This window comes from Trichosurus vulpecula, chromosome 5 (genome assembly GCF_011100635.1).
Source record: "Trichosurus vulpecula isolate mTriVul1 chromosome 5, mTriVul1.pri, whole genome shotgun sequence".
NCBI lineage: Eukaryota > Metazoa > Chordata > Mammalia > Diprotodontia > Phalangeridae > Trichosurus > Trichosurus vulpecula.
Genome location: NC_050577.1, coordinates 208390151 through 208678508, shown reverse-complemented (window position 1 = coordinate 208678508; position 288358 = coordinate 208390151). Strand labels below are relative to the sequence as shown.

Genomic DNA, 288358 nt, shown 5'->3' with positions numbered 1-288358 from the left:
CTTAACACACAAATGCAGAAGAAAATGACTCCAAAATATCTACAAGCAAAGCTTCAGAGAAAAACACACCTTGAGCACAAACTCAACTAGAATTCCCAGAAGGAATTAAATAAGAGTTTGAAAAGTTTAAAATATTTTTATAAATGGAGTAAGAGGACCTGAGGAAGAAAGAATTGGAAAGGCAAGAAAAACCTTGCCCAAGAAACAAACTCTCTAAAAATTAGAATGGACCAAATAGAAGCCAGTGATGCCATAAAACAAGAAATATTTAAAACAAAGTCAAAAGGCTGAAAATATAGATGAAAATATAAGGCATCTTATAGTAAAAATAAATGACCTAGAAAAGAGATTAAGGTAAAAAAAAATTAGCAATCATTGGACTGGCTAGACATGCCATTTCAAAAATTCATAAAAGAAAATTGTCCAGATCATAGAACCGCAGAACAAAGAGGAAATAAAAAGGGGGGAGGGAGGAGAAAGAAACTCCACTGGTCACCTCTTTAAAGAAACACCAAAGGGGGAGGAGCCAAGATTGTGGAGAAAAGGCAGGGAGTGGCCTAAGCTATCCCAAATTCCCCTCCAAACAACTTTAAAATAATACCTCAAAACAAATTCTGTAGTGGCAGAAACAACAAAAGTATGGGGTAAAACAATTTTCCAGCCCAAGACAAGTTAGAAGGTTGACAGAAAAGGTCTGTCCCACAAGGGTGAAAGTAGAGTGCAATCCAGCCCAGGAAACACCAGGCAAGCCAGCAGCAGGCTTTGGGGCAACTGAATCAACAGCAGCAGCTTCCAGAGCTCCTAGCCCACAGACCATAATGGGGTCAGACAACTGGTCAGAAAGAAGTTTACAAGGGAACTGGGTGTATGACTTTGTTGCATTGAGTTTTACCCTCCTGAGAAGGAAGAGCATTAGCACACCAGAGCTTGTGGCTGCAGGAGAACAGGGACTTTGGTCAACAGTTTCAGGGTGAAAAAGAATGCTTGTGGTCACTCACAGACCACAGCACAAGTCAAAGAGAGTAGTAAACACACATCTCCTTGAAAGAATGGAAAATTTAGAGAACTCCAGAATTAGCTCTGAAAATAGTTGCACAAAAAACCTGAAGCTTGGGACAGTGACCACTCCAACCCAGGAGCAAAGCCAAACTTCAACAAGTTAAAAATCAAGAAACAGGCTGGAAAACTGAGCGAACAAATTAAAAAGAACCTAACAATAAAAAGTTATTATGGTGACAGGGAATATCAAATCACAAAGTCAGAAGAAGACAGCAAAGTCAAAATTGTTACATCCAAAGCCTCAAAGAAAAACAGGAATTGGTCTCAGGCCTAAAAGAATTCTTGAAAGAGCTCTGCCCACCCCCCCCCCCCAAAGGAAAAATCAAATAAGAAAGATAAAGGAAAAATTGGGAAAACAAACGAAAGTGATGCAAGCAAATCATGGAAAAAAGAGCCAACTGCTTGGTAAGGGAGACACAAAAAATACTGAAGAAAATAACAGCTTAACAAACAAAACAGCCATCAGCAAGCATTATATGTAATGGAGATAAGCTAGAAGTATTTCCAATAAGATCAGGGGTGAAAAAAGGATGCCCACATAGTATGAGAAATGTTAGCTTTAGCAATAAGAGAAGAAAAAGAAATTAAAGCAATTAGAATAGGGAAAGAAGAAACTAAGCTATGACTCTTTGCAGATGATATCATGACATACTTAGAGAACCCTAAAGAATCAAGTAAAAAACTACATGAAATAATAAACAACTTTAGTAAAGTTGCAGAATATAAAATAGACTCACATAAATCACTGGCATTTCTATGTATTATTAACAAAGCCCAACAGCAAGAGATTGAAAGAGAAATTCCATCTAAAGTCACTATAGACATTATAAAATATCTGGGAGTCTACCTGCAAAAACAAACCCAGGAACTATAAAAATACAATTACAAAACACTTTTCACACAAATAGAGTCAGATCTAAATAACTGGAAAAATACCAGTTACTCGTGGTTAGGCCAATATAACAAAAATGACAATTCTACCTAAATTAATTTACTTATTCAGTGCCACCAATTAAACTACCAAAAAATTATTTTGTAGAGCTAGATAAAATAATAACAAAATTCATCTAGAAAAACAGAAAGTCCAGAATATCAAGGGAATTAATGAAAAGAAATGCCAGGGAAGGTGGCCTAGCCATTCCAGATATTAAACTGTACTATAAAGCAATAATCACCAAAACTACTTGGTACTGGCTAAGAAACAGACAGCAATAAACAATAAAACAAAATCAAAAAATGACAAAAAATAGGAAAAATGTGAAATATCTCATTGGAAATACAAATGACCTAGAAAATAACTGAAGATATTCAGAGATAACTGAATTATTGGACTACCTGAAAGCCATAAAAAAAAAAATAGAAATTATCAAGGAAAATTGCCCTCATACCCTGGAACCAAAGTGTAAAACAGAAATTTAAAGAATCCACCAATCACTTCCTGAAAAAGATCCCAATATTAAAACTTCCAGTAATATTATAGCAAAATTCCAGAACTCCCAGGATCAAGGAGAAAATTTTGCAAAACGTCAGAAAGAAACAATGCAAATACTGTGGAGCCACAGTCAGGACAACACTAGAACTAGTAGCTTTTACATTAAAAAGATCAAAGGGCCTGGAATATCATATATCGGAAAGCAAAGGAGCTAGGTTTACAACCAAGAATCAGCTACCCAGCAAAACTGAGTATAATCTTTCAGGGGGGGGGAAACAGACATTCAATGAAATAGAGGACTTTCAAGCATTCCTGATGAAAAGACCATAGCTAAATAGAAAATTTAATTTTCAAATACAAAAATTCAAGAGAAGCATAAACAGGTACACAGGAAAGAGAAATCATAAGAGATTCAATAAGGAAACTCTTTATATTCCTACATGGGAAGATGATAATTGTAACTCCTAAGAATTTTATTATTATTAGGGTAGTTAGAAGTATACATAGACAGAGGGCATGAGTGTGAGCTAGGATGCTTATCTATAAAAAATAAAATTAAGGGGGGGATAAAGAGGAATGCACTGGGAGAAGGGTGGAGAAGTAGAATGAGGTAAATTATTTCACATAAAAAAGGTGCAAAAGAACTTTTACAGTGGAGGAAAAGATGGAGAGCTGGGAGGGAGCATTTGAATCTTAATCTCTTCAGAACTGGCTCAAAGAGAAAATAGCATACACCTTCAGTTTGGGTAAAGAAATCTATCTTACCCTACAGGAAAGCAGAAAAAGGAGGGGATAAAAGAAGGGCAGGGTAGGGGTTGAGGGCTGATAGAAGGCAGGGCAGATCAGGGGAAGTGGGAGTCAGAAGAATACTTTTGAAGATGAAGAGAACAAAAGGAGAGAGAAGAGGAGGAAAAACAGGATGGAGAGTAATACACAGTCATCATAACTGTGAAAAAATTTTACAGCAAGTTTCTCTGATAAAAGCCTCATTTCTCAAATAAATAAGGAACTGAGTCAAATTTATAACAATACAAATTATTCCCCAAATGGTAAATGGTCAAAAGATATAAACAGGTAGTTTTCACACAAAGAAATCAAAGGTATCTATAGACATATGAAAAAACACTCTAAAATCACTACTGATTAGAGGAATGCAAATTAAAACTCTGAGCTACCACCACGCACCTAATCAGATACGCTAATATGAGAGAAAAGGAAAATAACAAATGTTGGAAGTGATATGGGAAAACTGGGAACTAACGCGTTGTTGGTGGAGTTGTGAAATGACTCTACCATTTCTGGAGAACAATTTGGAAATATGCCCAAAGGGCTATAAAACTATGTATGCCCTTTGACCTAGCAATAACACTGTTAGGTCTGTATCACAAAAAGATAAAAAAACTAAAAGGAGAAGGACCTATATGTACAAAAATATCTGTAAGAGTTCGTTTTGTGGTAAGGGATGGGATGTCCATCATGGGGAATGGCTAAACAAGTTGTAGTATATGATCATGATGGAATATTATTGTGGTATAACAAATGACAAGCAGGATACTCTCAGAAAAACCTGGAAAGATTTACATGAACTTCTGCCAAGTGAAATGAGTAGAACAAGGAGAACATTGTACATAGTAACAGCAATATTGTATGATGATTAACTGAATGATTTTGCTATTCTCAACAATACAAAGATCCAAGATAAGCCCAAAAGATTTATGATGAAAAATGCTATCCACCTCTATAGAGAAAACTGATAGAACTGAACGCACACTGAAGCAAATGTTTTCCCTTTCTTTATTTTTCTTGGTTTCTTTTCCTTTTGCACCACAGCTAATATGGAAGTGTTTGTATGTTGGAAACACTTTTCTTCTCTCTCCTTCCCCTCTTCCCCACAGCTTTTGGTAAAGCTTTGCACTGAACTGACTCCCATTGTTCTACATGTTATTCGCACCACTATAACTCGTTAAGGAACTGTTTTTACCATCTCTGGCTAGCCCACTAGCCTTTCCTTAGACATAAACTGGGTACCCAGACAAGGACTTAACCCACTGATAGCCAGCCTACGCTGGGGAAGTATGATATGATGAGCCGTTGTAGAAAGCAAGGGTTAATAGAGAACTCTATACCCTGCCCAGGAGGGATTACATTATTCCAGAGGACTCCCTCAAAACAATTGATGCAGTAAACAGGGTCTCAAAAGACTACCCTACCAATCTAATGATAGGGAGGTGAATGGCTCAGAATACAGAATGAGATAAAGATTTTTTTTCTGACGTGACCAATGTGGAAATCTGTTTTGGTTGATTATATGGTGAGAAGGTGGATTTTGGCTGACTAAAACAAATAAAATATTAACAGAAAATATGTAATGAAAACAATTCAAGGCTGTTGGAATTTTTTTTTCTCTCTACTGCTAATTTGGTAACTTTTTTCTAAGTATACTTTTTTCCCCAATTCCAACCATTCAGATAACCTCCAACTGGAACCTTTTAATTGCAGCATTCACCCTGAAACAAGAGTTGTATAACCTAACTAGATTTCCAGATGAGTTGTCTCTTCTAAGGAATTTTCAATAGTAAAAAAATGAATAAATAAACCAAAATTTTTTTTAAGATATGTCTCCTCTTTAAACTTCTATAATTTGTATCCTTACTCTTCAACTAAACATTCATACTCTATCCCAGAGATTCTACTACCCCTAGAAGTTCAAAGGAAGAAAGGTGCAATATACAGCCTCTATGCTCTCCTCTATTTTGCATAAAATGTGACTTTGTGGTAATAGAGACATAGAAATAAAATTAGTATCGGCTGACTAGAGAAGGACTAAATGAACTAAAGTACACAAATTAAATGAAATATTATTGTACTATAAAAAATATAAAAACTTCAAAGTAAAGCAGAGAAAAGTTGGAAGAACCAAGAAAACCATATGTACAATACTAACAATAAATAGGTGGGGGCAGAGCCAAGATGGCAGCTGGAAAGCAGGGACGTGCTTAACCTCTTCCCCAGGTCCCTCACCTACAAAAAATGGCTCTGAACAAACTCTAGAGCTGCAGAACCCACGAAACAACAGGGGGAAGCAGGGCTCCAGCCCAAGACAGCCTGGATGGTGGCTGGGAAGGGTCTATCGCACGGAGCTGGGAGTGAAGCAGAGCAGAGCCCAGTGTGGGCCGTGCCAGGACCAGCCAGATCGGGAGACTGGCAGAACAGGCCACAGGGCCCTGAATCATTAAGCTGTGGCAGTTACCAGACTTCTCAACCCACAAACGCCGAAGACAACAGAGCAGGTTAGTGGGAAAAACTTCTGGGACAGAGTGAAAGGAGTTCATGGTCGGCCACCATCCCCTGGAGGTGGTGCATGTGGTGCAGCTCTGAGGCTGCTTCCAGAACTACAGCTGCAGTTTCAGTTGCTTCCGGCCCCAGGCCCACCTGGTGGGAGGAATTAAGCGGCAGATTACAGCAGGAGTGCAGAGCCTGCTTTGCCCTGCCTGGATCTGGGCCACAATCCTGGTTGGCAGTTCTTGGGGGAGAAGGAGCACTGGTGTGGCAGAGCTTGCTGTGTGGAAGTAGCTCTGAAGCCCCTCAAGCTTGGGACAAAGTACTCTCTACTCTACAAGCAGTCATACCCCTACAAAAAGCTCAAGGGTCAAGTAGTTGGCTGGGAACATAAACGGGCAGCAAAAACGGACTCAGATTCAGACTCACACTTTGGAATCTTTCATGGTGACAAAGAAGACCAAAACATACAGCCAGAAGAAGTCAACAAAGTCAAAGAGTCAACATCAAAAGTCTCCAAGAAAAATATGAATTGGTCTCAGGCCATGGAAGAGCTCAAAAAGGATTTGGAAAAGCAAGTAAGAGAAGTAGAGGATAAATTGGGAAGAGAAATGAGAGTGATGCGAGAAAACCATGAAAAACAAATCAATGATTTGCTACAGGAGACCCAAAAAAATACTGAAGAAAATAACACCTTAAAAAACAGACTAACTCAAATGACAAAAGAGCTCCAAAAAGCCAATAAGGAGAAGAATGCCTTGTAAGGCAGAAGTAGCCAAATGGAAAAGGAGGTCCAAAAGACCACTGAAGAAAATACTACCTTAAAAATTAGATTGGAGGAAGTGGAAGCTGTGACTTTATGAGAAATCAAGATATTATAAAACAGAACCAAAGGAATGAAAAAGTGGAAGACAATATGAAATATCTCATTGGAAAAACCACTGACCTGGAAAATAGATCCAGGAGAGATAATTTAAAAATTATTGGACTACCTGAAAGCCATGATCAAAAAAAGAGCCTAGATATCATCTTTCAAGAAATTGTCAAGGAAAACTGCCCTGATATCCTAGAGCCAGAGGGTAAAATAGAGATTGAAAGAATCCACAGATCGCCTCCTCAAAAAGATCCCAAAAAGAAAACTCCTAGGAATACTGTTGCCAAATTCCAGAGATCCCAAAAAGAAAACTCCTAGGAATACTGTTGCCAAATTCCAGAGCTCCCACATCAAGGAGAAAATACTCCAAGCAGCCAGAAAGAAACAATTTGAGTATTGGGGAAACACAATCAGGATAACACAAGATCTAGCAGCTTCTACTTTAAGGCATCGAAGGGCTTGGAATATGATATTCCAGAGGTCAATGGAGCTAGGATTAAAACCAAGAATCACCTACTCAGCAAAACTGAGTATCATGCTCCAAGGCAAAATATGGAATTTCAATAAAAAGAGGACTTTCAAGCTTTCTCAGTGAAAAGACCAGAGCTGAATAGAAAATCTGACTTTCAAACACAAGAATCAAGAGAAGCATGAAAAGGTAAACAAGAAAGAGAAATCACAAGGGACTTAATAAAGTTGAACTGTTCTGTTTACATTCCTACATGGAAAGATGATGTGTGTAATTCATGAGACCTCAGTATTAGGGTAGCTGAAGAGAATATACATATACATATATACATGTATATATGTATATGTATATATGTATATAGACACATGGCACAGGGTGAGTTGAGTATGAAGGGATATCAAAAAAAAATCAAATTCAGGGATGAGAGGACTATATTGAGAGAGGGAAAAAGGGAAAGATAGAATGAGGTAAATTATCTCACATAAAAGTGGCAAGAAGCAGTTCATTGGAAAGAAAGAGGGGGAATGAGTGAATCTTGCTCTCATCAGATCTGACTTAAGGAGGGAATAACATACACACTGAATTGGGTATCTTACCCCACAGGAAAGCAGGGGGAAGGGGATAAAAAAGGGGGGACAATAGATGGGAGGGCAGATAGGGGGAGGAGGTAATCAAAAGCAAACACTTTCAAAAAGGGACAGCATCAAGGGAGAAAATTGAATAAAGGGGGATAGGATAGAAGGGAGCAAAATATAGTTAGTCTTTCACAACATAAGTATTGTGGAAGGGTTCTGCATAATGATACATGTGTGGCCTATGTTGAATTGCTTGCCTTCTGAGGGAGGGTGGATGGGGAGGGAAGAGGGGAAAGAATTTGGAACTCAAAGTCTTAAAAGCAGATGTTAAAAAAAAAAGTTATTTTTGCATGCAATTGGGAAATAAAATATACAAGCAACAGGGCATAGAAATCTATCTTGCCCTACAAGAAAGTAAGGAAAAAGGGGATGGGGGGAGTGGGGTGACAGAAGGGAGTGCTGACTGGGGAACAGGACAATCAGAATATATGTCATCTTGGAGTGGGGGGGAGGGTAGAAATGGGGAGAAAATTTGTAACTCAAAATCTTGTGGAAATCAACGCTGAAAACTAAAAATATTAAGTAAGTGATAAAATTTTAAAAAAAGGAAAAAAAGAAAAAAAATATATAAAAAGAATAAAATGAAGCTGTATGCTGTACAATGATATTAACCAATCTTAGCCCCAGAAAAGAGATGAGAAAATGTATTTCTTTCCTTTCAATACAGAACTAGGAGACAATGAGTATGGACTGTCACATATAATATCAGACAAGGTTGTTGTCCTAGTTAGTTTGGCTTAAGTGTTTTTTTTCTTGTCATTACTCTGCTATAAAAACAAAAGATGTCAGATAAAAAAATTAAAATTGCTCTTCCTGGGGAAAGGAAATGGACTTCCAATTAGATGTGTTCTTTAAACATGGTTTGGAGAATGTTTAAATAAAAACTTTATAAGGAGAAGAATAATTATTAAATCAATCAAAACTGTCTCTAGTACAACTTGAAAGAAAATTGTGGTTTAGAATTGATGCGTCTCTAGTCAAAAACTAATTAGTGATATTTTCTTCCACTTAGGAAATTTAATTCAACAAATATTCACTAGTATCCCAAACTGCAATAGACACTAAAGAGGATAATATATATCCTCATACTTGTGATTATTATTTTAAAAAGAGTAATCTGGCATATGTATAGGTGTGTGTATTCATACTTAACACATACATGTACATATGTATATCATATGTATGTCTGTACATTATACTTGTTATTACAGATGAAAAAATTTAGAATCAAAGAAGGGCTTGCCCAAGGTCACACAGTAAAGAAGAGACAAGATTCAAACTGAGGTGTCTTTCCATTATGCCACATGGTTGAGACTAGCAGAAAATCAAAGCTGGATAATTGAGTAAGGCCAGGTTATTATTGCCAGGATGAGGAATGACTCTCGAACAATGAAGCAACATGATGAAATTATTATTTTAAGAAGATTAATCTGGCTTCAACATACAGAATAGACTGAAAGTGAAATAGAAAAGGTTGCTGATAACAGCAGGGAGGTCATCACAATAGGCTAACCATGAGGTTATATGGGCCTAAACTAAATTAAATTAGTTTCTGTGTGAATGAAGAAAAACACTGTGGAAGAATGGATTATACTTGATGACCCGGCAGATAAAGGAGATGAAAGAGTATGATAATTGTAAACTTTATACAATTTGATGTCATAGTTATAATGATAGGATTCCAACATGGAGTCACTTAGGCTAAGTAATCCTAATGCCAATAAAGGAAGTGACCTTGAGAACTTCTCTACCACATCTGGATCTGATTAAGAATGCCCCTCTCGGGGCAGCTAGGTGGCGCAATGAGTAGAGCACCGGCCCTGGAGTCAGGAGGACCTGAGTTCAAATAGGAACTCAGACACCTGACACATCTACTAGCTGTGTGACCTTGGGCAAGTCACTTAACCCCCAATTGCCCTGCTCCCCCCCAAAAAAAAGAATGCCCCTCTCATATCTGACACAAATTACTTGTTTCCAACCAAGCCTATTCTTAATTTTACCACCTGAACCCCAACTCTGGGCATGTTTCTTCCCTAACATGTATCCCTCCCTCCCTTATGCTAAGTGAATTTCTTATATCCATCATGACAAATGTTTATACTGCCATATAGTATGTGCATATGCTTTGTCTGCTTCATAATCATAAAATCCTGGTTTGTATCAGCTCCCTGAATACCAATTTCCTGTAAATTCCTGAACTTATGTCTTGCTGTAACTCAATTTTTTTTTAAATTTTTGCTATGAGGCCAAATAAAGCAAAGTATTCTAGAGTTTCAGCCTGGAAGAATGGTCAAACTGATGTGTATTCTCCTGTCTCATTAAAATTAAATTAGATTTTATTACATCCTCTTTTAGTTTTTAAAGTATAACTATACCTCTGTTTCCTTTTCCTCGTTTAGGATAGAGTCTCCAGTTCAGATCTCTACTTGTCCACCTTCGATTTAAGGGCTGGGTCAGAGAAAGCGAGCCTTCCCTGCTTTGTGCCAAGTGTCGGCAGTCAATGGCTGTGAGTTGTGTCCGCTTAAACTGTTTCACTGAGAACAAAAAGAAAGAAAGAATGGTACATTTATTAGTTATCACTGACTCAGCAAGCTAGCCAGGAAAAACAATTAAATCTCAGTTATCCAACAGCTAATTACCCAGGTTTGTCTTGGCCCCTTTCTTCCTCCTTCCCAGGTACCCATCTTTTGACCATTTGGTTTCTAAGCGTCACTGCCCTAGCACTTCAAGAAAGAGAGGAGAGACGGCAAGATAAAGACAGCTGACTTTGTCATTTATGGTTATAATATTACTGGTAAATAACATCTTGGTCCTACAGCTAAAATGTATTCTCCTATTTTTCCCTTGTTAAATTCCTGTCTTCTTAAAAAATAACGAGTTAAATTAATCTCTCACAGCTCTAGACCTCTGATCCTCTGAACAAATAATTCTATAAACACTAATCCTGTCTGCCAGGATATGCAATGTTCCACATCCATTGTTCCCTCCCTCTGCAAAGAAAGGTGGATGCATTTCTCATTTCTTTTTAGAGCCAAATTTGGTCATTACAATTACATAGCATTCATTTGCTTTTTTTGTTCTTTCCATTTACATCAGTGGTTCTTACCTGGGCTCTGTAGGAATTTTTTAAAATTATATATACTTTTGGAAGCAACTGGGGTTAAGTGACTTGCCCAGGGTTACGCTTAATTTTATTTTGATAACTGCTTTTCAGTAACTGATTTCCTTTGCAATCCTATGTATTTTATTTTACACATTTAAAAAACATTCTCAGAAGGGATCCATAGCTTTTACCAGAGTGCCAAAGGAGGCCCATGACACACAAAACTCTAAGAATTCCTGACTTATGGTTTCCTAACCATCTTTTAAAGCCCAAACCAAATGTCACCTCTTTGATAAAACCTTTCCCAACTATAACATTTTCCATCGAGACTCCACAAAATGCTTTGTTTACAACTCTGTAATGTACTTATCATGTATTATTTTGTAGTCATGTTATTTGTGTATGTGTCATATTATTCTACTAGACTGTAAGTTCCATAAGAGCTGGAACCACCTTTAGTGTAACTTTGCTTCTCTCTCAATATTTAACATAATACTCTGTACAAAGCATAATTTACTAAATGTTTGTTGGATTGAATTAAATTAGGGTTAGCTTTTAGCCAAAATGAATTTTTTTAACTGTTCTTGGATTTTCTTTATCTACTTTATTTTCATTACCATAAAACCAATAGTTGATAAGTATTGAAAATGAACCAACTCACAATCATCTTTATATAACTTCCCCAGATCCTTCTATATTATCAAAAGCAGGAGTAATGAACAAGACTGTGTAGACTCTAAATCAAATAAAAGGTAGAGCTATATCTTATGTTTCTTTGCATTTTCACAGACTAACACAGTACCTTGTACAAAGTACTCAATAAGTACTTGTTTATTGAATGATGAGCTTTGAAGAGCACACACTGCTAAGTACAGAGGTTTCACCAGAGTGCCAAAGTGATCCAAAACACAAAAAAAGGTTAAGAAATGTAAGTCATAGCTCAGTTTGGTTGTGGAAAGGGGCAGAAAAGGAATTTCTGTGTAAGAAAAACTAATCAAATCCACTTGTGACTAAAGTTTCTCCAATAAGATGTAAAGAGTAGCACAGACTGCCTAAAAGATCAGAAAGAGCTGTTTGAGGATAAAGAAATGGCTAAGGATGTGATACTGTGGTCCTAACTCATTTGCATATAATGGTGGGTTTTGGGGTTTTTTTTAAGTGTTAGAAGTTAGGGCAGCTAGGTGGCACAGTGGCCCCAGCTGTGAAGTCAGGAGGATTTGAGTTCAAATCCGCCTCAGACACTACCTGTGTGACTGGGCGAGTCACTTAACCCCAATTGCCTCCAGGTGTTATTACTGATAAAGAGGCAAATCAAATAACTGCTTGTGGACTATGGGAAGATTACTGTTGGGTTTGTCTGACAAAAAGGCAGATTTTGTTGAGTTTTACCTCATAAGAAAAAGAGGAATCATTAACCCCCAGGATATGAAGCAATGGAAGTGAAAAAGCCAGCTGCAAAAAGGCCGAATTAAGGCAGATGTCAGAAAAACATCAGCTGTTTTTCTGGGAGCCTGCTGAATGGTTGAGAGCCACTGCTTTACAGGCTGTTTGTCCTTCATTCTCGAAGAGGACCATGACATCAGGGAAATGATGTCATGATTTGCAGTTGACTTTGATTTGAGGGAGGGCTGTGCAAGGTCATCCATCACCAGCCTTTCTCCTCCAGAGTCATCTGGATCCAGTGGCCTGATTTTCACCAGGATGACTTGAGATGGCCCAGGATGCATTGGGAGATCCTTAGTCCTTTCTGGCTAAGGTCTTTTCAGGTTCTCACTTTGACTGAGGTAACACCCATTCAGTGAATAGGCCTCTTTAAGAAGTTAATCAAGAGATGGCCCCTTTAATCAAAACCCAAATACTCCTAATACTGCTTTACAGGCTGACTGAAGCAAAGGTTGGAGCAGGTGCTGAGAAGCTCCCTGGACAGGAGTTAAAAGTTGGCAGCAGTTTGAGCTATTACCCTCTAGCTCCATCTACAGTTTAAGAGCTGAAACCGAAACAAAGGAGGAATGGCAAGCTGTGAAGCTGCCTTACCATAAGAAGTTTCAAAATGGGTGAGGGATTGGCTGAGCATGTCTACACTGTCCAGACAGCAAAACTAAGGAGTTTTGCTGTGAACCTTCCTTTTCCGTTTAAAAAAAAAAAAGGTTGAGATATGATTAAATAAAATGGAATCATATTGAGTAATAGGCTGGCTAGGCTTGTCTCCATCGCTCAGTCAACCTGAGGAACTCTGCAATTCTCTAGCTTAAGGAAACTGTATGTCACTACAATAGCAAGTCTTCCTCAGGACCCTGTGATTATGCATTAAAAATCTGTCACTGCTTCATTAACTCAACAACAGAAGAAGACCAAATATGACTAATAGAAGAGAAGAAAACCAGAAAAGGAGCAGCCAACAGAGAAGTGGCTTTGTGTAGTATAAATTGTTCCTAAAGCAACCAAAGATATCGAGGCCTGCGGTAGTAGAGTTTTGTTAACCCCAATATATGAATTTTCCTACTCATGTACCTCCCTGCTAGGTTTCTAAAAATGCACACCCTCTCAACCTCCAAGGAGAGAAATATTACATGAATTGGGCAGTGTGACCCAAGTTTATGAGTGTATTTAATGTTTCTGTGCTTGCTTTATGTTAATTGACTATAGTGTTATTATGCTTATTTTTCCTTATCCTTAAATAAGTTTTATTTTTAACCATGGTGTCACAGTTGACTATGTAAATGAGCAATTCTTTAGCTTAAGCTTAAATTCTCTAAACTACATATCATTACAATAGTATAACATTTGGTCAGCACCCTGGTTAAAGGAGACTGAGCTAAAGGAGTTTGTCACTACTTCATTAACTCAAGAGCAAGCGGTACAAATACGCTGAAGTGGCAAATGATGTGGCTCTCTGTCCTTCATTGTCAAAGAGGACCACTACATCAGCATTTGCAAGTGAATTGGATTTAAGTGAGGGAGAGCAGTGCAAAGGGCCTCTGGGGCCATGAGGGTCCAGCGGCAAGATCTAGATCAGGATGACTGGGGATGGCCCCCAGTGAATATTGTATCTTTCCCACAAAAAGGCTACATTAGAACTTGGAAGGAGTTCAAGTTGTAGCCATGTACTTTTCTCTGGCAACCCTAGATGTGCTGGTGTGAGGGAAGCCTCCGGGGCTATAAAAGATATACAGAGTAAACAAAGAGAAGACATGCTAGTTAAATAAAAGAGCAGTAAGTAGTACAGTGGAGAGAGTGCCAGGCCTGGAATCAGAAAGACTTCATGAGTTCGAATCTAGTCTCAGCTGCTTACTAGCTGTGTGACTCTGGGCGAGTCACTTATTTCTGTTTGTCTCAGTTTCTTCATCTGTAAAATGAGCTGGAGAAGAAAATGGCAATCCGCTCCAGTATCTTTGCCAAGAAAACCCCAAATGAAGTCACAAAAGAGTTGGACGCAACTGAAACAACTGAGCAACAAAAGTTAAATAAAAGGGAATTTAGGGAGGGAGTGTGCCAGCAGTTGAAAAGGCTTTGTGTAGAAGATGATGCTGAAGTGAGGGATTTTATGAAGTGAAGGTGACAAAAGTACATTTGAGGTATGAGAGAACCTTTGCAAAAGCATGGAAATGGGAGGTAGAGTACCAGGCAGGAAGAATGGAAAGAAGGCCAGTTTGGTTGGACTACAGAATGCGGGAAAGGAAATAATATGTAATATGGGTAGGAAGGTGGGTTAGGACCGTTTATATGTGATCTTAGATATAAACATAGAGCAACTGGAGTTTATCAAGTGGTAGAGCAACATGGTCGGATGGAAAATCACATCTGCAGCTGTGTGAATGACAGCTAATAAAGAGAAGAGATGAAGGCCTAAACTAGGGTGGTGGTGATAGGAATAGAAGATAAACTTGAGAGATGTTAAAGATATAGAAATTACAAGATTTGTAAACTGATTAAATACGTAAGGGTAAAGAGAAGTCAAAGATAATAGTAAGCTTGAAAATTTGAGATAGGATGGTGGTACCCTCAGAAGAACTGAGGAAATCTGGAAGAAGGTAATATACTCCTACCGGGAGTTGGCTTTGTCCACTGGTGTGACCCTGACAGGGCCCAACCAGATAGTGAAGGCCGAGATTCAATTCCTGGTGACTTCAGGACCTGAAGCATAGTGGGTACCTCTGCCCCATCTTTGTCACTGTGGGCAGGCACTTTTTGGGAACTGGCTGTGTGGGGAAGGCAAGCCAGGACACGAGGCAGGGGAAATAATAAGTTGTCTTGGAGGTATTCAGTTTGATAAGTCTATCAGACATCCAACCTGAAATATCTAATGTGCAGTTGAGAATGTGGGATTAGATTTCAGGGACTGAGCCTGGAGCTAGATGTGTAGAACTGGGAGTTATCTTCAAAGAAACGACATCAAGTCAAGAAGACTGCTGAAGTGAATACAATGACCTTTGGCAAATTTGGGGATCTATTAGATTTTCTCAAAGTGAAACACAGTTCTATTTAAATACTCGCATGCACAATCTAAATTCACGTTTGTTTTTCCACATTGAAAGTAAACTTCTTTAAAGTCTCATGTGTGTGGTTTGTTTTTATCTGTAAACATTATAAGGATTTAATGTATTTTTTCTGTAGGACTTCTTGCAAGGATAGTGACATGAAAAGTGCCAAGCGAAGTCCAGTTCCCATGAAAAATACCCAAGTAAAGATGAAAAAGACTCCAGATAAAAGAAATATTCAATAAAATCAGCAAACTTGTCCATTCAGCCCTGAACTACAAAAGAAGATTCTATGAGTATTCTGACTGGGTGTGCACCAGGGCAGCATGAAGATACTTTGGTATCTGGAAAGGCCTAAAGTCAATGGGATCTCAACCCAAGCCTGCTGGAGTCAGAGAAGGGAATAATGTCAGCTCCTAGTAGGTAACTGTTAAGAGGATGGCAGAGGTACTCAGAATCACATTTAGCACAGTGCCTAGCAAGTAGTAGGCACTTAATAAGTGTTCATTAAATGACATGCAATATGGGGCCCTTAGAGAGAACAAGTGTAATCTCTGATATCCATCTAAGCTGCATCAGGGAACAAAGCCAGTTCCCAAAAAGTGCCTGCCCACAGTGACAAAGATGGGGCAAAGGTAGCCAGTATGTCTCCGGTCCTGAAGTCACCAAGAATTAAATCTTGGCCTCCAATATCCGGTTGGGCCCTGTCAGGGTCACACCAGCGGACAAAGCCAACTCCTGGTAGGAGCATATAAAAAAGGAAATCATCGGTATTTCTATATATTGCCAACCAAGTACAGGAGCAAGAGCTAAAAAGAGAAATTCCATTTAGAATAACTAGGGGAGTCTACCTGCCAAGAAAAACCTAGAAACTCTATGAATACAATTACAAAACACTTTTTATACAAATAAAGTTAGATCTAAATACCTGGAGAAATATTAATTGTTCATGGGTAAGCCAAGAAAATATAATAAAAATGATAATTCTACCTAAATTTAGTGTCATGCCAATTAAATTACCAAAAAAATATTTTATAGAGCAACAAAGTAATAATTCATCTATAAGAACAAATGATCAAGAATACCAAGGGAATTAATGAAAAAAAATGTGAAAGAAGGTAGCCTAGCCATATCAGATCTCAAACTGTAATACAAAGAGGTAATATTCAAAATGATCTGCTACTGGCTAAGAAATAGAGTAGTGGATCAGTGGAATACATTAGGTATACAATAAATGACCATAATAATGTTTGATATACCCAAAGATCCAAGTTTTGGGGACAAGAACTAACTATTTGACAAAAACTGCTGGGAAAACTGGAAAGCAGTTTGGCAGAAGCTAAGTACAAACCAACATCTTCCACCACATATGAAGATAAGGTCAAAATGGGTACATGATTTCAACATATAGCAAAGGATAAGGGAAGAATTATGACCAAACAAAACCTAAAGAGCATTACAATATGTAAAATGGATAATTTAGATTATATTAAATTTTAAAAGTTTTGCACAAAACCAATGCAGCCAAGATTAGAAGAAAAGCAGGAAACTGAGGAAAAAATTTTATGGCCAAGTTTTTCTGCTCAAGGCCTCATTTCTCAAATATCTAGAGAACTGAGTCAAATTTATAATGAGTCATTTCCCTAATTAATAGTCAAAGGCTATGAACAGGCAGTTTTCAGAAGAAATCAGAGCTATGTATAGTGATATGAAAAAGGCTTCTAAATTATTATTGATTAGGAAAATGTAAATTAAAACAATAGTGAGGTACTATCTCACACCTACCAGATTGGCTAAGACGATAGAAAAGGAAAATGACAAATGTTGGAGGGGATATGGAAACGTTGGGACACAAATGCACTACTGATAGAATTCCGGACTGATCCAACTATTTTGGAAAGCAATTTGGAACCATGCCCAAAGTGCTATAAAACTGCATACCCTTTTCCCCAGCAATACTACTACTAGGTCAATATCCCAGAGACCAAAAAAAAAAAAATGAAAAGGACCTATATTTACAAAAATATTTATAGCAGCTCTCTTTGTGGTAGCAAAGAACTGGAAATTGAGGGGATGTCCATCAACTGGGGAATGGCTAAACAAGGTGTCGTATGATTTTGATGGAATTTTGATGGAATGTTGTAGTATAATAAATGATGAGCAGGATGGTTTCAGAAAAATATGGTAAGACTTATATGAACTAATGCAAAGTGAAGGGACTAGAACCAGGAGAACGCTGTACACAGTAACTACAATATTGTAGTATGATCAACTGCGAATGACTTAGCTCTTCTCAGCAATACAATCATCCAACACAATGTCAAAGGAATCATGATGAAAAATGCTATCCATCTCCAGAGAAAGAATCTATGGAGTCTGAATGCACATCGAAGCATATTTTTCTCAATTATTGTTCTTGGGTTTTTGGTCTGTTTTCTTTTACAACATGGGTAATATGGAAATATTTTGTATGAATGCCACATGTATTGTTTAGTCGTTTCAGTGGTGTCCATCTCTTTGTGACCTCGTTTGGGGTTTTCTTGGCAAAGATACTGAAGTAGTTTACCATTTCCATGTCCAGTTCATTTTACAGATGTGAAAACCAAGGCAAACAATTAATTGACTTGCCCAGTGTCTAAGGTCAGGTTTGAACTCATGTCCTCCTGACTGGCACTCTAGAGATGGCACTCTATCCACTGAGCCACTTAGCTGCTACTGCACATGTACAATCTTTATCAAATTGCTTGCTTTCTCAAGAAGGTGGGAGGGAAGGGAGAGAATTTGAAAATTTTTAAAAACTTATCTTAAAAATTGTTCTAACATGTAATTGAGGGAAGTTTTTTTTAAAAGAAAAAAATATACCTTTAAAAGAATGTTTAAAACTCCTTCACAAACCCTGTGCACAATTTACTGCTCTTTGACCATACCCTATGCTTTCCTGCCTTTGATCATTCTGTTTCCTAGAATGATATGCCTTCCTTCCCACTCACCTTCCTCAAAAAAAACCCCAAAAACCTCAACTTAGACTTTCAAATTCCTAGCCCAACCTTCAAGACCCAACTCAAATTTGACTAACATGAACCCTTCCCTGAACCCACAAGCAAAAAGCATTCTCTCCCTCTTATAAATTTCCAAAGCACTTTGTACTTTTCACTGAACTTTCGAATTCTACCTTCCACTAGTTATTTGTATGCACGTCTTCTTTTTTTTAAACTAGATTATAAACTGCTTGAAGGCATGACCTATATAGAATAATAAAGTTATAAAATGTTAAAAGTAGAACGGACTTTAAGAGATCAACTTTAAATCCTTTTACACATAAGAAAAATGTGTCCCAAAGCACTTAAGTGACCTAACAATGTCACCTGGCCAGTAACTGTCAGATCCAGGTCTAGAACTCTGATTTTCATGCCCCTTTGTTCAGAATTTTACCATGTTGTTTTATTAGTAGTGGTGAACATGCTATGGTGCATCAGAAGGTAGTCTCAATGCCAAGAAGACCTCCACTCAAGTCCCATCACTAACACACACTGGCCACATAGCTTTAGATAAGTCATTTATCCTTTTGGTATGCTGGGCAATCCTCTAAGACTCTAAGCTGCAGAGAATGTATTGATAGATGGTGTTTTCTCATCTGGGAATGCTTTATATCAATGAAATCAGAAATTGTCTTTAATTCCTCAAACCAATGTTTCTGCTAGCAATAATAATACAAATTCACAGTTACATAACATTATAAAGTTTTATTCATCTTTGCATCTCTCCTAGTGCTGAGAAGAGTAACTTACTCATAGCTGATGCTCACAAAATATTAAATTGACATGAATCAACACATTTGCATAAATTAATTTAACAGATTAGCAAGCTGTCCTAGAAAGCAGAAAACAGTTCATTAAGGATATACACATGTCAACAAAATTTTAATGGGAGAGGAAGGGGATGGAGGCTTTAGGAGGCTTGAATCTGGAGCACAAGGAAATATTGCTCAAGGAGGGCCAGGGTTAGATCAGATGTCAAAGGGTGGGGCTTCTAAGTATGATGAAGAAACAACAGAAGACATGTGAGGATGGAGACTGATAAAAAACTATCTTTATGGAAGCTCTGTGGCACAATGGAAGAATCAGACTGGAATATTCGATTCCCAACTCCGCCACCATGATCTTAGCCAAGCCATTTCCCCTCTTACTTTGTCTACAAAATGAGAAGATTAGGTTGCTGTTGTTCAGCTGTTTCTGACTCCCCGTGACCCTATTTGGGGTTTTCTTGGCAAAGATACTACAAAAGATTGCCATTTCCTTCACCAACTCATTTTACAGCTGAGGAACTGAAGCCAACAAGGTTCAGTGACTTGCCTAGGGTCACACAATTAGTATCTGAGACCAGTTTTGAAATCAGGAAGACTATTTTCCTGACTTCAGTTTATCTAGCTGCCAAAAAATTTATGACCTCAAAAGTCCCATCTACAAAGCCCCTATGATTACCTACTTTACAGTGGCTCCTTAAAAAATGGCAGTAATAGTAATAACCTATTTACTTACACATGCACTATCTTATTTGTTCCTCATAAACCTGTGAGGTAAACAGGGCAGGTTATAATTTTCCCCTTTTCTACACATAAAGTCTAAGAGAGAAGTAATACTACCACCATGACACACAGCGAGTTGTTGGTAAAGCCTAGGTCTCCTAGCTCAGTACTCTCTCATTACGCCCACACCAATTCTTCCTCAATTATCACCTCTATACAGGTAATAGCCACCATTTTATATAGCACTTAAAGATTTGTACATTTTATTTCATGTGATCCTCACAACCACCCTACAAGGTTGGTGTAATCATTATCCCCATTTTGCAGATGAGGAAACTAAGGGTCAGACCAAGTGACTTGAGCAGGGTCACAAAGTTTATAAATTATCAAGGGTGCAAGTTGAACTCGATCTTCCCTACTCCAAATCCAACTCATACTCCCTTTACCACCGAGCAGCGATCCCTGAGTCTACGTCATCCAGCCACAGCTTCTCTCCTGAGCATCATCAACTACCTCTTGGACATTTTGAACTAGATGCTTCATAGGCATGTTGAACTCAGCATACATAAAAAAGAACTCATTATCTTGCCCCTCCCCCTAATCTCATCCTTCTTACAAACTTCCAATTCCAGTAGATACTCTATCCATCATCATTCCAGCACCCAGGTTCCCTCACTCCCTCAACCCATGTAGCTAATCAGTTGCCAAGTCTTCTTCACAATACCTCCTGGATAAGTTCCCAATTTTCTACTTATACAGCCACCACTCTAGTTCAAGTTCTCCCCGCCTCTATGCTAAATTACCGCAAAAACCACCATTAAAGTCTCCCTGCCTCAATTCTCTCCCCATTCTAATCCATTCTTCAAACAGCTACCAAAGTGATTTTTCCTAAAATGCAGGTCTGCCTGTATCACCCCACCCCTCAACTCAATAAACCTTCTGGATCAAATAACGACTCCTTTTGGCATTTAAACATCTTCTCAATCTAGCCCTTCCTACCTTTTCACACATTACTTCCCTACATACGTTCTACATTCCAGCTATACTGGCCTTTTTGTATTGTCTCCCATGCCTAGAATGCTCTCCCTCCTCACTTCAAACTTTTAGTATATACCTTCCTTCAAGACTCAGCTCAATTGCCACCTTCTGCCAAAAGGCTTTTCCTCTTCCCCAACCCTGGCTGCTAGTTCTTTCCCTTATAAGATTACCTTCCTTCTACACAGACAAAAAGCATTTATTAAGCACCTATCCTGTACCAGGCACTCTAATAAATGCTGGGGGTAGCCTTAGAAGGGAATCCTAAAAAGAGGGAAGGTGAAGGACCCAATGGGAGGCAGGTTGGTTAAATAAGGAGAAAGTGGGATGGCTGATCTGGACTTTCTCCCAAAACGGATGTTTGAGGAGGAACTCACCAATAGATATGTACATGTTGTCTCTCCCATTAGAATATGGGAGAATTAGAATATGAGACTTCATATATAGTCTCATATATATAAAACTAGAATATAAGAGTATATATGAGAATTAGAATATAAGCTTCTTGAGGAGAGAGACTGTTTCTGCTTTTCCTTTGTATCCCCAGTACTTATTACAGTGCCTAGTACACAGTTAAGCGCCCAATAGATGCCTGTGGTGGCCAGGTATGACATGGAGGGCAGGAGGGAAAAGAAAGTAAGAGGTGACAGAAGAGATGGCAGCTGAACTAGGACTTGAAGGAAAGAATGGATGTTAATTGGTAGAGTGGGAGAAAAGGTCTTTCCTGGAAGTAGGTACAATGGGAGGGTGTAAAAAAAGTGAAAAGGAAAGGCAATACCTTGAAATCCAAACCAAACCCTAGAAAAATGAATGGGCCTGATAGCAAAGCAGATTGAATGTCATGCTGAAGCGTTTGAATTCTATTCCACAGGCGAAGAATGAATTAATTAATGAAGGTTTTTGAAAAGAAAGGAGGCAAAGGAGTTTGTTTTTTACTAAGATGATGAAAGGAAAACATGTCCAATCAGTCACAATGTGGAAAATGGAACTCAGGCCTCTCCCTATCTTATTTCACCCATTCTGTCTAATTTGAGAAATTACTATGGGGGTGGGGGGGGCGGTGCCTCCTTGACCACAGCAACTTACTCTCCAGTGTCTTCTCTCCCTCCCTCGCCTGCCAGCCGGCCCTCCCCCCTCCTCCCTCTCAACCCCTTCTCTCAGGTAATAAGAAGTGGAGCTGGAGAAATGGCAAGTGTGAGAATCCCCTTGGAAGAGGGAGAGCAGCAGCCCAGGCAGGAGACACCACCACAAGGAAGGGGAGGGCGGACGACGGAGAAAGCAGGCGTGACTACTTGGGCCCATCACAGGTGTTCCTTTCCAGAGGATGGTGGGGTTTTGTCTTCTCATCCGTTCTGCGCCCCTGGCGGTGTTTCTGCCTTTTCACTTCCCCCCGCCCCCCAACACCTCGGCCAGCCTCATCCTGCGCTTCCTTCAGTCCCGGCGGCCTCCCCAACCTGGCCCCACAGCCCTGGCCTAGCGCGCCATCCCCCGGTGCCTCCATTTCGGGGAGGGGCCTAGGCCTACCAACCTTCACGTCCCTGCCGGGCCGAGTCCAGCGAGGGTCTCCTCCTCCCTCCCCACCCGCCTTTTAGCTCCTTTGGGCGAGTCGTCTTCCCCCATTAGAACGTAAGCCCCTTGAGGGCCAGGCTTTTCTATTTGCTCCAGTACGTATTCCCAGTGCTTAGCACCAATGTCCACAACATTCTAAAGTCTCAATAAATGTTCGTGGCGTAACCTCCATGGATGTCCCTCTCCACCCCACCCCCTTCCTCCCCTTTTTCTTCTCTCCACCCCTCCCCCTCCTTCTCCCTCCCCTTTTCCTTCTCTCCACCCCTCCCCCTCCTTCTCCCTCCCCTTTTTCTACTCTCCACCCCTCCCCCTCTCTAACATAGCTGTATTTTCCTTCCTTCCAATCTAGTCTTCCATGGAATCACAGAACGTTAAAGCTGAAAGGGGCTTTCTTTCCTTTGAGATCTAAGCCCCGCATTTTACAGATGAGGAAACAGGCCCATGGAAGGAATATGACTCTTCTAAGGTCACACAGCTCACAGAAATAGAATAAACTAAACGCATCCATGGGATTCGAAACCTGTGGTCGTTGTTCAGGTTCTAAACCTGCCAAACAGGAGGGGGCTTGGCCATCCCCTCCACCTCTTTCTCCAGCCCCAGTTCCCGCCCGCACCCGCAAAGGCCCCACTCTCACGGACTTGGGCATTTCGGAGTGTGGCTGCTACAGCCGCGCAGATGCTTCCTCCTCCTCCTCCTCCTCCTCCTTTTCCTTTTCTTCCTCCTCCTCCTCCTCCTCCTCCTCCTCCAACAGCCCCGCCCCTCGGTTCCCTTCTCCCCTTCCGCCCTTTTTCCCCTTCCGCCCCTTCGATCCTTCCGCTCCTTCCGGCCTGGTTCCAATCTTCCCAAACCGCTACACTACAAAGTAGGACTCGGAATTCCCATGACTTCCTCCCTAAAGTCCCACCCCGTCATCGCCAGCTGGTATAAAAAAACGACAACAAAAACCCATACAGACAAAACAAACAAACAACCCCCTCCCATGGAGTTAAATTGACTGCCCTCTCGACCAATAGAAATGCCGATGCAGACCGCCACCCAATGACAATCCTCGGCTCTTTCTCTTATTTCTTATTCATTCTGATCTTAAGAGACAGGAGAGAATTTCCTTGAGTTCCTTTTTTTTTTTTTGTGGAGGGAGAACTGGTTGGCGGTTTTAGGCCGGGTGGATCCGAGTATCTTAGGTCTAGACCTGGAAGGGACCTCAGAGGCAATCCTCTTATTTTACAGATGAGGAAACAGAAGTACAGAAAAGTTGTCCCTTGCCCAGGGTTAGTCCGTCAACTAGCATTTATTTAGCACCTACTGTATGCTAGGCACCATGCCAAATTCAGAGAATACAAAGCCAAAAAAAAAAAAAAAGCCCTGGCTCTCTAGGAGTTCACAGGCTAATGTAATGGGGTGGAGGTGTCACCTAGCTGGTAAATGTATGAGGCAGATTTGAACCCAGGTATTTCTCACTCCACTGGAGGCTAAGGGAATAGATCTTACTTTCAGCGTGGGAGGGATGGTTAGAGATCATCCAACCTCTGCATTTCACAGATGAGGAAATTAGGGTTCAAAGTTGGTACCAAATTCCATTCAAAAGGAATTGATTAAATTATTGCTTAGTATTGAGAATGCTAGACTTGAAATGAGGGAGGCCTAAGTTTAAACCTTGAATCCTTTGATGCATTGAGGTATTTAGCATTTACTGAATATCTTTATCAGTAGTAGCTACTCTGGAGACCTTAGAAAAATCCCACGGCGTAAACGCATAGAATTTTTTTTTTAACTTCCAGTTCCATATTCTCTCCGTCCCTCCCCCACTCTCTCTCCTCTCTTCCCCATTCACTGAGAAGGCAAGAAAATACGCTACCCATTCTACACACACTCACAATGCATAGAATTCTGACGGGTGGAGTCTGTTAGCTCCTCCCCTCCCCCCCCCCCCCCCCCCCCCCATCATTTGCCTGGTCTATATGAGGACGTCTGTCTAAAAGGCCTTTGAGGTCTCTTCCCGCTCTAGATCTACGATCCTAAGAATTCTGCCCCATCCTTGCTCACTCCCAATGACATTCACACTGTTGTACACGCACACATTCCCTGCGAGGTGTCCCCAAAGACTTAATGCCGTTTTAAGCTTTGACAACACTAAGACTTTGGGGACACCCTGCGCATTCCGGGACACTGAGGCGGCTGGGAGGAGTAGGAGGAGTCAGAGCTCTCAGGGGATGAAACCCCACACGTCCCAGCCCCAGCTCCCAGAAACAACCTCCAGGGAGCGAGGGCCAAAGTCGTGCAATAACGGGAGCGGAAGCTAGGAAGGGCCTCGGGCCCTCTGCTTGCCCCCTGCATCCTCCCTAGGCTCGGCCCAAGGACGTGCGGAGGCAGGGAGGCGGGTTCTCCCGCAAGGGAGCCTCAGGAGCGCTAAGGCGGCGGTGGTCTCAGACCAGGAAGGACACCCGGGACTCCCACACCTCCCACCTCTCCTAGCGCCGCGTGAGGCTTTGGAACTTCCTCCAGATTGCCAGTCGCGGGCTCAGTCATGGCCCACCGCCGGCGCGTGGAGGAAGCGCAGCTGCAGGAGCGGCTCTTCAGGCTGGTCCAGGAGGGGCAACTAAGGCCCTTGCAAGAGGAGCTTGGGAGAGCGGAGCACAGCCGCAGCTGGCAGGTGAAGACAGGGTGCCCGGGCAGGGGGGGCGACACGCTCCTACATTCTGCAGCCCGGCACGGGCATCGGGACGTCCTAGCTTACCTGGTTGAAGCTTGGGAGCTGGACATCGAGGCTCCTAACCGGGACTACAAGCGTCCCCTGCATGAGGCGGCTTCCCTGGGACACCGGGACTGCGTGCTGTATCTGCTGAAAAGAGGAGCGGCTGTGGACTGCTTGAAGAAGGGGGACTGGTAGGTGGGGAGGGTCTGGATGCGTCCGTAGATTAAGCCCTGCCTGAAGATAGGCTATGGCTCCGGCGACCCTCCTTATTTCTGTCTCCCTGAACGGCTGGCTCATCATTCCATTGAGCTTCATCCCCCTCGCACAACCTTCTCCTTTTGCTATGGACTGGCTAGTAGACAGGAAATAAATGCAGGCAAAGTTAATGGGAGAAGCAAAAGAAAAACAGAAAACGTTTCCTTTATCCTTAAAGAGTTTAAAATCTGGCATTCAAGGAACATAACACCGATAGAGTAACTGACGTTTCTGTAGTTCTTTTAAGTAAGTTATCTCATTTCACCTCTTAAAAACAGATACTTTGGTAGGTACTGCAAGTGTTATTCCTGGCGTAACCTCCCTGGATGTCCCTCTCCACAGATGAGACCTCAGTTCAAATTCCGCCTCATTAGCTGATGAAGAGTAAGTCACTTAAGCTTTCACATCCCTCCGTTTCCTTATATGTAAAATGTAGATAATAATACTTGTGCTATCTGTGTCTTCAAGTTATTGTGAGGAAAGCACATTGCAAATCTTAAAGTACTATATGCATGTAATTTCCTCCCGGTTTCTTTGGCTAGTAATGACCTTATTAATTCCATTCATTTTTACATTTTACCCAGAATCCACCCTACCAAGTTTTGTGAGACTGGTTCATTCTAGCACCCACTGTGCTATGTCTGTGAACCTCCGTTGAGAAATCTTTGCCTTCCAGGATTAGTTTTCATGTTATAAATCAGACATAAATTATTTACAGCTGGGATGATTAACTACCAGCCGGGATCCTATAAAGTGGAAACACTCCTATAACAGAAATGTTGAGAAGTTACACTAATTAAATTTGGTAGACATGATTTCTATGACTGAAACAAAGTGGCATAGAAAATAAAGAGCTGACCTTGGAGCCATACATACTTAACTGTATGACTGAGCAAGTCCCTCAATCTTTAGGTGCTGACCCTCATTATAATAGTGTGCTAAGAGGAAAAGCTACCAGAGCGCCCCCCACCCCATGTGGGTTTAGCTAGTTCTTTTCCTTAAAAAGGCATCGAAACTGTCATGAAGTCTTAAATGGCCTAAGCGACTAAAGGTCCAGGTTACATATGTAACTCCCTCTCACCTGGGTACAAAAAACTACAAAGACCTCCAGCCCCATTCTGATGTTAGGTTGATGTCACTGGGCAAATCAACCAAAGTATCCTCCATCTATATCGTTGTTGGATATGTTTTCTCCTGCCATGACTAGGTAAACTGCCTTTTGTAACTGTTGAATGACTTACAAATGTCTCATTTTGCTCCAGTATTGGACCTAAACTATCAAGGGATCAGCCTGAGCCGGGTGAAGCCCACCACAAAGTGGCTTCCTCTTTAGGAAGTTCCTTAAATCAATGAAATTACAAATCACCGTAATGCATAACATTTCAGGACAGTCAAACAATGCAACAAGTATTTATTTAAAAATTGCTATATACTGGGCATTCTTTGGAGATACACGCACGAAATGATACATTCTCTTAATGAGCTTACATTCTGTTAAGATAAGGCAGCATGTAAATATGTAAGTACAGAATGGATACAAGGGAGATACTGCAACAGTAGTTACAGAGGACTGTGACAGTATAGAGAGTGATATTTGAGCTTCCCTAGAAGGAAATGAGGGATTCTATGAGGTGAAGGTGAGAAAGGCACCATTTGTGAGAGAGAAGGCCAATTTGCTTGGACCATGGAGTGCAGGAAGGGAAGGAGTTACATAATGAGACTGGACAGATAGATCGGTATGGGCCAAGTTGTAAAATAGCTTTAAATCTCAGGCAGAGGAGTTTACATTTGATCCTAGAACTAATAGGTAGTCCCTGGAGTCTATTGAGTAGAAGAGTGACATAGTCAGATCTACACATAAGGAATATCATTTTGACAGTTACATAATAAATAGATGGATTAGAGTGGGGATAGACTTGAGGCAGGGATACTAATTAGGAAGCCATCATATTAGCCTAGGTGAAAGGTAATAAGGTGGTGACTATGAATATAAATAAGAAATTGGATAGGGAGATATAGTGTGAAGACAGAAATGTCAAAATTTAGTGTAATAGATTGAATTGGGGTGAGGAGTCAAGGATTACACCCAGGTTACAAATCTAGGATACTAGAAGAATGGTGATGTTCTTGACAGAAACAGTTCAATGGAGTTAAGAATTTAGGAGGGAAATTACTTCTTTTTTGGACTTACTGAGTTTGAGATGCTTACAGGACATCCAATAAGATATGTCCAGTTGACAGTTGGGGTTTTAAGACTGGAGTTCAGGAAAAAAATATAGATCTGAGAATCATCTTCATAAAGTTGATAAATTAACCAACCCATGAAAGCTGATGAAGTCAAAGAAAGTATAGAGAAAAAAGAAAAGAGGATCCAGGACAGAGTATTGGGGTATAGTCACAGTTCGGAGGAATAATATAGATGATGAGCAAGCAAAAAAAAATTAAGAAAGAGTGGTCGGGCAAATTAAAAAATGAACCAGGAATTACTTTAAAAGGGGACAAACTTCTAAGTGCCCATGTGCCAGGCACTCTGCTAAATGCTTTACAGATGTTGACTCCTTTGAAAATTTCTTTTAAAAAGCCACAAAATTGAAAATGAGGAGAAGAACATACGTTCACATTTTGTTCCTACATCCCCCTCCCCCCATTTGACTTAGTGCTAATCACATTTTAGCCATATAAAAAAGGAATGAGACCCTCAAAATGTAATGATAATACGTGAAATGTGAGGGACCTTCAAAAGACTCTAATGAATTCTATTATTAGTGACAAATCTCTGTCTTTTGAGGATAGATTTGATTTTTGGAAACAGCCAAAGGTTATTCTGAACCAAGTCTGATGAACTAGGTAAAAGTATTCTGCTAAAAGATTACAAAGAGCAGTAGAATGTCCTTGCCTTCTGAACAGGAACTAGAAGTATTTTTGACTTTGTATTGCCGGCACAGTACCTGAAATACAGTAGATCCCTAAAATATGCTTGTGGTTGACCCCTGTGTAATTGGTGTTCCCAAGCTTGGCCTACCAGAAGAAATGAGAAAATGTTCTGGGAAGACCTTTATGACGGTCAGAAAGAGAGATATGGGCAGAACTAGAGCAATTTTTACAATGATAACAATCTTACGGAGAACTATACAGGGCATTAAAACTGATAAATGCAATGAAGACACCATGAGTCCAAAGGAATGAAGATGAAACATGCCCCTCTCCTTTTGACAGAAAAAAGAGAAATGCTTTCTTGGACTTTGTTAATGTGGGAATTTCTTTTGCTGGATTATGCAGTTATCTATTGAAACTCTATTTTTCAAGTTTTGAAAAAATTGTTCAGTGTGAGTGGTAGTAGAAATGACAGATTAACTTAAAAATGCTTGTTAATTGGGAAAATAAAAAATAATACATTTTAAGAGAAGAAAATGCACCCTTCCCTCTTTTTTTTTTCCTTTGGCATAGGCAGGGGGAATATGGGTGTAGACCATTGCACATAATGTCAGATGTCATTGATGTGTTGGTTAATTTTACTGAACTTTTAATTTTTAAATGTTTATTTCTCTTTTAATAAACTTTTTTTATTATAAAAAAAATGAACCGGGAGAGAGTACTATCACAAAAACCAAGAGAGGATTGAATGCCCAGGAGGAGTGAGTGATCAACTTATTCACTTTTTAAAAAAATATAGTGAGATATAGAAACAATGTTTTAAATTCTACAGGAGGAAGGAATTTCCAGCACACTACAAAAATTAAAGGGTATTTTTTTTTGGTCATATGCAGCAGAGAGGTCAAGAAGGATGAGGACTGAGAAAAGACCACCAAGTCTGGCAACTCAGAAATCATTGGTAACTTTCAAGAGAACAGTTTCAGATGAATAAATAAAAATACAGATGGCAAAATGTTGAGAAGTAGGAGGAAAGGAAGTGGAGACAATGAATATAGCCAACTTTTCCTAGAAGTTGGGTTGTAAAAGGGAAGAGAAAGGATGATAGCTTGAGGGGAAGGCAGGATCAAATGAAGGATTTTTTCATGGATGGAGGGCTGGACCTGACTCAGGCTGGTTGACTGGTAGTTTATATCTAAAACTGGAAGAAAATGAGCTTGTAATTCATCTAAGAGTTAACAAAAGGAGAAGGCTCCATCACTTGCTTACTTCATGGGTCCTCAGAGTGGTATCTGAACGGTGGTTGTTGTTCTTTGTTCTAGAAGGGGACCAAAATGACATCACTATGCTAGAGTCAAATTTCAGTGTGTCCAACTGTGGCTGATCAGACCAATATGAGCTCCGAATGTTCTACCACAGGTTGGCCACAAATCGTGCATATGAACATTCAGGGTGGATTCTCTAAATTAGTGGATCTTGCGGGGTTTTGTTTTTTTTTTTTTTTTTTTGAGCTATTTCAATTCTGTTTTGCTCATAGAGCACAGCACCTTCTCTGATGTGGACAAACCATGCTGAGCGATCCTGTGCCAATGACTCCCATGTCACACAATCAATTCCAGAGTTCTTAAGAGAGACCTTGAGAGTATCCTCGTATCACTTTTTCTGACCACCATTTGAACACTTTACCTGTGTGAGTTCTCCATAAAATAGTCTTTTCGGCAGTCATACGTTTTGCATTAGAACAACATGGGCAATCCATTAGAGTTGTGCTCTCTCTGAAGCTGAGTTTGAATGCTTGGCAGTTTAGTTTGAGTAAGGACCTCAGGGTCTGGTATCTTATCCTGCCGGGTGATCTTCAGAATCTTCCTAAGACAATTCAAATGGTAGAGATTCAATTTCCTGGCATGGCACTGGTAGACTGTCCAGGCTTCACAGGCATACAGCAATGAGGTCAGTACAATGGCTCTGTAGACCTTTAGTTTGGTAGTCAGTCTAATACTTCCTCTCTCATACTTTACTTCAACCCAAACACTGAGCTAGCTCTGGCAATGCATGCATCAACCTCATTATCAATGTGTACATCCCTGGAAAGTACACTACCAAGGTAAGTGAACTTATCCATAGCATTCAAAACTTCTCCGTTGCTGTAACAGTTGGTTCCACACATGGATGATGCGGTGGTGGCTGATGGAGTACCTGGGTTTTCTTGGTGTTAATTGTTAGGCCAATATTAGCACAATTAGCAGAAAATCAATCCATACTTCGTTGCATCTCAGCTATAGAGGCTGCATTGGGTGCACAACCATCTATGAACAAAAAAATCATACACCAACACTCCCTCCACTTTGGTCTTAGCTTATAGCCTTTTCAATTTGAAGAATTTGCCATCAGTGTGGTAACTGACCTTGATGCTGTGTTCATCCTCGTTGAAAGCATTTGACCACATGGCTAAAAGCATGCTAAAAAGCATGGGAGCAAGTGCACTGGGAAAGCAAAGAGCATTGTCCACATCCAAAACCTGGGCAAGCATGCTGTCATGAAATCGACTTACAATGCTGATAAACTTCTCTGGGCAAGCAAATTTTGACATTATTTTCCATAAGCCCTCATGACTGACAGTATCAAAGGTCTTGGTCAGATCTACAAATATTGCGTAGAGACCTCTGTTCTGCTCCTGGCATTTCTCCTGTAGTGGTCAGCCAGCAAACCCCAAATCTACTGTGCTTCTGCCCTTTCTGAAGCCACACTGGCTCTCGGGTAGATAATATCAGCATGTAAGCAGGAAAAAAATATTTTCAGACTTCTTCCACAGAAATTATTACTTTCAGTGATCATGCAGGAGAATGTAAGAAACTGAATTGTCCAGTGATTGGTGCTTCAGTGGACTCCTGCTTCTGTCACCTTGCATGGGTCAACCGACCTAAGAAATAAGATAGATTAGGAACCTGGAATACATAGTTGTACTCTGTGCTTCTGACCACCAGACAACTAGAAGAACCCGCAACACAGGCAATGGAGAATTGTATTCTGTTGAATCAAAGCTATATTCTAGATCATCCCCAACATCCTACCCCTACTCTTTTTTCTTTAATTTTTTTTCAGGGGGAACGGCAGGGCAATTGGGTTTAAGTGACTTTGCCCAAGGTCACACAGCTAGTAAGTGTGTCAAGTGTTGGAGGCTGGATTTGAACAAACGTGGAACTTGCTTGGAACTATGATGGCTTAAAGGTAGATAAGGAAATGTCATTCTATCATCTTTTCATCATTGACCAAAAGGGAATCCTTTGCCAGATCACCATTAATGATCTTTCTGTTGGCTGCTCTGTGAATGAGATGCTTCATTTAGTCCAGGTTTTCCAGTTCAAAGACAGTGTGAAGTGTGACAAGCTAGCTTGAATACTGGGAGTGACATAATCAAGCCTGATATCCAAAGGAGTAAGAACTATTTATTCAAGCAGAAGTGAACTGTTCTCTGCTAGACACTCCAGGGGTGCATACCTAATTTGCCATCTTGACTCAAATTCTTGTTAGCTCTATTATACTTTAAACTCCAAGGCTTTAGTAACCTAAGCCACATTGTTCTGTGGCTTTTGAAGTCTTTTCCTTATGGGGATTGAAGGAGATAATTCCTTCCTCAGGGTAGCAGTCTGATGGATGGGTTAATGTTGTGTATCTTTCTGTCTCCAAATACTATGTCATCAATATTTCACCATAGTAAAACACTGGGTCTCAACCCCACCTGGAGTTTTTATAGCTCTGATAAACTAGTTCTGAGAAAACCAAGCACAAAGAGGTTTACTTACCATAGAAGGACATTAAGAGTGGGGGAGGGAGGCAGCTAGGTGAGGAGAGCACCAGCCCTGGAGTCAGGAGGACCTGAATTCAAATCCAGCCTCCAAAACTTGACACACTTGGAAACATAAGGAAGGAGTTCCAGCCCTGCCTGGCTGTTTTATACCTAAATGACCAGGAACCTGTGTAAATTGCATGTACTTCAGTTTTCTGAGCCAACTAAAACTTGAAGACAGTTTCAATATCTTTACAGAAAATATAGCCTAACTTGCAGGAGTGAGTGGGCCTTAGGATATTGTTTCCACCACAGAATCAGTAGCCTGGGAGAGACTGAAGATTAGAAAGAGAGGGAGTATAATTGAGGGAGGGAAGCAAGGGATTCAAGGGCACTTGTACAATGGTTGGCCTTGGAAAGGAGAACTACCTTATCAGAGAGTAAAGGAGGAAAGAGCAGAGGATAATGTTAAAGATGTTCTATGATAAAGAAGAGAGAAATGAAAGTTCACTGAATATGGCTTTGATTTTCTCAGTAAAACAGGGGGTGAGGTCCTTAGCCAGCAGGGTGGGCAGAGGAAAAGGTGAGGGAGGCTTGAGAAGAGAAGGTTTGGAACAGTTTCTATGAGAAATTGCATAAGGAATCAATTAGAATGGAGTAAAAGTATTACCTTGCTTCAGAGAGGGCCCAGATGACAGATTTGTAGTAAGTCAGTCAGCACAATCCTGCAAGGGGGTGGGGGAGGCGGGGGAAGAGAAGCAATTTAAATAATATGGGTAATTTTGCCCATCATTGCACCAAATGAGATGTGACTCTCTTGTTCCTTTAGTCTCAGTTCTTGTTCCTCACACAGTGTGAGCATCTCACTGAGCTAAGTGTGATTCCAGAATCTTCTCATCATCATACTGACAAACATTTTATTCAATCAGTAGTTACTGCATTAAAATAAACATAGGCAGACATTAGCAGTAGGAATGGCTTAATTTTCCCCTTTACTCACTATGGTCATTCTTTCCTCCCTAAGACACCTTCCCCTTTATCTCCAGCTAGCTAGTTAATGTTTAAGTCCCGCCTCCTCTTTGAAACTTTCTGTAAGGATTCTAGTCCACATTGATTTCTTCTAATTTCCTTTGCTTTTATTTATCTGTGTTGCACAATTATTACCTTTATAAGAATCAATGAATGAGAATTTAATTCCGGAAAGAAATTTAGAGATCATCCAGTGCCTCTCCTTCATTTTACATGTAAGGCAAGTGAGGCCAAAAAGGTCAAGTACCCACACCCAAATTCATAGAAACTGACTAAGAACTTAAGTCTCTTTGCTTATAGTTAGGTGTTCATTCTAATACAGAACATTGCTCATGCTGTGTACTGTCTTGGTATCTAATTGCCTATTGCCACCCAACAAAATGTTTTATTCTGCATTCATATTACTAATATGGTCCATTATGTTTGCTTTTCCCTAATATTAAAGCAACAAAGCATTCTTGGTATAATATATTGGTCAGCATATATTTTTGTGATATGTTTCTATAGCTTGTTTGTTCATATTTCACTTTAAAATCATAGAAGGGACAAATGGAGGGGTGGAGCCAAGATGGTGGCTGGAAAGCAGGGACTTGAGTGAGCTCCCTGCCAGGTCCCTCCAAAAACCTATAAAAAGTGGCTCTGAACAAATTCTAGAACTGCAGAACCCACAAGCAGGGATCCAACCCAGGACAGCCTGGATGGTCGCTGGATGAGCATGAAGTGGAGGGAAGCAGAGCTCAGCATGGTTAACAGCAGGACCAACCAGACCAGGAGCCAGGCAGAACAGGCCCTAGCACCCTGAATCAGTAAGCTGTGGCAGTTACCAGACTTCTCAACCCCACAAACACCAAAGACAACAGAGAAGGTTAGTGGGAAAAGCTGCTGGCGACAGAGTTCCAGTTTGGCCACTGCCCCAGGGACAGCGGGGGTGGTGCAGCTACAGAACTACAGCTGCAGTTACTTCCAGCCCCAGGCCCACCTGGTGGGAGGAATTAAGTGGCAGATCAGAGCAGGAGTGCAGAGCCTGCTTAAGATTTGCGTCAGGTCCGGTTGGTGGTTCTTGAGGAAGGAGGAGTGCTGGTATGGCAGAGCCTGAAATCAACAGTGCATCCCCTCAAGCTTGGAACAAAGTACTCTTTGCTCTACAAGCAGTCATACCCCAATGAAAAACTCAAGGGTCAAGTAAGTTGGCTGGGAACATGGCCAGGCAGCGAAAACGCACCCAGATTCAGTCTCAGACTTTGGAATCTTTCTTTGGTGACAAAGAAGACCAAAACATACAACCTGAAGAAGTCAACAAAGTCAAAGAGCCTACACCAAAAGCCTCCAAGAAAAACATGAACTGGTCTCAGGCCATGGAAGAGCTCAAAAAGGATTTGGAAAATCAAGTTAGAGAAGTAGAGGAAAAACTGGGATGAGAAATGAGAATGATGCAAGAAAACCATGAAAAACAAGTCAATGACATGCTAAAGGAGACCCAAAAAAATACTGAAAAAATATACTGAAGAAAACAACACTTAAAAAATAGACTAACTCAAATGGCAAAAGAGCTCCAAAAAGCCAATGAGGAGAAGAATGTCTTGAAAGGCAGAATTACCCAAATGGAAAAGGAGGTCCAAAAGACCACTGAAGAAAATACTACCTTAAAAATTAGATTGGAGCAAGTGGAAGCTAGTGACTTGATAAGAAATCAAGATATTATAAAACAGAACCAAAGGAATGAAAAAGTGAAAGACAATGTGAAATATCTCATTGGAAAAACCACTGACCTGGAAAATAGATCCAGGAGAGATAATTTAAAAATTTTTGGACTACCTGAAAGCCATGATCCAAAAAAGAGCCTAGGTATCATCTTTCAAGAAATTATCAAGGAGAACTGCCCTGATATTCTAGAGCCAGAGGGTAAAATGGAAATTGAAAGAATCCACAGATCACCTCCTCAAAAAGGTCCCAAAAAGAAAACTCCTAGGAACATTGTCGCCAAATTCCAGAGCTCCCAGGTCAAGGAGAAAATACTGCAAGCAGCCAGAAAGAAACAATTTGAGTATTGTGGAAACAGAATCAGGATAACACAGCAGCTTCCACATTAAGGGACCAAAGGGCTTGGAATGTGATATTTTGGAGGTCAATGGAGCTAGGATTAAAACCAAGAATCACCTACCCAGCAAAACTGAGTATCATGCTCCAAGGCAAAATATGGATTTTCAATAAAATAGAGGACTTTCAAGCTTTCTCAGTGAAAAGACCAGAGCTGAATAGAAAATTTGACTTTTAAACACAAGAATCAAGAGAAGCATGAAAAGGTAAACAAGAAAGAGAAATCATAAGGGACTTACTAAAGTTGAACTGTTTTGTTTACATTCCTACATGGAAAGATGATGTGTATGATTCATGAGACCTCAATATCATAGTAGCTGAAAGGAATATGCATATATATGTGTATGCATATATATACATATGTGTGTGTCTATGTATTTATGTAGGTGTATATATGTGTATGTATGTATATATATAGATATATAGATAGATAGATAGATAGATATATGACAAAGGGCACAGGGTCAGTTGAATATGAAGGGATGATATCTAAAAAAAAATCAAATTAAGGGATGAGAGGGGAATATATTGAGAGAGGGAGAAAGGGAGAGATAGAATAGGGTAAATTATCTTGCATAAAAGTGGCAAGAAAAAGCAGTTCTCTAGGAAGGGAAGAGGGGGCAGGTGAGAAGGAATGAGTAAATTTTGCTCTTATCGGATTTAACCTGAATTTAACCTGGGAATACCATACACACTCAATTGGGTATCTTACCCCACAGGAAAGAAGGAAGAAGAAGATAAAAAAGCAGGGAATATAGAAGGGAGGGCAGACAGGGGAGGAGGTAATCAAAAACTTTCGAAAAGGGACAGGGTCAAGGGAGAAAATTCAATAAAGGTGGATAGGTTAGGAAGGAGCAAAACATAGTGAGTCTTTCACAACATAAGTATTGTGGAAGGGTTTTGCATAATGATACATGTGTGGCCTATGTTGAATTGCTTGCCTTCTTAGGGAGGGTGGGTGGGGAGGGAAGAGAGGAGACAATTTGGAACTCGAAGTTTTAAAAACAGATGTTCAAAAACAACAACAAAAAAAGTTTTTGCATGCAACTGGGAAATAAGATACACAGGCAATGGGGAGTAGAAATTTATCTTGCCCTACAAGAGAAGAAGGGAAAAGGGAATGGGAGGGGAGTGGGGTGACAGATGGGAGGGCTGACTGGGGAACGGGGAAACCAGAATATACGCCATCTTGGAGTGGGGGGAGGGTAGGAATGGGGAGAAAATTTGTAATTCAAACTCTTGTGAAAATCAATGCTGCAAACTAAATATATTAAATAAATTAAATAAAAAAATAATCAAGTGAAAAAAATCATAGAAGGAATTTGTAAGGGTCCCTTTTTCTACTCTTGCTAACCTTTTATTATTACTGCAATTGATTGGTTTTTTTGAATAGTGAATAGGACTAGTTTATACATCCATTTGGTCCTCAAATTTTTTTCTTTGGGAGTTCCTTCATGACATGTTCAATATCTTATTTTGAGTTTACATTTGGTTCTCTATTTCTTATTCTGTTAATCCGGGCATTTCATACTTTTGTAAGTATTCATCCATTTAATGGGTGAGTATTGTTGGCATCCAATTGGGCAAAAATAGTTTCTAATATTTTCCTTTATTTCTTCCTTTGTCATAAATTTTCTTTTCCCATTTTTATTATTGGTAATTTGGTTTTTCTTTCTTTTTTCTTGATCAAATTGGCAAATTGTTTATGTATTTTATTGTTTTTTTATTTGGTTCTTTAAACTAGTTCTTATTTTTATTTATTAATTCAGTGAAGATTTTTGCTTTCAGTTTTGTTGATATTTTCTTTAATTTTTCAAGAGTTTCTATTTTGGCATTTAATTGAGAGGTTTTTTTTTAATTTCTTGATTTTCTAGGGTTTTGTTTGCTTGTTTCATTGTTTAGTTATATTCACTAACTGGATCTTTCTCACTTTTATCAAAGTGTTTGGAGATATCATTTTCCTTTTGGGACTGCTTTAGATGCATCTCACAAATTTAGTATCTTGTGATTTGTTCATTGACCCACCAGTTCTTTAGGATTACTTAATTTTTATTAATTTTTAATTCTTTTTCAATAACTTTTTATTTAGTATAATTTTCATTACATCATGATCAGAATGTGTTTAATATTTCTACTTTTCTGCATTTGATCATGAGGTTTTTATGCCCTAATAGATGGTCAGTTTTTGTGTCTTGTAGTTCTGAGAAATGCATATGCTCCTTTCTATTCCCATTCAATAGTCACCTACTCCAGTTCCTTATTTTAACTCTTTTTGAATCTTTATATTTCAAATATGTTTCTTGTAAACAACATATTAATGGAGTCTGCTTTCTAATCCATTCTGCTGTTCTCTTCCAATTTAATGGTTGAGTTCATTCACATTTATGATGCTTTATTATGTATTTCTCTTTATCCTGTTTTCTTATACTTTTTCTCCTCTTTGTTCTGTGTAACCACAGCAGAGGATGGTGAGAAAAGAGTGTGTTCAGCACTAGTACACACTTTAGTCTGCAGACCCAACCCCATCTGTGCTGGAAGGTTTTGATACTCTGCTCTGGGGTCAGAGAAAACTAACTTAGATTTTTCCCTACTTCTACTCTATGCCTCATTACATGGCTTCAGGCCCAAACAAATCTGGGATCTGGAAGGTCCTGTACTGGACCTTCCTAGCTAGTCCCCCTCTCCAGTACATGCAGTCTTCTGCCTGTCTTCCTATTCTGAAGGAGGCTTACTGTAGTTTCTCTTTGAATTTTCCAGTCATCACTTGGTCTAGTACTTTTCCTCAGTCTTTCTTAGACTAGGTGTGGGAGAAAGTTGAGCTATGCTTGTTTTGTCTTACTCCTGCGTCTTTGTCTCTTTCCTGTATTCTTGTACTCACTGATTGCTTCTTATGTCTCTCCAACTATATTGCAAGTTGTTTGAGGGCAAGAGCCATCTTGTTCCATGTTTCTGGTATATCTTTTACCTTACCCAGGTGTATAAAGGGAGAGCTTCAGTATAGTATTACTTTTGCTATCAACTACCCTCTGTTATCTCTGTCCCTAGATTAGTGCTGTTGAAGAGTACAACAGAAGCATTGCCTAAGCTCTGCATCACACTCTTGCCCCTCTTATACATCACAGTCATTTCTCCCCTTGTTATTTTCCCAAAGTCTACAAAACAGGCAGAGAGGCTGCTCATGGAGGCCATAGACTTTTACTATACTATTTCCTAGCTCTTTGATCTTAGTTTCCCATGTTAGTACAAAGAGTGTAAGTATCAGGCAGTTGTCACACAATACTGGTGTTTAGCTGTTCTTTAGCCTGATAAGTTTCTCCTTGCTGGCCTTAGGACTCCTCTGATGATGGCTTGCACGAGGAAAAGCTTGGAAGTGATCCAGGATCTTGTGGAGCATGGGGCCAATCCAACGCTGAAGAACAAAGATGGCTGGAACAGTTTTCATATTGCCAGCCGAGAGGGTGACCCTGTGATCCTCCAGTACTTGCTCACTGTTTTCCCAGCTGTCTGGCAGACAGAGAGCAAAATCAGAAGAACACCTCTACATACTGCAGGTATGGACTCTGGACTGTTTGGAGTACTGGATTTGGAGTTAAAAGATAGAAGAAGTTCACATCCCAGGGCTGTTACCTACTTCTTGTATGACCTTAGCCAAATCACTTAGCCTTTTAGTTTGCTCCAAGAAGACTGGACCAGGTTATCTCTAAGGTCCTTTCCATAACTAAGTCTTTAGAGATCTTTAATTATAGAGCTGCACACATGTTGGATTTGACCACTGTTTTTTGTAGGCTGGATTACATAACATAGTTATAACCCCATACTCCCAGTGTTAGATAAGATATTGAAATGAGATGTGGTCCCTGCTTTCATGGGGCATACAACCCAATGGGGGGGGAGTCTCTCTCTCTCTCTCTCTCTCTCACAGACAGACAGACAGACAGACACACACACACACACACACACACACAACTATACTATAAAAAAAAGACATCTTCACCCATGTCAAATCCCCTAACCACATGGGTCTCCCAAAGCTCTATCCTGGGGATCCTCTTCTCTTTTTCCTCTATATTATTTCACATGATGATAATCATCAGCTCCAGTGGGTTCAGTTATCATCTCTGTAAAGATGAATCTCCTAACCTCTCTCCCAACCTCCAGTCTCATATCTCCAACTATAAAATGAGGTATATGAAAAGCACTTAGCACAGTGCCTGGCACATAGTAGATGCTATATAAATGCTTATTCTCTTTCCTTTCTGCTCCCCACCCCAGCATAAGATATCTCAAACTGGGATGTCCTGTATACATCTTAAACTCCACATATCCAAAACTAAACTCATTATCTTTCTCCCAAAAACTCTTCTTCATAACTTCACTGTTACTGTCACCAAGACTCAAAATCTCAGTTATCCTTGACTGCTCATTCTCTCTCACCTTCCTTGTTCAATCTGTTGCCTGGTTCTGTTATTTTTGCTTGGTTATATCTCTAGTATACAACATTCTTCACATAAGATATTCTATCTCCCAACGCTGAAAATGTTCACTGGCTGTCTCCAATGCCTGGAACTCACCATTTTCCTCGCTGCCTCATGGCTCCTCTGGCTTTCTTCAAATCTCAACTAAAGTCCTACCTTCTGCAATAAGTCTTTCCCAGCCCTCCTTAATCTTAGTGCCTTCCCTCTGAGGCTACCTCTAATTTATCTGGTATAAATCTTATTTTGCATAGTTGTTTCTGTGTTGTCTTCCTCATTGGACTGTAGGCTCCTTAAGAGCAGGCACTGTTTTGTTTTTTCTTCCTTTCTTTGTATCCCCAGAGCTTGACCTGAAACATGAGTGCTTAATAAATACTAGTTCAATAACTGACTGACACATAAGTAATACATAAGAGAGGTGCAAGCACATTACTAATATGAAGTCCAAGGTAGAGGATGAGAGGTTAATCCTCACTGCGGAAGAAATTGAAAGGCATAATAGAGATGGTGGTATTTGAGTCGGATTATAAAGGATAGCTGTGAATTAGAGCATTCCAGGTACAATGTGAGCAGAAGCACAGAAGTGGGAAAGTAGGGCACTATGTAGTAGACAGTCAAATTTGGCTGTAGCATAGAGTATGAGAAGTCTGCTTTCCTGGGGGCGGAGCCAAGATGGTGGCTGGAAAGCAGGGACTAGCGTGAGCTCCCTGCCGAGTCCTTACAAAAACCTATAAAAAATGGCTCTAAACCAATTCTAGAACTGCAGAACCCACAAAATAGCAGAGGGAAGCAGGGCTCCAGCCCAGGACAGCCTGGATAGTCTCTGGGTGAGGTCTATCCCACCCGGAGCTGGGAGCGGAGCAGAGCAGAGCCCAGCGTGGGTGGCGTGGACCAACCAGACCAGGAGCTGGGCGGAGCATGCCCTAGTGCCCTGAATCAGTGAGCTGCAGCAGTTACCAGACTTCTCAACCCACAAACACCAAAGACAACAGAGAAGGTTAGTGGGAAAAGCTGCTGGGGACAGAGTGAAAAAAGGGGTTCCTGGTTCAGCCACTGCCCCGGGGCAGCAGAGGTGGGGCAGCTACAGAACTACAGCTGCAGGTACTTCTGGCCCCAGGCCCACATGGTGGGAGGAATTAAGTGGTGGATCAGAGCAGGAGTGAAGAGCCTGCTGAAGATCCAGTCTGGGTTGGGAGTTCTTGGGGAAGGAGGAGTGCTGGTGTGGCAGAGCTGGTGCATCCCCCCAAGCTGGGAACATAGTTCTCTTAACTCTACAAGCAGTCATACCCCAACGAAAAACTCAAGGGTCAAGTAAGTTGGCTGGGAATATGGCCAGGCAGTGAAAATGCACCCAGATTCAGTCTCAGACTTTGGAATCTTTCTTTGGTGACAAAGAAGACCAAAACATACAGCCAGAAGTCAACAAAGTCAAAGAGCCTACACCAAAAGCCTCCAAGAAAAACATGAACTGGTCTCAGGCCATGGAAGAGCTCAAAAAGGATTTGGAAAAGCAAATTAGAGAAGTAGAGGAAAAATTGGGAAGAGAAATGAGAAGGATGCAAGAAAACCATGAAAAACAAGTCAATGACTTGCTAAAGGAGACCCAAAAAAATACTGAAAAATATACCTAAGAAAACAACACCTTAAAAAATAGACTAACTCAAATGGCAAAAGAGCTCCAAAAAGCCAATGAGGAGAAGAAAGTCTTGAAAGGCAGAATTACCCAAATGGAAAAGGAGGTCCAAAAGACCACTGAAGAAAATACTACCTTAAAAATTAGATTGGAGCAAATGGAAGCTAATGACTTTATGAGAAATCAAGATATTATAAAACAGAACCAAAGGAATGAAAAAATGGAAGACAATGTGAAATATCTTATTGGAAAAACCACTGACCTGGAAAATAGATCCAGGAGATGTAATTTAAAAATTATTGGACTACCTGAAAGCCATGATCAAAAAAAGAGCCTAGATATCATCTTTCAAGAAATTATCAAGGAGAACTTCCCTGATATTCTAGAGCCACAGGGCAAAGTAGGAATTGAAAGAATCCACAGATCACCTCCTCAAATAGATCCCAAAAAGAAATCTCCTAGGAATATTGTGGCCAAATTCCAGAGCTCCCAGGCTAAGGAGAAAATACTGCAAGCAGCCAGAAAGAAACAATTTGAGTATTGTGGAAACAATCAGAATAACCCAAGATCTAGCAGCTTCTACATTAAAAGATTGAAGGGATTGGAATACGATATTCCGGAAGTCAATGGATCTAGGATTAAAACCAAGAATCACCTACCCAGCAAAACTGAGTATCATGCTCCAAGGCAAAATATTAACTTTCAATAAAATAGAGGACTTTCAAGTTTTCTCAGTGAAAAGACCAGAGCTGAATAGAAAATTTGACTTTCAAACACAAGAATCAAGAGAAGCATGTAAAGGTAATCAAGAAAAAGAACAAGAAAAAGAAATTGCAAGGGACTTACTAAAGGTGAACTGTTTTGTTTACATTCCTACATGGAAAAGTGATGTGTATGATTCATGAGACTCAGTATTAGGGTAGCTGAAGGGAATATGCATATACATATGTGTATATATATATATATATACACACACACACATGCACACATATATGTTTATGTATATATATGTAGATGTGGGTGTGTATGTATGTATATATGTGTGTGTGTGTATATATATACATATATATATATATATAAAGAGAGAGAGAGAGAGAGAGAGTGGGCACAGGGTGAGTTGAAGATGAAGGGAAGATATCTAAAAGAAATAAAATCAAATTAAGGGATGAGAGAGGAATATATTGAGAGAGGGAGATAGGGAGAGATAGAATGTGGTAAATTATCTTGCATAAAAGTGGCAAGAAAAAGCAGTTCTGTAGGAAGAGAAGAGAAGGCAGGTGAGGGGGGAATGAGTCAACTTTGCTCTCATCAGATTTGACCTGAGGAGGGAATACCATACATACTCAGTTGGGTATCTTACCCCACAGGAAACAAGGAGGAAGAAGAAAAAAAAGGGGGGGATGATAGAAGGGAGGGCAGATGGGGGTGGAGGTAATCAAAAACAAACACTTTTGAAAGGGGACAGGGTCAAGGGAGAAAATTCAATAAAGGGGGATAGGTTAGGAAGGAGCAAAATATAGTGAGTCTTTCACAACATGAGTATTGTAGAAGGGTTATACGTAATGATACGCATGTGGCCTATGTTGAATTACTTGACTTCTTAGGGAGGGTGGGTGGGAAAGGAAGAGAGGAGAGAATTTGGAACTTGAAGTTTTAAAAACAGATGTTCAAAAACAAAAAAAAAAGTTTTTGCATGCAACTAGAAAATAAAATACACAGGCAATGGGGTGTAGAAATTTATCTTGCCCTACAAGAAAGGAAGGGAAAAGGGGATGGGAGGGGAATGGGGTGACAGAAGGGAGGGCTGACTGGGGAACAGGGCAACCAGAATATATGCCATCTTGGAGTGGTGGGGAGGGTAGAAATGGGGAGTAAATTTGTAATTCAAACTCTTATGAAAATCAATGCTGAAAACTAAATATGTTAAATAAAAAACAAAAAAAAGATTATGAGAAGTCAAAAAAAAATAGGATGTGCCAGATTGGAGGGGTCTTGAATGACAAAGAATTTTGAACTTTATTATTAGCTAATGGAGATCCATTGCAGGATTTTGAGCACTGAAGTGACATAACCAGATCCATGTGTAAGGAAGATGAGTCTAGATTTAAATAATTGGAGAAATATTCATTGTGCATGGGTAGGTGAAGCCAATATGATAAAAAAATGACAATGTAACTAATATGTTTGCTCAATGCCATCCCAATGAAATTACTAAAAAATTATTTTACAAAGTTAGAAAAAATAATAACAAAATTTATTTCAAAGGACAAAAGGTCAAGAATTTCAAAGAAAATAAGGGGGAAAAAATGAAGGAAGGAGATTCAGCAGTACCAGACCTTAAACTATATTATAAGCTGAGAGCATTGTTGAAGAATAAAATGGATAATTTTGATTATGTTAAATTAAAAATTTCTTGTATAAATGAAACCAATACAGCCAAGTTTAGAAGGAAAGCAGAAAATTGGGAAAGGATCTTCAGATACAGTCTCTCAGATAGGATATGATTGTGATGGAATACTGCTATAATATAAGAAATGATGAGCTGGTTGGTTTAGAAAAACATGGAAAGACTTGGGCCTATGAAGGACAAGGCTGTCCACCTCCAGAGAGAGAACTGACAAATAGAAATATGCATAGTATAGTCTTACATATAGGTATTTGTGTATATATGTTTATAGATATATGTATATTCATACCCAATTGTAGCCTTCTCTAGGCTGGGGGGAAAAGGGAGAGGGAGGTACCCAACAGAGAACAAAAGAAAACCTAGAAAGAAGCACAGAAAAATTGGGTTACCTTGAAAACAACGTATAGGATTTGTTATATAAGTTTTTGAGAAATAGAATTTTATTATTTTATATTGCATCCTCTCTTATGTTCTGCTGCATACATGGAAATGTTCCTTTTTTCTTTTATAATTTTGTATTTAAGTTCAAAACGAATAATTTTTGTAATTTAAAAAAATTTAAACATTTTTAAAAAAGGAAGATGAATTCTGGCAACATGTGGAAAAATAAAGATAGGGTAGGAAACGGACTTTTCATTTTTGGTTCTATCCTGAAGGTAAAGGAAGAAAGACAGGAAGAAGCTTAAGGTTTTTCAAGGGAAAGAAAAGAAATGAAGGATTTTCATAGTATTTTGACACTAAGCTAATTTAATGCAAATAATATACTGGGCTAGTCAAGTCAAGACAACAAGCATTTATTAAGTTCCAGGCACTGTGCTAAGTTCTGGGGCTACAACACAAAATCAGTCCATGTCCTCAGTGAGCTTACATGCCAGTGGGGAAAATAGGATTCAAAGAAAGTACAAACAAGATATAGACAGGATAAACTGGGGGTAATCCCAGAGGGTAGGCACTAGGAAAAGTTTCTTTTTCTTTAAATTTTTTTTTGGAGCAGGGAAGGCAGGGCAATTGGGCTTAAGTGACTTGCCCAAGGTCACACAGCTAGTGTATCAAGTGTCTGAGGTAGAATTTGAACTCAGGTCCGCCTGACTCCAGGGCTGGTGCTCTACTCACTGCACCCCCTAGCTGCCCCTAGGAAAGGTTTCTTGCTGAAGCTGATACTTGAAGGAAGCCAAGAAGCCAACATGAGGAGGAAGAGAGTTCCAGGCATGAGAGACAGCCAGCAAGCATGCCTAGAGCTAGGAGATGAGGTATCTTCTTCAAAGAGAAGCAAGGAGGCTAGTGTCACTAAATAACAGAGTAAATGGAGGGGAGTGAGAGAAAAGAAAGGAAAAGGTCAGGTTTTGAAGGACTTTCAAAGCTAGTGGATTTTATATTTGATCCTAGAGGTAAGAGGAGCCTTGGAGTTGTTTGAATAGAGGGGTGTGATATTGTCAGACCTGTGCTTTAAGAAGATCAATTTGACAACTGATCGGAGGATGGATTAGATCAGGGAGAGGGGCTTGAGGCAGGGAGACCAACCAGTAGGTTATTGCAGTAGTCCAGGTAATAGATGGTGAGGACCTATACTAGAGTGGTTGCAGTGTCACAAGAGAGAAGGGAATGTATAGGAGAGATATAACCAAAGCAAAAATGACAGGAGTTGGCTACAAATTAGATATAGGTGTTGAGACAGAGTGAGTAGCCAAAGGTAACACCTAGCTTGTAAGCCTAAGTGAATGGGAGAATGGTAGTACTCTGCACAGTAACAAGGAAGTTAGGAAGGGATTTGGACATGCCGAGTTTAAAATGTCTATGAGATATTGAGTTAAAGATGTCCAATAGGCAGTTAGGGATACAAGATTGAAGTTCAGGAGAGGTTAGGACTGGTCAGATATATCTGTGAATCATCTATATGGAGATGATACTGATAAAATCATTAAGTGTAATAGCATATATTGACAAGAGTATAGTTTGTAGCATAGACATGCAAATGTGATACATAGATATATATATCAATATCATGTGCTCATTCAAAAATTTTTTCCATGATTCTCCATTGTCTACAGGATCAATTCCAAATTTCTTAGCCTGACATTCAAAGACTTTCTTAATCTGGCCGTAGCTTATTTCTCCCATGTTATTTCCCTTTATTTTCTAATAATAACTACTTTGTTCTAGCCAGGCTGGTTTATTCATTGTCTCCCCATACACCTTGCTCATTATTGCTTTCATTCCTTTGCTCTTTTCCCCTCTCTGAAGTTAACTAAATTAACTCATATTTCTTCTGTAGCAATCTAAAATCTATCTATCCTGCAAGACTCAGTTTAATGTTAAGTCTAGGGAATTAACTAACCATTGTAATATTGTCTTATATAATGTTTACTTCTCATCGAATCGGATGATGATGTTAGGTTGTTAAGGGCCTGTTAAACTGTGGCTGCTGAGATTCATTTCATAGCATCTGGCTTGTGGTTCCTATAGCCTCTTATGTGTATTATAGGAATGTAGTTTTTATGTCTTAGAATTTTATAATTACAAATGCATTTATAGTTGTACAGAGAAACATAAATTAATCAGTACTGTTTACTATTGAATGCATATACACACTTATAAATAGCTTTGTTAACAAGTTAGGCCTTGAGAGGATCTTCGTGTTTTGAAAGCTTGTTTCTGAGGATGGAGGGCTAGACATTTTTCCGATTCCCATGACCTCTCACACCTCTACAAAACAGAAATTATGCATGAAAGATAAAGCAACTTCAATTGTATGCACGGTCTAGAGCATCTAGAATCCAAAAGAAATTTTTGTAAAGCATGAATTGACCCTGAGCTCACCCAGCACACCTCTCCACCTCACGCACTATGGGCAGCAAGGCTGCATCAGCAGAACCCAAGGGCAGAGACCCCATCTCTAGGCTACAGAAGTTCGCTCCATTGGTCACAGTCCCTTAAGTGCAAAAGCCACCCAGGGTCCACAACCCTGTAGCACCAGTAGCTACATAGCATACACCTCTGTAGTTCTAGCAAAACCAGAGCCAGGGTGGACACGCTTGTAGCAACAGTGCTGCGAAGCCCCAAACTGCTAGTCCTGGACAAAGAACTAAGGAATAGAGGAAGCAGGACAGGACTCCAGGACAAGACTGTGTGTGTGCAGGGGCTATGCGGCACTCCACCAATCCTTAGGGAAAGAGCACAGCATATACTTGGGGCCAGTTCTAACCACTGGGACAGAGACCTAGACTGGTGAACTGTGAACTACTTATCATGGGAAGAGGCTGAGACCCTTTGAGATGCAGCTCCTAAGGAAACTACCACCAGAGGAGATGGTCAGAAAGTCAGTGATAGAAAAAATAAGGAGGAAAAAACCCTAAAATTACCAAAACTTTCAGGAAGAAGAAAGCTCAAAGACCTTGAACATAGATAAATCAACAGGAATATCAGTCACAAATGAAGAAAATAATGGCCTCCAGATCTAAATGTAAAAAGACAGAAATAGTTAATACATTCTTTATTGACCATAATGCAATAAAAATAGAAATTTGTTCAGGGACCACAAACAAAGGATACAAACCCAAATGGAGACATAACAATGAAGTACTAAATAATGAGTGAGTCAAAGAATAAATCATAGAAACAATAACTATACGAAAGAAAATGATGATGAAACAACATACCAAAATCTCTGGGATGCAGAAAACAGTCCTCAGGGGAAAATCATATCCTTATAAACTTATAGTAACAAAATAGAAAAAGAGAGAATTAGTGAACTGAATATGCATTTATAAAAATTAGAAAGCCCTTCCTAAAATCAACAAGCCTAAAACAAGCAGGAAAGGGGAGATATTAAAAGTTAGAGTGGAAATAGATAAATTAGAAAAGAATAGAAATGATAAATAAAACTAAAAACTGGTTCTTTAGAAAGACTAATAAAATTTTGAAAAACCCTTAGCTATTCTGATTTTTTTAAAAAGAATAGAAAATCAAATCAGTAAAAAAGTAAATGAGCAAGGTGAAATCACAGCAAAACTAGAAGAAACGAAAAGAATAATCAGTATATATACTAACAAAACTGAGAACACAAAAGAAATAGAGGAACACTTTCAAAAATATAAAATACCCAAATTATCAGAAGACTAAAGAAAGATTTTAAATAACCCCAACTTAGAAAAGGAAATAGATTTAGCTATAAAGGAGTGATCAAATTTAAAAACTCCTGGTCCTAATTGATTCACAGAAGAATTTTATTAAACTTCTAAAGAACAATTAGTACCCACACATCACAAATTATTCTCAAAAACTGAGAAAGAAAGCACTCTATCAGAATCCTTTTATGAGATAAAGTTTTTTTAAAAAAAATTATGGAATAAAACAAACATTTCCATGACATAAAAAAGATGATTGTACATGAAACTGAAAATCTATCGTGCAAAGCTTGCTATTCCTTTCCAATATACAACAAAATTATCATGTAAATTTCTTTTATCTTTTTTTTCTTCCTTCCCCCTCTCACCCTAGACATGACTGCCATTAGACATAAATAGTTTTATGTGTGTGCGTGTGTGTGTGTGTATACATACATATATAGTATATATGTTATATATGTAAAATTATTCTATACATACTTCTGTTCATCATTTCTTTCTCTGGATACAGATAGCATCTTTCTTCATAGTTAATTTGGGTATTTATAACAGACAATAACTTATTCACTCAAAGTTGTTCTTAAAATGATATTGCTGTTACTGTATATAATGTTCTCTTGGTTCTGCTCATTTCACTCTTCATTAGTTCACACAAATTTTTCCATGTTTTTCTAAAATCACTGAGCTCATCATTTCTTATAGTACGGTAGTATTCCATTGCAATCATATACCACAACTTATTTAGCCATCCCCTAAGTGACGAGCATCCCTGCAATTTCCAGTTCTTTGCCACCACAAAGAGAGCTGCTAAAAGCATTCTAGAACATATAGGTTCATTTCCTTTTCCCCCTAATCATCTTTGGAAATAGACCAAGTAGTGGTACTACTGGATCAAAGGGTATAGGTAGTTTAAAAACTCGTTGGGCATAATTCCTGATTACTCTCCAAAATGGTTGGATCAGTTCACAATTCGACCAACAATGAATTAGTAAAACAAATATATTCTTGATACCTAAACCAGGGAAAGGTAAGACACAGAAAAAAAACTATAGACCAGTATCATTAATAAATATGGACTCAAAAATTTTAAACAAAATCCTGTCAAACAGACTATAGAAATTTATCCAAGAAATCATTCATTATGACCAAATGGGACTAATGCCAGGGATGCAAAGATGTTTCTCTTTTTTTTGAGATTTTTTCTTTTTAGTTTACAACACTCAGTTCCACATAATTTTGAGTTCCAGATTTTCTTCTCCTCCCCTTCTGCTCCCTCCCCAAGACGGCTTGGAATCTGATATATCTTCTACATATAACTTCACATTGAACTTATTTACACAATTGTCAAGTTGTAAAGAAGAATTATGACCAATGGAATAAATCATGAGAAAGAAGAAACAAAACCAAAAACCAAAAATAAAAGAGAAAAAAAAGAACAAAGGGGGAAAAAAAGGCAAGCATAAAGTGCGCCTCAATCTGCATTCAGAATCCATAGTTCTTTCTCTGGATGTAGATAGCTGTCTTCATCATGGGTCCTTTGGAGTTGTCTTTGCACCTTGTATTGCTGAAAAGAGCAAAGTCTATCAGGGTTACTCATCACAGAATCCATATATCTGTGGTTTTGTATAATGTTTTCTTGGTTCTGCTCTGCTCGCTCAGCATTATATCGTGTAGGTTTTCCAGGTTATTATGAAGTCCATATCATCCCCATTTCTTATAGCACAAAAATATTCCATTACCTTCATATACCACAACTTGTTCAGCCATTCCCCAATTGATGGGCATCCCCTTGGTTTCCAATTCTTTGCTACTACAAAAAGAGTCTCTATAAATATTTTTGTATATATGGGTCTTTTTCCCACTTGTATGATCTCTTTGGGATACAACCCTAGAAGTGGTATTGCTGAGTCAAAGAGTATGAACATTTTTATAGCCCTCCGGGCATAGCCCCAAATTGCTCTCCAGAATGGCTGGATCAGTTCACAACTCCACCAGCAATGTAACAGTGTTCCAATTTTCCCACATCCTCTCCAGCATTTATCATTTTCCTGTTTTGTCATTTTAGCCGCTCTGACGGGAGAGATGTGGTACTACCTAAGAGTTGTTTTGATTTGCATTTCTCTAATCAGTAGTGATTTTGAGCATTTTTTCATATGCCTATAGGTATCTTTAATTTCTTCCTCTGAAAACTGCCTGTTCATATCCTTTGACCATTTCTCAATTGGGGAATGACTTGTATTCCTATAAATTTGGCTCAATTCCCTGTATATTTTAGAGATGAGGCCTTTATCAGAGACACTGGCTATAAAGGTTTTCTCCCAATTTTCTGCTTCCCTCCTGATCTTTATTGCATTGGCTTTTTTATACAAAAACATTTTAATTTAACATAATCAAAATTATCTATTTTGCATTTTGTAATGCTCTGTATCTCTTGTTGTGTCGCAAACTCTTTTCTTTTCCATAGATCTGATAGGTAAACTATTCCTTGCTCTCCCAAATTGCTTAAAGTATCCGCATTTATTCCTAAATCATGAACCCATTTTGACTTCTCTTGGTATATAGTGTAAGATATTGGTCTATGCCCAGTTTCTGCCCTAACATTTTCCAATTTTCCCAGCAGTTTTTGTGAAATAGTGAATTCTTAGCCCAGAAGCTGGATTCTTTGGGTTTATCAAAGAGTAGACTGCTATAGTCGTTGACTTCTCCATCTTGTATTCCTATCCTATTCCACTGATCTACAACTCTGTTTCTTAGCCAGTACCAGGTAGTTTTGATGATTGCTGCTCTATAGTACAGTTTAATATCTGGTATGGCTAGGCCACCTTCCCTAGCATTTCTTTTCATTAATTCCCTAGATATTCTAGACTTCTTGTTCTTCCAGATGAATTTTGTTATTTTATCCAGCTCTATAAAATAATTTTTGGTAGTTCAATTGGTATGGCACTGAATAAATAAATTAATTTAGGCAAAATTGTCATTTTTCTTATATTAGCTCAGCCTCACCATGAGCAAATGGTATTTTTCCATTTCTTTAGATGTGATTTTATTCACGTGGAAAGTGTTTCGTAATTATGTTCATATAGGCCCTAGGTTTGTCTTGGCAGATAGACTCCCAAATATTTTATAGTGTCTACAGTAACTTCGAATGCAATTTCTCTATCTCTTGCTTTTGGGCTTTGTTAGTAATGTACAGGAATGCTCAGGATTTATGTTGGTTTATGTTATATCCTGCAACTTTGCTAAAGTTGTTTATTATTTCAACTAGTTTTTTACTGATTCTCTAGGATTCTCTAAGCAAATCATCATATCATCTGCAAAAAGTGATAATTTAGTTTCTTCTTTGCCTGTTCTAATTCCTTCATTTTCTTTTTCTTCTTTTATTGCTACAGCTAACATTTCTAGTACCAAATTGAATAGTAGGGGTGATAATGGACATCCTTGTTTCACCCTTGATCTTATTGGGAATGCATCTAGCTTATCCCCATTACAAATAATGCTTTCTGATGGTTTTAGATAGATGCCATTTATAATTTTAGGGAAGGCTCCATTTATTCCTATGCTTTCTAGTGTTTTTAATAGGAATGGGTGTCGTATTTTGTCAGAGGCTTTTTCTGCATCTATTGAGATGATCATATGGTCTCTGCTAGTTTTGTTACTGATATGATCAATTATGCTGATAGTTTTCCTAATATTGAACCAGCCTTGCATTCCTGGAATAAGTCCTACCTGGTCATAGTGTGTTATTCTAGTGATAAGTTGCTGTAATCTTTTTGCTAATATTTTATTTAAAATTTTTGCATCAGTATTCATTAGGGACATTGGTCTATAATTTTCTTTCTCTGTTTTGACTCTTCCTGGTTTGGGTATTAGTACCATATTTGTGTCATAAAAAGAATTTGGTAGGACTCCTTCTTCACCTATTTTCCCAAATAGTCTATAAAGTATAGGAATTAATTGTTCTTTAAATGTTTGATAAAATTCACATGTAAAACCATCTGGCTCTGGAGATTTTTTCCTGGGGAGTTCATTGATGGCTTGCTCAATTTCTTTTTGTGAGATGGGGTTATTGAGGAATTTTGCTTCCTCTTCTGTTAACCTGAGCAATTTATATTTTTGTAGATATTCATCCATATCCCTAAGATTATCAAATTTGGCATACAATTGGGCAAAATAATTCCCAATTATTGTTTTGATTTCCTCTTCATTGGAGGTGAATATACCTTTCATTTTTGATACTGGTAATTTTATTTTCTTCTTTTTTTTTAATCAAATTGACTAAAGGTTTATCAATTTTATTGGTTTTTTCATAAAACCAGATCTTTGTTTTATTTATTAATTCAATAGTTTTCTTGATTTCAATTTTATTCATCTCTTCTTTGGTTTTCAGTATTTCTGATTTGGTATTTAATTGGGGATTTTCAATTTGTTCTTTTTCTAGCTTTTTCAGTTGCATGCCTAATTCATTGATGTCCTTTTTCTCTATTTTATTCATGTAAGCATTTAGAGATATAAAACTTCCCCTAAGAACTGCTTTTGCTGCATCCCATAAGTTTTGGTATGTTGTCTCATTATTGTCATTTTCTTGAATGAAGTTATTAATTGTTTCTATGATTTGTTCTTTGGCCCACTCATTCTTTAGAATTAGATTATTTAGTTTCAAATTAATTTTAGCTTATTTTTCCATGGTTCCTTATTACAAATAATTTTTATTGCATCATGATCTGAAAATGGTGCTTTGACTACTTCTGTCTTTCTGCACTGAATTGTGGGGTTTTTATGCCCTAGTACATGGTCAATTTTTGAGTATGTGCCATGTACCACTGAGAAAAAAGTAAATTCCTTTTTATCCCCATTCAGTTTTCTCCAGGGGTCTATCTTATCTGCCTTTTCTAAAATTCTATTCACCTCCTTAACTTCTTTCTTATTTATTTTGAGGTTAGATTTATCAAGTTCAGAGAGGGGGATGCTGAGATCTCTCATTATTATAGTTTTACTGTCTATTTCTTCCTGTAACTCCCTTAACCTCTCCTCTAAGAATTTGCATGCCATAGCACTTGCTACATATATGTTAAACAATGATATTGCTTCATTGTTTATGGTGCCTTTTAGCAGGATGTAGTGTCCTTCCTTATCTCTTTTAATTAGATCTATCTTTGCTTTTGCTTTGTCTGAAATTAGGATTGCTACCCCTGCTTTTTTCACTTTAGCTGAAGCAAAATACATTCTACTCCAGCCTTTTACCTTTACCCTCTGTGTATCCCCCTGTTTCAAATGTGTTTCTTGTAAACAGCACATTGTAGGATTATGGTTTTTAATCCATTCTGCTATCTGCTTCCGTTTTATGGGAGAGTTCATCCCATTCACATTCACAGTTATGATTACTGTCTGTGTCTTTTTCTCCATCTTATTTCCCCCCTGTTTATGCTTTTATTTCTCCCCTTTCTCCTTCCACTCCTCAACAATGTTTTGCTTTTGATCACCACCTTCCTCATTTTACCCTCCCTTTTGATTCCCCTCCCTTATCTTACTGTTTTCCCCTTGCTACTTCTTCCCTCCCTTCTGACCACCCGCTCCCCTTTTTTCCCCTTTCCCCTCCTACTGCCTGTAGGACAAGTTTGATTTCTATACTTATCAGGGTATGTTATTCCTTTCTTGAACCAAATCCAAGTAGAGTAAAGCTCAAATACTGCTCTTCAGCCTCCCTTCTTTCCCTCCACTGTAATGTGTTTTTGTACCTCTTCATTTGATGTAATTTACCCTTTTCTGCTACCTCCTTACCTCTTCTCACAGAACCCTCTGTTTACATCTCTTAATTATGTTTTTTATCCTTTTATCAGTTATTTTATACAGACATCCACAGTCTATGTGTATTCCTTTCAATTGTCATAACAACTGTATTATTCTCAAGATTCACACACACACACACACACACACACACACAGATATATATATATATATATATATATATATACACAACATACATAAGATGATATAATCCTATATGAAGATATAAATAATTTGCCTTTATTGATTAATAAGGTTTGTGGGGGTTTTCCCCCTGTTTACCTTTTTATGTCTCTCTTGAGTTTTGTATTTGAAGATCAAATTTTCCATCGAGTTCTGGCCTTTTCATCAGGAAGGTCTGGAATTCCCTTATTTCATTGAATGTCCATCTCCTTGCCTGAAAAATTATGCTCACTTTTGCTGGGTTTATCCTTGGTTGTACTCCCAGCTCCTTTGCCCTTCAGAATATCATATTCCATTTTCTCCTGTCATTTAATGTAGAAGCTGAAAGATCCTGTGTGATCCTGACTATAGTTCCATGATATTTGAATTATTTCTTTTTGACTGCTTGCAGTATTTTCTCCTTGATTTTATAATTCTGAAATTTGGCTATAATATTTCTTGAGAGTTTTCAGTTTGGGATCTCTTTCAGGGGGTGATTGGTGGATTCTTTCAATGACTATTTTACCCTCTGGTTCTAGGACCCCTGGGCAGTTATCTTTGATAATTTCTTTGCAGATACTGTCAAGGCTCCTTTTTTCATCATGGATTTCTGGTAGACCAATAATTCTTAAATTGTCTCTCCTGGATCTGTTTTCCAGGTCAGTTGTTTATCCAATCAGATATTTCACATTTTCTTCTGTTTTTTCATTCTTTACATTTTGTTTTACTACCTCTTGATGCCTCATAAAGTCATTAGCTTCCACTTGCTCAATTCTAATTTTTAATGAGTTGCTGTCTTCATTTTGCTTTTGAATCTCCTTTTCAAGTTGGTTGATTTTACCTCTCAAGGTGTCATTTTCTCTATTTAGATTCTGAATCTCCATAGCCATTTCGCCGATCCTATTTTTTAAAGACTTGATTTCATCAGTGGTTTTTTTTTCCATTTTTTCTTTTACCTCCCTAATTTGGTTTTTAAAATTCTCCTTTAGCTCTTCCAGTAATGCTTTTTGGCTTGAGACCAGTTCACATTCCCTTTTGAGGTATCAGATGTGAGTATAGTGTCAATGCTATCCTCTCCCGAATTGGTATTTTGATCATCCCTGTCTCCATAAAAAGAATCAATGGTCCTCAGTTTTTTCATGCTCTTCTTCATGTTGGTTAGCTTTTTCCTGGCTTTACAATGAATTTCTGCTTTTGGGGCTCAGGCATCTCTGTCCCAGGTTTCTTGTTCTGGGGATTGTGAGTCTAGTTAGTGGTTCTGTGTATCATAGCCTTCAGTTTCCTGAGGTGTGGGGGAGGGGTCTGGCTGCCTAAAGTCTCCTCTTCCCCTAGGGCTGCTCTCCAGCACTGTTGCTCTTCAGCAATGGTCTCAGCTGTTTGTTGTCTGTGCTGGTGTCTGCCACTTCCCCTGGCTGTGCAAAGGTATGTCTGGGCTCCTGGTGTTGACCCCTGCTGGCTTTGTCCCTCTGGGACTCAGGAATTCCCATTGCTCAGCCACTGAAGCCCCACTTCTGTCTCCTCTATTCCACCATTTTTCCCGAGGAATTCTCTGGGTTGGGGGTGGGGGGGGCGGGGCATGATTAGAGCTATTTTCCTGGCCATTATGTCTCCTGGAAGTTCAAGAAGGCACATTTCGAACCTTTGGGCTGCAAACCTCAGGAGTTGATGTCTCACAGCCGGAGGCTTTGTGCTGCTGCCTCTTGTTGCTTGGACAGACTCCCGTCCTGTGTTGGGAGGCCTGAGAATCTCTGCTGGTTTCGGGTGCCCAGCTTTCTCCCAGCCTGGGTCGCTGGCTGGTTTCTGCAGCTGCTTCCACTTTGGTGCTGTCTGGTGCAGCTCTGCACACCAAGACTCTCCCAGCCTACAGATCTGTCCCATCGACCTTTAGGACTCTCCTGGCTTGGAAATTTGCCCCCCTCATACTGCTAACAGCTTCTAACTCTCTCAAATCTGCTCAGATTCACTTTTTTGTAGGTATCTCTCAGAGCTTGTGAGAGAGCTCCAGTAAGATGCTACTTTCACTCAGCCATCTTGGCTCCACCCCCTTCTTTCCCAAGATGTTTCAACACTAAGAAAACAATCAACACCATTAATCTTATTAAAAACCTAAGCATCTAAAACCATATGATCATCTTAATAGAGGCAAAAAACCTTTGACAAAGTGAATTTTTTTGTGATAAAGAAAATCCTATAAAGTACAGGCATAAGGTGATGTTTTAAAAATATCATAAACAGCATTTAAAACTGAAAGGAAGCATCTTATGCAGTGGAGAACCACTAAAACATTTTCTAAAAAAATATTGGGTTGAAGCAAGGGTGTCCACTCTCTCCATTATTACCTCTCCCAGTTCCTAGAATCAAAGATCCCAAAGCACAGATCTGGACACAGAAGTAGCAGACAACACTCCCCACCAGTCACCATGCTGGAGCCTCCAAAAAGGAGGAAGCTTCTCCAACACATGTCAGAGAGCATACTTTTCCTATACAAAAAGAGAAAGCTTACACCAGTCTGGGGAACTCCTGAAACATCTCAGTTTGGATGCAGGATTCCACCACCATCTCCATTTGGGTGTAAGAAATGTCTTTCTAATAAATCTCCTCCGGACACTTAAATCTTGTGAACATGTTTCCTTTACTTCTCCCTAGTATAGAGCCAAGGTAACCACAAAATCACTCCTTTAGAAAGACAAGTACTTCCAATGGAGGATTTGAAATGTCTAAGCAAATCTGATGATCTCTTCTTTATTTTTAAATTCCTTAAAACTCTGAGGTCCTCATCCTAATGGTTTCAGTGAGTCTCTCTAAGTTATAGGTAGGATTTGTGTACATTTCTAAAACTGATTTTTTTTCTCATATAGATGATAACCTGCAAGGAATTAGAGAACTAGAGTTTGGAGAAGGAAGTTTGTTGCCTGAATGCTAAAAAGTCTAATTTTTTCTTTCTCTCTCCATCTCAATACCAGCAATGCATGGCTGCTTAGAGGCAGTGGAGGTGCTTCTCGAGAGGTAAGCTGACTTCTGTTTGTGTGCCCCCAGCAGTGAAGCACAAGTGTCCTGGACTAGGTAGCCAGGGTGTTATGAAGTAAATTCAACATTTGGAATAAAAGGACCTGGGTCAAAATTTTGCTTCAGACATTTATTTAGTTGCTGTGTGACCGAGCAAGTCACTTAAACTCTCAATGCCCCAGGCAACTCTAATTACTATAAGATGCAAAACAGAATTTGGTGGAGGGAGTTTTTCTAATGAGGAATTCCCTACACTAGTGAAAGCCCACGTCTTAGACTATCCCTCCCTCCCCTTGGCCTCTTCATCAAATTATTTATAGTAATTAAGGGGCAACCAAAAGCATTTAAGAACCTGCTATATGCCAGGCACTGTGCTAGGCACTGAAGATACAAAGACAAAAATACAACAATCCTTGTCTTCAAGTGGTTTATATTATATTGGGGGAGACATTTACATATGTAAATAGATGCAGGGTAATTTGGAAGGGGAGAGACACTAGCAGTTGGGAGAACCAGAAAAGGCTTTATGCATGTAGCCTATGTATGTTCTGATGATTTTTATCCCAACTACCGCTCTTAACAGACAAGTCAAATTCTTATTACTAGACTGGTTATATTTCTGAGGAGTATGAGTAGTCTGTCATTTTCAACCCAGTTGAAAATCATTTAATCAACCAGCCATAGGTAGCTTTTTGGAAAGGGGTATTTACTAAGTTGGTACACAGTTGGTACAAATCATCCCTCCAAAAACATATAATATACTCTCTAACAAGAAAATGTAACATCTGAGAGAAAGTGGGCTCCAGCTTAGAGACCACAGACGGCAAAGGCATAACACACAACTCTTGGCTGCTGGAGTCCTTCTTTCCCATTTGTGGACTACTCAAGAAGTTCCCCTTAAGCATGGTGAATCTGTATTTAATCAACCATTGGTTCCCAGTGTAGACACTGCTGCCAGCTGATCAAGGATACCATTTAGAACACCAAAGGGAATATAGGAAAACCAACATTCTCTAGATCCTTCAAAGCTAGAAGCTCCTCCGGTAGTCACAGATGTGAGGGGAGGGAGGCAGGGCTGGTCCTGATGCTGGCACCCTATTAGTTTAATTTTGATATTGGGAGGAAAAATCACTGAATAGTTCAAAGGAAGTTTGCTTAGCTCTAACACATCAAAGATAGGCAACAAGTATGCTTAACTTATGTGGGGGGACAAGAAGGAGTGGGGAGTCCCTCATGTCCGTATGGAAGCATATCTGCTCAGCAGGTGTGGGTGATTCTTCAAGCATCCACTAAGTCTTAAGGGCCTGAACCCAAGTGGAAAGGACCTTTTATGCTCCTAGGTGACCTGGAAGCCATCTCCACATAGCCAAAGGCTATTAGGAAATTACACATACCAAGCTTGAGCCTTGATGCCACCCTCAAGCTAATCAAGGCCCGACTTTGTTGCTTTTTAGGGCCTGACCTGTGTTGTAGGGGTAGGAGGGGGAAGCCCTAGTACATATTCTTTCCCCTGGCACAAAAGAAAGGAGACCTAGCTAAGGCCTCTCCTCCTCTTCATCTCCCTACCCACGTCCCACCCACAAAGGTAGTTCCTTCTCAGGGATGTGATGGTAAGCCACATCTTCCAATTTCTGGAAAAAGTTCTCATTGGAACTAACTTAATGCTTTTATACAGAACGCAAAAGGCATAACAAAACCTTATGGCCAATTGGAACAGACCTCTTGTCTGGTTCAATTTCATTTCATCAAATGATTTTCAAAGACTTTCTTATACTTAGTCTAATGAACTTTGCTGGCAATTGATTGAGACGCAGTCCTCATCTAGTTAACAGGTGGTTTCCATCCTATACTAACATGTAGAAGGTATCATTTGAACTGAATCTTTAAAGAAACCAGGGGTTCTAATAGGTGCAAGTAAGGAAGTAGAGCATTCCAGGCATGAGTGAGAGCCAGCATACAAGCACGGAAATGAGATGTAAAGTGTATTGTTTAATAGCAGTGAGGAGGGCAGTTTGGCCAGTTTGTACAGTATGCAAAGATGAATATAATGTACAATAAGCCTGGTTGGAGCCAGATTATAAAGGCCTTTAAATGCCAGTCAGAGGGTTTTGTTGTTGTTCACTTGTTTCAGTTGTATCTGACTTTTTATTGACCCTGTTTGGGGTTTTCTTGGCAAAGACACTGGAGAGATTTGCCCTTTCCTTCTCCAACTCATTTTACAGATGAGGAATTGAGGCAAACAGGGCTAAGTGACTTGCCCAGGGTCACACAGGTAGTAAGTGTCTGAGGACATATCTGAATTCAGGAAGATGAGTCTTCCTGACCCCAGGCCCTGCACTCTATCTACTTGGCCACCTAACTGCCCAACAACAACAAAAGTTTATTAAACAGAGGAGTGATATGGTCAAACTAGTGCTTTAGGAAAATCACTTTGTCAACCATGGATGGATTGGAGTGGTCATGGACTTTAGCTGGGAGACCAGTTAGGAGATCTTTGCAATGATTTAGGCCAGAGTTGGTAGGACCTAAACTAGAGTCTTGGCTACATAAATTAGAGAGCAGGGGATGGATGTGAAAAACATTTTGTAGGTAGAAACTACAAGATTTAGTAACTGATTGTATATATGAGATGAGGGAAGAGAAAAAGTTGAGGAAGATGCCAAGGGTAATTCATGCCCTCCACAAAAAGAGGAACATTTAAAAGAAGGGTAGTTTTCAGGGGGACATCTGTCTATGGAACATTGAGTTTGAAATATCCGATAGTCAGTAATACAGGCCTGGGGCTCAGGCCTAGGTCTGGATATGTAGATGGGAGAGTTAGCTATATAGAAATAATTATTAAATCCATGGAAACTGTTGAAAGTCCCAAATGAGAAGCAAAGAGAAAGAAATAGGACAAGTGCAAGGGTAAAACAAAGGAATATTCTATATAAAATCCATATATATATATATATTTACCTTTTAAAATGCAATCAGAAGAGCACACACACTCAGAAATGCATATACAGGGAACACCCTGGAGTAGACCTTCAAACATTGTCTCCCCATCTCTTCTAAATTCCTCTTGGCTTAGGTTTCTGGATAAAAATGTAGAGGATAGGAGAGCCCCAGGTTGCTGTAGAAAGTTTGCATATGAGATAATCCTCTTGTAACTGATAAAAAGTTGATTGGATTTTGAGTTTGAAGCTACCATTTTCTCAACTCCTCTCTTTCCTGCTTTGATTCTAGGTGCCAGTATGAGCCAGACAGCAGAGACCAATGTGGAAACACTCCTTTTATGGATGCAATACAGTGTGGCCACATCAACACAGCTCAGCTCCTTCTTGAAAAACATAAGGTATGGACACTATTCTGTTGCATTAGTCTGAGTCTACAAATTCAAGGAAAAAACTGCTAGGCAGGAGAGTCTGTGCTAGCAGACTCAACTTTTGACACTATTGTGCCGGACAGAAAGACTTGTGTTCTAGTCTAATGGTCTTCCGCTACCAGATTTCTTTAAAATACTGGTTAAAACACTTTAATTTTCTGTGACATGAAGATAAGTTTTTCATAATTGAGGATGTGTCACATGAATAAATAATATCTGCATGAAATTCCCAGTCCATCTTTTATGCCATAGTTTCAATACCCAGCTAATATTTCATTTTTTAATGAAGTAATCAAATTAAATTGATTTGCGTTTCCATTTCCTTTGGTAATAAGTCAAACAGCTAGCATTCATTAAGTGCCTACTATATGCCAGGCACTCTGCTAAGCATGGTGGATACAAAAAAGGCAAAAAAAAAAAATCTCTGCTCTCTGTCTCTCACTGTCTAATTGGAGAGACAACATGAAAAAAACTATGTACAAGAAATATAGGATAAATTGGAAGTCATCACAAAGGAAAAGTGCTAAGATTAAAGAAGCCTAGGAAAGGCTTCTTGTAGAAGGTGGGTGCAAAGGAAGCTTAATTGTAAAGGAACCTGTGCAAAGAGACACAATCCCTGCCCTCAAATTTATGTTTTAGGAGAAGTAATGCTGTCATAGACACATCACCTGGTGAGATGGAAAGAGCACTGGACTGGATGGAAGATTCACTGGTTCAGTGACAGATCTGGGACAAATAACCTTTCTCTGTCTCAGTTTCCTCATCTGTAAAATAAGGAGGATTAGATTACAGCTAAAATCCCTTCAGGACTAAGCTCAAACACAACTTTTTACAGAAAATCTTTGCAGGTTCCCCAGCTGCTAGTACTTGCTTCTCTAAGATTATTTCCCATCCATTCTTCATGTATCTCATTGGTACTTATTCAGATAGGTGCTGTCTCCCCCGTTAGAATGCTTGAAGGCAGGAACTGGTTTTGCTTTTTCTTTATATTTCTAGCTAGTGCCTGAAACAAAGTAAGTAGTTAATAGAAGTTTTTGATGCAATTCAAGGTTTGCAAAATACTTTACTTCATTGCCTTTGATTCTCAGAATGACCTTGTGAGGCAGGTGCTAGGATGATCCCATTTAACAAATGAGAAAAACGAGTCTGAGAGAGGTTAGATGCTTTCCCCCAGGTCATGTGGCTAACAATTGTCTGAAACAGTATTTGAACACATACCTTCCTGCCTCCAAATTTAGCACTCTAACCGCTGTGGGTGTTGTAGCTGTTGTTGAGTTGTTTCAGTTGTGTCCGACCTTTTATGATCCTCGCAAGATCATTATGAGGATAAAATAAATGATCTTTATAATTTTGTTCCATTCATTTCTTATTTTTGAGTGTGTTGTTGTTATTTACATTATTATAGTCATTGTGTATATTATTTTCTTGGCTCTGCTTCAGTCTTCTTTATTTTGTCCATATCTTTTTATGCTTCTGTAGATTCATCACATTCATAATTTCTTGCAGCTTGGTAGTATTCCATTACATTCATGTCCCACAATTTGTTTAACCATTCCCCAATCCATAGATATCTACTTTGTTTCCAGTTCTTTGCTATTACAAAAAGTTCAGCTACAAATATTTTGCTGCATCTAGAGACTTTCTTATTAACTGTGGCTTCTTTGGCAAAGTAATGGAATCTCTGGACATTGTAATGACTTTATTTGCATAATTCCAAATTGCTTTCTAAAATGGTGTACCAACTCATAGCTCCACCAACAACGCACCTGGGTACCTATGATCCCACAACCCCATCAACATTGACTATTTTTTTTGCCATCTTTGCCAATTTGCAGCATGTAAGGTGAAACCTCAGGGTTATTTTTATTTTCATTTCTATTATTATTAGTGTTTAGGACTATTCCTTCAGATAGTTGTGAATACTTCAGAATTCTTCTTTCAAGAACTGGTTGTTGATATCCTTTGACCACTTATCTATTCACTAAACCAAAAGCTTTCCTATGCATTTATGCGTGAATTCAATATTGTTATTCTGTCTGTATGTCTTTATAGAGGCAATAGTACCACGGTGGATCAAGTACTGAATTTGGAGGCAGGAATATCTGGGTTCAATCTGCTTCAAACGATTGTTAGCTGCACAGTCCTGGAGAAAGCACTTAACCTCTCTCAGGCTACACACACACACACACACCACACACACATATACACACACACACACACACACACACACACACACATATATATATATATATAAAATGTACTTATCTTTCCCCCACCACCACCCTAATAAAACTTACATTTACTCATCACAAATAAGAATTTCCATTCTTTTTATTTGTATCCCCAAAGCCCAATACAGTGCCTGGCACCTAGTGGACTCTTAATAAATATTTATTGATTAATTGAAATAGGGATAATAATACCTACTTCAGTTTATCTAAAGGGTAGTGCCCAAAAGGATATAAAAGAAGTGAAGAGTTTTTCAACCCACAATCTGTAAAGTCTGTCTTACTATCTCTAAAATTAATTCCAATTGTGAATAAGTTAACTTGGAGCCAAGAACATGTGGGATCAATCTAATCTGCCTCAGACAGTTTCTAGTTGTATGACCCTGGCAAGTCACTTAACTTTTCTTGTCCTGAGTTTCCTCATCTGTAAAATGGAATTGATAATAATGATAGCACCTACATTACAGGGTTAGTGTGTGAATAAAATAATGTCATGTAAAGCACTTTGCAAACCTTAAAACACTATATAAATTCTAGCTATTATAGCACTGTTATTAACAAACCCATCCACTCCTGTGCTCTAATTTTCTTTCGAACTTGTCATTATTCTCTCTTGTGTTTTTTTCCACCTAACAGGCTTGTTTCACAGCCAAGGATATCCTAGGTGCCCAAGCTTTACACAAGGCAGCAGTCACTGGTCAAGATAAAGCTATTCAATTCCTAGTCTCTGATCTTGGTGTTGGAGTTGATGAGAGAGTAACATTAACACAATACACAGCCCTCCACTATGCAGCTAAGGTTGGTTTATTTTGTAACAGTATTCCTATCCCTATTCTGACTTGTTAGACAGCTGCCTCATTGGATAATTTTTAACAACTCATTTGTGCGAGTTGGTTTGGCAAAATCACCTGTGGCACACCTCCTAAAGCAGGTGAGTTCTGAATAGTAATTCTTCAGAAATTAAATAGGCCATAAAGTAGAAACCTGCCCTATAAGGGTGAGGTTCCATTGATTTTCCCACATTTAAAAGTAATTATTTTTGTTAGGTGAGAACATCTCTTGAATAAATCAATCACTCATCCCACTACTAGACTGAAAACTCAATGACACAAAATGTGTTACACAAAAACTATATCTCATCCAGGTACCTACCAGTGTTCTGCAATACAGGTGCTTAAAAAATCAATCAGCATCAAGCAAGAGGAACTTGTTTAAAAAAATACAAGGGTCTGGAAGCAGAGGAAACTAAGGCCGAGAGTCAACATGTACAATGTCACACAGAGGCAGGACTGGAATTTGAATAAAGGTCCTCAAACTCTAAATCCAGCACTTTTTCCACTATACTATACTGCTCCTAGAGGGAAGGAAATGTAAATGCTTATTGATTGGTGGAAATTAATTTGTCTAAATAGTTTATGTATCATAATATATAAATTCATATTTTTTTTGTATCTTACCCCCCAATCTCGGGCATGATAGGTAACATTTTAAAAATTTTTTAATCTTAAAAAAGCCATTAAATTCATGAGATACTTGGTTTCTACATTTTTTAAAATAGTGTGATTTGAATCTGTAAAGACTCATATGAGTTGTACTCAATAGACTCTCCTTATGTATCATGCAGGAGATTGAGGGGTGGGGTATTAAAAGAACATTAATTTATGCATTATGATATATAAACTATTTAGACCAATTAATTTCCACCAATCAATAAGCATTTTACCTCTAGGGGCAGTATAGTATAGCGGAAAGAGTGCTGGATTTAGAGTTTGAGGACCTTCATTCAAATTCCAGTCCTGTTTCTGTGTAACTTCGGACACACTGTGACAGAGTTGACTAGACTGCTCAGGACCTGTCCAACTAACTACTGATACACCAGTAGTAATGCCCATATTTTGAATTATTTTTCAAGTTACAGTCATGAATTTGCACTGATCGATGCACATTCTCATGTCCAGTCGCCTTCATGACCAAGGACATGTTTATATATAGGGCTATAGCCCCTGGGATTAGGAATATGGTCTGTGGTCACAGAATGAAACCAGTGTAATGGACCTACCAGGGAACTGAACCGAACCCATGACCTTAGGCTCAGTATCATAACACACTAAATAACTGAACTAACCAGCCATAGATAAAGTTTATGAGTTACTTAAGTGATCTCCTAAAATTGTAAATAAAGGATATGGTGTGAGGTCTACTATATACAACCATTTGGTGTTAGATTTTTTGATGCTATGTGTTAAATTTTCACTTTTTAAATTTCTCTTTTAATTCATCACTGCCCCATATTTCCATGAAAACTATATTTAAGATAACCACAAGCATGGAAGGTAGAGCAATTTAACTGACCTATGTGCTACAAGTAAACTCTGGGAGTTCCATTAACACCTGGATTAGAGGAGAGGAGGTACTTAAAACTAGGTTTTTACAATGTCCATGCAGTTGTACATTTGTTAAATTGGCCCCTGTTTTGTGAGATTCCACAAGAGTACAGAAGTGAAGCTTATATTTTAGTAGTCAAGGGTTCCTTCTATTCCCTCCTCTTTCTTCTTTAGTTTTTTTTATAAGTGATGGGAAACTTTTTTTATAAGTGAGGGGAAAGAGGAGGGGCATATTCACAAATGAAAATTATATATAAACAAATAGTATTAGTAAAAAGATGGTTAAAAAAAAGTACTTGGCATATTAGAATATATTTTAAGACCTGATTTCAACTCCACATTAATGTAATTAATGTATTTAACAAATCAGGAGGGACATACAAATACAGTGAAGACTCTCTTGTCTTTGGGAGCTGACCTTGAGTCTAAAGATGTAAGAAATCGATCAGGTAAGAATTTATGTTGCTGATTCTCAATATAAACAAACCTTGTAAATTATTTGTAAATTGAATTTGGATCTTATTTGAGTTTCATATGAAATATTTGCTCCAAATAATCTGTAATTTCAATGGTATGAATATTCCTCCAGTGATGCGAATTGCAACACTCTGAGCCTTAGTAGATAGTTTCATGAGTTGTTGTGGCCAAAGAAATTCATCACCTAGTGACCGGGAAGAGTGATGACCTTTTGAAATTGAGTGAGACCAAAACACTGTGGCTATCATCAGGCTCATACCCAAAGCATTTATAGTTTGACGGGACCCGATAGAACTTGTCAGTTCCTACCTTAACTGACACACACTTTGAGAAAACTTGGGCACAATGATAAAGTAGCAGAGTAACATTTTAAGAAGATTACATTTCATTAATTAGGCATAAAGCCTGGATCTGTAATTTCATTGGCTAAGGGAACTCCTGGGCAAGGAAACACCCTCCACCAAAGAAGATCTGCATCTTCTTTGCAATTTATTGTCTTCATTATCTAGAGCACAGGTGTTAAACCTACCTGCGGGCAAGCAGCCTCAAAACTCTCAATTGTGGCAAAACCAGACTAAAATGTAGTTGGGAAACCTTGACAAAATAAAAATAGAATACAACATAGATAATGTTAATTTGTGGTTTTCTAAATCAACAGGGAGCAGGCAGGCATCCATTCCTCTTTGAGTTTGACACCATTGGTCTGTCAGAGGTTCCCAAAGTGAGTGATACTGCCCAGGGATGGGGGTGGGGGGCCTGGACTGATCCAGGGGGGCAGTAGTAGCCTTGAGTGCAATTGGGGGGCATTGAATAAAAAGAAGGAGGCAGTGGAAACATAAGGGAAGAAGAGAAGAGAAGAACATTTTTTTTAAACATTTGTGTGTGTGAGGCAGTAGGGGTTAAGTGACTTGCCCAAGGTCACACAGTCAAGTGTCTGAGGCCGTATTTGAACTCAGGTCCTCCTCACTCCAGAGCCAGTGCTCTATCCATTGCTCCACCTAGCTGCCCCAATCAGAACATTTTGAAAAACCATTTATACATGTTTTATCTGTTGTGTAACAGAATTAAAGTCATAGTGATTATATTATTTTCCAAATAAACACACAAAATGTCAGTTATAACTGATCAGTGGTCAAATCCACTGACAGGTCTTAATAAGCAAGTGTTGGCAGGCAGGCAGGCATATCACATGTTGTCGGGAAGTCAAGCATGCATTGGCAGGAATTTGTGTATGTAATGATTTGTTTATAATACATACTATATGGTTACATGACACAATATTGCACCATCAAAATTTCAATGCAAGAAAAACCCCACAAATTTAAAATAAATTGTTAAATTTAAGATGCATCATTTTTTAAAATTTATTTTATATTTTTTTGAAATGATGCAAATTTTCAAAAAAAGTTAAAGGGTTAAAGAAAGTACATTTCCAGTGGCACAGTGAGTAATTTTTTTTTTAAAAAGGGAGCAGTAGGCCAAATAAGTTTGGGAACCTCTGGTCTAGAACATCAATAGATTGCTCAGCCAGCAGATGTGAGAGGTGGGAAGTGAAACCATGTCTTCTTGGACCTCTTTCTACTATGCCTTGCTGGATTAGCCTTCTAAAAAATGAGATCATTTATTCCATTTACAAAACTAAATAGCTGACATCGTGGACCCTTGGTCATATCAGCCAATCCATGTATGTGTACCTTGTCTTCGATTAACAGGTTTATCGTTCAGTTAGTCAAAAAATATTTGTTAAGTACCTTCTGTGTACCAGGCCTTGGGGATACAAAGAAGGCAAAAAACAGTCCTTGCTCTCGACGAGTTCACAGTCTAAGGGAAATAGTCCATATTACTTGCAAAAATCTGTGTATAAATAGGATATATACAGGGTAAATTATAAATAATATCAGAGGTAATAAAAAATAAGAATGACAAATATTGATAAAGAACTCTAAAGTTTACAAAGAACTTTACAAATATCATATCATTTTATCTTCACAACAACCCTGGAAGGTAGGTGTTACTATTATTCCTATTTCAAATAAGGAAACAGACTGAGAAAGGTTAAGTGACTTACCAAGGGATACACAGGTGAGAGGAGTCTAAGGAAAGATTTGAATAAAGGTCTTCCTGACTTCAGGCTCAGCATTCTATCTACTGTGCCACTTAAGGAGGACTGGGAAAAGCTTCCACTAAGACTAGAAGGAAGTCAGGGAAGCAAGGAGGCAGAGGTGAGGTGGGAAAGAGTTCCAGGTATGAGGGACAGCCAGTGAAAATGCCTAGAGATGAAGATGGAGTGTCCTGTGAGAGAAACAGCAAGGAGGCCAGTGTCACCAGATTGAAGAGTCAGTGGAGGGGAGTAATGGGAAAGGTAGGTAGGGGTCAAGTCATGAAAGGCATTAAAAGCTAAACAGAAGATCTTATATTTGATTCTACAAGGGAGCCACTGGAGTTGATTAAACATGGGGGTGACATGGTCAGACTTGTTCTTCAGGAAGATCAGTGTGATAGCTGAGTGGAGGATGGATTGGAGAAGGATGGATTGAGTAGGGAGGGACTTATGCTGGGCAGACCCTACCATTAACATCAGGTTATTGCAATAATCCAGGCATGAGGTGATGAGGGCCTACAGCAGGGTGGTGGTAGTATCAAAGGAGAGAAAGGGTTGTATGTGTGCATGAATCCCCCATGGATTCAATGATCATTTTTATGCAGATGATTCTCAGTTTTATTGGAACAGTCCTAACCTCTCTCCATTCTACACTCTCACATCTCCAACTGTCTATAAGATAGCTTGAATTGGATGTCCTAGAGACATCTTCAACTCAACATGTCCAAAGCCAAATTATCTTTCTCCCTAAACCAGGGGTGGGGAATCTGCAGCCTCAAGGCCACATGTGGCCTTCTAGGTTTGTGCGTGTGGCCTTTTGACTGAGTCCAAATTTTACAGAACAAAGCCTTTTATTAAGGGAATTTGTTCTGTGAAGTTTGGATTCAGTCAAAGGCCTACACTTAAGGACCTGGAGGGCCATGCGTGGCCTCCAGGCCATGGGTTCCCCACCCCTGCAAACCCTCCCGTCATCTTAACATCCATATTATTGTCTAGGATACCACCACATTCAGACTTGCAACCTAGGTTTCATCTTCAATTTTGCATTCTTTCACACATACACACAAAATCAATTAGGTCAAGTCCTATCATTTCTACCTTAGGTAAGTGTGTATGTACATGTACATGTGTATGTGTGTGTGTGTGTATAAATATACATATATATATAATCTATTCTCTATTATAGATATAATTAGGGTAGACTATACATGTATATTATGTACATATTTGTGTGTATATACATATAATATGTATTGGTATATTTACATACATTCTATCTTGAGGTGCTTTTGGGGAGAAAGATAACCAGTTCAGTTTTGGACACTTTGAGTTGAAGATGTCTACAGGACATCCAGTTCAAGATATCTAACAGGCAGTTGGAGATGTGAGAATGCAGTTCTGGGTAGAGGTTAGGGATGTTCAAATAAATCCAATCACCATCTGCATAGAAATGACAATTGAATCCATAGGAATCCATGATATCATCAAGTGAAATATTAGAGAGGGAGAGGAAAAGAAGGCCTAGGACAGAGCCTCAGGGGATACTTATGGTTAATGGGCATGACCTGCATGAAGATTTAGTAAAGGAGACTGAGAAGGAATGGTCAGACAGGTAGGAGGGAAACCAGGGGAAAGCAGCGCAGTTTTGTGATTTTCTCCATCCTCGTTCAGCAGCATGACTAGGAGGGAAGGCAGTGGATGGTGGGAGGCTTCACAGGGTAAGAGCTTCTGTAGGATAAGGGTTCAAAGGTCCCAGGAGAAGAAGACTGTGTAGAATTGAACTGGTTCATTAAGTGGTTAGGATTTTGAAGGAAGGAGAATGTTGCCAGTGCAGTGGTGATGGCCTCGCAAAGAACTGAGGAGTCAAGGAATTAGAGGTCACAGTAAAGATAGAGAGTAGGCTATGGGGTTGCAAGTCAGAGGGTAAGGTGGAATGACATGAGATTGTGATCAGATGGAGTAATTTCAGAGTTCATGATGTGAAAGTGGTGCGTTTGTGTGATTACAAAATCAAGGGTATGATTATTTCCAGGTGTGGCTTTGATGGAGCAAAGTAGTAGGTCACGGGAAATGAGGAAGTTGAAGAAGTGGGAATTATATATTTGGGTAGGATCTACAGTGGGTCTAGAAGTTGTATATTTCACCCCAAATCTTTAAATGTGGGCCCCTGGAAGTCATTTCAGAGCTAATTCACTGGAATGGGACAGCTCAGAATTAATTTTGTTCCATTTCAACAAACTCATATGGGGAGCTGAAATTTAGAAATTATAGAATTCATTAGACTTTGAAAAGCCTTTCTTTCCATTTAAAGCAGGCCTGCACAACATACAGCCTGTAGGCCTCTTGCCCAGGTGGCCTGGGAAAAATGTAGGGTTGTCACTGCATACTCTCTCCTGTTTGTCACATGACCCATGGCAACCAACCATCATCAGTCTGTCTCTAGTCTAACCTATCTGGGGCCTGAAGAAGTTTAGCCTATTTTGATTTTGTCCCTAACTACTGCCAAGTTGTGCAGGTCTGATTTAAAGCATATTTTAGCAATGCACTGGGGAGGTGTGGTGATGAACTTTTGAAAGTATACATTGCAGACAACAGGAATAGCTCAAAAATAGCTTGTAGATAATTGCTTTAAATGGAGTTAATCTATTCACAAGCTCAAGACTGCTTTACATATGGTATACTAAGTTCATTTTGATCATATCTTCCCCCAGCCTTACACCTGGCTTGTGCAGGTCAACATTTGGCCTGCATCGAGTTTCTCCTCCAAAGTGGACTAAAGGACTCTCCAGACATCACAGGGACCCTGGCTCGAGACCTCATAAAAAAACAAGACATTCTTTATTACTTTGACCAAAAAATGGCACGACCCACAAATCTTCCTTAAAGAAGAAATATATAAGCAGCAGTGTTTCTAGCTTTCTTGCTAATTTTTTGGTTAATAAACATATGACTATTGAATTTGGACATCATTGGGTGCTTTTAGCTCCTCCTCTATACCTGAGTAAGAATGTCTTGATCATCGGCAGACAACATCCAGGTACTTGATTAACTTCTGGAAACAACATAGCCTCTGTTGTATTCCAAGCTCTATTATGGACATGTTGTGAGATCCTGACCCAGCATACACCTCTTGCTTTCTACTTCAGTTTCTCCACTTTTGAAGGTGATATAGTAACTTATCCTGCTTCTGGAGGAATTTCTATGAGAGGCGTTAGAATTTGTACTTGAAGGAACCTCTTGACTGCCCAGAGAAAGGTATAAAAGTATTATATTATGGATGGGGTTAAGCATTATTAAAATCTAAGTTACACCTAAAATTTACTTTAGATTTGAGTCATAATACTCAGCTGTTCAGTTTGATTTATTGTTTCACAGACCTATTTGTTATTGCACTGGTATAATTTCTGGTTTTGTTTTTGGAAAGGAAATATACATAAGCTGCTTACACATGTAAGGGGGTATTTCACAACCACCCCCATCCCAAATAATGTAATTACAGAAGGCCTAGAAATCTCTGTTGAATTAATAGGAAGTGTGAACTAAATGTGAACATGTCCTCAGTCAATTTGAGAGGAGTTGAATACTTTGTTCATTGGATGAAATAGTGTGACACACAGAAAATGTCTCAAGATGGATTAAAATAATCAGACACTTCTGCAATGCAGTTCAGAATAGAGAACTCTAGCAAGAAGATTCCAGGGTAGTTGTGGGGGGAGGGCAAAGGATCAGGTTCTCTCTTCTCCTCCTTCCTTTCCCTCCTAACCAAGGATGATCTTCTGAACTCTGAAAGGTCAGGAGATTAAGACTTCCCATGAAGTTCATAGCAGTGTCCCTGAGCAGTAGTGGCAGACAGTAGTTTCTCTGTTGGGAGCCGAGAGACATTCTAAGGACAAGATAAATATACTACATATCAAGAAAAGGCAACTTCAGGATTCTGAGGGGATCAGAATCCAGCAGAGAGCTATTCCTAGAGGATACTTCATGAGGACTCTCATAAAGAGAGAAAAAACTTACAGTGCCAAGCGAAAACCTTCGCCTGTATTTGTTACAGGCAGGCAACCCCACCAAATTTGAGTCCAACTCTACATCCCCAAACATATTTATATTTGGAGACCTTTAGATGAGAGCTAATTAAATTTAACACGAGGACCCTCGTGTCTCAGGGTTACATGATGAAAAAATCATGAGTAGGAGTATGAGTAATTGCCTTTCAGAGACCCAGCCCCCCAACAGAGTGGGAATTAGAGAGGTAGAATTAGAGGGGTATTTACAAAGAAAAAAATAAATAAATAACAGCTAAAATTTACAAAGTGCTTTACTTGTGAACCGAAGTCTTCAGGACTCTACCTGCAGGGTTTTATCCACTACACCAGCAAACATTTCTGTCAGTATTCCCAATGCCTTGAGGTGTTTCCCTTTAATACTTGAAATAGTCTTTATTGGACTGATCCAGATCCCTACATTCTCGTAAATTCAGCTCTTTGTGATGAAGCGACAGTTATCTGACTTCTCATCCTGGCTCTCATTTTTACTTGATGTGATCTTATCTTCACTGTCAAAACTTCCTTCTCAATTAATGTGATCACAAGGGTTACAAAGGATCTCTTAATTGTCAGATCTAATGGTCTCTTCTCAGTCGTCCTTTCCAACAGGTCTGCTTTGACAACTATATACTATTTGATACTGCTGACCACCCTCTTCTCCTGGGTTTTCTCCCCTCCCTGGGCTTGATCACAGGTCACTAAGTAACTCTTTTTTTAAAAATTTATTTATTTAATTTATTTAATACATTTAATTTTCAGCATTGATTTTCACAAGAGTTTGAATTACAAATTTTCTCCCCATTTCTACCCTCCCACCCACTCCAAGATGGCGTATATTCTGGTTGCCCCGTTTCCCAGTCAGGCTTCCCTTCTGTCACCCCACTCCCTTCCCATTCCCTCTTCCCTTCCTTTCTTGTAGGGCAAGATAAATTTCTATACCCCATTGCCTGTGTATCTTATTTCCTAGTTGACTAAGTAACTCTTAATTGCCAAATCTAATTGCATTTTCTCTTTCCTCATATTTCTCAACTTCTCTGCTACTTTTGATACTACTATCTACTTTCTTCTCTGGCTACTTCTTCCTCTCTGGGTTTTCATGACACTATTCTCTGGTTCTCCTACACATCTGACACATCCTTCTTAGTCTCCTTTGCTGGATTATCAGCCACATCACAATCTCTAATTGAGGGTCTAGAGCAGGCCTGCATATCTTCTACATTTTTGGCAGGGCAGCCCAGAATCCTTTGGTGTGCCCACAGGCCATAAGCATCCCATGAGCCACAGGGAGTACGGGCCTGGTCTAGCTCAGAGGTTCCCAGAGTGGGCAGTACTGCCCTGTGGGGGGCTCTGGAATGATCCAAGGGGGTAGTAGTAGCCTTGAGTGCAGCTGGGGAGCTTTGAATAAAAAGAAGAGGGCAGTAGAAGCATAAGGAAAGAAGAGAAGAGGAGAGAAGAACATTTTGAAAAACCATTTGTACATGTATTATCTGTTGTGCAACAGAGTTAAAGTCATAGTGATTACATTATTTTCCACATAAATACACAAAGTTATAACTGATCAGTGGTCAAGTCCACTGATAGGTCTTAGCAAGCAAGTGTTGGCAGGCCTGCATCAGCAGGACTATGTGCATGTAATGATTTGTTTACAATGCAATATTATATGCTTATATAACAATATTGTACTATCAAAATTTCAGTGCAGGAAAAAACCACAAATTTATGATAAATTATTAAATTTGAGATGTACCATTTAAAAAAAATTTGTTTTTTTGAAATGATGCAAATTTCAAAAAAAAAAAAACCTCAAAAATGTTTAAAGGTTAAAGAAAGTAGATTTCCAAGGGGTGCTGAGTAATATTTTCTTAAGGGAACAGTAGGTCAAGTAAGTTTGGGAACCTCTGGTCTAGAGGGCCTGTCCTGGGCCCTCTTTTCTCCTTTATGTATACTCTGAGTGACCTTACTAGCTCCAAAGCGTGTAATTAACAACTCACTGTAGATGACTCAGAGACCTATCTATCCAGTCTCAATCTCTTGCCTGAGTTTCTATCTCACTTCAGTTGCCTATTTGTCATTTCAAAGTGAATATTTTGGAAGCATCTCAAACTCAACAAGTCCAAAACAGAACTTATTATCTATATAATAGATAACTCATTCCTTAAATCCACCTCTTCTCTAAACTTTTATATGCTTGTTGGAATCGCCACCATTCTTTCTAGTCTCCCAGATTCATAACTTGCCACTATTCTCAACCCTTCACACTCTGTTACCCCACATATGTTATTTCATAGCCCTGCTTATCATTGCACTGGCATAATTCTTGGTTTTGTATTTGGAAAGGAAATATCGATAAGCTAGGGGTATTTCACAACCCCCACACCAATTAATGTAATTACAGATGGCCAAATCATTAATATTTCTACCTCCATAATATTTCCCTCACTCCTCACACAGCTGCCACCTTAGTTTAAGGCCTCATAACCTCTTGCCTAGATTATTTTGCAACAGCCTCATAATTGGTCTCCCTGCTTCAAGTCTTTCACCACCCTAGTATGTCCTACACACTGCTTCCAAAGTTATTTTCTTTAAGTACGTATCTGACCATGTTACTCCCCTACTTGACCAACTCCAATAGCTACCTATTGCCTCCAGAATAAAATATATAAACTCCTCTGTTTATCTTTTAAAGCCTATCCCAACTTGGCCTCAGTCCTATCTTTACAGCTTGATCATATATCACTCCCCTTCTTGTTACTGGCAATTGTGCCAAATTGGACTTTTATCTTTTCCATAACCAAAATGCTCCATCTCTCTGGCCTTTGTACTGGCCATGCCCCGTCACTGCTCCCTCCTCACCTCTGCTTCATAGAATATCTCTTCTTTCAAGATACAGCTCAAGGGAAATGCAAATCAAAATGACTCTGAGATAGCACATCACACCTATCAGATTGGCTAACATGACAAAATGGGAAAATGGTAAATGTTGGAGAAGATGTGGGAAAATTGGAACACTGATGTGTTGTTGGTGGAGTTGTGAATTGATCCAACCACTCTGGAGAGCAGTTTGGGACTATGCCTAAAGGACTATAAAATTGTGCATTCCCCTTGACCCAAGAATACCACTTCTAGGCTTTTATCCCAGAGAGATCATAAAAACGGGAAAAGGACTGACATATACAAAAATATTTATAGCAACTTTTTGTGGTGGCAAAAAATTGGAAATTGAGGGGAAGTCCATCAATTGGGGAATGAAAGAACAAGTAGTATATGAATGTAATGGAATATTATTGTGCTATAAGAAATGATGAGCAGGCAGGCTTCAGAAAAACCTGGAAAGACTTATATGAACTGATGCAGAGTGAAGCGAGCAGAACCAGGAGAACATTGTACACAGTAACAGCCACATTGTGTGATGACTGACCTTGACAGACTTATCCCTTCTCAACAATGCAAGGATCTAAGACAACTCCAAAAGACTCATGATAGTAATTGCTATCCATATCCAGAGAAAGAACTTTGGAGTCTGAATGCAGATGGAAGCATATTATTTGCTCTCCTTTTATTTTGTTGTTTTGTTTTATTTCTTCTTTCTCATGGTTCCTCTCATTAGTTCTAACTCTTCTTTACGTCATGACTAATGTGAAAATATGTTTAATATGAATGTATAAGTAGAGCCTATATCAGATTGCATGCCATCTTGGGGAGGGGGGAGGATGGGGTGGGGAAGAAAATTCAAAACTCAAAATCTTATGGAAGTGAATGTTAAAAACTAAAAATGAATAAATTATTTTAAAAAATAAAGAATTGGAAAAAGAAAGATACAGCTTAATCATTGCTTTCTACATGAAAACTTTGCTGATTCCACACCCCCCCCCATCAACCCCTAATAGGCTTCTTCCCAAAGTACCTTGTACTAAATTACTTTTACTTATTTTCTTTATATTCATATGCATTATCCTTTTTGTCTTCCCCATTACAATGTAAGCTCCTTTAGAAGGAAAGCAAGAAAGTGGAAAAAATGTTTAACAGAAAATTTTTCTGTTAAAGGTCTCATTTTTTCAAATATATCAGGAACTGAGCCAAACGTATAGAAATAAAGACCATTCCCCAGTTGATAAATGGTCAAAGTATATGAACAGGCAGTTTTCAGAAAAAATCAAAGCTATCAACAGTCACATGAAATAGTATCTAAATCACTATTCATTAGAGAAATGCAAATTTAAATAGCTCTGAGCTATTATCTCATACCTATCATACTGGCTAATATGGTAGAAAAGGGAAATGACAAATATTGGAGGGGATATGGGAAACCATTCTAGAGAGCAATTTCAAACTATACCCAAAGGATTATAAAACTTTGCATACTCTTTGAACCAGCAATACTAGGTCCGTATCCCAAAGAGATTTAAAAAAATAAGAGGAAAAAGACCTATATATACAAAAATATTTATAGCGGTTCTTTTTGTGGTGGCAAAGAACTGGAAATTGCATGGATGCCCATCAATGGGTGAATGACTGAACAAGTTGTGGTATATGAATGTAATGGAATACTATTCTGCTCTAAAAAATGTTGAGGATGGTGCTTTCAGAAAAACCTGGAAAGACTTATACGAACTATTGCAAAGTGAAGTGAGCAGAACCAGAACATTGTACATAGTAACTGCAAAATTGTATGATAATCAACTGTGATGACTTTGCTATTCTCAGCAATGCAAAGATCCAAGACAGTTCCAAAAGATTTATGATGAAAAATGCTATCTATCTCTAGAGAGAGAATTTATGAGCTCTAAATGCCGATTGAAGTATACTTTTTTCACTTTATGTTTCTTGCCTTTTCTTGAAACATGGCTAATATGGAAATGTTTTGTATGACTTCACATGTATAATTGATATATTGTTTGCCTTCTCAGTGGGTGGGAGAGGGGCTAGAAGGAGGAAGAGAATTTGAAATTCAAATTTTTTAAAAATTAATGTTAAAAATAAATAATTTAAAATAAAAATGTAAGCTTCTTTTTCTCCATTCATTATGATGATGAATGAATTACCCTACCCTGATAGAAAAGTGATGGACTCAAGATGCAGAATAATATGTACATTTTCAAATACTACCAATGTGGGAATTTGTTTCCTTTACTACTCATATTTATTGCAAGGATGCCAAAGTATTTTATACCTGAGGCTGAGAATGAGTAGTTTAAGATCACTATTTCTGATCCTTAATTGCCTGATTGGAAGTGAGTGAGGGTTGTTTTCTTTACCCTTTCAACAGCCTCATCTTTCAGGTGTATCCTCCTCAGTTCCCCTTGATGAAGAAGTGGAGTATATTAGCTAATGATTTAGGTCATGTTGGATTAATAACAATAGTAATAGCCAACATTTATAGAGTGTCTGCTATGTGCCAGGCACTGTGCTAAGCACTTCACAAATATCTCATTTTACCCTCACAACAACGCTGGGAGATAGGTGCTATCATTATCTCCATCTTATAGCTGAGTAGACTGAGGCAAACGGGTGAAGTGATTCGCCCAGGATAACCCAGCTAGTACTTGTCTGAGGCCGGATTTGAACTCAGGTCTTTCCAACTCCAGGCCCAGTACTCCATCCACCGCACACGTGAGCTTTCCCCATTACATGCCATTATTCTGCTTGTGTGCCAAGAAGTGAATAGCACAGTTAAATGAATTCCTATTGATTCAGTTAGTTACCCTGCTTATGGAGGACTTGGTTAAGGGATAAGGGGAACCCCAAAGGGGAACTGGAGGGAGGGAGGGGAGAAGGAAGAAGAGAGAGATTGTCTTTTATAAATAAAAGCAGAGCTCTTTCAAGACACTGTACTGTTTTTCCTGGTTCTCTGCTGGCATGAAGAAGGTGTCCTCTTCCTGTCTGGGCAGTAATCTGTCATTCTTATTAGCATTTATCCTTCAGTGAGCCTTCTAGCAAAATCAGCTATCCAAGAGTTTGTACTCCTCTAGTTATAAATAAGTCTTCACTATCTCTCAGTATGCAAAATATTTCTCAGCTACCTGAGTATCGGTTGCTGCTCCTCATTAGATCAGGAAGAATTTGCTTTTTAATTACCTTTACCCCCGTGTACCAAATCCACAAGGATTACTACACTTAAAAAAATGTAATTACCTTGACAAAAGATCCTTTTAAAAAAAAAGTATGAAAAAAAAAAACCTTTTTAAAGTATGTAGGCTTTATCTAGCACATAGTAAGTACTGAATAAATGCTTGTTGATTATTTTTGGTAAAATACTAACAAGACTGTGATGATTACATCTCAAATTTGTATATCACCTAATCTCTCTGAGCTCCAGTTGCTTTCTCTGTCAAATGAGAGGGTTGAACTAGATGGACTAGGTTCCTTCCAGCTGTAGATCTGTGATTCTATGGTGCTTCCCTTGGCCAAGCCAAAAAAAAAAAAAAAAAAGGTTTCTGTTCCCAGGAGTGGCAAATTACAGGCTAAATTACATATATCCTTACTTTCAGGCTATAAATGTTGTCTGTAAATCCTATAAATGAAATACTAAAATTTTCAATTTAAAAAATAAAATCTCAACACCCGAATGGACAGATTTTTCTGGCATTTAGGTCAACTCTGTCTGAATAGTACCTCTATTTGGCCTTTTTATAAATTGACCTCATTCAGCCATTTTTGGAATTTTAGGCTCTAACAACAAGCAAAATTTGACATCTTATTCAATAAATATTTACAAAACCCTTGGTTTTCATTAAGCCCTGTAATAGCTAGGTGATATAGTAGATAGAGCACTAGGCCTAGAGACAGGAAGATCTGAGTTCAAATCTGTCTTCAAATACTTCCTTGTGACCCTGGGCAAGTCACTTAACCCCTATAAAATGGGAGTACACTAGAGAAGAAAATGGCAAACGATTCCAGTATCTTTGCCAAGAAAACTGTGTGGACAAAGTCCATGGGATTATGTAGAGTCAAACACAACTGAACAACAACAAAATTATAGTCTTGTTTAACAGTAGAATTCTGTGGAGTTTTTTTGTTTTGTTTTTTTTTTACTAAACAACGAAAAGAAAGTCCATAAAAACATAAACATGCTATGCAATCCTGTCTTGTGATAGCCAAATTACATCTTCCTGAATCTGTTTTGATTTGATTTGAGGGTGTGAACAATGAAAGAATAAAGGGGCAAGGAACTGAGGGTGGAGAACAGTGCTTTACCTGTTGAACTGGTTTAACTATTGAATCAAAACTACAAAGTGAGACTAAAACATGGGTGATGGACTAAGAGATATAGATAGGAAAGGAATTGGAACTGGGATTTCATTGGTGTAGAGAATTCCCAGGTTAAGAAATGCCCTTTACCAGCGCCAGTTAGCACCTTCTCTGCAATGAATGAATGAATGAAGCATAATTGAACGTTTACATAGTACAAAACCTGAGTTTTCAAATAGAAAAATCCAGACAGTCTTCATTTTCAAAGAGCTCACACTCCAATTAGAGGAGACAGCATGTAATACAAAGTTCTGCTGCTGGGCCAATGGCAAGGCCCAGAAGTCTTTAAGCTATATCAGGTCACCAGGGACTGCAAGACACAGAGGCTAGGCAGATAGTAAGGCCTGGAGGTCCATAGAAGGCAATGAATGGCAGGACAAATGATAAAACCCAGTTTTCTTCTATCTGACTGCAAAAGAATCCATACAATCTCTCCATCTCATCCGAGTCCTGTGAGCAGTCAAATATCCTGGATTGGTTCTGGGCAGTCTGGCTAGGGGAGGGGTCAAAGGAGATAGACAGGTCTTCCTGCCACCCTGTTTTTCTAGCCAATGAGGAGCAGGGGTTAAGGGAAATCACTGGAGACTTGGTCTGCCTACTTATCCCAAATAGATTTTTATAGTCTTAGATAGATGCCTAGAACATTGAGAGATTAAATGAGTTGACCAGTAAGTGAAGAGGAGTAAACTCTGGGAATCAAGAGGGAGGACTATACAGAGAAAGAATGGAGCTTGCGGCTATATGTTACTAAAAGTTGAGTTGACTTTGACATGTATATGTTACAGGTATGACTCACAGTTTTGTATGTATTACAGAGGGAATGTTTTGTAACTATTCTTGCTGTGCAATTTAAGTAAATGTCTTTGCTATGAGCTAATGGAGTCCGTTAACTCCATAGGAAACCCATGGATGGGGATTCATGAGCACAACAGTATAGATTGACCAGTATAGACTGCAGCATTACCCCTTGAACCTAAGATGCCTTACTGGGGACCACAAGCAAGTACAAGTTGTGGTAGTAAACTAGAAAGAGGTGCTGCATTTGCAGCTTTTCCAACTTATTGGGAGGAATAGATGCCTATGCTTTCATCTGTATAAGGAAACTGTAGAAAATTCTTCCATCAATACAATGCAGATCAGCAACTCATTTGTACAAGCCATGGAGTGATCTGAGGGTTTTGAGAGTTAAGTGATTTGCACATGGTCACGGCTAGCATGGGTTAGGAGCAAGATTTAATCCAGGTCTTCCTAACTTTAAAGCCAGCCTTCTATGCATCCATACTACTATAATGTGTTTTAACTATTCATATTATCATTCATAAAGTAGAATGACTTCAACTGACACACAATTCCTCTATTTGGCTAAGAAGAGACTTTTTGACTTATTTCTTTTCTTATTATTTCATTTGGAGAAACAAAACATCAAGAAAGGTGAATCAATGAAAAATAAAAAGGAAAGTAAGGGAGCCTAGCACTACTGGATCTCAAACTCTATTTCAAAGTTGTAATGATCAAAATAATTTGGTACTATAATTCAAGAAGAGGAGTAAGAAATAAAGAGGTTGATCAGGGGAACAGATTGGGCACAGAACCAAATGATTATAGCAACCTAGTGTTTATAAACCAAAGATGTCAGCTATTGCAGCAAGAACTCATATCTGACAAAAACAGCTGGGAAAACTGGAAAGTCGTCTGACAGAAACTAGGCGTAGACCAACATCTCACACTGTACAAGTTAAGCTTAAAGTGGATACATCATTTAGACATTAAAAGAAACATCACAAGCAAATTGGTAAAACATGGAAGAAATTACCTGTGAGTTCTGTGGAGGAAGAGTTCGTGAACAAACAAGAGACAGAGGTTACCAGGAAGTTAAATGGACAATATTTATTATATAAAATTTAAAAGTTTTTACATAAAATCAATACAGCTAATATTAGTAGAAAAGTAGGAAACTGGGGAAAACTTTTTGAAGCCTATTTCTCTGATAAAGGTCTCATCTCTAAAATGTACAGGAAACAGAGTCAAATTTGTAATCAAAAAGATCATTCAAGGGATATTGCTGGGTACTTTTCAGAGGAACAAACTGAAGCTACAAATAGTCATTAAAATGCTCAAAATCATTAATAATTAGAGAAATGCAAATTAAAACAACTCCAAGGTACCACCTATCAGATTGGCTTAAGAGGACAAAAACCAAAAAATGACAAATGTTGAAGCGGCCATGGGAAAACAGGTACTTTAATGCATTTTGGTGGTATTGTGCATAAATCCAATCATTCTGGAAAGCAATTTGGAATTATGCCCAGAAAGGTATTTTGCATACTTTTTTGACCCAGCAAGGTCTATACCCTAAAGAGATCAAAGAAATAGGAAAAGGACCTATACATGCAAAAATATTTATAGCAGCTCTTTTGTGGTGGCAAAGAATTGGAAACTGAGGGGATTTCCATCAATAGGGGAATGGCTGAACAAGTTATGATATAGGAATGTGATGGAATACTATTGTTCTTTAAGAAATGATGAAGGGGTGGGACAGCTAGATGGTGCAGTGAGTAGAGCACCAGCCCTGGAGTCAGGAGGACCTGGGTTTACATCCGGCCTCAGACACTTGAAACACTTACTAGCTGTGTGACCTTGGACAAGTCACTTAACCCCAATTGCCCTGCCATCCCTCCTCCAAAAAAAAAAAAGAAAGAAAAGAAAAAAAGAAATGATGATGGGAATGCTTTCAGAAAAACCTGGGAAGACTTGTAAGAAAGGATGCAAAGTGAAGTGAGCAGAACCAGAACAGTTTATATAGTAACAGCAATATTGTAAAGATAATCAATACTGAAAAACTTAGTAACTCGATCAACACAATAATCAACCACAATTCCAAATGACTAATGATGAAATATGCTATTTACCTCCAGATAGAGAGCGATGGACCCAATGTAAATTGAAGTATATTTTCTTCTCTTTTCTCCTTTGTTCCCTTTTTTTCTTTCTCTTTCTCTTTTTAGGAGGGGAATTGGCTAATGTGGAAGTTTATTTTGCCTATTATACATTTTTGTAATGGATTTTGTTTTTCTTGCCTTCTCGAAGGTGAGGAAGGAGAGAATTCAGAATTGAAAATGAAATTAAACACTTACTAGCTGGGTGACCTTGGGCAAGTCACTTAACCCCAATTGCCCTGCCTTCCCCCCTCAAAAAATTTTAAAAAAATAAAATGAAAATTGAATTTTTTAAATCACCAATATTTTAATATTAAAAATCGAACCACACTTTTAAGAAATAACTACATAAGCTTTAAAATATTTAGGAGTATATCTACCAGTATTCACTCAGGGAATATATAAATCTTATTATAAAACACTTTGCAGAAATACAGACCTAAATAATTAGAGAAACATAAATTACTCATGGGTAATAATATAATATAAATATATAACATAATTAATACTACCTAAAGTAATTGATTTATTCCTTGTTATACCAATAAAACTCCCCAAAGAATATTTTATAGACTTAGAAAAAATAATTTAATTCATATAAAGGAACAAAAGGTCAAGAATTTCAAGTGTAGTAATGAAAAAAGTAAAAAGGAAGGGCATCTGTCAGTGTCATATCTCAAACTGTACTACAAAACATTAATCATTAAAACAAGAAAAGAGAGAAGTCAAACAACGGAACAGAATACCTACACAGCACACAAAAGTAAACAAGTAGTAACATAGTGTTTGATAAAACCAAAAGATCCCAGTCACTGGGGGAACGATTCACCATTTGACAAAAACTGGATGGTAGTTTAGCAGAAATTAGATTTAGATCACACATCATATACTAAGATAAGCTCTGAAAGGATATATAATCTAGACATAAGACATCACATAAAAAAAGTTAGGGGAACAAGGAATAAATTACCTTCCAGATCTGTGGATAGGGAAAGATTTCATAACTAAACAAGTATTAGAGAGGATCACACAAGATTAAGTGGGCACTTTTGATTATATAAAATTTTAAAGTGTTTACATAATCAAATTGAATGTAATAAAACTTAGAAAGGAAACAAGTAACTGGGGAAAAATCTTTGCAACAAGTTTATGTAAAAATTGTCTCATCTAAAGCATATTAGGAACTGGTTCAAATTTATAAGACCAAGAGCCATTTTCCAATAGGTGAATGGATATAGACATAGATTTTTAAAAAAAATAAGAAATCCAAGCTATGAATAATCATATGAAAAATGTCCTAAATCGTAAAATGATTAGAGAATTTGAAATTAAAGGAACTTTGATGCTTCCCCTCTTATTTAGTGCACTGTGGTGAAGCTGTGAATTAGTTCACACATTGAAAGCACTTTGAAACTATGCCCAGAAAAAGAGCAAACCTTTGACACAGCAATACCACTGCCCCCCAAAGAAATAAAAGAAAGAAGGAAAAGATCCAGATGTACAAAACTATTTGTTGCAGTTATCTTAGTTAACCCCAATTTGGAAACTAAGGTGATATCAGGCTATTGGGGAATGGCTAAACAAATTATGGTAGATGAATGTAATGAAATATTATTGTTCAATAAGAAATGATGAAATGGACAATGTCAAAGGAAGCTGAACTGAGGTAGGAACTAGAACAATTTATACAATGATAACATTATAGAGGAAAGCAACTTTGAAAGACTTCAGAACTCTGACCAATGCAGTGATGAACCAGGTCTTCAAAAGAATGAAGATGAGATATTCAATTTACCTCCTTCCCAGAGAGATGATGAACTTTAAGTGCAGAAAGGTATACATTTTCAGACATGGCTAATGTGGAGGTTTGTTTTGCCAGACTATATGGCTACATATTGAAAGCTTTATTTCTTGAATTTGTTTTTGTTTTTAATTTGCTCAATGGTGGGGGGAAGGGCAGATAGTAAAAGGGATAGATTAATTTTTGATATGCTTGTTAATTGAAAAAACATAAGTGATTCAACAATTTATTTTTTAAAAAGAAACATATTATACCAGTGTGTGCTCTGAAGTGAAGATCGGGTCTGGAAGCCAGCTCACCAAACACATGAGGAGTATATCAGGCAGAAAACCCTATGCATGTTGCTTAGGACTGGGCTCTCGTTGCCCCGTCTCACATTAAGTGAGGGTTCCATCTGAATAGCTAAATTCCTGACAGATGAGGTGTTATGTGTACTTTTAGAGAAAAATCACAATTGTTTCCTATCCTGTGCATCATCTCTAAGATACTTGTTTCTCATGTTTACAGTAATTTCATGTTTGGGGCCTACCCTAAATAAATACCACTATTCACTTAGGTGAAGCTATACAAGTGCAGAAATAAGATGTGAGATGGAACAACTATATAGTATAGTAGAAAGAGCATTGACTCTGGAATGAAAAGACTTGGGTCCAAATCCCAATGCTTCCACTTCCTAGCCATATGACCTCAAGTAAGTCACTTTCACTGAACCTTAGCTTTCTCATCTATGAAATGTAGGGATTGGACTAGATGACTTTTGAAGTCCCTTTTAGCTCTAAATCTATGATACTATGAATTAATTCACTTCTCTATTGTTAGCTTTACACCCTATATACAAACCAGCTTCAGCTATTATATGTGCAGAAAAATCTTAAAACTGGATTCTGCCTCTAGAGCTACCAAATCTCAAACTATATAAATGTTTCTTCTCCTCCCTTCCCCAGCAGTAATACTGGGTTTGCTCTACCAAAGACTCCAACTACTAGGGTAGGTACCCACTATTTGACAAAATCTCTTAGGGAAAGTGGAAAATAGTATGGCAGAAATTAGGTTTAGATTAACATCTCATACCATATGTAAAAATATGCTCCAAAAGACTCAGAAGAGAAAGATGGAAAAAATTAAAAGGAAGAAAACATCTATATTCACTCACCCAATTTAAAAAAAAAAATTTTTAATTTAAAAAAAAATGAGGTAAAGTCAGGGCTCATTTTTCCTTGAGGAAAGAAGGTGGTTGTTGTTGTTTGTAAAATTGAGAAAATAGCAGTAATGCCTTTTATCTGAGTTTGCTTCATTAAAGAGACATCTTGTGTAACTGAATGTTCCTTATTTTTCTTCATTTTGTAGCCTAATTATTCTGTTTCCTCTTTTTCATAATAGTTTTCCATTACATTCACTAGCCTCTCTACTCACTGCCCCACACTCATTAAATGCAAGGCTCCAATTTGAATTTTATTATGTATCAGTCATCATCGTAACATATTATTTTCTAAGTTCTTTGTCAATCAATCAACAAGCATTTATTAAGCTTCTGTTATATGCCAGACACTGTGCTATGTGCTACGGATACAACAATAAGAAAACGAAATAGTCCCTGTGGAATCCAAAAAACTAGTGTGATCTTGGGTTGTATTAATAAAGTTATAATGTCCAGAATTAGGGAAGTGATGCTTTTGTCATGTACACAGATCATTTCTGTATTCATTTCCAGGTACCACATTTTGTTGTGGTTATTTAGTTTTTTCGTGAATAAGTCCAAATTCGTGTCCAACTCTTTGTGACTCCATGAATTGCCATTTCCTTCTCCAGTGGCAAACAGAGGTTAAGTGATTTGCCCAAGGTCACGCAGCTAGGAAGTTTGTGAGGTTAGATTTGAATTCAGGTCTTCCTGACTCCACGCGCAGAGCTCTATCCACTGCACCACCTAGCTGTCATATTTCAGAAGGGGAAATTATCATGTTAGAGCATGTTCAGAGGAAGACAACCAGAATACAGAGGGCATGATTAGCTGAAGAAACCTGGGATGCTTGTTTACCCTAGAGAAGAGGAGACTTAGGGAGGGACATTATACCTAAATACCTCATTATTTATGAGTTTTTTCTATTCTAGTTTTCAGTGAGCCCATTACTTGAGTAAGCTATACCAATTTCTCTTCTAAGCTCTTTATTCTTCTTCCAATCATTTCTGCAGTAAGTCATTTTTTAATCTCCTGATTTTTTCTAGGTTTTCATATAGCCCTTGCGGAAAATCTTTTCCCCCATTTTCAGCCACTGCTAGAAGTTGTTACAGTTACTCTCATTTTGGTAACTATAACAATATATATTAGTTGGTGTTTTCCTTGATTTACTTATCTACTGACTTTGTGACTCGTCTCTGCTTTATTTTTGGATGGTGTGGTTGAACCTACCTGATTTTTCCCAGTTCTATTAGGTTCTAGGGCTAACTTCTACCTCCTTCATTTAGTTCCTTCTGGATGTTTGAGGTTCACAGTGCTTGATCTTCTAGAAATGTGAGTGATCATGGAGCCCTGGAACCCTGAGCTGTTCCAATCCAAGCACTACATTGTCCCCTGGGGCTTCCAAAGTCCCCATTCTGGGGTTTTCTGACTTGCCTGAGTCTTTCTCTAGATACTCTCGCTTCTCACTGCCTCCAAACACATATCCTTGTAGGTGACTCTTATCTCTGGCAAATGAATAAGGTCATACTGGGAGGCTGGCACTGGCTTTGCAAGCTACCTCCTTTCCTCCTGCCTTTGGGCTTCCAAATGATGCTTTATTTACTTCTGGGGTTGGGTGGGGGGAAGTCGTGGTATTTTCTCAGTGAATTTCTTGGTTATTATTCAATCTGGTGCAAATTTCAGTTAATTTGCTACAGAAAGTATGTGGAAGCTGAGTGACAATTGTCTTGGCCCAAAGTCTCTTCAATACATTTTCTTTAATTTAATTTATTTGATATATTTAGTTTTCAGCATTGATTTCCACAAGAGTTTGAATTACAAATTTTCTCCCCATTTCTACCCTCCCCCCCACTCCAAGATGGCATATTTTCTGGTTGCCCTGTTCCCCAGTCAGCACTCCCTTCTGTCACCCCCCTCCCTTCCCATCCCCTTTTCCCTTCCTTTCTTGTAGGGCAAGATAAATTTCTATGCCCCATTGCCTGTGTATCTTATTTTCTAGTTGCATGCGAAAGGTATTCTTTTGTTGTTTTTGAACATCTGTTTTTAAAACTTTGAGTTCCAAATTCTCTCCCCTCTTCCCTTCCCACCCACCCTCACTAAGAAGTCAAGCAATTCAACATGGGCCACATGTGTATCATTATGTAAAACCCTTCCACAATACTCATGTTGTGAAAGACTGACTATATTTTGCTCCTTCCCAACCCATCCCACTTTATCCAATTTTCTCCCTTGACCCTGCCCCTTTTCGAAAGTGTTTGTTTTTTGATAAATAAAATCAAATTAAGGGATGAGAGAGGAACATACTGAGAGAGGGAGATAGGGAGAGATAGAATGGGTTGGATTATCTCGCATAAAGGTGGCAAGAGGAAGCAGTTCTGTGGGAGGAGGGGAGAGAGCAGGTGAGGAGGGAATGAGTGAACCTTGCTCTCATCAGATTTGGCCTGAGGAGGGAATACCATACATACCCAATTGGATATCTTACCCCACAGGAAAGAAGAGGGAGGAAGACAAAAAAAAGGGGGGGATGATGGAGGGGAGGGCAGATGGGGGTGGCGGTAATCAAAAACAAACACTTTCGAAAGGGGATAGGGTCAAGGAAGAAAATTCAATAAAGCGGGATGGGTTGGGAAGGAGCAAAATATAGTTAGTCTTTCACAACATGAGTATTGTGGAAGGGTTATACATAATGATACACATGTGGCCTATGTTGAATTGCTTGACTTCTTAGTGAGGGTGGGTGGGGAGGGAAGAGGGGAGAGAATTTGGAACTCAAAGTTTTAAAAACAAATGTTCAAAAACAAAAAAAAAAAAGTTTTTGCATGCAACTAGAAAATAAGATACACAGGCAATGGGATGTAGAAATTTATCTTGCCCTACAAGAAAGGAAGGGAAAAGGGGATGGGAGAGGAGTGGGGTGATAGAGTGGAGTGCTGACTGGGGAACAGGGCAACCAGAATATATGCCATCTTGGAGTGGGGGGGGAGGGTCGAAATGGGGAGAAAATTTGTAATTCAAACTCTTGTGAAAATCAATCTTGAAAACTAAATATATTAAATAAATAAATTTAAATTTAAAAAATTTTAAAAAATAAAGTAACTTTAAAAAATTTTAAAAAATAAATAAAATGCAAATCACTAAGCCAAAGGTACAACATAAATAATTTTAAACTAGAAAAAAAAGTGTTTGTTTTTGATTACCTCCTCCCCCATCTGCCCTCCCTTCTATCATCCCCATTTTTTATCTTCTTCCTCCTTTCCTGTAGGGTAAGATACCCAATTGAGTGTGTATGGTATTCCCTCCTCAGGTCAAATCTGATGAGAGCAAGATTCGCTCATTCCCCCTCACCTGCCTTCTCTTCTCTTCCTACAGAACTGCTTTTTCTTGCCACTTTTATGCGAGATAATTTACCCCATTCTATCTCTCCCTTTCTCCCTCTTTCAATATATTCCTCTCTCATCCCTTAATTTCATTTTATTTTTTTAGATATCATCCCTTCATCTTCAACTCACCCTGTGCCCCCCCCTCTCTCTAGATATATATATATATATATACATATATACACACACACACACACACACACACACACACACACATATATATAAATACATACACACACACACGCACACACACACACACACACACACACATATATATATACATATATATATATACATATATATATATATATGCATATTCCCTTCAGCTACCCTAATACTGAGGTCTCATGAATCATACACATCATCTTTCCATGTAGGAATGTAAACAAAACAGTTCAACTTTAGTAAGTCCCTTGAGATTTCTTTTTCTTATTCTTTTTCTTGGTTACCTTTTCATGCTTCTCTTGATTCTTGTGTTTGAAAGTCAAATTTTCTATTCAGCTCTGGTCTTTTCACTGAGAAAGCTTGAAAGTCCTCTATTTTATTGAAAATCCACATTTTGCCTTGGAGCATGATACTCAGTTTTGCTGGGTAGGTGATTCTTGGTTTTAATCCTAGCTCCATTGACCTCTGGAATATCGTATTCCAAGCCCTTCAATCTCTTAATGTAGAAGCTGCTAGATCTCGGGTTATTCTGTTTGTGTTTCCACAATACTCAAATTGTTTCTTTCTGGCTGCTTGCAATATTTTCTCCTTGATATGGGAGCTCTGGAATTTGGTGACAATATTCCTAGGAGATTTCTTTTTGGGATCTATTTGAGGAGGAGATCCGTGGATTCTTTCAATTTCTATTTTGCCCTGTGGCTCTAGAATATCAGAGCAGTTGTCCTTGATAATTTCTTGAAAGATCATATCTAGGCTCTTTTTTTGATCATGGCTTTCAGGTAGTCCAATAATTTCTAAATGATCTCTCCTGGATCTATTTTCCAGGTCAATGGTTTTTCTAATGAGATATTTGACATTGTCTTCCATTTTTTCATTCCTTTGGTTCTGTTTTAAAATATCTTGATTTTTCATAAAGTCCCTAGTTTCCACTTGCTCCAATCTAATTTTTAAGGTAGTATTTTCTTCAGTGGTCTTTTGGACCTCCTTTTTCACTTGGCTAATTGTGCCTTTCAAGGCATTCTTCTTCTCATTGGCTTTTTGGATCTCTTTTGCCATTTGAGTTAGTCTATTTTTTAAGGTGTTGTTTTCTTCAGTATATTTTTCAGGTTTTTTGGGGGTCTCCTTTAGCAAGTCATTGACTTGTTTTTCATGGTTTTCTTGCATCCTTCTCATTGCTCTTCCCAATTTTTCCTCTACTTCTCTAACTTGCTTTTCCAAATCCTTTTTGAGCTCTTCCATGGCCTGAAACCAGTTCATGTTTTTCTTGGAGGCTTTTGTCGTAGGCTCTTTGACTTTGTTGACTTCTTCTGGCTGTATGTTTTGGTCTTCTTTGTCACCAAAGAAAGATTCCAAAGTCTGAGACTGAATCTGGCTGCCATTTCGCTGCCTGGCCATGTTCCCAGTCAACTTACTTGACCCTTGAGTTTTTCAGTGGGGTATGACTGCTTGTAGAGTAAAGAGTACTTCGTTCCAAACTTGGGGGGATGTGCTGTTGATTTCAGAGCTACTATAGCCAGCTCTTCCACACCAGTACTCCTCCTTCCCCAAGAACCCCCAACCCAGACTGGACTTAGATCTTCAGCAGGTTCTGCACTCCTGCTCTGATCTGCCACTTCATTCCTCCCACCAGGTGGGCCTGGGAGCAGAAGCAACTGCAGCTGTAGTTCTGTAGCTGCCCCACCTCTGCTGCCCCCAGGGCGGTGGCTGAACCGGGAACTCCTTTTTTCACTCTGTCCCCAGCAGCTTTTCCCACTAACCTTCTCTGTTGTCTTTGGTGTTTCTGGGTTGAGAAGTCTGGTAACTGCTGCAGCTCACTGATTCAGGGTGCTAGGGCACACTCCGCCCAGCTCCTGGTCTGATTGGTCCGCGTGGCACACGCTGAGCTCTGCTCGGCTCCACTCCCAGCTCCGTGCGGGATAGACATCACCCAGCAACCATCCAGGCTGTCCTGGGCTGGAGCCCTGCTTCCCTCTGCTAATTTGTGGGTTCTGCAGTTCTAGAATTGGTTCAGAGCCATTTTTATAGGTTTTTGGAGGGACTTGGCAGGGAGCTCGCCCTAGGCCCTGCTTTCCAGCCGCCATCTTGGCTCCACCCCCTCTTCTATACCTTTTTTCAGATGAAATGATCTATTGGATAATCTCCCTCATTTTGTACTTCCAAAGGTGAGTTTTTGAACCACAATATGAGATTTTACATTTGTCCTTATTAAATTTAATTTTATTAAATTTATTTATTAATATTAATAATAATAATATTAATAATATATTATTAAGCCCATTGTTCTAGCCTTTCAAGATCTTGACTCTGTCAGTCAGTCAACAAACATTAAATTCCAGTTACTGGGCTACGTATTTGAGTGCTGGGAATACAAATACAAGCAGAAAGACAATCCCTGCCCTCAAGGAAAAGGAGTTGAAAGGGGCCAAAAGGAAACAAAAGTACCCAGAGAGAGGATACAATAAAAAAAAATCCCAAGTACAGCCCAGAGAAAAATGAAACTTGGTTGTCCTTTGTGTTCTTTCTCTCTTTTCTAGGAGGAACCAGCCAGTCAGAGGAAGAGGGAATAGGATTGCCAGGTATTTCCAGAAAAGGAAAATGTCCAGGAGATGGGATGAGCTTCCAGGATGAAGTGTCTGTGGTGTGATAGGGTAAGTACTATGGAGTTGAGTCAGATGGTATTATCTAACAGGGTAGCCCATAATAGACTCTGTTGTCTAGCATGATACCTAACTATCTTAGATTTGGGGCATCCAGACTTTTGATAAGCATACTTTAGAGTTTAGAGATATCATCCTTTCATGTTCAACTCATCCTGTGCCCTCTGTCTATGTATATGTATATTCCCTTCAACTACCCTAATACTGAAAAAGGTCTCATGAATTGCATATGTCATCTTTCTATGTAGGAATGTAAGCAAAACAGTTCAACTTTAATAAGTCCCTTATGATTTCTCTTTCTTGTTTACCTTTTCATGCTTCTCTTGATTCTCGTGTTTGAAAGTCAAATTTTCTATTCAGCTCTGGTCTTTTCACTGAGAAAGCTTGAAGTCCTCTATTTTATTGAAAATCCATATTTTGCCTTGGAGCATGATACTCAGTTTTGCTGAGTAGGTGATTCTTGGTTTCAATCCCAACTCCTTTGACCTCCAGAATATCATATTCCAAGCCCTTCGATCCCTTAAGGCAGAAGATGCTGGATCTTGTATTATCCTCATTGTGTTTCCACAATACTCAAATTGTTTCTTTCTGGCTGCTTGCAGTATTTTCTCCTTGATATGGGAGCTCTGGAATTTGGCAACAATATTCCTAGGAGTTTTCATTTTGGGATCTTTTTCAAGAGGTGATGGGTGGATTCTTTCCATTTGTATTTTACCCTCTGGCTCTAGAATATCAGGGCAGTTTTCCTTGATAATTTCTTGAAAGATGGTGTCTAGGCTCTTTTTTTGACCATGGCTTTCAGGTAGTCCAATAATTTTAAAAACATCTCTCCTGGATCTATTCTCCAGGTCAATGATTTTTCCGGTGAGATATTTCACCTTGTCTTCCATTTTTTCATTCCTTTGGTTCTGTTTTATAATATCTCAATTTCTCATAAAGTCACTAGCTTCCACTTGCTCCCATCTAATTTCTAAGGTAGTATTTTCTTCAGTGATCTTTTGGACCTCCTTTTCCATTTGGCTAATTCTTCCTTTCAAGGCATTCTTCTCCTCATTGGCTTTTTGGAGCTCTTTTGCCATTTGAGTATTTTTAAGGTGTTATTTTCTTCAGTATTTTTTTGGGTCTCCTGTAACAAATCATTGACTTGTTTTTCATAGTTTTCTTGCATCACTCTCATTTCTCTTCCCAGTTTTTCCTCTACTTCTTTTACTTGCTTTTCCAAATCCTTTTTGAGCTCTTCCATGGCCTGAGACCAGTTCATGTTTTTCTTGGAGGCTTTTGTTGTAGGCTCTTTGACTTTGTTGACTTCTTCTGGCTGTATGTTTTGGTCTTCTTTGTCACCAAAAAAAAAAAAGATTCCAAAGTCTGAGTCTGAATCTGAGACTGTTTTCGCTGGCTGCTCATGTTCCCAGCCAACTACTTTTCCCTTGAGCTTTTTGTCAGGGTATGACTGCTTGTAGAGTAGAGAGTACTTTGTCCCAAGCTTGAGGGGCTGCGCTGCTGTTTTCAGAACTACTTGTACACAGCAAGCTCAGCCCCACAAGTGCTCCTCCTCCCCCAAGAACTGCCAACCTGAACAGCAACTCAGATCCAAGCAAGCTCTGCACTCCCACTCTGATCTGCTGCTTAATTCCTCCCACCAGGTGGGCGTGGGGCCAGAAGCAACTGTAGCTGGGGCTCTGGAAGCAGCCCTAGAGCTACACCACTTCCACGCCTCTGGGGCTGGGCATGACCATGCACTCTTTTCACTCTGTTCCAGCAGTATTTCCCACTAACCTTCTCTGTTGTCTTTGGTGTTTGAGGGTTGAGAAGTCTGGTAACTGCCACAACTCAATGATTCAGGACCCTACTGCCTGGTCCACCTGGCTCCTGGTCTGGTTGGTCCTGGCATGGCTCACACTGGGCTGTGCTCCACACTGCTCCCAGCTCCAGGTGATAGACCCTTCCCAGCAACCATGCAGGCTTTCCTGGGCTGGTACCCTGCTTCCCTCGGTTATTTTGTGGGTTCCGCAGCTCTAGAACTTGTTCAGAGCCATTTTTTACAGGTGTTTGGAGGGACCTGGGGGAGAGCTTAAGCAAGTCCCTGCTTTCCAGTGGCCATCTTGACTAATTAGTATTATTATTAGTATAGTACTAATAGTAATTAGTATTAGTATTACTATTTCTTGAGAACTAGTTTATATGGAAGAAATGAATATTCATGAAACTACCCAGATAATAACCTCTAACAAAAGTAGAGGTTTTATATTATGGATATTTATATATAAATTACTTAATACTTTTCCACTGTTGAATATTGATCAGCAAGTAACTTAATTTTATACCTCTACTTTGATCTCTCATAGCTTTGAATAGAGTCTGAGAAACATTCCAAGTACTCATGGGTTCATTCCTCAAAAAAGATGGTTATGAGGTTATATTGGGTGTCATGAAGAAACAAAGAACAAAGTTGCCATTAGAATCATTCATGGCTAGAATTTTTTATTTAACTTTTTTTGAGCCATTATGTAGTTGCTGCATGCAGCAAAAAGGCTAATATTATAGGTCTTTTTCTTCAGTATCTGGACTATTGAGACATGCTGAATCTGTAAAGACAGGCAAATGTTTGTATTCATATGTATGTTTTCTAACAAGTAGTGTCAATTCATTTTTATTCAATAGCACATACAAAATTCCTAATTGGTGAGTACAATCTTATATGCATTATGGGAAGGAGCACAGAAGCCAAAAATCAGGTATTATGAAATCAATTATACCTTCAAACACCAAAAGAACTGACGGATATGATTGTTGATTGTCAGTGATATTTGAAAGCTCATAAAAAATTGAAGTGGTACTGTAGGGGGTTTCCTCTCCTCCGGGGGTCCTTGTCCACCAAGGACCTGTCTCGGTATGCAATGATGAGGTGGGAGTCAAGATGGAAGTGACTCTGATTTATTGGGAGAAATCATCCGTTTTTATAGGGTTTGCACTACATGAGCATAAGCAAGTGGCCAATGGGTATGAGGATGACAGCATGGGGAGGAACAGAAATGTTGCAGTGGGACAGGATAGCAATGTTGCAGTATGGGTATGCTGTTGCACTTTGTTTCAGTCTGGGTATCAGTATAGGTATGAGAAGGATCTGGATTGTTGCAATGTATGGTACACTATGGTTTCTACAAGGGCATGGGAAAGATCAAGACTGTTGCAAGGCGGTATATGTAGGGGTATGGGAATGAGGGGGGATGTTACATTACAGTATCTACGAGGGCATGGGAATGCTCGGGCATGTTGCAAGATGGTATCAGAGATGTATGAGCTACGTGAGACATGAGGCAGGATGTTCCCGTAAAGTATCAAAGATGTTCCAGTGAGTAAAGTAACAAGGCACTGCTTCAATGATTCAAGAGCATTAGGTAATGGCCAGCTGGGTCCCTCCTTCTGGGCTTGTGAGTCCCTCGTGGACAGGCTCTGCCTGCATGTGTAGGTAGACTACAGGGGCTACAAGGGTGGAGGCCCTCCCTCTGGGTGCCTGCCGTTCCACTCCTACTAAGCCTGTCTGGTTTACCCAGGAAACAGGGCAAGTGCTAGGGTCCTAACAGCCCCGGGGTCGGCACCAACCCCTTACAAGGTACCACAAAATTGGAGATGAGCAAGTGTCTCAGAGTAAAGGCAGGGACTCACCTGAGCTCTCCTAAATTCCCCTCTAAACAATGTTAAAATAATGCCTCAAAAAAATTCTGGAGCAGGAGAGCCAACAAAAGGATGAATGAAACAATTTTCCAGCCCAAAACAACTTAGAAGGTTGGAAGGAAAGGTCTGTCTCACTGTGGTGAGAGTGGACATGAGTCCAGTGCTGGCCATACCCAGACAAGCCTGCAGCAGTCCCAGGGGGCCACTGTGGCTTCCCAAGCTCTTAGCCCGCAGACTGTAAGGGATCAGGCAGTTGATCAGAAGGAGCTCACAGAGGACCTTATGTTGGCACTGGAAGCAGGACTCTGTTGCATTACTCATATATGGTTCATGATCACAGTTCCAGGCTGGAAAAGAGTGTTTGTGATCATTCACAGACCAAAGCACAGGCTAGGAGAACAGTGACCACACCTCTCCTTAGGTCATACCACCTTAGAAGAACTGAAAACTTACAGACTCCCAAAACTAGCTCTGAAAAGAGCAGCACAAAAACCATGAAGTTTAGCCAGTGTCCCCTCTACCCCAAGAATAGAACCTAACTTTAACATAAAGTTAAAAGTCAAGAAATAGGTTGGAAAAAAATGAGCAAACAGCAACAACAAGAAGAACCTGACCATAGAAAGTTACTGTGATGACAGGGAAAACCAAAATACAAACTCAGAAGACAACAGTGTCAAAACAGCTATGTGCAAAAGCCTCAAAAAAATGTGAATTGGAATCAGCCCTTTCTCTCCTTTCCCCCCAACCCCCAGAATTTTTCTTTCACTGGAAGGAACTACTGAAATTCTTTTTAGATTCATTTGAATATCCATAGATGCCTTCCAAACACATGTCTAAACACACAGGCTTTGGGCATGTTTTATTAACTGTCTTTGGATATGTTTTAGTAATTGTTTATAACATCTCAAACTGAATTGAGGTTTTCACATACAGAGTTGTTTAAATTAGTTGTCAATAAATTTTTAAATCATAATTTCTTAAATGAAAAAATAAAAAGGAAATAAATGCTACCCATCTTCACAAAACAACTTAAACTACTGTACCATTTATACACACACACACACACACACACACACACACACACATATGTAGGTATATATATGTATATGTATATATGTGTGTATATATGTATGTGTATATATGTGTGTGTGTATATGTATGTATACACACACAATACATACATTGGGAAAAGAGAAGGGTGGTCCCCAGGATGATCCAAAATCCCAAACATCCTTTCTTAAACCATATAGTAGGTCAGGAAGATTTTTATTTTTTTATTTTTTTCACTTAATAGTATTTTTTTTCTATTATACATAAAGATCGTTTTCAACATTCACTTTTATAAGATTTTGAATTCCAATTTTTTTTCCTTCTGCCCCCCCAAGATGGTAAGCAATCTTATATAGGCTATGCATGTACAATCATATTAAACATATTTACACATTAGTCATGTTGTAAAAGAGGAAACAGAATAAAAGGGTAAAAACATAAGAAATAAAAAACAAAAAAAGAACAAATAGTATTCTTCAATCTACATTCAGACTCTATAGGTTTTTTTCTGGTTATGGATAGTATTTTCTATCATGAGTCTTTTGGAATTGTCTTGGATCATTGTATTGCTGAGAAGAGCTAAGACTAGCATAGTTAATCATCTTGCAATGTTGCTGGTTCTGCTCACTTCACTCAGCATCAGTTCATGTAAGTCTTTCCAGGTTTTTCTGAAATCTGTGTGCTCATCACATCCCCTCAATTTCTAATTCTTTGCCACCACAAAAAGAGTTGCTATAAGTATTTTTGTACAAATATGTCCTTTTCCCTTTTGTGTGATCTCTTTAAGATATAGACCTACTAGTTGTATTGCTAGATCAAAGAGTATGCACAGTTTTATAGCTCTTTGGGCATAGCTACAAATTTTGTTCTCAATGGGTGGATCAGTTCACAACTCCACCAACAATTTACTCAACTCCACCAATAAAGTATTCCAATTTACCCACATCTTCTCCAACATTTATCATTTTCCTGTTTTGTCACATTAGCCAATCTGATAGGTATGATGTGGTACCTTAGAGTTTTTTTTAATATGCATTTCTCTAATCAATAGTGATTTAGAGCATTTTTTCATATGATTATAGTTAGCTTTAATTTCTTCATCTGACAACTACCTGTTCATGTCCTTTGACCATTTATCAATTCGGGAATTATTTGTATTCTCATAAATTTAATCAGTTCTCTACGTATTTGAGAAGTGAGGCCTTTATCAGTAATACTTGATGTAAAAATTGTTTCCTAGGTTTCTGCTTTCCTTCTAATCTTGGTTGCATTGTTGGGTTTTTTGATGCAAAACCTTCTTAATTTAATGTAATCAAAATTATCCATTTTGTATTACATAATGTTCTTTATCTCTTGCTTAGTCATAAATTCTTCCCTTTTCCATAGATCCAATATACTTCATTTTAAAAGATTATTTTTACCCTGGGGTAATGATGTGTCTTAAAATATCCAGACTAATAAAAGGTAGTTTATTTTGGGGTTATGAATAATTTTTCATATGTTCACTTCCAGAATGTGATTATCTTCTTAATTTCTGATGATTAATTTTTACATCAGGATATGTTTAAACTAGAAAAGTAAAATAATGACTGAATGCTTTTAGAAAAAACTTGCATGCATTAAGTACTGAAGATAAATGTTTTCATATGTTGTCATTTTTTTGTTAACTATTATTGCAACATGAAAAACTGTACTCTGCTCTGAATTGTAAACAGTGGAACTTGCTATGTGAGATGGAATTGTAATTAGATTTGCTCTGAGTTTTGGATTTAGGCACAACTCTTTGAATTATTGTTAAGTCAGTAATCCACCATTCAGGGGAAATACCAGAAGTTCCTCAAAGGTAATGTGATCTGAGAAATGCTACAAATAGATGTAAATAACTGGCAAGGTTGAGAAGAAAGCTTTATGAAGATAATGGCAGGAGCCTCTTGATTCAGTTTCTCTACTGTGTTATTTCTTTTCTGAAAAGGAATGTTTCTCACCTGGTTGATTCTAAGCCTGGCCATGATATCTTATGAATAATGTAAAACTCTGTTGCATAATTGGTTGTTCCAAAGAGATATTTTTCCTTTTACCTGAAATCACACACACACACACACACACACAGAGAGAGAGAGAGAGAGAGAGCTCTATCTATCTGTCTATCCGTCTGTCTGTCTGTCTATATGATATGTCAGTTTGTGGCTTTAGGCTTAGGCCTGAGGGAGCAGTTCTGATTCTGTTGCAGCCGTGGCCTTCCTTCTTTCATAGCAAATTTCTTTGACTGTGGCAGATGAACAGCAAATATTTTATAATGGATCTTATTGTTACAATCATCAAGCATCTTTGCACTACTATAATGAGATGTTTAAGTATAAATGACCCTAATGCTTGGATTTTGCTATTCTGAATTTGTGACTATTACTTGTCTCAACTTCCTTATCTAGGGAAAATCAGTTCTTAGACTTACCAGCTCCTTATTCTTCTTTTTGTGATGGCCAAGAATTTGAAACTAAGGGGATGCCCATCAATTGGGGAATGACTGAACAAGTTGTGGCATATGAATGTGAAGGAATACTACTATGTTATAAGAAATGATAAGCAGGCAAATTTCAGAAAAACCTGGAAAGACTTACATGAACTGAAGCTGAGTGAAGTGAGCAGAACCAGAAGAACATTGTACATAGGAACAACAACATTGTGTGATGATCAACTATGATAGACTTAGGTTTTCTCAGCAACACAGTGATCCAAGACAATTCCAAAAGACTCATGATGAAAAATGCTATCCATATCCCAAGAAAGTACTATGGTATCTGAATGCAGATCGAAGCATACTAGTTTTTCTTTTTTTTGTTCTTTTTATTGTGGTTTTTCCCTTTTGTTCTGTTTCTTCTTTCACAACATGACTAAGGTTTAACATGATTGTACATGCATAACCTATATCAGATTGCTTGCTGTCATGGGGAGGAGAAAGAGAAGGGAAGCGGGGAGAAAATTTGGAACTCAAAATATTATAAAAATGAATGTTGAAAACTATCTTTAATGTAATTGGAAAAAATAAGATGCTATTTATGAAAAAAAAATTTAAGTAAAAAAATGGAGCCTGTTGATACTAAGTTGGTTTAAAGAAATAATTTTAATGCATATACTCTAGGTGCATTTTCAGATTTTTCATAATCAGTAGTCATATAAATCACTTTTATACTACAAGCAAATTTTAAAAGTTATTCTCCACTTCAGCTGTAACTATTTGTGTTGGGGGTGGGGTGGAGTAAATGGATCTCAATTTCTTGGTAAACTGATTTCATTATTTTTGAATTTATGAAGTTCCCATTAGTTACATACATAATTTAAAAAAAATTATTTTAGTTTTCAACATTCACTTCCATAAGATTTTGAGTTTCACATTTTCTCCCCATATCTCCCCTTCCCCCACCCCAAGACAGCATGTAAATTGATACAGGCTCAACAAATTACATATGTTTTTGCAGGTTCTTTTTTTCGCAGAGCCAATAAAATTTTGTGACCTTGCCAGAGAACCTGACAAGTGCCCAAAGAACTTTATAGATGAGAATTTACAAAATCTTTTGTACTTTTCCCAAAACTAAGTGTTATTATTATTCATCCTAAGGGAAAGTATACCCAAGTAAATATTTCAGATAGTTTTTTAAACCATAAATCTAATAATGATAGCTCAAATTAATAACTTCAGATAATTGGGATTAAAAGAGAACTTAATCTTTTAATGATACAATTGCATCACTCTATTAAGAACATTTCTTATAACCTAATTTCCTAAATAACAATGCAAGAAATTATAAACACAATAGCTAATATAAAAGAATATCATGGATTTTTAGACCTACAATATTTGTTGCCAGTCAATTAACATTAATTTAGTTGAATGCATTTAGAGTTATCTTTAAGAAAATCATTTAATTGTTTAGCAATTTAGGAATTCTATACCAGATACATTCAGAGACCAGTTTAGAGTAATTTTGACCCAATTACACTTATAATTCTTATTCTCACATTCTGTAAACATATTGCCTTAATAATGCCAAATTTTAAGTACATTTTCCATCAAAGTTATGATTTACTTATAAAGTGTCAAATACTACAACTATCCTAGTTGGAAAAACACATATCACTTTAAATGAGACTGCTTTACAATTTTGTTTAGAACAAACTCAGTCAAATCAAATCTGAATCTACCGTTACAAATGGTACCACACATAATCTCAATTTTCTCAAGGGCCATTCACTGCTAGTACTTCAAAATAGAAAGGCTTTAAGTCTAATGTCAAAGATTTACATGGCATTCTTGCACTTTCTTCTCCTCCTTTTGGAGTCAATGAGGCCCTCCTAAAATGTGGAAATTGCAAGCATAACCTCTGTTACATAGAAATGAAAATATGAATGTATATTCTCCACATATAGATTAGAATATATTCTTCTCTTGGTCCTTCAAGGGTAGAATATGCTATACTCAAATAATTTCATGCTGCAAGTTTATTTCCATATTCTTCATTTGGTAGATGTTGTAACTCTATTGAGTAATAGCTATTTTAAATCATGCTCTATGATTCCAACTATTTTTCCACAGCAACAAGACTATACAAATTGATGAAATAAAACTCGGAAATCATGAGAAATCTCAAAATTAATTTTAACTGTTGAGGGAGAAATGAACCCCAGGGTTGTAGGAATCCCAAACCAAAGTTCCCAGGTCACCTGGAATGAATTCACGAACCCAAGCATTCTTTAAGTCAAGGAGGCAAAAATTTATTACACTTTTCAGTGGGCAAGAGTTCTTAGGGAACCTGCAACCATACATGGCTACAGGGAAAGTTTAAGTACAAGATTTAGGTGTGAAATCTGTCAATCAGGTGATTTGGGGTGGGATTAGGGAGTGGTTAAGGTGTAGTTAAGGAGTGGTCAGTTCTTAAAGGAACATGCACTTTTTGTATCTACTGCTCAGGTATCTTACCCAGAGTTCACTAGGAAATAGCCCAAGGCAGGGCTAGAAGGGGGTGTGGTTTTGACTGTGAAACATCACTAAGTCACCAAAAGTCCACAGCTGACTGGGAATATCCACATGGACTCCATCAGGTGTCTTGTTAGACAAGATTAATGTAAGAGAGTATACATTTGACTATGTCTCTGATGTGTGTTAGACTCAGTGTATCATCTGGAAATCAATCTATAATTAGGCATAGCTGCTTACAGAGGAAGAAGCACAGATAAGTTAGTTGTGGCACACTGCCCTTTAGCTAGAGAGAGACTGCTAGGGCCAATGCTTTGAAGCTAGGGAGAGATGTGATTTTAGAACTGGAGTTCAGACACAGGCACCCAAGCAGAGGCTAAGGGGAAATGTGATATTAGAATTAGGGTCCAAGCACAAGCACCCCATCACTAACAGGCCTTTATCCAAATAATGTTCATGAGTTTACAGGGATAAAATTATTCTATATGCTTTTTATCTCAATGAGACCCAAAACCTCCTCAAATTTCTCTTTCTATACTCTGATTAAAACTTTACTTGCTTCATTACTTCCATCTTTACATTGCCCAGTCATATTCCAAGCTTATCTTAAAAATTGGTTTCCTTCATCCCACAGAATCTTTCCTTTGCAAATTAGCACAAGTTTTATTATACAATGCCAATTAATTGTAAAACTTTTACTTTTCCATAATCAAAATGGAAATTTTGAGATAGTTTCTCATCTTGTCAGGTAAAATTTTTCTAATTTGGTTCCTTGAAAGCTTGCAAAAGCACAATCTATTGTAATTCATTTTAGGTGACTGCTTCCAAATGATCTATGCAATCAAATTCTGTTGAATAATTCACAGATGAAACACCACTGGTAAGGTAAAACATTCTCCTAAAATTAAATTTTGCTTGTTTTTAAATCATTTGCTTCCTCATTTAAACAAGTCTCTTTCTTTCTAAGATGGAGAGAAGAGTTAATAATAGGTGGCTCTTAAGCACCAGATAAGGCCTAAAAGCTGCAAAACAATTTTTTCCTTCCTCTGCTTTTGTTCTTTACTGATAAAACTAAAATTAGCTTCAGTTTTATTTGTTCCCTAGTCAGGAAAATTACCTTCTTCCTTTACACAATAAATCTGTTACTCTCCAAGAAAGGGATAATGATAGAAGTATGTGATGTTTATGTGAAAAAGTCCTACTTGGCCGTTGCAAACCACAAAAACTCACTAGGTTTTTCAGCATTTGTAAAAACATCTAATCACATTTCCATCATAATTTGGGAAATTTATAGTAACAGATTTCCTTTCACTTCACAAATTCAGCCTCTAATTAATTTACAAATACTACAAATTTCTTTGAACTGAGAAAGGATATCTTTTTTTCTTATCTTTTTCTTTGCACTTAGAAAACCTGAACTAGAAATTCTAGAATTAGGAACACAAAGATGAGATTATGCCTTTTGAAAGATTTGAAACAGTTTTTCCTGCCAATTGTAAAATTTATCTCTCACTAAAATTGTAATGAAAGGATCAGTGGAAGATCCTGTTTATTGGGAAGGAAAGCTTAGCTTCAGAATTGTCGTAATTACTGACATCAAGGAGACCTGATTTACATATGAAGCTTCAACAATAAACAACAATTAATTGTGTATGCAATATTTCAAAATCAAAAGATCCTCCCCAGGATTAAGGATGTTCTCTTACTATAGTCCATATATATTTTTCACAGAGTTTAATCAGAGTAGAGTTCCCAAATCAGAAATAGATTCCAGCAGGAATAGTTTAGCTTCCTGATGTTCAGTCAATTGCCACAAATCAGAAGCTAAGAAATCTCATAATGATTTCTGATTACTTAATGTGGAATTAAGATTTGTTAGATGTATGTCATTAGTGACAGGGATCCTTCCTGACTACTCAAATTGTCTGTCAGATCAGACCAAACCAGGACTACCCAAGGATTAAGACATGGAGGGTCACCAAGACTGTAACATCTACAAATGACCAATAGGAAATCAGACAAATACACAGAATGCTAACCTGTCTCCACAATTTTTCTAAAGAGGATTGCAACTTTGCTAGTCAGTCAATTTTTCTGACCTATAGATATTTGTAAGTAAAAGACAGAGATATGTATTATTATATTCAGAGTACAGTCTCATTTGTATACAGTCAGGGAACCCAGAACATCAGCTTCAGCAATCTTATATAGAATGTAAATATATAAGTAGCATAGAAAAGTGGAATTTTATGGAAAGCCAGAGGAGAAAAAAAGGATAATATGTCTGGAAACAAGTAACAGAAGAGGGAAGATAAAGATACCTGCCAACTGGTCAAAATAGGAGCTGTGGCTTGTTTCTCAGCTTTGTTTCTACAAGTGTTGTAACCTTCTACCTCTTGAGAACAATGTCTGGGAAGCTCAAAATAGAGACTTAGGGCAGTATCCTCTTCTTACCATAGTAGTAGCAAGAAGTCTGAGCCACACTTTCTTTCCTACCACAGTCTTTCTCTTATCACAAAGACAGCAAAAAGGCTGAGTCAGAAATTCTTTTGTCATAGGGGCTTGTATAAAACCAACAAGCTAGTTTAGAATTGAGCATTTGAGAATATGGCATCTTAGTGGTAGAAGTCCTACCAGCAGCCAAGCCCCTGAAGAGGACTCATTTGGGGGACAAAAGGGTACCTCAGCCTCTTTTCCCCACTCCTTGAACAGAAGAGAACCATGTGTGTTTTGGAGGCCTAGAAAATTTGAATTTTTTCATCAGCATCCTAGCAATGTCCCCAAAACAGCAGTGACTGGGACAATATCTATATCTGGAACTAAGGACAAACCAAACATATCAAAGAAATGTGGCCTCAAGACTCTACAAGAAACCTGTTGGTAGAGCTACAAGATGCTTAGGGGGAACTTCATGAATATCCCACAAAGAGAAGAAAAAGACTTTCAGAAATCAGAAACTGAGTTACCCCTCTGCTACTTTTGATATCCTGGTGAGAGAGTATGTCACAGACTTTTGGGGGTATGTTTTATATGAACTGTTTTTGCTATGCTACTGTAATAAATATACCTTTCTAAAAGCTAAGTAAGTCTGGTTGACTAATGTTGATGAATAATTATGAGGAGAAACATTGGTGTTTCTATAGCTCATGAGCTATAGTACTAGAAAGGCGAGCCTGACCTCTAAGGTTTGCATCTAGAATCCTGAAGCAATAGACTCCCATTGTAGGCTCAACTTGCCCATGCAAGTGGAGATTAGCTTAGTAGCCCCAAAGCATGTGTTAAAGGGAGCAGGGATGTTTTTTAGTTTCTTTTTTTTAATTAATATTTTCTGCTTCTTATATCATCATAGTTAACCCAAATATCCCTCCTCTTCTCCCTCCCAGAGAGTCAGCCCATATGACAAATAGTATTTCTTTAGAGAGCAAAGAAAAAAAATCAGCAAACTGATTACTACATTGGAAAAAGCCTAAAAACAGAGGCAATGTTTGTAACACCTATGGACCTCTTACTTCCACAAAGAAGTAGCTTGGGAATGTCTTTTTATATCCCTTCATTTGAGTCCTGCTTAATCTTATAATATTGTTACATATCACTTCTGATTTTTTTTACCGTGTAGCTATTCTTTTCATTTACATTGTTGTAGTCACTATGTATAGTGTTTTCTTGTCTGTGTCTATTTCACTCTGTATCTGTTCATATAGATCTTTCCATGCTTCTCTGTATTCATTACACACATCATTACTTATAGTACAACAAATATTCCATTACATTCGTGTACCACAATTTGTTTGGCTATTCCTCAATTGAAAAGCAATTTACTCTGGTTCTATTTCTTAGCTATCACATAAAATGCTACTATAAATCTTTTGGGATGTTGATACAGACTTCTTATTACTTGGCGTATAAGCTTCATTGGGGGTGTAAGTCCAGTCATGGTGCGGTATTTAAGAGATTTGAGAGTTAATTTCTGGGTAGTTTAATCATTTTATTAATAATGCCAGAATTTTAATGAAAGGATGGTCATTTGGCTATCTCTCAGACCAAAGACAGTCATGGCAGAGGGCTCATGGTTTATATGCCCATTGGAAGAGGGGTGTTTGGGAGGGTGGCAATCAACTTTGATTGGTTAGCAATTAGTGAGAGAGTGAATATTACAATGAGGGATGGACCTGAACTCTGATTATGTCAGTTACTTCTAAGTTACCCCCAGCCTTAGGTAATCTATTCAAAGAATTTATCCCCCAGCCAATCCTGAGCAGAAGGGAGTTTCACCTTAGATTAGAAGTCTGATCTAGTTGGGTGGAATAGCAAGACTCAGGACGAAGAGACTGTTAATCGTATTTTCCTTCAGCCCTGTTTTTGAGAGATTGGACAAGGAAATAGGACAGGGAGGAAAAAAGCTCCCCAGTTTTAATAATTGGCTTTTGAGAGAGAAATAATCATTCCTCTCAACGGATTCGCTAGTTCAAAAAGTATGGATATTTTAGACCTTATTTGCATAATTCCAAACTGATTTCCAAAATGGTTATACCATTTTATAGCTCCTCTAGCAATGTATTAGTATGCCTATCCTTTCATAATCCCTCCAGCATTGACGGTTGCCATTTTTTGTTTGGGGGGGAGGTCAGTTTTGCCAATATGCAGGGTGTGAGGTGAAACCTCAGGGTTGTTTTGTATTTCTCTTATTATGATTTGGAGCATTCTTTCATGTGATTGTGAATACTTTGCAATTGTGTTTTTAAGAACTGTTCACTCATATCCTTTTTACCATTTATCATAGCTATTAATCTTATATAACAGTAGTTTTGAAAAAGATTTGTGGGTTTTAGTGGACTGAAAACTCAATGTGAGTCATCGGTGTGATGTGGCAGCCAAAAAAAAAATCTAATGCCATCTTGGGCCTCATTAAGAGACAACTTATTTGAGTTGAATATGATGGGATCACATCTAAGAAAATAAGGGGTGAAAAGAGAAATGTATTGGGAGAAAGTGAGAGATAGAATGGGGCAAATTATCTCACATAAAAGAGGCTAGAAAGAGCTTTTACAGTGGAGGGGAAGAACAGGAAGGTGGCACAATACTTGCACTCTTATTGGAATTGGCCCAAAGAGGGAATAGGATGCACACTTAATTGGGTATAGAAATCTATCTTACCCTACAGGAAGGTAGGAGGGGAAGGGGATAAGAGATGGGCAGGGGGTGCTGATAGGAGGAAGAACAGATTGGAGGAGGTGGTAGTCAGAAGCAAAACACTTTTGAGAAGAGACAGGGTAAAAGGAGAGAGAGAATAGAATAAATGGGGGAGGGGGAATAGAGTTAGCAATCATAACTATGAAAAAATTTTTGAAGCAAGTTTTTCTGATAAAAGCCTCATTTCTTAAATATATAGAAAAATGAATCAAATTTATAAAAATAAGAGCCATTCCCCAGTTGGTAAATGATTAAAAGATATGAACAGTTGGTTTTCAGATGAAGTAATCAAAGCTATCTATAGCCATATGAAAAAATGCTCTAAGTCACTATAGACTGGAGAAATGCAAATTAAAACAATTCTGAGGTACTACCTCACACCTATTAGATTGGCTAACAGGACAGAAAAGGAAAATGACAAATGTTGGAGGGGATGTGGGAAAACTAAGACACTAACAGACTGTTGGTGGAGTTGTGAACTGATTCAACCATTATATAGAACAATTTGGAACTATGCCCAAAGGCTTATAAAAATGTGTGCACATTTTGACCTAGCAATACCACTACTAGGTCTGTATCCCAAAAGAGATTAAAAAAACAAACAAAAAGGAAAAGAACCTTTATGCACAAAAATATTTATAGCAACTCTTTTCTGGTAGCAAAGAACTGGAAATTGAGGGGATGCTTATCAATTTGGGAATGGCTAAATAAATTGTGGTATATGATTGTGATGGAATACTATTGTGCTATAAGAAAAGATGAGCAATATACTCTCAGAAAAACCTGGAAAGACTTACATGAACTGGTGCAAAGTGAAATGTGTAGAACCAGGAGAATATTGTATAGAATAATAGCAATATTGGATAATGCTCAGTCATGCATGACTCAACTATTCTCAACAATATAATGATCCAAGACAACTATGAAGGACTTATGATGAAAAAATGTTATACATCTCCAAAGAAAGAACTGGTGGAATCTGAATACAGATCAAAGCATACTTTTTTTTACTTTATTTTTTATTTTTTGGTCTATGTTTTCTTTTACAACATGGCTAATAAGAAAGTATGTTTTGCTTGCCTTTTAAATGAAGGGGGTAGGGGAGGGAGGGAGAGAATTTGGAACTCAAGATTTTAAAACCAATGTTGAAAATTATTTTTACATGTAATTGGGGAAAAATAAAATACTAAGTAAATAATTAAAGAGAGAAAACTTAGTTGTTTAGTACAGATTCCAGGAATAAGGAGGTGATAGTCTTATTGCACTTTGCTTTTATCAGACCTCATCTGAAATATTGTATTCAGTTATTAGCACCACAGATTAAGCAGGATATTGACAAGCTAGAGAATGTCCAGGAGACCATGTCATAAGATCTATTGAAGGAACTGGGGATGTTTATTCTGGAGAGTATTACAGACAGGGTTGGGAAGAGGAGCACAATTGTCCTCAAGTACTGGAAGGACTGTTATATGCTAGAGCTATTTAGTCTTCTTTTGTTTGGCCCCATTAGGATTCAGTCCAGTACATTTTCTAATCTGTTTGTAGAGTTGTTGGGTTTTTTTGGGGGGGGGTGTGGGCAGGAGATGTACTTCAGATGTACGTCTTCCTGCTATGCTGCCATCTTGGCTTCATCTCTCTCTACATTTATCATTCCTGTTGGGTCTCAGTGGCTTGCCCATGGCCATAACATGTGTCAGAAACAGGATTTGAATTAGGTCTGTCCTCTACCTATCTCATCATGCTACTTCTTCTGAGAGAGGTATTTTAAGAATTAATAATTTCATTTATACAGAGAACACTGTCTCATAGAAATTCAATGATTTACTAAGGTCACATAGTTTCAGAGCTAGGTTTGTACCCAAGACTTCTGAATCATTTCTGTGTTCTTTCTACTATACCAAGCTGCCTTGAAAAACCTCTTCTTTGTCTTTCTACGGGGTTCTCAGCATTTTATATAATTCTCAACTAGCTTCACAACATTCTTCTGAAGTAGAAAAGGAAAACAGTGTATTACCATCACCACCAATGAATGTTATTTTGAATACCCAGTAAGCATAGGTGCTGTTTGTTACACACAGAAAATTCCTCTCCTCAAGTCATATCAGTGACAAGACCCAGGGAGGTCCAGCTAGTCTAACTCAATTTTCTTTTTGGGAGAAGGAGTTTTATTTATTTTTATTCTGAAATTAACACCAAATAGAATGAACATTTCCTTTTCCATATACGTATAAAGTATTACGTATAAAGAAGATTGTACATGAAACTGTAAATCCCTATTATATACAGGTTGATTTACTTCTTACTTATAACCCAACAAAAAAATTTTGAAGCTACTTTTCCGTGATTTTTTTTCTTGCATTATTTCAGTCTTTTTTCTGTGCATTTAAAAATGGTTCAATCCAAAAGGCTCATGATGGAAAATGCTATCCCCATCCAGAGAAAGAACTATGGAGTCTGAATGCAGATCAAAGCATACTATTTGCTCTCTTGCTCTCTTTTTGTTTTGTTTCTTCTTTCTTGTGGTTCATCCCGTTGGTTCTAATTCTTCTTTATAACATGACTAATGTAAAAATATGCTTAATATGAATGTATATGTAGACCCTCTATCAGATTGTATGCCATATTGATGAGGGGGAAGGAGAAAGAAGTGGAAAAAAATTAAAAACTCAAAAGCTTGTAGAACTGAATATTCAGAACTAAAATAAATTTTTTAAAAAAGAAAAAAAATTAAAAATGGTTAAATAACCCCCCTTTCAGAGGAAGGGAAAGGACCTGGGGCAGATGTATCAGGGGTAACATGATCTTGCAAGATGAGGAAAATCTTGGGGGCATGATGAAGTCTAAAGGACTGTAGCTGGTGGAAAATAAAGAATTGGCTGGCCTGGGTGCCCTTCTCAAGTGGAGGTTCTCAATTCTCCACCTTTCAATAATAGGGGCAGAAAGTCCTGATGAGGTGTGAATGCCAGGGTTTGATGGGATCTTGCAGGATGGTGAGGTTTCTGGGCCAGCATTCCTGTCTTCCCACAGCCCATCCAGCAACTGTGATTTTCTTTTTTTTTTCTCATCTTTTCCCATCTGATGGGTGTGAAGTTAAGTCTCAGAATTGCTTTAATTTGCATTTCTATAATTATTGGTGTTTTGAATAATTTCTTCATATAGTTATCAATAGCTTGGATTTCTTCTTTTTACAACTCTCTGTTCATGTAGTTTGACCAATTATCTATCGGTAAATGACTATCATTCTTGTTTGTTTGAGCTAAGTCTTCATATATTCTGTATGTGAGACCTTTATCAGAGAAAACTGCTACAAAGTTTCCCCCTCCACCTTTTTCCCTATGGTTTTAACTTCATTGGTTTTGTTTGTGCGACAACTTTTAAAATTTTACATAATCAGAATTATCTATTTTATCTTCTGGGATCTTCTTTATCCCTTTTTAGGTGATAGGCTAGTCTCCCATCCACAAATGTGAAAGTTATTTTCTCATTTTTCTTCCAGTTTGTTGTGATGTGGTACTTTTACATCTGCCATGATCCTTCTGGATCATAGTATCTATGATCTCTTAGTATTTGGTGTGAGAATTTGGTCTATATCTAATTTATGCCACATTGTTTACAATTTTCACAGCAATCTTTGTCAAATAGTAAGTCTTTAACCCAGTAGCTGAGGGGCTTTGTTTTTATAAAACTCTAAGCTACATATATTCATATGTTATAATTCTAATCGGTTCCATTGATTGATGTCTCTATTTTTTAACCAGTACCAAAATGTTTTGAGAATTACTGCTTGCTAGTATAGCTTGAAATCTGGGACTGCTAGGACTCTTTCCTTCTGATTTTTTTTTCATTATTTCATTTGAGATTTTTGACCATTTGTGCCTCTAGATGAATGTCATTAGTTTTTCTAATTCTATGAAGTAATCCTTTGGTAGTTTGATTAGTATGACACTGAAAAAGTAAATTTATGCTGTATTATCATTTTATTACATTGGATCAGCCTATTAATTTTTTTAAGGTTATTTGGGTCTATATTTCTGTAAAAAGTGTTTTATAGTAGTATTAAAATACTTTCTGCCTATTTCTTGTTAGGTAGCCTCTCATGTATTTTATACACTTTGTAGTTTTAAAAATATTTTAATTATTTGCATTTACATAACATTTTGCATTTCATACTTTACATATTATTGACACGAACTTATTTCATCCTAATAACAATTCTGTGAGTTACATATATAAAATAATTATTTTCTTCTAGTGATTTTATAGAAATTTATCAGGAAATTGAAACCTCAAAGAAGTAAAATGGTTTGCCTAGGGTCATACAACTTATGTCAGACTTGGCATTCAAACTGAAGTCTTCAGGTATTTAATCCAGTGTTTTTCCCCATAATATTGTACTTCCTGGTTAAGATAGCTCAGAGCATTAAATTTGTAGACAGAGGAGAGAACATTAATTATGTATCTATTTTATTAGTCTCCCCTTCCCCTAAACCAGTTCGTTTTATTTATTAATTCAATTGGGGTTTTTGCTTTCAGTTTTATTAATCTCTTCTTTGATTTTCCAAAATTTCTACTGTGGTATTCAGTTGGGAGGTTTTTTTTTTTATTTGTTGCTTTTCTAGTTTTTTAATTGCATATACAATTCATTGCTGTGCTTATTTCTCTTTTGTTGACAGAAATGTTTAGAGATAGAATTTTTCCACTAAGGACTGCTTCGAATGCATTCCATAAGTTGTCTCATTGTTGTCAATTTCTGTAGTAAAATTTTCTGTTTTCTATGATTTTTTTCCTTGATGTAACAATTAAATCCGTTTAAAAATTAATTTTAATCAATACTTTGAAGGCCTTTTATTAAATATTAATTTATTAAAATTTTATGTGATCAGTAAAGGATTTTTATTATTTCTGCTTTTCTGCATTTGTCTGTGAGGTTTTTAATGCCCTAATACATGTTCAGTTTTTGTAAAGGTAACATGCCCAGTAGGTAAACTCCTTTTTCTTTCCTTTCAGTAACTGTCAGGGATATATACTATTTACATTTTCTAAAGTTCTATTCAGGTCAGTTTGGGATAGGCCTGACTCAGGTCAGTATTCTATTAGTCCAGGTTTGATGTTGGAACCAAATGAGGAAGTCACTAAAATTAACAAAAAGAGGCACATGTGTTCCCACTTATCTCCATATGAAAATGGGTCTGTTCAGCAGTCCCAAGTGCAGTCTGGGGACATACTCCAGGTCTAGAAGGCTTGACTTCACATGAGTGAATCTTTTTGTGCCCTTAGGTCATGAGGAAGCCACATCAATAAGGCCTGAAGCTACCAGGAAGCTCTGTCAAGGGAACTGTAGCTTGAGCCTTGGCCCCTTCATCCAATCAAGTCTTGGGGACAGCTTTGTTACCTTTCAGGGAAAAACTAATCTAATCTACGTTGGAGGGGAAGAGATGAAGCATCATAGGTCTTATCACATACTACCCCACAGTGGCAAGATCCTAAGGATATTCTGCAGCACTTCTTAAACTGTGGGTTGCAACCCCATACGGGGTCACGTAATTGAATGTGGGGGTCACAAAAAAATTGGCAATAGTAAAAGGTTTCTGAACATGCAATAGCCAAAAATGAATTCAAAATAAAACACATAATGCTCGCCTGTTGCATCACACAACTTCATTGCAGAATCTTCGTTATCTGGTTGTAGTACACCTAAACTGACAAGAAAAAGAAAATACATTGAATCATTTTTGCAACATGGATTTATTTCTAATAATGATGATGGTGTGGAAAAACCTTTTTGCTTAATCTGTAATGGAGTTTTTGACTGTGAAGAGCATTAAACCAGTCAAACTAAAATGACATCTTAATACTAAGCATGCAGTGTACTGCAATAAACCAAAGGAATATTTTTGAATGACTTTTAAAATCTTCAAATAAAGAAAAACAATGTTTTGAGAAATTTGTTACTGTCAACAAAAAGTATTCACTAGCATCTCACTAAACTTATTTAATTGCAAAAACTAAAATGCCCTATGTGATAGGAAAAGATCTCATGTCACCTGCTGCTATTAAAATGTCAGAAATAGTTCATAGGAAAAAGTATGGGGATGAAATTCATAAAATTTCTTTACTGAATGATACTGTTTCCAAAAGATTTTCTGAAATTAATAATGACCAATTCCAGCAGCTAATTACCAGGCTTAAGGGCAGCCCAAAGGTTGCAATTCAGTTAGATGAAACTGATATTTCTAACACAGCACAGTTGTTACTTTATGTAAGATATGTTTATTTAGGAAGCATACATGAGGAATTATTGTTTTGTTGCCCTTTGGAAGGGCACACAAGAGGGGAAGATATATATCTTAAAGCCGATGAATTTTTCACAAATGAAGGTTTACAGTAGAAAAATTGCATTAGAGTTTGTTTAAATAGTGCTGGAGCAACGATGGATGAGAATGTTGAATTTATCGCAAAAGTTAAAGCTGGTGGCAATAAACATATCATTTTACTCACTGCATGATCCATCAGGAGGCACCTGTAGCCAAAAAAATATCACTAGACAGAGTTAGATGTTGAGCTTCATGATACTATCAAAATCATTAACTTCATTAAAAGCTGTGCCCTTAACAGTAACTTTTTTTCAAACCTTTGGAAAGACATGAACTCTGATTACATACAGAGGTAAGGTGGTTCTCAAGAGGGCAAATTTTAAACAGATTATTGAAATTGAAAGATGCAGTTGTTATATTTTTGACTGGGTAGAAATCTGATTTTGTTAATTTTTTTCATAATGACTTATGGCTTTCAAAACTGTGTTACTTGTAGGATATTTTTGAAAAACTCAAAATTGTAACATTTATGTTAAAAGATAAAATTAAAAGTTTTACTAAAAAAGTTAACATTTGGAATAATAGGGTGGAAAATGGTTCTTTAGAAATGTTTACAACTACAGATGATGTTATAATTGAAAATAACCTTTCCAAAGATTTAATTATGAGTTATAATTGACTATCCGAAGTGTCTGGAGATACAGTTTCAAAAGTACTTCCCTTCAAACTTTGATTCCAAAAAACTAAGTTGAGTTCATAAGCCATACTCAATTGAAATAAAAAATTTTAGTCATCTGCCATTAAAAGTTCAAGAAGAATTTGCTGAGTTATCAAGTGACAGAGGTTTAAAATTTGAGTTCCCTAAAAAATCACTAAATGAATTTTGGCTTGGGATCAGGGCAAAATTTCCAACAATTCCAGAAATGGCCCTAAACATACTTCTGCCATTTTGTACTACATATTTATGTGAAGCAGCATTCTTGGCATTGATAATTATAAAATCAAAATATCGATCAACTCTGAAAAATACTGAAAATGCTCTATGTCCTGCAGTATCAAACATTCTGCCAAAATTTGATTCTTTATTTAAAAACAAACAAGCACTTCTATCTTATTAGCATGCAAATTTGATTTCATCTTTAATAAATAGTAAAATTATATGTATACTAAAATTGTTTTAAAATAAATTTTTTATGATTTATTATCAGTAAATGTCTGTTAGAAATGTTTGATTTGATCAGTAAGTGTATTTTATTTTATGTACCTATATGTCACATAAAAATTTCTCTGGTGAAAAGGGGTGTGAGTGGAAAAAGTTTAAGAAGTCCCGTTCTAGAGTAATGGTGTTAAACTCAAATAGAAACAGAGATCACTAAACCGTACATAGGGATCCCTGTGGACTGAAAATCGACTCTTTTAAACTGTAATATTTTATATGTTTTATTGTATTATTACATATTTTGTTAAATTTTGTTAAATATTTCTCAATTACATTTTAATCTGTGGTTTGGGCCATACTTGGGAGTGTTCTAGACTGCATGAAGCCTATGGATTGCATGTTTGATACCTCTGTTCTAAAGGTCCTTCTACCATTTGAATGTTCTTTGTACATTTAATAAAAAAAAATCCTTCTGGCATATGAGTAGTACTAAGAGGAGTAAGAGGAAGAAAAAAGAAAGCAAAAGAAAAATGTCAAAAGTAAAAACAAAACACACAGAACAATAACAAAACAAATTACTACTTATCCCTACCCCCTGTCCCCACCCCAAAAAAAAGTTACCATAGAGAAAAAGAAAAAAGTTGGAAAACAAATGCAAGAAATCTTAGACTTTTCCTACTCCCTCCAGAAGGACCAAATCTCAGATCGCAAAGATCTGGGTAATTCCAAATATTTGCAGTTCACTGTGAGTCACATGTTGTACCAGATGACTAGAAGCAATACCATCAGGGACATAGCACGGATGACAAAACTTCCAGTACAGTCACACACAGATTCTTCTCCACTTGTAATGATGGACAAGAATGATAAGAACATCTGGGACACAGCACAGATGATGATACCTCTGGCATAGTCAATAATTCTTCATCACATGTCAGAGTCATCTGTAGAAAGTGACTGAGAAAGTGATTAAGAGGTCTTCCATAAAACCCGTCCAGGATCTAGCTTGATACTGAGACTTTTCCCCATGGTGTCCCCCACCTACTCACTATTCCCTGACATACATACCAAAACTTCCCCCTTCCTGGGAAGCACATTCAGGTCTGTCAGTCAGTTAATCAGTCAATAAACATTTATTAAGTGTCTGCTAGGTGTCAGGTACTGTGGTAAGAACTGGGAATACAAAAAGAGGCAAAAGGACAGTTCTTTCCCTCAAGGAACTCAAAACCTAAGAGGGGAGACAACAAGCAGACGAATACATACATACATATATATATATGTGTGTGTGTGTGTGTGTGTGTGTGTATACATATATATGACATATATATGTATATATATGTAAGCTATATACAGGATAAATAGGCAGATAGAAAGCATTCGAATTTAGAGGGGGTGGGAAAGACTTTTTTTAGAAGATGGGATTTTAGTTAAGACTTGAAGGAAGCCAGGGGAATTTGGAAATCCCAGGAGGTGAAGATGAGGAAGGAGAGCATTCCAGGCTGGGAACCTGCCAGAGAAAATGCCCAGAGATGAGAGATTGGAGGAGGGGAGGACATGGGGGAAGGGAGCAGGGCTAGGATATGAATGGCTTTGAATACCAGAGAATTTTGTACTTCATCCTAGGAAGCCACTAGAGTTTATTGAGTTGGGGAGTGACATGGTCAAACCTGTGCTTCAGGAACACCACTTTGGTGGTTGGGGGATGGATTGGAGTGAGAAGAGACTTGAGGCAGGTAGACCCACCACAAAGCTATTGCAATAATCCAGGTGTGAAGTGATGAGGGCCGGAACTCGAAAAGGGGGCATACATTTGAGAGATGTTGCAAATGTGAAATCAACAGGCCTCGGCAACAGATTGGATGTCAAGGGTGAGAAATAGTGAGGACTCAAGGATGACCCCTGGGTTGTGAGGGGAAGATGGTGTTGTCTTCTATAGTAATAGGGAAGTTAAAAGAAGGGGAAGGATTAGGGGGAAAGATAATGGGTTTAGTTTTGGATGTGTTTAGTTTAAGAGGTCTATTGGACATCTAGCTTGAGGTGTCTGAGAGGCAGGAGATAGGAGAATGGGAGGTTTGGCTAGATAAATAGATTTGAGTATTATCAGCATAAAGATAATTGAATTCATGCGATCTGAGGAGATCACCAACTGAAATACTACCACAGTGTAAGAGAACGCAGGATGGAGCCCCACGGTACAACGGGACACCTACTGCTCAAGTTGGTGATCTGGATGAGGATCCAGCAAATGAAATTCTCCTCTTCCTCCTTCCTCAGAGGACAGGCACAGCAGGAGATAGAAGACCTGAGTTCAGGGGGAAGGGTTTTCCTCTTCACATGGAAGGCTCTTTATATGAAGGGAGGTGGGTGAACAGGCTAACAGGCTGAGCTGGAGGCAGAAGTTACCTTGTGCTGGTGCAGATGGAAGTCTCCTCTAGACAGCCCCTAGAAATCTGAGACTGGATATCAGACCTGTGCAGCATTAAATGGAAGATGTGGTCAAAGGGAGATCATTTCTCTTCTCACCTGAGACTGGACATCAGGTGCGAAAAGCATTAAGTAGAAGATAGTCAATAAACATTTATCAAGTACCTAACAGTGCCAGGTACTGTGCTAAGTGCTGGGGATACAAATATCCTTTTTATAGATGATAAAGAATTCCTTTATTTCAAGTAAATACACATTCACTATTGTAGGTACAGCTCTATCACCAGCATCCTCTTAGTTCAGGTTCAGTGTCGGGATGAAATGAGGCACTCATGAGTCATTGAACATTTAACAAAGAATGTTTGCTGTGCCCTAACACAGCAAGAACATGCAACAAGGATAAAACAACACTTGGTGCTTCTCGCACTTTCCTTTTGTCTTCATCTGGAAATGAGTCTGTTCAGTGTATCACCAGGGTTTAATGACTTGCAAGGTCTTAGGCACTCACCAAGTCTAAGAGACTCAGACTTTACATGGCTGGGACTTGTTATGTCCCAAATAATCCAAAAGCCATGTCAGGGAAACTGAGACAAAACTGAAACTATTCCAGAGGAAAGAAAACCTGCAAATTGAGAGGCAAGTTGTTTCAGTTGTGTCCGACTCTTTGTGACCCCATTTGGATTTTTTTGGCAAAGATACTGGTTTGCCATTTCCTTCTCCAGCTCATTTTATAAATAAGGAAACTGAGGCAAACATGATTAAGTGACTTGCCCAGGGTCACCTAGCTAGTAAGTGTCTGAGGCCAGATGTGAACTCAGGGAGGAGTCTTCCCGACCCCAGGCCTGGCGCTGTATCCACTGCACCACCTAGGTGCCCTGTTGAGAGGGACCTGAGCTATTTCTCTCCAGGGCCTACAGAGCCCTCTGACAGGGGAAGGACCTCAAGACTCAAGCAACTTTGTGCTGGGCAAGAAACGAGAGGGATGGCTAGAACCAAGTCCAAAAGCAGTCCATTCTTCTCAGGTAAATCTTCTCTGGAGACTAGATGAAGGAAACCACTGGAATGGAGAGCCCTTCCCCTTCCTACAGTGGCATTAATTCATCACAAGCATGATTTCTGGACAGTCAGGTACATGATGATGTAGATATTGATTGGCAGGAACAAACTTCTTACCCTAAGATGGGCTAAGAGGGATAATGATTTCAGGTGGGCATAGGTTGAAGCCCACTTAGGTGAAGCAGTCACTCCAAAAGACACAAGTTCCCCTGGGCAGTAATATCAGCCAGAGAATAAAGAGTCAAGGATTCAAGCCTGAATAACTGGGAGGATAGTGTTACCTTTGACAGTAATGGGAAAGTTAAGAGAATTTGCTGGGGAAAGAGCAAGTTCATTTCTGGACATATTGAGTTTAAAACATCTAAGAAACCTACAGGACATTTGAGGTGTCCATTTGGAGGTCAGGAGAGACATTAGGACTGGATAAATATATCTGAGAATTATCTGCAGAGATGATATGGGAGCTGATGAGATCACCAAGAGAAATAGTCTAGAGGAAGTTTTGAGAGAGACATTCATAGTGGTTATGACCTGAGTGAAGATGCAGCAAAGGAGATTAAGTAGGAGCTATGAGATAGGAAAGAAGAGATTCAGGGAAGAGCATTATAAGGAAAACCTAGAAAGAAAAGAGGATCATGATGAAGTGCACAATCAATAGTGTTAGAAGCTGCAGACGTCAAGAAGGATGAGGATTGAGAAAAAGCCATTAAACCTGAAAATTAAGAGATCAGTGAATGATTAGGTAAAAAGCCAGATTGCAGAATTAAGAAATTGAAAAGAAAAAAATTGAAGTACTGATAATAGATGGCCTCTTCAAGTTTAGTCACAAAAAGGAGAAGAAATATACGATGATGACTAACTGGTATGGTTAGATCAAATGAGGTTTTGAGGATGCGGAAGACATGGGCAAGTAAGCAGTAGGGAAACTGCCAGTAGACAGAGAGACTGAAGATAACTGAAAGGGTAGGGATGATAGCGGGGGCAGTATGTTGGAGATGGAATTGGATTGCTTATGCAGGTAAAGGCATTTGCCTGAAGGCATCTTCCTGTGGGAACAGGAGTGAAGGAGAAGATTGTGGCAGAAAGCATTTGAATGATAGGAGATGAGGAAGAAAGAGAGAAGCTCACAGTGAATGGCCTCAATTTTTTCTTTAAAATATGAAGCAAGGTTTTCAGTTGAGAATATAGGGGAAGATGGGAAGTTTGAGGAGGAAAGAAAAGGTTTGGAAAAGCCATTATGGTGAGTGGGGTAATGAATCAATTAGGAAGGTGTAAAAAGATTTGATTGCATTGCCATAGTGAGAGCCCAGCTGAGATTATAAAACATAAATTTGTCATGGACCAGCTGGCAACCAAATTATCTAAGGCAAATTTTCAGAAAGTCACTCTCTTGATTGCATTAGTTCCATCAGCTTCTTCCAACACCACTTTATTCACTTCCTAGATCTGTAAGTTGAGAATTTCTCTGCCTATGCAGATACTCTCAAGGTTTATCTTGCAAGAGGGAGGTTGTCACGAAAACCAAATTAAAAAAAAGGGTAACCCCAAAGGCAAGCAGAGGATATTAAATTTCCTTTAGGCTGAGGAATTGCCTACTCTACATAGCTGCTTATTTTTATGGAAAATCATTCTAGATTATATCAATTTAAACCTAAGAATCTGTTTCTAAATAAGACTTATGGCCTTTCTTCATCAAAATTTAAAAAAAATTTTAAATGCACCTGAAAACCATTTTCTGTTTCTCTTATTCTTCTTGGGACAGGCAGGGTAAGTAAGAGACTGTGTACTTTCAAGCAGTGAGGGAGCCAAATAACAAAAACTTAGGACCCTGGGCAGAGAATCGGGAGGCTGCAGTCTGTCGACCCACCAAACTGCCGCAAGTGTACATTTCATCAGTTCATCCAGTGCCTTATTTCCTTCCATCACACTGCATTTGCAAGCTTTCTATCATCGAATTTCAGACCCTTCATTCTACAAAGCAGGAGACTGAAGATCGGGTAAATGAAGCAATTCACCCAAGGTCACAGTTCACGATTTGTACCCACGACCTTGCCCATCCATTCCTCCCGCCCTGGTCCAAGTGTGGACTTAGAAACAAAGGGAGAGCTCAGAGTCCAAGGGCGAGCAGCCGCTCCGGCGGCCGAAGCCAGACCATTGGGGCGGCTGCCAGATGCCAGCGCAGCGCTGCCCCGCCCTGTCCCTGAGGTCCCAGGCGCTAAACCAAGCATTAGGCCCCGGCCCACTTGCGTGCCACCTCCGCCTTTTCCCACACCCACCAAGCTAGTCACTCCAGTAAGCAGAGCTGGAAATGGGGAAGGCGGGAGTAGGGACAGAGGAAGAGATTCGGCAGGGGAGGGGATAAAGCCTCGCCCTGTGCCGCCTCCCTCTCGCGTGGCGTGGAAAAGGGAAGTAAGGTACCGAACGAGGCCGGCTCAGCCAATGCGCGCGCAGCAAGCAAAGCGGAAGGCCCATGATTGACGGCGCCCAGGAGCGGCTCTCTCCTCCAGAGCCCGCCCTCTAGGCTGCAGAGCCTGGCTCCGCCCCCTTTCCTTCTCGGCTCCTCCTGCTTACTCTTCCCGCAGCCCTCGCTCCTCTCTTCTAATCTGTGGCAGTGGGCGGTTTCTCCTCCTCTGTGCTCCATTTTATCTTCTTACTGCGCTCGCCAAACGGCGCGTGGGGTTTCGCTACTCGCTCCCTTTGGGTTGTTTTTCCTCCCTTTCTAGCTCTTGGCCCGCCCCCCTCTTCTTTCTTTTTCTTTCTTCCCCTTTCATCCTCTGACCCCCGCCATGAATGAGGAGTACGACGTGATCGTGCTGGGCACCGGCCTCACGGTGAGGGCTGGGAGGGGGAAGGGAGGGGAGGAGGTTGGGCCGCTGGGGGTGGGGGTGGGGGTGGGAGCAGGCCGTGACCGCTCGCAGGTGGGGGGGGAGGGGAGGAAGCTTTGCTCTTGGAGGGCATGAACGGCGAGGGGGAAGGGGAGAGGGGCTCCCCTCTGGGGAGCGCGCGTAGTGCTGTTGGGGTCCGGTGACAGCAGCCTCCGCCGCACCTTCTAACGCCTCCCTCCTCCAGCTTCCTGCTTTTATTCTCTTCTCCGGCTCTCCTCCCTTCCTTGACTTCTCTCGCTGTCTCAGCGAGGCTTGATCCGATCCGTGCATGATTGGCGTTTCTCTGTCTTTGTGGGAGGCGGGACTTAAGAAGGGGGCCGTTTGTTCTGTGATTCTGTAGCAATTTGATCTAGCTTGAACACGCATCTTTTTCCTTAAAATAATGTGTTGGTCGGAAAGGGTGTCTCGGGCAGATAAAATTTTCCCCAGTTGTGGATGAGAACGCTTGGAGGAGCTTGAGTAGCCATCTCTCTGTATCCTCATGGCAGCCTCCCCTGTCCCTTTTGTAGGAGGGCCCAGGAAATGGTTTAAATCAGTGAAGCGGAGGAAGAGTCTAGAATTAAATTTTCTACTTCTTTCAAAGGCGATGAGACTTGGATAATTTTTAACTAAACAAAAACCCCAACCTATAGCCGGGAATTAACTTGTGTCTCCTTCCTTGGTTGATGACCTCTCCAGACGGGAGGCGGGGAGGGTTAAGAGTGGAAATGGTTCATAGTTCCTTCAGTTACCAAAATTCAACCGCTTGCAGCAGTAAGCAGGCAGAGGGGTTGTATGATGCGAGAAGGTATTGGGTGATAACTGTCAACGTGAGCTAATTCTAAAAAGCTTTCAGTGCAGCATCGAAACAAGTTCTCTTTGCCCCCCCCCCCCCGCCCCCGCTTAAGGTAAGAGACTCAGGTCTAATGGATGTCAAATGTTGGCGTTGAGGCAAGACTAGATTCCCCCACTCCGGTGTTATGGTAATGCCTTTCACTTCCCAGACTTACTACACGTTTACAGGCTAGAAATGAGAAAGACTTAATGTTGAATTTGGAGTTTTTCTTGTTTTCCCCTGTATGGTCTTTGCTCTTTTAAGATGTTAATGGATAGTAAAAGGCACTCCATGATGGCTTCTTCAGGGACTTGGAAGAGAAATCAATATATGTCTGTGTGAGTGCTTTCTTTACTCCATAAATGGCTTTGCCTCATTTGAATGGTTTGTGTGGAGAAAGGGGACAAAAAAGTGCTTTAAGCTCCTGTCCTTTAAGAACTCATACGTTAGTCTTTTTTCATACCAGAGTTGAATATACTTCATATTTATCACTCCCTTATTGCATTTTTTTTCCACAAAAGATTATGGCTCTCTTTTAAAAAATATTTTAAGTTGGATAATTGTGATCCTATTAATGCTACAATATAAACATACCAATGAAAGGCATATTTTATTGAATTTTCTAATGACCTGTTCGTATTTTTGGGTAACTTAAAGATTTCTAACACATACAGCCCCTAAGTCTTTAGACTAAACACTCCCAACCTGAAGCAAAAAAAAAAATTTCAGAAAAAGTAAATAAATTTTCTCTGTTGCATATCATTTCATGGTTTCTTTTAAGCTGAATAAATATTTGTTGGCTGAATGAACAAATTAGTATTCATAAGAAAATCAGTGTTGGAGGACAGGGTCAAAATGATTTGAACCTCCACCGCTAAAAAAAATCTTAAAATGCTGTCTTTGAGCTGTATCTTGTCCTAGCATTATGTGTCATCTGACTCATCTTAAAATTTCTGAGTCTGTGTTAAGCTTTTATTTTATATTCAGTAAGCAGTATTTGAATGTATCTTAGTCTTCTGGTATCCTGTACTCTTCAGTAAGCAGTATTTGAATGTATCTTAGTCTTCTGGTATCCTGTACTCTTAATCACATTTGATTGATGTTAAAAGGACAGTTTTCAGCTTTCGTTTGGTTGGTTAACCATTTACAAAATAGTTACTAAAAATTGACGTGACTGTTTTTCAATCTGTCACTTAAATATTTATGGCGGGTTGTTTGTGTTTATTCGTATTCATCTCTCACATTGGATCAGACAAACTAAAGCTGTAAACTTATCAAAGAAACATAGCTATCATGAGAATTCAAAAATGGGTACCAATTATGAAATTATTTACCTGAAAATCTTTTTAATGATTTTGAATTTTAGAGATTGAGTTGAATCTATGTGTGATCTATTGGAAAACTGCCAGTACTTTAATTAAATAAAGCAAACTTTTATGTAGTTTGTGGTGGGTTAGATCAGGTAGCAAGGCAGAGTACTAAGTCCATCATCTTGGACTTAGTTCCTTACTTGAACCTTCATTTTGCTCTATGGTTGTGAACTTTCAGTGTTTTTTCACTTAGAAGGGTAAGCAAGAGCCAACATGGGTTCATCAAAAACCATGCCAGACTAAAACTCATTTCCTTTTGTTGTGAGGGTGACTAGATTAGAGGAGTGCTTTGGACATGGAGTCAGGGGAGAATTGGTTTTGAATTGTGTCACCCAAGTAGTTCACTGAATTTCAGTGTTCTCTGTAAACTGGAGAAATTATACCTGTAATTTTTACCTCACGGGGTTATCCTCATATGAGATGATGAAAATGCCTGAAATATCTTTCCTATTAAGAACCCAGAACTACAGAGATAAAAATTAAATATGTTGTGCTCACTTCAAGGAGTTTACATTTTATTGTTGTTCAGTCATTTTTAGTCATGTCTAAATCTTTGTGACCCCCATTTGGGGTTTTCTTGGCAAAGATACTGGAATGGTGTGCCATTTTCTTTGCCAGCTCATTTGACAGATGAGGAAACTGAAGGAAACAGGGTTAAGTGACTTGCCCAGGGTCACACAGCCAGTAAGTTTCTGAGGCCAGATTTGAACTCAGGAAATGAGCCGTCAACTGCACCCTACCTACCTGCCCTCTTACATTTTATAGGGGAAGATAATAAGTACAACACATATGTAAGGTCGTGCAAAAATAAATAGAAGATAATTTGGGAAATGCTAGCACAAGGGTGGGGAACCTGCAGCCTCGAGGTCACATGTGGCCCTCTAGGTCCTCAAGTGTGGCCCTTTGACTGAATCCAAATGTAGGTCCTCAACTATGGCCCTTTGACTTGAATCCAGAGTTTGGATTCAAGGACCTAGAAGGCCACATGTGGCCTTGAGGTTGCAGGTTCCCCACTCCTGTGCTAGATGTTAGGAGATGGGGGAATTGGGGAAAGACTTCATAGTGAAAGTGATCCTTGAGCTGAGCTCTGAAAAAGCTAGGAATTCTAAGAACTGAAGATGAGAAAAGTACACTCCTGGCATGGGGGAGAGCTTGTCAATGGTTCTAAAATGGGGTGTCTTGTTGGAAGAATATCAAGATAATCAGGTTTAACCAAAGTGTGTTTGAAGGAGAGTAATGTATAATATGACTGGAAAGGTAGATTGGAGCCAGGCTGTGAAGGGCTTCAGATTGGGAGTGTTTAGTCTGAAGAAAAGACTTAGGGTTTGTATGTGTTAGAAATCTTTAAATATTTAAAGATAGCCATATAGATAAAAGGCTTTAGACTAGTTCTGCTTAGTCCTAAACATAAAAATCCTAATGATGAAAGTTACCCAAAATTAGAATGAATACTTTGCTTTTCTGAGAGACAGCATGGATATGTAGATGATAGAAATGGATAGAGAGCACTCTTCAGTGTCAATACCTGAGTTCTGCCTTTGACACTGAATGGCTGTGTGACCCCTGGCAAGTTAATCAGCCTTTTAGGGCTCTAGCATCTCTTTTAGACTATAAGTTCAGAGAAGGTGCCAACCTGCATTGGTAAAGGAAATTTCCTCACCTAGAGGTTATCTTTACCAGTGAGATCACAGGTCCAGTTCCCATCTCTATCTTTACATTCCCATCAATGGAGATGTTGGAATGTTACAAAGCTGAATTTATGATTTGTGTAGATGTTAAGACTAGGTGACTTATGAGGTCCCTTGTTTGGTCACTTTTAACGTTGGCACGTTAATAAGCCAAATGCTGTTTCTGTTGTTTTATTAGTCAGAGTCAGTCTTTGGTAGTTGGCAAATTAAATACAATAGAATGCCATTTATTTTGTTTTGCTGTAGGTTGGAAAGAAATTTACAGTATTGCTCTTATATCACTAGAGTTCCCTTTTGTTTCACTGGTGCTGTACAATTTAGACACTGAATTGCATTATTGATCATGAAAAGTAACTCACATCACCTTTAAAAGAATTTGGGTGCTTTAGCAGTAATTCAAATGAGTTGTGTCTTTGTTATGTTGTAAATCTGGGCTTTGATGGCAGTAGAAAGTTGAGAAGACCTTCTGTTTTCAGAATTTTAGAGCTAGAAATGAGGAGACTTAGAGATGATATGATCCAACTTCATTTTTCTAAATGTGTGGAATAGAGGCCAGAATCACACATACCAAGCAAGTGTCAGAAAAAGGGACTAGAACCTAGTTCTCCTGATTGTCAGTGAAATGTTCTTTGCAGTATACCACCTCACCTCCTCTTGGCATGTGGCCAAATATATTTTCTTTAGGGTTCTGAATCTTATTAAAATGTGTAAAAATTATTCTGTGGGCTATTAAAACCTATATTAACTGTGTGGGATGAAAGACCCTCACCAATTAAAAGTTAATAAGAAGCCATCTCAGGATGGGAACAGAAATAAATTTTATTCAATTCTTAAGAATTGGGCATCCCCCGCTAGAACAAATCCATCAAGGGAGGCGCTTTACAAGGGGCAAAGCACCCATAATTATACCTAACACAAGAGAATTCCCGCCCACCTCTGACCCCTTTCACCATTGGCTGGGAGGTGGGCTTACAATCTGAGCACAAAAGCTAAACAAAGAACCGGGAAATTGAGGCACAGAAACTCCAATTCCCATTCCCTTAGTTAATGGTTACAACTGAGGTGACATCTATAAATCTAAAGAAGGAGAATAGGATCAGGGGAGGGGGAGACCCTCTCCATTCTTTACAGTAGAGAAAAACAGGTCATTATGACCCTGTTCTTACTGAGCAAATCTTTAAACCAGAACCAGAAGAAAGAACAAAAAGTTTCAGGGTAAACTTTCCCAGAGGCTGAGCCATCAGACTCTCATGGCCTCAGAATTTTTCCACTTCCCTTTTTCTGGATTTTTAAACATTTCTCTGTGTGTGTGTGTGTGTGTGTGTGTGTGTGTGTGTATGTTATATATATATATATATATATATATATATATATATACACACACACATCTTCCCTGTGAAGTCTTCACATTTTATTTACCTCACACATTAACTTTTATGTTTCCTTCTAAAGATGAGAATTTGCCTTATCCACATTTTAAGCAATTTGGGTTAGGTCACTCCCATTTATGCAAGAAAACATGAAGTGCTAAATGGTTGAGGTCATAACTTAGATACTGAAAATAGTGCTGTAATTTTTATTTGACTTTTGGGTATATGTTGTCATTTGGTCAGTTCTTTGATGGATGTGCTCCAGTTATGGAAATTAAAAATGGATAGTATTTGGTAGCATCTAAACCAGGCCTGCACTACCTGTGGCCAATTAAAGAATTTTAGGTAGCTCATGAAAAAAGTTTTCCTCTGCATTTTTTTTTGCTGCCCCCCCACCCCCACCCCAAAATCCTTTGGTGGGCCGCAGGTTGTGTAAGCTTGATCTAAACCAACATTTTTTGGCATATGTTAATTTATATTTTACTTGCCAGGTGGGAGTCATTAATAAAATGCTGAAAATCTATGCCATTAAAAAGCAAATGTAACTGATAAAGGGATTGAAGATTAAATATAAGGAAAACTTATTTGAAGTAACATTTAGGTGTTAATGCCCTTTTTTATGTGATATATTTCTCATTGGATAATAGCAAATTTTAATTTTATGCTAAAAGATGATACAATTTTAGAACTTTTTTAATGTAGATAAATTTTGTATTTAGACATTATTTACATGTCTTTAATGTTGAATCAATGATTTCTTTCATTCCATGGCTTAACACAAAGCTAGTTGTATAGGATTTAGAACTGGAAGGGGTTCAGAAAATTCTTCGCCTTCTGGAATTTCCCCTAGCTCTTTTCACATTTATTGTAAATATCATAGTAGTAATTTATTCAATAATTTGATGCATAAATAATAGTAATAATAATGGCTAGCATTAATACAGCGCTTTGAGGTTTGCAGAAAGATTTATAAGTGGGAGGAATATTTGAGTTTATTTAGTCTTTTTATAGATAAGGAAAAAGAGTCCCAGAGGTCACAATGGCAGTAAGCAGCAAATTTGACTCTAAATCTTGCATTTTTTTTACTATTAGTGAGCATCCTGTTTAAAAAAACATTCTCAATCCTTACTGTTCTGATTATTTAAAGTGTCAGTCTGCTGTGATTTTTTTTTAAAGGGTCTATGATCCTGTGGATCCATGCTAATTTGAATGAAGTGTGAATGTTGTATATTTTAATAGAGGCTTTGTGACACCTGCGCACTTAAAAGAATAAATGTGGATTTTACTTCCAAAAATAGAGCCCTGACACGTACTTGTGCCATCTGGGAAGATGGTTATTTGGGCCCTTAAATTGTTCATCTTTGTGTCTCATGGTGCTTTGCAAATAGTGAGGATTCACTCAGTGTTTATTGAGTTGAATAAGATATATTAAGTATTTTTAAATTCATTTTGAATTCATAATTGTTATATTACATTTACAAAATATGATAGTACAAAATTTGTGCTCCTAGCTTTAAATCATTGATACTGTGATCCATTTTAAACTGGTTTATGTTGTTAACTAGAATTTCTCCTTGCATATATGTTTTCAACTGTGAGTAAGTTTTACTTTATATCTTTAAGAATATGTAGATTTCCTCCCTTTCATTCACCATGTTTGGACAGAAGGCAAAGTATTATAAATACCATTGCCTCTGTAGTGAAAGCAATATCTATTCAAATGGACCCATGGAACAAACATTGAATTTGGTCGACCTGACTTATTCAGTCACAGCTCTGTCCAGCTGTGTGATCTTAGACAAGTCACTTTCCCCTCTCTGGGACTCATCAGTCCTTATCTTTAAAGGGAGGGGGTTAGGTTGGTCTAAGGTTCATTCTAGTTCTAATATTGCATGATTCTGCGATAGCTGGTCAAGCAGTATTAGAAATGTAGAATTCTGGGGGCAGCTAGGTGGCACAGTGAGTAGAGCACGGGCCCTGGAGTCGGAAGGGCCTGAGTTCAACATCCAGCGTCAGACACTTGACACACCTACTAGCTGTGTGACCTTGGGCAAGTCACTTAAGCCCAATTGCCTTGTCCAGGAATAAAAAAATGTAGGATTCTGGCAAAATTCTAAAGGGAAGTAATGGGGAAAAAAGAAGGAAGGAGTGGGGCCGAGCAATAACATCTTAAAACTATCTCAAAGTAAAGCAAGAATCATCAAAACTATTTGGTGTTGGTTATTCAGTCATTTTAGTTGTCTGACTTTTCATGACCCCATTTGAGGTTTTCTTAGCAAAGATACTGTAATGGTTTACCATTTTCTTCTCTAGCTCATTTTACAGATGAGGTAAGTGAGGCAAATAGGGTTAAGTGCCTTGCCCAGGATCACACAGCTAATAAATGTCTGAGGCTGGATTTGAACTTGGACCTTTGTAACTCCAGGCCTGGCACCCTATTATGCCACCTAACCTCCCCTATTTGGTAATGGTTAAAAAAGAGAAAGGTGAATTAGAACAGATTGGGGTACTCATATACAAGCAAATAAATATATTAACACAGTGTTTAATAAATTCAAGGATCTTAGCTATTGGGGTTAGGACTTACTGTGTGACAAAAAACCTACTAGGAAAACTGAAAGACAGTCTGGCAGAAATTGGGTAGAGACCACATTTTATAAGCTCCAAATGGCTACATTATCTCAAAATGTCAGAACACAAACAAATTAGAGGAACAAGAGAGAAAATGCCTTCCTCAACTATGGGTAGAAGAATTTATGATGAGAGAAAGAATAGAGATCGCAGAAGATAGAATGAACAATTTTGATTACACAAATTTGAGTTTTTCTATAAACAAAACCAATGCAGTTAAAATTAGAAAGGGAACAAAAATTTGAAGTGGAGAAGGAAGAGGAAGCTTTACAAACAAGTACCTTTGACAGCCAATGATGGCTATTCCTTAATGCAAGGTTTGGTAAACTGTAAAGGGCCAGATAGTAAATATGTTAGGCTTGTGGGCCACGAGGCAAAATCGAGGATATTATGTAGATATTTATATAACAAAAGAGAAAACAAATTTCCACAAATTTCTGATGCAGCATTTGTCCCTCATCAAAATTCTTTCAAGAGTACTGAAAGCTCATAGGACTCAGGCCTGAGCTATCTCTGAGATCCTAGAATAACTCAGTATTCAGTACCTCAAGAAAGCAGCAGCATGACCAGCCCAGGCACTTTTTCTGGATGTTTGAAGGGCCCATCCCTAAGATTCCAAATATAATAATACTGATTGAGTAGAGTTTTTTTGTAACATTCGTGTATTAATAATAAGAATGGAATTGGGGGGGAATAATATTTTGCTTAATTGGGGTTCAAAGTCAGTGTTCTTCAAGTAATGGCAGGTCTAAATAATTGGAGAAATTGGTTGTCGGTAGGTAAGCCTATCCAATATAATAAAAATGACAATGCTATCTAAATTTATTTATTCAGTGTCATGTTAATCAAACTATCAAAGTATTCCTTTTTAGAGCTAGAAAAATAATAACAATACATTTGGAGAAACAAAAGATCAAGAATATCAAGGGAATTGATGAAAAAGAAAATGGAAAGGGAGGAAGGAAGACTGGCAGTACCAAATCCAATCAGGAGGAGCCCAGTGTTATGCAGGGTGCAGGAATAGATGCCAGTTGGCAGCTCCATTGCTCAGTAGTCAGTTCCAGGTCACAGCTTGAGGGCTGACTGATAAGGGGACCTATGCCTAGAGAGTGTTCCAGTGTGAAGAGTGGTAACAGCTCTTAGACTGTATATTGAAAAGGAAATAAAGTTCAGAAGCAAGCAGCAGCACTGTGGTTCTGACTATAGTAATAGATGGAATCCCAGTCTGAAGGCTGCAGTGGAATAATTTGGGCAGGAACCCCAGGGCAAAGGGGATCCTACAGTTCTATCACTCTCAACCCACAGAGCTTTCATCCTGGCTGATGGTGGCTGTATCCAGCAGCAGTCTACTGGAACTTCATCCAGAATTTAGCCCATAGCTGTGTTGCTCAGATCCAAACCCAGGTCAGGAATTTACAAAGATCATTTCAGGAGGGCATAAATCAGCCTTTGCCTTTTATCAAAAACTGCCTTTGGAGAACTGAAAGCTTGTAGGACCCAAGCCTGAGCTGTCCCTAAAATCCTGGAATAGCAGCAACCTTTAGTATCTGAAGAAAGCCACAGTATGACCAAGCCTAGGCAGATGTTCCTTTCAGATGATTGAAGAGCCTGGTCCTAAAATTCAGAATTCAGCAAGTAGGATGGAAGAATGGGGCAAATATAAAAATAATCCCACCATTAAAAGGCACTATGGTAACAAGGATATTCAAGACAATCTCAGAAGAGAGTGACTTGAAAACATTCAAACTTCTATGTGAAAATAAATATACTGCAGGCAGCCATAAAGAATTCAAGTATCAAGGAAACATAGTTAGGACCACAGTTGATTTAGACACCATGAAGGAGTGGGGAACTTGGAATATGGTATTACAGAAGTTAAAAGGTATAGGCTTATAATAAGAATATCTCACCTAAAAATACTTGAGTTCAATCCTACAGGGGCAAAATGGACATTAATGAAACAGAGGACTTATAAACACTGGAGTTAAGAAACAAAAAAAAAGTAAAATGTAAATTATAAGGGACTAAACAAGGATAAAATGTTTACATTTTTTAATACTGGGAGATGGTACATGTGTCTCCTCAATTTCTCATCAGGAGTTATATAGAGGGAGTCATACAGAGGACCTGGGAGTGGTTCTGTTACATTTTGTTGATCTAATGGAAAGGGAGGGCAAGAGGAATATGTTGTGAGGATAAGGTGAAAACAATTGGGGCACACAAGTAGAAGTCTATACAAAACAAGAAAGTGGGAGGAGCAGTTGATACTTGAACCTCACTCATCTAAACTGGTCAAAGGAAGGAAAAACAGTTATGTATAAAAAATTTTTACTCAGCAAGGAAACAAAAGAGAAGCAAGGAAAAGGGACAAGGGGAAATAAAAAGAGGGTAGGAAACAAAGGGAGGGAGTAGTAGTTGTAAGCAAAACAAGAATATAGCAGCTTTTTTTGTTGTTGACAAAGAATTTGAAACTCAGGGGGACCCATTAATTGGGGGATGGCTGAGTGAGTTATGGTATATAAATGTGATGAAATACTATTTTACTGTAAATAAGATGAAGGAAATGGTTTTAGAGAAACATAGGAAGACATAAATTGATATAGAGTGAGGTGAACAAAATCAGGGAAATGGTTTAATACAGTGACAAGACAAACAACTTTGAAAGACTTAGAAGTTTGGATCACTGGAATGGCCATGATTCCAGAAGACTCATGATGAAAAATTCTGCCCACTTCCTGATAAAGATATAATGAATTCAGAATGCAGATTGAGATTTATTTTTGGACACTGCCAAAGCAGGAGTTTATTTTACTTCGCTATTTATATTTACAACTGGGGTTTTGTTTATCTTCTTCATTTGGGGGAAGTGATGGTCTGAGGGGGAGGAAGATTTTTGTTTACTGGAAAAAAAAATAATTTAAAAAAACCCTTTCATTGTGGGTAAAAAAAAATCCTTATATTCAGAGCCACAATACTGCAGTTAGCAAATTCCTATCACACATGAATATGAATGTTTGAGTGACTTGCCTATTTGCCTATTTTCCTCATTACTGTTCCTGGTTTTATTCCTAAGTATACAATTCTTTCCTTGCCATCCTATAACCACAAATTCTGTTTAAAACCTCGATTCAATTAAAATGATTCTTTGCCTCTAAACTGCCTCCATTATTTTTCTTTCTATGTAAAAAATATCGTCCTAATTATGAAGCATTTGTCAATGAAGAAGTGTTACAGAGCTAGGAATTTTTGCTACTAGCACTTGCTATATACCTTTCTACCTTTTAAAATACTTGTTCTCCCCATACAGGAATGCATACTTTCTGGGATCATGTCAGTTAATGGAAAGAAGGTCCTTCACATGGATAGAAACTCCTATTATGGAGGTGAAAGTGCATCCATTACGCCACTGGAAGATGTAAGTTGTAGTTAATCATTCATTTTTCTGTTATCAAATTAGGCGTTTAAGATGATCTCTTGTTATTTAATGATGTTGATTTTTACATGGAGGTTTACATTTATATAGCAGTTATGTACATTTATATCTTCCCAGCCATCTTTTTTCTTCTGAACAAAAGTTTAGTACTGAAATGCTTACACTATAAAATGCTGCTGTATCATGTACTTTTTTTGTTATTGTTTGGCCAGTGATTTCATTGTTGTAAGGAAATCCTGGCACAGAAATTTCCTCTACCAATGCAAAATGGCAAGTGTTCCTCAAATCCTCTCAGGCACTGAGCAAGGTTAAGTGATTTGATTTGGAGTTGTAGCTTGAACATACGTTCACCTGCTTTCACAGTTGTCTGTCTACTAAACCATGCTCTGTCTCATCGTTTATATAGGGATTTTTAACAAACTTTTTATTTGGATTGGAATAATGGAAATTTTGTGATCTTTGCCAATCACAAAATCACATTTGTAGCCGATTTTTTATGACTGGCTTTTTTACACTTAATAGATTGTGGACGAGAACCGTTAGTCTGTTTTTTGAGACGTCTTTCACATAAAAATTTTGGAAACAACATTAAGTTTTCCTGTTAGTAGAAATTTTTTATATGTGGTCATGCTTCAAAAAAACTATATAGACTTTTTTTTAGTTTCATGCCTATGAGTTTGATAAAGCTGAACAGTATGAAAAACAAATTAAGTGAATTAGGTTTCCTTGGATAAGAAATAATGTACTCTTCTGTATTACCATAACAATTGCACTTATATTCTTGAGTATAATATTAATTAAATTCTTGAAAGCTTTAAATTATTTTGACAGCTGAACAAATTAAATCTTGCTTTCAATTTCTCTAACCTGTAGCAACTGAAGCAAAAGCTTGCTCTTATAACTTGCTCAGGGAGAAAATGAGTTTTAGATTATTTTTTCAAGTAAGCAATCATGATCCTGAAGGCAATACTATAAATGCAGACTGCTGGCAATCTTTTTTTTCTTTACTTCCTTCTAAGTAGTCCTGTGTTCCTGCTACTGAAATGACTGTCCAGTGAAATAGACTTAAATAGACACTGGACCTTTTTTTATTATAAAGGAGATAATTTAATGGATCTGGTCTTGGGCCTTCTTATTAGGTAGTCTAACTTGTGGAAGTGTCACATATGACATAGAACTGAATTTTAGTGAGACTTCAGTTACTGTATTTGGAGTAGTGTGGTATAAACAATGCAGAAACTCTGATGAATTTATCTTTCTTCAAATCTAATTTCACATTGAAATCTGTATTGAAATTTAAAGAAAAATAAATGTGCACTTAAATATGTATTATTTTCTTTTTAGTTATACAAGAGATTTAATATACCAGGATCACCACCAGCGTCAATGGGAAGGGGAAGAGACTGGAATGTGGACCTAATCCCCAAATTCCTTATGGCAAATGGTAAGGAATACCTGTGGTTTTGATTTTCTGTGAGTATTTTACATCCAATTTAGAAGTAGGAAAAATGTTCTGATAATGACTAACACTGGAAAATATAAGTAGCAATAAACCGTTCATTCTACTTCTATCAGCAATAGGTATTTAAGATAATATTGCTATGTATATAGCTTTTACATGTATATAGGGATGGTGTGATCCAAAATCACAGTGTTCCTTTTGTAACAATGTGTTAAGTAGTATATATACAGATCATCAAGACTGAGTATTAAATTGATAGCTTTGGTAGGACCAGAAAGTAATAACATTTTCACATAATAACATTAAAGTCTTACGGTATAATGGCAAGCATTCATAACAGACATGATAGTGGTACTTTTGAATTATCACAAAGGCATATTAATAATTGTTAATGTTTCTAGCCCACATGTATTTCAGGAGGAAATAAAGTGGATCCCTGCCTTATATACTAATCTATTATTTGAGGATCTATAGTTATTAGTTTTAATGTGGCATAATTATCAATTTGAGTTTTCACCAAATAGAATAAGCTAGTGAAGCTAAGTGAAGTTATGAAAGAGAATTCAGAAACTTAAATGCTAACTTTAAAAACAATCACTTGCATAAGTTTTCACTGCCTTAAGTCATTTATTTGGGATACTTTTTTCCCACTATACAAGTATGAAATTTAATAAATATTAATTTATTTAATGCTATATGTGCTTATTGCTAGAGTAAACTGGTAAAAAAGATTACAGGTCAGTAATTAATGCAACTAGAAATAATGGTTATTTAAATGTAGACTGAATTACACTTAAATGTAAATTATTTAAATGGTTATTTAAAATGTAGATGGAAAGAACTGATCTATAAGTTGTACGTATAGTCATTTAAATTTCTGAGTAATACAGTTGTGAGAAACTTAGAAAATAGACCTGGACTTGCTGAGTAATAGATAGTAATCATGCATTGATTTAAGGAAAGAAAAAAAATTCACAAGTGCCAAAGAATTCAAATTGCTAGATCTTGAGTCCTCATAGAAGACTTCATAATTATTGGTGTCATCCTGTTGAGGGATATGAAGCTTTTTTCTTCTCTGAAGAATCTGGGATGTGATCATTAACCTCGGATTTGTCTGACTGATGACTTTGTGTCAGGGTACCATGCCAGAAATTTGAAAACTGTAGGGCATCTGAAACTCTTAAGTAGGAAACTGAAGGATTTTGTGGACTTTCAGGCACAGGTGGTATTTCATCTATGCTACCGGTTGAGGGTTGAAACTTGGCAGTCAGAGAGGTGACAGGGCTATGTACTTCTTGTTGAAAGAAAGGGATTTGTTTTTGTGGACCATGGTCAAAGATGCTGTAATAATGTTGAAGGCTTTTGGGTTGGGACAAAGTGCATATCAGGAGGACCAAGGAGACTTTCCCTGGAGACTTGTTGATCTTGTCAAGTGATTTTAAACTAAGAATGAAGGTGAAGAATAATGGCCTGGCAAAAATCATTAAATCATGTATGACTTGTAATGAAAGGTAACAGAGGAAGAAGTAGCCAGAAAATAACAAGATAAAAATAACTTGCAAAGAGAGTTTGCCATAGTCGTAGAGGTGCCTAGAGTTTTTAAATGCAAAAAAGTAAATACGGTCTCATAGTGTCAACTAATGACTTAAGGTTGGGATTTTTTAATTTAGCAAATTGCTAATTAAACACAGAAAGCTGGACTTTAAAGTTTAATAATAATTATGCCTTATTCTGTTTGTAAAGTGGTTTTGATCAAAAAAGTATAATAGATACCGTAGTGACTTTTTCAGAGAATACATCTTAGAATTTGTTTCTCTCTCTTGCTGTCATCTGATTTTGATTTTCTCCTTCAACAGTAAGTAATCTACTGCTTGATATAATGTTTTTATTTTGCCATTCTTGATTTGTTCTGAATTGCTCTCCCTTCTCATCTCTGCCTCCAGGCTTCCCTGGTTTCCTTCAAATTCCAACTAACATCTCACCTTCAGGAAGACTTTAGTGATTCTCCTTAGTTCTAGTGCCTTCCCTCTGTTGAATATTTCCAATTTATCCTGTTTATAGCTTATTTGTAAATAGTTATTTGTACATTGCCTCCCATATTGGATTGTGACCAGGGACTTTTGCCTCTTTTTTTTTTTTTTTGTATCTCTAGCACTTGGTGTAGTACATGATACATGATATTCACTTATTAAATGTTTGTTGAATGACTCACTGAAAGATTTATATGGTAAATATGGATTTTCTACAAGTCCTTGACTATTGCAAGATATGATGTGGGCAAGATTTTGTGCTGTTGCTTCTGTAGTAGCAACTTTATAGTATTAATCATTTTAGTAGGAAGGAGGAAATAATGTTTATAATCTTTAACTTTTGGTCAAATCTCTTTATTAACCACGTACAAATAACATCAAGTTAAAACTTTATGATACTAATCTTTTTATAGGTCAATTGGTTAAGATGCTGCTTTATACAGAAGTCACCCGATATCTGGACTTCAAAGTAACCGAAGGAAGCTTTGTCTACAAGGGAGGGAAAATCTACAAAGTTCCTTCCACTGAGGCAGAAGCCTTGGCATCTAGTAAGTAGTTTTATTTTAAATATTGTTTTCCTAAATTCCTAGAGCTGGGAGGGACCTTAGTGATAAGTCCAGCTCCCTCACATTATAAATGAAGAAACTGAGATGCAGAGAATTTAAAGGAGCTACCAGTAAGTGTTTATTAAGAATTTTATTTTATTGTTTATTATTATTATATATTATTAAGAATTTGTTATGGACCAGTCACTGTGCTAAGTCATGGAAATACAAAGACAGGTAAAAACAATCCCTTCCCCCGTGAGCTTATGTCCTAATGAGGAAGCAACATGTAGATAATTAAGTACAACAATGTAGATGGCAGATTTCTAGTAAGTGGCAGAACTCAGACTAGAATTCAGCTTCTAATCCCAGTGTTCTTTCCATTCGATGAGTTTCTTCACTCCCCTTTCTCTACCCCCTCAAAAGTCTTAATTTGATGGGATTTGATGGGACTTAATGGTTAACCTTAATATAGGCCTGCACAACATACTGCTATATAAAGGATTTTGGTCCGCCCACGAAAAATGCAGAGGATGTAAAAGAAAGCAAAGATGTAATGGTAATGAGTCTGTGCCTCACTTAGTCCGCCTTCCATGACCCTAGGCAACCAACCATCATTGTCAGTCTGTTTCTAGTTTGAGAGGAGTGAGAGTTGTATCTTTTCTCTGTGTTTTTGGTTGTTACTGGCACTGAACAGGGATTAAGTGAGTACAGCCATGCCACATGTCAATACAGCTGATGCCCACTGTGTGATGAGTGGCAACAACGTGAGGGCTTCTTCCCCTCCCTTGCTACATGGCTGCTCTCCAAGTTACATGAGTGTCTGGCACTCTCTCTAAGGTCAGACACTCAATTTACAGTATTTCTCTGTGTGAGCAGTTGCTGTGGAGGTGTTTTTTTTGGTTCTGACATTAAAGATTTTGGGTGACTTTGTGAAATGGCTGATAAAAAGAAACGGAAGATCAAATCAGAACATAGAGTGTTTAGTCTGAAATGGACAAATAGATGCTTGTTTACTGTCATGAGAGCCTTGTTTGCTGAGAAGAAATAGCTGTTTCAAAGGAATATGATCTTCATCACCATTTTGAATCAATATATCCTCAGTTAAGCTGATTCTACACCAATGAAAAACAAGTTAAAGAGTCCAAATTGTTGAAAAATCTCAGTGGGAAACAAGTTTTTCAAGAGAGTAAACTCAGAAAATGAGGCAGCTTAGTTTTTAGTTTTCTAAAAAAAATCAATTTCAAACATGATTCCAGAGTATGATAAACTGATTGTTGACAAGAAGTTTATGTCCCATTAGCTAAATGCAAGCAGTAAGAAAACCTGAAAAATGTATTAAAACTTGTACCACTTAGCAAAGCAAATTTTTTAAACATTAATGTGATTTCATGATAAATCAAAATCTTAAGTAATAAGTGTAATTAATTGATATTAATTGAAATTTCCCTTCTTTTAATATGGGTTATTTGCAAAATAGTTTAATCATTAATTATACCTTTACTTGGAAAGTGAGCCGCTAAAACTCTCTCTGCAGCCTGAAGCTTAATTTTGGCCCCTATGTACTGCCAGGTTGTGCAGGTCTGCCTTGATAAGAAAACCTTATTTCAAATTTGAACTCAGACACATACTAGATGAGTGATCCTGGGTAAGTCACTTAACCTCTGTTTCCTTCGGTTTCCTCAGCTGTAAAATGAGGATAATAATAGTAACTACCTTCCAGGGTTGTTAGGAGGATCAAATTTTAAATTCTTAAAATTATAAAGCACTTAGAATGCCTGGCATGTAGTACCTGCTATATAAATGTTAGATATTATGATTATTAACCTCCTAGATATGCTTGCTTTTTCTTGGCTTTAAGAGGAAAAACATTCTGGGTGGAGGAGGATAAATGTTAAATTTTCCAAGGAGGTCTGCAGCATTAAAATATCTTACCTGTTATTCATACCGTTAATAGTAGCATCATACATTCATTCTTTTGGGTTAGTCTTTGCCAGGTTGCTCTTTTTAAATGAAGTATGTGAATTCCTAGGAAGGTTATATTTATCATCATCAACACAAGCTTATTGAACATATGCTGAGAATGTAACATTGTTATAAAATAGAGCTTTCCTTCATGGAACTTTATAGTCTAGTTGGGGATGTAGACTATAAACACCGAAACATAAATAGCATCTGATAGATAGCATGGAAAGGCCTGTTGTAGAAATAATAAGAGGTCCATTCAATTTGTAATAAGACCATTGTCAACAGTTTTCCTTAATACCACATATAACCCTAACTTACTCTTGTATGTCCTATTTCTCTGAATTTGCACCTTTTATTATATAATGTTACCTGAGCCAATTAGATAGGATTAGGAATTGTATCTGTTGTTTCATTGGTAAAGGACTGAAACGTTCTCTCTGGATCCACAGAACTGCAGTGTGTTAGAGGAGGACTTGAACCCAGTTCTTCCTGACTTTCTTGCCGGCTGACTCTCCACTGCTGCACACCTAGATACTAGTAGAAATTGTGTAGACTGGCACTGCTTCTTTTCTGGTCGTACATAGGTGTGGTGATATCCTTTAAGTACTCCTTTTATGAGACTTGAATAGTAATATGTTGTGGCATACGTACACCCGCTGTACGCCATAATTTGATGATGGTGGTATCTCATGACTTGCTGCCATGCAGCATAACTAGAACAAGGGGTATTAAAATGATGGCACTTTGTTTCAGGGAGAAGCTTAGGGTTCTTTAATTAAAAGCATTGGACAATTTTACAAAAGCAGCCCAAGCTAATTTTCTCTTCCTATTCAATTCTGAGCCCAGTATATGTGTACTGGTGGGCTATCTCTATGACTTGTCATCCACCTGCATGTCATAGTCTATAAAGTAGACATTCTTCATCCACTTGGTTTTTCTTGTCTGAGTAGTTTTGAGAGATTATGGATATTTTAGAAGGCTTTGTAATATTTTGACAGTTAATAGGATAAGCATAATGCCATCCACAAACAAGAGTATCTGGAGGACCTTACCATCTATAGGCGATCATATGGAAGGATTTGGACTCTGTTCTGGGCAATTACTATGATGTAAACATCTTTGGCAGTGATGTGTCTTCCTTTTTTTTAAGGCCTTACTTGATTAGTCTTCAGAGGTCAAAGTGGTCTCTTGTTACATCTTTCAGGAAATCTTTGTGATTTTTGACATTTGTATAGAACATACCTTTAAGATGTCATTGTGCTCTAATAAATCAAATGTTTATTTTTAGTCAGCAAACAGTATGTATCCTATTCTTAACTTTATATTCTATATGAACCTTATATTCTCTATAACTTTCAGTCAATCATATGACTCTTAAGATATGTTGTGACTTAGAATATCGTTTGTGAATACCTTTTCTCATCACATGATCATCAAGGATACCTTCGATGCATATGGAGATCATTCTCAAAAACATTGTAGATATAGGAAAGTAAGTATATAAGTTATTTGTTAACATTTTCCTTTTTTGATAATAGTGAGGTCTAAGATTCTCCACAAGCATTTTTGTCCTCCTCTCTTTTCTGATACTTTGAGTTTAGTTAATCCCTCAAAATTGTGTTGTTTCCAACATGGCCTTACTTTGTGCATACTTGGTCTCTACCATCTGTTATTTTCCATCTTTGTTTTATTTAGTACCATTTCTTCTTCTTACTATCTAAAAAACCATTTTATGTCTTTTCCCATTTTTTATCTGTTGTACTCTGTTTAAATTCTTGAATACCTTTTGTGTGACTGCTTAATTGGGTATGTTGATAAGCGTTCTCCTATTTTTTTGGATCATGCCTGTGATTCGATTGGTGTAGGGCAGTCTTGTGAGCAAACTCCCTCTGCCAAAGCAGACCAGCACCTACTTGCACTTTAGTCCTTAAGAGTTACCTGGGATCTTTGAGAGGTTATATCAGTTGTCCAGGGTTTCAGAGTCAGAGGCTGGAGCACCAGTAGATTCTCCTGACTTGAGGCCAGTGTGCTCTCCCTCTTCCTCTCTCTTTTTCTCTCTTTCTCTGTCTCTCTAAACCTTCTTTAAAATTGTCTTTTGTTTGGCAACTTCTTGCTGTTTTATCAGATGATACTTGTCATAATATACCATTTTTTTCTATAAGGTTTTACAAATGAATTTGTTTTTAAAAATATATTTGTATTGTTCTTTTTTTTAACATTATCAAAAATTTCCCAGTATGTTTCACCTTCCCAGACAGCCATCTTTTAGTAAGAAATGTCATTTTTTAAAGCCGAAAAAAAAAGAGTAAAATAAGAGAAAAAAGTTTTCAAAAATCATCATTACATTTAAAAAGCCTAAAAATATGTACAGTGTACTTCATGGATCTCCCAGCTCTGCAAAGGGGTGGTGTTCAGGGTGTCTTCTTGTATCCCTTCTTTGAAGTCTTGTTTGTTCTTACAAAGGCGCTTGTAATATAAAACAGGATTACTCTTGACTGTCACATCTCTCGTTGGCTGCCTAAGGTAGTTTCTAGGTTTACATGGAGTAAACTTACTTAGGAAATAGTAATAGTTTGTGTTAATGTTTTTTCTTTTACCCATTTGCCATTTTTCAGTGTTAGCAGTTTGTTTAAATAGGTCAAGTTGACCCAATTGCATGCCGTTCTTCCAGTTTGATGCTGATAATGATCTTTATCTAATACTACTAGTAAGAAGCAAAATAAGTTAAAACATGTTGCTTGAAGCTTTGCAAAGTAGTTTACATACATTGTGCTATTTGGTGAGGGAGGGGTAATTATTACGCTTTTACAGGTGAGGAAATGATGTCCTTGCCATTGCCTGCAGAGTCAGGACTTGAGCTAAGATCATTCTGACTCCAAGTCTAGCTCTCTGGGAACTATAACCAACTATGCCACATAGCTGCCTAAGGCACAGATATCTGATTTGGAAATGGTTCCTATTTCAGTAATATGTTTTTTTCCTTGTCTGTTAGATAATTTTTATGATGGCATTTGGTGTTTGCCATGTTCAATATTTTCTGACAGTTTTGAAGAAAGTATTGATATTTTGGCATGAAGCATCTGTATAGTCTACACATCTTTGGCCTCTTTCATTTCTTACTCTTTAATGATGTTTTTAACAATTTTTGCAGTCTTTCCGTAACACTTTTACAGTGAAGTCACTTGAATGTTAAAGTATTTGGTGATTTCATTTGCAAGGCCTTATCAAGTTCTTCATAGAATTTCTCTTTCTCCTTATCTTCTCCAATGTTTTTAGCACATAAGCTGCAATTATTTTCATGGTGATCTTTTTGTAAATGCTTATCATAAGTGCTATCAGATAAAATTTTTTCCTCCTTCAGTGTATCACAAAATCAACACTACTGGTTCCTTTATTCTTCTCCAAGGAGAATATTCTTTCCATTTAGCTGCAGCTTCCTTTTTATAGTGTCATTTACAGAGAATGTCAGTATTTATGATTTAGATCTCCATTAGTATGTCCACTGGACAAGAGCCTTTTCCTTTTTAGCCTTATGAGCTTTGTTGTGGAAAAAAAAGACATCAGAATTTCAGCTACTGATATTTATGGCTATTAACTCCTGCCTAATAACCAGTTACAAACAATCTGATATTTGGTCACCTTAGTCCTCCTTTTAAGATTATCCATAGCTATAGACCCCATAAATGTTTCATATGGATTCAGTGTCATTTGCTCCTCTCAAGTACATCATTGGCTTATCATTTAAATCAAATCAGACTATTAACTTATTTTGAGGTCCTTCTGATTTTCTGCTTGAGATTCTTGGGCTGTTTTTTTGTTGTTGTTGTTTTTTTTAGAAATTTAACATTATAATAAAAAAAGTTAATGCTATTCTCCCCCCCCCCCTTTTAGGGATGTCTTCCCTCTCTTATATTTCATTCATCCTCATATAGCCCGCCCAGCCTACTTCATGGGATTTTTGCACATCTAATTCTGTAAATGTTGCTTCTATTGTTTACAGAGTAGTGTGGTAGCTACAGTATTGAGATATATGCAAAGTTTAGATAAGATATGGTAGCTTACCCTCATTGAGCCTACAGCCTATTGGGGGAATGTGTTAATACACCATTAACTATACTACATAAGAGCACATGTTTAAATGAATTAGAGGCATAAGGGGCCAGCCTGTGCAAAGACAAGATGAGAGATGAATTGTTAGGTGGGGGAAAAAAAGTAAAGAAGACAAGTTTGGCTGGAAGTAGGTGTAGGGCAATAACAAATCTGGAAAGGTGGTTTCCTGGTTCCCGCCTCATTGTGAAAAGCTTTAAATGCCAAACAGAAGAGTTTGTATTTGATAGTAATAGGCATATTGAACAAAGGACATGGTCAGATTTGTTCTTTTGAAGTACTATCTGGTGGCTTTGTGGACGATAGATTGAAAAAGGGAGAAACTTGAAGCAGAGAGATTATTGCAATAGTCCAGGCAAGAGGTGGTAAGGTCTTGAGTAAGAGTGATGGCCATTTGAGGTAGAGAGAAGGGGACAAATGTGAAAAATGTGATAGAAGTAGAATTGAAAAGATTTGGCAACTGATGAGCAATCAGGGAGAGGGAGCATGAAGACACAAGGTTGACTCTGGGGTTGTGAACCTAGGCAATTAGAAGAGTAGTGGTGCCTTCAGTAGAAATACACATTAGTTAGGTATTTTAGGCACAATGAGTTTGAGATGCCTATAGGATATTCGTTTCAAAATGCCCAGTAGGCAGTTAGTGAAGCAGCATTTAGATCTTTTTGAATCATTGAATCCATGGGAGTTGATGAAGGGTGTAGAGAGTAGAAGTGGGAGCTCAAGAGCGAGGGTTAAGGAACAGAATATGGATGAAAACCTAAGATGGAAGACTGAGAAAAAATGGCCAGATATTTCAGAGAACCAAGAGACAGCAGTGTCATAGAAATTCAGAGAACAGAGAATGAGACAGTCACCAGTGTCAAATGCTGTAGAATGAGGACTAAGGAAAGGCCATTGGATTTAGCAATTAAGCCTGGTAACTAGAGAGAGCATTTTCGTTTGAGCACTGAAGTCAGAAGCCAGATTGCAATATGAATGTACATGTAGTACCTAAAATGAAGACCCCTTTGTTGTAATAGACAGCTCAGCATATAAAATTAACTATCATGGAAATGATAAAAGCAAGAATCATATTCAATACACTTAGCATAACTTTTCATATTTAGGGATTTTTAAATTTTCCAGAAGGCACTGGTTTTGCTAAAAATATTTGTGGCTCTTTGATAGAATACTTTATCTGTAATACTCCAATGCAGTTGATGCAGTCTTGATTTGATTTATAGTTATTTGCATCCTCAGTTTACCTCCTCTGATAGAGCACAGACTGTCTTGAGCACTGGTTTACTCATTTTTGTATCACGCTTAGGCACTATAGCAAAGTGCTGTCATAGTAGGTATTTAAAGATATTTTACTTTGTGTCTTCCCCAGCTAGTCCCATATAGAACTAGAAAAAAATGGCAATCAGAGGGTCAGCCACAGCTCCCCTACTGGGTTATAAAATACAAATCTACATTTTGCTAAATACTTAGGCATGTCAAGTCTTAAATGTAGTCCAACAATTTGACTGATTTGATTGTTTTTTTTAAAGCTTCAATAGCTTAAAATAACTCGAAGGATAAGAGTGCTTATGTAGACAGATTTGTCCAGATAGCAGTTATCTGACTTGACAGACTTACCAGTAGTAATTTTGGTCAATAGGAAGGTCTGAAACGATTTGAAGTAGAGAGTAATAATTAACAATGAATAATGTCCTGATTTTTTACTTTTGAAATATCTTTATCTGAATAAGTGGTTGGACAAAAAGTGTATTTGAAAGGGTCAACCTAATGACTATGTAGAAAGGCTTTTTTCACTTTACAGTTTGTTAAAATAAATGACTGGTAGCATATTTGGTACTTAAACTGAATCTCTTCTGGCTTGGGGGGTGAGTGTGGGCAGGGTAACCTTAAGCTTCTTTTCTAATAATAATAACCAAGGGCATATGTTAAGTAAGGGAAAAAGAGTATACCAGAATTTCAGAATGTTGACCCATGCTTGTTTTCTGATCTCAATCAGGTGGTTCAGGTGCCCAGTCTCCATTGCTAAAGGAACAACAGCAGCAGGATACCTTAAAGTATTTTTTTCAAGAAATATCTTTTATTACTCTTTTACTTGACAGTGATATTTAAAGATGTACACTTCATATTTCACTAATCGATGGTGATAATTATATTTTAGTTGAAAATTTGTAACTGTGCTATAGTTGTATCACTTCAGTTTTGGGAAGATTTATGAAATTGAGGATGCATTACTACTCTTTCCAAAGTTCTTCCTATAGTGTACCTTGAACATTATATTGGACTTCTTATTTCCAATTATTGACTTAATCCTTATATTTTCCTTACTACTCAATTCTCATTTTGTTTTGTGTGTTTTTCCCCCGTGTGTGAATATGTTTAGGCTTGATGGGGCTGTTTGAGAAACGTCGGTTCAGGAAATTCTTAGTGTATGTTGCCAACTTTGATGAAAAAGACTCCAGAACTTTTGAAGGTGTTGATCCTAGGAAGACAACAATGCGAGATGTGTACAAGAAGTTTGATTTGGGCCAAGATGTCATAGATTTCACTGGCCATGCTCTTGCCCTTTACAGAACTGATGAGTGAGTGTTTGACATTTTAGCGGTCTTAATTTTGAAAAATCTCAAGATTTTCCCAAAAGGTCCCTTAGCTGTAAAAGTCCTACATTAGTTCTTTGAATAAAACTTGTTCCATAGCAGTTGAGATGAAATTGTAGAACCCTAATGCTCATTTAAAACTAGTCTTATTTTCATGAGATAATAAAGCCATATGAAGAGATCTGTGCAGGGTAAATCTTTTAGCATATTTTTATTTACTCCCTAGTTTTTTCATTTGAGAGGCATGGTGTCATGGGAGAGTTAGGAAAAACCTGAGTCTGAGTCCCATCTCTTAATACATACTGGCTGTGTGTCCCTGTGCAAATCAGTGCCCCAGGTGACTTCTTTAAGGCTTGAGTTGCCAGTCTGCGTCATTGAAGAGAATTTCCTCATCAGGAGTCCTTATGCCATTGAAATCATGGATTTGTTTCCCCCTTTCCTCCCAATGTTTGGACACCTAGTCCAGATACTAAGTGTAATTTAGGTATAAAGTGCATGCTACCCTTGAAACCCTCATTTTTTATTTTATATTATTGTTTAAAGATGGGCTTTCTTTTTAGAGCCTCCTCTAAGTGCATTCTTCGGGAATATATTTGTTCTCTGATGTTGGCATTTTAATGAAGCAAATGCAGTGTTATATCCTGAAGGTGAAGTAAATCAGACGCTTAGGAAAGTAAATTGAGAAATGAGATTAGGATTAGAAACAAATAGCTATAAGTAAAACCCTTTACTAATTGTCATTACTTTTTTTTTCCAGCTATTTAGATCAACCATGTTATGAGACCATCAACAGGATTAAACTTTATAGCGACTCTTTGGCAAGATACGGCAAGAGTCCATATCTTTATCCACTCTATGGGCTTGGAGAGCTGCCACAAGGATTTGCAAGGTAAAAAGCCCGTATTTCTGATACCTGAGTATAAAGGTGATCTTCTAATTAAGTTAAATTAGCTGATATTAATGTGCGGCATGGAAAACTTAATTGAGTTGTCCCATGAACATAGTCATCTCAGGAAGAGGTATATGCCTTTCCAATATCACTTAAGACATTGTTGGAATCACCATAATTCCATATGTTCCCTTTTTTGAATATCCTTTGCAATAGAAAATTTCTATTCTTTATGAGTGAATTTGATTGTTGGGAAAAACATAATAGTTCGTAGCCAAATTTAGTGTTAGCAAGGTGAGTAATAATATTTTGATTCAGAAAGTACACTATAGCACAAAATTGAGTTTTTTTACATGGCTTGGTCGTGAAGTCTGTTCTAAAATTACTGCTGCGTCATTGAATTACATATGTGGCTTCCCAAAGTGACTTTTGGAGAAGTTTAACATTCATTTTTTAGAAATTACCACACAGTTTATGATGCCATAGCACTGGCATGTCTGATTTTGAATTATGGTGTTCAAAATGGGTTGGTTTTTTTTTTTTTCCCAGTAGAAAGTGTGCTTTCATGGAAAAAAAGTCTTAAAATACCAAGAGAAATATTTTCTGAATTTGCAGTATAAAACAGCAGAGGAGAACAGACAACAGTAAAGGAGGAGTAAAGGACATTAGAGGCAAACAGGACTAGGAGTTAACAGAGCTTTGGTTCCAGCCCTCTCTGCCGTTTACTGCTTGTGTTGTCATTTTGGACAGGTCATTTAACCTCTTGGGACCTTAGTTTTCTTCTGCTTAAAATGAGGGAGCTAGATCTCTCGCTTTAAGTTGAATTCAAAAGGTCAGAAGCATTAAAGATTTTTGGTAAAGCAGAATGCATATTACTAATGGATCTCACATTTATAAGAGCAATATTAGTGGTCATAATCACTTCCTTTTGGCTTTGAAATAAGTATTGTCTTGCAAAAATACAGTCAGTAACATTTATTGAATATCCACTGTGTGTAAGACACAGGAAAAGTGAAAAACAAAAGAGGAAAATGTATGTCCTACCTTTTAGGAACTTCTCTAAGGTTTCAGGGGTAGCACGCACTTATACTTAGTATCTGGACTAGGTGTCCAAACATTGGGAGGAAAAAGGGGACAGATCTGCGATTTCAATGGTATCAGGACTCCTGGTGAGGAAATTCTTTCCAGTGATGCAGACTGGCAACTCAAGCCTTAAGGAAGTCACCTGGGGCACTGGTTTGCATAGAGACATCTGGGGAGGCAGATTATTAAGCAAAGTAGAGATATGATTACCTTTTAAAAAATTAAATACTATTTTATTTTCACACAGTGATCTGCCTTCTCTCCTCCTCACTTTCTTCATCCTACTCCCCACTGAGAAAGCAAGAAAAACAAAGCTACACAAACCTGTGTAGTCAAGTAAAACAAATGTTCTCCTTGGTCGTGTCGAAAAAAATAGATCTCAATATGATTGTCTTTCTAAGCTAACTTCAAAAAAAAATCCCAGAACCTCAAGTTGAACTTTGGTGACTGAATCAGACAACAGTACTCCTCATTTCCAGCTTTTATACCTTTTAGTCCTTGGCAGTAGTGTGCCAAAGATGATAGATATTTAGAATAAGGATTTCCCTTTACTCACCATAAATGCTTTCTTACAGGGCTACTTGGAATCAACTTTATGTGCTATGCATGTAAATTCTGATTACCAAATTTCCCTGGATCTAAGTTGCTGAGGTGTGGGGGCTGTTGTTTTTGGCCCGGACCTATGATAACTCATTACCTTTTCCCCTAAAACCTTCTCTTTCTAGTTTTCACCCTGTTACTATTGAAGGTATCATCATCCTCATAGTTGCTCAGATCTGCAAGCTTGGTGTCATCATTGACTCCCTTTTCTCTTTTACTGCCCGTATCCAGTCTGTTGCCCACTCTTGTCAATTTTACCTTTGTTACATTGCGCAAGTGCACACTGCCACCACCCCGGTATAGTGCTCATCACCTCACCCAGCAATAGGCTGCTGATAGGTCTTTCTGCCGTGCATCTCTCCCTCCTCCAGCCCATCCTCAACTCAGCTGTCAAAGTGATCTGATAAACGTGACCATATCACTCCCCTTAGTCAGGGAACTCTATTAGCTCCCTCTTACCTTTGGGACCAAATAGTAAATCCTCTGTTTGGCTTTAAAACCCTTCACAACATAACTCCTTCCTACCTGTGCAGTCTTATTACACCTTATTTTCACTAGCCGCCCTTCATACTTGGAAACCTCTTCCTCCTCACCTCTGTTTCCTGGCTTCTTTGGCTTTCGTGAAGACCCCACTACAATCCACTTTCTCCAGGAAGCCTCTCCAGATCCCCATTTATTACCAAGGCTTGATTACGTGTTGATTATTTCCACTTTATCCTGAATATAGCTTGTTAGTACATAGCTGTTTTCTTCTTGTCTCTCCCATTAGGCTGTGAACTCCTTGAGAGCAGGGACTGTATTTTACCCTTCTTTCTATCACTAGTGCTTAGCATAGAGCCTGTAACATAGTAGATACTTAATAGATGTTTTTTGAGTGTTGAATGATTTCATTGGTACAGGAAACTCCCAGTGTGAAAAGTCCCTCCACCAGTAATATCAGCAACTTGGTTGTTATTCTTAGAGAGTTACCTGGTATTTTTTCTTTTTTTTTTTTAGTTCAAAAACTTGAATGTTTGAAATGAAGATGTCGAAAGCCAAATTTTATTGAAATAACCTAGCAGTTGTAATTTTTAGTGCTTCTTAACAATTATCCATCTTTTAAATGGTAGTTAAAAGCTTTCCTACAGGGCTGCTTGGAATCAACTTAATTTGCTATACATGTAAATCTTGATTACCAAACTTCTCTGGATCTAAGTTGAGGTGAGAGCTATTGTTTTTGGCCTGGACTTAACAGTAACCCACTATCTATATACCCCACCCCCTTGAATTCTCTTCTGTTTCTAATTTCCCTGTTGAGGATGCTACCATCCTGATATCACTTCCATCAGAAAACTATAGCATAACTATTTTTGGAAAACACATTAGGAAGCTGTGTTTTTAAAAAAGAAAGCAACTTAAACTGCTTTTTCTAGCCTGTTTCAAAGTACAGAGGTCAGTAATCTTTGAATTATTAATTTAAAAAAATTGTTAGCTTTTGAGATGACACAGCTTTGAGTTTTGTAATTGGGGCTCTTGATGATTTTCTAAATTTTTATTTTTTATTATAAACTTAAACACCAAAAAAAAATTTCTATATATATAGAACATGAAAAAGGATTGTAAAAGAAACGGAACCTCCAGTTTCCTAGTACTGGCTTTAAAAAATAACAACATAATTCCACACATTACTTTCAAGATTGTCCTGGGTCTCTGGGTTTCCTTCTGTTCCCCAGTTGCCATTCTTGTTTGACATCACTGTTGCTTTCAACTCTTTCCCTCCTTCTCCTTCCATATAAAAAAATGAGTGGCAGAAGAAACCTCCTTGTAACAAGTAAGAGTGGTCCAGCAAAACAGATCTGTGTATCACCCATGTCTTAAAATATATGTCTCATTTTTCACCTTTCATTCTCTGTAAGGAGGTACGGGTAGCATATGTTACCAGTCCTCTGGTATCATGCTTGGTCATGGCATTGACTAGAGTTCTTAAATCTTTCAAAGTTGTTTTTCTTTATAACGTTCTCCTTGTATAAATTGTTTTCTTACTCAGCTTCACATTGCATCACTACCCAGGATTTTTTGAAATTACCTGTTTCGTAATTTTTGTTATAGTTCAGTAATAGTCCATTTACGTTCATATATCACAATTTGTTTAGCTGTTCCCAATTTGATGGGCACCCCTTTAGATTCTAGGTTTTTGCTTTTTTGTTTTACTTACAATTCTCTCACCAGGATCAGGATTTTTTTGTAACTATTCCCTCCCCGATATTATCCCCTCTCTTAAGCCCCCATCTCCTCTTGGTTTTGTTGAGTTTGATGAATTTCTACACCAAACTGTTTACTTTTATTCATCTTTCTTTTATCTGTTTTGGATAAGATTGGGGTTCACCTGGTGCCCACTCCACCCTGCCCTTGTTCCATGTTTGTATACTCTTTTTTTCACACCTCAGTTATGAGAAATGCCACTGTATTTCTTTTATTTTCCCTTCTCTGTCAATCCTTTTCAAACTCTCAAAACAGAAGCAATGTATCCCCAGGACCTCTCTTTCTTAATTCCCTTTGAAGATGTTAAGGTTCTGAAGGGATAGTTGTTTCTTCTCTATGTTAGCACTAAATCATCGTATGGAACAAATAAATTTGCCTTTCTGAATTTCTCTGGATTTTTGTGTTTGTATTTCAAAGTTCCTACTCAGTTCTGGTCTTTCCTTAAAAATATCCAAGAGTTCTCTATTCCACTAATGGTTCCTGTAAGATTATACTCAGCTTTTCAGGATAAATTATTCTTTTCCTTTTGGAATATTGTATTCCAAAATTTCCCATTTACATTAGAAGCTGCCAGGTTTTTTGTGATCCTGACTCTGGTTCCTTGGCACTTTAACTGCTTATTTCTGGCCACTGTAGTATTTTTTCTTTGACGTAGGAGCTCTAAATTTTTTTATGTCATTCCTAGTAGTATTCCTTCTGGAGTTCCTTTTAGGAGGCAGTCGTTGGATTCTTTCTGTCTTTGCCCTCTGGTTCTAATTGATCTGGCCAGTTTTCATTTAATGGTTTCTTGAAATACAGTATCTAGGATTTTTTTTTTTAAATCATAGTTTGCAGGAAATACAGTGATCCTTAAATTATCTCTCTCTTACCTGTTTTCCAGGGCAGTTTTTGATACCAGTCATCTTACCTTTTCTTGGATTTTGTTCTAATATTTTTTTTGCTATCTTATAGATCCACTGATTTCTGTTTGTTCTATTCTAGTTTTCAGGAAGTCCACTTATTTGGTAAGATTTATCAATTTCTCTTCTAAACTCTTCTCCTTTCAATTTTTTTCTCTAAAGCTTTTAATATTTTATTTCTAGCTTCATGTCTTCTAGGTATTAAAGTAGTCCTTATGGAAAAATCCACTTTTCCTTTTGCATCTCTGCTTATGGTTTTTTTTCCTCTTGAGGAGATCTTTAGATCTATAATACTTTTTTATACTAGTTGGTGTCTTCTTTGGCTTACTCATCTCCAGCTTTATTTATTTAGGGCTTTGTACTGCTTTTGGTTAGGGTGGTCAGCCATGCATGATCTTTTATGGTTCTTTCTGACTCCTTTGCTTCTCTCCCCACCCAGATCTTTTAGATTTAGAGCACTGGATCTTCAGGGCCCTCTTTGATGATGCAAGATGGAGTCCTAGGGACCTCAGAGCCCCTGGGTGCCTGGGCCCTTCTGATCTAAGTGTTGCCAGGCCTCACTGGTCACCACCCACCACTGCTTCTTGAAATCTTGAGGTCTCCTTCCTGGGTCTTTCTCTGGGGTGGGGTAGGGAATTGCAGGCTGTTCATCTCTGGAATCTTTTTGCTCACACTGGGGTGTTTGCCTGAGAAAATGCCTGTGTTGGCTTTGCCACAAGTCCCTTTTCCTATTTCCCTGTGGTTTCTGACTGACTTTGTACAGTTTTAGGGTAGAAGATGTCACTTACTGTAGGTTTTCATTGAATTTCTTCATAATTGTTTGGTCTAGTGTGGATTTCAGCTTTTTGCTGGGGTTGTTATGTGTCTGCTATACAATCTGCTTCTGTTGAAGCAGCCATTTTAAATGTTAAAAGCCTCTATTAACTTTTAAGTCAAAGCCTTCTAGAAGAAAGTGAATTGATGGAAGTTTCCTTCATAAAAGTTATGGAGAGTTTTTATCAGCTAGAACAATTCAAAACTTTTACTGAGGTTTATTTTTTTCCTTTCATTTATAGGCTAAGTGCCATTTATGGAGGAACCTATATGTTGAACAAACCAATTGAAGAAATCATTGTAAAAGATGGACAAGTGATTGGTGTGAAGTCTGAAGGAGAGGTATAGTAGCTTTGGATTTGGGGAAGATACCCGATATATAACAAAATTTAATCATTTGTCAGTACTTATTATCACAGGGTGCATCTGATAACTTCCAGATTGTTCAGGAAATCTGTTTAACACTAATAATAATCATAATAGCTCAGACATATATGGCACTTGAACATTCTGTATGGAGAATTACTGATTATTTTGAACTAGTTAGGCACAAGCCATGAGCACTTAGTCAAATGTCATTGGTTTAATAGCATCTTCAGTACTGATTTCTACTTTACGTCTCTATAGAGTCATAAATTTTGGATGAACTTTAACTGGCAAGTTTAAAGTACTTCCTTACGCAAAGTGCATTCTTGGCACCAAATTAGCTTTTGTTGGGTTTAGTTCTGTTTTTACTTTAGATTTGTCCTGGTGTAATAGAAACAATATTATTTGACTGGAAGTCAGAGGATCTGGATTCCAGTCTCAGCTGTTGAGGTACGTGATCTCTAAGGTCTCTTGCAGCTCAGATACTATGATTTTATAGTTTTGTCAATGAAGTCATTTGGTTAACACTGCAGTAGTTTATACTTGTTTAACATTATGGTAAGGTTATAAGATAGGGTGCTAATCTTAAGTTACTGTCTATAAAATTCTGTTTTGTCACTTGTCCCAAGGTAAATCATCTCTGCAATGTTCTTTTCTCTCGTTATTTAAGCATTTGCTCTCAAGGATCATGTCCAGATAATTTCTCTTATTTCTTGGCTTAGTTGAAGTCTGAGTAAGTGTATTATGTAGGCTAGCCTGCCAGCTTTCATCCAGACTAGGAACAACATGAAGATTTAAGAATTTTTTGTTGTTGTTGTGGCTAATAAGGCTTGTAATGGGAAAGGGGAATTTGTGTGCAACTTTTGCAGGTGGCCAAATGAGACTTTACTCTTACTCTTCTTAAAACTTCATTTTGATACGAATATGAAATGACTTGAGGACAAATGTCATAGTACATAAAATCTTAATTTTTAAATGACTTTTTCTTTTTGCCTTTCATTCTTCTTCGTGTAATGTAGCTAACTAAACCTTTTTTTAGAATTTAATAAGTGATGCTGTAGGAAGCAAGAATTTGTATACTTGTTTATTGGAAACTTCTGAAATGCCATTTGAGTTATATATGTAACAGTTTCCATTTTTTGAGTAGGAACTTTAGGTGTCAAATATTGTTCATACAGTATGATATGAAATTCATATATGTACTAGGAAAAATTGTTAAATTGTTGCCAGAATAGTGCAATGTATTGGAAAGAGTCCTAATAAATCCTTGTTCACTGATTTGCCTCTTGGTTCATTTCCTCATCTGTAAAATAAAAGAATTAGACTAGATGACAACTTTATGCACAATTAACTTTACTTAGAAATACTGTTTTTTCCCAGAGAAAAATTGTCATTGGAACACATTTTAGGAACACTTTTTGAAGTATTAACTAGTGCTTTACTGTGCCGAACAGTATAGTAAGTCAGTCTTCTTTTGTTTCAGATTGCCCGTTGCAAGCAGCTCATCTGTGACCCTAGTTATGTAAAAGACAGAGTTAAAAAAGTAGGCCAGGTGATCAGAGTTATCTGTATCCTAAGCCACCCAATTAAGAACACCAATGATGCCAATTCCTGCCAGATCATCATTCCACAGAACCAGGTCAATCGGAAATCAGGTGAGTTGTAAAGATTTGAGAATGATAAAAAGGTATTGTTTTGGGGGATTTTTGTTTCATTATGGTATTTACATATTTTAAACATGTTACAATGAAGAAAACATAGTTTTTAACATTTAGAAACTTGAAAAAGTTTAAGAATTGGAATTTACAAGTTAAATTTCTATGGAGCTTAGTGAACTCACATCATTTCCCAAACTAATGGCACAGAACCTCCTATGCCAGTTTTTGTCTTGTTACTTAACTTGGTTTTATTTATTTGTATGGAAACTGTATGTCATTCATTAGCAGTTTTCTTACATGATAAAATTGACAAAAAAGTGGATGGCATCACATCTGGCTGACATTGATGTATGATTGTGTTGAGTGGAAAAAAAGGAAAACAGTTTGGTAGAACCAATAAGTTAAAGTTCTCACCTCTAGAACCAGTAAGTTAAAGTCCCCACCTCTTCAAATTAGGGAGGGATCTGATTTGGGTCCAATTTGGTCACAGTTCAACATTCAGATTTGATTTTTGTTGCCCTTTCTGTTTATGGCATTATAGGTGTTGATTTTTTTATACACATTGTTTTACTGCCTATCTGCATCCATTCATATGTTGTTTGTAGTCTTAATACTCACTTCTTAAACCACAGTATTATCCCATTACATGTGCCATTTATTTAGTGTCCAATTGACAGACACCTGCTTTTTTCCAGTTCTTTGCTAGTACAAAAAGTACTGCAAAACTAATCTATCTTTTACTGTTGGGGTATATGCATAGCCCTAGACTCTCACTTCTAAGACATTTTGGTTACTTTCTTACCAAAGTTGCAAGTAATTTATTATCCTAGAGAACTGCTTGGGACAGTGAGGGAGTGAGTAGGTGACTTGCCCTAGATTAAAAAAAAATTTAACTTCTAAAAAAAAGAAATTACTAATTTTTATGCTTAACAATTAAGGGGTACCAGTGTATACTTTTTTTCCTTGTAAGAAATCACATGATTTTAAAACTAGACAGGATCTTAAGATAACTACTCAGGCCTCTGTTTTTAATTAAGACAGACTCACAGAAATAAAGTGATTTTGCCCAAGATCACACAGCTAGATAAGAGATATAGGTAGGATTAGAACATGAGCCTTGACTTCGTGTTCCTTTGCATGGCACTACGTTAGGCTAAAATACTGGCTCTGTAGATATATACTAGTCAAGAAGTTTAAAGTGTAAATGATGAAGAAAATACATGATTTAAAATTAAACACCCAACACTTTAAAATGTAGAAAATGAGCTTTAATGGTTTCTTGTAGATATCTACGTTTGCATGATTTCTTCTGCACATAACGTGGCTGCACAAGGAAAGTATATTGCCATTGTTAGTACTACTGTGGAAACCAGAGAACCTGAGAAGGAAATCAGGCCAGCATTAGAGCTTTTGGAGCCAATTGAACAGAAGTAAGTGTCTTATTTATATGATTGTTCCCATTGATTGAAAAGCAGATCCTAGTTATTAATTCTGCCTCTCATCTTGGTTCCAGAGGAAGTTGCTAAATAGACACTTTACATGGAGAATATCTAATTCCCTTGCCCCTTGACTTTGTGGCTTGGGTTTTTACCTTCATTAGAAAGGTAATGATTTTTTCAAGGCAAAGCCTTCATTGAAAGTGGTGTCCCCATGTTTCCTCTTCAAATGTATTGAATATTTCTGGTGCCAAGTAATCTTGGGAGCATTGTACTGTTCATTCAGCAAACACTTAAGTGTCCTATCATGTGCTATGCCCTGGGATTAGATACAAAGGTAAATAAAATGTGTTCCTTGCCTCATGCAACTTACATCCTGATCCGTTATCTTTTCAGATTTGTTAGCATCAATGATTTGTATATTCCAACTGATTTGGGAACAGAAAGTCAGGTTAGTATTGGGATGGGGCTTTGTAAATTTGGGCTTTCCTAGGAGGCATTTCAGAATCATTTAAGTTTTTCAACTTTATTTCTCCAGATCTTCATTTCCCGCACTTATGATGCTACAACTCACTTTGAGACAACTTGTGATGATATTAAGGACATCTACAAGAGGATGACAGGGTCTGAGTTTGACTTTGAAGAAATGAAACGAAAGAAAAATGACATTTATGGGGAAGACTAATAGCAGTAATATGCTCATATCCAATTAGGAGAAATTTAAATTTCAGCTAATACAGAGTTATATCAAGAACCTAATGAACATTATATGAAATCAATATTGTATGGCCTGCTTTTGTAATCACTTCTTTGAGATTGAAGAGTACTATGCCCCTAAATGTTCCCACCCTCTCCCCCCCTTTAATATCATGTATTACTGTCTTTCTCCTGGGATGACTGTCAGAAGTGACAGATTGCTAACATTATGTTCAGTTTCCCTGAGTGTGTGCGCGTGCGTGTAGTCTGTGTGTTTTTAAGGGAAAGCACAGTTTAAACATACACTCGCTGAGGCAGAAAAACAACTTGATACAGTATTTGTATCTTTTAAGAGTATAGCCTTTTCAACTGTATGCTTATTGGGCTCGTGTTGATTCTATAAGTTCATGTGCTATCTGTTTTCTTAAACATTAAGAAAACTCTTAATTGAACACTTCAGTGCTGGGCAGCATCCCTCCAAGTCCCATAACCTTCGGTTTTAGTCTCATGTCAAGTAATATGACAGTGCCCAAATATCATAGTCATTAGTTGTGGGCATAGATTTCTAACCCAGCTTTAGCTTTTGAAACTATTTACATAATTTAGGAGAGGCCTGTGTGCCTAAAAGCTCTTTTGGTGTTCTAATCTAATGAAACTGGTAAAAAAAAAAAAGTTAACAATAGCAGGCAAGATGTGAAAGTACCTTCTATACCCCTGGCTTTTTGGATGGACCAAACCACAATGCAGTATTAATTTGACAGAGCCTCCAGGTCCATGATGTTTCATAAAATGGCTCTAAATGATTTCTGTACTGCAAAGTAAAGCCAAATTCTGGAAACCAGTACCTGTTTATTGGTCTGTTTGCTTCCCACAGTAACTAAGGTTGTCATTGGCCAGACCTGCTGACTTTTTGCATTCTCGTGAACACACACACACCCCCACAACCCCGCAGAAGTGTTTATATTTGGAGGTAAAAGAACTCTTTTGTTGGTCCAACTATATAGGATTTGATTCCTCTTTCATGTGACTCAGCGTAACTGATTGTAAAATTCCTAAGTGGCCACCATTTGTCTAAAATTATCTAGTTTAAGGGGAAAGAATCAATTTGTGTAAGTTAGTTAACACAATAGAAAAATAGGTTTTCGTTTGCTTCCAGAATATCTCCAGAAGAATTAGTAGTTAAGGGAGGAAAGACTGACCTGTTCCTATAGCCTTCTCCAATGAGTACACTAAATTTCATGCTTTTAGCTAAATGCCACCTTAGAAGGTAGGGAGAGCCTGCTTAAAGGGGATTGGTTTAGAACAGGAATGCATAATTAGGAAGGCTGGAAGGGAGAAGATTGCCAAGTGATCGCTCTGCTGTGAGAAATCTGGGTAGTGAAGGCTCATTTATTTTATTTGGGCATAGCTGTAGTTAAAGGAATGCTAACAAAAAGTGGTTGGTAGGAAGAGTATGACATGGAAGCTCGGGACTTCCCTTTTCCAGTAGTCTTCCTCCCACCTCAAGAAAGAAGTTGACTATAGTTAACTCTTAATTTTTCTGTCAAGAGCTCAGTTGGCTCTTTGCTGCCTGTAAGCCTAAAAGTGGTCCAAAGCCACTGTTTTATAATGAATCATTTGAGTCATGTCATGTATGGAAGAAAAAACAACAGACAAGTTAAAAAGTGCCTGGTAAATTCATGCAACTACAGTTGTGGAACACATATTACCTGTGGAAGGAAATAAAACCACACTCCCCCAAAATTTTCTTTTTAGGGACAGTGGCACTGTTAATAATGGTCCGAAGAGCAGTGTTTAAGTGCTACAAGATTTTCTTTTTATTATTGAGGCAACATGTTGGTTTCACATGTTCCTTGTCACTTGTGTAAACATAAGCAAGTCACCTCTCAAAAATATAAATTATAGAAGGCTACAGGGACCCCAATCCTTGAAGTAAAACAACATGAAATCTGGCAGTAGCCAGTAAAGAAATGGTAGTGTTTTATTGGCCAACGGGTAGCTATATCCGTTATTAAACTAAACATTGGACCTGGGGCACAAAATACCTAAATCTGGATTCCTTGAAAATCCAGTATTCACTGTAGTGAAGTTACACAAAACTTTTTATGTGGAATATGAGAAAATACTTATAAAGAGCAATTAACACCAACATTTAAAAGAAAGTCCTAATGGGGATTGTTTTTGTTTTTAAATATTACTATTATTAGTTATAAAATCATTCAGGGAAAAATATTTTATTTGTTTTTATTTTTTAAAAATTAGGTATAAAACCTATCTTCCAAATAGATACCACATCTTAATACAAAGTTTCTGTTTAGCTTCGAAGTGTTCAAAGACTACTATAGAAATTTCTGAAATACCATAAACATATGATTACTATTCCTCAGAATATTAACGGTGTAGTGAGCTATTTACAAAAACTGAACAACTGCAAATAGGTACCATTTAGGAAAAAAAAAATTAACTTCACGTAGTGTAGCAGTAGACTAATACATTTAGGTTAATTTTCTACAAGATGGGTAAAGTGTATAAAAAGAATTTCAGACCATAACATGTACTACTTATGCCTTATTTACATATACAACCATAAAAAATACACTTGTTAAAATGGACTTTTACATTAGTTTTCCAACTTGTAGCCTTTCAGTAACATTTCCCTATTTTTCACTTTAATAATGTATGCTACTAGCTTTAAAAGGCATCCTGTTTAAAAATAATTTAAAAACCTATAATCCAAAGCTTAACAATTAAGTCTACTGTGCCATTCTGAAATAAATCACATTTCAGCAGACTATATTGAAAGGAAAATGATCCTCTAAGGATGTCTGCATTATAATGACAAATTTATAGTGTAAGTGTGAAAAGTGGATTCATTTCTTCCTGAAGGTAACTGTTTGAGGTTAGGGAGGGCAGAACAGGAAGAGGGAATTATTTCATCACTGTTGTTAGTCCTAGAAGTCATCAGAACTGGTACTTTCATCACCTAAGACAAAGATAAAATTCATAATGATTAACATAACTAAAACAAAGTGACCCAGAGCTAGACAAATTTGTGTACTTCTATAACAAAATAGATCATTCTAGAAATCCAGGTCAATGAAAACAACTATCATTGAGATAAAAACATGCAATCTTGGACTGGTTGAATATACTTTTGGAATTCCTGTTCATGGTGAAAGCAACTGTTATTGGTTCCTCTAACTCCTAATGGACTTTTAGAAGATGTCATTTGGGGGTTCGTAAAAATTTACACCTATATTTATGGTTTGCAGCCTCCACCAGAATTTACTCCCCTTGCCTTACTGTGTGTTTTGTTATTGTGAGTTTTCAAAGTCTATGCCAGCAGAACAACAAGTTCATTCTAGCAGCTAGTCAAGTCACCACCAAACTGATTAAAGGAAGATGATATATTTGAAAGGAAGATGATATATTTGAAGACCTAAGTCACAAAGGGGTTGCAGTATGCATTTCTGGAAGGAGAATCTACACTAATGAGATCATTCAAGAACTGAAATATAGCTTATATGCTTGTTTTCACAATCCCCATGAGACAATGGAAGCATTTTTCTCATGCAGATGAGGAAACTAGAATGGAATTATAAGCAAGTTGCCCAAGTGGCAATTTTAACCAGATTTCTACAATTGTTCTGGTTTTCTTAAGATGTGTGTGTCTGTATGTGTATTGGTTTTCTTAAGATGTGTGTCTATGTATGTGTATATGTGTGTAGCACTGATTTTTGTATTTATTGTATGTTTATAATGATGTTTAATCATGCAAGGTAGATAGAAAAATCTATAACAAAAAATTATACTTACCAATAGGTTGCCTCAAATGGAGCTGCCTTTTGTACAATTCCAGCAAAGTTATTTATATCAGTAACAAGGATTCCACTATTTTCAAATATCTCTCTGGAGGTATTGAGTTTATCTATTTAAAAAAAAATCAAAATCACTAATTACTTGGTTGCTAAAAAGATCACTAATGCAAGTTCAGGTGCTGTTTCTAGCCTGCTGCCCCTTGCCCCGTCCCTATCCCCTTCCTCAGGCAGTGACTGGAAGCAGTCTTATGGGTAAATAGTAAACACAAGAATTCACAGGATGCAAAATCCAAGAAAGAAGCAGCAGTAAAATGGCTCTATGTACAAATGCACATTGTGGGTAACAAGCTAAATGAAGCCTGAGGCTTGTCATGAAACTCATGACAAGTATGGACTCTTCAAGGGTAAATCTTATTCAAAGAAAACAATAGGTTAAAAAGGGGATGGCAGCATTATATATTAAGATACTGTCATGTAACAATATCAATGTCATCCAGGAAGCAAAGGAGGGAAGCCCTGAGATAAAGATCAATGAAGGTTGTCAGTGTGTAATACAGATGAGAAATTTGGAAAACCACAAACCTGGCACAAAGGCATTAATAACATAGGGCTTCAATTATCAGGCCATATGCTGGAACTCTACAATGCATAACAGCTCACCATTTCCTGACTTCTCTTAAAAACAATGTAAGGAACTGTGATTTGTATGTAACTCTAAAGAAGAGGCAGATTAGGTTACTAGGGGGTTGAAGGAAGGGAGAGGTGACCACCCTCATAAGAGTTTATGATGGAGGAGAGGAAAGTGGGTAGTGTTGTACTTGGAAGAACAAAGGGTTCAGAGAAGTCAGAGTTCAGAGAAAGGTTAAGATTCCATGGTTTAAAAATACTCCATGGGAAGTTAGCCCAGAGAAATGGGAAATTCTCAAGAATTAAATTCTGAAGACAATAAGGGACTTCAGATGATGAGGATCTTTAAGAAGACCAATACTAGGGACTCAGCAACCAGCTTACATTTCTAAAAGTATGAATACAAAAACATAGCTGGTCTCAGCAGTGCTATGTCTTAACATGAATTGGGCAATGAAAAAACTAAAGAAAACATTTTTAAGAGCTCTATGGGGAAGAAAAAGATTTGAGGACAGGACTACTTTTTGGTGTGGATGGGATATTAAAGGATGCTAGGAAGTACTGTTCAATTCCTTCCTCAGAAATGCTGAGGAAAATGATCTCTGGACCAGAAAGGACAGAACAAAACCAAAAATGGTAAATGGAGTTGAGGCCAATGATGTCAACTTGGAAGAAAATGCCTCATGGTCAATAACTAACATTTTTGTTAAGAATTTGGATTTATTCTCTTCTACAAAGGAAAAGATCTAGGAGAAGCAACATAGCTTCAATTATATGAATAAAGCTGGGGAAATGGAAAGAGATATGAATAGCATTTTTTGGCCCCTGAGTATAGAGTAATGAGATACAAGTTGCAAAGACTGAGATTTAAGCTTGAGATAATGAAGAATTTTTAACAATTTAAGTAATCCAAATGTGGAATGGTGCAGTGGGTTCCCTCTTCACAAGAAGTCTTCAAGCAAAGGACAGATGATCATTTGCCGGGTATTGTAGAATGGATTCTTTTGCCTGTATATGTTGGCCTAGATATCGATCTGCTGAGGTCTCTACCAACTCTTGAGAATGTTTCTGATTCAGATTCTTGAGAAATACCACATGGAACTGCTCTAAAAATAAAGTGGCAAACTTGGAAATATAACAGAAGTAGTTCATTAAATGTAGTGAAATGAAAAACTACCAAATTTAAATATGAAGAGCCATTATGTGCATACAAACTAAAAATGGGCAAAACCCTATTTTGTATGTCACAGGAAATTACTGAATATAAAACATTCAGCATTTATTCATACCATTAGTAATTAGTGTAAATATTATAAATATATATGGCCCAATATAAACTTACAAACACTTGCTAAGTATCTTGGCATTCTATCAAGTATAATGGGATGGCAAAAGGCAGATTTTAACCAGTCATTTACCTGTTAGATACACAGCAAACCTGGCATTGATGTGCAGAACTTGTAAGTTCAGTAGACATTTCAAATATTCAGATTTTGTCGGTGATTTGGAATCACACTGGTGATAATGAAGCACTTCAATGATATTTGCACTCTGGTATGATTTCAATATTAAATTCTTGCTATGAGCAACTGAATCTATTCTGGAAAAGAGTAGAAATGTTAATTATTTAATTTAGCTGAGACAAAAGAATATGTAACCTAAAAACTATACATTCATGTTACATATTTCATTTCTGAGTTTTTTTTCTTTTTGTATATGTTTATATTCTAACTTAACATTACTAAACTGCCTCAGACATTTAAATTCCCAAATCATAATGACTACTCTTTGCTCTAAGGTTTACAAAATGATTTCCTCATAATGAACCTGTGAGGAAAGTTGTTCAGTTAGTTTCGTGGCTTTTAAGTTGTTTCAGTTGCGTCAGACCCTCTGTGAGACTTTCTTTGCAAAAATATTGGAGTAGGTTTGCCATTTCCTTCTTCAGCTCATTTCAAAGATGAGGAGACTGAGGCAAACAGAGTTAAAGTGACTTGCCCAGGGCCACACAGCTAGTAAGTATCTGAGGCTAAATTTGAACTCAAGTCTCCCTGACTCCAGGGTGGCACTCTGGATAGGGTGCCGTCCCAGGACTCCAAAAGTCAAAGAGCCTTAAGAAGAACAATGCTTCTAGCCCAGTGCCCTTGGCCATCATCCTGTAGTGACAACTGTTGATGCAGTCTGGCAATTGCTCCTGCAGGTGTCAAAGTTATGGTTACTGAAGAACCACAAAGGAAAATTCTTGCCATCAATGTCCTTGGTACTCCAAATGGTTCACTATGAGAAATGTAATGATTTTATTAAAGGAAGTAACATTAAAGAAGAGGCACTGAAGTCTGCTTTGCTGCTGCATCCTAAGGACCATGGGCTCTTTCCATCTGACCTGATGTTGAATTTTCCATGTGTTGTCACCCCCATTAGAGTTTGAGTTCCATGAGAACATGGACTGTCTTACTTTCCTATTTGCATCTCTGGCACTTTGCATTTACTAAATGCATTTGCTTGTTCATTTATTCAGACTTCTCTCCAAAACTGTTCAAGAACCCAGCTTAATTTGCTCCTGCGTGACTAAAAATCTTTTTATTTTTTTGGTGTGAGGGGGAGAGGAAGGAGAAGAGAATGAAGGTGGTGGTGGTGACAATGGCTTAGCAGAAGTACTTGGTTACAGCAAAGGATTGCTTGAAGAATGGGAAAAATTTATGTCCCGACCAGTGACATGTTTCAATTATTTTTGTATGTTAAATAATTTAATTCTACTTGTTAAGAACACAGCAGGTACTTAATAAGTGCTTGCTGAATTATTCAATACTAGAGCTAGAAAGGAATATATTACTACCCTTCAAGTAGGTCCACATGCAAACTGTCTCTCGTACAGGGTTTGTTCTTCACTAGGAAGCAGACATCTTCCAACATTACTGCTGAGGTTGTGGCAATAGTCACATACCTTGGCATTTCCATTCAGGATGTTAAAAAAAAAAGGGGGTAGAAGAAGACATAAGTCTGATGACTCCTCAATAAAAGTGCTTTCTCTTGGTCTTAGTACAACTGAAGATTCCAGAATGGATTTTTAGTTTGTAAGAGAATGAAAACTCAAAGAGCCTTACCTTACATCCTCTTTTAGTTTTTTACTTTCTTTATAATGAAGTAACCATTTCCACCTTCCATATGCATTTAGTTTTTCCAAGATTTTGACAATTTCCTTTAGCTGAACTGTAAAAAAGAATTTATCAATTTCAACGAAAAACAACTGTTGGGCCCCAAATCCACTTATCCCAGCTTCCAAGAAGTACGTACATCTCTAGGTTTGTCTGAATATCATTAACATCACCTTTGGACTTAGGATAGTGGCTGCCAACCCTACGCATGTGTCCTATGCAAATGCATACTGCATTTCAAATACACATTTTAATTTACTGTCCTTGAACTATACGCCAACCCCCTGACACTATGACATGTATGGGGAAGGGGAGGCACAATAGTGACAGGAATATTTTATTCATTAGCATCTGAAATGCTGAGCTACTATAAAGCATACAGGAAGCAAAATGCTTGGATCCTGGATAATTCACCTTCACGGGAGGCCGTGTTATTGCATCTATAAATATACACTATATGCCTATGAGACAGACAACTGCCTAGGACCCAGTCTATCTTTGTGGATGCTTTTGTCCTTCTTACATTATACTTTTAAAATCTTCTAATCTTAGGTAAGTCAATATCTTTGTAGAAACACATACAATTATTAAGAGACTGGGACTTAGTAGCCAGAACAGGGTGACTATAACAGAGACGACTTTATCCTGGTTAATGTGTTCTTCCATGAGCATTCTATATCATAAAAGTATGTGAGGATCCAAACAAATTCTCTTTATTCTAACAGAATTTAGTAACCCATGACAAGATTCTAATATATCAGTGAAAGTTGGAGTGATCATAAAAATTGATTCCTTTGGACTGCACTACATCTGGCATCCTGCCTGAGTGCCAACTTTCAAGTAAACTATCTACCTGAGTTCCAAAGAAAGAGAAAAAAAAAAGACAAACCTAATGTTACAGCTTCTAATACTTTGTCATCAGACACCACAAAGCCTCCTGTACGAAACAGCTCCTGATGGGTACCATCCAGGATATCTCCTGGGCTGTCAACTCCAGCAAACATGACACTGGAGAACTGCTTCAGTCTCAGCAAGGAAGGAATCTGTCCAAAATAAAATGACCATCTAGTAAAGGAAAATCCATGGGATTTTGTTCACTGAAACACATTTTTTCACTTGGCCATTTTTTCCATTATCTTCTGTGCTATCCCAGTTGTTAATGTTTTCTCCTTCCTCAAATTACTGTCCAAATTTGTTACTTATCCATATGTATGCTATATGCCCTTGCATGGAGGACAAGAACAATTTCATATTTTTAAAAACTTGTAATCCTAAGAACGTTGCTGAGATGACAATCCTCTTCATTTAAGTTGGCTATTTTAAAGGAAGTGTACCACAATCTGGAGGTGCTTTGTGAAAAAATGAAAGGCCACAAACTAAAATGTAAGTCATCAAAGCAGGTATGTGAACTGCAAAAGCAGAAAGACAGGAAATGTTGAGGTTGTCAAATTAATCATGACAAACCACCCTGACAAAAGGCATGAGAAGTAATTGGCTGTGTCATCCAGCTGCTCATTTCTATTTCTCTATCATAATCTGGCACTCTCATGTTATAGTAGACTGATGGTTTGTGTTAAGTGAGCCAGATCTCATTGAAATATAGAATGTGACAGCAAATACATACTTTAAAAGGTTGCAAACACATTATATATTTTAGATAATTAAGAATTAAGTAAATTTTGTCTTTTCTGATGAAAAAAATGAAAGGTTCAGATGACGGCAGGAAAGCAGGGACTCACTGAAGCTTTCCACCAAATCCCTCCAAAGACCTGTAAAAAACGGTTCTGAACAGATTCTAGAGCTACAGAACCCAAGAAATAACAGAAGGAAGCAGGTCTCCAGCCCGATGGCCTGGATGGTCGCTGAGAAGGGTCTATCACACCGTGCTGGGAGTAGAGCACAGCCCAGCGTGGGCTGCACCAGGACAGACGAGGCACTGAGGAGATCGGGTGCAGCAAGCCATAGGGCCTTGAATCACTGAGCTGTGGCAGCTACCAGACTTTTCAACTCACAAACACCAAAGACAACTTAGGTCAGTGAGAAAACTGCTGGAGCAGGGTTAGAGGAGTGGTCGGCTGCAGCCCCAGGGGTGATGGAGGTGGTGCAGCGCAGCGGCTTCAGAAGCAGGAAGCTCCCATGGCTGCTTCCAGAGCTCCAACTTCAGTTGTTTCTGGCACCAGGACTGGTGGGAGGACTAAACTGGCAGACCAGAGTGGGAGTGCAGGGAGCACTTTGCTGGCACAGAGGAAGGGTTCTCTTGCTTTGCCTGCTTGGATCTGGGTCATGGTCCTGGTTGAAGGTTCCTGGGGGAGGAGCGCTGATATGGTAGAGCTTGCCTTGTACAAGTAGCTCTGAAAACAGCAGTACAATGCTGGGGACAGAGCACTTGCCATTCTGAAGCCAGTCATACCCTTACAAAAAACTCAAGGGTCAGGTAGTTGGCTAGGAACACGAACAGGCAGTGAAAGACTCAGACTAATGAATCTCCTTTTGTTGACAAAAAAAAAACAGCCAGAAGAAGTCAAAAAAGTCAAAGAGCTCACATCAAAAGCCTCCAAGGAAAATATGAAATTGGTCTCATGCCATGGAAGAACTCAAAAAGGATTTGGAAAAACAAATAAGAGAAGGAGAGGAAAAATTGGTGAGAGAAATGAGATTGATGCAAGAAAATCATGAAAAACAAGTCAATGACTTGCTAAAGGAGACCCAAAAAAATACTGAGGAAGATAACACCTTAAAAAATAGACTAATGCTCCAAAAAGTCAATGAGGAGAAGAATGCCTTAAAAGGCAGAATTAGGCAAATCGAAAAGGAGGTCCAAAAGACCACTGAAGAAAATACCACCCTAAAAATTAGAATGGAGCAAGTGGAAGCTGTGACTTCATTAGAAATCAAGATATTATAAAACAGAACCAAAAGAATGAAAATTGGAAGACAATGTGAAATATCTCACTGGAAAAACCACTGACTTGGAGAAGAGATCCAGGAGAGATCATTTAAAAATTATTGGACTTCCTGAAAGCCATGATCAAAAAAAGAGCCTAGACATCATCTTTACAGAAATTATCAAGAAAAACTGCCCTGATATTCTAGAACCAGAGAGTAAAATAGAAATTGAAAGAATCCACCAATCGCCTCTTGAAAAAGATAACAAAAACAAAATTCCTAGGAATATTGTTGCCAAATTCCAGAGCTCCCACATCAAGGAGAAAATACTGCAAGCAGCCGGAAAGAAACAATTTGAGTACTATGGAAACACAATCAGAATAACACAAGATCTAGCAGCTTCTACATTAAGGGATCAAAGGGCTTGGAATATGATATTCCATAGGATGATGGAGCCAGGATTAAAACCAAGAATCACCTACCCAGTAAAACTTAGTATAATGTTCCAGGGCAAAATATAGACTTTCAATAAAATAGAGGACTTTCAAGCTTTCTCAGTGAAAAGACCAGAGCTAAATAGAAAATTTGACTTTCAAATACAAGTATCAAGAGAAGCATGAAAAGGTAAACAAGAAAGAGAAATCACAAAGGACTTACTAAAGTTGAACTATTTTGTTTAGATTCCTACAGGGAAAAATGATGTGTATAAATTCATGAGACCTCATTATTAGGGTAGCTGAAGGGAATATACATACATATACATAGGTGTGTGTGTGTGTGTGTGTGTGTGTGTGTGTGTGTGTGTGTATCAGGTCCTCACAAAGGCAGAGGGGGCAGGTGAGGGGGAATGAGTGAATCTTGCGCTCATCGGATTTGACCTGAGGAGGGAATAACATACACACTCAAATAGGTATCTTACCCCACAGGAAAGGAGGAAGGAGATAAAAAAGGGGGGGGGGGACGATAGAAGGGAGGGCAGATGAAGGAGGAGGTAATCAAAAGCAAACACTTTCAAAAAGGCACAGGGTCAAGGGAGAAAAATGAATGAAGGGGGACAGGATAGGAGGGAGCAAAATACAGTTAGTCTTTCACAACATAAGTATCGAGGAAGACTTTTGCATAATGATACACATGTGGCCTATGTTGAATTGCTTGCCTTCTTAGGGAGGGCGGGTGGGTGTTGCAACAATCCGGCTAGCAGCGGCTGTCGCGGTGTAAAACCAACAACAACCAGCTCACAGAACACTGCAAGCCCAGGTTCTTTTGATCTGCTTTACTAAGGAAAGCACTGTTAAGGGGTTAACAATCTCAATTTAATCCAACATACAAATATCATTCATTCAGCTCAGGGGGAAAATCCAGCACCCTGAGCTTCAGAGCAAATACAAACAAATTACAAACATCAACAGACAGACCTTGTCTGATTCAAATCTCAATTCTTAGTTACCAGAGTTTAACAAAGTCCGAACATCTGGGTTTACAAGCTGGAGGGCTCTTAACTACAGCTGCCCAGAGTCTCCACATTAGTGCGCCACCAAGAGTGAGAGCCCTAAGCAAACAGCTCTGTCTTCTCTTTTTATGCACTCTTTAGCCATCATCAAAAATCATCTGAGCGAGCAGAACTTACGCTCTTACTACTGGCTCTGGAGTTAGCACCTCCCCCTAGGACTTTGAGGGCTTCATGCTCACAAGGCTTAGCACCTAACAGCTAGGGGTTTTGGGCCTACTTGGCAGCAGAAGATATAATCAGACCTCCTTTCATGGGCCCCACCTGGAGCCCCACCTTAGTTACCTAATTTAATCAAGGAGATAAAAGCCAAAACTCCTCAAGGGCACTTGGTTGAATAAGTGCTAAGAGCCCATCTTGATCACCAACACAGTGGGGAGGGAAGAAGGGAGAGAATTTGGAACTCAAAATTTTAAAAGCAGATGTTCAAAATAAAAAGTTGTTTTTACATGCAACTGGGAAATAAGATATACAGGGTGTAGAAATCCATCTTGCCCTACAAGAAAGTAAGGGAAAAGGGCATGGTGGGGAGTGGGGTGACAGAAGGGAGGGCTGACTGGGGAATGGGGCAATCAGAATATATGCCATCTTGGAGTTGGGGGGGAGGGTAGAAATGGGGAGAAAATTTGTAATTCAAAATCTTGTGGAAACCAATACTGGAAACTAAAAATATCAAATAAAAAGGAAAGAAGGAAGGGAAAGAAGGAAGAGAAAGAAAGAAAGAATCTCTCTTTCTGAAAGAAAGAACTGTTCACATTCTAATAGAGGGAGATGATACACTTATCCTCTCAAAACTCTATCATCATCATCATCATCATCAGACATCTTAAGAGAGTTCAATTAAAGGGCCTGGGACTGGTTCTATTTTGTTTTCATGACCTTAAAAAAAGAATGAAAAGGGAGGAGGGGGGAAGCAATACACTAGAGGGGAAAAAGGAGAGGAAAGATGGAGAATATATCACCTCACATAACTGTGGTAGGTAAGTAGAAGACTTTATAAACAAGAAGTGGTGGGGTGAATGGGCAACATTTCAACCCCACTCTCACCTGAACCAGTCAAAAGAGGAAAGAACAGACATACGCACTTGGGCACAGAAATACATTTCACTCAACAGAAAGGAAAAGTGAGAGGCAGAGGGAATAAGAGGGGGAGTAGATTAAGGGAGAGATTAGATCTAAGCATAACAAATTCTAAGGAGGGTAAAATCTTGAAGAGGGGTTAAAAAGAAAGGATAAGAACCTGTGATTGCATGCTGGGTGAAAAAAGGGAGGCAAGGGAGCAGAAGCACCAAACTTGAGTTTCCTCCTCCCTCACTACCATCTAGATGGCAAAGTAGACAGAGCTTGGGCTTGGATTCAGGAAGACCTGAATCAAATCAAAACTAAGACACTCCTTAGCAGTGTAACCCTGGGTAAATCACTTAACAGCTGTTTGTCTCAAGTGTCCTCATCTGCAAAATGAGGATAATAATAGCACCCATCTTCCAGGGTTACTGTGAGGATCAAAGAAAATAATATAATTGTAAAGCACTTAACACAGTGCCTGGCTATATAAATGTTAGCTACCATCATTATTATCATTTATAAAAAGAGGGCAGGAAACAGATGGAAACGTATATGAGAAGATGGAAAAAACACAAAGTTAACAACAATTACTGTTAGTTTCAATGAACTCGCTCATAAAATGGAAAAGAAACTGATTAGAAGGGAGATCCAACAATATGGTGTTTATAAGAAACAAATTAAAATAAGGGGGGGCTGAGGAAAATCTTTTTATGATTCAGCTAAAAAAGTAAAAAAAGAAAAAAAAAAAACCGGAGTAGCAATCATGATCTCCGACAAGGCAACAGCAAAAATAGGCTTAATTAAAAAAGATAAATGGGAAACTATTTTCTTGAAAGGTACCACAGACAATATCAATATTAATTATACAGCCAATGGCATAGCCTCTAAATCCTTAAAAGAAAAAGATAAATTTAAGTTACAGAAAGAAATAGACAGTAAAAATATGATAGTGAGGGACTTCAATTTATCCCTTTCAGACCTACATAAATCTAAACGCAAAACAAAAAAAAGTATAACATCTAATTAGAATTTTTGAAAAATTACTGGTTTATGATATAGCTCCAGAGATTACTGAATGAGAATGTATACACACACCCACAAACATACATATGAACATGTATATGTATATATATAAAATATCTATATCTCAGCTATACATGGCACCTTTATAAATCTGATTGTTAGGGCATAAAAACATCACAAATAAATGCAGAAAAGCAGAAATAATATGCACATCTTTTGTGGACCATGCTGCAACAAAATTATATTCAAAGAATATGAAGAAAAGATTAAAAATTTGAGACTAACATTTCTAAAGAATGGCTATGTCAAAGAACAAATTAAAGAATCAATAATTTTATTAATAATGACAGCAATGAGACAACAATAACTAAGTTTTGGGGAATTAGCTAAAGCAGTCTTTAGAAGAAAATTTTTAATTTCTAAACCTTTTCATCAATAAAAGAGAGAAGAAATAAATCAACAAATAAAAAAACCCCCAAAACTCAAAACCAACAAATTAAAAACCTCCAATTAAATCTCAACACAGAAATCCTAAAAATCAAAGAGATATAACATGACTGAAAGAAAAAACCAACTAAACACTGAATTAGTAAAACTAGGAGCTGTTTTCTATTTTTAAAAAAGTAAAATAGACAAAACATTAGCTAATGTGATTTATAAAAAAGAAAACCAAATAAGGTCAAAAATGAAAAAAGTTCACAACTCATAAAAAAATTACTGGAACCTATTTCAGAACACCAACACTCTAAATGAAATGGATGAGTAGTTACAAAAATATAAATGTTCATTTTAAAATATAACAAGAAAGAGGACTTAGCTCCAATATCAGAAAAAGAAATTGAAGAAGCCATAAATGAACCACTATTTAAAACCACTCCAATACCACGAAAGTTATTTGAAAAAATAGGAAAAGGTATCCTCCCAAATTCCTGCTTTCATACAAATATGTTCTTAATACTTCATACTGCAACCAGGAAGTTTCAAAACAGAGAAAGAAACTATAGACCACTATTCCTAATTAATATCAACCCAAGTATTTTAAATAAAATTTTAGCAAGGAGAATATAGTAATACATTATAAAGACTATAAACTATGATCAGAGTGATTTTATACCAGGAATGAAGGCCTGTTTCCATGTTAGGGAAACAGTAAGCATTGACCACAAAAATAACAACAACAAAAATCTTATTATTATACCAACAGATGCAGAAAATATAAATAAGATACAAGCCTCATTTCTTTTTTTTAAGGTAGTGTAGAAATAAATGGATAAGTCATACCTTTCTAAAACCAAGAGTTTGCAGTTTCTGTAATGAGGAATAAACTAGAAGTCTTTCCAATAAAATAAGGGATAAAGCAAAACTGTCTATTACCATCAGTACTATTTGATAATAGTGCTAGAAAATCCTGGTTATACTAGTAAGAAAAAACAAAAGAAATTAAGGGGATAAGCATAAGAAAGGAGGAAAAAGTACTATAGCTTTTTTGCAGATGATATGATGGTGTACTTAGAAGATTCTCAAGAGTCAACTAAAAAACAATTAACTACTTCAGCTAACTTAAAGGATGTAAAATAAATCCACGCAAACCATCGACATTTCTGTATCTTACCAGCAAAACCCATCAGGAAGAGATGGATATAAAGATTCCATTTAAAATAACTACAGAAATTATAAAATACTTGGGAATCTACTTGACAAGTCATGCAAAGGAAGTATATATGAATACAGATACTCTCTTAACACAAGTAAAGACATCTAAATATTTGGAAAAATATTAATTGTTCAAGAGTAGACCAAGGAAATATAATAAAAATGACATTATATCTAATGGAGGTGATAATCATAAAAAGTCAGCATGTCTTAATTAAGAACAAGTCATTCCAGAACAACTTTATTTACCTAAAAAAAAAAAAATCCAACTTAATTAGGACCTATAAAATCAGTGTAATATATACATAGCTTCCATAGACTTTAACAAAACATTTAATAAAATTTTTAAAGTGATTTTTGTGAACAAAATGGAGTGATGTAGGCTAAATGATAAATAGGCAGTTTTGAAATCAGTTAAATGGCTCTAACCAAAGAACAATCATTAATCATTTGATGTTAATTTGGAAAGAGGTTTCCAGTTGAATGCCCTAGGGATCTGTGTTTGGTTCTGTGCTGCTTGGCATTTTTATCAGTGATTTAGATAAAGGCAAAAGTGGCATACCTTAAAAATTTGTATTATCCGAAGCTAGCACAGATAAATATTACTGGATGACAGAATCAGAATCCAAAGAGAACTTGACAAATTACAACAGCATAATGGCTCTATCAAATTTAGTTAATCTGGGGGGGGGGGGGAGGGGTTTAGATTACAAAGTCAATATGAATCAAGCATGTGATATGGCAGATAGGTATAACATTTGATTCATAAGAGCTACTGGGACTCTGACCTGGATTACCAACCCAAGCTTTTCAAGACCTAATGGAACTGGAATGGAAAACTGGAATGGGCAACTACAGGAATTTTACGTTCAGTTCAATGGAATGACCTAGCAGTTATGAAGATTAGTTCAAGACTTTAATGAGTCATAAAAATTCACCATAATTTTAGATCAGCTTTTAGAAAACAGAAATTATGATGAACCAGCAGGACCGTATTTAAAAAATTATGTAGAGAATTCTATCCCTAGAAAATCTAAGACTAAGAGAGAAGGCTGATAGAAACATATTATTAAGGAATAAAGAAACAACAATCCTGTTATACTTTGCCTTGGATTATATCTGAAATACTGCGTTGGTCTGAGTACCACATTTTAGGAAATACACTGACAAGCTGAAAAGTATCTAAATAAGGGTGAGCATGATACCTAAAGGCTTCCAATTTATGCTATATGATAACTGAGGGAACTGATGTTTTTTTTTGTCTTGGAGGAAGTAAAACTTAGTAGAACTATGAGAGCTGTCTTTAAATATTTAAAAATCTACCACATAGAAGAGGTTAAGACATATTTGAGCAAGCTCCAGAGGGTAGAACCAGGACAATGGGTAGAAGATTCAAAAAGACAAATTTAGACTTGATTTAAAGACAAACTTCCAAATGATAAGAGCTATCCAAAAGTGTGAGGGGCTGCTTCAGGGGACAGTAGGTTTTTTCAATGGCTAGATGATCACATGTTGAGTATGACAGCAAGGGAATTTTTGTTCAGATAGGCTGGCTTTTGAGGTCCCTTCCAATGCTGCAATTCTGTAACTCTGATTTTGCTTTTAAAATTGTTTTATAGTAAGCTATTTTTAAAAAAGATAAAATGAGAAAATGAATTGGAAAGAAAATACTAAAAGCTGGCCAACATCCTGATTATTGTGAAATAAATCAAAATTATTTAAGTCAGTATTCTGTAAGAAATGTTTCTTTAACTTACTTGATGTACATGTGTTGATATGTCCTCATTTTTAATGATGACTACTAATGTTTCAGCCTCCCTGTGCAATGCTTGACAGAAATGCTGGGGTTCAATTTCTTTATGGCCTTCTTTTCTCAGCAGACTCTGAAATACAGGAAAAAAGTCATGTTAGCAAAAATAACATATTTTATTAAAAATAATACAACAGTTTATACAATTTGTCAAATTATGTTCTAGTAAAGAAATATAGCTTTTACTTTTTACTATAGAGTACCTCCAGTGCAATATTTAGAACAATGATGAATGATACTATTAATAAAACAATAACTTTCGATTCAATACCTTGCTGACAAAAACAGTAAGTTTTTTAAAAAGAAAAATTAAAAATTTTATGGCCAAATACATGCTGTCTTCTTCAAAACAGTTACTCTAGAAGACTATCTTTGTTCAAAACATTTTCAGCTTTTTTTTGTTATTGCCTTCATAATACATCGGTTTAAATAACTAGCCAATCTTTAGTTATAATGACATAAAATGATTAATGGAAACATCTAGAAGTTAAAGTTAAATCTGGTGAACAGTATAGGTGCTTAAGCTGGGTACTATTTTTGGTCAAAAAAATTCCATAGAAAGTACACCATGAGCTGAAGCACCAGTGGTAGAGAAGACAATGACCCACAATTCATTTTGCATCTCAAAGAATTTCTCAAACATGGTAGGATTTTTATATTATAGGATTGCAAGGCACTGAGAGATAAATTCAGCCTGCATTCACATCACAGAGATTTAATATCATCATTTGTGCTTTTCAGAATAAGCATTTTCTTGGTTTGGGGACGTTCTAAGTTTTACACAGAAGACTTTGATGCTTTGTTTTCAGGCCATATTTAAGAAACGTCATGTTTCACCACCGGTAACTATTTTGCAAATAAATAAGTAAATAATATCCTATTTTATATAGCTTCCCTTGGAAGAGTAGAATAAATATCTAGTCTTTGTTGTTTCTATTTATCACTCAAAATATAGCACAATGTTTAAGAGAAACTTTCATGTTAAAAGTATTTTCCCCTTCCAGAATAAGCTTTCTTTATCTAAATTTAGCGTTCTGCCCAGTCTCATAGTTAATTTTTCAATACACCAAAACACCGACCTTTCAATTATACTATGGACTGGACAAATATATCATGAATAGAAACAGAGAATTTTTAGTATACAAAGGGAGTTTAAGAAAACATCTATTCCTTTCTTTCTTTCTTTCTTTCTTTTTTTTAAATCAAACAAGGAAATTCAAGTTAGTGGAAGGGATAAAAGACCAGAACCTCTGGGCATCCAAGCCAGTGTCTTAACTTTATGGCTCCTTTATCTTCCCTACTCTTTTTTTCTACATTCTGTACCATCAAAAAATCTCTTCTCAATTTAATTTATTCCCTAATAAGTTTTCTTTATTATGGTAAAGCATCTCACTTAATCGATGTAACTAACCACTTTATTAACCACAGCTGTTAACATAAGACTAACTGGCTGACCTTTAAAGTATCTCCTTAAGCTGAAAATGGTGCAACATGTCCATTTGATCATTTTTTCTCACTTCTACAAATGACATATGAAAATCAGGCTCATTATTCTGTAGTCCTACCTTTCTATACACTGTCCTTGTGAAGTAGGTAGAAAACAATAATTACTGCCATTCCTGATAAGACTTAAAACTTAGAAACCAAGTATCTTGCTTATTATTGATAGACAGTGGAAAAAAGTTGAAAATAAGAGTCATCTATCTTTTAGGGTAAAATTCAAAAAAATAGCCATCTTAGGTGACAATTCAGGTGCTTCTAATGATTACAAAAAATAATCATTAACTTTTCAAAAACAAAGCAACATAAAATTAATTTGATGTACTGTGATTTAGTTTAATTTACTTAATAGAAGAAAATCATTAAATAACATTTTTAGAATTATCACATAATGTGAGGGCATGGTATAGAAACTCTATAAATTATATTATTTACCAAATGTCAGAAAGATAGAAAGGTCCAGGAAAAAAATAGAGGTAGCTCTGCCTACACAAGGGGGAAAAAGAAACAAAAGAACTCTGGGATAAAAATTTGGTTGTCCATAGCATATTAGATGTTAAGTGGAAAAATAAGTTTCTGAGGACAAAAACATTGTTGACTGATTGGCCAGTCTTAAGAGCTATAAAGACAAACCAAGTTCATAGTAATTTAAAAATATAGTTTCCCATTAATGATTGTTACTGCTTCTTTTCACATATAATTCAGGTTTATTCTAAACAAAAAAAGATCTCTTCTACATACTGTTTAATTGTGAAACCATTACTTAAGCATAATAAATATCTCCAATGTTATTCTACTGGACAAAGGGTTAAATCTCTGAGAATCTGGTATGGAGCAAGTGTAACCCCCAGTTTTTATGAATGGAAAGACTGAGGTTGCAGACAAAATGGCTACAAAAAACAAGGATGGTCTGAATATTTAATTTGTTTTAAAAAACCCTAATCTAAAAAAAATCCTAATCTATTTAGATATCTGGTCCCTACAGGTGCCTTCAAAATAACTGAAATGTAAAAAAAAAAGAAGCTGTGTTTCTTATCTTATGTTATACCCAGTCTACATTATTCTTGTAAAGAATAATCTCCGTGAAGTCTGTGCACAGACCTTTCTCTGAAAGGCATACAGAGTGCATGTAAAATACCAGAGTCAGGTCATGAAATACACACTAAGGTGGACATGGATGACTAGTTTATTAGAGAGTCTTCAATAAAAGAAGAACTAAGAAGTTAAATCAAACCTGTAGTTTTCCTATGACTTAAAAAAAATGAAAATAAAATTCTAAACACAAGCAGATAAAATTCTTAAAACTAAAGACAGAAAACAAATCTCCACATGAAAATAGCTAATGAATGAATCAAGGTTCTATTAATGCTTCTATTTCACTGATAGTCTTTTGTTTGCATATCAATTCCTATTCTTGCCCAATTCCACTCAAGTGGCACAATGGCTTAAGATATAAAACCAAAAACGAGGGAAAAAAAAAAAGGAAGTAGTCCCTCACTAAACTGAGGAGATCCTCTATGGAACATGTATGGCGAAACATTCACTCAAGTCACATAGAATAAGAAAAGCATGAAGGGAATGGCAACCTATATTATCAAAAGGATAATACAGACAAATGAAATCATGGATGATGCAAAGTTCCAAAGTCCTGGTTAAGTTTGAATGTCTGATATGTGAAAAAACCAAACATAGAATTTACTTAGGGTTATTAATGGATTTAACAAAAGCAGAATCTTTTAAACAGAATTGTAAACAAGACCCTGATTTACCTAATTATTCTTTCCATATTAACCAGTACAATATCTAGCAATGTCAAATGTGGCATAATCAATTTTAAGTAATGAATCTAATAAAACATCCAGAAACGGGTCTCATAAAATAAAAATATTTAACAATTCTCACTCCTTTCCAAATCTTATACAGACAAATCTGCTCTGCTTTAAACTAATGCTTTCTAATCAAAGAAGTATATTGTGTATACCTAACACAGCAGTAAAGAAATTCTTAAGAAGGCTAAGGTTAGTAAATTAAATGGGAAATCTGGATTGCTTTCTAGTTCTTCCTAAAGTCAAATCTTCACAAGATGGATACATTATTTGGCTACAAATATTCAAAGAATAAATGCATTCAATACAGGTCAAAGAAAACAGTATTTCCAGAATACAAGAAAAAACAAAATTCAAATTAAAATTGAAAAGTAATGGCAAACATGAGCAATTCTCATTTAACTGTATTAATATTAGATTGTGAGCTCTTTTAAGGCAGAGAATGCCTCTTGCCTCTTTTTGGCACAGCACATGGCATGTACTAGATACAACAGAGCAACACATCCACACAGATTAAATAATCCAAAAGTCACTTCTATTTGGCTCTGGAACTTTTAAAGTTATATTTGGATATGAATTAGTCAAACTGATGATGCCAGATTCTATTTATTTTCATCCCTGGTTTGGACATATCAAGAATCTTCTAACAGCAATACAAATAGCAGTATAACCAGAAACCACAGGTTCTAGAAGAAAAAGCCAACTGTACTACCTAAAATGAGTTAAATAATTTGGAATATGTGAAGTTTATACACTACTTAACAGTATGATTCAAACCAAGAATGCTGAGCATTAAAAAATAACCAAAGTAAAGGAAAAATATAAGAAAAAGTTGATGCCTTACCCTTGTTCTGATAAAGAATGAACTATCTTCTGTTTCAACCAGGTAGAACAGGAAGGTGCTTTTACATGCCTCTTTTATAACGCTTTTCAGTTTGACATGCAAACTGGAACACAAATCTGTAATCATGTGTTCATAGGAAGCCATTCTCCTTGGGAAAGATGATATCTTAGGGGATGTAGCCTTTTCAGAGGTAACACTCATATCATTAGCTTGGTAGTTCCTTTGGCTATTATTAAGCATCACCTTATTGAATTCAGCATATTCACTAAGAATGAGTGAAATGTCATTCCGAGATTCTTTCAGCTTCCTATCATATTTCAACTTATTGAGGTGCAAAGAAGTGGCTGGATCTCTCTCATTATTTGGAATAGCTCTACTCTGGCTACCCCTGTCTTGCCTGGAAGAGGAAAGACTGTTAAGGTCACTATGCTTTTGATTTTTTTTGTGACAGTCTGAGGTATGTTGTCTTGGTTCTGAGTGCATAATTGTTACCAGCAGTGGACTTCTGCTCCTGGAGGTTGGATGTATAACTGGAGTCTCAGTTACTTTTGTCAAGGGAAAAACTCCAACAGTTTTCTGGACATGTGATTCCTTTGGCAAAGGACTGGAATTAGTACCAGAAAGCTGAGATTTCCCATTCTTTACCATTTGTTTTAGCTTATGTGCAAACCGCAGATATTCTAGATCCAAAGTATTCTGGGTTGGATCATCTGCCACCTGCCAGGTACTTGTCCAAGAGCTGATCAAGCCACACCGAGCTGTAACACAAGGGTGCTGCTTTAGGTTATGTAAAGTCCTAGTGGTGTCTTTGAGCTTCTTAGTTACAGTAAAATTAGTGTAAGTCCTGGGGGTGCCGTTAGGATCTCGGATTTTAATGTAAAAGGGTACATACTTATCCCCTTTCTTTAATCCAGTTGAACAGCTTCTTTGCTGGGCACTTTCATCTGCCACTGCACTTTTATGAGAATAATTCCAGCTCTCAATGTCACTACTTGTTGTGACAGTCCTATTATTCATCAGAGTATCATAATTAGTTATGGTAGCTTCTTCAACTTCGTTGGCATGACTGGTTCTCAAGGGACAAGAATCTTCGGACTGCAACTGGGAGTGTTTAATATCCCCAAAACATTCTTGGTCAGATTCTCCAGAAAGTGATTCATAATAAATTTCAGTGTTCAAATTCGTATCTATATTTCTATCAGGGGATTTCATATCTTTCTCAGTTCCAGTCTCCTCTATGGAATTCTCATCTTCTACAAGCTCTCCAGAGGCTTCCCAAGGTTTTTGAATAGCTAAAGCAGCATGTTCTTCCTCCATGTTTTTGGCTATGTTTGCCACATTTTGGTATGTACCACTGCATGCCATGTTAGATTCTTTGGTGGCAAAAATGCCATTTGACTGATCTTTTGTTTCACATACTGAAACTTCCTGATGAATCTGTGTTTTTCCCTCCCCTTTTGACAGTGATGTGAGGCTTGACCCAAGGCTAGTTCCTTTTAAATTGATGGACTCTTCATGCAAAGTGGAAATAACTTCATCATTTTTTAGACTATTGACCATTGAAATTCCATGCTCTTGAAACTTCTCTTCATTTAGTTGTCCTGATCTACTTTGATGTGAAGTATCATCCACGGAAATACAAACATTTGGGTTCTTTGAGGGTGAATACATCTGTATAAAATCAGATTGATCAACTGAAGTCGAATTCAGAGTTTTATTATGTAAATAATCATATTCATCTTGCCCACGTAAATCCTTCCTGCTGTTCAAAGGGCTACTCTTGTGGTCCAATGAATTACTTGTCAGATCAGATTCAGCTGAAGAATGGATTTGCTCAGCTACAGACCTATTTTCTATCAACTTCCTAAGACAAAGTGGAGCTTTGTGGGTGTCCAAAACAGTATGTGTTAAGTCCAAACTTTTGTTTTCCTCACTAGTTTGTTGCAAAAGATTATCTGATCTTTCCAATTCTTGAAAAGAAGTCTTGTAGTCCTCACACTTAGCAACCGAAGTGGTCTGGTTTAATGCTGTATCAGAACACTGAAAATTTCCTGGGAAAAATCTAGCATCATCATACTTATTTTGGACCACAGGGTCTTCAACTGCTCTCCTGTGAAGGAGTAAGTGACTTTCTTTTTGTTCTGTATAATCAATTAAGGGCAAAGCCATTTCAGTAGAAAGCTTTGTTGGTTTCCCATGTGTTGTAGCAGGTTTTCCTCCTGGTAAAATATGACTAGCAGATGCACTATCTTCTTCTGAAGATAAATCTATTGACTGAATCTGGGTGGCTTTACTAACTTCTTTAGATATTGCACTGTGGAGTTCTAACATCTGAAGAGGAATATCCTGAGATAGTGGTGTTTCTTTAGATGGCACTTGATCATCAGGAATTGAAGCTGGTGACACTGGCTCAATTAAGGCACCATCAAAGGGTGAGTTAGAGATAATATTAACTTCCTGTCCAATCTCAAGTGCACATGATTCCTTAGCAACTACTAAAGTAACTGGATCTATAGCATCTCTTTTACATTCTTTATTTTCTAATGGTTTCTGCAACGCTGCAGTATGAAGTGAGGAATAGTCAGAAGAATTGGTTCCTCTATTTTTGGGGAAAGTTGTGTTTACTGGCTCAATTATTTCTTCAGCTACAACTTGAAGTTCTACATTCTCTAATGGAACAGCCTGAATCTGCATAATTTCATCAGATTGTGCCTGGTCTCGAGGACTTGTAGGTGGTGATATCGTTAGTGCTACTTCAATATCTGAATCATCTGATAATTCTATGCTGACTGCCTCTCTGCCCAAAGATAAGCAAGTTTCTTTGGTAAATGCTAAGTTAACAGATTCAAAATTCATCCTTTCACTGTTCAAGCCACTCTCATTTGTCTCCTTTCCTAAAGGATAGTTTAATTTAGAAGCTCTTGATGGAATATAACCAGCTGAAGCAGTCTGCTTGTTTTCCAAGGGGGCAAAAGTAGGTGTTAAAACTATTTCTTCAACCTGGGATGATTCTATAACCTCTTCAGACGATATGCTATAGAGCCCTGGAGTCTGTAGAAAGGTGTCCTGAGGTAGTTTTGTTTCATCAGAGGTTGCCTGATCACCAGAACTTACAACTGATGAGACTGCCTCAATTAACATCGTACTTGATGGTGATGTTGACAGTGGAATGGGAACTTCTTTCTGAAGTGAGCCAGTTTCCTTAGCAAGAGTCTCTCTAGTAACAGAAGAGGTACAGAGATATTTAGTTCCTGTTGATACATTTGCTGCCATAGATGGAATGTCTTGGAGATCCTGATTTGCCGATGAAGCACCTTGTGCTTGGGCTATTTCACGGAAGGGGATTTGTTGTCTAAGACTTTCAACAGGTGATACTTTTTTAACTAATTGTCTATCAGAGTCTGGTATTTTAGCAGCTCCACTTGCAAATCCTGTTTCCACAGGCAGACAGGCATTTTTCTCAAAAGTGAAAGTAATTGGTTCCAAATTGATCATTACATATTCCAAATCGCCATCTTTGTTTTCTAATGACTCCTGACTCTCTGTCATTTTGTTTCTGGTGCTGCTATGCTCTGGATTGTTCTGTAAAGTATTTGCTTTTGTGCCTAGTGCTTCATAGGCAGAGTCATCTCTGTCTTCTAACGCTCTGTTCATAGAAGTTCCACAGATCATTGTCTGATCGTTGATTCCATTTTGAGATACTGCCCTTAAGTTAGCAGCTTTCTGTGAATTTTCATTTTCATCAGCAACAGAAGGTTCTCTAGTTTGAGTACTTGCATTACTAGAAAGCACAATATTAGGCGTCTCTATATTACTTGGTAATTCCTGTTCCACTCTTTTTCGAATTACCTGAAAAGACAAAAGTTCAGCGTTTAGTATGCCAAACATAAAAAGTTTTTATCTGTTTATGTGTTAAACCAGTAAAATGTAAAAGCTGCTTGCAGGCAGAGGCAGCTTAATCTTTGTCTTTTTCCTAGCACCTAACACAACAGCATAAATTAGGTGTTTTATAAATGTTTGCTGGAAAGTGGATGACCATTAATTGGGAAGTGTCTGAAATAACTATGGCATATGAATGTAATGGAATATCATTATGCAGTAAGAAACAACAAATATGAGGTATCCAGAGACACATGGGAGACGTCTTAATAGTGAACCAGGGTGAAATAAGCAGAACAATATAAACAATGACTACACCACACTATAAACTGTGTAGATCCCGAAAAAGGAAGCTGAATTGTGAGTAACTGACAGATAAAAAATCATACCTCCCTTTTCATGACAGAGAGGTGGAGGACTACTAGGATGAAATGCTGCATTCACTGTCGGATGCAGTCATTGTACTGGAAATTTTTGTTTAATTGTTTTCTTTGCCATGATAGGATCTGGTAATCCTGTTGGTGGTGGGAAGGAGAAGAGGAGTCCAGAAATGACTTTCGTGTAATGACAAAAGATATCTAGAAAATTTGTATTTAAAAATGTTTGTCACCATCTGCCTGCTCTACTTCTGCTCATATACTGCTGAACAGAGATGGAGAAAGTTACATGACTTTGCTGCCTAGGCACATTATAATTCATAATACCCAATTTCAACTGGGTCCTCATTTCGGCAAAGCAATTCTTTTACTCCTCCCTAATTTAATTAATTCCCTATTTCATTCTCCATAGAAGTTATTCCAAACCTCTTCTTTTCCCCCACCTTCTTAGCCAACAACCTATTGCTTTAGTGAAAAATTTAAGGTCTTTCACTCTGAGCTCTTTCTTATTATCCCTTTTTGCCCTGGTATCAGCACCTCCCATATTCTCCTCCTGATAATAACATGGCCCTTCTCTTTGCAAAGGTCAATGCCTCTACATGTTCTCTTGATCCTAACTCCTCCCATTTTCTTCAGCCAACTGTTCACTCAACTGCCCTTTTTCGAATCCTCAACTTCTCCTAATCTAATGGTTTCTTCCTTTCTACCTTCAAACATAGCAAAGTCTCTCTCACTCTTAAAAAATCTGCACCAGACCCTAAGATCCCCTTGAGCTCTCTTACACACACACCACGTGCGCGCGCGCGCGCACACACACACACACACACACCCCCTATTTACTCCTTATTCTCATCCTAGAAAAAAGCTATCCACTCAGTACTTTAACTTGGACCTTATCACTTACTCAACCCTTTGAAAATCTGGCTTTTAACCTTGTCACTCAACTGAAACTACTCCCTCCAAAATTACCAAAGATCTTTCCATTGCCAAATCTGAGGAGATCTCTCTTTTCTCGGTCTTTATCTTTCTCAACCTCTTTGCTATATTGGTCATTTTCTTGGGATTTTTGTGACTCTCTCATGGTTGTCCCCCAATCTCTCCAGCTACGCCTTTTCAGTCTCCTCTGATGGCTCATCACACATATCACAAACCAGAAACTCTGTCTGGGGCTCTCTTATGTCTTTTTTAAAAAAACATTCATTTTGTTAAAATTTGAGTTCCATTCCCACCTCAAAAAAAAAAAAATTTGAGTTCCAAACTCTCTCCCTCTCTTTCTGGCCCCTTTGCCATCCATTCAGAAGGCAAGAAATGCATCATTATACATATGAAGTTATGCAAAACGTATTTCTATATTAGCCATGTTCCCCACCCCAACCCCCCCAAAAAGGCAAGAAAAAGTGTTGCAGTTTGCACTTAACAGTTCATCAGTTCTCTCTCTGGATCTCTGGTGGACAGCATTTTTTATCATGAGTCCTTCAGAATTATTGTGGATCACTGTATTAATAAGGGTAGCCAAGTATTTCAAAGTTGATCATCATTACAATATTGCTGTTATTGTTCTGCTAGTTCTGCTCACTTCCCTTTGCATCAGTTCATATAAGTCTTCCCAGGTCTTTCTGTACCCATCACTGCATCATTTCTTATGGCACAATAATATTCCTTCACAATCACACATCACAGCTTGTTAAGCCATTCCCCAACTGACAGGGCACTGTCTTTTCTCTCTACACTCTTGTCCTTTCTGATCTCATCAACTCTCTTGGGTTTAATGATCATCTCCATGAAGAAGAGCTGTATAATCAGCCCTAGTCGTTCCCCTGAGGTTTAGTCCCAATCACCATCTGCCTACTGGATATTTTAAACTGAGTGTTCTGCAGACATCTGAAACTCAACATATCCAAAACACAGAAGTAATTATTGTTGGAGTGATTTTTGTTTGTTTTACCATTTTACATTAAAATCTGAGATCTCCTCGGCACTCCCAAGACATATAGTAATTTTACTACAACTAAGAAGCTCAAAGACACCACTAGGATCTCATATTACCTGAAGAGGCACCCCAGTTTATAAGTTTGATGTAGCTTGATCAGCTCCTGGACAAGTCCCTGTGGCAGTTTAATCTCCTCTTCTCCTTCCGTTTTCTGACTTGTTACTGCCCTGCTCCATCTCATCTCACATGCTTTATGACAATGCTCTTGTACCACCTCATTTTTTAAAACAGATTAACTATAAAGCTTCTGAAATGGCTAAATATTTTTAAAGCACTTTAGTGAATTAAGTACATGACTAGAAATCCAAACCCTCATCAAGCCTGGCTTCTGCTTGGTCGAGTCTCTCCATACCTCATTGTAAACATCTGCAGAATGAGGCACAGTGACAGAAGAATTAATTACTCAAGAATACTGTCAGCACTATGTCACTCAGTTGTTGCAGTTGTGTCTGACTCCTCATGATCCCTCTTGGGGTTTTCTTGGCAAAGATAATGTAGGGATTTACCACTTCCTTCTCCAGCTCATTTTACAGGTGATAAATTGAGGCAAACAGGGTTAAGTGACTTGCCCAGGGTCACACAGACATATAAGTGTCTTCAGGCCAGATCTGAATGCAGGAAGATGAGTCTTCCTAACTCCAAGCATGGCACTCTGTCCACCATGACACCTAACTGCCCTATAGTGTTACACCAAACAAAATAACAACTTCCTCATAAGCACATACTTTTTCTATTCTCCAATTCTCCTCCTGACCGCCAACCATCATGTTAAAAATTTCTTCTGACAACGGTTAATGAATGATACATGCCCCTTAATGAAGAATGTTTTTGAATCAGTCCATTATAAGATATACTCTGAAATCCAACTGCAGACATAAAGAGGGCTTACTTATCTATATTCCTAGTTCCTCTAAGATGCACATCCTAGGAGGACTGTAACAGAAGAGCTCTAATGCACGTCACTCAACATCCTAAAGGGTGCTAGAGCTATGGATTTTAAAAAGGCAGCTACCTTTGTCACTTTCAGAATACTGTTACAACTTTCATATTTATGCCACTTAGGGCCCTGGATCCCTGGTACTAAAGAACAGGTAGGCAGGGGAATTATTTTCTATATCAGAAGAATTATTCCATGTGGACCTATTGACTAGGTCTTAAAAATTCAAGAATCTTTTTTTCCGTTCCAACTATTTCTTTCCTATCTCAAACGAGCAATTTTTTCTCAAGTACATAGTTAGGTTAAGACTTAGCTCTTTCTTCTATTCATCAATAGTACCTCATAAATTTTATAGAAAACTATTCTTCACACCCAAAGCTTTACAAAAACTGTTTTCCTCTTACACTTTGTTATATAAGTGTGAGTATCAGGTCTTACAAACTAATCTAATGCTATCTACTAAATGTCATTTCTTTTTTTTTTTTTTTTTTTGTGTGTGTGTTTTTTTGGGGGGGGGGCAGGGCAATTGGGGTTAAGTGACTTGCCCAAGGTCACACAGCTAGTACATATGTCAAGTGTCTGAGGCTGGATTTGAACTCAGGTCCTCCTGACTTCAAGTCCAGTGCTCTACTCACTGCGCCACCTAGCTGCCCCGTAAATGTCATTTCTATTTAACAAAATAATGAAAACTACCCCCAAAAGAACATCATTTGTTTTCTCCAGTCCTACCTCATTATTAGAAGAACAGATAGTGCTCTGGAATTCTGGGGTATCCTGATGGGCCTCCCCTGCTAAAGTAGCTCTGTCTTCCAAGCCACTTGTGGATGGCTTGATGTTGTTGGTACAGGCCAATAATACTCCAGCGGTAGAACTACTTGAAGGCCAACTGGACTCCAATGGAGAATCGCTGAAATCCAAGGGATCCAAAGTGCTATTTATAGAAACGTATTTCGCTGGATTGCTATGCTCTACTACTTTTCGAGCTGAGGGTATGACTTTGTTTTGATTGCTGTAAAACAGGGCTACCCACATATGAAGAATAAGCTTCACTTCTTCTACATTATCTGGTACATCAGTATTCCAGGGTCTGAAGAGATCAAAGAGGAAAAAAAGTCATACTGAACCACTGAAAGTAGCTTTTGGTGAACGTTATAACGAGCAGAAGGTGTTCATTATTGAAGATATAACCATTTAAAAATATACAAAGTATGAAGCAGCAATTAAAGGGAAAAACTGAGATGTTGGCTTAACAAACTATTAATATTAAAGGACTTGAGCTACTACTGTACACAAATACCGATTTCCTGCAGTAAGTCTCTTTCATGTGTGGAGAGCTGCCCTCACTGAGTTAAAATTCTAGTTCAACTACTTCTACTTAAAACCATGGGCAACTGGTTTAACTTCTATGAGCTTTAATTCCTCATCTGTAAAAGGACAGGGTTGGGCTAGATATGTGTTACAGATGTTTCCAGCTCTAACTAACTCCTCCACCCCATTCTAGTCATTGTTTTGTCAATTCAAATGTACCACATCCATTTTTGTGTGTCTCTTCCCATAAGAAAAAGGAAAAACAGGAATGGCAAAAAAGAATCCCCCTTGACAAACCCTTCACCTTCCAAACTCTCCCTAAAAAACGTAAACTTGGCGTGGGGTGCTGTACTTCTGATATTAAGAGATTAACAAAACCAGAACCCAGAAAAACACGAAATCCAAACTCAAATATGAAGTCCTTCTTAATACTCATACTAAGAACTAAAGACACAGTTTATATATGTCCTTCTGGAACAGGTAAGATGTGCAGATTACCTTTGTATATGAAATTATTCTTTTACCAAATCTAGCTTTATATTTAAAAAAAGAGAGATGAAAATTATTCTTAACTTAAACATTGAGGGTGTTCTTCCAATATTATAGTTTAAAAACACAATTTAAAAAGCCTTATTCTTTGATGTAAGACCTTTAAAATTTTAATGAATTTTAATGAAAAACACTGGTGCCCTCAAAATCTAATGGAGATAATTAAAGTCCTCATTATGCCTAAATGATTCATTTGTTAAATGATTTCTTCAGAGCTAGTGGAAGCCATGGGTAGAAGAAGAACTACTATTCCCATGTCTAAAATGTGTCTTGTTAAGTCTAGTTAAGACACTACCACATCAGTACTTATAACTATGGTTTTCCCCTTCCTCAACAGGAATCCAAGGAATAGAAACTCCTTTGTAGAAATTTACTTTAATGGAAACATTATACCAAAATCAAGTTTCATTCATACTTACCCATGTAAAGCTCGTATTACAGTTTTCTCCAGTGGGTTATTAGTATATTTACTATCTAAGCTGAAGACATATTCTGTTTCACACTTACAAGTAACCTTTAAGGAGTCATCACAGCTAAATACTGTGTGAGAATGACAAAAATCTTCTTTTAAGTTGGAAGGCAACAATCGACTCTTATGTTTTATGATTGGATCCAGCAAAAGCTTTTGAACAGGTGGAGTGTTATGCTGATGCCGAAATGGCATCACTTTGCCCACTGGAGTCCCTGCCTCAGGGCCTTTTGTGCCATTCTTTGCAAAGGTAGGACCTTGTGTTCCACGCTGTTGCAGATGTTTCTTTGAATGTTCAGCAGAGAGTAAGGCATAAGAATGTTCTATGGCAATAAAAGAGCTAGTGCTATTGCTTTCGTCTGAAGATTCTAGAGTCTCTTTAGGAAGTGCTTCCTGGGTCACAGATATTTGACTATACTGAGTCAAACTTTTTTCACTCTGGCTGTCAGGTAAATTTGTCCTTGAATCAGTTTGTTCATAAGATGGCTTGGATAGTTCAAGAGAATACAATGCACATCTTTGGTTTTTAGCCAGCCGGTGATATTCATGATCGTAAGTACCTTGCAAAGGATTTTCTTTACAGAACAAAATATTGTTTTGCGTCAAGTCAGAGGAGGAAGACAGATCTCTGTGAACAGATGATGAGGTGGTAGAGGTAGCAGAGCTTAGAGCTAGATCAGCCAACATATTTAGGGCTTGGGAGTCAAAGTGACCAATGCAGTTTTCTTGAAGATCTGACTGAACAACAGCAGGGCTTCCAAGTTGAATTGTATTCTCAATACGTTCATCATCTTGGTTATTTGACAGAATTTTAATTGGTGGCTGGGAAGGAATCTCTCTTTTGGCTAAAGCATAAAAAAAAGAGACAGTATTTGATGTGAATGAAATTAAGTGTGCTGTCATATAATTGCTTATGAAAAATTACTTTTATTTCATTATACATTATCCATCACCAGTCCTTCCCAGTGGGGTAAAACCTTACAGAGCTTGTACTGTGCTGGCATAATTGTTAAGAAATTATAGTTAAATTCCACACTTCTATAGGACTTTAGAGAATTTCACTGGAATAAATGAAAAATTACTAAATATATCTACCAAGAAAAATCTCTATTAATAGTATTACACATTTGTATAAAATTTTTAAATATTTCATTTGTTAAACAAATTTCTAGGTATGTGAAACTAATTTACTTAAAGTATCTCCATTCATTCAAATCTTTATTAATTGAATAATTGATTTATTAATTGATTGATTAATCTACAAGTATTTATTAAGCTTTTATTATATGGTAAGCACTGAGGATGCAAAGAAAAATAGTGAGCCAGTCACTGATCACAAGGAGATTACATTCTAATGAGGATACAATGTATATAGTGTGAGTATATCTATATATCCATATACACATAAATATGTACATGAGTATATGTATACTCCAAATAAATAAAAAGGAGCTTGGAAGGAAGGGAATGACTAGGCGGAGGACTCAGGAAAGTTGTCATGAGAAGGTGGTGCCTGAATTAAGTACAGAAGGAAGTGAGGAATTCTGAGACAAAGTTGAAGAGAGAGTGCATTAAAGACTTGGGGAACGGCCAGTGCAAAGCCTTGGAAATGAGAGATGGGGAGTGCTACCTGCGAGGAACGACAAGGCAGGTTTGGCTAAACTACAGAGTTCAAGAAAGGAAATAGTGTGAAGCATCAGAATGGGTGTTCGGGTTATGAAGGGCATTAAAACACAAAGTTTATATTTTAACCTAGAAGTAATAGGGGAACATTGGTGTTTACCAAATAGGCAAATGACATGGTCAGACTTCTGTTTAAGGAAATCAAAGCTTTGACAGCTGAGAAGATTAAGATTAGAGTGGAAAGGGAGTACAATTTGGAGACAAGTGTAATTGTCTAGAAAAGAGGCGACGAGAGCCTGAACTAAGGTGATGACTGTGTGAGTAATGAGGACAAGGATGTGAGAGATATAGCAGAAGTAGAAATGGCAAAAGACTTGGCAACTGGCTAGATACATGGTGTTCAAGGAAATGAGGATTCCACAATAAGAGGTTATGGACCCAGGAAACTGGGAAGATAATGATATCCTTGAAAGAAGTAGGGAAGTTCAGAAGAAGAATGGATTTGGGGGCAGAGAAGAGAAAGAAGCTAAGTTACATTCAGTATACATAGATTTTGAGATGTCTATGGGATAGACAATTTGAAACATCCAAAAAGGAGCCAGTATAGTTCTAGAGAGAGACTGGGGTTAGATATGTAGATTTGAGAGTCATCTGCATACAGGTAATAATAAAAACCATGTTAGTTGATGAAGTCATCAAATGAGATAGAAAAAAGAAAACAGGGCCCAGGACAGAGTCTTAGGGAACACCCATAGTTTGGGGTTTGATGATAATCTGACTGAGAAGGAACAGTCACAAAGAATCAATAAAGAGTAGTATCATGAAACTGAGAAGAGTCAACAGCAGTGTCAAATGCTAAAGAGAGGCCAAGAAAGAGGAGAAGAAACCCCAGAATGGGCAATTAAGAGATCACTGATAGGGGTGGAGCCAAGATGGCAGCTGGAAAGCAGGGACTTGCCTAAAGCTCTCCCACAGGTCCTTCCAAACACCTATAAAAAATGGCTTTGAACAAATTCTAGAGCTGCAGAACCCACAAAATAGCAGAGGGAAGCAGGGCTCTAGCCCAGGACAGCCTGGATGGCCACAGGGTAAGGTCTACCGCACAGAACTGGGAGTGGAGTAGAGCAGAGTCTAGCATGGGCCGCGCCTGGACCAACCAGACCAGGAGCCGGGAGGAACAGGCCCCTAGCACCCTGAATCAGTGAGCTGTGGCAGTTACCAGACTTCTCAAACCACAAACGCCAAAGACAACAGAGCAGGTTACTGGGAAAAGCTGCTGGGACAGAGTAAAAGGAGTTTGCGGTTCAGCCACCCCCACAGGGGCAGCAGAGGAGGCGTAGCTACAGAACTACAGCTGCAGTTGCTTCTGGTCCCAGGCCACCCTGGTGGGAGGAATTAAGCAGCAGATTACAGCAGGAGTGCAGAGCCTGCTTGGATCTGAGTTGTGGTCCAAGTTGGTGGTTCTTGGGAGAGGAGGAGCACTGGTGTTGCAGAGCCTGCTGTGCAGAAATAGCTCTGAAAACAACAGAACAGCCCCTCAAGCTTGGAACAAAGTACTCTATACTCTACAAGCAGTCATACCCCCATGAAAAACTCAAGGCTCAAGTAAGTTGTCTGGGAACATGGCCAGACAGTGAAAACGGACTCAGATTCAGACTCACACTTTGGAATCTTTCTTTGACAACAAAGAAGACCAAAACATACAGCCAGAAGAAGTCAACAAAGTCAAAGAGCCTACATCAAAAGCCTCCAAGAAAAACATGAACTGGTCTCAGGCCATGAAAGAGCTCAAAAAGGATTTGGAAAAGCAAGTTAGAGAAGTAGAGGAAAAATTGGGAAGAGAAATGAGAATGAGAGAAAACCATGAAAAACAAGTCAATGACTTGCTAAAGGAGACTCAAAAATACTGAAGAAAATAACACCTTAAAAAATAGACTAACCCAAATGGCAAAAGAGTTCCAAAAAGCCAATGAGGAGATGAATGCCTTAAAAGACAGAATTAGCCAGATGGAAAAGGAGGTCCAAAAGACCACTGAAGAAAATACTATCTTAAAAATTAGATTGGAGCAAGTGGAAGCTAGTGACTTGATAAGAAATCAAGATATTATAAAACAGAACCAAAGGAATGGAAAAATGGAAGACAATGTAAAATATCTCATTGGAAAAACCACTGACCTGGAAAATAGATCCAGGAGAGATAATTTAAAAATTACTGAACTACCTGAAAGCCATGATCAAAAAAACAGCCTAAATATCATCTTTCAAGAAATTATCAAGGAGAACTGCCCTGATATTCCAGAGCGAGAGGGTAAAACAGAAACTGAAAGAATCCACAGTCAGCCTCCTCAAAAAGATCCCAAAAAGAAAACTCCTAGCAATATTGTTGCCAAATTCCAGAGCTCCCATATCAAGGAGAAAATACTGCAAGCAGCCAGAAAGAAACAATTTGAGTATTGTGGAAACACAATCAGGATAACACAAGATCCAGCAGCTTCTTCATTAAGGGATCAAAGAGCTTGCAATATGATATTCCTGAGGTCAATGGAGCTAGGATTAAAACCAAGAATCACCTACCCAGCAAAACTGAGTATCATGCTCCAAGGCAAAATATGGATTTTCAATAAAATAGAGGACTTTCAAGCTTTCTCAGTGAAAAGAGCAGAGCTAAATAGAAAATCTGACTTTTAAACACAAGAATCAAGAGAAGCATGAAAAGGTAAACAAGAAAGAGAAATCATAAGGGACTTATTAAAGTTGAACTATTTTGTTTACATTCCTACATGGAAAGATGATATGTATGATTCATGAGACCTCAGTATTAGAGTAGCTGAAGGGGATATACATATATACATAGAGGGCACAGGGTGAGTTGAATAGAAAGGATGATATCTAAAAAAAATAAAATCAAATTAAGGGATGAAAGAGGATTATAGTGAGAGAGGAAGAAAGGGAGAGATAGAATGGGGTAAATTATCTCCCATAAAAGTGGCAAGAAAAAGTAGTTCTGTAGGAAGGGAAGAGTGGGCAGGTGAGGGGGAATGAATGAATCTTGCTCTCATCAGATTTGACCTGAGGAGGGAATAACATACACACTCAACTGGGTACCTTACCCCACAGGAAAGAAGGAGGAAGGAGATAAAAAAGGGAGGATGACAGAAGGGAGGGCAGATGTGGGAGGAGGTAATCAAAAACAAACACTTTCGGAAAGGGACAGGGTCAAGGGAGAAAGGATAGGAAGGAGCAAAATATAGTCAGTCTTTCACAACATGAGTATTGTGGAAAGGTTTTACATAATGATACACATGTGGCCTATGTTGAATTGCTTGCCTTCTTAGGGCAGGTGGGTGGGGAGGGAGGAGGGGAGAGAATTTGGAACTCAAAGTTTTAAAAACAGATGTTCAAAAAAAAGTTTTTTGCATTCAACTAGGAAATAAGATATACAGGCAATGGAGCATAGAAATTTATCTTGCCCTACAAGAAAGTAAGGACAAAGGGGATGGGGGGCGAGGGGGGGAAGTAGGGTGACAGAAGGGAGGGCTGCCTGGGGAATGGGGCAACCAGAATATATGCCATCTTGGAGTGGGGGGGGAGGGTAGAAATGGGGAGAAAATTTGTAATTCAAACTCTTGTGAAAATCAATGCTGAAAACTAAAAATATTAAATAATTAAATAAATAAATTTTTAATAAAAGAGATCACTGATAACTTTGGAGAAAATTTCTATTAAGTGATGAAGTTGTAGGCTAGGTTGTGAGGGGCTTAAAAGTGTGAAAGAGCACAAGAAGTGACAGTAAAATGTTTTTAATACAATGTGCATAAAAAAAAGGAGAGAGATATGGGACAATAGCTTGGGGAAAATAGTAGTATTTAGGTAAGGTTTTTTTAAGGTTGGGAGGGACTGGAGTATGTTTGTAGGCTAAATGGAAAGAACTAGTAGATAAGAAGAGATTAGGAAGAGAAGAGATGTATGTGAGGGCAATATGCTGGAGATGATAAGAGACGGATGGGATTTAGGGTATAAGCACAGGAGTTGGCCTTGGCAAGGAGAAATGCCAACTCTAAAGGATGAGAGGGTAATCTATAAAGGGGTTTTAAAATGAAGAGAAGTAGAGAAGAGGAAGCTCATGGCAAATGGCCTGTATTTTCTTAGTAAAGTATGAATGAACTCCTAAGCTGAGATGGTAGAGAGGAAGAGAAGGTATGAGAAGTTTAAGAATAGAGAAGATTTAGAATGGCCGCTATGGAGAATAGGATAGAAAATCAATTAGGGGAGTAGTAAAAGAATTGCCTTCCTGAAGCTGAGGGCCCAGTTGAGGTTGGGTAACATAATTCTGTAGTGGATCCAATCAGCTTGTTTATCTAATCACCTTCCTTGAACTCAGTTCAACAGTATTAAAAATTAGGAAGAAAACAGTATTTCAATACTCTCTCTTCTTTAGCAATTTCATTCATTCCTAGGATTTCAACTATTGCCTTTGAACTGAAAAATTCTCATATACAGAGCTCCAGCCCTGATGATCCATGTCTCTAGTCAGGTGTCATACTAAAATCTCAATCTCAACATATCCAAATGATACTTTTCATTTTTGCCTTAGAATCTGTACTTTCTTCTGACTTCCCTTGTTGCTATCAGTGGTACCACGATTCTGACCTATCATAGCCAGTATGTCTCCAATCCTCTACTTCCCATATCTTTTAAATCCATTCTTTCCTCTCTATTCCCACTATGCCATCCTTGTACAGTCGTCAACACAACCACCTAGGGTATACAGTAACCTTCTATCAGACCTTTCAACTTCCAATCCCTTTCACTATAAACTAGTGACATAATTATGTAGTGTACAGATACTGGATTTGAAGTAAAGAAGGCTTGAGTCTGAATTTCACCTCTGACATGAGCTGTGTGAATATAAGTAAATCACTTAATTTCTTTCTGTAAAATGGGGTCAATGTTTGTGCTGTTTACCTCATAGCATTGTTGTGAGATGCTGTGAGGCTTATGTAAAATAATGTGCTTTGCAAACTCTAATATATGCATCAACTATTGTTATGATAGTAACTAGATTCGTCCCCAAGATGCTTTTAATGAACGTACAAAAGATAAGTTTACATCCCAGTACCTTTATTCAATTTAAAAAAGCAATTATTTTATCTAACTGTGCAACAATCTACATACTATTAAGTATAAAAGAATAATACCAAGATAGCATTTGTTCCATGACTGCTTCTATCAGAACACCACAGAGAAAGAAGAGAAGAACGAGATGAGTAACAATAATAAACCTGTCTTCCTTCTACATGGAAGCACTGTGGCATGATAGATTAGAAAGCTGGCCTCAAAGTCAAGAAAACCTGGCTATATGGCCCTAGGCAAGTCACTGAAGCTTTCACTGCCCTAGGAAACTTCCTCTACTATGACTTGTAATGAATATGCTGACCTGCCCTGGTGGAGGAAGTACTCTACAAGGAAATTTCCGACATCAGTGAAATCACAGATCCTAATCTTACGTACAGCTGTTTTATAGATCCGCCTGCTCAAAAGCCCACTATCTAATGACTTAAGCCCAGAATTCTTTCTCTGTCATTGAATCCCTCCATAATATAGTGTTGACAATTTTTCCAAGTCTTACCATTCCTTTCAATATATTCTATTCTAGCCATGCTTGGACTACTTGCTTAATATCCTATGCTTTCCCACTCCCTTGACTCTGCTTTCACTGTTCCCTACGCCTATCGTGGAGTTCAGGTAAGAGATCTGGGTCATATATGTGGATTTAGGCATAAGCTGTATAGAGGTGATAAGATTACCAGTGATGGTAACAAATGAGATCACTGAGAGAAGAGAGCTTAAATCAGAGCTCTGAGAAACAAACACATTTTTTGAGCAAGGGAGGAGCAACAGTAGTAGATGAAGGAGTCGTGTAACCTCTCTCCAACTCAATTTCCTCATCTATCAAATGGGGATGATAATAGTACCAAGGTCATAGAGTTCCTGTGAAAATCAAATTAGATAATATATAAAAAATGCACTGCAAACTTTTAAGGGCTGTACAAGTATCAGATATTATTAAAAAGTATCTCTAAAATTCATTAATTCCACTTGCTACCTTGCAATATTTATTTAGTCTGTAACTATGGAATTGTAATTCATGTGGATATGAATCTTGTCTTACCAGGTTGTAGTTGTTTTCTAATTCTTGGATTTTGGTTGCTTTTTACTATATTTACTCTCTGTTTCTGTGGAGGTTTTTTCATGGCTTGGTTAACCCTTGGCACAGTCTTGATTGGAGATGTTTCTGGTTTCTTTACCTTTTTAGCATTAGTTACCACTGGCACACTTTCAGAAATAGAAGTCTCTTGGCTTTTCTGATCCAATTTTGTTGTTTGTATAAACTGTGCTGTCAACACTTCAGCACCTTAAAAAGAAAGGACATTTTTTTTTCCGAAAGGAGGGTTCAGATTGAAATCAACATCAGAATGGTTTTATCACTTTTTAAATGACAAAAAACTTACTTAAATAGCTATTGGTTTTCTTTTTAAAAATAATCTCAATAACAATGAGCAAAACTTAAAATTTTGAGATTACAAAGCAACTTAAAAACTTAAAATTCCTAATGAAATTACATAAAGTACAACTATAAAAATGGCAAGGCACAACAATTCAGTGTAGCCTTCCAAATTAACAACAGTCTGAGAAACATTAGTCTGGCACAGATCCCTGAAGGAAAGAACAGTACATTTAAAACAAATGTATGTTGAAATTCGCAGGGCAGCTAGGTGGATAGAGAGCGCGGCGTGAAGGTAGGAAGACTCATCTTCCCGAGTTCAAATCCAACCTGGGCAAGTCACTTAACCCTATTTGTCTCAGTTTCCTCATCTGTAAAATTAGCTGGAGAAGGAAATGGCAAACTACTTCTGAACTTTTGCAAAGAAAATCCAAAAAATGAGGTTATGAAGAGTTGGACATGACTGAAACTGACCAACAACAACAAAATGTTGAAATTCATCTAGAAATTAAGGAAGGAAGAAAAGAAGGCATTTATAAGCACCTACTATGTGCCAGGCTCAACTTAGAAGGCAGCAAGGAAAACAACTGACATTCTGATAATAACTTAGGCTTAAGAACCATGGAGGTATATTTGAGAACAACTCACAGCATCAGTGAGAAGTGACATCAGCATGACAAAAAGTTTTTAACTACAAAAGAATTCACTGAAACGAAGTTCTTGAGAATTCTATAATACAAGAAGTGGTTGGGTATGCTGCAAGTCCCATATTTCTCCAAGGGGTTACCTGAGTCTGTTCCTACAATTCTGTGTGTGTGTGTGTGTGTGTGTGTGTGTGTGTGTGTGTGTGTATTCTCACCAAATGAGAATCTGGGTGTGTCTGTATATGTGCATAAATATGCTAAAATTAATGAATCTTCAACATCAACGGACTTTTTGAGACACATCTTTGAAAACAAAAATCCTGTGCCCTCAACTTTATACCTCTTATATTCAAAAGCATGGTTATAACTGGGGTGTATTAATGATTTAGCATCCCTTTGGTTTACATTCTTATTGCCTTCCACATAATCTGGAATTCAGGGATTCCTGTTCCTTTTGTACCTTGAATACAACATCTCCCAACTTTGGCATATTTGCTGGCTCTCTCTCATCCCCTCAACATTTCTATCTCCTGGCTGCCCTGACTTCCTTCAAATCTTAGCTAAAGTTACCTTTGACAAGAAGCCTTTTCCAATACTCAATCTTAGTGCCTTCTAAATTTTGAGATTATCCCAATTTATCCCATATATATCTTTTTATACATAGTTGTTTGTATGTTGTCTCTTTCATTAGACTATGAACTTCTTTAAAGTAAGGATTGGTTTTTTGGGCCATTTTTTGTTTCCCCAGGGCTTAACAGGTATCAGGTACGTAGCAGATGCTTAATAAATGCTTCCTGACTTAACTTATTCTCAACTGTACTCTTGATAGGTAAAATTGCTCAGGTCAGTTAAATATCTATTGATATTCACTGATATTTTAAAATTATATCAAAATGGAACTTACCTCTTTTCCTTTTCTGAGGAAATTGACCTTTTGCTAGCTTAACTGTGGTTTCAATGGTTGTTACAGGTCCTGTCTTTTTGGAGAAAGGTCGGCATAAGTTCACCTTTTTATTCTGCATCACAACTGACATACTTGCTTTTCTCTTCGGCTGGATTCTAAGATTTGATGCTGGACACAACTGTAGAGTACTCTCATTAGCCTTACCTGTCCCCTCAGAGTTTTTGTGTTTTTCAGTTTCATTTTTCATTTGAGCCTCTGAGTTGGCAAATTCAGGATTCGGAGGCATAAAGAGAGAGAAGCCAACATCACACACTCCATGAGAAATAGAAAAAGGTGATGGAGAATGCCCTGCTAGCAAATCCAAGGCTGTGCTTATTTCCAAAGCATAACCACTAGGATCTGAAAAGTAAGACTTCAGACGAGTTAAAGTCTTCTGAGTACATTTTTCAGAACGATGACCTGACTTAAATTCACTAGACAGTGTGTCAAATGGAAAAAGCTCTGGTTCTTCAAATGAATTTTGGGAAGACAATGATGAATTTTTGTTCAGTTTGGCAAATTCTTGGAAATGATGCTTCACTAACACATTTGGATGGACTTCTTCCTCCGACAAAAATTTCTTTGCTTCCAGTAGAGCACAATGAAGGGTAGGCAAAATAGGTACAACTCTCACAGAAATGTCATCTTCACATTTTGATTCTTTCCTACCTAAAATACATATATAATATATAAAAAATACATATACATATACACACATAATATACAGGCATATTAAATCTATAGTACAAAAACAATGCTTTAGATTTTACATATTCTGAAGTGGTGAAAAAAATGACTATAGTAAATTCAAAATGATAATCTAAACAGTGATAACATTATGTACATTTATACCTATTGGTGGTATTTAAATAATGGTAGAGAGAAAGGAAAATGAGTAAGTAAAAGCGAACTTTCAGTGAACTCCCAATTAAATAGGGTAAGAGGGACTAGCAAAGGGATAGGAACTGAAGCAGTAACTTCATTTGTATATGGAAATCCCAGTTGAGTAAAGTCTCTGTACCAATGAAGGTCAGCATCTTATCTGCAACTAATGGTCTTAAATAGTTGCCAATAACACAGTCAAATGCAGCTGACTAAAGCTGACCTTTTCCCTATTCCCAGACCCATTAACTGTCTGAGACTGACAGAAACATTATCACTAACATTATCATTAACATTATCACTCCCAGCCTCTATTTTGTAAATGTTCTAAATTCTTCCCAGTCTTTCTCTATAGACTTTCAGTAGTCATGCAAAACAACTTACCTTACAAAACTACAGACTATCCCAACCTTGTTGTGTCTGCAGTCCCTCTCCCTCTGCCCATTTGCTGCTCAGTAGAACCCAGTTTCAACTCCCTGACCCAAATAAAAATCATAATTTTTGCTCTATTGGCTGCTTTCTCATTAATTCAGGTTGATACACCAAGTGGTAAGGTTATTTGCTCAGTTACAAAGCTAGTATGTGTCAGGAGTGGAACTTAAACGAAGATCTTCCAGTCTCTAAGTTCAACTTTCTATTCTCAATCAGCACTCTATGTCACACTGCCTCTCTAAGGGCTAATTAAAACTCCTAGCAGTGGTTCCCAAAGTGGGTGATACTGCTCCTGGGGGTTACTAGACAGATCTGGGGAAGCAGTAGGAGCTTTGGGTGCAATTGAGGGCTGTTGAATAAAAAGAAGGGGGTGGTGGAAATATAAGGAAAGAGAAGAAAATTTTGAAAAATCATTTATACATGTTTCATCTACTGTATAACAAAGTTAAAGTTGTAGCGATTACATTATTTTCCAAATAAACACACAAAATGCAAGTTATAACTGCTCAGTGGTCTGCCAACAGGTCTTAATAAGCAAGTGTTGGCAGGAGAGCGCTGGGAAGTTGGGGGGGGGGGGTCCAGAATGCATCAGCAGGAATATGTGAGTGTAATGACTCATTTACAATATGATATTATATGTCTACATGATGCAATATTGAGTCATCAAAATTTCAATACAGGGAAAAAACTACAAATTTACAATAAGTTATTAAATTTAAGTTGCGTCATTTTAAAAATTGTATTTTTTTGAAATGATGCAAATTTTTTTTAAAAACTGCTATTAAAAAAAGTAGATTTCAGGGGCAGCTAGGTGGCGCAGTGAGTAGAGCACCAGCCCTGGAGTCAGGAGGACCTGAGTTCAAATCCAGCCTCAGACACTTGACACATGTACTAGCTGTGTGACCTTGGGCAAGTCACTTAACCCCAATTGCCCTGCCAAAAAGCAAAAAAAAAAAAAAAAAAAAAAAAGTAGATTTCCAGGAGGGTGCTAAGTAATTTTTTTAAAGGGGGTAGTAGGTCAAATAAGTTTGGAAACGTCTGCTCTAAACAATAATCACTTAAAAATATAAGAGAGGCAAAAAGGATCCAAAAAGATCATTTTGTTGTCACCTCATCCTACTCTACTTGAAAGTAGTATTAATTTAAAGGGAAACCGCCTAAAGGTAAACAAGAACACTAAGAAGAATGAGAAGTATTGATGGTCCCTTCAAGTTCTACAGCCTGTAAGACAGACAAATTGTGAACTAGATAATCAGCTCCTAGGAATACCATATTTAGAACTCCCAATAATAGTGAATTGCTATCAATATTGCTATCAACTGATAAAACCCCAAGGAGGTTCAGGCCTATCAAATTCAATAACACACAAATCTATTCAAAAGAAATGAAAGTTACACATCCACTTGGAAAACACCAAGTAAATATAAAAAATTCCTTAAGACAGAATTATAGTTTCCTTAAGTGACATTAAGTATGCTGTGTAAAATAGGATAAATCAGATGCATAAGAAGAAAAATGTAGTCAGTTATTTAAAAATTATTTCCTTTCTAGTTTCTTTCCCCTTCGAACTCCCTCCACAGTCTCTTTTGAAAATTAACTGCATAGAACCAAGAGAAAGAACAATGCTACACTGACAGTAGCTAACAATGATACTTTATAAGGTATTTTCTAAGCAATTAATATATGCCTGAAATAGAAGTGACATAATTGTGAAAATCTGTTTGTATCATAATGTTATGGTATTTTTGATGTTACTGGTGTTTATGCAGAACTAAATGAGAAAACTAAGAAAAATGGTTTCCACCTTTGCATTGGTTGTTCATCATGCCTGGAGCACACTCACTTCTCATCTTACTTCTTGGAACTCTTTGTTTCCTTCAAAACTCAACTACCTTCTATATGAAGCTGCTACTGATGCCCTCTGCTTGCTAATGCCCTCCTCCCCAAGCTGGTATTTACTCTGTATATACTATACTTCGAATATACATATATGTGTTTTGTACATATTTACAGAAGCATAAGTTTCTTCCTTCCTTAAATGCAAAGACTTACTATTTCACTTTAATTTTATATCCCCAATGTCTAACACAGGGGCTGACACACAGTAGGCACTTAATAAATGCTTGATTGGCTGATTAATGAATATCTATCAAATGAACTAACTGGGGAGATGTGGTTACTCAAGAAAAAAAATTCCTTAATTTTTCTATCTATGCCAAAAAAGGAATATTAAGATGGTCTGTCATCAAGAACATGGAAAAAAGTCTCATTACGTGTTGATGCACAGGATAATGCCATGTTCAAATTATATATAAATAGCATACATATATATTATATATATATACTTATATCAAATTAGATAAGGAGGCATACTAATACTTTTTGTTTTAAGAAAAAAGCTTATTTCTTTTAGACTAAATGAAAATAATGAAATATTCTATTTCATCCCTGTAGTGAATCCTAAGCATATCCCTTAATTTTCTATACCTGTTGACAATGATGACGGGAATAAAAACAAGGCATATAGGTTCATATGTTCATCACCAAAATCTGTAAAAGATTAAAGACATAAAAATGTTAAATGCTGTGGCATACTATGAAAACAAATTAAAAATATTTCTTTCAAAATGGTTCCTCCTTACCTGTGTCCCACAGTAAGGCAGATGATGTAAGCAAAATGAGAAACCCTTGATCTTCTAAACATTTTATAATTGCCTAAAATATATACCAAAAAAAAAAAAAAACAACCACATGAAAATGAATCGCTCTCCTCATATACCACACTTTAACTGACATTTCTGCTCATGAAAAAAAAAAATGAATGACAGCCCTAAAAAAATTATGTATGTTCAATCAATAGGAATTTTCCCCCCTTTCCTGAAGTAAAAATGTTCCAAGATTTTTTTCCTTATGTCCCTGTTAAAACTGCACAAATATCCTTCTTTATTGCTAACTGTTAAACTACAAAAGTAAAAGCATACCATTAATCAGAGGTACTAATAGTTTTGCTTCAATGCCTTTAAGGATCTATTTTCTAAGGGGACTTGTTGGAGTTTTTTGCACCCCAGTCAAAATAAAACACATCCTTTTTTTCTTTTTTAAACGCTTCACAGTAGTGCTAAGAGTAACTGGTTACCTGCCAAGAAGAAACTAAATGGAAATCTCTAGATTACATCGGAGCAATTATTAACTTCTCCCCTTTTAAATACTACAAAATTTAAGGATAATTAGAACAATGACCTTGTATTTAAAGTCATGCTTTACATTAGTCAAATCATGGAATGTTAATGTAGGAAAGAACCTTAGTGGTCATCTAATCTAATTTCCCATCCAGTATAACAATACCTTTAACAATATCACTGACTTTAATGTATAGCAGTCACTTAAATACCGTCCAGAGATAGAGTACTCCCTTTCTATACAAAGTGTAGTCCATTATCAAGACAGCTCTATATTTTTATTAAGTTCTCTTATTTTGAGCCCAAACCTGTATTTTTCCTTACAAATTCTACCCGCTTGTCCTACTTCCACTAAGTACAGTATTGTATTCACTTAACTTGGGATCTGGTCAATAACTATTTTAATAAGGAACAGATTAATCATATATTAAAATGCTACACCTAAAAAATTTAAGTGGAACATTCCATATATGGTATAGGTCTCATATGCAATGATAAAATTAAGCATTTATTGCTTAACTGATTAACTAATAAATTAATTAAAGCATTTATCTCTTGTCTACCTGGACTGTTTGCCAAAATAAATACTACCTAATAAAGAATGTAATAAAATGTTTAAAAACCAATTTTTTGCATTTTGAGGATAGCTAATATAACATATTCAAATTACAAGAATGCCAGATGAGAGAGGGAAAAAGATCTAGCTGTAAGGAAAAGCTGGAAAGAAAAAAAAAATCTATGGGTCCAGATGGATTCACAGGGAAATTCTATCAAACTTTTAAACAATAATTAGTAGCAATACTTTGCAAATTATTCTCAAAAACTGAAAAAGAAAAGCACCCTACCAAAAACCTTTTTATGAGACAAATATTGTCGTAATACATAAATCAGTTAAACACAGAAGAAAAACTACTGGAAAATTTTAAACAAAATTCTGTCAAACAGACTACAGTGATTTATCCAAGAAATCATTTATTATGATCAAGATGGGTTTACATTAAGGGTTTAAGGATGGTTCAACATTAGAAAAACAATCAACAAAATTAATTATATTAAAAACTAAGACATTTAAAACCATATGATCATCTCAACAGATGAAGAAAAAGCTTTTTGACAAAGGGCAGCACTCTTTTAAGCTAAAAACCTATAAAATATAGGCACCGAAGGATTTTTTTAAGATAAAAAGCATCTATTTAAAACCAAAGGTAAGCATCATATGCAATGGGAATTCACTAGAACATTTTTCCAATAAATATGAGAGTAAATCAAGGATGTCAATGTTCACTCTCCCTAGCATTATTTAATATAGTACTGGGAATGCTAGCAACAGCAATAAGACAAAAAAAAAGAAATTACAGGCATAAAGATGGGTAAAGAGGAGAAAAAATATCTCTATAATTTACAATTTTAAGGCTAGACCAACCAAATTACCAAGAGTACATTTTATAGAACTTGGTAAAATAATAACAAAATTAACTCGGAAAAACAAAAAATCTAAAACATCAAGGGAAATTGTGAAAATAGGGACCAAAGTTGAATAGCACTTCCAAACCTGAAACTATATATAGCAGCAGTCATCAAAACCATCTGGTATTGATTAAAAAATAGATAGATCAATGAAATAGAGGGGACAAAGAAAAATCAGAAATAATGGAACTCAATAATTTAGTGCTTCATAAATTGGAAAACAAATTAGCTACAAAAAAACTTATTTGTTAAAAACTGCTGGCAAGACTAGAAAGCCTGGCCAAAATTAGCATTAGATCAACATATTATATTCCACAATGTATTCTAAATGAATATACAACCTTAATATTAAAAGATCATACTATGTTCTAAAATATTTATAGCAGTTCTCTTAGGATTGCAGGGATGCCTATCAATTGGGAAATGGTTGAAGAAGTTGTGGCATTCGATTGTGATGGAATACTACTGTGCTATAAGAAATGATGAGCTCAATGACCTTAGAAAAATGTGGATAGACGTGCAGGAGATAACGAAGAGCGAAATGAACAGAACAAAGAAAATACTGTATACAGTAACAGAAAATTTTTTTAAGAATAACTGAGCTACTAAGTCATTTTGACTTATAAATACCCAAATTACAGGACATATGAAAACATTATCTGCATCCAGAGAAAGAACTGATAAGTAGAAGTATGTATAGAATGATTTTACATATATATACATATTTGTGTCTAATGAAAACTGGGGGGGAGGTGGCAGCAGAAAAAAAAGAAATTTACATGACAACTTTATTATATACTTAAAAGGAATAGCAAGTTATACATAATAGATTTGCAGTTTTATGTGCAATTAACTTTTTAAAAAATTATAATTGTTTTATTCCATAAATTAAAAGATCATACTATAAAAAATTATTAAAGAAGCAAAACCTCTCACAGGTATGGGTGGAAGTTCTATTCCTAATGAAACAAGAGTAAGACAAATTACAAAAGATAACAGATGACTTTAATTAAATGAAACAAACATTTCTGCACAGACAAAATTAAAGTACTTAGAAGCAAACTGGCCAAATGGGGAAAAGAAAATCTTTGCATCAATTTTTTTTGCTAAGGGTTTGGTATCCAAGATATGTAAACAATAAATATATGTAAAACTAACAGCCATTTTCCAATAAATAAATATTCGAAAGTTATGAACAAAGAATTAGCAAAAGAAGAACTATTAAGTATTCACAACCACATGAAAGAATGCTCCAAATCACTAATAAAAAAAAGCAATTCAAAACAGCTCTGAAGTTTCACCTCATACCCTGTGTATTGGCAAATACGACCAAAAAAATGGCAATAGTCAGGGTTGGCAGTGTTGTGGAAAAACGCCAATACATTGTTGGTGGAGCTGTAAATAATGGTATAATCATTCTGAAACAAAATGGAATTATGCAAATGAAGTAACCAAGCTATCCCTACTTTTTGAACCAGACACTTCATTACTGGGCTTAAACCCAAAAAAAGTCATTGATAAGAAGAAAGTTCTCATATACTCCAAAATATTTATTTTGTTCAGTCATCTGTCAGTTGTGCCTGACACCTCAACACCTCATTTTTGAGGTTTTCTTGGCAAAAACACTGGAGTGGTCTGCCATTTCCTTTTCCAGCTCATTTTACAGATGAGATGTGAGGCACACATAATTAAATTACTTGCCCAGGGTTACACAGCTATTAAGTGTATGAGGCCAGATATGAACTCAGGAGGAGAGGTCTTCTGGACTCCAGGCCTCTCACTCTAGCCATTGTGCAACCCAGTTTCTCCCAAAATATTAATAGCAGTACCTTTTATGATAGTAAAAAATTCAAAACAAAGTAAAAGCCCACGAATTGAATTACCATAAACAAATTGTGGTAAATGAATGCAATGTAGTATAAGAAATAACGTGTGAAGAATGGAAAGATCTACACAAATCGATAATGAAGTAGACTCAGGAAAGCAACATGCATGGTAACTACAACCATGTAAATGGGATGATCAACTACCCCCCACCAAAATAAAGTGAATGAACATAACAAAATTATAAAGATCAAGTATGGCTAGAATGAAGAGAGATGGAAGGATACCCCTAACCCACCTTTTTATGAAGACAGACACTGTGTTAGCAATAGACAATGTGTTAGACATTGCACATGTTTTTACACTTTTTATCAATCAGCTGTGCTGATTTTTTTTCCCCTCTTGGAAAAAAAACAGTATTTGTTATTTGGGATGGCTCTCTGGCAGAGGGGAAGGCATACTGGGGATAACTGTAATAATGTAAGAAACAGAAGTTGTCAATAAAAACTTATGCTAAAAAAATTTTTAACGATACCTAAACTGTGAAGATACCTAAAACTGAGACTGTGTATTATAGCTAGACCAAAGAGACCAAAATGTTTTTTTAAAAAGAAGGAAACGAGCCACCAAAACATAATAAATAATTTAATAAAAGTATCACAATGAAAATAAGAAACTACAAGATCTTTTTTCCATTTGCTGACTTGGTCTTACAGGTTATTTACAGCATCCAGGACAATTTTGTTCCTAAAACAAAAATGACTTTCACTTTTATTTCCTACGTCAGAAGAAAATGAAAGTAAAAACGATTAGGCCTTTCATTGTTTACCTTTTCAACCCTGAATCCAAAAGTGAAAGTAAAATTCTTGAGATTACCAATTAAACTCCCCACAAAATCTTTAAAAAAAAAATCCATTGTACACAGTTAACAGTCACATTATGTGATGACTAATTTTGATAGACTTGGCTCTTCTCAGCAATGCTAGGTTCTAAGACAACTCCAAAAGATTCACGATGGAAAATGTTATATACATCCAGAGAAAAGAATTATGGAGTCTGAATGCAGATCAAAGCATACTATTTGCTTTCTTTTTTGTTTTGTTTTATTTCTTCTTTCTTGTGGTTCATTGCATTGGTTATAATTCTTCTTTGCAACATTACTGATGTGAAAATATGTTTAATGTGAATGTATTTGTACAGACTATATCAGACTGCATGCCATCTTGGGGAGGTGGGAGGGGTGGGAGAGGAGAAAATTTGGAACTCAAAAGCTTGAGGAACAGAATATTGTAAACTAAAAATATATAAATAAATTTTTTAAAAAAGAAGAAAATATGCGAAGCAAAACAGAAATGTTTGCTATGTTATCAGTGAACTGAAAGTCACAGATCATAGGATCCCAGATTTAGAGCTGGAAGGGACCTTAAAGATCATCTACTCCAATCCCTTCATTATACAGGTAAAAATGGGGCCCAGAGGAGGTAAGTGACTTGCTCAATATCACATTAGTAAGAAAACCCAAATATAAACTTGGGTCCAAATACAATGCCCTTTCTAAAGAGTGAGTGGAAACTCCTTTTAACTTATACTCTAAAGGGAAATATCATTAGAATCTTTTAAATTTTAAGATTTAACCATTTCTACTAACAAAGAGGAATTTATTGCTGTGACATAGCCCAGAAAGTGTTCTATCCATTCACTGTTAATACAGGGTGTTCCAGTACAACAAATGAAGACTAACACGGCTTTTCAAGGCAAAATCAATTCATTTCATTAAATGTTTCAATAATTATAAGCTTCAACTCAACAAGATTCACAGCAAGGAATATAAAATATATAGTATCGCCCATAAACTCATGATGAAGGCTCAAGAATCAAATGATAATGTGCAATTAAGACAAATCCAAAAGAAACACATTTAGCTTTAAACTAATTTTCTATTAACTTTAATTTCCTTAAGTACTTAAAAGCAGTTCAGGATCCATTGGCATGTTTCCTGAAAATAATCAGAAAATTTCATTCCTATTTTGTATACAATAACCACATGAACCCTACCAATCCTATAAAATATCACTTATAATTTGTACAAATTACTTTCAGATTAAACATGTTAAAAAAAAACATTTTATTTTCTCTTGCAATCTCTGTAATTAAGTAATACTGATGGGAGCATTTCAAAAACGAAGCTGCCAGAGAACTACCCCTTCCTTCCTCCTTTACCTTCCATTTCCAAATACATTCTAGCTAACACAAAAGCATTACTACCACTTGAAATTGCACACATGAGGTAGAAACGACCTAGTCTCTGTAAAACTAAGCAAAGTAGTTGAGATTCCTTACAACTCCTTGTAGTTCAATCTGGATGCAGTAAGTTAAAGTCAATTTGCATCAAATGCTTTTGGGATTCACATGTTAGAGGAAATTCTAGGGAGTAAATGTTCTAGGAAGGGCATCTATTCCTCTGAGAGGATTTTGGGAAAGCCCTTATTTTCCTATATTCCTTATAACACATCTTCTAGGGAATTTCTGTATCAAAATTTCTTACAACCTCTAAGATTTAAGATCAAAAAGAGGTGAGAACATTCGTCTTAAGAGTGCTTAATAAAGAGGCAGCTAGGTGGGCGGTCAGTGGAGCACTGGCCCTGGAGTCAGGAGGATCTGAGTTCAAATCTGGCCTCAGACACTTGACACACTTACTAGCTGCCTTGGGCAAGTCACTTAACCCCAATTGCCTTGCCTTCCCCCCTCAAAAAAAAAGTGCCTAATAAAGACTGAGGAAGAATAAAAATTCTCTAATCATTATTTAAATGATTTATCCTACTAAACAGATCTAGCTAAAAATGAGATGAGAAATTTTCAGTTATTTAAGAAATAACACTACTTAAGTCCACGTCCTTACCAATTTCTTAGTTTTTATGTATTCTGTTAGTTGATCTAATCTCTTCCCCTGTTTGTTTGATATTTCCACTTCATACATGCTGAAGCATAAACCTTGGTAACAGACTGTAAAGAGAACAAATAAGATATGTGAAAACAGTAACATATAAGACAAACACTCTTAAAGACCTTTCCTTGCTCTAAACTTCACAAGAAAAAAAAATTTTATAGAACAAAGCAATTCATCAACCTGCAGACACCTGGTGATAAACTTTTCCAAATTTAGCTAGGTCAGTCCTCAAACAATATAGTCTATCACAAGGCCTGTGCTTCAAGCTTTTCCAGCTTGGTAGGACCTACCAGAGCTTATACTCTGCTGATGTAGATAACACAGCCTTTGATAAGAGAAGGCAATAAAGTGGAGTAGAATTTCAGTGGAGCTCAAGTATTTGCTCCAATGGATCTTACATAACACGAATATGGGTAATTCCTCCAATGATGCAGACTGCAACTCATCCATGCCTCACTTATCTCCTATGTGTTCTATTCAATTGCTAGGGGCCTCCTGTGAGGTGTCATAGCATTTCAGAGGTACCCACGTGGGCTCCCTGCTCTCACCAAATATCTGTGTCTTTTATACTGCCTCTTGCATAAAATTCACCTTTGACAACATGCTATAGTCCACTTGTGCTCACCGTGCATCTTTCCACTTCTCTCTGAGTGGCCCACAATTTTGATTCTTTGGAGACAGTGATATTCCATGGTTTATAGCCGTGAAAACTTCTCCATTAGAATACAAGCTCCTTGAGGGCTGGGACTCTCATTTTTGCTTTTGTGTCTCCAGCAGATTGGTCCCATGCCTAGTATATAGTAAGCACTTAAATGCCTGTTGATTGACTGATCACTGGATCAGTATTAATGTTTTTTAAAATGGGGTTTTATTTCAGGAAGAAGCTTTGGGTCACTGATATCTGAAAATTTTCCAAATGCAATGCCATCCTACTCTCTTCCTGCTATTCAATTCTGGTCTTAGTTCACTGTTCATCTGCAACATTTTCCCAATATTTTTCCAGGTTTGTAGACCGTCCATCTGACTACATGTCCATCTGTACAATGGGCATTTTATATCCATTTGGTTTTTCTTGTGTGGACTGTTAGGTCAAACTCTTAAGTGTCTGATGATTTCATTTAGGAGGCTATGCAATATTCCAGGGTTTGATGTAGTTAGCACAAATGATCTCTAACTCAGAGAATGTGGAGAACTTGCCATCTACAGAGAAACTGATTTGTACCATGCACTGGTACTCCTCCATGACAGCAGCTATGCTTCCTTTGATATTAAGAGTAACTGAACATAGGTTCTTCATTGTATCTTTCGAGGAATCTTTGTTTAACATATGTACAAGACAACTTGTAGGAAAGGAAGTATTTAATGCTACCTTTTACTCTAGCAGATTAAATAGTTTTTAAAATAATCAACAAAAAATAAGCACTGTGAGATATTATGTTATTTGCATCCTTTTAATCAGTTCTGTGATTGCAAGATGTGCTACAGAATGTCATTCATGCAAACTGCCTCATCCATTCTCAGTTTCATTAAAGATGTTCTTATATATATATGGATTATCCTAGAAGTCTTCTAAAGATTAGAAAATACAAATAATCCTCAATATCTCAATCACTATTTTTCATAATATCTGTGATTGTTCCAAATCATTTGACTTATCTCCTGTTTTCTGACAGTCGACTCAAGGCACAGGGCTAGATGACAACAAAGAAAAAAAAATGACATAATCCCTGTCCTCAAGGAGTCTACATCATATTTAAGGGAAACAACATGTTCACAAATAATTAAATACAAAATAAATATAAAGTAATTACAGGGGGAGGGAGTAGCCACAACTGGAGAAATTAGGAAAGGCCTCTTGTGTGAAGGTGAAGCTGAGCTGTGAAGGAAGCTAGAGATTCTAAGAAGGAAAGGCAATGAGGGGGAGTATTTCACGTAAAAGTGACAGCTTGTGCAAAAAGCACAGAGTTCAAAAGTATGCTGTGCATTTAAATAGCACCTACCATGTGCCAGGCATTGTGCTAAGTGCTGTATGCAGACAACAAACAGGCCTGCTTGTCTGAAAAGCAAAATGTGCAAAGGAAATCAATACACAATTAAACTAGAAATATAGGCCGAAGCTAGTCTGTAGAGAGGGCTTTAAATGACAGAGGAGTCCGTATTTTATCCTCAAAGTAATAGAGAGCCTATGGAACATCCTGAGTGACAGTTAAGCTTGTGCTTTAGGAAAATCAATTTGGCAGCTGTGTGGAGAATGGGACAGGAGACCAGTTAGGAGGTATGATACTTCAGTGAAGAAGCAACAAGGGCCTGAATGAGGGTGGCCGTAGTACAAGTAGACAGAATGAGATGGAGAACAGGAGATGGTAAAGAAACAGAATCAGTAAGATCTGGTAACATACTGGCTCTCTTGAGATTCTCCATGGCCCTCAAAATTATATAACCTCCGACACAGGTGGCTTTTCCCAGCCGAGAATCTAAACTTGTTTGCAAATTACTAAGGAGGATAGTAGTAAATTATGAACAGTATTGTCTATTGAAATATGAAAAGGTAGCTTTTTGGTTTTGGTTTTCTTTAGTGATCGTTCTACTCTGCCATACAGAACATTGAAAACTATGATGTTAAGAGTTCAATTGGGGTAGTTTTACTGCCATTGGTAGAGAAAACCATTTTACTCTTAATTGCTCTTGTGATCGCCTCATGAAAAGCTTTCTGTAAACTTATTTTTCCCTTAGCTACCTTTTCATATTTCAATAGACAATACTGTTCATAATTTACTACTATCCTCCTTAGTAATTTGCAAACAAGTTTAGATTCTACCAGGCGAGAGGAACCTGTGGCCTGGAGGCCACATGTGGCCTTCTAGGTCCATGGGTGTGGCCTTTTGACTGAGTCCAAGTTTTACAGAACAAATTCTTTTATTAAAGGGATTTGTTCTGTGAAGTTTGGATTCAGTCAAAAGGTTGCACCTGAAGACCTAGAGGGCCATATGTGGCCTCCAGGTCGCAGGTTCCTCACTCCTGTTCTAAATCAACATTACCCCTGGCTGTCGTGTCTTTCTTTTAGGCAAGATCAAGTATTTATTTGCTATCTGTGTTCCTTTTGTTCTCTTCTTCACTGAACTGCTTTACATCAATAAGATTTCCTTAGTGACAGTTCATGTTGATGACTGTTCCTTTATCCATTTCTCATTTTTTTCAGTGTCAAGAACTTACTTAAATAAGACAAGAGCTATTTGAACTTATCTTCTCATTTTTATTCCTTCTAATTTCTTATGTATTTTGATCTTTGCTATGAAAAGTTGATGGTTATTATAAAGATCACTAATTGGAAAATGACTCTCACATCAGTAATCAGTTATTTCCTGTCTTTTTTTCCTTTTTTGAAGGAAGTATTCATGACATATAGGCATAAGGCTTCTGTGTAATCTACAAACCTTCTGGACTCTTTTGTTTCTTGACCCTGAGTCAAATTTTTCAACATATTTGTGATCATTCTTCCCTGTCCATCTTTGCATAGATCAAATGAGACAATGTATGTAAAGTGTTTACAAACATGATGTATTATTATTGAATCTACAAGTATTAAATGTCTAATTTTGAGGGCTTCATAAATTTTTCTACTTGTTGGTCCTCTGTTGGAACATAAGCTTAAATTATTTTCCTGAGAGTTTTTTTTTTGCTTATATTCAACATGGACACTGTAAGATAAGATAAACTGTCACATGAAATGATGTATCCTATTATCTTTGGACCCAGGATGAAAGCAACTGCCAATTCTTTATCTGTCACTCTAAAAAGAATCCGCAAACTATTTAACCATATAACTTCAGCTTCCTTCTATCTTCTGATTTTATCTATAATTCAAATGTCAATATTGACATGATTCAGTTTCTCTAATAGTATGCCAACTTCTTAGTTGCTGGACAAGGATCTCATTTTTAGTGTAACAATACTTAATATTAACGTTTAAAGATAACATAAAAACTGTGTGTTTATTAGCCTCTGCCTCTTTTTTCATTTCTCTTTCACTTTCATTACAGAAATGCAAGGGGCTACAAAGGACTGGAGGTCACTTCATATTTTTGCTTTATAGATTGTCATGGCCAAAGAATTTATCACCTAAGGCTAGTCTACTGTGATAAATTTCTAAACCAAAGTATGGTTCTTAGATAACAGTCTTGCTGGGACTGTACTCAAAACCCATTATGATTGGTAGAACTTGCCAAAGTTTCTACTCCTCAGAAGAAGACTTAAAAGAGATGCCATGTCACTCCATAATGAAACATTAGAGTAGGATTAAGAGCACAAAGAAATGTTATTATTTCAAATATAATGCTATGTCTTTAGAATAATAATTGTTTTGTTTAGCCAGAATGATATATTCCAAATCTTCAATATTTTTTAAAATAAATGGTTCTCTGTAGAACCTTTTCATGATGAAATTACAAATATGAATCAGATGTTGAAGCCTCCCTTCTCTTGGTCTGGAGACTATAGGTACTATCAGATGCACTGAAGGGTTGTTTGTTTTTCTTTGTGACAAAGGAAGGTTTTACTAGGCCTGCAGGGAAGACTTAACAATACAAAGTTCTGAGACCAGTTTCTATGTAAATATACAATTAAGAGTTAGGGGAATTGAGGGAGGAGGAGAGAAAATATCGATATTATTTGAATGATACCTTTTCTTTCCAAATAATTGCTTTTTCTAAAAGCAGATTCTGGTAGCTTCTTCTTCAAAGTAGATACTTCCATAACATATTTAGCATCTAGCTGCCGGGGTCTATCAAAAGAAAACCAGTGTAATAAATATTAATGACAAATATACTTTGCAAATCTCAAATCTAAACTCAGATAAAAACAAAATTCTTCCATAACTACAACCTTTAGAATTCAATAACATATAGACTGAGCAATTTGTGGATTAAGATATGTCTCCTATAGAATTTGATGAATCCTTTTAAGAATATTCTGGATAGTTAATGCAGGTTCTAAGACGTTATCTAAAAATATGATGAACATTTAAGTACTGCCTAAATCCTTCTTCCTGCTCCAACTCTAATTTGAAAAGTTGTGGTTGATTTTCAAGCTCTATCTCTTCAAAATCTTTGGTTGTAACTGATAACCACTAGGAATGAGCCACAAAACAAGATATAAAGAATTTTTTCAATACTTAATTTCCCTGTCATCTTTTGAATAAAGGTCAGCATTATCACTGTGAACAAATTAGAGTAATTTTCCACAAACTTTTTACTGTTTTCTAATATTACAACCACCACTACTGCTACTTCTACTACTACCTCACATTTATACAGTGCTTTTATTTTTGTGAAGTGAACATCGTTTTAAGGTAGGTGCTACCAGTATCTCTATTTTACAAATGGAGAAACTGAGGCTTGGCAACATTGTGACTTGTTCAGGGTCATATCGCTAGTAGGAGTCTGAAGCAGGATTTGAACCTAGATCTTTCTCTTTCCATGTACAGTATTCTATCCACTACCTCAAGCTGCCTTTCACTAACAGAAGGAAAAAAAATAGAATTGTTCTGTGATGAATGAAAAATTGGAAAGACATATGGCTAGCAAATAATTAATAGACTGAAGTCAGAGGTCTTCTCTCATAAACCAAAGTGGAACCCTGGAGGCCCCAGAATGTTTAGATACCTGATAGGTAGAAATCAACTCTGACTGGTTAACAATTAGAGAATGAATATCATGATGAGGTGGGCTTATTCTAATGAGGGACTGGCGGACACGAATGAGCTCTTGGACAAAGAGACTCATCTCAAGCCAAATCACTCCAGCCTGGTGTAATGGTACTGTAAATGGGAAGATCTTTCCCATCTATTAATAGGCCCATATGACCTGCTTAAGTCACATGAAAGTCGAAGTCACATGAAGCCTGTGGTGGAAAGAGCTTGCTGAACAGATGGAACAGGAAGGGGTGGAGGAGGAAGGGGTGAAGCAGGAAGGGTACAGAAGAGCTGAGAGGAAGTTGGTGAGAGCAGTCAGAGGGAGAGAAAGAGACACAGAGCAGCAGCCAGGGTGAGCGAGAGAAGGAGCCCATGCTGTGGGAAGGCCCTAACAGAAAGCTTGGGGATGCTGGTGACCCTGCACTGCTAAAGTGTATAGATTTCTTTGTTCCCATGACTGATTCGGCCTTCTGGTGTTTGAATAAATGTTTTGGTTCTGCCTTCCATGTGGAGAGTCTGTTATATTTTGCAATTCAGAACTATATTCATATATTATTCACGGTTGGCCATAGGGCTGTGAAGATCGCATTGGCGCTACACCTGGGCAATCTATACAAACAGAATCCATCTCCATCCAGTCAATGAACAATGAACAATGGTGGGGTAAGAATTCCCTCTGGATAAGATGGTCTGGGTGGGGTGAATTCTTTGGGTAGGGTTTGAAATGCCCATGAGAGGCTGGACTTTGAGGAAACAGAAAGGGAAAAAACCTAGATCCCCACACCCCTACCATATTAATTGGTTATTAATAATCATTTCTCTCCATTCCTTCCATTACCTTTACATTTAAACCTACACTTTCAACAATTGGGATATAAACTAAGAGATCAATGGAAACCACACAAACCTATGGAAACTTCATAAAAGATGACTTCTCTCTATATGATACAGATATGATCACATCAAAGTTACCACATACTGCTACTCAAGATATCACATAATGTAAATCAAACAACATATTTAGAGGATTGAAACAACCTGTTACAGTTTGTTATTCCAGGCTTTAAAATAATGCATATGATAGAGAGATGCCTCTTTTACACATTTTATACATGTATTGTTTTCTGTCAAACATCCTTCCCCCATCATGTGATTTCTACCATTGTGCTTGATGATGGTACACTTTCTTCTATGTATTATGAAGACCATAACTTCCTATGTGGAAGGTAAGTAAGTAAGAAGGCAAGTACAAGGATCTGGATAAGATTTTATCTTTATTTGTAAGGCTAAACTTTAACAACGACAACTTACATTTCTACTATAATTTTAGCCTTTCAAAGTCATTTTACTTTTGTTATTTGGTTTTAACCTGTAACAATTACATAAGATTGGCAGGGCAAGCATTATCTAAAAGATCAAGGAACTTATATGTAGATGTTCAAAACGATTTGCTAGTTAGTGGAGGAGCCAGAACTAAAACCTAGGTAAGATTTTTCAAATGTTCTGATTCACACACACACACACACACCTGTACTAATTCTTTAAAGTCAGGCACATATCTAACATGAATATAATCCAAATTTCAAAATGCATATTCTTCTAAGTATTATACAAGTATTAGGAGAAAACAAAAGTAAAAACTTACAACTGGGCTGGAATCACTGCACCATGAGGCGACCAGAGTGTTAAATCACATATCAGTTGTCCCTGAATAATTAACTGTCCTCTCCATGGGGAGATAAGAACTTTGGGGGAAAAAAAGTGGGAAAAAAACTGATAAATACTCAGAATTAATTTTTAAAAATCTAAATGAAGGGTCAATCAAATATTCCCTTACCTTCATCATCAAATTCAATCCTATAGGAAAAGAGGGGAAAAAAGAAAGCAAAAAATATTTTTATAAAGACATAGGATTCAAGCGAGGAAAAATAACTATGAATACATTACTTACATATTTTTATGAGCTAAAGTTGACATCCTGTTAGGTTCACCGTACTGAAAAGCTACAATTATGTGAGGAAGGATTTGCCTGGGTCATCCAACAACACTGTTGCCTAAAAATTCACAGAGGTAATACTAAAAAGGAAAACAAAAATGTTGTCAAGGGAATATCGCTGACTCAATTATGAGCATTAAGCTGCCCATAAATGTACCACACTATATACCAAAATATTTATTATAGTTGCATTTATTCATTGTCCATTTTAAGTGACTATACCTGACTCAGCTCAAAGGCTCGAAAATGGCTTGTCTTGAGAGAAACCTTGTTGATATTTGCAGCCACATGGCAATCGTAGCCAAAAGACGGACTGGTATAGTTATCTGTATAATTCTCAAGTATAGCCTTGACTTTTCCCTACAATAAACAAAACATAATAATGCTAATCAGAGGCCTTCAAACAATAAATTGCAACTAAAGATACAGTTTAAACAGTTTTATTAAGAACTCAATCCTACATCTGGATTAAAACAGTTAAACTGGCAAGATCAATGCATATGTATTTTAAGCTAAGATTTTAACTACAATTCAACAATATAGTTATAATTCATTATCTAATAATCAGTTAGCATAGAAAGCAAAGCAGCAAAATATAGGAGGTGAACTTTTGAACTATTTGTTCAACAAAATGTATATGGAGCCATGAGAGGAAAAATAAAGGGCCAAAGACTCTACATGCCAAAAAGAGACTAAATACAACCATGCCAATGACAAAAGACCCCAAGTGGCCTGAAATAAATAAAATTTTTAAATGGCTTCCAAATCCAAACATATTTAATTTAAAATTTTAATTATAAAAATTAAATTAAAAATAAAAAGTTTAAATTCTTTAAAAATTAATTTTAAAATTAAATTTAAAAATTAAAAACTAAAAAAATTTTAATTATTTTAAATGTAATTTAAATTTTAAACTTAAATCCATTTAAATATTAAAATGGAAAGTTTAGTCTAAGTCATCATTACCAACAAGCCAAGGCACAAGAGTAACAATACCAGGGCAAATTGCTATGAAAACAGCAAAGAACAATGTGGGGTAGAACACTCAGCAAATTACCTGCTCTTATTGAACACTAATAGGATACTACCAAAAAGGGCCTATTTCCAAAAGAGAATCAGTACTACGGGTTTTTTTTAAATCTGATTCTCTCATATTCCAGTTATAAAAATGTATGTTACTTTTCAAGAGAAAAGAGAGATTGTGGATTATCCTATTGTTCATGTTGTCTAATTAAATAAAAGCAATGGTATAATCACTACTGGAACCAACTAGATAAAACCCAACCAATAATTTTTCAAGTGGCTACATATAACCTGACCCAACAAGGTGATTTGTGTGTAGCAAGACACAAAGATTGAGCATTTCAGTAAAATTTCATAATGAATTAAAACACAAATTTAGAAACTATTATTTAAGTTGACAAGAACAACAAAAGCAGGGACTGTGTTTTTGTCATTTTTGTATCCACTCTTACAATGCCTCCCCCAAGTCTGCCTTGTATATCTTAGGTGCTCAACAACTATTTGCTGAATGAATAAAAGTGATGAGTGAGCTATGAATCTCGCATCCTAAATTAATCAGTATTTCCACAGCCATTACAAAAATAAATTCCCACAGGTTAATGGCATCCTAAGGCGATTAACTGTGCATTCTCTCTCTCTAGAAATATACAAATTCTTGCCTTCTTAGTAAGGGGACAATTTGATTCATACCTTCTTTCTAACAATCCTAAGGCTGAAGTGAGTAATTTATGATACTGAATTCCATTCTCTCTAAAAATGCTTTTTTTCAAATTTCATCTGTCTTACTTAGGGAAACAGCATGGTGCCATTGAAACAGTAGGGGATAAGGCCAGGGGATATGGGTTTGAGTCTTGGCTCTGCCACCTATGTGCTTGGGCAAATCAACTAACCTCTCTGTTGCAACTTCCTTGTTTGTAAAATGAAGGAGCTGGATCAGGTAGCCACTAACGTCCTACTTAAGGCTTTATATCTATGATCTATGATAAACCTAAATCTATGATAAAGCTCTATGAGCCTATGCAACCACTGAGTTAACTGTAATCAATAACAGATTATAAACAAAACATTTATTTTGCTATTTAGTTTAATGTTTATAAAATAGCAATCACATTTTTTTCTCAACTTAGATGATATTCTTTCTAGTGACGATATGTAACTATCGTGTACACTTCTACACAGAACGTGTGGAAATAAATGTTAATAAATTTTTGCAATAAAATTCCATATGTGCTTTACCGTAATTAGATTAAAAATGACAATGTAGCCATATTTTCCATGATACCAGGGTCTTGGATGAAGGGAATCCAAATATTTGGAAATATATACACCTACAAGTGTACAAAAATGTACATGAATGTAAGAACCAACTGATGCTAAAGAGATTTTCCGTAAGCGTAAGAATGAAATACAGGGCATTTAAAACTTAAGTTGGTCTAGTAAAATTGAGGGTAGGAATTGAGAACAGAATTTAAAACTCAGTTCTAGAAACAGATTAGATTATGTTTATCTTTATTTGTGTGAGAGAATCAAGACACTGTTTTGGACAACACTCTTTTCAAAAGCAACAAGAGTGAAGATGCTACTGATTAGAACAGGAACACTTTAACAATCTATATTTAAAAATGCACATTGAATATATTTAGGCTTGTTTACAAAATGATCATCACGCTTAAAAATTAAGAAAGAACTACAATCTAGTAACTGATAAAAATTGACGGATAATAATAAGTACATCTCATTCATATTCAGTATATAAAGTACATTTAATAAATTATCTGTGCTTCAGCATCTTCACCTGCAAATGGATAGCAATATTTGCCATAACAGTTTCTTCATTATGACTATTAACAATAGTTATTTCAGATTTTTATAAATAATGTGCTAGGAAAGCTCCAAATACTATTAACTATATTTCAATTAATTGGCAGATACCCTTTTCTGAAAAAGCTATATAAAACAGAATATAATACTTAACATTAGAGAGCTTTCTAGAGTAAACATGATAAATCTCATTAGACTAACAGTCTTTGTAGACCAATTTAAACACAAAGGATGGCCAACTTCACGAAATTTGGAAAAATATTATGTAAAACATGATATGAATATGGTTATAATTTTCTAAAAGTAGAGAGAAAAAGTACACTTAAAATATTCTTTTTACTGGTCTTCACACACCAATTCTGATAAAGAACACAGTAACTCAATTTGCAAGCATACTGCTATAGAACTAAACATGCTGGTTTAATAGTTTAAGCATGGCATCTGCTATTTTCAATAGGAAAGAGACATGAGAATAAAGCTGAGATTCTATGAAGTTGTTTTTATCAGCCAATTTTGCGGCTAGGTTTATCAAGGAAGAGGGATGAGAAAGTTAAATAAATTCACATATCTATGTAGGAATACTTAAATGTTTTAATTCTTTTCCAAAACTCACTCAACCAGAAAACATCTGGTAATCTGATTCCCAGGTTATTTCACAACAAATATACTACTGTATCCTAAATAAATACTTTTATGCTCCAAAATTGAGGCAGTTAAAAATCAACTGGCAGTGCTACATGTATCTTTATGCAAACCTAAACCCTTTGGGTTTTATTTTCTCATTCCTAGGCCAACATAAAGAAGCAAGACTTCAAAAACAGGTAGTACTGGGTACAACACAGGTACAAATAATAATATTACAAAGGAAAAATAAAACACTCCTCCATACTTAAATTTAAGTATTACATTTTTCCTGTAAAAACCAATCCAAACCAGTCCTAGCTTCAATTCAAAGGATGTATTCAGAACGTAGATATCTCTTAAATACCCCATAAGCCTTTCGATTTGTTATCTTTGTTTTCCCTGGCAGTCACCATATTGCCTGCTGTTTTCTAATTCACTGATGGACTCAGTTTCCTGGTCAATGCCCTCCTTAGGTCCTGTAAAGTTTTGCTCTCCAAAGCAGAGTAGCATGGCCAAAACGTATTTTTAAAAGTCAGGAAAAGGCATGATACTTATTAAATCTGTTACAGAGATAAAGCTTCCCTGTACATAGATTCCCTTTACAACTATAAATTCTGTAAGAATTAAACAACCTTACTACCTTAGCAAAGCACAGCATACATTAGGTCTAATTTAAAATCTTACCTTTTGCTGGATCACCCAAGGTAGCAACAGTACTATTGCCCACACGCAGTCCAAAATGACATACTAGTTTAGCCTTTAAATAAAACAAAAGAGTTACTGTCAATAGCTCATGCTTTTAAAACTGTAAAAGGTCTTTAAGATAATCTAATCCACCTCCATGATTTTACAGATGAGCAAAATTGTGGTCATTCATGCAGAGAATTAGTAGTGAGGGTGGAAGAGAAGGAAAAGTATCCTGAATCCCCAAGGTTTTCTTCACTGTCAATTTTTAGGAAAGTGACCAAAATTTTGCCTTCTCTATTGAATGAGTCACTAGCAAGAGAAAGATGAAATTTTCTTAAAATTCAGACACTATGGGAAACATTATGAAAAGATAAAATTTTAAACCAAGAACTCTCTGATTTTTTTGCTAGGGTTTGAGCATGTGCCATAGAAATGTCTATATTTCCAATGGTGAAGTCCCAAAACAAATTATAATTGGGTTCAGATCACCAGATAAGAGAAAATTACTTGATTCTAGCAATCATGTATACTAATATACAAAATATTATTAAAACTAGCACTTTAGTAAATAATTATTCATTAATTGAGAACAAGAACGGGGGAAAGTTTCCAGTTCTACTGTTGATACTCCCTAAGTGACCCCAGAACAAGTTACCAAACTTCCCTAGGGCTCAGTTTCCCTATTTGTAAAATGAGGAAGATGGTATTAAATTTTCTTTAAGGTCCTTTTCAATTCTGTAAATTTATGGCTTTAATATTAACCCACCCTCCTTCCATTTGAACCACTGATACAGACTTCTCTGGTAGACTGTCTCCACTATTTACTGTCTGCAATCTTTAAAACATCCTCGTCTACTGCCTTCTTTCCCTTGGTTAACAAACACACCCACAATCTATGCCCCTTCCATTCTTTAAGAAAAGAAAAAACAAATCCTCACAATCCAATTATCGCTGATAGCATATATCTATGCTCCCCTTCAAGCTAAACTATTTGAGAAAGCTAACACCAGTTAGGAGCCTCTCCCTTCCTCTCCTCTCATTCTCTAAACTTCCTGCAACTGAAACTATTTTCTCCAAAGTTACCAATAACTTAATGGCCTAGAAATCTAATATATTTTTCTTAATCCTTATCCACCCTGTCTTTTCTTCAGCAAATAAATCTGATTAACTTCCATTTATACTGCTTATATCTTGTATGTATATAGTATTCTGCATAATTTCCTCAACTGGAATATGAGCTCCTTAGGACAAAGGATCCTGTTTTTTGCCCTTCTTTTTATCTACAGAGCTCAGATTAGTGCCTAGCACGTAGTAAGTGCTTAATGAACGTTTACTGACTGACTAAAGCATTGCCTTGGAGTATTTAATCACTATCAATAAGGGAACACTGCTAAAATTATAAATTTATAAAGCTATAAACTTCTCTGGGCACATAACCTGAACACAGCAGCACATTCTCTTACATTTAAAATACTAATTCTGAAAGATAATATGGCAATTTAGGTTTCCAAAGTTAGATCTTAAATTCTAAAAAGCACATCCTATCCCAAAAAAAGTCACTTACTTTAAAAATCTCTCAAAGAGGGCAAGAGACATCTATAAAATTAAACATAACATGGAAAAATGAACCAATTTCTCCTCACTGAAACGTAATACTGATACTGAGCAATGCCTCCCTTCCCCCACCCCCGCATCCTTTACTGCCTCCCAAAGGTATAGGTTTATAAATATATTTTAGGGCAGAAATTGAGGTTACATTCAGATTTTTTAAGATAATAATGTATTTGCCCTGCCATTAGGAAGAATGAAGAATCAAGAATCCTATAAGCTTTGAAGGCCAACCTAAGAGATGTGTAGAATTGCATATTAATAAGCATTTTGTACAAGAATTTCAATTTTTAAAACTCAACATTACCTTACCTGACTTTCTTTGTCAAACAGAAGAAAACCGTAAGTTTCATGAAGTGCCTCTGTAGTGTAGTTGCTTGCTTTCTTTTGTTGATACAAAGTTTTATACTATATAAAAGAGAGTGAGCATTAAAAGCTATAAATGTGCTATTTTGTCTGGTAAATAAATATAGAGTATTTGCCAACCACCTCCTCCCTAAGAGACAGGAGTTGAAAGACAAATAAAATTTGCTCTCCCCCCCCCCTGCTTTTTTTAATTAAGATTTTTTTATTTTTAGTTTACAATATTCAGTTCCACATGATTTTGAGTTCCAGATTTTCTCCCCACACCCCCAAGATGGCATGGAATCTCATATATCTTCTATATGTAACTTTGCATTGAACTTATTTACACAATAGTCAAGTTGTAAAGAATTATGACCAATGGAATGAACCATGAGAAAGAAGAAACAAAACCAAAAAAAAAAAAGAAAGAAAAAACCAAAAGAGGGAAAAAACCAAAAGGAAAAAAAGGAGAGCAAACAGTTTGCCTCAATCTGCATTCAGTCTCCATAGTTCTTTCTCTGGATGTAGCTAGCTCTCTCCATCATGAGTCCTTTGGAGTTGTCTTTGAACCTTGTATTGCTTAGAAGAGCGAAGTCTATCAAGGTTAGTCATCACAGAATCCATATATCTGTGGTTGTGTATAATGTTATCCTAGTTCTGCTCCACTCTCTCAGCATTATATTGTGTAGATCTTTCCAGGTTATTATGAAGTCTGTATCTTCCCCATTTCTTACAGCACGATAGTATTCCATTACCTTCACATACCACAACTTGTTCAGCCATTCCCCAATTGATGGGCATCCCCTTGATTTCCAATTCTCTGCTACTACAAAAAGAGCCACTACAAATATTTTTGTACATATGGGTCCTTTTCTCTCGTGTGATCTCTTTAGGATACAACTCTAGAAGTGGTATTGCTGAGTCAAAGGGTATGAATATTTTAAAACCCCTTGGGCATAGTTCCAAATTGCTCTCTAGAATGGCTGGATCACTTTACAACTCCACCAACGATGTAGCAGTGTTCCAATTTTCCCACATCCTCTCCAGCATTTATCATTTTCCTGGTTTGTCATTTTAGCCAATCTGACAGGAGAGATGTGGTACCTAAGAGTTGTTTCGATTTGCATTTCTCTAATCAGTAGTGATTAAGAGCATTTTTTCATATGCCTATAGATATCTTTAATTTCTTCCTCTGAAAAATGCCTGTTCATATCCTTTGACCATTTCTCAATTGGGGTCTTTTTCCCCCATTTTTGTTAGACTCAAAGTCAAGAAGACGGGTTTAAGGTTAACACACACTGGATGTGACCTTTAAGACTTTAATCTGTAGAAAAGCTGCTGATATGCATTGGTAGAAGAAATTCCTGGAAGCTTTTCTATGCCAACGAAATCACAGGTCTTGTAAAATACATGTATTCTCTCTCTCTCTCTCTCTCACACACACACACACACACACACACACACACACACACACACACACACATACACACACAGTTTTATAAACTATACCCTTATGGGTGATTAGGTTATATTTCCAAGACTGTTGGATTCAAACTGAAAAGCTAAGGCTCAAATGACAAAAAGTGACCAGTATATTTCTTAAAAAAATTTTTTTTAAAAACCTATACACGCAACCAACCAATTTCCTCACCTTCTTTAAGAAAAAGTCATTTTTCACCAGTCACTTCTCTGTAATGAAAACCATTCTCAGATGAAGAGTCCAAGTAAGAACTATGCAGTACTGAAATTGCTCTTTGGAAATCAGAATCTGAAGTCACTGATAATTTCTGAAAAACTGTAAAATACACAAGGAAAAGTCAATCGTTATATAGATGACACAAAAACCATGATAAGAGACTCTAAATATCACTAAATACTAACACTTAGCCAGTTTTCCATATACAACTATTAAATATAAAACATAGTAGGTATACCATGTGATTTGTCTTAAATGATTCAATTCAACAAACAGGACAATACAAAGAAAAATAAAATAGTTCCTGTTTTCAAGGAGCTTAAGTACTCCCATGAGGCAATGGCATGCACCCATATGAGTATAATGAGGTAAAAGGGAGTACTAACAACTAGAAAATTCATAGAAGATGTGGATTCTCAACCATCCCTAGCTCAGGCTAGCCCAGTGATTCAGGTTTGGAACTGGAATGCAATGCAACAAGTCTTGGAACACAAAATGCAACAAAAACAACTTTAGGGTTAAAAAGGATACAATTCCTAGTTGATAAAACAAAATGCCATTTGATATCTGCATTTACCACCAAAGACATTAGGCTAGAAAGGCATCTCCACAGAGCAGTGGAAATTCCACTAAATCTCCAACTCACTGATTCCATATAGGCTAGACTTTTCACTCTAGATCAATGAAGTCTTTAGGGTGGTCTTCTTTTCTCCTTAAAGAGAAACCACTCCCGCCTATATAAAATAAATGCTGTTCTTGAGTTGAGTATTGAAGAAAAACAAGGATTCTAAGAGGTAGATGTGAAGAGAGAATGCATTCCAAGGATATGGAAGGGCCTGGGCAAATGCACGAAGGTAGTAAATAAAGCCAGAGATTGGGAAGATAGGATTTAAGCCCAGTTGGCCTGGAATATAGAATCCATTAAGAAGTATGACATGAAGAAAGGCTATATAAGTAGGATTATGAAAGGACTCAAATGCTAAGGAAAGGAGTCTGTATTTTATCCTAGATGTGATGGAGAGCAACTGAAGGCCTACAAGCAAAGGAATAACACTGTCAGACTTATGCCTTATTAGGAAGATTATTTCGGCAGCTACAAAGGAAGAAAGAGCCTGGAATAAGGATGTTACAGTAGTATAGACAGCAGTTAATGAGAACCTGAACTAAAGTGTTGACTATAAGTGGAGAGAAGGGCATGAATGTGAGAAATGTTAAAGAGATACAATCAATGAGACCTAGCAATGGACTGAATATGAAGGAGAGGCAGAAGAGGTCAAGGATGACTCCAAGACTGTGAACCTAGATGACTAGAAATATGATGAAGTCATAAAAAACATACTTCTTTGAAACAAAGGTTTAAAAGCAATGACTACTGACAGTCATATACAGCAGTAAAAAGTTTACAACAGTTCTAATTATTTCGAGCCTCATAAAAACCACAATAACAGCAACATTTATATAGCCACTTTGAGGCTTGCAAAGTGTCTTACAAATAGAGTCTCATTTAATCCTCATGATTACTTAATACTATAAGGTAGATACTATTATTATCAATCCCGAGAGAAAACGGAGGTTGAGCTGCTCTGAGCTGATCTGAAATAGGATTTGAATTCAGGTCTTCCTGATTCCAAGTCCACTAAAACACCTAGTTGCCTATACCAACCTGACAGATAGGTATTATATTATCATCAATATTTTACAGAAAACTGTTTTGAACATACAAAGTTTGAGATCCCTAGAGAACATCTCCTAAGTTTCCACCAGACAATTCAGGAACTGAATTGAGGAAAGTGAATAGGGCAATATATACAAATTTCCTTGTCTTTTGCATAGACACAACACTTGAACCAATAAGAACCTACAAGTTCACCAATTGAGAACACGTAAGCCCCAAGGAAGAAGCTGGAGAGATATTAGAGCCTAGGTCAGGGCATAAAGGGGCATCTACTAGGGGAAAGGGAAAAAATGTTCATACATTAAACAAACACTTGTTAAGGACTTACTTATTGCACCAGGTAATGTGGTAGCACTTAGTATATAAACACAAAAACAACTGCTCCCCTCTAGACCCACCCCCCCAGGGGAATAAAGATGTAAATAGGATACATAAAACATTCATCAAGTAATTTCCATAGGTATGAGAAGGGAGGGCACTAGCAACCGGAGGGGATTAGGATAAGGCAGGGGTAGGAAGCAGCACAAGCTTGGTCTTGAAAGACACTTAAGAGCATACAAGGTGAGTAGGGAGAGCACTAGAGGCAAAAAAGAATAGTCAGAGCTGAAATGCAACAGTGAGGAGGCCCGTTTGGCTGCAAAATAGGATGAGTTCTAAGTAAGAGTAATGTGCAGTAAGTCTGAAAAGGGTGGGCTGAGCAAGATGACTGTCCAAATGTCCAGGAGACCATCTCCCACCTACCTACACCAGAAAAAATGGTGCAGTTTCTAAGAGAATGAAATCCAATGAGAAACTACAGTGAGGGACTTCTTCAACCCCAGAACTGAACAAGAGATCAGCCTAAAGGACAAGGGCAAGAAGAAAGAAGACCTTGCTGCAAGCAAGGTCAGCTCTAGGACAAGATGGTGGGACTATAAATGGCCAGAGAAACTTTTGCCTGCAAAGCTCTGCGCCTAAGGACAGCAAAAACTAAGGGCACTCCTAGAAAAGCCCAGGGACCCTCAAAGTCCAAGTCAATGGCAATGGCCAGTGTAGGGCAGAGCAGTGGCCTTCAGACTAAGACATTCCAGGCTCAAGGGATCTGAGGTACTTTTCACTGTCCTGAGACGCCAGAAAAAGCACTGAAGATCCAGCACTCCGAACCTCCAAGATTCAGGAGAGCCTAACTATAAGATCTGTACTTGCACCCAGGTGGAGATCAAGCAGGACCAACCACCCCATCCAAAAGCACAGGACGGGGCAAAGCTGGGCCCTGGGACAAAGTTCCAACTCAAAAACTTAAGCTGGAGAGATGAGTAAATTTTCTAAAAGCACCAGCCAGCATGAAAATAATTGTAGCTCTAAAGAGTCCCCCATAAAAAAGAGCAAGCAACCCTATACTAACTGCAAGTAGATACTCAAAAGAAAAATGAATTTTCACAAGGACCACATTCAGTAGTGAAGTGAGAGATTTAAAAAATGAGATAAAAGTTCTGGAGGAAAAGATTAGAAGGAAAATAAATAGCTCAGATGAGAAAGTGGTACTTTACCTAAGAAACACTATAAAATCAAGAGACCAAATAGATCAGTGATTCCATGAAACAGAAAAAAATATTAGAACAAAAACCAAATGACTGAAAAAATTAAACATCAGATGCCTGATATCAAAACCAAGTGACCTGGAAAACAGGTCAAAGAGAGGGAATTTAAGAATGTCTAATCTCTCTGAAAACCACATTGTTGCCATTGTTTTATAAAAAGGCCTGACACTACATTTCAAGAAACAATAAGTGAAAATTGCTCATGTGCATTAGAAACAGACAACAAAATGAAGATAGAAAGAATCCACTGATTATTTCCTGAAAAGAACCTTAGAAGTTAAAGTCTCAGGAATTTCACAGATAAAATTTAGCTTTATATCAATGAAAAAATACTGCAAGCGGACAAAAAAAAAGTTCAATGAACAAGAAACCAGTCAGGATCACACAGGCTCTGGCAGCTTCAACTGTAAATAAAAGGAGATTTTGTAATACAATATTCCAAAAGTAAAAAGATAGAGATTTACAACCAAGAATAATTAAACATGCAAAACTGAGTTTTTACAGGGGAAAAAAAATAGACCTTAAATGAAACAGGCGGACTTTCAACCATTTCTGAAGAAAATACCAGAACTGGAAAGTAGTTTGAACTTTGAAATACAAACACAAAAGTCCAGAGAATACAAGAAAGTTTATTTGGAAGGAGTTGTTGATGATGTAGTGCTAAATTCTAATGGTGGAGAAGAAACATTCTCACTCCTCTCTTCCCTCAGTATTTTCTCAGGCTCTGACTTTACTGACTCAGACTCTCCCTTCCCCAACTCAACACTACAGCTAACCAATTCAACTCCACACTGTCTTCTGCTATCATTACTTGCCAAATCACACTTAAATTAGTCCATTAACTCCCATCACCTGCCCTCTCTGCTCCTACTTACATATTGCTGCACAGAGCTGGAGGAGGTCACACAACTTATGCTGACTGGGTTCACTTCAAGTTGATGTTAGCTAACCTCATTCGGTCTTCACTACAAGCAAGGCAAGCTTTCTATTCCCTCTGATTCCTTATTTCACTCCACACAAAAACTCTTCCAAACATCCTCTGCCTTCCTCAAGGCTTGAATATTCCCTGCCTCCTACTTCCTCAGTTGTAAATCTTATTTCTTACTTTACTATCCCCTTCTCTTCATTATAAAACCCCTAGATAAAAAAAATAAAAAAAAATAAAAAAAAATAAAACCCCTAGATTTTATCCCCCACTCTCTTCTTTTCCCTATTTTCTGATGAGGCCCCTCTCCTTGCCAAAGCCAACCCTTCTACATATGCCCTTCATACCAGAATCCTCCCTTCTTCTCCAGAAGACTGCTTCCACAATCATCACCTCTCTCTAATCTTCAACCTCTCCTTATCTTCCCTGGTGCTGAAATATACACCAAATTCTCCCCCTTCCTTAAAAAATCTTCACCAGACCCTACCATCTCCTCAAGCAATCTTCCTACATCTCTCTATCCTTTCTCAGCCAAATTCCTAGAAAAAAAACTTTCACTTTTTCTCCTCTCACTCACTCAACCCACTGAAATCTGGCTTCTGACCTCAACAGAAGCCAAAATAGCACCAAAATAGTGAATATTCTCTCTTACTTGCCAAATCTGATGGTATTTTTTTAAAAGTCTTCACACTTCACTACTTGAGCAGGAAGCTAAATAGTTGAGCCTTAGTCCTCTGAACCAATTAAGCTTCAAAAAAGGATTGCTTTGCTTTTTTTAGGGAAAAAACTACTCTAGTCTATTACAGATGTTGCACCTAACAGTCGATAAGGAAAAAAAAATGACAGAATTGCAATCAGCAATGAAGACTCACTTAAGATTAGAAATATTAATTTACAATGGGTCAACATAGTTGCCTGAATTCTCTCCCACTGGCACTGAACAACACAGAACTAAGTGAAAAGGTGGTGACTGGAAGAGGTCCAGGGATGAGGATTACAAGGTGTGATAGTTCAAGGGGGCAAAAGATTCAAGGGTGAAGGGCATCGTAGAGATAAACAGATCAAATATAGATTTTAGACCATGAAAAGACGAAAGGGAGTCCAGAGAATAGTGTAATAGATTAAAAGAACATAGAGAAATAAAGAAGATAGAGCTTATGACAAAGATGAAGAAAAGTACAGAAAGACTGGGACAGATGGAAATATGGAAGGCTAGGAGATTATAGGCAGAAAGAAGAACTTCACATTTTAAGATTATGAAGGTAACATATGGATGATAAAGTATGCCCCTAGCTCTGTGGATTAAGGTCATGAAAGTTGATGAGATTAATGACTGAGGAAGCCAGGATGTTTGAGGAGACATTACACATATATTGAAATAAATTCCAAAGTATTAAGGCAGAGGTGGAAAGGAAAACAACTAATTTCTGAACTCTTTTGAGAAGGACAATAGTTTCCTGGAGGTAAGCATATTAAAACAAGATGAAATCTGGACATTAGACAGATAAAGACAACTTCAGAGGAAGAAGTTGCAGAGTAATGAAAGCCAAGGCAAACTCCAGAACCCAGAGTGGGGAACAAGGAGTAGGTCAGCAACTCTTCTTCCTGGCCCAGTGTGTTGGGGAACATAGGAAAAAGAGCACCCTGTATAGGAGGGGGGGCAGAGCAGTGCCTTATATGAACAAGCAGATTTTTTTTTGAGCACAAGGAGACGGAAAGAGTATGCGACAGAGGTCTCAGATGAAAGAGAGTTTAACAGGGGAGCAGGGTTCCAAGAGACACGATGAAAGGGGAGATCAGAAGAAAATTGTGGAGGGGCATCACTGAAGTAGACAGATAAAAATGCAGAAAGAATTATGAGGTGAAAGAATTTTCAATTGAGCAGATGACAACTCTGAATCACAGAGTTAAAGAGAACAAGCTATGGAGTTTGCTAGGTATAGAATGAAGGAAAAAGAAACAACTGATCAGAGATTTTATGCTCCATTCTTGGAAGCCATGGAAGCTCAGTTGTCAAATGGTTAGGACTGGTGGATCTAGGGAGCCTGGTTATGCACTGAACTCATACATTCATACATACAAAGCTCTGTAGCTTTGTCTCAAGATGTCAAAAATAAAATACACCGGGTCTTTCAGGCTGTCCCTGATGCTGGCCAAGATCCAGGCCAAAGCCTTGAGTGGCCACCCCCTCAGGTCCCTGGAGAGAACCTCCAGTTGTGGCCCTGGCCTGAGGGAGTAGTGGGGCTGCTGCCCATGGACTTGAGGCTCATAAGAGCAGCTCGAGAGCTGTGGACTGTTTGATGGCTTCTGCAGGGACTGCCTGGCCAATATGGACACCAAGTCAGCTTACCAAAATCTAAGATAGAAAGTAGACAACTTTGTATCAACTCATCTGGACAAGCAGTAATGGAACCCAGCAACGAACAAAAACCAGTTTGGGAAATGGGCTGAGACACTGTGGTTCAGTCAGGAATGTCAGAAGCTGGAGTGGACAGAATTATTTCACAGATAGTTGGTCCAAAACTAAATCACGTCTTCAGGACACAGATAGAGTGAGCAATTCAAGAGTTCCTGGCTGCATAGAAGAAAGACGACACTATATTAGCTCCCCCTCCAGAGTCTGAAAATCAGGATCCATCTGCTCCTCCTCAGGATTCCTCTTAAGCCTTTTTTCCTTATGCATTTGATGACAGGTGCTAAAAATTCTATGTAATTGAGACTGAATAAGCTTATTCATCATGACAAGACTGCAGCTTTATAATGAAAATCTTCAAAGATTGTAGAGCCTTCAGATTTCATTCCTTAGTGAAAGCAGTGTAACAGTCTGAAGGGGGAAAATGCAGTTTGCCAGTAGAGAAACTTAAGAAAGCTCCTGAATTGATTGGTTTAAGGATTAAATCCTTACAGGCACTCAAGAAGTTGCTTAAAACTTCTGCCTTTTACCTAAGTTTTGGAGAAAAGGGTGGCTAGTACATATTGTGGGAGTTTTGTTACTTTGAAATGGGAGGGATTTGAATTGACTTAATAAATGTTCTTTTCCCTTTTCTAATAAAATTTTTTAAACATGAAAAAAAAAATAAAGTACACCTACAAAACATCATACACCTGGAGCAATGAACTCAAACCAATCTAGTGATCATTTAAAATCTACATGTACAAGATACTTTTACTAGGTGCGGAGGATACAAAGTTGAAACAAAAACAATCCCAGCTCTCAGAGTTTATGTCTACCGGAGCATAGGGCATACCAAGTAAACATAAGTTATATATGATATCTGAGTAGGTGGGAATATTAATAACTAAAAGGATTAAAAGAGGCTTCCTCAGAAAACAGTCCATGAGGATAGCCCTGAAGGATACTAGTATTTCTAAAAGGTGGAGGTGAGGAAGGAGTGCAAAGGTACACAAAAAGGAGATGGAATGCTGTGTTTGGGGAACAGCATATAGACCAGTTTGGTTGGGATACAGAGTGCATGAACAGCAATGTGCCTGAGAGGTAGCATAATTTAAAATTTTCCTAACTGTTGTTCCTGAGTGATTGTAAGTAAAACTAAGGCAGAGAAGAGGGATGGGGTAGGTTGAAACGGAGAGGATTAATTTATTAGAGCAAGGAAAGAGAATAATAGTACCGCATGTATAATCATAATCTTTGTGTTTTTTAGGAAAATTATGTGAAATGACAAACTGCTAGCAAATTCATTACACGTTTCTGGAACCTCATTATCTTAGCATTACCATTCACTTTAGGCTAAGAGTTCTAAAACCTTTTTTGGGCTCCAAACCTTATTACAGCCATCCTCCCAGTCACCGAGGTTCAGAACCCAGCTGTCACCCTTGATGTATTCTCTCATCCCCACCCCCATATCCAATCTGTTGTCAAAGTCTGTCAATTTTTACATTCACAACACCTCTCATAAGTACCCTCTATTCCTCCAGTCTAACACCTATATAGGTACTCATCCCCTCATCCCTGAAATAGTCCCTCCTTATTCCTGCTCAACCTCCACTTTGCCGCCAGTGATTTTAAAATGAAGGTCTGACCATGTTACCTCACCTGGATGCCCCCCACTCAACATCTGTGGCAGTTCCCTATTACTTCCGGGATCAAATATAAAATGTTTAATGCACGTCTTAACCTCCTCCCTCCACCAATCTTTCCATACCCTACATATCCCCACATATTTTGCAATCCAGTTGACACTGGCCTCCTTGCTATTCCTTGAACAAGACATTCCATGTCCTGGACTCCATACATTTTTTTTTTCCGGGGTTGGGGGTGGCGGCCTGGTAATCAGGTTTAAGTGACTTGCTTATGGTCACATCGCTACTAAGTGTCTAAGACTAGATTTGAATTCAGATCTTCCTGACTCCAGGGCTAGTGCTCTATCCACTATACCACTTGGCTGCCCCTTGACTCCATGAATTTTTAATGGCTGTCCCCCATACCAGAAGTGTTCTCCTTCCTCCTCATCCCCTGTCTTCCCTGGTTTCCTTCAACTTCCAGATAAAGTCAAAACTTCTACAGAAAGCTTTTCCCAACCCTCCCCCCCTTAATTCTAGTGTCTTTCCTCTTTTAATTATTTCCAATTTATCCTGAATATAGCTTGTTTGTAAATAGTTGTCTATATGTTGTCTCTCCCATTTGACCGTGAACTCCTTGAGAGCAAGAACTGTTCTTTGCCTTTTTTTGCATCCCCAGGATGTAGCACAGTGCCTGGCACTCTTTAGCTTTCAACTTCCCATGTTCCCAATTTAATATGAAATAAATTATATTGTGCATATGCACATAAGAAATAAGCAGATGAATTTTTCAGGCAACTAGGTGGCACCATGGATAGAGCGCTGGGCCCGAAGTCAGGAAGATCCAAGGTTCAAATCCAGCCTCAGACACTTACCAGCTATGTGACCGTCCTGAGCAACTCACTTAACCTTTTTGCTTCAGCTTCCTCCACTGTAAAACTGAAACAATAACAGCACCTAATGCGAAGGGTTGTTGTGAGAATCAAATGACAGTATTTGTGCAGTTCCTGTGCCACATACAGGAGGCACTATAAAAATGCTTATTTATTTCCTTCCTTCCTTCCCTTTCTCCTTCCTTCTCTTTCTAACTTCCTAAAGAAAAATTACCCCCTTGACAAGTTTCTCATACATCCTGAAAGTATGCTTGGGTTGAGAAGCCCTAACTCTAGACTCTAACCTCTCAGTGTAAGCACTGAACTAGTTCATCTTTAAAAAGAGGGGGCTGAAGCTAAATGATCTCTAAAATCTATTCAAGCTCTAAAATTTTTTGATGTTTTTCTGTAATACACTCCTAAGCTACAGACACTACTATCTAATACCATGGGGAGAATCAATAAATGTCGACTGCAAAAAGAAATTATGTTCAGTCGTTTTTCAGTCATGTCTGATTCTTCATGACCCCATTTGGAGTTTTCTTGGCAAAGATATTGGAGTAGCTTGCCATTTCCTTTTCCAGCTCATTTGACAGAAAAGGAATTGAGGCAAATAGGATTAAGTGACTTGCCCAGTAAGTGTCTGAGATCAGATTTGAACTCAGGAAGAAGTCTTCCTGACTCCAGACCCAGCACCCCCCAGCTGCCCCACAAAGAAATACCCACTCATTTATTTGGCTTTATGTTTACAAAGGCAATAGTTTTTGAAGATTCAGTTGACAGATTTCTCAAACAGACTGTAACTTGACCTGTCTAAGCAAATATAAAATATAACATGAGATGGGGAAAGAGGTAAAGTATCAGTCACTTCAATAATAGAAGTTTTGTTAACTAATCAAAATTTTTCTAAATGACTTTCAAGGAATGCTTTCTAAGGGCCTGGGGCAGGGTAACTATGGAGAAAATTCAAAACAAGGCATCATGGCTCTGGAAAAGAATTACTATAATTTCCTATTTAGTATGGTACACTGAATAATAATCTCTGATATTTGTGAATCCACACCTGTATTCCATTGTCAAAGTCCTAGTCATTATAACTTGCAAGATTCTTCCCTTCCACTCTCATATCTCATTACAGAAATTTGATGGGATATGGATATTACTAGACCTAACCAACTTTCAATAGAGGGAATAAGAAAAAATAAATGTATCTTCATTAATATGTTCTTCATTCCAGTCTAGTAACAGAGAGTAAGATAGGCTTGTGTTCTATACCCTGAAGTTGTTACATATCTCAGTTCTCTCACTAATGAGTACAGCACAGTTGGCTTCCCTGAAAAACTTAGGTAAGTAAATCTTCTATCTGTGCCTTAAGTACTACTTTACTCAAAATAATAAAACATGCTATATATAGCAACATTCTTTGTTCAGTATATTAATAGACCTGTAGCTCCCTATTCAACCCATGCACAAATACATTTTCCAGTATTGTGGATAGCCTATTTATTTGGCTTATCTTTCACATAATCCTGGCCTTATCCTTTCTTTTTTAACATACTCAAATGTTTTCCTATTGCCAGTTTGATATTTTTTATCTTGCTCACTCTAATGAAAATACAAATAAAGGTGGAATAACCTCATGTACTTTTAAAAAAATTTTTATTTCAATATAATTGGTTTGCTTTATAGTCATATATATTTTATGTATTAAAAATATTCTGAAAACTAAACTATGGAATATCATTAATAAACAATGACTCAAAAATTTTAAACAAAATCCTATCAAATGGACTACAGTGATTTTATCCAAGAAATTATTCATTACGATCAAGCAGTATTTATGATAGTGATGGCAAGATGGTTCATCACTAGGAAAACAATCAACATAATTAATCCTATAAAAACCAAAACATCTAAAACCACATGAGCATCTCATTGCCTTTGACAAGCTACAACACTCTTTAATGATAAAAACCCTACAAAGTATAGGTATAGAAGAACCTTTTCTAATATCATAAAAAATATCTATTTAAAACCAAAATCAGTTATCACATGCAATAGGGATACATTAAAACCTTTTACCTCCTAAAACACACAGAAGACTTACACAGATTCAATTACAAAGTGTTCCTTAAAGAAATAAAAACATTCTGAGAAAGGTTTCATAGATGTCACTAGACTGCACAAGGGATCTACAACACAAAAAATCTTTACCAGTGCATTAAACATAAAAAAAGGAGGAGGAATTAGAAAAAACATTATTAGTCTCTGAAGAATAAACTGTTAATACTTAAAAGCTTTGATAAATATAAGGCTGATAATGTACAACTAACCTGTCAGTACTTAAAATATAGGGTTATTCTGAAATTGGGCCTGAAAAAACCGTGAAGTGCTCTATAAATGTTATTACCACCAAAGTACTGAGAAAAACACTACCAAACAAAGAAAAAATATACATTTTCCCTATTTTACAGTCAAGGAAATAAGGTAGACAGATTACTTGCCCAGGGTCACACAGCTAGGAAGTGTCTGAGGCTGAATTTGAACTCAGGTTTTTCTGACTCAAGGCCCAGTATTCTGGGCACTGGGCCAACTCACTGACAGTAATAAAAGTATACAGAAAAACACTAGGTAGGAAAGTGCTACCTACTATTTTCATTAAATGTCTAAACTTTCAAATTCTGGTCATTCTGAGTGGTCACACAGCCAAAGACACAACTATATTCCAATAAGAAAATGTTCAAAGGCAAGGAGCAACTGGGGAAATGACTGAAAAAGTTATGCTATTGTGAATGAAAGAAAAATAAACACTATATGCCAAAACACTAGCACTGTATATGAAATAAATTTCCCTTCAGAACTTTAATGTTTTCAAAGGGCATTAAGGGAGTTAAATAAGAAAAAAGCAGAACAGCTGGCTCTGGGCAAGGGGGAGTATAAGATCTCTGCTTACTTGCAACCCACAGCCTGTGCAGCTCCAGTGCTCCCAAAAATGCAACAAAGAAAAAAAAGCTGAAAAGACAAAGATTAAAAAGGCCATTCAGAAGGGCGATACAGAAGTTGCACGAATATATGCTGAATATACAATGTGCTGGGAAAAACAAGCAATTAATTTTTGAGAATAAGTGCTCTAGCTGTGGCAGCTAGAAATCAAATGGCTGTGACAATGAGCAAGTGTAGTTAAGTTGATAGATGTTATATTGAAGAGCACACATGAACCAAAAAAAGCTATCTGCCTTAACAGACAAATCTGAAGACCAGGCTGAAACATGATTTGAAGTTCAAATACGACAAATGGGATTTAGTTCGATTCTCTCCTTCCTCCCGTCCCTTCCCCCATCCTGATATTTGTGTGACAAATACAAAGTCACGTAAAACAAAGTACTACATTAGCCAAGTTCGGGGGGGAGGGGGGGGGAGGAGGGGGGAAGGCAGGGAAGGGGAACACCACAAGAGGGAAAAAATTGCATCAACCCGGTACGTCAGTTTTCTATCCAGAGGTGAATAACATTTTTCATCATCAGTCCTTTGAAACTTTGGTGGGTTGTTTGCTGTGTTGATCCATTTACAAAGCACTTTATATGGCAGACACTGTGCAAAGTGCTTTACAATTATTTAATTTGATACAACTCTGGGAGGGAAATGCTATTATTATCCTCATTTTACAGATGAGGAAACTAATGCATAAAAAAAAGTTGAAGTGACTTGCCCAGGGTCAAAAAAGGGTGTCTGAGGTCAAATTTGAACTCGGATCTTCCTAATTCCAGTTCTGGCACTCTATCCATTACACCACCTGTATTGCTATTAGAATGTAAATTTTTCTCTTGTTTCTACTCACTTGACTTCAAATCACTTCATATGAGTCTTCCTAGAGTTTTCTGAAACCATTCCCCCTTCATCTTTCCTACAGAGCAATAGTATCCCATCATACATATGTGCCATAACTTCTTCAGGCATTCCCCAACTGATGGACATCTCCTCAGTTTCCAATTCTTTGACACCACAAAGAGCTGCTATAAATATATTTTGTACATGAATCCTTTTCCTTTTTTCTTTCATCTTTTTGAGGTATAGACCTAGTAGCAAAATATATACATGGTCTAATAGCTTTTTGGGCACAGTTTCAAATTGCTTCCCAGAATGGCTGCACTACACAGCTCTGCCAACAGTGCATTAATATACTATTTTCCCACAACCCCTCCATCATTTGTCAATTTCCTTTTCTATCGTCCTCAGCCAAGGGAAAGGTTTGGGAGAGAGTTCAGCTGAGTCCCTGCCATCTTGGCCATGGCCCCATTTCTTCCTTTTTAAAAACAAATTAACCAATGCTAATCTATTTTACTTCTTTTTCCAAAGATCAGATCCTAGTTTTATTTTTCAATGGTGTTTTTTTTTAACTTTCAATTTTATTAATATCCTTTGATATTCAGGTTTTCCATTTTAGTGTTTAGTTGGGGAGGGGGGTTTAACTTGTTGTTTTTCCTAATTTTCGTAGTTGCATGTCCAATTTGTTGATATGCTCTTTCTTTTGCTTTTTTATAAGTGTATGCATTAAGGGATAAATTTTCACCTATGTGCTGCTTTGGCTGCACTCCATAAATTCTGGTATGTTGTCTCATTGTTGTCATTATCTTTCATGAAATTATTACACCTCTATATTTTTTAATCCACTCATTCTTTAGGTGTAGGTTATTTAGTTTCCAATTAATTCTTAATCTATACTTCATAGGTCCTTTACTGAATGCAATTTTTATTGCATTTAATATTTGTTGTTCCACATGTTTGTGAGTTGTAATGCACTAATACATGGTCAATTTTTGTGAAAGTGTCATGCATAACTGAAAAAAGACATACTTCTTTCTATTAGTATTCAATATTCTCCAAAGATTTATCATAAAATTCTTGTTACCTCCTTAACTTCCTTCTTGTTTATTTTATGGTTAGATTTATCTAGGTCTAAGAGGGGTAAATTGAGGTCCCCTCTGATATTTTTGCTGTCAACTTACTGTAACTCATCTTATTTTTCCCTCAAGAATTTGGACCCAGTGCCATTTGATGCCTATGCAATGTTTGGTATTAACATTAATTCGTTAACAATGGCATCTTTTAGCAAAATATAGTTTCTCTATCTCTTTTAACTAGGCCTATTTTTGCGTTTCATTGCAGTTTTGTATTCCTTTTGCCACTAAGCTAATTGTAACATTTATGGTGTTATTTTCTTCACTACTTTTGTACCAATTTTTTTTTTTTACCATATTGGCAATTCTAATTTGGGAGGAGTTATTTTCTTCATGCTGTTAATTTTCTTTTCACAATTTTCTTGTATAGCTCTCATCTCTTATCCCAATTTATCTTCTGTTGTTGTTGTTCAGTTGTTCAGTGACGTCCAAATCTTTTGTCACCCCAGGTTTGTCAGGTGCTTCTATCCTCCACTATTTCCCAAAGTCTATCCAAGCTCATGTTCATTGCTTCCATGACATTACCTATCCATTTCATCCTCTGCTGTCCCTTTCTCCTTTTGCCTTCAATTTTTCCCATCAAGTCCTGGTTTCTCATTATGTGGCTATAGTATTTAAACATCAGCTTGTGTATTTGTCCTTCCAAAGAATAGTGTGAATTAAATTCTTTAAGTATTGACTGATTTGATCTCCTTGCTGTCCAAGAGACTCTCAAAAGTCTACTCCAATATCACATTTCAAAAGCATCAATTCTCCTCTACTGCTCTCATTTAAGTTTTTTTTTTCCTTTTTAAGAATCACTTTAGCTCTTCTAGGAATTCTTGTTGGGTCTTGTGTACACTCTGCATTTTTCTTTGATGTTTTTTAAGTGATTGTTTTCCGTGTTTGCGTCTTGAGCTTTTCCAGGCTTTTCCCCCCACAGTGTGCGTTCACTCATTTTTCCAGCCTACTAATTAATTTTGGATTTTATGTTAGTGGTGGGCACTCTGCAAACCTATGGGGAGGACGTCCACCTTGAGTTTCCACATTTTATGTTATTCTGATGCCTTCACAGCTCAGTCCACAGGCTAAGTTTTCAGTGCTTCCAAAGTGGTGTGATCTGTTCACTGCCATCCTGGTCTGCACTCTGCAACTCCTGACTCAATTTGAATTTTTTTGTTTTGTGTGTGGTTGAATTTCTATAGACTGCTACTGGACTCATCGCAGTCAGCCCACTGGAAGGTTCAGTGGGTTCCAAACAAGTAAACAGCAGGTATATGGGGTATTCAGGTTAGACTATGTGGGTGAGGGCTTGCCAAAACCCTTTTCAGGGCTGCTCATCCACCTTTGGTGTCCACTTCCACCCAACTCTCACCTGTGGCTGCAAAAAGCTACAGCATGCACAGCAGCCACAACCTGGTAAAACTGTCTTGGCAGAAAGGCTAAACCAGGTTAACCTCAGGCCTGAACCTGTTGGGTTCAGGGGATGTTAGGGGATGTCCACCCTAATTAGCATGTGGAGACTTTTCCCTGGCAAAAAGGGTGGATGAGAACAATTTGTTCCAATTGCCATGAAAGCAGCTAAAGCAGAAGCTGTGGAGCACCTAAGAGCCTGGTCAAACACTGAAGACACCAGGGTCATCCACTACATCCTAAACCATCACCAGTCTTCTTGACTTTTGTCTTGACACTAGACTTTGATGATTCAGAAAGAGGGAGGCTAATGACTGTGCGATTCTGCCTCACTTAAATCCAATTTATACACAAGTCAAGATGTGTCACCTGTGGTGTCACTGGTCCTCTTCAAAACAAAAGACAAACAACAACTAGGTTTATGAATGGGGCTAAAAGTTAGAACCAAATTCCCACTCTGTTCTTGGCCTTAGATCCAAACAGCTGTTTCTGGAACTCGTTCTTTGTTCCTTACATAAGCAGAGTTCCACTCTTCTCTGCTCTGAAACTGGGTAATGGCAACAGAGCTTTCAAATGACACCCATTCCTGCTCCAACTGCTAGTACAGGAGTCCCCTGAGATCTCTTTCTGCTCAAGTGTTTAGTCCCCTTACCATCCCTGGGCACTTGGCTGTTCCCCATTGCTACTGCCATCAGAACAGCCTACTGCTGCTTCTGCCCACTGTCATACTGTGTTCTGTGATCCTAGCCAGCCCTCATAACAGTGTCTACAGACTTCTCTCTCTTCCTAAGCTGCCCTCGGCTGGAAAAATGACTTGCTGTGACTTTCTTGGCATTTGCTCTCAGAGTTTGGTGTGGTATACTTCATAGGTCACTGTAGAGGAGTATAAAGGAAGCAAGCAAAACTGCTAAATTCTCTCTCCACCACCTTCACTTTATCCCCAGAAAACCAGTCTTAAAAACCAGTGTTAGTCACTCACACTTTCTTATTTGACTGTCAAAGAACTGTGATCAGTGACTGTAGCAGACTCTCAAAGCTTGAGGATTTTGAGACTTCTAAGCAAAGACTGGTTTTAATTTCAAATCCTCTTCTGCATCACCTCTCAATACAAGTGTTAAGCAATCCTTAGATACTTTAAATCCCAGATGGTTTTTTCTTTTGTAGACCTCTTGAGTTTTGAAAGGCATCCTTTTCCAGGGAAAACGTGTTTCATCCATGTAAAAAATCTGTTTATCTGTGTAGCTGGCCAAGTATTTAGCTGCTGAGTCTTGCCATGGCACTAGCTGCATTTCCATTAATTTTAACATTATGCAACCAAACTCAATTTTACAAAGAATCTAACCAACACCTGCAGTGTCTTCACTATTTATTTTATTTCCATTTTCTTTCACTGCCTTATTAAATAAACCGAAACTTTTTTTTTCTTTTGGAGTGGGGAAGGCAGGGCAACTGCCCAAGGTTACACAGTTACTAAGTGTCAAGTGTCTGAGGCCGTATTTGAACTCAAGTCCTCCTGACTCCAGGCCCGATGCTCTACTCATTGCGCCACCTAGATGCCCCAAAATTAACATTTTTTGAAGGAGGGAAAGCAAGGCAATTGGGGTGAAGTGATTTGCCCAAGGTCACACAGCTAGTAAGTTATCAAGTGTCTGAAACGGATTTGAACTCAGGTCCTCTCAGGTCCTCCTGACTCCAGGACTGTTGCTCTATTCACTATGCCACCTAGCTGCCCTAACCTAAACTTTTTAAATGACTGTTCTATTGATTTTTTATTATTGTCAACAATCAATATACAGCTAAAAGATATACTATTTCTATCATTGTAAACTTTATTCATTATAATTTTTTGCAAAACAAAAAGCTGATGCAATTTTGCCTTTCTCTTATTTTACTTGTTTGTTATAAATAACATTCTATACTATAGATTGAGGCATTTCAATATCTCATCCTATTTTATAGTTACCATGACCATGTTCATTCTGTTCAACCAAATCTTTGTCTGAATATTATAACAAGCCTCTTCCTTTTTATACTACCAATGTTTCCTTTATACTAGCAGTTTCTTCTTTTTGTCTATTTTGCTAAGGGTGCTTTTAAAAAAAGTAATACAACTTTTGGTAATATGGTATACAGCAGAGTATCATACTGACACAAAATGATTAGCAAATACAGACTGAAAATATGATGGCATGTTAAAGGCCTCAACTAGCTAGCATTATCATATTAACTGAATTTTGGATCACAGTAAATGAGACCTGGTATCACTGTATAAGCTGTGCTAAAACAAACTGTACATTATTAGAACTTGCATTAATCATTACCTAGCTGTAGGGGTAAGAATTAGAAAAGAAACAATAGCTATGAGGAAAGGTTTGGAAAGAGAAATATTAACTTAAACACAAGAGGTACAAAACCTTACCCAAGTAATAGACTTCCTAAAAATTAGAACAGATTAAATAGAAGTTACTGAGTCCAGGAGATAACAAAAAATATTAAAAATAAAGTTAAAAGATGAATAAAAATAGAAGAAAATATAAGTATTTCATACCAAAAACAACTGACCTTGAAAACTAATGGAAAGGGAAGTTAAGAATTATTGAACTACCTCAAATTCATGACAAAAAAATTAAAAGAGAAAAAGTCTAGATATATTTCAAGAAACCATAAAAGAAAATTATCCAGAAACATTAGAACAAGGGGACAAAATGAAAATATTAAGAACACTAATTATAGCCTGAAACATGAAAATGGCTCAGGAATGTCAACGCCAAAATCCAGATCTTTCAGAGGAAAGAAAAAATAATACAAGCAGACAAAAAGAAAGAGTTCAAATATCCAGGAATCACAATCAGGATCACACAAGATTTTGCAACTAGCATAAGGAGAGGAAAGCATAGAATGGGATATTACAAAAGATATAGATCTACAACCAAGAATAACTTACCCAGCAAAACTGAGTATAATCCTACAAGGGAAGAAATGGACCATCAATGAAAGACAGGACTTCCAAGCATTCCTGACGAAAATATTGGCGTTGAATAGGAACTATGAAATACAAAATGTAGGAGTCAAGAGAAAAATATATAAGTCAATACAAGTGACATCAGATGGAACTTTTTTAAAAGGCTGAACTATTTACATTCTAATAGGGAGTAAGGGAAGATGATACAAGAGTCCTTTCAGAACTCTAACATCATGAGACATAGAGGGATTAGGCTTTGTTATGTTTGGATGATATTAACAGAAAGAGAGGGGAGATATGGTAGGGAAAAAGGGAAGGAAGAATGGGGAAATTCATTATCTCATGGAGTGCACAAGTAGAAGTTTATACAAATGTGAAAGAGGTGTCAGAGAAGAGGTATCACATAAAATTCACTTTCATTTGAACTAGTCAAAACAAGGGCTGAATACAAGCATATAAATATACAGAGTTTGATATAAAAATATATTCGACAGGGAAAAGGGAAGAGGAGAAAGGGGGAAACAACAAAAGTAGATTTCTGGTGGGACTAAACATAAGCAAAACAAACTATCAGGTTAGACAAGGAACATGGGAAGTAGAGGTGGGGAAACGGGGTTAAAAGGAAGGAAAGTGGGGCACCTAGGTGGCGCGGTGAGTAGAGCACTGACCCTGGAGTCAGGAGCACCTGAGTTCAAATCCAGCCTCAGACACTTGACACATTTACTAGCTGTGTGACCTTGGGCAAGTCACTTAACCCCAACTGTACTGCCTTCCCCCCCTGCAAAAAATAAAATAAAATAATAAAATAAAAGGAAGCAAAGTATAAGAATCTACAATAAAAAAGAGAAGAGCAATGAGAGTAAAAAGCATAAGAGAAAAGGATGGCAACAACATGATCAACAAGATGAAGAATAAATGTTTTCTTAGATCCTCTTAATTTCTCAAACATCTCCAAAATGATAACTATACGCAAGAGATAATGCCAGCTCAGCTGTCTCCATGGTCTACAACTTAACTGTAAAAAAGTAATCAACTAACAAGATTCTCTAACATCTAATGTCAGTCCTTCCTCCCACTGGCATGCAACATTATTGAACTCAACACACAAACACCACCTCTTCCCAGTGCTGTGAAAATCCAAATAGCAGAAATTTGCTCAGGCTAAAAAAGCAGCATGGAAGCATTGTGGGCCACAACAGAAGTCAGCCACAGTAGTGAGGAACAAGGGGAACTAGGGTGGGATATGTTAGACTGCATGAAGATCTGCATGCAAATCAGACCATTTCTATCCTCCCAAAAGTTACTTGGAAAAGAAATTGGGACAGATTACGTGTGAACTACTCATGGTGAGAAGAAGCTGAGATAGTACTGAAATCCAACTTGCAGGCAAACTACATTCAACGGGGAAGAGTCAGAAAGTGGGCAATAGGGAACTATAAGGATGGGGGAAAGAAAGAATGAAATTACCAAAGATTTCAGGAGGAACAAAATTCAATTAAAGACTTTGAGCATAAGCAGATAAACTGACAGGGAAGATATTATTAACAAAAGGTAAAAGAGTTCAGGAATCTATGAATAAACATTGCAAGACAAAAGAAAAATAATTAACACTTGATAAGGATGAAGATCCTGTAGATTGTGAAGAGAGCGTTAAACCACAGCAGGAAGATACTGCATGGCTTAAAATAAAAGTAACCAGGAGGAAAGAAAAACTTTTATTAAAATTGGCAAGCCTCAACAAAGAAATAAAAGAGAATAATTGATTAGAAACGCAAATATACAGAAATGAAGGACAATGTAGAAGAAGAGAAGCAAAAGGCAACAATTTAAAAAGAAAGCATGATTTCCACACAAGAGAAATTCACTGATCTGGAAGACAGAATGAATAAACAACTTAATGATTACAGTGCTCCCAGAAGAACACAACAAATAAAAACAACCGAACACCATAATACAAGAAATAATACAATTGCCCAGGGCTTCTGAACACAGAAAACAAAGTGCCAAATGAAAGAATTCACAGGTCACTTTCAGAAAAATATTCTCCCACCTCTGCTCTGAAAAATGACCTTCCTGGCTTTCTTTAAGTCTTAACTAAAATTCTAACTTCCACAGGATGCCTTCTTAACTCATTTTAATTCCAAGGCTTTTCCTCTTTTAATTATTTCCTATATATCCTGTATATAGCTTGCTTTGTATATATTTGTTAGAATGTTGTCTCCCCCATTAGACTATTAGCTCCTTGTGAGCAGGGACTGCCTCTTCTTATAGCCTCAGGGCTTAGCACAATGATACATAGTAGGTGCTTAATTATTTGATTGAATGAGAGGTTAAATTTAACAGTTCCACTGATAAATGCTACAAGAGACCAGGATAATACCCTCAAATATAAAGGAAAGGAAATTCAAATAAGGAAAATTAAAATTCAAGAACAGAAGAGTATTCTGCACTCACCAGAAACTGCAGAAGGAAAAAAGGCATTATGTGTTCTAAAGAGCAAAGGAACTCAAGAGCAGCCCAAGGTGACCTATTCTTGACAGAAAAATTGTTAATGACAGAAAACTGTTAATACCAAATGTTACTTGCCATCCCCTTAATGATCCTAGCAATGTCAAAATTTTAGTAAAGTCTTTACAGCCCTATTCTTAAGATATTTACTCTTGATTGAGTTGAGGTGAACTACACCTAAGTTCCCCCACAAGATTTTACCTTGTAAAGCAATCTAGCTTAAGCAGGACCTCAGCTTCTAATGTCCTTGCCCCCTTCAGTTGAGACTCATGGCATGAAGGGCAAAACAGCTGAATGAAGTTGTTTTCCTTGCCTGGATTGCCAAGGGCCACTGGGATCTCATGACCAGGCCTTGCTACTTCATTCTGCCCACACATACTGCCCTCCCCTCCAAAAGTATAAAAACCTCCTTTCCCTGTGAGATGGCTGGTGGGACATCTGCCAATGTGGCAAGTTTGTTACTGGATTATCTCAATTAAAGAGGCTTTATTCTTCAGCTCGTGGCTTTGATTTATTTCAGGACTTGACACACTTCAAATTGACACCTAACCATAAATGAAAAAAGACTGACTTCAATAAAAAAGACGTATTCAAAACATTTTTAGAAAGAAAAACCAGACATGATGAAATCATTTGCTTCTCAAAGATACCAGACTACAGAAATACAAAGAAAGGTAAGAAAATACACAACCAAGGACAACTGCAGTAAAACAGAGGTCATTGAAAGATATACGTCAGGTGCACACAAAGTGCCAAGAGTGAAAGTAGATGTCAAAGAAAAGTGATGGTGGGAAAAAAAGGCCTCAAACATCATGGAATAAATATCACAACACTGTACCTACAAGTGAATCGATAATTTTTTGTGGGACTAAATTACAGAATAGGTGGATGCATAAAAGTGGGGAAGGGAAGAAGACAAAAGAGAATATGATATTTTCTTAAAAAAAAAAAAAGTCAAGTCAGATGCTAACAATTGAAGGGAAAATAATTCCAGCTGTTCCTCAGGAAAAAAAAAGAGCCTACAGGGGATTGGGTGATGAAGTACCATTGATGAATGCTCCAATGGGAGAAGAGACATATTCTATAAAGGCAAATAGGGACCTTAAAATGGGAATGATCTTCAGAGGTTTGTTACTTAGACAGAGTCCTCATCCTTCAGGAGAAGAGGAATCAGAGCTCATGAGGGCAAATGACAACTAGAAAAGTAGAAAGGCATGGAATCATGAAAGAGATTTTGGGACAAATGGAAAAAAAATGATCAAGGGGAGGGAAAAGGCCAATAAGACATAAGACAATTCCTGCCAAAGGATATTATTCTCTTTATCACCTGAAAGAGATATTTCTAAGATTTTGGCACAAAAGAAAAAGGTGGTTAGAGGCAAGATCTATAAGAAAATAAGAGAAACTGTGTAGAAGAAGGAACCCCAAAGAACCTTTAATTCCATAAGGAATATAGATAATAAAGAAAAAACAAATAAACACAAGGGTCAGAAAGGAAGATAATAATGAAAAGTATGAGGCAAAGAATTTTTTTTAAATTTAGAAAAAAGACACAGAAAGTGAAAATTTAAAAACTAATGAACAAAATAAGCTGAAAAAGAGAAAGGGGGATTTTACTTGAGTACTGGGGGGGGGGGGGGAGGAGAGACACACAATAAAAGCAAGAAAGAAAAAGGAATAAACATGCTGAATTAGGCAGCTACCTGGTGCCAAGGATGGGGGCACTGAGCCTGGAGTCAGGAAGATTTCAGTTCAAATCCATACTTATACTTACTCAGATACTTACAGAGGCCAACCTCTGCCCCAGGTTCTTCAAATGTAAAATTAGGATAATAATAACATCTACCTCACAGGGTTATTGTGAGGATCAAATGAGATATTTGTAAAAAGACATAACATAATGCTTGACACACAGTAGGTGCTTAACAAATGTTGATTCCTTTCCCTATCCCTAAAGGAGCAGTTGCAAATGACAAGGAGAGAATCACTGAAACGAAGATTTTCTTTAAAAAATAACTAAAGAGACATAGTATTGTTTTTACAGAAGAGAAAAGAGGGTAAGAGGGTAATTTAATTAGCAGGGGAGAGAACCCACTAAGGACAAATGGAGCAAAATATAAACCTGTCATAATTTTAAATTAATCCAATAAAATGAAAAAGATTGATAGAGCAGATAAAGAAAAACCCTACAAGCTGTTGCTTTTAAGGTTTTAAAAACACTTTAAAAACAAAGAGACTGAGGAAATAAAACAAAAAGGCCAGAAAAATATTTACTATACTTTTTTTTTAAAAAAAGCAAGTGGTACAGCCATGCTACCAGAACAAAAAAACATTCAAAACATAAAAAGGAATAAACAAGGAAACTAAATTATGCTGCAAGGAGTTGCAGACAACAAACCAAAATCAATATTAAACTTATATGCCCCAAATGCTCCAGCAATCTAAATGCACAAAGGAAACATTGACTGAATTACGAGACGTACATAGTAAGACAAGAGTAGCAGAAAATTTTCTCAATTGCAACAGAAAGATAATCAAAAGGGAAAACACAAAATTGAACAAATTGCTGGAGAAACTAGAACGAAGAGATTTATGGTTTCTTCTAAATGAGTCTGCTGAAGAATATGCACATATTTCTCAAAATGTGGATCTTTTACAAAAATTGAGCATCTATTAGGGCACATATATTGCAAACAAATGTAATAAAGGCAGAAATAATAGATACATTCCTTACAGACTATAATGCAATGCAAACAATAATCACTTTAGAGACAACAAACAAAAAACAAAGACCCAAATGGAGACTTTAACAATGAAATCCTAAGAAATGGCTGAATCAAAGAACAATCACAGAAACAATTAATAATTACGTGAATGAAAATGAAAATGATGAAAACAACATACCAAAATTTCTGGAATGCAGCTAAAGCAGTCCTCGGGGAGTAAATCATATCCCTACAAACATATATCAACAAAATAGAAAAAGAGAAGATTAATAAACTGAATGTATATTTTAAAATTAGAAAGTCAACAAATAAACTTAAAATAAGCACAAAAGAAGATACTGAAAATTAGAGAAACAGATAAAAGTAGAAGCAAAAGACTATGGAAATAATAAAAATAAAAGCTGGTTCTTTGAAAGATCAATAAAATTAATAAACCTTTAGCCAAGATTAAAAAGGCGGAAAATCAAATCAACAAAATAGCAAATGAACAAGATGACATCACAACAAAACTAAAATAAAAATAATGAACCTATCATTCATAGTTATACTCTAACAAAACAGAAAACACAATAGAAACAGACGATTACCTTCAAAAATATAAAATACCCAAACTAAAAGAAGATCAAATAGAGATCTTAAATAACCCAATTTCAATAAAGGAACAGAACTACCTATAAAGGAACTGCTGGGGGAGGGGAGGCATTGTGCCACCAAAAACTCATCCTGATGGATTCACAGGAGAATTCTATCAAACTTCTAAAGTGCAGGTAGTAGTACTCATACTACACAAATTATTCTCAAAAATTAATAATATAAGCATCACCAGATTTATTTTATGAAACAAAGTATTCCTAATACTTAAAAGAGGGAAGGATAAAGCACAGAACTATCAACCAATATCATTAATAAATATTGATTTAAATTTTTTCAATAAAATCCTCTCAAACAGACTATAGTAATTCAGATAAAAAATCATTCATTATGACCTTGCTGGATTATACTAGGGATACAAAGAGATTTAACAATAAGAGAGCAAATAACATAATTAAACAATAGGAGAGTAATTAACATAATTAAACTTTAAAAACAAAAACATCCAAAACCAAAACTTTCAATACATTCCAGAAAAACCTGTGACAAAGCACAACATTCATTTATTTATGCTAAAAGAATCCTACAAAGTATAAGCAGAGGGAACTTTTTTTAATATCATAAAAACTATTTAAAATGGAAAGCGAGCATCATGTGCACTATAATCTTTTCCCAATAAACATAGAGCTCCTGAGACAATTAAGAGACTAAGCAAAGTTGCATGCTACAAAATAAGCCCTTAAAAATTGAATGCATTTCTATATAACAAACTCCAAGAGGCAATCAATAATAGAAATGGAAATGACATTCCAAATAACTACAAAGTATCTGAGGATGAGTCTACTAAAGTACGGAATACGCTTGTATTGATTCAATTACAAAGTGCTCTTTAAAGACATAAAGAGTTTAAATATCTGGAGAATATTTAGTGCTCACGGTTGAGTCAAGTCAAAATAATAAAAATGACAAGATCATTAAAATTAATTTACACTTTCCATATTATGCCAATCTAATTATCAAAAGGACACTTTGTAGAAATTGATAAAATAATAAAATTCATTGTAAAAATAAAGATCTAGAATAATAAGGGAAACGATGAAAAGAGGTATGGAAGGAGAGAGAACAGTACTTCCAGACCTCTAACTAAATCATAAAGCAATAGTCATTAAAATCATCTTCTATTGTTTAAAAAATAGAGAGGTAGAGAAACAGGACAAAAGATAATTAGAAACAACAGAACCCAATAAATCAGAAAACATAAATCACTTAGGAAAGAATTCCTTGTTTGATTTTTTTTAACTGTCAAGAAATGTTTCAACAACCCGGCTAACAGCTTCTGTTGGGGTGTAAGATCCACCCACACTCAGCACCCAGAAAGCTGCCAACAGCATAGGTTCTTTTGATCTGCCTTAATAAGGAAAGCAAGGTTAAAGGGTTGACAAGCTTACTTTAATTCAGCACACAGATATCATTCACTTAGTTCAGGGGAAGAGACCAGCACACTGAACTTCAGAGCAAAATACAAAAAAATTACAAACATCAACAGACAGACCCAATACAATTCATAGTTACCAACATCTAGCTAGGTTCAGCCCCAGAGCTCAGAATAAGGGCTGGCCCGGAGTCACGCAGCACCACCACTGCTGCAGCAAAGAGCTCCAAGGAAGAGACAGCCAACCTCTGGTTTTTATATCTTTTTCAGCCTCAGGGGTGAGTCACACATGCGACTCACCCACATGACCTACACAAAGAGGCGGACTTAAACCCACGTGGTCTAAAAGCCTCTGCTGCCCAGACATGTAAACTAGGCCCTCCCTGGAGTTAGCCCCACCTTGGGCCCCACCTTAGTTGCCAATCCACACCCACATAGATTTTACACCTAATAGGGGTTTGGGCCTGGCGCTTAGCACTTAGTAAGGCTCAATGAAATATACTCAATTACTCAAATGGAACAAAAGCCAAACTATTCAAGGGCACTTGTTGAACTAAGTGCTAAGGAGCCCATTTTGCCTACCAACACAGTAAACTGGGAAAAAAAGAACTCCCTGTTTGATTTTAACTGTTGGGAAAACTGGAAAGCAATATGGCAAAAATTAGGCTTAGATCAACACCTTACACTATATTAAATAATACATTCTAAATAGATTCATGACTTTAATGTTAAAGATCATAACATTTAAAAAAAATAACAGATCATATACTTCTCATGGCTTTGGATGGAGATGTATATATAAAACCAGAGAAAGGAAATTAAAAATATAAAATTGATAGCTTGGATCACATACTGAATGAGTTGTGGGATGATAGGCAATATTGGTGCATGGTTGTGGAATTGTGAATCAGAATAACCATTTTGAAAAGCAATTTGGAATTATGCAAATAAAGTGACTAAATGTCCATACTCTGGAACCAGAGATTCCATTACTGGGCTTATATCCTAAGGATGGCACTGATATGAAGTCTAAGTTTTACAGAACAAATATTTTTATTAAGAGGACTCAGTCAAAGGGCCTCACTTAAAGACCTAGGGGGCCACACGTGACCTCGAGGGGGTAGGATCGCCCCACCTGGTTTAGCATCTAAAAACTTAAAAGGAGAAGATAAAAGAGTTAAAAGGACTAATAGACAGTAAAGCTATAATAGTGGAGAATATCAATATACCCCTGTCAGAATTAGAAAAAAATCTAACCAAAAAAAACACAAAATAAACTAAGAAGCTAAAAATCAGAATAAAATTTTTATAAAGTTAGATATGAAGGTCCTCTGATGAATATTAAATAGGAATAAAATAGAGAGTACATATTTCTCAACCAGTTCAAGTCTACATTTTCCTCTTCTGTCTCAGCATTTCTTTCCTTAGCCTATCTTAGATCTAACACAGCCAATCCTCAGCCTTGAATTACTCCCAACATTTGGTGCCTTCAATTCTACTCACTTGGGGGAAAATAACAAAACTGCAAATTAGGTTAACTACAACTTTGTTACATAATCTCAACTGGACCCTCAATGAGATAAAGCAATCCTTTGACATTTCCCTAATTAACTATCCTAGTTAACTTTTCTAAATCTTTCTTTCCCTCTTCAAACCTCCCATAGCTCCCCCTTCACCTACCCTCTTAACTGAGAACCTTGTCTCTTATTTGATTGAAAAAATTGAAGCCATTCAATAAGAACTCTCTCCTGTCCCCTCCTCTGCTGTAATCCAGATGCTTTCTGCCTCTATCTCCTCCTTCATTCCTGTCCCACATAAAGAGCAGACTTGAGGAAACCCTCCACCTATATAAACGATCCATTCCATTCTATCTTCTACAGTAGACTGGCCCCCTCTATCCTATTTGCAATCTGTTTACTACTTCCCTAATGCTAAGAAACATGCCCGTGTCTCTCCAATCTCAAAAAACCCTCACATCCATCCCCATTAGCTATTGTCCCACATCTCTTCTGTCAGAAGGCTGTCTACAATCCATTTCTCCACTTTTTATCCTCTCTCTCTTCCAAACCCTCTCCAGTACGGCTTTAGAACTAATCACTCAACCAAGACAGTTTTCTACAAAGTTACCAGTTAATCTCTTAATTGCCAAACATAATGGACTTTTTTTAATGCTAATCTTTCTTGACCCCTCTTGTAGTCTTCAATATTGTCTGTCAACCTCTTCTCCCTGACACTCTCTTACCTAATAGTTTCCATGACACTACTCTATCCTGGTTTTCCTCCTATTTGACTTCTGTCTCCTTTACCAAACCATTATCCATTATGCCTGCTACCTTTGGCAGTCCCCCAAGGTTCTGTCCTGGGCCACTTTCTCTTTTGCCTCTATATTATTTCATTGGGTGAGCTCATCATCTCCCAATGATTCAATTACCTCTATGCTGATGATTCTAAAATCTATTTCTCTAATCTCTATCCTCCCATCTCCTACTGCCTATTGGACCTCTTGACTGGATATCATATATTTTCAAGTAATCATGTCCAAAACTGAACTCACTGCATTCCCCCACTCTCCCATATTGTGAACTTTCTTTTTACTATTGAAGGTCTAGTAACCTAGGTTTATAACATAGGTGCCATTCTCAACTCATTCTCTTCTACGCCTCCCTATATCCAATCTTTTGCCAAGTCTTGTCAATTTTACCTTTGAAAACTTCCTGTATAAGATACAAGAAGAGACATACATTTTTGTATATATGTACACTCATTTTTAAAAAATTAGGAGTGGGGTAGGGGCAAAAAGGGGATAAGAAACACTGTTGGGGAAAAAAGGCCATTGAAACTTTTTTTAATCCACCGAAGAGAACAAGAAGAAATCCAGGTAAGCATAACAATTTGAAAGTACTACACAGAAATCATTATATACTTTCTTAAAAATCAGCATGAAATGGAAATCATGGCTTCATAAACAATCTTCTTCTGGGGTTTTACATACATATAAAAAAGTGTTCTTTTTTGCTGTTTAAGCTCAAAATCTTTTAAAATATAATTTTTAAAAGAGAGACTAAAGGTCACAGACATCTTCCAGGAGATTGGGTACCTAAGGAATAGCTCTTATTTTGATTCACAATTACCTTTATTCTTGCCCTTGACAGAAACTGTCCCACTGAGTAAGTTGCCTCTCCACTAAAAAAAATGACATTTTATTTTTTAAGAGTAAAAAAAAGGATAATCTTTTGTACATACCGCCTTCTCTCCAGAAACTACTGGTATAGGCCTCATCACCTCACATCTGGATGACTTGCCATTGTCATCTGGTCTCCTTGCCTCAAGTCTTTCTCAACTATAATCCATTTTCCCCTCAGCTGTTAAATTGATGTTCCTTAAGAACAGGTCTGATCACTTACTCAAAAAAACTCCAATGTCTCCTTATTATCTCCAAGTCGAGGATATTTAAAATACTCTTTGGCATTCAAAGCCATTCATAATCCTGGCTCCCTCCTAACTTTCCTGTCCTCTTACACTTTACTCACCCTGCGCCTCCACACTACCCCAGAATATTCTTTAATCTAATGACATTGGCCTCTCTGCTGTTCCTCCAACAAGACACTCCATATCCTAACTGAGCATTTTCTCTGGCTGTGCCCCAAGTCTGGAATGCTGTTCTTCATTTCCACCTCCTGGCTTTCTTCAAGTTCCAGTTAAAATATCTCATTCTAGAAAAACCATTTCCTAATCCCCTGTTAATGCTAGTCCTTTCTCTCCCAATAAACACTTATTAGGCACCTAATATGTGCCAGACACTGTGCTAAGCACTGGGGATAACAAAATGAGACAAAAGACATTCCATGACCTCAAAAAGTTTGCAGTCTAATGGGGAAGACAACATGCAAACATATATAAACAAAGTAAACTATAGACAGGATAAACAGAAAATAATTAACAGAGGGAAGGCACTGGAATTAAGATTGGGTTGGAGAAAGCTTCAAGTAAAAGATAAGATTTTAGTTGGGAATTAAAGGAAGTCAGGAGGCAGAGATGAGGAGGGAAAGCATTCCAAGCATGGAGACAGAGAAAATGCTAGAAGCTAAGAAATCAAGCATCTTGTTTGATGAACACCAAGGTCAATATCATTAGACTGAATAATATATGGCAGATGTATGAGGAATAAGAAACCTGGAAAGGTGTGTGTGTGTTGAACAACAAACAGGATTTTGTCTTTGATCCTGGAGGTTACAGAAAGCCACGGGAGTTTACTGAGTATGAAAACGACATGGTCAGACTTGTGTTATAACAAAATCACTTTGGTGGCTGAATCTTCATTAGAGGATTGGAGTGGAGAAACACTTGAAGCAGGCAAACCCACTAACAACAGTCCGGGAATGACATCATGAGGGCCTGCATTAGAGTAATAGCAGTGTCTGGAGAGAAGAGGGAAAATCTGAGAGATACTAAGGTGCAATCTACAGATCTTAGTAACAGATTGGATAGAAGGTAAGAGCTATTGAAGGGGATGATATCTAGATTTGTGACCTTGAGGAATTGGGAGGATGATGTTACCCTCTTCATCAGTGATGTCAAATCTAAATAGAACCCTCCTGGATTTGTATTCAGAAAGGAACAAATTAACATTATATTATATTTTTATTTTGCTAAACATTTCCCGATTACATTTTAATCTGGTGGTAGCAGCAATCTTCTGACACCTCTGCTCTATAGTAATAGGGAAGTTGAGGGGGCAGAGGAAGATTTGGAGGAAAGATAATGAGTTCTGTTTCTGTTCTGCTGAGTTTAAGATGTTCTGCTGAGTTTAAGATGTTTGCTGAATAATCTGGTTCAAGATATCTGAAAGGCAGCTGGAGATAAGAGAGTGGAGGTCAGGAAAGAGTGAGATAAGCAGATCCAAAAATCAGAAACATAAGGGGCAGCTAGGTGGTGCAGTGAGTAGAGCACCAGCCCTGGAGTCAGGAGGACCTGAGTTCAAATTCAACCTCAGACACTTGACACATATACTAGCTGTGACACCTTGGGCCAGTCACTTAACCCCAATTGCCCTGCCAAAAAAGTCAGAAACCTAGAGAGTAGCAAAGAAATAATTAAATTTAGGGGAACTGATGAGATCCCAGAGGGAAAAGAGAAGGGAGCCTAAGAAAGAGCTCTGTGGGAAACCTATAGTTAGAGGGGCATGTTGTAGGTTAGAGAAGTATAAGCTCTGAAGGGGTTGCGTGTGGAAAAAGTTTAAGAAGCTATGTTCCAGAAGAGGATGCAGCAAAGGAGACAGGATCCAGCAAAGGGGACAGAAAAGGAATGGTCAGATAGGTAGGAGAACCAGTAGGGAGTGGTATCCCAAAAACCTATAGAGAAGAAAGTATCAAGGAGAGAATGATCAACAGTATCAAGGACTATATATAGGGAGATCAAGGAGGAAAAGGTTGAGGGAAGGCCAATGCCTATTCTGCAGCCTATTTTTATTTACTATCTAAAGTTAAGCAATTACACCAAGTAGTCCTTTCAATATTCAAGTGTTTCTAAAGCTTCAATGTGGAAAAGGGAAAGGAGAGAAGATGGGATTTTTGCTCATAAGTAAACATATATATTAACATATACATAGATATGTAAAAGTTTACATTCTTTTAAGAATTATATACATATATAACTCATATTTACATTATTTATGTACTACATATATATCATATCATCATATATGTATATGCATGTGTATAAAATCAGGGACTGTCTTTCTTTTTGCTTGTATTCATATTCCCAGTCCTTAGCACAATGTCTGGCACATACTAAGAGTTTAACAAATGCCTGTTAACTTGAAAGAAAAAAAATACTAGATCATATGGGACTTGAGCTCAGGACAGAGACCAGGGCTATATATTCCAGGATATCTGGACTTGGGAATGATCTATGTACACGACAAGTGAACCCATGGGAATTACTGAACTTACCCAGTAAGAGACTGTTAGAGAGAAAGAAGCCCTAGGACAGAGCCCTGGAGTAGACCCAGTTAGAATGTGATAAGGATAGTGAAGTAGTAAAGGAGACCAAGGAGCAGCAGTCTTATTGGTAGGATTGCTCTGCTGCAATGAGGGGTTGGTTAAGATTAGGTAAAACAAACTTTTAGTGGAACCAGTCAGCATGGCTACAAGACTTCCTTTAGCCCCAAGAAGCAAACTGGTTGAGATGAAGAGAAATATGGGAGCCAGACACTAAACAAACTGACAAAGAAGGAAGAATTATTCTTCGGGTCAGCGGGTAAGACACCAGGATCTGAGCTGAGTGATCGCCTAAATGAAGTGAGTCTCAAAGAATGTCTGCTTATTGAGTGACCATAGTAGAGAAAAGGCCAGAAGTGACAGTGGGGAGCAAGGACTATTCTGATTGAATCTCCAGGGAGCATAAGAAAAGGTACCTGGGATATACAGTGTCATAGGAGAGGAGCCAGGTCTCAGCGAGAGGCAGAAGATGGAAGAAGTATAAAACAAAGGAATATTTTAAAATTAGACTGAGGGCTGCACAGGGCAGGTATAGTGTAACTTTGGTGAAGTAATGCTGAGGCCAACAGAGATAAAGCAGAAGGTAACAGGAGTTGTAGAGAGGAATGTATTCTTCTTAAGTCTGGGATTTAGTATTACCAGAATGGGAAGAGTAAGCAAGCGTGACAGATGGTTCACCTTTGAGAGAGAGTCCAAGTGAGCAGCAGATGAAGGTGGGTAAGAATGTTCTCCCTCAAAAATTCTTGGGTCTCCATGACTGCAACAGCAACACATTGGTGTGGGCACCATGAAAAGACACAGGCCCTCATCATCAAGAGCTGTGGAAGCCTTCTAGGCAAGTGGTGCCAATCCCAGAAAGGGGGTGCCCTCAATGTGTAGTGCTAATAGGTCCTGGTCTGATGCAGCTCTAAAATTCTCCAATTCTAAGTTTTGACAGAAGTGCAGATATATCCACGAAGGTCAGAGAATGATAACATGTGCAGAGTATGTTTCTGACAAATATGAACTATCAGTATGTTCTAGATTATTCTGCTAAAAAATCATTGGTATAATTCTTTTTAAACAATGTAGACTGTTTTGCCTAGTTCCCAATATTTAACATTTTATTGGTTTTTAAAAATATCTTGTTCTTTAAAAGTATCAAATTTTTTTAAACATCATGGTTCTTTCCCAGTTCCTTTCCCCATAGAATCTTCTTTTATAACAGATAGTCAAGCAAAGCAAACTGACACAATGATCACGCATGACAACCTATACCTCACTTCAGATCTATAATTTGCCACCTCCCTACCTTACCTCTCATATCTAGAGCAAGATACGGTTTTGTCATCATTACTCTGGACTGTTCAATGCACTAATCTAGTTTTGATGTTTTTTATAGCTTATTTTCTTCATACTACACAGTAACTGTGCACATTTTTCGTGCACATTTTGCTCCATACAAGCACTCCCAATTCTGCCTCTGATGAGTAGTTTTCAACAATTCAGTTGGCCTCCTAGGGACTCAGTTTCTTTATCAGTAAAATGAGGGTTAAATGGCATCTAAGGTTCTTTCCAATTGTAGTTCAATGACTAATCCTTAGTTTCTCTGAATTGTTTATTTTTAGTTTCATAGGGCAAAATAATATTCCATTATATTCACATTAGAATTTGTTCAGCCATTCCCAACCGCTGGGGATACACTTTTGGTTCTAGTTTCTTACTATTTCCACAGAGACAGACAGATTGATAGACGATAGATGTGGGATCTTTTCTTCTGTTTTTGACTCTACCCCTTACCTCTTCTCACTTAGGTGTAAATGGCCATCAAGTGGCACTGCTGGGTCAAAAAGGTATGAATAGTTTAGTCATTTTTCCAACATACTTCTAAAGTGTCTTTCAGAATGGTTCAACCAATTCACAGCTTCAACAGTATATTGGTATGCCTCTTTTCCCACAAACCCTCCAATGTTGATTATTTACATTTTTTATCATCTCTGCCAACTTGATTTGTGTGAAGTAAAACCCAAGTTGTTTTCATTTGCATTACTCTTTCTATTTTATAGCATTTTTCTATATGGTCGTTAATAAAGTCATGTGGGAATTGCTTGAGTTTTTTTTTTATATTCTTTGACCACTTATCTACTAGGGAATGTTCTTGTCTTACCTGTCTCCCACGTCACATTAATTCCCTACACATATCTTGATTATCAAGCATTTATCAGAAATATCTGATAAAAAAATTTTCCCCCAAAGCTCCTCTTCTTACATTGAATTTGTTCATGGAGAAGTTTTAGCTTTTTATAGTAAAAATGTTCTAATTTTGTCTTTTGTGCCCTCTATCCTACATCTGGTTAGGAAGTTTCCCCCAAATCATAGTTCTAAAAAGTCCTTCCTTCCATTCTCTAGTTTTCATATGATATAGTAGCCATTTATGTAAAGGTCACTTTTACATTTGGACCTTATTTTAGTACAGACAGTTCTTGCTTTATGTAAGTGGGCCATTCTGCAAACTGTAAACAGTTATGTAATATGTGTGGGGAAGGAGGCCCATGGAGGGAAGAGACCAGCACATTGTTCAAGGATGCATGGGGGCATGGGACAGAGAAGCGAGAAACATGTGGTGACCTGGCCATAGCTATGCAGAAAAACACAGGGTGGGGGGATGGGGGGAGAAGCCATAAGGGCTAGATATAGACAGCACAGGATGGATGACTCCCAGAAGTGAAGAAAGGGTTAGGGGGCTAGACACATGAGAGAGTAGCAGGACAAATATCTCCTCTCTTGGCTCAAGCCAAGCACCTGATTCAGCTATAGCAGCTATGGAGGTCTCTCCCCACTTCCTTTCCTCTGCTTTCATTTGGAAGAGTCATTTTTAGAGTTTTGGGGGGGAGGAAGCAGGAACAAAGAGAAAAGAGTACAGTTAACATGGGTATTTTTTGGAAAGCAGATTTCTTTCACAATACTTTACAACTTCACAAAAACTTCACAAAAGTTTAATGACACAACAAGAAATATTAGAACACAGTAGAAATTTACATGAAGTATAATCAACACATTTCAATAATAAAAAGGACTGAAATCAGAGGGCAAAGTGAAAATAGATGTGTTCTTTAAGCTACTATCCAGGAAAAAAAAATGAATGATTCAGGAATTTGATCACCAAATTCCAGATCTTTCAGATGAAAGAGAAAATACTGTAGCCAAGAAAAGATCAAGTACCAAAGAACCAGAATCACACAATATAATGCAACAAATAAGGAAAGGAAAACTTAGAACAGCACATCAAAATGCAAAATAAACAACTAAAAATAACTTATTCTGCAGAACTGATTATAATCCTACAAGATAAAAAGATCAACCACTTTTTAAGTCATCTGTTGAGATAACAAGAGCTGGGGAAAATTTCTGAAACAAAATGTAAGAAATAAGAGGAACTGGAAAGGTAAACAAGTTTGAGCAACTTAAATGAACTACAATCTAACTAAGGACAAAACAATTGCCCCTTCTGAGTCCAAACATCTTATCTTTATGGCTAAAACAAGGGAAAGAAACTTGGAACCTAAGTATGTGTGTATGTTTTAGAGAAAGAGGAAGGGGAGAAGAAAATACTAAATACTACAGAAGGAATGAATCAGAAGAAAATCATTAGTTTCATAATTTGGGTATAACCGGGAAAATTATACAAACATTAAGAGATGGAGAGCAGCCATCTCATCAACCTCAGGCAGGCAAAAAAACGTTGAGGGGGTAAAAAAAAAAAGTAACGCATAGAAATACAAAAAACAAGGAATTAGGCAAAGATAGGAAAAGAAAAAAAAGAGGTTTTAAAAGTGAGGATTGAGTTGGGTGACGGAATAATCACAAAGGTCTTGATTTGTTGAATATGTTATAGTGAATATTATAACCTATATGTGTTGGACAAGATGATACCTGAGGTCCATTTCAATCCTTAAATTTTGTGATTGTATGAAAATCAACTTAAAGAAATTAAAACTAAGTAAAACTTAAAAGAATAGAGACAACAGGTAAGACCTAGGGATCTGGATCTGGACTAGGTTAAGAGGGGAAGAGATGACTGACATCAATCAAGTCCAACTATATATTGTTCATCTTGATCCCAATCCTTTTGTTTCCTCTTGTGAAGAGAGAGGCATGAGGACAAAAATACAGAACACTGTAATAGAATAAGATGGAAGAAAAAATAAATCTATCAAACCAAGAATGTGAATGATGCAAATTCATTCACATGGAAGAGATTAAGAGAATGAAATCAGAAAGGATAAAAAAAAAACCTACATAATTTGTCTACAAGAAACATACCTCAAACAAAAAGATTCAATATACAGTGTTAAAAATGAGGAGATGGAATAGACCATGGACTCTTAACTTGGGCCAGGAGGTATCAGAAGCCAATCAAGATGGTGAGAGAATATTTGGCCAATAACTATGTCACCTTACTGATAAAATGAAACACATAAATCACCATAGAAAGGATTCCTTTTTTGAAAAGAATTATCTGAGGAAAATGGAAAGCAGTTTGGCAGAAATTAGGTTTAGACCAACATCTTATACAGCATACCACAATAAGCTCAACACAGGTATGTGTGCAAACAACCTGAATGTAAAAGGCCACACCATTAAAAAAAATTTAGAAGAGAATTTCACAAGTACAGCTGGAAAGAGAATTTTTAAACAAACAAGAAACACATCATAAAAGACAAAATGGACAACTATGTAAAATTACTAAAACTTCTTCAGCAATAAAACAGACAGAATTAGAAGAGTAATGATAGCGTGAGAAAAAATATTTACATCAATTATGAGAAAAGTGATATCCAAAATTACAAAAGCAACTGATGCAAATATATAACACCAAATTATTTTTCAATATACAAATAGTCAAAGGATATGATAAACAGTTTTCACTTCCCCCAAAATGCAAATTAAAACCACTCAGGTTTTACCTCACACCATGCAAACATAAAACACGGAGGGGGCAGTGTGTGTTGGAGGTAGCTATTAAGAAATTCGTGCTCATTCACTATTGCTGAAACAGTGAAATGGTACAATCATTCTGGATTTCAGTTTTTAATATATACAATAAAAGTGACTAAAATTAAACACTGTAAATGAGGAATTCCACCACAGGGTATATACCCCAACAAAGTTAAGAGAGAAATAATATTCGTAGTTAACAAAACTTTTTGGGGAACAAAGTACTGAAAAACAAGTGGCTGCCCTTCAACTGTGGATTAGTTGAGAAAATAATGGCATGTGAATGAAATGTAATGACTATACAGTGAGAAATGATGAATAGAGAATTCAGAAAAACATGGGAAGATCTGAATGAACTGATGCAGAGCAAAACAAGCATAACTAAGAGGACCAGATACACAACAGCTACTACCACAATGTCAATGAAAAGATCAGCAATATAAATTAAAAGGAAGTCAAACTCTGAATAAAAAACCAATGATGGTCCCAGAGAACAGATAACAAAACATACCTCTTCCCTCTTGGCAGAGAAGTAGGGGACTACTAGAACAGTGTATTGTATAGATTGTCAGATGTAGTCACAGTATTGGATGCTTTTGCATAATTGTTCTTTCTTTTTCACAAGGGAGAGTTCAATCTGGAGGAGGGAGTTGAAATAACTCTGATGTAAAGACAAAAGGCATCAATAAAATGCATTTTTAATTAAAATAAAATAAAAGACTTAATGAAGTGAGTTGTTGAGTATGTGTCCAGTACTTGCCAATATTTGCTTGAACAATATTTGTTCAATACACAAAATGTAAAGTAGGATGGGTACTAGAGATTTTATTGTTGACACCCACCTCCCTTAATCTGAAAATCATCAAAAGTTTACCAGGCTCAAATACATGCATAATGCAAATTATCAAAACATTAATTTTATTTAATAACAATAGCTAGCATTTACACAGTACTTTAAAGACTGCAAAGCACTGTACATGTTATCTCATTTGATAAATGCGTTATTATAATTAATTATCACTACTCACACTTACATAGCAAATCTTAAAATCTTGACTCACAACCCTCACAGGTAATACAAGTATTGCTATCCCCCCATTTACAGATAAAGAAACTGAGATTAGGAGAGTTAAGTGACTTGCTCAGGATTACATAGACAAATAAAGACCTGAGTCAACTGGCCAACTAAGCCCAAATCCAAGTGGGCCTAAACTCACAATTTAGGTAAACCATATGTAAAGTATGCCTGTACTAAGATGATACTGCAAAGTGAGGGGACTGGAAAGAACGAAGGGAAGGGAAGAAGGGAGAAGAATGACCTATCTCTGTAAGTTTACCATGGAAAATTTACAAAAAATGTGTTTCTACATACCAAAAAATGGTACAGTCAAATTACTTTTTAAATTAGCAAAGTCTGGCCAATGTGGAAAATCCATGAAACATCCACATATACATATTATTTGTATTAATAAGGAACTCTTTCCTTTTAATCCTCCCTTAGAAAATTATGCTTAAGAAATAAAATTTAGTTCTGTTCCAGGATCTCCAGATAAAAAACTGTAAAATGCCAATTCCAAAAGAAATGTTCGCTCTACATATACTACCAAAAATCAAAATAAAATAGATACTACCGTTTAAGTTTAATGATAGGAACGGTCACTAAGTATTTCCTGCAATACTTACCGAATGCAGAGCATCCTGACTTGAAGATAGCTCATTATCAAAGTCTGTCTCATTTACTGATGAAATGATTAAAAGGAAGCTATCCCTCACATGCTTCTCCATGAGGGCAAGGATGTGTCTATCTGACTTTTCTAACTCCTTTCCCCACTCGTATGTGCTTAGAGGCAGCTGGGCCACATCTAGCGCCAGGTCTGGAGTTAGGAAGACCCTAGCTCAAATTCAGAATCAGAATCTTACTAGATAAACCACCCTAGCAAAATCATTTAACCTCCATTAAGAATCAGTTTCCAAACCTGTAAAATGAGGATAACCTCAACTGTAAAACAGTATCTACATCATAGAGTTGTTGTGAGGTTCAAATTAGGTAATATTTAACAATGCATGTTGCTTTCCTTTTGTTGCCTAGTGTGTTGGCTGAGTTAAATTGAATTCATATAATGACAGGCGAATGTCATCCTGCCTAACCTCGTCATTTGACACTGTTACTGACCTTTTTTCTCTGCAACCTTCGAAAACAATCCAAATAATCAAGTTATACAGGTGTAAGCCCAAGTCTCATCCCCTAACTTGTGAAAGGTATAAAAAAAAAAAAAAGCTTCGGATTCAGAATGAGTTACAATCAGAAGTTCAACGCTCATCCTAAGATGACAGATTTAAAGGTGAAGGGGACTTTAGAGGCCATTTAATCCAAACTCAATTTTCTGATGAGAAAACTGAGGCCCAAAAAGGTTACAGGACTTGCCCACGGTCATACAAAGAGGCCGGACTTGAGCCCGGGTCCTCGGATAACAAAACGTTCGTTTCGTTTTGTTCTTCCAAATGAGCCACGTTTTCCCTCCGCAACAATCCAATCACAAAGAACACCAAACAAAAGCCACTTCTCATAAAAGGGTCTGGCAGGTTAACTTAAGCAGTGCAATGTAACACAAAAGGCATAAACCAGTCCTGAGTTTTTCTTTAATCCACAAAAAACCCCCACCTACACACGGGAAAAGACCCCATCCGGCGTCAGTAGGTGGATTTTTCGTCAATTCCGCCTCTTCACACCCTGCTCTCAAGCAATGCGGTTACTCGGTGGGACCTTTGCTCCACCTGACATAAGGTGCACATCAGCGGGACCCACAACTGCTCGGGTTCTCACCTGTCTCAGGTGCTGTCACTGCCACCGCCGAGGTCCCCATAGTCTCCAGGTCATTGTTCATTTCCTCTCCCAAGCTGTCAGGTTTCATTACTTCCTGCCTAACATGCGCACGCCGTCTCTCTTGGCTTAAGTAGGAAATTTCTTTATCTCTACGAGATGATGTGTTTCATCTCCACAAAAACCGGGAGGAGCTAGCTCCACGCGGCTCTCCGGCGTTTCCTTCGAGCCTTCGCTTTTGTTTCTAAGGCTTACTGGGCCTCCCTCCCCCCACGCGCCTCCCCTCCGCGCAAGGCCGAGCCCCCGGCACTCGTACCCCCGCGGGCCCTTCCTCCGCTCTCGTCCTCTGTCCAAGGGCACACGGGAGCGGAAGGTGGGGGTGGGGCGGCGAGGAGCCGTGGAGTTTCAGCACCTGGGCTGAGTCGTGGCTGCCGCGCGAGCCTAGCAGTCTGGAGGGCTGAGGATCCCGAAGAGGAGTCGATACGAAGTCAACCCTAAGATTGGGGGGAGGGGGTGGCGAGGAGACGGTTCTCGAGAATTCTGCGTCCTAGAGCGGGAGAAAGAAGGCAAACCCTTTCTTCTACCTAGCCAAAGGAAACATGTCGACCGCCTTTGGGAGGGTTGGCTTGGGCGCCACTAAGCAACCGGAAGTAAAACCTTCCAGACCGGGAGGAGGAAAAAAAAGAAAGTGAAAACTGAACTGTGGCGTCATGCGTGGGCGGGCAACCTAGCGCAAGGACGCACTCCTCGACGCAGGGCGGGGCCCCCCTCGGGCGTCGGTGCCCTGCGTCCCCGGCGGCCGAAGAGACCCTGCGCCCCTAGCCTTGCTCTGCGAGCGCCCGCCGCCCCGCGGCCTTTCCGCCTACGGGCCGATTCCCCCCCGCCCCCCTCCCCCACCCCCACCCCACCCCCGGGCGTGTGGGGTAGGCGTGGCCCCGGCGCTCGGCTCCTGTTGGTGGGAGGGGGAAGAGGGAAAGGGAGAGACAAAAGGAAGGGAGGAGGAAGCGGAAGTACAATTCTCGGAAGAGGAAGGCCAGAAGGTGGGGGAGTTGCCGGGAAACCAAGCCCCCAAAAAAGGCTCTTTGTAAGGGGACTTGTTCCTGCCATCTCGGCCGGCTGGCTTGGGGCTAGCGGAACCCACCTTGGCTGCGTTGGCGTCTAGTATCCCACGGTTTCCTTATAAAGTAACGAGAAGTGTGTGTGTGTCAAGTATTAAAAGTCTGTCCCCACCACTGGGTGCGTCGCCGTGGAGGACACAAAAGAAGCCACCTGAAGGTGCTTCCTCTTTAGGTGGTTACACGGTTTTGAGCATGTGAACTTTCCATCACATACGGGCAAACATACATGATTTTTGAGCGCATAAAGGGGAGCATACTAAGGTCATCATAGATACTTTTTTAAAAAAATTTACACAAATAAAGGATAAAGAAACAAAAACATACCATAAACTTAAATATTGAAATTTAAATACAAAGTAAGAAAGAAAAAAGCATGTTATGTTCATAGCAGAACATAAGAGAGGATTCAAAATATGTAACAAATTTTAATTCCAAGAAAGCCTGTATGTTAAATAATACGCCTCGTGTTTTCTTTTGTTCTCTGCGGTGTACTGTTAAACTTTTTTTTCCCTCCCCCGACACCCCCAAAAGGCTACAATATAGTTTAGATACGTTTCTCGATATATACATACACATACAGATATATACATACACTTATACACATATACATGCGTATATAGACACTTTCCCAAACATACTCCTGATCTTTATTTTTATGTTTATACATATCTCTTGTTTCCTCTCCCTCCTGCCTCCTCTACTTTACTTCTACCCACTACCTTGCCCTACTATTACTTGCCTTCCCCCCTCCAAGGATTCCTTCCCTATCCTCCCATTCCCATTAATCTAAACACCCTTCTATACCCCCCTTTTACCTATTCCCTCACCCTCCCCTCTAAAGATCCCTCCCTTGTCCTCTCCGCTCTCCCCATGCCCCTACCATTTTATTTCTTCTAAATTTAGAAGACTTTTATACTCTTCTAAATATATATGTATTGTTACCTCTTAAACTCATTCCCGGTGAAAGTAGGTTACCAGAACTACCAGCCCTCCTCCCCCATCTAATTCCTGTTTCCTTTCTTCCTCTTGCACCTCATTTGTATAAAAGTTACCCTTTTTAGCTGTTCCTAAATGGTTTTACTTTTTAAAATTCATATCATAGTCAGTTTTATCCCAATCTTTCTTAAGAGCTCACCAGTTATTAGTAAGAATCTTAGACTTCTTTTGAATGTTTATCAAATCATGGCAATTTAAAACCTCACAGGAAAGTCAAAGAAATAGGGTAAATGTTTCAAATAGTTATCAACCTAAATCTGGCTATTGTCTTCTTTCTGGAACTTCCCTGCAACTTTCTTAATTTCGGGGCATTCAATATTGCCAACTTTTTCAAATGCTCCATGAATACTTGCAAGCTAATGTGATGTGTTGGAACTCCAGATTATTGTCCCAGTCATATAAATTATTATGTGTCTGAGATGAGCGGAAGGACTTTGTCTTTAAGGAGATTTTCATTTAATCTTTTCCCTGCCTTTTTGGAGGTATAATAGTGGTTATACTAAGTAGTATCTGTAAAAATCTCTTTGGTGCCTCTCAAGCCACCAGCTTGTGAAAACTCCAGTGATTAGAAAAGAGACTCTCCTCTCTGTGTGTCCCAGGATGACCTGAGTCCAGCTCTGCTGCTTCTTTTAATTCTCCAAGCATAGTGCACACAATATCTTAGAGAAGCCAGTTTCTTTTGAGAACCTTTAGTTATTGTAGAAAGTAAACAGGCTTGTTAAAGAAATGAAAATTGGAATATATAGAGACTCCACAACAGAGTCAGAGCAAAGTATGATGAATATGATAGGAGTTTCGCCATTATAGTGTCCTTGCCAAACAAGGACAGCTACGCTTCTGACATCATTCTGGATTTTCCCCATTTTTCATCTACAATCCTCATTCTCTATCTTCCTCTCTGCTTCTAGTCTCCCTATACTTAAAGTTACTTGCTAAAGAGAGTATATTATCAAAATTGAAGTTGCTTGGTGTAATGGCAACCATACTGGCATACCCAGGACCATTGCTAGTGCAGGCTCTTTTATCTGCTTTACTAAGGAAAGCAACTTTAAAGGGGTCAACGATCTTCTTTAATTACATAAAATACAAACAGAGGAAATACAGAGAAGAGAAATAAAGACCAACAGACAGGGTTCTACTGCCTGAATCAAAACAATATTGCTATATATACTTTACATTCACCACTGGATCAAGAGAGCCTTTACCTCTGAGCAAGTGGGGGCGGGGGGCAGGGTCCTGAACATATGGCTACTCAGAGTTTTGACCTGAGAATCCCGAGGTCCTTCTCATAAGTGAGCCTCCAAAACAAAAGCTCACCTCTTTCAGCTAATTGGCTCAGAGCCAGAAGGCATCACAATCTTCTGACTCGGTGCCTAATTGGCAAAAGGTGTGTAAGCTTTCCTACAAGCAAGCAAGCTTCCCTTAATGGGCTGCACATGAGGCCCATTGATAGATGGGGAAGATCTTATTCCCCATTAATATTACACATAAACATGGAGGCAGTGGCAAGAACAATTGGCAGCACCACCCCTTGTTTTTGCATATAGGGAGGATGCTGTCCCTCTCTTCTGTTGCTACAGTGGCACACTCTAGGGTCCTTGACTATCCCTTTTTAGACTTCCACACATCTCACCTCTTTTGAGATTTCTGATTTCTCTCTCCGTTGGAAAAGGTCGGAGAGGGAGATACTGTCTTTTCTAGGGGCATAGACCCTAATGGTCCTTGGATTGGAATACACTGAAAATTTCTGTCCCTTCTTGTAGGAGTCCCAGCTACACCTGAGTTAACAGAACCTCCACAACAACAACAAAAAAATACTTCTCCCACAACACCTTGCCTTCTGGTTCTTGGTTGGGTAGGCCTGTGCTAAATCCTGTTGATTCTACCCAGGAAGATACCAGAGCCAGCTCTAACTGACTTGTGAGATATTGTCACATTTTTATTGTGAGCATTTACACCTCAGAATTTCAACTGGCTACAAATCAGTACTTGATTTTTTTAATTGTCTAGAGTTAAGAAAGTGTTAATAATGCAAATTAAACTTAAAGGTGTGTGAATTCTTTGTTTCCCCCAGAGTCAGGTTGTCATTTCCAAGCACATCCCTGTATTACTCTAAAAATGTTGCTTGAATTCAGTAGGAAGGCAGTAAAAGACTCAGGGAATGAAGTCATTGTTAGACTGGAGTCCTGGTAACTAATGGCTTTATTACCTCTAATAATAATAATAATAATAGGCATTTTTATATTGCTTTAAGGTTTGCAAAATGCTTTACATCCATTATTTCATTTGATCCTCACAGAACCCCTGATTTTACTTTTCTGTCACTTCTTGTATACACCCCTCTCCTCTCCACTGACATTGTCACCAGCATAGTACAGGCCCTCATCACCTCATGCCTGTACTATTTCAATATCTTTTGGTTAGTCTTCCTGCCTCAAGTCTCTCCCCACTCCAGTCAATCCTCCCCTCAGCTATCAAAGTGATCTTCCTAAACTACAAGTGTGACCTAGTTACAACACCCCTCACCCCCAATTTAATACATTCCAGTAGCTCCCTATTACTTCCAAGATCCAATATAAAATCCTCTGTTTGGCTTTTAAAGCCCTCTACAGCCTGGCCTCTTCTACCTTTCTGGTCTTGTTATACTTTACTCCCCTCTACAAATTCGATGATACAGTGACCCTGGTCTCCTTGTATTTCCTTAAACAAGACACTCTGTACTCCAGTTCAGTGAATTTTCTTTTTTTGGCGGGGGGGGCAGGGCAATTGGGGTTGAGTGACTTGCCCAAGGTCACACTGCTGGTACGTGTCAAATGTCTGAGGCTGGATTTGAACTCAGGTGCTCCTGACTCCAGGGCTGGTGCTATACTCACTTTACCACCTAGATGCCCCTAGTTCAGTGAATTTTCACCGGCTATCCCTCATGCCTGGGATTCTCTTACTCTTTATCTCTACCTCCTGGCTTCTCTCACTTCCTTCAAGTCTCAGCTAAAATCCTACCTTCTACAAGAAGCCTTCTCCAATTCCCCTTAATGCTGGTGCCTTCTTTCTGCAATTACACAACAATTTATTGTGTATTTATCTTGTTTGTACCTAGTTGTTTGTATGCTGTCTTCCCCATTAAATTGTGATCAGGAACTCTTTTTGTCTTTCTTTGTATTCCCAACAGTTGGTGCAGAGCCTGGCATATAAAAGGCACTCAATAAAGGTTTGTTGACTTAACATATAAAAAGTCCAGGGGAAAGTGGGCTCAAGCTTAGAAAGCCCATGTAGCAAGCAGGATACCGACAATCAGCTCCTGATTGCTGTGGAAGTTAGACTTGGTATGATGTATCTGCTGGTCTCCTTGTGGGATCCTGAATCTACCTTCCCATGTTGCATCCAACCTGTTCCCTGCTCTTCATACAGACTTTGCCAGCAGCTATTGTTACTCTGGGGATCAATGCAAAGATGAAGATGAGGAGATGAGAATTGTAAAATGCTCTGAAATCTTTGAAGCTTGCAAAGAGAAGTTCATCTACCTCCATCAATCTCCCTTAGGTTCCTCCTTAGGGATTTTGCTGGAATGCTTTCTTCTCTCGGGCCCAAATTCATCCATTCTTCCTAGGGAGAGCTTGGAGAAGTAAGGGATGGAATTACTAGGAAGTACCTTGCTTTCTGGCTATGGGGGAAGGTGAAACCATGTATTCAACCCCCATAGAAGGATGGCAATCCCCCAGAGGCTTGTAAAGGGGAATAAATTTTGGTCATGAGAATCTCAGGAAACAAAAGGTCTGTATTTTACGAATATTCTCTCTTTTTATCCTGCTGTCACAACTATTGAAGATGAGTCTTTCTGACTTCACTGGCACTCTGCCCACTACATCACCTAGCTGCCCACAATTATATCATATCTAGCCTTCAGTATAATCCAGTTTTTTTTAAAAGAAAAAGGCTTTTTTTTCAATTACTAAGTATTTTAAAAAGCTAATCTCTTTTTCCCACTACCTACCAGCATTGAGCAAATTGAAAAAAGAAAAGCCCCCAAACCATAGCTACATAGGTCAGCAAAATAAATTCTCACATAATCAGTGTCCAAAAGCGTTACTTTCTACATCTGAAGTTAATTATCTCTCCGTCAAGAGATGAGCGACATGTTATTTTCATTCTTTTGGATTCATGGTTTGTCTTTGTGCTGTTCAGAGTTCTCAAGGCTTTCAAAGTTTTCTCTATAATATTGTTATCATTACATATATTGCTTTATCTATGTTTAACCTGCATCAGTACAGAAAGGTCTTCCAGGTTTACCCTTAAATGATTCATTTTTGTCATTTCTTATGGCACAGTAATATATCATTGCATTCATATACCACAATTTATTTAGCCAGTTCCCAATAGGATGACATCTGTTGTTTACAATTTTTGGTTAACACACACACATATAAAACACATACACATGCACACAACAACAACAACAACCAGCTATAAATATTTCTTGTAGATCCTTTCATATGTTCTTTGATTTTTTTGGAGGCGGGGGAATCAGTCTGGGTTGGGGAAGGCTACAGTCCTAATGACACTATAGCTGGGACAAAATTTGGCAACTTTCTGGGTTTAGTTCCAAGAATGACTGGACCAATTCATGCTCCTCCAACAGTGCACTAATGTACCTGCTTTCTTTCCCACATTCTTTCCGTTTGTCATTTTCCTCTTTTGTCATCTTCTCTAGTTTGAAAAGTACAAGATGGAACATCAGAGTTGCCTTAATTTGAATTGCTCTATTAGTGATTTAGTGTTTTTTCAAATGATTGTTGATAGCCTGTATTTCTTCCTTTGAAACCTAGCTGTTCATATCCTTGGGTAATATATCTTTGGGGGAATGGTCATGGTATTATACATCTGAATATGCTCCCTAATATCTCAAGTATGAGAGCTTTATCAGAAAAACCTGTTGTTGTCACCACTGAAATTAAGGTAAACTGGAACACAAAGTTCTGAACACGTTCAATTTATTGGCAAGGCTGTTAATTACCAATAAAAAGGGTCTCTTGACTCCTCAGTCAGCCAAAAGACCACAAAGTAGGGCCTGTTAGCCTTCATACAGTTTTGGGAAGTACAGGGCAACAAAGAACAGGAAGTTTAAAACAAGATGATTGGCTACAAAGTCTGAAGCATCATAAATGATGGAAAATACTATGATTGGATGGAGGTCTAGAAAGAAGGGCTTGCAACAAATCCACCTTCCATCTTGTTGCTAGCACTGTTAGAAAGGATCGCATCACAAGTAGCTATTGTTGACTAATGGCACAGCTGGCAGTCAGAAAGAATCATAGTTGGTGAGTGTCTGATAAACCAGCAGTGGATTCTTCCCAGCCAAAAGGAGGTAACTAAAAATAGAGCTCAAAAAGATTAAGTTGAATGATAAGGGAAGTCTCTCTAATTGTCAGGCAGGGACACCGTTACCTAAATTAGTTTAAGATATGTCAGACTCTCAAAGGGTCCTATAATTGGCCTGAAATGGGACTTTTCACCTGAGCATGTTAATTATTTTTTAAGAAGCTTTGTCATTGGTGTTTATTGTCTTTGTGTCTGTCTTGTGGTGATAACCCCTCATTTTAATGAGATTGCTTTTAGAAAACTGTACTCTAATGATACATGTGTGGCCTATGTCAAATTGCTTGCCTTCTTAGGGAGGGTGGGTGGGAAGGGAAGAGGGGAGAGAATTTGGAACTCAAAGTTTTAAAAGCAGATGCTCAAAAAAAAAGTTGTTTTTGCATGTAATTGAGAAATAAGATATATAGGGAATGGGGCATAGAAATCTATCCTGCCCTACAAGAAAGTAAGGGGCAGGTGGATTGGGGGGAGAGTTGGGGTGACAGAAGGGAGGGCTGACTGGGGAACAGGGCAATCAGAATATATGCCATCTTGGAGTGGGGGGAGAGTAGAAATGGGGAGAAAATTTGTAACTCAAAATCTTGTGGAAATCAATGTTGAAAACTAAAACATTAAATAATAAAATAATTGTTAAGAGAAAAAAAAAACCCAAAAAAGAAAATTGTGCTCATGGAGTTGAGGGAAAAACTTTACCATTGTTAACCTGAAAGTTTGGTTAAAGGAGGCAAACGAGCTAGGTGACAGAAAAATCCATATTGTTTATTCCCTTAAAGCTAGCTAAGCTAGCTAAGCTAGCTTACTTGTACGCACAAAGAGCATAAGTTCTGACTGCCTGAACAAAGAAATGAGAAAACTTATATACATTTTTCCTAGTCCCAACACAGCAGCCTGCATTACATCACTTTTATGACCCCCATGTATGTTTAACAATGATACAAGAAGAGGATTTTCCTTAATGGAATAGGTTGTAAATACAGTTTAATTTACCATTAACATTCCATAACATAGTATATGCCCACAAAATATTAAGATAAGAAAAGTCACATAATTCAAGATAATTTCTCGGGGCTAAAGGTCTCATCCTCTGTCTCATGCACAGAGGAAAGAATGCTCTATCTGGGCTTGTCGACATAAGATGGAGGCATTTTCTGAGTCACTCACAGAACAAAGAGACTGTTAGGATCAGGCTTTTCTTCTGGTTAATCAGTTCAGACTCTGAGTCTTACTGAAATTACAAAAATGGTATAAAATGGTATTAAAATGATCCTCACCATCAGATGCTTCTCTGTTTCTCTCTATGTCCTGTAAATTAACTTTTTTTCCTGGAAAAAAAAAACAAGAAGAAAAATAGGTTGCAGTTTGAGTGGCTGTGCCATTTAAGAACTCCCTATTATTAACTCTTTTCTGGTTTCTGAAAAAGAGAAAAGTGCAAATCAGGAACAACTGAAAATTAAATAAATCTTGTTAGAAGGGTACATCTAATTAGATACTTGGGAGTTTTACAAATTAAAGTTTAATACAAATCAAATTGGAAAGTAGTTTTTACATTGATGTGTGTTTTACAATTAGAAATTTAGTAGTAAATTATATTAGACCCCCTGATTTGGGTATGGATATTAATTGGAGTAGATTTTGAATATGGGAGTAAGAAACAAAGGTAAGGAAAATCTGAACCAACATCTCTAGCTCCCTTTCCTGGGGTACGGGTGGTTATACCTCTAAGAGCTATTTAGCATCACAAAACCACAGATTAAAGGAGGGGAAGTCACTTTAAGCTAAAATTCAAAGCTAGTTAACCATTTGAATTTTAAGAATTGTCTTGCCTTTTGCCTATGAAAAGAGAAGCTTACTTAAAAGAACAACTTAAAGGTGAGCAAAATTTAATTTGGAAAAATGCTTTGTGTTACTTCTGTGAATGATATAATAGCACTTAATTGTTATTTGAATAGACCAGGCATATGTAGGTTGTTAACTAGGGCTGGAAGAACTTAGGCTCCCTCTCCTAAGCCTCAATAGAACAGGTAAACCCTTGCAGGCTTTCTGCTTTATGTTCTGTATTACAGACCTATTAGCCCCCTGGGTGCTACCAGTTCCCTTACCCTTTCTGCCTACATCAGACTTAAGGGGGAAAAAAAAACAAACAACTTGTGAGGTGGCGTTATAAATGTATTGGAAATTGGAGAAGACTACGCATTTATAAGCTCTTTAGAACCCCAAAGGCAACAACATTGCAGTTAACCAGGGTTGTGTAGAAAAATTTTTTGTGCAAAATTGTAAAGGAGAAATTCAGTGGAGTAAAGATGTGTTTTATAGATAGTCTGGGATATGAAAGACAGGAAGCAGATCAGACTATAAAAGGAGAACAAGAAAGGTCCAGTTTTTCAGGGCTTTAATAAACGCCCCCTGGAGAAATATGCATATATGTATGTATGTATATATGTATCAATCTCTCTCTTTCCATTTATATATTATATTGTATTATTTAATATTATATGCTGTATACTATGTATTGTATTATTATATATTATTTATATTTATTTACATATATAAATGGAGAGAAAAATTTTGAGCACATGGGATTTGAAAATAAAAGGGGTTTCAAGTTTTGCGAAGAGGTTTTAGGGAGGTTTTTGATCTCTTGAGATAAGAAGGGTATGAGGAATGTTGTATGGTTATTCTTTATGATATGGAAATGATAGTAATATATTTGCGATAGAGAATTATTTGAAGGTACTAAAGTTCTCTCATTGGAGGACCATTAGAAAATTATATTTTAGTGAGGAATATAAAATTCTCATGGACTCTAAAGAAGGAGATGAGAATACAAGACTACCACTTTAAATCTTTGGTGGTAGACTGAGAGTAGTGGGTCCTATAATGCGAAATACTGGGAATACATGGCCATAGAGAAAATTGAGACTTTGATTTTGTGATTGTAAATCCAGATTTAATGTAGTAAAGGTTTGTCCTGAAACTAAATTATACTGTGGTTTGGCATTAAGGCAAAATACTGAAAGACACAGATCAAGAAAAATATAAGATGAAAATCCAGTCTCTGTTAATTTGTTGGCTGTGTGAGTTTTAGGCAAATAACCTCATCTCTGTTTCCCTCAGTTTACTAATCTCTAAAGGGGTAAAAATAGCACCCACTTGCCAAGGTTGTTTTGAGAATCACATGATTGCAAAGTGCTTAACACAAGACCTGGCATATGGTAAGCACCTTATGAATGTTAATTATTGTTATTTCTTTAATTGAATACAATTGCTTTGTGCTAAATACCTCTGTACTGGATTTTAGATGTAATTGGTATAAAAGGTCAAAGGTGATAAAGCTGAATGATTTTCTGAGTGGGAGACATGATTCATTATGCACCCCTACTCAAACTCTTATCATTAGTTCATCATGATCCTATAAGGGGTAATGATTATCTGCAATTATTTTACTCTATTCATCTCATAATACATACTTAGTCAGTCACCTAATAATAGATATAGGAACAAACAATATATTAATACATATTTTGTATAAATCGCATAAGAATATAGGTTATAATAGAAGGGCCCTTATAATAGGCCTCAAACTTTAGTGTTCACTACTTGTTTACCAGCTACGGAGCTTACTTACACAACCACAAGAATGCTGACACAGTTATCTCCATCCTGTTTTGCTGAGATTCCATGACCAAATCAAACACAGGTGACACGGCATGAAAAGGTCTCTCCTCTCCCCTCTCTCCCCCCATTCCCACCCCCACCCCTTCCGTGATCTATTCTTGGATTGTATGCATGACTTATATCCTCACCTCCTAAGGAGGAGCCTATCTCTCTTGTGACCACCTAGTCAGCAGAGCTGTTCCCTGCTTCACCCAACCTATGACCTTGCTGCCATACATTTTTAGGTTATACATTATATATCAACCAATGGGACTCTGTACTTTGTATAGCCTTTTTAGAATGGTCAGGCAATAAATCTGTTATTAAGCCTTATACAAATAAAGCACTGGGGGGAAGGGGTGGCTCAGACCATGAGGGAAGTCTGGAATCCACTTCATTAGAGGGGGCCAGGGCCCTTTAATAAAGTGCTTTGGCTTGGAGCTCTGCCTCAGTTTCTCTTTTAGTCATTTGGAGTGTTTTTTGTCCCCACATAAGATAATTTGGAAATATATTTAATTGACTTGATGTTATCTGACAATAAGTTTTGCTTTCATGTTTTAAATACATGATATTGTGAATGTTCTTATTGTGTTTCTAAATTTTCTTGACTTGTAAATTCTGGGTAACCATTACATAAGAAATAATATCAAGAGGATGATAAAATAGTGTCATTGGAGAATTTAACTCCTTTTGATTTAGATACTGTGAAATTATTAAGTTATTGGAGGTGTCGATCTGAAAGTTTGGTTAAAGGAGGCAACAAGCTAAGGTGATAGAAAATTTTATATTACTTATTCATTTATTCCCTTGAAGCCAGCAGATACATACATGTATGGAGCCAGACAAAATCTGACTGCCTGAACAGAAGAATGAGAAGGTTTAAATAAATTTTTAGAACAGTTGCAACTCAGCATATCTGTGTTATTCTGTTTTATGATCTCCATGTATGTTTAACCATGATACAAGAAAAGGACTTTTCTAAATTGAATAGGTCATAAGTACAATAAGATAAGAGAGTTGACAAGGGTCAATTGAAACTACAACCCAGTGTTTCTGTGTTTAATTTACCATTAACATTCCATAACATAGTATATGCCCATAAAATATTCAGCAAGATAGTTGCTTGGGTTAAGGGTCTCATCCTTAATGGCTAATAGACAGAGGAAAGAATGCCCTTAAGTCAGCCCGATCTGGCCTTGCTGACATAGGAAGAGGTATTCTCTGAGTTTACTCAAAGAACAAAGAGTTTGTTAGGTTCAGACTCTTTTTCTGGTTAATCAATTCAGTGTCTTCCTCTGATTAATCAGTTCGGGGATCTTCCTCTGGTTAATCAGTTTGGGTCTCTTCTCTCTTTTGTTGGTTGACTATTAGTTCAGGCTCTGACTCTTATTAGGGTTATGAAATTGATATTAAATGATTATCAGAGGCTGTTGTTATAATGTTAAAACCTGTGAAGCATTTAATTGGGTATATTTTTAAAAGGAAGAAAAATAATTGCTTATTTCATGAAAAAAATAGAAGAAAAGAGAGACCTTATAAAATCTCCTTATTTGTAAACTTGTCAAATTTCTTGAGAACATCTGCTTAAGCAAGGTCATAAGCCCTGTAAAAGAATTTGCAGATTAGTTTGCTGAGAAAATGAGATCCCCTCTTCCATTACAAACATTCCTTCGCAAAGCAAGATTTGTTTATAATATTGAAATTATTTATGCCACAGTTTCCCCACTCCCGATTTATGTGATGCTTTGTTATTATGAAAATTATGAAGTTATACCTAGAATAGTATATATTGAAATTGCATCTTGAGCCAATTTAGTTTCAAACAAACTCCAGGCTGTGCAATCCCTTAATTTGTTATTCTGGATATTTGTAGTGGGGGCCATCTCCAGTCATCTTGATCTATATCTTGCCACAAGAGGATAAAGTGAGGCTGGTGACTTTGCATAGCCCTCCCTCACTTAAATCCAATTGACTTGCAAGTCATGGCTTCACCTTCCTGATGTCATGGTCCTCTTCAAGAATGAAGAACAAACAACAACAACAAGATTAGTAGTAATTAGCCAGTGTTTTTGTTTTTGTTTTAATTAATGATCATATATTCACTATGTGGAATTACAGAATGTAATTATTTTCGTGATTGCCAATGAATTTTTTTAATACCGGAATGAGTTTAAACTACAGAAGAAGAAAGAGAAGAAAAGGATGTTGAGTGATTTTTTGTGTGCGGTGGTTGTGTTGCTATGTTGCTTTCAGTCATGTCCGACTCTTTGTGACTCCATTTGTGGTTTTCTTGGCAAAGATAATTAAATGATTTGCCATTTCCTTCTCCGGTTCATTTTACAGAAGAGGAAACTAATGCAAACAGGGTTAAGTGACTTGCCCAGGATTACACAGCTAGTGAATGACTGAGGTCAAATTTGAACTCAGGTCTTCCTGACTTCAAGCCTGGAATTCTATCCACTGTTCCACCCAGCTGCCTGATTATTTTTTGTAGGGCCTGGTAAACTTTTATTGCTAACTAACTTATTGCAATAACATGCAAGTAATAATAACTGTATCTAGCTCTAAGCTATGATTAGTGAAACTTTGTTATTTGAGGTGAAATCTCATGGGACTGTAATCTGATATTATTCTGAATTTGGAGTTCAGGTATCATTGTCTAAATGATCATTAAGCCAGTAATCTGCCATTCAAGGGAAATGCCACAAGCTGATCAAAGGGAATATGATCTGATACCTGCTATAGGTGGATGTCTGTACATGGGAAAGATTGAGAGAATGGCCTTGGCTTGTACTAAGATAGGATCCTACTGAGTTGATTTCCTCATTGTGTAAGTTTCTTTCCAAACAGGAATGTTTCCTACCTGATTAATCCTGAACCTGGCTACAATACCCTGTGGATAAGGTGGAAATTTGCTATGTGATTAGCTGTTCTGAATAGTAAATACAACTCTTACCTGAAATCAAGTAGAACTAAGAACGCTTTATTCTATTACACCTATGTTGAGTTATTCTGTGCCCTTAGGCTTGGGCCTGAAGGACCAGTTTTGATGTTGTCATAACCATGTCCCTTCTCCTTCCTTTCATAGCAAATCTCTCATAGCAAAGCAGGTAAAGCTGTATTTTTTTTTAACACAGTGAATCTTATTGCAACACTCCAGCACTTCTCCATTGCTATAATAGGATCCAAATACGAAAGATCTTACTGTTTTCAATCTGAATGTGTAGGCAACTAAGTAAATCAGTTCTTCAGGTTTTCATTCTCTTGCTAATTCTTATAAAAGATAAGGTACTTGAAATATCTCAGAATGATATGAGAATAATTAGACAAAGATGAAGAAGTTTATGGAACAAAGATAGTAATTAATTAGTAAGGTTAAAATCAGAAACATCTTCTGTTTGGTTGTAAGGGAAAGAATTTCTATGTAATCGGTTGTTTTAGAGGAAAGTAATTTATGAACTATCTTATGTTACCTCAAAGGGAAATTCAAGTTTACTTAGGTTTATTTTTTTATTTGGGATTAACGCTTATGTGTAGAGCATGTCCTGAGTGTAAGCAATTTACATCTAGACAGCTTGTTTGAGATGTACACTGCTTTCTGTATATAATCTGAGATTAAGTACTAAATATGTTTACACATCCCATCCCAAGTCTTTTGTTGTCTGTTACATTTGAAGCTAAATAAGCATCTTTTATACAAGTCCAATTGTATAGCCAAAGAGCCTAGGAATAAAAATCATCTACTTATAGAGTACTGATACCTATGTTTTCATATTTAGGATTAGGGTAAAGTATTTCATCTTCCGAAGGGGGGAATCAGCTGGAGTGGAAAATTTTGAGAAAGCAACAAAATCAACATGGCATATACATACATATATAATGGGATATACTGGCCTCAAGCATGTTTTATAATAAGTTCTAAAAATTGGGTTCAGGCTATATATAATTGTATTGTCTGCCCTTTGCACAAGCCAGGCATTTTCTGGTTATTTTTTAAACACTCAATTTAAAAAGTTTTAGAGGTTTGACTTGTGTAGTACCTTAAAATGTGTAGTTTTTGATTTCTCAGTTACTTCATACATCCATACATATATAATTTTTATATATATACACACATAACAATTTACTAACTTATATCACAGGACAATTGTAAGTTTTTACTTTAAGTTTTACTGAAGTTTTTCCCACTATGAGGATTGAATCCAAAATAAAGAATGAAATAAATGAATGCCAGGCTTAAAAGGTTAAATGATAACAGAATCGATGCCAATATATAAAAGCATTCTTAACCTTAGCTTACATGTCTACTTTGATAAATATTAAATCTTTAGCCAAAAAGGCGCATTTTGTAAGTCAGATCCTCATAGATTCTTTTTAAAGATTCTTCCTTTAGCGTATTGCTGGCAGTGTCTCTATCAGGTACAGAATTTAGGTAAAGATAGAAATAGCAAAGGGTATGTAAAAAATTAAATTCTCTGAAGTTTCAAGAAAACTAGGGGTTCCTAATTGGATGTTGTTCTTATAGCTGTATTGTAAATAGTATTAGAACCATAAGGTTTGAGCTAATTTTCACCACATGAACTAGTTATTGGAAAAGCAAAATTTAAGAGGTTGTACAAAATTATATTGAGCTCTATTATTAGCAGATTTTTTAGCAGAATTACTTAGGAATCTCTGCAAGTGACTTGGAACCAGAGAAACAAATCTACTGAAGAGAAGACCCTTTCAGAGCTGCCCTGAGAATGAGGTCTATTCCAGAATGTTCAGAGAAGATGTTTCCAAGGACCAGACAGGATGTATGAGATCTAAGATGAAATGTATCGATTAGATGGACATTGAGAGTAGGTTGCTAAGCTACAAGGAGACTAGATTTTGGTTAATATTAATGATCATTATTGTATTATTTTGGGTTTTGTTTGCTGAGTTTTCTTGGTTACTTTGGTGACATTTAAATTTCCCTCCTAAAATTAGTCCGTGGTTTTAGATATTCTTACTATGGTTTGTGCTGTGATTAAGCAATCTTGTTATTCTTATATTAACCAGTCAGGGGAAATTGTGACAAGTTTACATAGGATTCAGCATGTTATAGCAGAGACGCAACTACTCATTCCAAGTGACCCATGATGGAATCCCTCTACTTGGTTCACTTGGCTACAGAGAAATAGCCTATTAGCAACCCTTGGTAAATGGGCCTTTATTGCTCTTTGTCTTATTTTTGTTTTTAGAATATGCATTAGTCGCTGTGTTAAAGCCTGTTCTGAAAAGGCACTAGGAAAAAAAAAAACAACTTATGTTAGTGTGCACTACTGATAATGACCATGTTAAAAATTTTCTAGAATTAGCTTATAGATGAATGCTCCATGGGAGACAGATCTCCTATTGATCAAAGGGGGTATTGAGAAAATAAAATATTGATTTAATATTTTACATTTGATTCCATTCTATAATTGATTCTATTCTGTAACTACCCAAACCACATTACTTTGTCTCTGAGTTAAGATCAGAAATTCAAGAATCCAGAAGTTCAGTTTATTTATTTTTATTTTTTAATTTAAAATTTTTTGCAAATATTATTTTTCTAATTTTAATAAGATTTTGAGTTCCAAATTTTTTCCCTTCTTCCCTCCCTTTTGTCCTCCCAAAGACAGCAAGCAATCTGATATGTTATAAACATACAATCATGTTTAACATATTTCCACATTAGTCATGTTGTGAAAGAAGAAACAGAACAAAGGTGAAAATACGAACCGTGCTCCCACCCCCCCACCATCAAAAGTGAAAATAGTATACTCTGATCTTCATTCAGACTCCATAGTTCTTTCTCTGGATGTGGATAGCATTTTCCATCATGAGCTTTTTGGAATTGTCCTGGATGATTATATTGCTGAGAAGAGCTAAGTCTATCATAGTTGATCATGTGGCAATAAAAACTATCCAACCTACAATAAGAGAGACTGAGGCAGAGCTCTGAGCCAATGGCACTTCATTAAAGCTTCCATGGTCCCCTCTAATGAAGTGGACCTCAGATCTTCCTCATAATCTGATATGCCTCCTCATTACAGGGCCCTATTTTTACAAGGTTAGATATCTAAACATTCAAGAACAGCTATACCAAATACAGAATAATTCCATTGGTTGACATATGATGCATAGGCTAAAATAAGCAAAACAACATATCGGCGGGGTCACAAGTTGGGCAAAACAGGAAATATCTCTGGTACCTAGGTGGTCACAAGGTGGATGGGCTTTTCCTTAGGTTAGGCAGGAGCTATACATATATGCTCCAAGAACATATGGAGGGGATGTCTTTCCATACCATGCCACCACCCATGCTTGGTTTGGTCATGGAATTTGAGCAAAACAGGATGGAGATCTTTGTCAGCATTCTTATGGTTGCACAAGTGAGCTCCACAGCTGGGAAACAAGTAATGAACATTAAAGTTTGAGGACTATTATAGGGCCCTCTATTAGAAACTGTATTCCAAGGTGACCTATACAAAGTGTGGATTAATATATTGTTTATATTTGCCCAACTATGCAAAAGAGGGATGGCAAAATACAGAATATCATTGTTGATAGACCTTGCTTGTTCTTGAGGGCCAAAAATGACATATCAGCAGGGGGGTCACAGATTGGGTGAAGCACGCGGTGCCTTCACTAAGTGGTCATGAGATGTACGTTACCTGCTCATGCTGGATAAGAGAGAATGGTCCAGAGGCACAAAAATAAAATTGGGGGATTTTCCATTTTACTCAACTTTCCAGTTGAGTGACCTCTGCCACACTGGCACCATGACAAAGAAAATAATGGTGGAGGGCCTCTAGTTAATTTCCTATGTTTAAGGAAGTAAGTGATCTTTCAACCTGCAGTTCACACCTCTGGGACCTGACATACAGAACTTATAATCACTACCCCTATGGGATCATATCAAATTGATTGATACTGATTGGAATAGAATAGGGGTTCCTCAATGAATCAACTCTTTTATCATCACACAATGTTGCTGCTACTGTGTACAACGTTCTCCTGGTTCTGTCTAAGTTATTTTAAAATTCAGTTGTCCTATAAATCACCTTAACTCAAAAAAAGTTATCTCTATAAAGCCTTGCATACCCAGGTACAATTAAAGGAAATCTGTTATCTTACTAACAAGCCTTCTAAGATGCAGGTGGGTGCCAGGAAGTCTACTATGTCTGCGACACTGACTAACCTTTGAGAAAGTCTAGATGTGACACTAACTAGCCATGCAGATGGCCATTGCCAATGAGCTTTCCTTAGGAATAACATGGAAGGAGGGATTGTTGCTCTCCTGCATTCATGACTACCATCCAACCATTTTGTTTTTCATCATCTATGATACTTAAGTCTTTGTTACCAGTGATACCGTATTATGACTCCCATTCTTTGTTCTCCTGCACTTCTCAAAACTATATGAAGGCTAGTAGACCCTACCTCATGGTCTTTTGGCTGACCTAAGAGTCTAGAGACCCCTTTTACTGGTAATTTCTAGCCTTACCAATACACTGAATATGCTTAGAATTTTGTCCCTCTGTTTACCTTAATTTCAGTCATGACATTATAAAGATTTTCCCCAGTTATCTGTTTCTCCTCTTATTTTACTGCATTAGATTTGTATATACAAAACCTTTTAAATTTTTTATAATCAAAATTGTCCAATTATCTTGTGCATTCTTCTATATCATTTCTTTAGTCATGAACTCTTCTTTCCATAAATCTGACAGATAATTTCTTTCTTGCTCCTCTGTTTATGATGTGATCCCCTATAGCTAGGTAATGCATCCAATTGGAGCTTATTTTTTTTTTAAATGCAATTTATTTATTTAACATATTTGGTTTTCAGCATTGATTTTCACAACATTTTGAATTACAAATTTTCTCCCCATTTCTACCCTCCCCCCCACTCCAAGATGGCTTATATTCTGGTTGCCCTGTTCCCCAGTCAGCCCTCCCCTCTATCACCCCCCTCCCCTCTCATCCCCTTTTCCCTTGGCAATGGGGCATAGAAATTTATCTTGCCCTACAAGAAAGGCAGTTGGAGCTTATTTTGGTGTTGGTCTAAACATAATTTCTGCAGATAGCTGTCTAGTTGTCTATTCAGTTTTGGCCTTCTCATCAGGAATGCTTGAAAATCCTTTATTCCATTAATGATCCATTTTCCTCCTATAGGTTAAACACTTAGGTTTACCAGACAGGTTGTCCTCAGTTGTAAACCTTTATCTCTTGTCTTTTGAAATATCATATTATGAGCTGTCCTCTCCTTTCCTTTGTAGGGGAAGTTTCTAGGTCTTATGTAGTCTTATCGTGATTCTTTGGTATTTGAAATTCTTTTTTGGCTGCTTATAGAATTTTTGTCTTTGACCTAGAAGCTCCAGATTTTGGCCATGATGCTCCTGGGAGTTCTCATTTTAGGGTTTCTTTCAGGATGTAACAAGTTGATTCATTCTGTTTTTACTTTGCTCTCTGATTCTAAGAGTTCTGGGCAATTTTCAATTATAATTTCCTGAAATATGGTATCCATCCTTTTTTTTCAGATTATGATTCTTCAATTATTTTTCCTTGACCTGTTTTTCAGGTTACTTTTTGAAATTTTATTTCTTATATTTCATTCTGTTTTCTTTTTTAATCTATTGGTTTTGTTTTGATGTATCTTGTTATCTTATTAAATTGTTTTTTGCCTGACTAATTCTAATTTTCAGGGCATTCAATTCTTTTTTCCCCTCTTTTTCCCCCACTTAGTAGTATTTTATTTTTTCCAATTACATGTAAAGATAGTTTTCAACATTCATTTTTAAATAAGATTTTGTATTCCAATTTTTTCTCTCTCCCTCCCATCCATCCCCCCTCCAAGATAGCAGGCAATCTGATATAGGTGATACATGTACTGATTGTTAAACATATTTCCATATTAGTCATGTTGTTAAAAAAAGGCATTATAAGGACAATGCTACTTGCAACTGCTGTGGAGGTGTAAGACCAATAACTCCAGCACACAGGAGGGCTGCTAGCACAAGTTCTTTGATCTGCTTTTCTAAGGAAAGCAACTTTAATGGGTTATATAATTCACTTATTTCAGGGGAAAAAGTCAGCACCCTGAACTTCAGAACAAATACAAAAAGAAATTACAAGCAGAAATTATATAAACAGAGCAAATAACACAAATCATCAGACAGGCTTCTAGCTATCTGACCAAAGCTATACATACATAGTTACCAGAGAGAGAAGCACCAACATCTGGGTTTTTCAAAGCCAGGGGTGGGGTGGGGGGGACTCCTTAATAGCTTCCCAGAGTCTCCACACCAATACTCTTCCAATGAGTGAGCCCCAAACAAAACCTTTCCTCCCGCAGTTCTGAGAGTTTTTGATTCTAAGTTCAATGGCTATCTTCTGGGTATATACACCCTTTTTCAGGGCCTGAGTGCTTCATACTTCTCAAGGGTTTCACACCTCTTAAGGGTTTCACACCTCTTAAGGGTTTCACACCTCTCATGACCTAATTAGCAAAAGGGTATGGGCCTTCCTACAAACAAAGGCAAAACTCAAAGGTACTTGATTGCCTTAGTGTGAGAAGCACTCCAAAACAAAAGACAACAAAGTCCCAATTTGCTTGCCCTTACAGGCATTTATTTCTTGAGTGAAGTCTTCTGCTCTCTGCTCTAATGTGTCAGTTTTTCTTGCTATTCTTACCTCCTACCATTCACATTTTATATTTCTTGTTTTTATTTCCAGATTTCTATTGGCAGGGCTTTTTCTCTCTTTACACCTTTATCTGAACTTGCAGGGTTATTCAAACTAAGATACATCCTTAAGGTATTCAGAGTTTTATTTGGTTTGTTCGTTACGAAGGGTCTGAACTTTAATTAATGTGCTCAATGTTTGCCTGGTCCTGGTTCTTTATGTAGCCAAACTAGGTTCTTCCTTCAAGAGACTCCCGGGCTACTCCAGTACTAGATCCTTCCTGGGGGATCCCTCTTGTTACAGGTCTTTGAGACCTCTACCTGTGTTGGGCTTGTCCTGGGTTCCTTCCCCCTCAGTTACTGGCCTTAGAGGCTCTTCCTATACTGGTTCCCCACCCCAATTTTGTCCAGAGCCTTACTCTCAAACCTGAGCTCTGATGCCATCTGAACTCTTCCTGGATTGACCCAAGGCTGCTTACTAGGCCAGACTTGGGGTAGGTTACAGGGCCATTGGGACTGGGATGGCCTCAGTCTCTATTTGACTTAAGTTGGGAATGCCTCAACTAAGTGACTTCTCTTGCTCCACCCCTGATTCCCCAGTCTGCTTTCTCTCACTGAGCTCAGGCAGCATCTTCTGGATTTGGGGAAGACTTGGGCTAGACTCTAATGCTGTTTGGCTCAAGCTTAGAGTCCAGCAGTAGATCTGCCCTGAATGCCCCAAAATTTCTCCATCTGGCAGCCACAAGCCTCAGGGAAGGCTGGGACAGGCTTGGATATTGCTAATTTCAGGCAGGGAGGGTTAGAACTCCCTGGAAGGCTCTGGGGCTCCCATGTACTCAGTCCTTATCCTTGACCTGCCTGGGCTTGGGGTCTCTACAAGATTTCTGGGTCACTTTGTATTTCCAGGGTTGGGTGGTAGATTGTAGAGATTATTTCTGTCTCTTAAGTAGAGCCATTTATCTCTAAACTTCAATGGAGTGTTTTTGGGGAAACTGGGATCCTTTGAGTCCAAGTACTAAGCCATTTTCCCATAATCCCCTTGTTTCCTCTTGTAGCATTCTATGTGGACAGTTCTTCCTGACTCTTTGTTCAATTATCTTTGATGCAACCCTTATCACCAGTGACCAATCAGGAGCTTCTGAATCATCTCAACAAAGCTCATGTTCTTCAGCAATGAATGAGAGTACATTTTCCACAGAAAGGGACTAGGACACATGTCCAGGTCCAAGAGAGGTCCCTTAGTCCTTCATATCATGGGGTTCCCTTGATTGTTCCCATTACAGGGAGAATTTTAAATTGTAGTATCTGAGAACGTTTTTAAAAATTGTAACCTTGAATTTGAGAAGGCCACCATCCAGGTAGGGAAATTAAGTTGCTGGTGGCCTAGAACAATGACATATGTCCCATTTCCATTGGCTAAAAATTAATGGGGGGAAAAGAAATTAGTGCCTGAAAATTAGAATTAGGCGAAAAACCAATTCAATGAGACACCAAGATATAGCATAACAAAACCAAAAGATTAAAAAATTTCTTTGAGAGCAGGGACTATTTTTTACCTTTTTTTTTTATTCCCCTGCACTTAGTACCTTGGTACCTAGTAGATGCTTAATAAATACTTGTTGACTGACTTAACTGACTGGTTGGATTAAGGACTTACATAAGGCTATAGAGAATAGAATCAAGTAGAGGACATCGACTTTAGTGAGCCATAGATATATTGCTTTCTCTATGATTGGAAGGATAGAGATGGTAAAAAATGATAGAGAAGGCTAGAGGTGCTAAGAATGTGTGAGGAATGAAGTAAGTTAAATAAGATCATTTGTGTCAGGTAAGTACAAACTGGTTGAAGTAGGAGGTGAGGTAAGTTTATATATGTCTATAAGTTTAGCCAGTGTGGCGAAGTTGGTGACAAGAAGACCATAGCTTGTCCGTCCCTCTTATTTTATAGAGGAGACATTGAGGTCCAGGTAAGTGAAGTGATTTGCCGAAAATATTAAGTAGCAGAGTGGAGATTCAAGTCCTTTCAGCCCAAATGCATCATTCTCAAAATATTTGGAATAGCATCTGTAGTGGATGAGATAAGGTGTCAGCAAAGGTAGACAAGAACATTATCTGGTAGCACTAAGGGCACTTCTAAGATTATATACCATGAATTTCCTGGTAGCAAAATTACCTATATTTTATGCCTCTCCAGGGATGTGGAGTAGGAATATTGAGAGGAAGGAGTAAATGAAACAAGTGTTTGTTAAACATCTTACTTTGAGTCAGTCACTATACTAAGTTTTTAACAATTATTACTTCATTTGAGTCTTGCCCCCATTTTACAGTAGAGAAAACTGAAGCAGACAGAAGTAAAATGACTTTCCCAGGATCATAAAGCTAGAAAAAAAGATCTGAATCCAGGTTTGAACTCAGGTCTTCCTGACTACAGACCCAGAACTTATCCACTGTACTACCTAGCTACCTCTGAAATTGGATGTTGGAGGATGGAGGTACCCAGAGAAGATAATTTGTATGTCAGGAATGATAAAATTGGGGGAAGGGTTTGGCCATGGATTCTATGGTAATAGCTAGAGGGAATTTAAATTTTTGAATCAAAGGTTCAAGGCTGTATAAGGAGGCAAGAAGAGCCAAGGTTGGGGAGATATACTGGAAGAGTAGGAGTGGGTTAAGGGACTGAAAGTCATGAAAAGAATAGAAATTAGGTTTACTATGAGCAAGGAAACAGGAGTTGAGGGTTTATCAGTGGCCCCTTGTTTACTATTGTTATTTTGTTTTTATTAGTAGCAATGATAATAACACTTATATTATGCTTTAAGATATATTAACAATTATTTTAATTATGATAGCTAGCTTTAAGTGCGGCAAAGCATTTAATATTTGATGTGACCCTCACTAAAATCTTGTAAGGTAGTCGTAGGTGCTATTATCACCATGATCCCCATTGTACATGAGGAACTTGAGACTACTGTGGAAAATATTATACTATTTTATATCATTTTTAATTTCAACTAGACCCAGAGCCTGAATTAATGAGTAACTGGATGAAGATTCAGGACCTGGGCTTCTTTGTTCTCTAAAAGTTTGCTCAGGAAATACCCTTACCACTGTCCACAAGGCCAGATTAGACTGACCTAAGGACATTCTTACCCCTGTTAGCCATTAAAGGATGAGACCCTAACCCCAAGGGAGAATATTAACCGACCTTTGTCAACATTCTTTACAACCCTATTCCATTAAGGAAAATCCTCTTCTTGTAACATGGTTAAACATACATGGGGGTCATAAAAAATGAGGTAACACAGGCTTGCTGGGTCTGCTAAAATAACGTACATAAGTTTTCTCATTGCTTTGTTCAGCCAGCCAGAGCTTATGCTCTGACTCCTTGTATGTACAAGTAAGCTAGCTTAGCTATGCTTTAAGGGAAAATAACAAACAACATGGATTTTTCTATCACCTAGCTCTGTTGTTTCCTTCAACCAAATTTCAGGTTTAACACTACATAGCTATTAAGTGTCTGAGTCAGGATTCAAACTCAGGTCTTCCTGGTACATGTTTAGTGCTCTATATTCAGTGCTACCACCTGCCAAAAACCTGTTTTCAAAGTCCTTTTCCCCTCAATAAACCTCTGGTGTACATAGGTAAATCATTGTCTCCATTTTACATTTGGAGTGTCTACGTCTTCTCGAAGCTCAGATGTTTCCTTTATTAATTTGGATGCTAGGGCATTTGAAACACATAAGTTTATTATTGATGTTGGTTTGTTTTCTATTGTTCCTTTTAAGCTACTTTAAAAAGCTGGATTTCTTGTGCTATAGCCATCATAGAGTACCTTCCTAAAGTGATTGCTTTCTTATTCTGATCCTTTGCCAAACTAGTAAGTCCTGGCTCATTGGCCTAGCCTCTGGTCCCAAGGTCATAGGACCAATATGTCAGTTTAATATGGTAGGTAGAAGAAATCAATGTAAGCATCAAGGATAGAACCAGCTACTCTTTAAAAAAATTTTTTAGGAAATGTAAAAACTATACAAACTATAAAGCTAAATAAAATGACACATCAAGTGCATCCAAAGAAAAAACAACCCCAAAAACCCGGGAGTTGCCATCATGCTCTCAGACAAAGCAAAATATTCACATATAAAGTATATAAACAAGGAGATTATATTATCCTAAAAGGAACAATAGAAAATAAACCAACATCAGTAATAAACTTAGATATTCTATTGCCCTAGCATCCAAATATAAAACGGAGACAGTGATTTCCCTACGTATACCAATACCTCTGCAACTCACTAAACTCAGCGTCCTTTACTTGATTCTATTCTCTGTAGCCTTATGTAGGTCCTTAGTCCAACCAGTCGGTCAAGTCAGTCAATAAGTATTTATTAAACATCCACTATGTGCCAAGCCATGTGTTAAGTGCAGGGGAGTTTAAAAAAAAGGTGTAAAAAAATAGTCTTTGCTCTTAAAGAGTTCACAGTCTAATGGGGGAGACAACATGAAAACCCCCCCGACTATATGTGTATATACATACATACATACATATACACACACACACACATACACACACGTGTGTATATGTATACACACACGTGTGTATATGTATACACACACACATATATAAATTAGAAATAATCAACGGGGGAAGACTGCTAGGGTCTTGACCTGCAAGTTGCCCTATCTCAGTACGCAATGATGAGGCGGGAGCAAAGATGGTTATAACTCCGATTTATTGGAAGCCGTTATCCATTTTTATAGGTTTTTGCACTACATAAGCAGAAGCAGGTGTTCAAGGGGATGAAGGCATGGGAAAAAAGGGATGTGCTTAGATGTAAGTAGCGATATCTGGTGGGAAGAATCTGGATTATTATAAACTATATTGCCTACAAGCGTATGGGAAAACTAGGGTTGTGGTAAGGTGGTTTCCATAGGAGTATGGGAACAAAGTGGGGTGCTGTCCTACAGTATCTACGGAGGCATGGGAAGGCTCAGGCATGTAGCCAGCTGATATCAGAGCTGTATGAGCTATGTGAGGCACAGGGCAGGATGCCCCTGTAAAGTATCAAAGAAGTTCCCATTAATTAAAGCATGTTTGTGTTAGGCACTGGTTCAAGAGCATTAGGTAGTGGCCAGCTATGTTCCTCCTACTGGGCTTGTGAGTCCTTGGTGGATGGACTCTGCCTGCATGAGAAAGGATGGCTATCAGAGCAAGAGGGGGGTGCTGTTAGGGGGGCTGCTAGGGATGGAAGTCTTTCCTCCGGGTGCCTACCGTTCCAACTCCTACTAAGCCTGTCTGGATTTACCCAGGAAACAGGCCAAGCGCTAGGGTCTGAGCAGCCCCGGGGTTGGCACTAACTCCCTACAATTCCCCCCTTTCAATTTACAATGCAGCACCTCCCGAACGAGGCGAGTGCTCAGCATGTAGTCTCCAAATATCATGCTTTAGAGTGGTGATGGAGGATGTCAGCAAGGCAGCAGACACAAAAGAAGAGGTATGCAGCCAGTGCCTAAGGCAACACTGATCAATGTATGTTCCAGCCATCCCCAAGGGGACCAGGGATGCTGGAAAAAATTAAGGAACTCTTTAGAAAACTTATCAGGGGACAGGTCCTGGAAACTAGCCTCACTGATGGAAGTAGCAAGCTCATAGAGGTCTGTGATATCTAAGGACACATTAGTGTACCAGAGCCCATGTAATTGATTTTTGATCTTATCCCAGCCCCATACAGTGGCATTGTATTTTTGGGGGGTGACACAATAGGAGGGGTAGCGATAATCACACTTCAACCATTGGTTAAGTTCTATCAGCTCTATTTCCTCTCCTAGTTTCATGACCGCCTGTCTAAGGGTGTTGATAGCCTGATAAAAATGCCATATCTATATGGGCTTGCATCTCAAAACCTAAGGAGACGTTATGCATAAGATCATGGAGAGTGTGAGCTTGGGTAACCTGATTCTGTGTGTTGGATGCAGACAGGGCCGGGAAGTGGAAGAAAGAGGGAGGGGTACAAGAAGGGATATGCCTACAAGCGTGCAGGTACTTCAATATACCACATAATCCCCTTCCCCCCCTTTTTATTTTTATTATTATTATTTGTTTTTTATTATTATTTTTTTAAACAGTCAACAGTCTGCTTCATTCATAAGTCTTTTGGAGTTGTTTTAGGTATTTGATCCTGCAGTTTACTCTTGTCAAATACGTCCTGGACCCTTCCATTGCAGAAGCTCTCAAAGTACGGGTTCGGGGGAAGAAACTGGCACAATTGATTGATGAGCTCCGGGCTGAGCTGGGGCACTGCAACGTCCTTGGCCTTCTCCTCTGGTTCACTCAGTAATCTCTCCTTCTCCTGCCGCGCCCACTTGCCTGCCGCCTATCCTGCTCCCCCCTAAAGGGCTGGCTGCTGCTCCTTCTGCTCCCCGGTCCCTTGGGCCTCGGCCCCCTTCTGCAGAAGCTCCTTTTCTTCTTGCAGGAACCAGTTTTCTGTCCATTCTCCTACAAGAGCAATCTTAGCACAATGTTAAAGTACCATCCCCAATCTTTATGTTCCTTTAATGGTGTTTACAAACTAAATCACAAAACATTTTTCTTACTATCATCATCATTAGTAATTGCAACAAACTTTAAGCCAGTAATGAGCATGATATTAATCAAATAACAAAATAACATTCTCACATTGCTTAAGGAGCAATTACAAAGTGAGCCCTATGTGGCTCCTATGCATTTCTATCCTTCTTCATAAAGCTTTACTAAATTGGTGCAAAAGTCCATAAGT

General features: G+C 37.5%; 4 protein-coding genes across 5 annotated transcripts in view; 2 read left to right on the top strand and 2 right to left on the bottom strand.

Moving 5' to 3' along the window:
* Window positions 1-23214, bottom strand: part of FBH1 (F-box DNA helicase 1) — a 106089-nt gene extending 82875 nt beyond the window's left edge. Inside the window, exons 1-2 of one of the 2 annotated variants that reach the window (XM_036759304.1) lie at window positions 23097-23214; window positions 10124-10282 (exon numbers count right to left, since the gene is read on the bottom strand). In XM_036759304.1, coding sequence (XP_036615199.1) covers window positions 10124-10282; window position 23097 — 160 coding nt within the window. In that variant the 5' untranslated portion in view covers window positions 23098-23214. The remainder of the gene's footprint in view (window positions 1-10123; window positions 10283-23096) is intronic. The other variant, XM_036759305.1, reaches the window with a different exon arrangement.
* Window positions 23215-24962: 1748 nt separating this feature from the next.
* On the top strand, window positions 24963-70491 carry ANKRD16 (ankyrin repeat domain 16). The gene is made up of 7 exons (XM_036761203.1): window positions 24963-25341; window positions 38520-38740; window positions 56735-56777; window positions 60006-60114; window positions 63009-63170; window positions 65127-65205; window positions 70046-70491. Exons 1-7 carry the CDS (start codon window positions 24983-24985, stop codon window positions 70216-70218), a joined length of 1146 nt encoding a protein of 381 aa, XP_036617098.1. The 5' UTR covers window positions 24963-24982; the 3' UTR covers window positions 70219-70491.
* A 48543-nt stretch (window positions 70492-119034) lies between these two features.
* On the top strand, window positions 119035-154998 carry GDI2 (GDP dissociation inhibitor 2). The gene is made up of 11 exons (XM_036758900.1): window positions 119035-119409; window positions 130644-130751; window positions 132114-132213; window positions 134675-134809; window positions 143262-143460; window positions 144233-144364; window positions 150243-150342; window positions 151850-152021; window positions 153310-153454; window positions 153857-153911; window positions 153999-154998. The coding sequence occupies exons 1-11, from the start codon at window positions 119365-119367 to the stop codon at window positions 154143-154145; spliced, it is 1338 nt and encodes a 445-aa protein (XP_036614795.1). The 5' UTR covers window positions 119035-119364; the 3' UTR covers window positions 154146-154998.
* Window positions 154999-156386: 1388 nt separating this feature from the next.
* On the bottom strand, window positions 156387-260990 carry TASOR2 (transcription activation suppressor family member 2). The gene is given in 26 exon segments (XM_036760699.1): window positions 156387-157139; window positions 157973-158084; window positions 160020-160201; window positions 161703-161808; window positions 162643-162796; window positions 171645-171770; window positions 175868-179716; window positions 183780-184137; window positions 185327-186221; window positions 193172-193414; window positions 195053-195760; window positions 198893-198955; window positions 199048-199120; window positions 205775-205878; window positions 210502-210602; window positions 213157-213256; window positions 213349-213368; window positions 213463-213587; window positions 213730-213867; window positions 215767-215858; window positions 217660-217702; window positions 217705-217732; window positions 219583-219678; window positions 221267-221410; window positions 245108-245158; window positions 260753-260990. Coding segments are annotated over 23 exon segments (7665 nt in total). The 5' UTR covers window positions 219624-219678; window positions 221267-221410; window positions 245108-245158; window positions 260753-260990; the 3' UTR covers window positions 156387-157135.
* Window positions 260991-288358: the final 27368 nt, after the last annotated feature.

Excerpts from the sequence above, each read along its gene's own strand:
- ANKRD16 (XM_036761203.1), top strand. The coding sequence starts at position 24,983 with ATGGCCCACCGCCGGCGCGTGGAGGAAGCGCAGCTGCAGGAGCGGCTC. Across the intron at positions 56,778-60,005 it reads GTGGAGGTGCTTCTCGAGAG|GTGCCAGTATGAGCCAGACA; the intron begins GTAAGCTGACTT and ends CTTTGATTCTAG. Across the intron at positions 60,115-63,008 it reads TCCTTCTTGAAAAACATAAG|GCTTGTTTCACAGCCAAGGA; the intron begins GTATGGACACTA and ends TCCACCTAACAG.
- GDI2 (XM_036758900.1), top strand. The coding sequence starts at position 119,365 with ATGAATGAGGAGTACGACGTGATCGTGCTGGGCACCGGCCTCACG. Across the intron at positions 134,810-143,261 it reads GGCAGAAGCCTTGGCATCTA|GCTTGATGGGGCTGTTTGAG; the intron begins GTAAGTAGTTTT and ends GAATATGTTTAG. Across the intron at positions 153,455-153,856 it reads TTGGAGCCAATTGAACAGAA|ATTTGTTAGCATCAATGATT; the intron begins GTAAGTGTCTTA and ends TTATCTTTTCAG.